The sequence below is a fragment of the Sturnus vulgaris genome, chromosome 25, assembly GCF_052056855.1.
Source record: "Sturnus vulgaris isolate bStuVul1 chromosome 25, bStuVul1.hap1, whole genome shotgun sequence".
Taxonomy (NCBI): domain Eukaryota; kingdom Metazoa; phylum Chordata; class Aves; order Passeriformes; family Sturnidae; genus Sturnus; species Sturnus vulgaris.
The window spans coordinates 6,407,787-6,670,486 of NC_142267.1; the positions used below are offsets into that span (position 1 = coordinate 6,407,787).

Consider the following 262,700-nt stretch of genomic DNA (forward strand, 5'->3'; position numbering starts at 1 on the left):
AAAAAAAAAAAAAAAGAAGAAAAAAAAAAAAAGCTCAAGATGTTTCTTTATTTAAAAAAAAAGACTATTCAGTGAAGCATGAAGGTTTTCTCTCAGACCTTGCTCCTCAGCATGTTGTCCCAGTCACCCTTGGTCCTGGATAAATGCTGGAATAAACAAAATAAATAGCATTTCACCACACATGCAGGAGGATAAAATAAAAACCACATCGAGCAGGACCAGAAATGCTTCAGGAAGTTCTGGCTGAACGTGAAAAGTACTTTGTAATGCTAATAAGTGTTTATCCTTTTGCTTCCTCAAATGTAATCAAATGTACAGGGAAAGCACATGGATTTTAGAGCTGCTGATTGCAGGATCAAAAGCCTTGTTATTAATTGCACATGAATCTGATGTTGTTGGGCCGTTAAGATGTCAACTGACATCATTGTTTGCTTCCTTTGTTTATAGACCCTGGTTTTAGGGAGGGGTAATGCCTGCAGGAACCCTTTGGAGTGCTCTTTCCTGTAGGTGGGTGATCCATGCCAGCAGGTTTGGGAAATGCCTGAGGCACAGGTAACACTCCCTCACAGCACTTGGATTCATGGAACATCCCTGAATTTGCTGCATTTGGTGTGAACCCCTCCACAAATCCCAGCAGAAGGTGGAAGGTGGGATGGTGCTGACATTCATGGACCTTTTGCCTGCTGGGATCCACTCCCCACCCCAAACTGCAGCCTGCCTGCAACAGTCTGGTCCTACATCTTAATACACAAACAACCAAAAATCCCTGAAACATGGCCTGCTATAAACAAGCAAAGCAAACAGCTGGTCCTCATTTGAAAAAAAAAGATGTGACATCAATTTCAAAATGAATCTGCAGATCTTCTTAATGCAAATATTTCTAGGGAAACATAGAGCAGCTGTTTATTCTTCTTTATACCTATTAGGAGGAAAACAAAATCCAGGATGCTTATATTTCTTCCAGTAAGAAAAACATCCTCTTGGCCTCGACATTCATTTAGAGCTCAAAGTGTTTGAAGTATACTGTGCTGCCTAATTCTGCTATTGCTGTGCTGCTCCAGCAAGCAGCTAGGAGCTGGTTCTGTTCAAAACGAAAAGCTACCACAAGTAGAGTTGCCGTTGAATCCTTTGCATGAATTTTGTGACAGAAAGAGGGGATTTTAGAGGCATTTTCAAATTTATCAATTCCAGCCTCCCAGCCCTGAGGAGTACACGTATATTAGATGTGTGGATCCCTGGAAAATAAATGAAAAATGTGGCCTGTGTAATGAACAGGTTTGCTTTTCTTAATTACTGCTGGGAGGCAGCTCTGAGGGAGTGCAAGGACTGGAGGAGGATCTGGGGACTGCAAAATAGGAGCCATTTGGGATTGCTGCATCTTACAAAGCGGGTTGAAGGAGGTTAGGCTGAGGAGTAGTGGCAAAGAACTGAATTTGGGGTCTCTTGAGCCTTCTGAGGTCATGTGGCTGCTCTCCCAGATGTGGAAGGATAATTTCCCACATTTGGGTTTGTTTGGTACTGGTTATTGATGGAGTTTTTTGTGGTTTTGTGTTTCTGTAAAGTAATACAGCTCCTGTTTTTCCTGAGATCGTTCTACTGTTTTCTCTCCTCCCTTCCCAGGTTCATTTTGTTCCTGCGCTGAAAACACCACTGAGAGCTGTTCCGTCTGCATGGGCTCCATTGTGGTGCAAATTCATGCGGTGCAGTCCTGTCTCTGGCTATTGTAACCCGATCCGTGTCCTAGCTGTGCACTTCCCTGCAAATCGGAGTTGTCCTTTGCAGACTGAAAGCCTGGCTGGTTTGTCCCGTTAAGGAGCAGTCAGAGCTGTTACCTCCTGCCAGGTGCTGTTTGGTATCTGATAGCTGAGAACGTTCAGTGTCCAGTCACAAAAACCTGCGATAATGTGTGAGTGCAACGGCACAGCTTGGCCTGGGACATCTTCCCCCGGGGGGACGTGCCACAGTGTTAAATCCCAGGGAAAAGCCCTGTGTGACTTCTGTGTCTGTGACATCCAAAGGAAAAGCCCTGTGTGACTGCCCCGTGTCTGTGACATCCAAAGGAAAAGCCCTGTGTGACTGCCCTGTGTCCGTGAAATCCAAAGGAAAAGCCCTGTGTGACTGCCCCGTGTCTGTGACATCCAAAGGAAAAGCCCTGTGTGACTGCCCTGTGTCTGTGACATCCAAAGGAAAAGCCCTGTGTGACTGCCCCGTGTCTGTGACATCCAAAGGAAAAGCCCTGTGTGATTCCCATGTTGGCATTTCCAGCTCCTACAGCAAATGGAGGGAAGGGCTTTTGGCTCCCCAGGGCCAAGTCTGCAGCACAGAGTCCCAAAGATTTTTTTGGGGTCCTGGCAACAAATCTGGGCTGAAACAAGGCCTGACCTGTTCCAAAAGAAGCTGCAGAGGAAGGCGTTGTTGCTTATGAATCCTTGTCTTCCTGGGATAATTGTCTTTTGTAGCTCTGAGATTCCCCCATGAAGGACAAGTCAGGAGTCTGGAATTTGAATGTCTTACCTGAAATCATTGTATGTGAGCTAGTCCAGTAGAAGGAAAAAATGTTTTTTTTGGGACAGCCTGAGCAAAGATAAATGTTTTATTAATACATATACCCTGATTTTGGAGATCCTACTCCAAGTCACCTCCAAGGGACTCTGCCTGTGTGGCAGAGTGTGTGGGATTGGATTAGATGTCTGCTGAAGTCCCTTCCAACCCTAACAAATCTGTGATCCTGTTATCCCTGTCCCAACTGCCTGAGCCCTGGAGGCATCCAACTGTGTCAGTGTCTTCCAGCGGGTACCTCCCAGACAACACCGAATACTTCCTTTTGAAAATAATTAATAATTATCTCTGACCTTAAGCAGCTGGAGGCTGCCTATTTATTCACATCACTTTAGACCTGGGAGATGTGTTACAGGCATGTATAAAATGCAGTTTACCTGTGTAAAACTCAGCTTTAGGGTGACGAGTTTGCTACTCGTTACCTCTCCTGGGTGGCGTTTACCGTGCTACCCGCCTACCTAGTACTGTCTTTCGTTTAACCTTAGACAAATGTATTTAAAAGGAACGACGTTACCGCTCGGACGCTCCGGGACCGACTGAGGGCCGGAGCCAAGATGCTGGCGCGCCCTCCGCAGGCCCCGCCCCCGGGCCCGCCCTCGAGCTCTGATTGGCCGCCGCGCTCACCCCCGCGCTGCAGTTGGTGCCGCCGTCTGCTCCGTCCCCCCCGCGCCGGTGGCGTGGTTCGCTCCGCCCCGCCCACCCGCCCCGCCGCCGCGCATCCATACTTGGCGATGGCCGGCGAGCCGCGCGCTGATTGGCGGGGAGCGGCGCGGGGGCGGGGCCGGCGGCGCTGACCCGGATGTTCACTGCCGGGCGGCGGCGGAAGCGGACGGGCCGCGGCGTCGAAGCGACAGGGACGGACCGGGAGGCGCCGCCGTTCTACCGCCCCGCGCACCCGCCCAGCCGACATGGTGAGAACGGCCCGGCCCCGCGCCCTCAGCCGCGGCCTCCGCCCTTCCGCACAACCCCCCCGCGCCCACACCGCCCTCTCGCACCGGGGGGCCTCGCCCGGCCTCTTCCCGGCGGCGGGGATGGACGGAGGGACGGACGGAGGGACGGACGGAGGGACGGAGGGAGGGCGGTGTTGCCGGGACGCAGGGAAGGATGGCCCGGCCTGAGGGCGCTGGCGGGGGGGCTGAGGCTCCGCAGGGCCCGGGGGCGGGGGGCTCGCCCGGGGCTCCGCTGCCCGGTCACTGCCCGGTCTCTGGTCCCGGTGCCGGGCGGTGTTTCCAGAGGGAATGCTGTAGAATTCCACAGGGAATGGTTTTGCTCTGGCGGACAGCGGTATCGCCCGGGGTATTGCGAGCGGCGCGGGTGCTGCGGCGTCTGGCAGCGCTGGGCCCATCCCATCGCTCCTTTGCGTAAATCCAAGTTGTCTCCCACCGTCTGGAAGCTGGGATTGGTGTTAAGTGTGCTGTGATCTCATGGAATCCGCGAAATACAGGGAAGTCAAGCGCCGCCCGATCAGGGGGTGCTACAGCCGTGGGTGCTGCTCCTCCACAGGGCTGAGAACTTTTCTTTCCCACGGAGAACCTCCAGTTTCCTCAGCCGTGTGGAATAATCTCCATCTCGCTGTGTTTCCAGAATGGATTAGCCCGGGGCACCAATCCTTTCGATTTCGTTTGGTGCTGTGTAAAGGGAGCAGATTCCATCAGAAAAGGGGAGCTGGCCCAGGCCCTGCTCTGCTCCCTGCCTTCCTGGACAGCGGCTTTTCCCGAGCCTCCTCATGCATGGAGTCACTTGTCGGGAATCACATCACCCCATGCTCTTGGGGATTCGTGATTCAGATTTTCCAGCATGACAATTCAACGATGTTTGAATGTGTTTAGTTCGTAAAAGAACAACCCAGAGCCCGGCTCTACAGCAATGTTAAGGCGGTTTAACCATGCAAGTGTAATCCTGTACTTCTTGCCTTCATTCATAGGAATTTCAGAGGCAATGCCTTATGTTTTTCTCTGGAGCCACCTGTATCATTCAGGATAAAGATCTTTAATGTCAGGTGAAAGGTGAAGAACAGTTATGATCCAAGTTCTGTTCCTTGTAGGTTCAGACAAGAGCAGGTGCTGTACCTGAGTCCTGGCAGGACAGAGCATCTCATTGCAGCTGTGTTCCTTATTTTAACACACTGCAATCTGTGTGTGTGCAATCTCAAATTGGGATTCCAACAGACTGTCCTAACTTCTGCCACTGCAAAAATCCTCACAGGAAAAGAGTTCAAAGAATACAAGGAGGCTTCATGTGATATAACAACGGTGGTACCAACTTCTTTGGACGGGATATAAAAATGAATCTAGTCAGGGTTTAAATGTATCTGTGTCAGTCGGAGGTGGAGGACAATTCCTTTGGAAATTTCCTGAGTGTTTCAAGGTTTTGCTGCTTCTGAGTTTTTCATGTTTAGTCATGGAAACCACTGGGCATAGGAGAAATTTGATTAGAACTTCCAACGCTATGTGGTGGTTTCCAATGTTGAGTGGACTTAGGGATGAACCTGCAGCCTCCAGTTTCAACTCATGGGCAAACCCAGTGTTTAGGGTTCTTCCAGGATCTTTACTTTTATTGGTCTGAGAGCAGAATACAGAAGTGGAGCACTGAAAGGATGGAATGGCCCTTTCATTGAAGAGAACAGTTGGTGTGGTGCAGGATGTTGGGTCAAACACCTTCCTGGTACCACAGGGTTACCAATGTCTGTGTAAGCAGAGAGGGGAACCTTTGTCTCCTTGGAGAACTCGGAGCTGTGCCCACATTTCAGTCAGGTGCTCAGGGAAGCAGGGCAGGGCAACACATGAAGCTTGAAAACTGCCTGGATGGATAGTGTCTTCTGTGCTAAAAATAAATGGAAGGCACTGTTGAGGGCAAAGCAGGACTTGGGAGAGTGGATCTGCTGAGATTTCTGGAATTGTGGGTTATGAATGGATGGAATCCAGTTGCTCTTTGTAGAAATAAAACCCTCTCTTTCCAGGTTATGTAAACTGGCCTGATCATGTTAGCAAGGATTTCTTCTGCTATGCAACTTTTGAGGAAAATGAGGACAATTTTAGCAAAATTTTGTGATTTAATCATCCATAAATTCAGACTGTCTAGTGCAGTGCTGGCTGTGCATCTTCCATCTAGGATTTGTGAGGCAGATAAGGAGCAGTGAAGCACAGCCTGGGGTGTGTGATGTGACAGTGACACCAACACAAACCTCGTGTGCTGCTCAGAGTCACTAAGATTTTCAGGATAGGAGTTGTTTGGCTGGAATCAGAGCCCATCTCTAACCTGGTTATGTCCCTTTTGGACCTCCACCATGTGCTGTGGGGACAATTTCAGTACCCCATGCCTTCTGAGAAACACCAACTTCAGCTGTTTTGTAGAGTCTGTGTTTTATTAGGCAGGCCAAGTGTGTGAGCTTAGCTAAATGTTATCTTAAACAGCAAATTCCCAAAATAATCAAGTCAGAGGATATCACTGGGGTAGGAAATACTGCCACTGCAGTGATGCTTAATCTTGTGGTTTATTAGGGAGGGAAAAACACTCATAAGCTGAAGTTGTTCAAACAGGATTTCCTCATATGGTAAATATATATGCTGATAGGGGACTAGTTGACATCTGGGAGGGAAAGAGAATGAAAAGTGCAGCTCAGCTCTTTTGGGTGACTATTTTTAGTCCTTATTACTGGAGTTGAGTTGAGAAATGACTTTCTTCGGGAAAACGACAATGCTGCCCTTCTCAGTTTCTACTTGCACAGCTGTCAGCTTTGCTTTCCATCCATCCCTTGACTTCCCAGGATGAAGGATGGCTGTGGAGCTGGGGATGCACATCATCACCCAGCACTCCCCAGTGCTCTGTACTGCTCCTGTTTGCTGTTGGTGCATCACAGAATCATGGAATGGTTTGGGTTGGAAGGGACCTTGAAGCCCATCCCACTCCACCCCTGCCATGGCAGGGACACCTTCCACTGTCCCAGGCTGCTCCATCCAACCTGGCCTTGGGCACTTCCAGGGATCCAGGGGCAGCCACAGCTGCTCTGGGCACCCTGTGCCAGGGCCTGCCCATCCTCACAGGGAGCAATTCCATCCCAATATTCCATCCATCCCTGCCCTCTGGCAGTGGGAGCCATTCCCTGTGTCCTGTCCCTCCATCCCTTATCCATAGTGTGTCACCATCCTTCCTGCCAGCTCCCTTCAGGCATTGCAAGGCCCCAGTTAGGTCACTCCAAAGCCTTAAAATTCAAATTTACACTGGGAATACTTGTGCAGACTCAATGGGCAGTGCCAGCGCCCGTGTTTGTCTTTCTTTGCCTGCCCTTTGTGGGGATGTTTGGTCAAATCCAAGGAGCTCCTTACCCTGCAAAATAAACTTGTTAAAGAAGTGTTTTGCTGTGATTTGTCCCCTTTGAGCTGGTGCACACTGTGATAGACCCACCTCAATGTAAAATAAAACTATTTTCAGTGCCTGCTCAAAGGAGCAATTTTGCTGGAGACATGTGAGGTTCTGAAAGGTTCACAGTTTAGGGCTATGGAATCCCAGGATATTTTGGGTTGGAAGGACCTTTAAAGGGGACACCTTCACTAGAGCAGGTTGCTCAGAGGCCTGTCCACGCTCAGCCCTGTTGTTTTACCCTACTTTAATCCAATGTGCTTTAATAACTTTTCCCAGGTGATGGAGATGATTACAGAAGTAGAAGATACTCAAAAGAGATGTTGATCTTCTGTTTTTATCATATTTCAGACAATCACTTTATAAAGTGATTCATAAACTGATTTTTAAGGTGCATTACAAAATTTCCTGTTTTCTCACTGATTCATGCTAGGAGTCCTGAAGAATTTAAAAAAGCCTCAACCAAATAAATCTTTGTGTCTCTTCTTAATGCAAGGAGAAAGGCCCAATGCTTGTAAATGCTTCAGTTCTGCCTAAGCCTTTGCCATTTCCAGGAATAAGGGCAAAAAAAATCTCACTTAAAAACATGGGATTTCAAATTTGAATTTCTTTGCCACAGAGGCTTCATCCCTGAAGCAGTAATTAATATCTCTGACCAACACAAGCTTTTCCCAGGATTCCTGCTCTATCTAGTTGGGCTTTAGCCCAAATTTTGTTTGCTGATAGGCTGTGGTAATTAAAAAGCTTCTTTAACTTGAAGATCAAGAGCTCAGGCCAGTTCAGTGGGGGTGTGGCCACTTCAAACTGGAGGATAAACTGATTTTTTTTCTTCATCTTTGGTGTGATGCCTCCTTAAATATTTAATAGTCTGTGACTGAGGGGTTCCTGCTGATATTCCTGTGAGAAGTGAGCAGGTACTGTAGTGGAAACCTGGCTAAGGTGTGACTGAAACTGAGAGAGTGTGGAGCTCTTGTGACTTGAGCTGAATAACTTCTGGATCTGACCCAGTGGCCAAAATTCACTTCTTAGTCCTGTGTGCTACAGCAGGATGGGAACAGATGCTTCCAAACACGTTGTCCTGGGGAGCTGGAGCTCTGGCCTGTGTGCTAGACAAGACATTTGCTTTGGAAACTTCCTTGGTGGGGCACGAGGGGGAATGTGCTATTGAGGAAGTTTTAAAGGAGTTTCTCTGGTAGTTGGGCTGAGAGAGTTTATCATGGAAGGGTGGATTTGAGGAAGGAGCTTTGCTTGTTTCTCAGCTAAATTACTGTAATTCTCCTCTGTGATGCCACATGCAGTGGAGCCCTCTCCTCCTGCATTTTTGATGCAGTGAAGTTTTGAGTGAGGAGTTGAAAGCAGCTTCTATTCTGTTGTTTTGTGCCCAAAATAATTTTCTGTTTAGAATGACTTCAGTTGCATTAGGTAATACCTGGTGCTGTGTTTCCTGGTGTAGTGGTCTGAGCCTTGGCACCAACCAGTAGATTGATTTCCTTGTATTATCTGGTGCTGTTTTTTCCTCCCTCCCTCTTGTAGGCTTCAGAAGGAAACCTGCAGCTTGCTTTGAGCTCCTGCTCCTTGTGCTGCACCTTCCAAACTGGGCTGAAGAATTAGGGAATGCATTTGCAGGCACTTGACTTACCTGGCTGTCCTGCTCATAAATTGCCTACTTTATTCCTACTCTATGCAAATTAAACCTTGCTAATTTATATTTGATCAGTGTACCTGCATTGTTTTCGGTGCAGTGTTGGTTTGGGAGCCCCGGTTCTGGGTTTAGCCCCTTGGGACTCGGCTCCAGGTGTTGCAGCCGTGCTGCAGAGCGTGTCCTTCCCTGAGACTGAAGGGAATGTCCTCCACAGCAAGTGGAGCCGAGTCCTTCCCTGCTGCATTGACTTGGAATTTCAATCACGTCCTTGTTGCAAAGTGGGAGCCTTACGAGCCTGGGTGAAAGCAGAACTCAGGATCTCACAATTTTAGCAGCATCAGCTGAAACAAGACTGAAAACAGCACTTAAGGAAGAGGATTTTGTGTGGAAGGAAAAATGTTTGAGACTGCACCGAAGACAGAAGCTTAGTGGTTGCCTGAAGCCACTATAAATAAAATACTCTTTATTCTCTCAGGGAATTTTGTTTGTGTTTCTTCAGGTGATACTTTCTCTCTTTTCCATTAGACAAACTGCTGACTTTGAAAGCCTTGTCCTGTAACCTGCCTTCCCTGGACATTTTTGCCTTGGTAAATACCAGGATTTAAAAAGCTTCTACCAGCCCAGGCATTGGGGCCTGGCTGCCAGCCTGGGCTTGCAACCTGAGACAGGCTCAGGAAACAAGAGATGGGGCTTTTGGTGTGTTAATTCAAGGAAGGAGAGAGCCATGAAATGGAGGAATGAGGTAAAATATCAGCTGCATTGTGCTGACTACAGCTGTATTTATCCACCAGGTGCTGTGACCCTGCAGATCCAGGGGTCGTGCAGAGAGGTTTGTGTGTAATCTTGGCTCAGCATTGATGGGGCTCCACTGGAGAGTCTAAACCAGCTTCGTGTAGCCATGAGTCCAGGCAGGGCTAATCCAGAGCTTGGTAAGGCACAGACTGGCCAGATGGAATAATGAACTTCATGGGAGAGTGAAGGAAGATGTGACAGGGATTGAAGCTGGCACGTGTGTGCCAGGTGAGCCCTGCTCCCACCAAAACATCTGCTTGGATTGATGGCAGAGCCCGTGTGGAGCTGGGTGCCTGTCTGCAGGTGTGATGGAGGACAGGTCAGGAGGGTTCAGAAGTGGTGAAGAAGGCATGAAAAAACTGCAAGGACAGGCAGGTCTGGGGAATTCCAGCCGAGGAAGGAATTCTAGGAGGTGTGATGTTGCTAGGTATGATATTTTTATGACCTATAGGTATGCAAAACCAGGAACTTCCTGGTTTAAAACTTGGAATTCCTGGGACAGAGCTGGACTGGTGGGAGCTCTGCAGGGCAGTCACTGGGGTGTGCTGTGTGAGACCCAAACAGAAGGCATATTAACCTACTTTTGTGACCTTTGAGGAACGGGAGGACTTTCAGGGAAGAGGGCTAATGAGAGATCCTCTGCCTCCTGCCTGCCTTGCCAGGCATCCAGTTACTTGCCAGAGTTATCTCCTGAATTTACAACCCTGGCTGCAGCCTCCAGGAGCTGGAAAATGCTGAGTTTGCATCTGAAGCTGGGCAGCTGTCAGCTCCACGGAGAGCTGGGATAGAGCAAATCCTGAATTTGGGCTGTTGACACTGTGTTAGTTCTGCTGTCAGTAAGCACAGGGTGTTCACTGTCACCTTCAAATACAAGGCACGCTCCCTGCTGCTCTGCAGGGTGTATTTTCTCAAATGTTTTGGATGTGATTTCTCACAAAACAGAATTTAAGTTGCAGTTGACTGGAAGGAGAGCCTGGATCTGTCAGGCCAAGACCAACTTGCCCAACTTTGCTCATTCTGCAAGGAAAAACTTCTCCATTTCAATTGAGCAGTTCCAGAACTTTTGTGACCAGGCTGATTGGAACATGAAGCAAACAGTGCATAGAAGAGAAGAGCATTTGGGAAGGTCACTGAGCATTAGCTGGATTAAAAGAAAGCATCACAAATGACATGTTTGTAGATGGTCAGGATGGGTAATGGCAGCAGTGAATCTCAAGAGCTGCTGTATTTGTAGTAATTATTGTTTCAATTAAAAAAATAAAAGAAGTGACCTCTGTAAAAATTAGGCAGCCCTTCTCTAAGGATGCACTGGGGCTCTTCCTCAGAAGATATGAGTGGAAGGCAGGAAGACAGAGTGAGAAACAGGTCACAAGATTGGTGAACCAGCTCACACCTACTGCACTGGGTGATTGCAAAACCTTTTGGGGCACAAACACGTTTGTGTTCATCTCTCCTGGCAGTGAAACCAGGTTTTGGTTTTGCAGCTGCCTCATGAAGAGTTTGCAAAATCAGGCAGAGTTCTTGTCTCTCAGTGCTGTGCTGTAATGGGTTATTTGCATTTTGTTTAGCTAAGATTTCCTATCTGTAATTAGAGCTAACAAAGAAAATGTTATTTTGTGTGAAATTGAGACTTAAAATGTGAAAAATCCCCCACTGTGCAGTAACATTAGTTATAAAACCTATTGGCAAAGTTGGTCAGTTCTACAGGCAACTTGAATGTCTTTAATCCATTTATTAAAAGTTAGACACGTTTTTTTGCAATCTGTGCAAGTTTTATCTGTAGCCCCCACTTTCTTCTTTCATGTGGGGCTAACAGATTGCATAGTCACTCAGTGCTATGATTTATTGGGAAGTGACTTTTTGCAAACTTTATGCTTCACGGGAATTCTTGGCACCAGATGAAAGCCAGTAAATTGCATTGTCATGTTCAATGACAAGTTTAATAAATAAAACATTGTTTCTGTTACCCAGAAGACAAATGCTGGTGCAGAAATCATTAGTGATCCTGGCAAAAGGTCGGGATGAATAGCTGTTCCCAGAAAGCCTTGGTGCTGCTCCATCCTGCTCTTCTGGTGGTGTGTGATGGCTCTTTTCCTTGGGCACATGATGGAGACTTGCACTGGATTTGTATAAGCTAAAGTGATAAATTAGTTTTGAGAGTAGACACAAGTACATGCAAGTATGTGGAAATGCATCCTTGCTGAGGAGGTGCCAAGGAAATGTTAATTTTTCCCTGTGTGCTGCACACCTCTGTAGGTGTGCTAACAGGAACTGCATCTGGTCACAAAACACCTACAGGGATGGAAACCACCTGCAGAATGTGCTCCTGGAGGTGCTGGATCCTTACTTGTAAACAGTTAAAAAATTACAGACAAGTGCCCTGATCCAGACTATCAGGGGTTGTAGTTTCTTCTCCCTGGATGTAAAATGTTTTGACAACTGCTTGGTCCATGAGATCAGGCTGCAGGCAGCTCTGGGTTATTTACAAACTCACAGATGGGAGTGCCTTCAGTGTATTATAATTCACTTAATAATTGCTTTAGAGCTGGGCTGGGATGTTGGGACTTGTCCTATGGACAGAGAACTGGCCTGGTTTGGAGGTGGGAATGAGGAAGGGAAATCGAGTACAGCTGATAGCAAGGATGCTTGGAAGAGCTGCTGGAGGCTAAAGTGATCAACAAGGATTTGGCAAAACGCTGACCATTGAGCTTGTCTGGAGGAGGAGGAGATCTCTTTGGTGGCTGCCCCTGGAAGCCCATGGCAACTCCTTTAAAACTGTGCAGAACTTGCCAGGCTGTGTTGGCAGCCCAAAATGGTGACAAGGATCCAATGTCAGCGGCACTCTGGGGCCAAAGAAAGTGAAGCTGCCTCACTTCTCTCCTTGGATTATTTTAGTTCCCCTGCATGAGGCTTCAGGGCAGATGCACAAGTGACTTGTTTGTAGAGAACCTCTTTAAAGAGGTCCCTCTGAACTTCCCGTGTGCTCCATTCCTGGAGCAGTGGAAGACAAAAACTGCTCAGTGTTCCTGAGGTTTTTTTGGCTGTGTTTGCAGTGTGTACAACACTGAGACCTGAATTCAGAAAACAAGCTGAGAGAGTGTGTTCAGTCATTAATGGAGGCTAGTATTGCTATGTGCTCACTTGTACTTAAAAGTTAGAGCACAGCAGAATAAAATAAATAATGTGCAGGAAAACGTCTCCAAGGAGGATTCGCTGACTCAAAAGCTGTGACGTGCCTTGTACAATTGCTCTGTAAATAAATACAGATTACAGGAGACCTGGGGGAGACACAGTACAGCAGCTTCTGCTAAAGCCTTCTGATCCATCACTTCTGCTTTTATTTTAATCTCTAATCCTCCTCACTTGGTATTCGTGGAACGGGTGGTGTCAGCACTGGGGCTGTTTGGTCTCGACCACAGCAAATTGGGCTGAACTCGTTACTGAGCATACATTGTGGTCACAAGTGTTTGAGATAATAAAAGCCACTGAATCCATGCCAGCTGAAACCAGACAAAGGTAAAAGTAGCTGAAGAGAAGGAGAATGAGGTCTGCATTGGTGTCTTGTCTTTTAATAATCTTTGACCTTTTATGACTGTCCACAGCAGAGTCTGCGTTCAGGTTTTATTACCTTTGATTGTTTCCTTACTGTGCTATTGCTGTTTCTCCCCCAGCACACCTTGCTGTCACAGAGCTGTGATTTATGAGTCCATTACAAATGGTTTTAGATAGGATCTGCCAGAGGAGGGTTAATAGTCAAGGGAAAAATAATGTGGAGAAACAGATTGCGAGGAATATGTGCAGCTGATGGAAACGTCATGAGTGCAGAACTTCTCTGGGCTTTCCCAGGTCAGACAGTTACTCCCCTTCCCATCTAATATCCTAAAAAGTGAATGCTGACAGCTGAGAAGGGAACCCTGCAACTTAACATACTACTGTACTTTTTATTACCCAAGGGTTACAATAATTCAACCCTTGCTGCAGCTTCTAGCAGTAATACTATCCTGTTGTGTAATTGGAAAAGGGAGTCTTCTGCCCTTGGAGCTCTGGAAGTTGGCAGGGATTAAAATGACAAGCAGGAGGGGAAGCTGGGTATCTGTTTCAATTAAAAAAACCTTAGTGTTGTAGTACCACAAAGCTGAAACATTAGTCAGGCATTCCTGTTGGGAGAACTGACAGGAAATAATGTGATTTACAATCTTGGGTATGTCTGCAGCTTGAAAGGAAGGAAAAAGAGTCATTTGTTGTTGTGTACTTCTGGCCCTGGATTAATTTACAGAGAGATTTTGCCTGCAAACTGACCAGTGATCAGAGTGCTCTGATGTGTGATTATTTTGAATTGCATGGCATTTTGCAAATGTTCTGATTGCAGTGCCTTCTGAGGATTTTACCTTATGTTTTTACTGTCTGAACATTGAGATGCTGCTTGTGTTTTGAATTTGGGTAACCTTTCACATGCCAGTCTTGAGTAAAACTTGGGTATGAAGTATCTCCAAGATTTTTTTCTGTCCTATCAGGTGTGTGGCTTTTTCAGCTGCAGTAATTTCTGAGTCCCCCAGTTGTTCTCAGGGGATGTCACAGATGGAAAAGGGTGTCGGTAGCACCATCATGCCTGGAGTAGAAATGTTGTACTGGGTTTGCTGGTGGAAAAGATGTGGTGGCCCAACTGAATTATTTGTTTATTATTTATTTTATATTGCATATATAATATATTATATTTATTTATTATTATTTCTATAGCCAGGAGAGGCTAAACTGGGAGAAGCTCCCACTGCTGTAGCTGTGAGCTGGCTCAGCTCTGGGCTCAGGAGCTTGCTGTGAGTGGGGCTAATACAGAAATAGAGCACAGAAGTGAAACCAGCCTGGGTTTCTGTTTGAAGACACCGCCCAGCTCTGTCTGTGCTCTGCAATAACAGGCTCAGATGAGCAGGAGTGTCCCAACAGAGCTGTGGAGGGAGATTCAGTCCACAGGGCTTTGTGATAAATGGGAGCAAATTCTGCTGACTGAAAGGCCAGGAGCTTTAAATGAGATCTTTTATCTCCTTACAAGTGGAATGGCCTTGGGATGGGGAGAGCTGCAGGTTTGTGGAAGCCCTCCTGGAAGGTGGAACATAGGTTAAGTCTCAGGTAACTGAAATTGGAGAACTGTCCATTCCCAAACTTGGGAATAAAGCCTGTGGATTTCTGTTAGTGTATGTAGTCACAAGCATGTGTAAAGGTATTTGAAGAATGCAGAATACCTGTAATAACTCATCTGAGTGCTGGTGTCTGGTGAAAAGGGCAAACAGGTGCCACTTCAGTGAAGTGTTGCTGGTTCAGCTGGAGCTGGAGAGGCTCTGGATGTGTCTGGATGTGTCTCCTGGTGCAGAAGAGCTCACTGATCGGTGCCAGGGCCTGCTGTGGGTGACTGCCAGGGCTGCAGCTGGGCTCTGGTGTGTGCAGGGGCTGTGCAGGAGCAGCTCTCTGCTCCCAGCTTGGTGTCGTGTTGGGTCAGCTCCTGTACCCCTGTTCCCTGTGCCCCTCACCCCAAGGAGCTCTGGGCTTTACACATGACAAGTGAGAGTCAAAAGGAAGCCCAGCTGTTGCCTGTTTCATTTTTTGTGATTTCCATACTTAGAGTAACTATCTGGGGTGTTTTGTGTTTTCTGCCTTGAATGACATCTGCCCATACTCAACCTTTAAAATTAAGGTGCACAGCTGTGCCCCTTTACAACTGCACATTTTTGCAATTTTAAAAAAATTTTTCAGCACTTTTTTTTTCTGATTTGAGCTTTAACACAGAATGCCTAGATGACCAGAGATGGCTGTTATGAGGGGGTTTGTCTTTTGGAAATAAGCTTAGGACAGCAAAAAGACCAAAAAGAAGACGAGGTGCAGACAAAGGAAGCTGTAAAATAACTACTACAGACATTCTCATAACCTTGTTCCCTGGGGTAGTGCCATGGGAATGCTATAACAGGTGCTTAAGTGGAGATTCTAGATAGGCAAACATCTTGAAAGGAAACTTATTAAAGAGCTTTCATCTAAGCTAATATTTTCAGTCTCTGAGATTCCTATGATCTCTAAATCCTTCAGTGACTTCAGCTGTAATAAAACTTCATTTAGAATTTGTCTGAACTCCCTGCTCCTCCACAGGAGATTCTGGGCTGGATGAAACAGGAATGGTGGAAAATGACCTCCTATCAAGTAAACACTAAGCTCATTAAGTCGTGCAAGCTCAAAGAGCTTGGCTTTGGGAGCAGCCCAGCCTGGGAGACAGGCTGTCTGATCACCTGCTCAGGGAGCAGGGCTGCAGGAGCCTCTTCTTGGTAAAGGCAAAAATTCCATGGAAATGTTTTGACTGGAGGTCTGCTAAGAAACCCGGTCTGCAGTGGTTTTGCAGAAGAATTAAGCGAGTGGAAATGCAGGACGGGTGAGGTTGAGAGAAGTAGGTGGGGTTTGGAGAGGTGGGTGACACGTCCTCAGTTCCCCCAGTTGTGTGAAGGCCTTGGGGGGTTTCAGCAGCCCGAATCCAGTGCCACTCTCCAAACTGCACATCCTTGGGATGTTCACCTGTAAGATGAGGGAGCTGCTGCTGGCACCTGGGATGGTTCCCTGTCCCTGTGTGTCAGTGCCTGCAGCTGCTCTGTCTCCTCCAGCTGGGCAGGGGCTGGGTTTAAACCAAAGGTTGAGTTTGACACACCTGGCTTTTAAATCTTCACCTGCAGAGAAAGAACCAGGAGCAAAGGATCCTGGTTCACTTGACTGTTCAATTCTGAAATACCAGATGTCTCCAGTACCCCAAGGTACCACTTTGAGCTGTAATCTGTCAGCTTGTGTTGCCTTTTTGACCATTCCAGCCGGATTTATGCTGGATTAAAGTGACTGTATAGCCATGGATTTAGGGACACAACTGCAGCAGAGCCTGCCTTTATTTTGGTGCTTGAAGAGGTCTCCTGGCAAGCTGTTTAATTACCTAAATGCTCTGTGAGATACAGAGGAGTCCTGCTCAGCCTTGCTTTTACCTGCTGGGTACTGGGGAAGTACATTGTACCATGCACTGTATGTGCCTGCATATTTTTGTTTTTCCATTGCACATAACATGTATGTCAGCTGTGTCTGAACCCCTTGGAGAATCTCTGCCTTCAGCAATCCTGCTCGTGTCTTTTACAGCTGTTATTGAATGGGTTGGGTAAAAATGGTCCCTCCGGGTTCTGTTGGTTAATCCAGAAACACTGCGAGTGTGGATTCTACTCCAGGCAGTGTATTTTATTTTCAGTTTGCCTTCCTGTAAAATACTTACTCTGGGGTTGTAGCTTTAGTGGTGGTTTTTAACATCCTTCCCTGGGCTTTTTTGTCTTTTAAACAACTCCAGCTGGCAGAGGAGGACAGAGCACTTCCCTGAATGTTCCCATGATCCACAAGTGAGGAGCACAGCCCTGTGCCAATGTGCCAGGTTTCCTTCCTGGATGCAGGAGATAGCAGGAGGTACAGACAATACTTGGGAAGGGAGATCCGTGCCTGGGCAAGCACAGGCCACCTGAAGAGTCTCTGTCCTTGGGGTCTGAAAGTTCAGTAGCTGTGAGTGAGGAGTTCCCTTCCCCTGGATGAACAGCTTCCTAATGGATGCCCACTGAACTGAGCCCTCCCTCCTTCCCTCATTCCAGGTTTAGCTTAATTGCAGGAAACTTGGCTTCCTGTTTCTCCCTGTCCTGGGGGCTGCTGTTGTTGAATAATGTGATAATGGGACTGTGTTAGTATTGAAGCTGTTTTTAAATAAGACTTTGGAGCTTGATAGAACACGGGAGGGTGAAATGAAACCTCAGCTCGTGCGATTTGGGTGGCTGGAAGTGGCAAAGAGAAAAAGGAGGGAAGGAGCAGTGAAAACAAACTGGCTGTGCTTCACCTGACCTGGCATCAAAGGAACTTGTGCAGATTTTGGGTGCTGTTAGGTCAGCAGGAACGTGTCTGTTGATGGAAAAGACAACTAAAGGTTATGTCAGACCATGGCTCAACTCCTCAAGTGTCTGGGGCACATTTTCTGACTCTGGAGTTTAAGGGTGTTTCTTTGTGTCAGACCAGCTACAGTGAGCCCTTTGGAGAAAGTTGTGTTAGCTCTAAATAGCTGACATCCCTGATTTCTTAGGTACAGGCAGCTCTTGGTGTGTGTTTTGTAGGAAGAAGGAAAGAATGGATCATGCTTTATGTGCATGTTTCATTCTGGTTTTCTGATAAAGCTGCAGGGGAGAGGGAGCTCTGTAGTGGAACAGAGTTTGTCTTGGATGCTGATTATCTCAAACTGATCAGTGCAAATGAGGAAGTGTTAAACCCACTTTGGGAGAAGGAACTTTCAGTTCCCTAACTCAGTTTATTATTGAGATAGTGCAGAAAAACAATGCATTAAACACTTCACAAACACTGGAAGCGGTTTTGGTGAGGCAAGGACTGGACTCAAGTCAATAATCCACAATCAAATGGAATGAATTTTATTTGTATCAGTGCTGAGACCTGGGAGCTGTGTGTTGTTACCTGCCCACCTTGTGACCAGGGGCTCTTTTTGTTCCTGCAGAGTGACCAGCAGCTGGATTGTGCCTTGGATTTGATGAGGCGCCTGCCTCCCCAGCAGATAGAGAAGAATCTCAGTGACCTCATTGACTTGGTGAGTACTGGATGCTGTCCCCAAGAAGTGGCTGTGACAAAGCCTGGTATGTAAGAATTTCTTCTGGGCCATCTGGGACTTGTGGTGGTTTGTCTGTCCCTTGTCTTTTAACAAACAACCCCTGACCAAGCAATGTGAGGAATCCACGTGATTGTTCTGGGCTGTGTGTGCACGCTTAGGGATGAAGGGTCATTAGCAGCTCTCCTAATGAACTCACCCCCAGGTGCCAGGTTGGAGGCTGCTCTTTGAATTTGGGGCAGTGTGTACAGATGGATGCAGTACCTGGGTATTATCTCCTGGTAAACAGCCTGCTGTGTGCAGCTATGGGAGGTGCAGGGGCTGTGCTGCAAAAACACTGCTGGGAATGTCTGGACATCTGGAGAACACCCAAATCTATTTTTAATTTGTGCTCTATCAGATGTTCTGCAGTCTAATGTCAAAAACCAAACCTGGCTGACCATCTTGTTTCTGATACTTTTTTTTTTTTTTTTGCTTGTCCCTGGAACTTTTGTTGTCCTTTACACACTGCTAGGGAAGAAAACAGACTTAAGAAGGATCTCTAGGCTCATTACAAGTTGCACATCCTGTGATGCAAGTTTGGGCTGTAATAACCTGGTTAGTGCCAACTGTTTCCCTTAAAACAGTGTGTGGCACAGTTGCCTCTGGAATAACTAAAGGTGTTACTGAAATATGGCTTTATACAGAGTCTGCTAGTGAGAAAACTGGAGTCTATTGTCCAGTCTAAATACAATATAATGGCTTATAAATACATGGCTTATTTCTGACCTAAGCTTCTAAATTTGTGCAGAAGAGCAGCTGCTAACCAGGTACAGGTTTGGTTGGGAAATGCTTCTAAAGCTGGTGTTGGTAAGCTCTGGTCAAAAAGTTGTGGCTGACTTAAATTTATCAAACTCTAAACATTTATTTTACTTATATAAGACAAGGTACAGGTAAGAGAACTTTGAGAGTCAGGAAAGAAATTATTCCCTGCAGGAAGGGATTATTTCTCTCTCTTGAAACCATTTAGTAATTGGCTACATCTGTGCCCCCAAAACTCTTGGCAACCTAAAGCATCATTTCTGTGGCTGTTGATGGAGGTAGGACACAAGTAACTAAATCACTGATGTGATCTGGTGTGACATGGTTTGGTTTGTGATGAAATTGGGAGAACTGAGCAGGGATTGGGGTTTGAGCAGCTCCCAGGACCACTCCAAACAAGTTGTTGTTTGGGGAGCCATGGTAAGCTTGGCTTTGTAATTGGTCTGAGGTTTTTTAATGACTCAGAAAATTGCTGGGTACCTCTAAATGCTGGAATTACTTTTGGATGGTGCTCATTAGTGCTCTACATGCTTTCCATCAGCAACACGCTCCCTGGGCTCCTTTTCACAGTGTAACATGAACCAGAGCAGTTTGGTGCTTGTTAGGAGGCATTGCAGCCCCTCCTCTGGGGCAGAGATGAAATAATTTGTTAAATCCAGCACGATTCCTTTGTTGTTGAGACACCTGTAGACCTGTTTTGCAGCCACTCTCAGCCTGAGCACCTGAAGTCTCCACTGGTTAGACAAGAGCAGTGTGTGCTCTGCCACCTGGAATAGTTGAAACATCAAGAGCCAGACTCTAGCAGATAGTTTTTGACCTTTTCTTGGTAATTTTCATCCAGAACTTTGATTTGAGTCTGCTGCTTGTCCCATTAGCAGACAAGAACCTCCTTGAGGAAAAGGGCAGACTCCAAATGGACGATGAGCATGAGCAGGTTCATCCAACTTGGAGGAGAATGGTAAAACATGGCACCCTGACTTCTTGGCTTCCTGTGCTGCTTTTCCTTGCTCACTGCACTGCCATGGTGGGTAGGTGTGAAGCAGAGGCTCATGTCACTGTTTGAAGTTTAGGGTATGGCTTGAAGTCTGTTTGGAGCTCAGTTTGTCATGGTCTTTTTATAGGACTTGATCTCCAGACTGATGGTGGCTGCTTGCTTAAGATCCACTGAAAGGAGAGAAGATGGCTTAGAAATGTCATTGTATGTAAAGAGTTTTCCAAAACTTAACACAGTAAGAAACTGGCATCTCCTTGCCAGAATCCCAGAATGGTTTGAATTGGGAGGGACCTTAAAGCTCATCCAGTCCCACCCCCTGCCATGGGCAGGGACACCTTCCATGAGACAATCTCACTCCCAGCTCTGTCCAGCCTGGCCTTGGACACTTGCAGGGATCCAGGGGCAGCCACAGCTTCTCTGGGCACCCTGTGCCAGGGCCTCCCCACCCTCACAGGAAGGAATTTCTTCCAATATCCCACCAATCCATGCCCTCTGGAAGTCTAAAACCACTCCTAGGCTGGTATTCCTGCTGGCAAGTATACCCACAGTAAGTGCCCTCCCTGAGGTCCCTCTTACTCTATCCATGTTCTGCTGCTTGTGGCTCATAAAAGAGCATCTTGGTCCCCAACTGGACACGTGCAGTATGTCCAGGCCTGTCCATGACTGCCCCCAAGTGTTGTGCTGACAAGGGAAATGGCCCAAACTTGAACATGAAGTAAAAGGGTGGGTGGAAGAAGAGAATTTTTGGGTCACTGGCCCTCATCAGCCCAGACACTTTCCATTCATTAGCAAAACAGTTTGTGGTTTGCCCTTTCACCACATCTGTTGCTGGGTTTTTCAGACTGCTGAGGCTTCAATTAGAGTTCATTAGAGACCTTGTCAATCACAGCCCTCCAGAAGTCCTGCCTGAAAGAAGCTGTGCATGGTGCTGGAAATGGGCCTTGGCATGGAATGCTGTGCTTGGGGTTCAATTAGTCATTATTTGTAAATACACTACTCAGGGGCTGTCACAATGTGCAAGAGGACTTCTGAATCTCTACATACTGAGTTTGCTGAAGGCACATACCTTTTTAAGGGCAACTAAGTTAAACTGGAATAATTTTCCCTGGAGCTCCTCTGGACACTGTGAGTTTGAAGCTTCCACCTTGTAGGCCAAGTCCAAGCTGAAAGGAGGTTCCCAAAAGAGGAGACAGAGAGGTGATTGCACTGCTCTTAAATAGGTTTGTTATGAAAATGCTCCAAGTCAAAGGTTGGACTTGATGAACTTCAAGATCTTTTCCAACCTAAATTATTCTGTGTGTAGTGACAGCACTTGGAGCATTAGTTGAGATGTTAACTGTGTCACATCAGTGCTGTGTCACCTCCTTATTGCCTCACATTGGCCAGGAGCTGCTGCTGCCCACTCACTGTGCTTCCCATGGAATCACATCTCTTCCCATCACCTGCCAGAAAGGGGACTGTGAGGGTGCTCTCTGCTTGGAAATGTGCCCTTGGATCAGTTGGGTGAGGTTTTGTTTGGCTCAGCAAAGTCACACTGAGTGGCAGGAGGTGTGAGGGAGGGAAGCTCCCAAGTGGCTGAGCAGCTCATTCTGAAAGGTCAGAACAGTCCATGGCAATCGTCTTCCTGCTTGCTTTCTCTTCAGGTCACTTGTACAGAAAGTCAGCCCTCTGTACTTTTAGCTGTGCTCTTTCCCAGAGAAATCCCAAAGAAGGATCAGCTTCTGGGCTGTGCTGCCATGGAGGGTTCCTTCCTAGGACACCTTGGCAGAACAGGACGAGGTGGGTGAGTGGTGCCCGGGGTTGCAGCCTCCTGAGTCCTTTGGGGTATTTTCAGACAGCTTCAGTGACGTGTCTTTGAGGGCTGAGGTGGCAAAGGTGGAAGGAAACTGGATTTATTGTCCTCATGGGCCATGTGCAGCAAATAACAGATCTGTGACAGGATTGCCTTGATGGCTTTGACTCGAGTGTGGAAGTTGATGCACTCTCAGTCTTGGTGAAAGTTAAGCAGGTTCCTTTAGCAAGTACAAATTTCCTGCTGAGTGTTTAATTTGGATGTTTGCCTGGGTGTGTGTAATATAAATGAGATGAAAAATCTCGCTGACTCAGGAAAATCAGATGCCTGGCATGACGTGGGGACAGCAAATGGTTCTCACAGAATGGACAGGCTCACCAGGAGAGGGAGGATTGCTCACAGCCACAGCTTCCTTTTCTTCTCCCAGTAAGGCTGGGACAGCAGTCCAGCCTTTATAGACACAGCAGTCATAACCTGGCTGGTTATCTGTTTGCAATTAAATCTGGGAGGTGATCAGCTCTCCTCTCTCATCACAGGGGAATACTGAAGTATTTTTAGTAGAATGTGTTACTTTTTAGAAAATCCCAGAGTGATGAATCTTAAAATGTATAAACTTCTGATTGTGAAATATTTGAACACAGTTCAGGCTTCATGTGAGCTCCAGGCAAGTCCCAAATCTGTTTGCATGCCTTCAGTCACTGAAGATATATGAAGCTACAGAATTTACCCCCAGGCAAACTGCACTGTTTGGGCTGCACAGACCATAAAGAACATGAGAATGTGACTGGAGCTTTTTGTGTTTGGAGTCCAAGAGCCTGAGCACTGAGCAGCATTGCAGGGAGAGATAAAATAATTGGATGCAGATGGCCAGCTGAGCGTCTGGTGAGGGTGGGAGATGTTTTAAACAAAAAATCAGATCCAGTGAAAGCTGAAAAAGGTGGTGGAAGCAGAAGTGCTTTGACAGCCCTATGGGCTCAAGGCTGAGTCTTTGACCTGCTGTTCTGCCTGGACTTGCTGACCTGTGGGATGAGCTCCCAGCAGCCAGGCTGGTTTCTAACACAAGGAGTATTGGCTAAAGAAAGGGGCTCTGGCTCTCTGAATAAATTTATGGTGCTTGAGAGCCAGTTTTTCCATTTGGTGAGTGGCTGTAAGCAGGAGCTTTTCCAGCTAGCAAAGATTACCTTTGGATATCTTGATAGTAATTGGAGATAGCAATTACTATATGTAAATTGTTAATGGGAGGCTTGGCTTAGAGCTAGCAACCCCACTTCCTGGCATGAGATTGAAAAGGGGAATTTCAATTCTGGCCTTATATCACTTACTCTTTCTATTTTTAAGCCTTTTTGTCTTCCAAGCTCCTGCCACTGCACTGCTGGTGTTAGAGACCCTTAAAATACCTGTTTAAATATAATTTGAAGGGAGTGTGAGTGAAGATGAATCCTAGTTGGAGACCTCCCTAACCTCGTTGGAGAATGGAATGGAAAGCTGGGATAGAGAAATACCACTGGAGAGAGTATGTCCTGCATATCCCTAAATTGTTGCTGGATATCTCCAAGCCCAGCTGGACTCTGACACAGTCAGGACTTCCCAAGATATTGATACTCTGTGATGGCTCCTGGGACTGGTAACAGGATACAGGAGCCTTCACCTGCAGGTCACCAGTCACAGCCCAGGGCACTCTGGCTGAGCCTGCCAGATGGCTGCCTTTTGTTTCTCAGAAGGGGAATCCAGCAAAAGCCCTGTTTTATCCAGCAAGGCACAGGAAGAAAGCCAAGGATCCTGTTTTATGAATGGTTGTCACCTTTTTAAATGTTCCTCGAGCTGAATTAAAACATTCTCTAATTAATGTGGCATGTCTGCTATGACAGAGTTAGCTGGAGAAACCTGGATTTGCAACCTTGTTAACATCTGTGTTTTTCCAGAAAAACTCATTTGGCTTAATTGTGGTTTTGCCAATTCTTGCAGTGCTGGTATTCAGTGCAAGTACAGTGAATAACACTGAGCTGTTTGCAGTGTCAATTATATCTTGTCTGAACACAAAAGTCCATTTAAGTGTCATTTCATAAATAAAGCTTGATGATTGTGTGGCCTTTGGACTTGTGATGGATCAAATTAAGGTTTAGCACTGGGTGGATTTGTGGGAGTGACTTTGCTGGTGGTTTTAGGCCCAAGATGAGTGGAGCCAGGCTTCCTTCTTGAGTTCCCACAACATCCGCTGGGCCGTGCCTGCCTTCTGCAGCAACAGGAAATTCGGAGGCTGTGCAAGGATTCCCAAACATCAGAATAATGTTTTATTAGATGGAGGATCTGAGCTGGAGCTGTGCCAGGAGGGTTATTTGGTGAGAGGGTCAGGGAGCTTCCACGGGCTCTTCTGTGTTTGAGTGGGAGCAGAGCTTCTGTCCTCCTTTAATGTTGGAAGTTCACATGGGATAAAAACACCTTCCTGGTGGGGCTTTTATTTCAAAACTGCTCTCATCACGTGTGCTCAGATACCTGCACCTTGCAGGTGCACATTCAAAACACAGATGGATCTGAATGGCTCTTTGGCTAATTGAAGTTTGCCTCATCTTCCCAGAATTGTAGAAATGTTTGGGTTGGAAGGGTCCTTAAAGATGACCCAGTGCCACCCCTGCCATGGGCAGGGACACCTTCCACTGTCCCAGGGTGCTCCAAGCCCTGTCCAGCCTGGCCTTGGGCATCTCCAGGGATCCAGGGGCAGCCACAGCTGCTCTGGGCACCCTGTGCCAGGGCCTGCCCACCCTCACAGGGAACAATTCCTTTCTAATCTCCAAAGTCAACTTAATCTCTTTCAGTTTGAAACTGCTCCCCCTTGTTCCTTCTGCTTCTTTAAGGAAATAAATGTATAATCTTTAATTTTGTTGCATTTAGCATAGTTTTCCAGTGTGTAAGGTTCCTGTGGAGATCAGTAATGCTGACCTCTGAATAAACATGGAAAAAGAGTATTTCTGAGGAGTGGTACAGCAGGAATGCTGCTGTTTCAGTGGTAGATGTGATACATTTCAGTCAAGGCTGTAGAAGAAAACAGCCACCTGGGTGTACTCAACTGGAGTGGACACAGCCAAAATATTGGCTGTCCTGAGTATGTGAAGTGCAGAATTTGATGCAATTCAGTGTGGCCAAAGCAAGGATGTGTGTAACACATGGAGAACTGGGGTATTACTCCTCTTTCCTCTATGAATTTGGTTTTAGATACTGGTTTAAAAGTACTTTAAAAATAATTCAGAAGCAATTGTTTAATTGCTAATAAGCTCCTTGAAGCAAGAAGTGAGTCCAGAAGGAATGATTGAGCTTAGCAACTCCAAAAAGGGTCCAGTTTCCACTTTGGCACAACTGATTATTTGTCTTGATAGCAGAGCAGTTGCCTTAATTAAAACACTGTCCACATACCTGGGCAGCTGTGCTGCAGAATTTGGTTACACAGGACAACAGGATCCTTGTTGGACACGTTTCCCTCACTTTCTCATTCAGGTTTTCTTTCCTCTGCACTACACATCCTTTGTGTATGTCCTTGGAAAAAAATATCCCCCAAACACCGTGCCCTGTTCCTTCTGAATGATGCTGCTGTTCTTCCAGGCCAAGCCCTGGATTATATTCTTTTTTTTCTTTCCAATTTACTCTGAGGGTGGTCTCACTTCCTAAGTGCCCAGAGCCACCAGGAGAGATGACAGAGCTGCTCTGGGGAAACCAGGGTGCATTAGGGCCAGGTGACATTAATGCTGGCCTTTAGCTGGAGATACAAGGTGCAGATTGTGTTCTGCATGTGACCTCCCAGTGCTTAGAGTGGGAAAAGATTGTGTCACAGCAAAGGTGGGAACCCAGTCTTTGCTCACAAAAGAACCTCATCCTCCAGTGTTTGCATCACAGTGACATTTATTTGTGGTGTGGTGATGAATGGAGCAAATTCACTGCTTCAGTTTGGCCTGAGGAGTGCCTTAATTCTTGTGTTTCTCAATTAAAGTCCAAATTCCACATGTAATGACTGCCATAGATAAGTGCTCAGGCAGCTGAGTGGTTTTGGCTCTTCAGTTAACATGGAAGAACCTTAACAAGAAAAATTAACAATACAAATCCACTGCTGGAGGCTGAAAACTCAGAGCATCAGCGTTGCCTTTGCTGGGATCAGAAGATAAACTAATCCTGCAAGAGTCTGAATGTGCACAACAGACATTTACATGTTTTAGTAAGATTCAATACTTGACATGGACAAGATCCCAAAGGACCTAAATTCAGAAGGAATCATAGTCCCATGAGTAGAAAGCTGAAGTGTTTAAAGCTGCAAATTACCTCGTTCAGGTTACTGCCTTTGCCTTGTCAGCTGTTTTCAAGAGTAGAAGAGGAAAGGCAGTGCATATAAATTGTAAATTCATTCTTAAGAAGTACAGTTGATGTAATAAGTGGTATAAAAATTACCTTCTTAGGGTAACTGTTCCACACTTGGGTGCCTTTCCAATAATTAGAACTACACAAGTAGTTCCATCAGCTAGAATATCTGTTCTTTTTATACATACTGTAGAAATTTTCTAATATTTCCAAACTAGATGAGTGGGTTTTCTTCTGTTTTATTCTGAAAGACGAGAAGGGGAAAAGAATAAATTGCCTGAAGTCCTGTGGAGTGTCTGTACCAGGGAGCCAGGGGCTATACAGCCTGCTTTACAATGGAGGTTATGATACAGTGCAGTATTATATTCTAGTTTGTGTGTGATATAATGCAGTCACTGTTATGGCTGTAGGAATAACCACAGCCCTCAGAAATTGGGAAAGAGACCCTGCTCACGAATATTTGTTACCAAATCATCCACAGATAAGTTTAGTTCAGTAGATTGCATCTTAAAAAAACAATGGGTTACAAGTTCCTTCTAGTCAATATGGGATTGTGCTCTGAGCCCTGCAGAAACCCCACACCAGGCATGTGCTGTTCTGAAAAGAAAGTTAAATCTGAAAGTTACTTGTGTGGGGTTTTTTTATAAGGGTTGTAAATTCAGTTTTTCTGCAGGGGAATCGGCTCTGCCTCGGGTTTGGGGTTTCTTGTGAGAAGGTTTTGTGTGGATATTTGGGGTTGAGGGGTTGCACAGCCAGGCCTCTCGTGCTCCCTCACCACACGTGTAGTGTAGGCTGTTCCCAAAGAAACAGAGTGGAAACAGAGCCTGGGAAAAAGCCACTTCCCCCCAGTTCTGTTTTCATCACTATTACTCATCCCAAAGGCAGGTCCAGGATTCTGTTCCTGGACATTTCTGTGTGCTGATGGGCTCCTGGCCATGGGATGTGTTCCAGTGGCCACCTCTGGCTCCAGCTCCCAGTGCTGGGCTGCTCTGGGCTGCCTCTGCTGCATCTGAAGGTGAAGCAAAGCACATTGAGTCAACCCAAAATTTCTGGTTAAGGGGGAAGAGGAGGAAGGGACAGAGGGGAGCCAGATGTGCTCACAGACACAAATAGATCATTTCACCTTCCTTGTGCCGTGACACTGCTGGTTTGGATCAGCTCTGGGAAGTATTTGAGTTGTCTGGCCTCAGGAAAAGGAAGAATTCCCCTAAAAGCTGCTTGTCTACTTCTGTTTGCCCAGGACTGTGCTGTGGTTTTGAGGCCTCTTCAGCCAGGCCTGCAGGTACCAAAGGCTGAACTCCCATGAGAGCCCTGAGCTGGGTTAAATCCTGAACTGGCCTGCTCTGGCCTGGGCTCTGCAGTTCTCTCTTGTGGCCACATTACAGCCTGTAGGGACCAAAATAGAAACACTCAAATGAATATTTCAGCTTTTTCAGCACTTTACCAACCATGTCTTGCTTTGCCTCTGATTTTTTGTGTGTTTAAGGATTGATTGTGTGGGTCAGGTGTTGCATCCCTTGCTGGTCACATCTTAGAGCCGTGGAATGGTTTGGGTTGGAGGGACCTTAAAGCCCACCCAGTGTCCCCCCTGCCATGGCCAGGGACACCTTCCACTGTCCCAGGCTGCTCCAGGCCCTGTCCAACCTGGCCTTGGACATTGCTGGGGATGGGGTAGCCACAATTTGTTTTGTCATTTCCATTTAGGTTTTTGGTTTTTTGGGTTTTTTTTTGATCTTTCATAGTCATACTGGTTTATGTGTGTCCCTGCTCACTCTGACTGTCATCCTCTATATGTTACTGCCTTTTAATTGGGATTAGGAATGTTTTTGTTGCAGGCAGTTTGATCTCTTCTGTCCCATCCAGTTCATTAAAATAGTTTGGGGGCTGTTGCACCCCAAATTTGTTTTTCTCCTCTAGGCTTCTTTTCATTGAAATGATGCTAATCCATTCACTGAATCAAAGAAAGCACATTTCCATGTTTTCTTTATTCCTCCCTCTCCCTTTCATTTGTTATGAGTTGTGAATTCATCACTTCATGATTAATTTTGCCTTTGATTGCCTTTTGTCCTCATATTCTCAATCAGATTTTCATCTCTACGATGCAGAGTGAAATGTAGAAGAGATTCCACACTGCTGCTTTCTTTCATTTCTTATTATCATATTGTTACCAATCTGTTGAAGAACTTCCCAGTTGTCCTGTGATCCTGTTGTGTTGGGTTTGACATGTGCAGGGCAGGGAGGCAGTGTGGTTCTGGATCATGGGAGGCTGTGCAGGGGGCAGGAGGTGTGTTGGGTTTGACAAGTGCACACACACAGACACGTTTATTCTCATCAGCCAGCCTGGCCATGCCTGGCTGCCTGCCTGGAAGCTGCTCTGGGTGACCCAGGGTGGGAGCTTGGGAAAGCTCACTCCAGTGTATGGATGGTGAGTTCCTTTAGCAGATCCCTCATTGCCACTCCATTCCCACTGCTCTGTAAATATTTCCCTTTATCCATCAGCCCTGGCCACTCACTTCCCTGCCAGCCTTGGCACAGAGTGACCATGGAGCACTGTGTACTGAATGTGCTGGACCACACCAGTGGTTTGGTAATAAAATCTGAGATGGTGGGAGCAGGGGGGTGTGTTGTAAGTGAAGGGATTTCTTGAGGAGTTTTGGCTTTGGGACAGATGTGTGCTGTTAATAACAAAATCTGTTCTCAGGGGTGCCAGTGCCTTCCACCCTTAACGTGTTGCCCTGTCTCCCCTCCCTGTTGTTTGCTCCCACCCTGCAGGTCCCCAGCCTGTGTGAAGATCTCCTGTCCTCTGTGGATCAGCCCTTGAAGATTGCACGAGACAAGGTGGTGGGCAAGGATTATCTATTGTGTGACTACAACAGAGATGGGGACTCGTACAGGTGAGTTCCCAGCCAGGGCTGCTCTGTTCATCACATCCATGTGCAGGTCTTGCAGGCCTTTCTCCCTCTTAGTTTCAGCCAAGAAAATATCAGTCACTCAAAGATTTAGAATCCAAAATGTGCAGCTGTTATCTTGCTAAAGGGGGGTGACTGATCTATTTCTCTTTGTTTTCTGTATTTTAGATTAAAAAAAGTCAGTTCTCTAGCAGAAATGGCCTTGATAGGAAATTAGACCACTGCAAGATTCCAGAATCTCTGGAATGGATAATGACAGAAAAGAGATGATGCAAGCTCTGGGTTTAAACAAAATCATCTTCAGCTTGTGCAGAACAGGGAGGATTTGCCAGCTGGGAAAGGCTCTTTCACTCATGTTTTGCAAGGAATTGACTGACTTTGGACTCACTGTCATTAGTTCTGTTTGAAAATCTTGGCCTAAGTTTTTACCAAAGGAAAGGAATCCCCATCTACCAAAATAGCTGATTTATTCTGAGGACTGTAGACAAAAACAGTGAAAATATTCGAGCCCTGTAAGCTGTGTCTAATTACAATATAATTAATTTTGAGGTAGGAGGGGCTGTAATACTGGAATGGTACAATCAGGTTTCAATGTTTTGATTTAATGTGTTTTCCCCTACCTTGCCATAAGGATGATGTTTTAATTTTATTTTTAAATCATCCCTTCACTTTCTCACATTGTCTTTTCTTAATGGCTGTAGTGACAGTGGTGTAGTTCAGACATTTAATTTAAGAACCATGAGTTTACAGTCCAGAAACCTTTGTGACTCCTGCAACACTTTTATTCTTTCCCTTAACGAAGGGTGGTGGGCTGTGAGGTAATGACCCCATTCATCTCCTGCCCTGAACTGCCAGCTCAGCCATCCTCCTGCTTCAGGGGATGATTCTGAGGCTTCAGTGTCAGAATTTACATTTCAGTGCTTGGAATTATCTCCAGGAAGAATCTCACTTAACTCTGTGTATATTTGTGGTAGTTTTTTATATTCATCTGATCTGAGTGTTTCAAGAATTGTGCTTCAAAGTGGAATTTCAGAAAATATTTTTTAACAAATCTTTTTTCTTTGGCTCAGGAATCACTGCAGAAGCAGGTGAGCTTGTAAAGGATTCGAGATGAATTGGTTCAGTTGCTTTGAGTTGCAGGAAAGGTCCCTCTCTAATGTGAAACACATCTGTGTGGGGATGATTTACACAGAACATGCTGAGATTCATTCTGTCCTAAAAACAGGAGATGGAGAATGAGAGTGGATGCAGGGTTTGACAGTGCCTGTGGATTGTGGCTGAGTGTAAATCCTCATGAGTTGTTTAAAACAGAACCTATTGCAGGGGGCCAACAGGTGAGCAGGACCTGGAGGTAGAGTGTCACTCATGTTCTTTAGGGTACTAATGTCATATTTCGAAATTATTCCAGCCTTCTACAGAAGAGCCTGGTGCCCTCTAGAAGCATTTTGCATTAATTTTGTGTCAGCTGGTCAGATCCCCGTTAGCAGCTACTTGCATTTAATAATTTCTGAATTAGTAGATAAAATAGGAGTTTAGAGCTTCTGCCCCTCACGAGGTGTTCACACACAGCTGCAGCCCCTCTGGCAGATGCAGGAGGAAGGATTAAATCCTGAATTTCGTGTGGATCTTTCAAGAGATGCTTTCTCCCTGAGGTCCTGATGTTTCTTGCAGCCCCTTTGCATCCTGCTCAGGCTGTTGACATGGACATCAATCACCAGGGACACAGAGAACTGGAAAAGGCACTGGTTAGACAGTAATGGACATTGTGCAATCACTAATAACCTCCTGTGTTTAATTAGGGCACATAACAGCCCTTCCTCTAAGGTCAGTGTCACTCTTGCCTCTGAAATTTGCTCCATCTCTTTCTGAGAAGGTATTAAGTAGTTACAAGTAAGTAGGAGGAATCTGGTTTTTAAAATCACTTTGAAATTTTCAGGACTTATTAAGTAATGAGGTTTCAGAAAAGCTCTTTCATTTGTTCCTCTAGAACAGGCACCATGTGTTAATTACTGGCATGAAAGAATCCTGTTCCTAAAGCTTTTGATTCAGGCGTTCTGGATTGAAGTGATTCTTCCTTCTGGAATTGATTGGTCCCAGCTCTGGTTCATGGAGTAAATTCTTTCCTTCAGCACACAGCAGAAGCCTTTGAAAGCCCAGCAGCACTGCCCTGTGCATGTTAATCCCATTCTGTGCCTGTGTCCAGACACTGCTTCGTACCTCATAAAATCTGCAGTTGTTACTGGGAAGTGGCTCTTACACTAATTTAATCAATTAGGCTGAGACTGAGGAGTTCACTGGGCTTTTAAAAGCTTTTGATATTTCCACAGCCATTTTTCAGAACCACATGCTCAATTAGAAGTCCCAGGGAATCTTATTCCCTGGCTGCACCATGCTGCATCCCCAATTCCTGCACAGTCCAAGCTAAACACCTTTTCCTCATATTGCACAGGTTGCTAATTGCATTTCTTTTAGCACTAATCCAAGGATTTCAAAGCATTCCATGGGCAAGTGAGCCTCGATGTCCTTCAGCAGGAGAGGTGGGGCTGGGTAGTCAGACTTTTCTCACTGGGAATCCAGTTTTATAGGGCTGGGTTTTTGAGTGGCTTTACAATCTGACTGGGAATTTGCCTGAGGAAAAAAAAAAGGTGCTGTGGGCAATGAATTTCCTAATGCTTAGCCCATCACAGTGTAGTCTTTCCTTATATTTAGACAGACTAGGTTTGGTCCATGTTGAACATGAATCAGACTAGAAGGAGGATTTTTGGAGTCTCCTTGGATCTTCATAAATAGATAGTTTTTATTTTCTTCATATTATCAAATCCTGCTTATGAGAGTCTCACAGGTAGTTCTGTGAGTGCTCCTGGAATAATGAAGGTTTGTGAAGGATATCAAACAGTCATAGAATCCACATTGTGGAGGCAGAGCTTTTATTAATTTTTTTTTTAATATTAGACTTCAAGGTCCCTGACTTTGTCCATACATTTCCACTCGAAGTGTGTTTGATCACTCTGTTAAATGGAATCCTTATGGGGAATTTGGGGCCAACAACACTGAAACCTGTTAACTGAAACACAAACCATTCTCTTCTGGGGAAATTAGAGGTCTGACTTTTGAAATTTAAGTGCTTGTCCATCTGTCTTTCTTCAAATAGCCTCCAGTTAAGTGTTTAAATGTGTTGTGAGTGCATTTCCACAAAAATAAAAAAATACTGGGTTGTGTTAGGAGGTTTTTTTGTTGGCAAAGCTGCTGCTGGATCCAACTGGAATGGGATGGAAATGCCACAGGCTGTTGGCTGGCAGGGTCTGTTCTGGGCTGCCCCTCCACCCTGCTCTGCAGCCAGGGGAGGAGTTTTGGTGTTTGCGCTCAGAGCATCTCACAGGGGTGCTGCACGAGTTCTCTGCTCACCCTCTGCAGTAGCTGAGAATTTGGGAACACCAGGGGGATTTTTATGTGAATCTCTCCCAGATTTCAGAGATTTTAGGTGAAGGAGTGAGAAAGAGCTGAGAAGGGACCTGATCCCTGTGTGTCCCTGTGTGCAGGGAGGGCTCTGAGCAGGGCCCAGGCTCTGCTCTGGGGGCCCAGCAGTGGCACCAGAGGAAGGGCAGGGACTGAACCCAGGGAGTTCCACCTGAACACGAGGAAGAACTTGTTTACACACTGTGGGACACAGGGACAGAGTGTGGAGTGTCCCTCCCTGGGGATATTCCAGATCCAGCCTCACTCAGTCCTGTGCTCTGGGCTGACCCTGCTGGAGCAGGAGCAGGGAGGTGACACCAAGTGAGGCTTTGTGAGCCCTTCCAGCCTGACCCAGCTGGGATGCTGTGGCTTTTGACTCCCCTCCAAAGCAACCACATTTTAAGCAGCTGTTTAAAATCACAAAATCTCAGAATCACTGAGGTTGGAAAAACCCTCCAAGATCATCGAGTCCAGCCTTGACCAGTCCCCACCTTGTCCCCAGCCCAGAGCCCTGAGTGCCATGTCCAGGTGCTCCTTGGACATCTCCAGGGATGGGCACTCCAAACCTCCCTGGGCAGCCCCTGCCAAGGCCTGACCACCCTTTCCATGGGGAAATTCCTCCTGATGTCCAACTGAGCCTCTCCTGGCCCAGCCTGAGGCCATTCCCTCTCCTCCTGTCCCTGTTCCCTGGGAGCAGAGTCTGACCTGGGGCTGTCCCCTCCTGTCAGGGAGTTGTGCAGAGCCACAAGGTCCCCCCTGAGCCTCCTTTTCTCCAGGCTGAGCCCCTTCCCAGCTCCCTCAGCCCCTTCCCAGCTCCATTCCCTTCCCTGGACTTGCTCCAGCCCCTCCAGATCCTTCTTGTGCTGAGGGTCCCAGAACTGGACACAGCCCTTAGGTGAGAACCATGACCTGATAACATCACTGTGGTGGATGTGACACAACAACTCCGCTTTTCCTGGTCTCACCTTTCCTGTCAGGTGTGCTTGGAAGGAGCGAAGGGAGCAAAGCAGAGCCTGGGCTTTGTGCTTTGCATCAAGCAGGTGTCAGCCCCCCCTGCCTTTCTGAGAAATGAGTGACAAAGGGCTGCTGAGAAACAGCCTTTCCCTGTGGGGAGCACTGGGACCCGGTGCTGCAGCCAGGGGCTGGGACAAGTGAGTGGGAAAAGGGCAGAGAAAGGGTGGAGGTGCTTTTCTTGAAGCCAGCAGTGATCTGTGTAAGTTGGTTACTCCAAGGGGAAATGAAAAGCAAAATGCAGGTTTCCAGAATGGGAGTTATAAAAGCCTCAAGCAGATGGGCAAAGGGTTCCATTAATCTTTTAATACCAAATCTTTCATTAAGAGTACAAAAATCTCTTCCACAGCTGCAGAAATTGTAGTAAAACCTGCAGCTTTACAAACCTGGTTAAATCCTTCAAACTGTTCAAAAGGTTTCCTGAAGTTATGCTAAAGGTAGAGTTTATTTCAAAGCAGAATAGTGGAGGAAAATGGGAACCTTAATCATAGCCAGCAGTGTTTGGCTCAAATACTGTCAGATCCCAAATAAACTACACAATCGATTTGTATTTGCATGAAAACAATTTTAAATATTTAATGTTCAACAGCTGAAGCCTTGTTGTTGAATATATAAGAAGGAACAGATTCAAAGCCAAGAGATATTTTTTGTACAGAAAAACCTGAAGCCAGAGAATTGCCCCAAGGTGAGTTTCAAGGGCGCACTGTCCCCTTTTTGCCAGTGTTTGAAATGGGTGTGTAGGGTGCAGTTCTTACAGGTAGATTGCTCTGGGCACCTTTTTGGATTTTTTGGAAATTCAGCATCTGTGGATGAGGTCAGAGCCACCAATGTGAAACCTTCCAGAGCCAAGGGTTGTCCTGAGCTGGAATGGGCCCCCAAGGACCATCCAGGCCAACAATCCCGGGCACCCAAACAAACCCACAGCCCCGGGGCTGTCACCAGGCTGTTTCTCACTGTCTGTTTTCCTTGTCCCCCTGTCTGACTGTCCCTTTCCCTGTCTCCCTGGCAGGTCACCGTGGAGCAACAAGTACGACCCCCCCCTGGAGGACGGTGCCATGCCCTCGGCTCGCCTGCGCAAGCTGGAGGTGGAAGCCAACAATGCCTTCGACCAGTACAGAGACTTGTATGTCAGTCCTACCCTCTGAGCCCTGGCTGGCTGTGTGGCTGTCTGTGTGTCTGTGTGTGTGTCTGTGCAGTGGGGAGGAGGCAGTGCTGGGGTTTGTGATGCCAGACACGATGGAATCTGTCAGCTGGTGCCAAAGGCAGGTGCTGAGGTGCTTTCCCACCTTCCTCCCCCTTTAACAGATTGATGCTGTCTCTGTCCTGGCATGACCTGGCTTCTCTTTGATCTCTAAGTTCAGTCTTAAACCATCTGCATTTTCCATTCCCTCAAGGCTGTACTCTTAAAAAATCTCTATGTGCAGCAGCAACTCTCACATCTTTCAGTAAAGTGACAGGCACAGACATTCATTTCAGAATGCTGAAATGCAGCAGTTGGACAGGGATTAATTTATTTTTGCTGCAGGATGCATGTTTCAGGCCCTGTCTTATTAAAGAGGTGTAAAGCAAAGGAGTTAATAGAGCACATGTGAGCTAAATGTAGATTAGGCCATGGCTTTTTTAAAGAAGAGCTAGGAAGCTGTTTGGGTGAGTTATCAGTTGAACAATTTTTCTGTAAATTTGGGCTGTGCTGGTCCTGCACTGCACTTACTCCAGATCCTTGGGATGTGACCAGGTTCAGCTGTGGGCTCTGTACTCTGTGGTCTCCTGAGCAGTGCTGGGGTGGAAAGTGATGCTAAAACTACACAGCAAGTGAGTGCTGCAAGGCAGAATGAGCCACTGTGTCCTTCACTGGGACACTTCGTTAGGGAGGTTCCTAAAGACCATGGAAAAAGTGAGCAAACTTCATTGCTGCTTCATGTTGCCTGAAAGGGAGATAAAACACAGCCTTAGATGTAGTTCATGTTACAGTGCTGATAGAAGCACATTAAAAGGAACTTTTCTTGCTGGGTTCTGTGGTTCAGTGGAAATGTAGCCTGTCCAAATGTGTTAAGTGTCACATTTCTGTTACAGGTATCAAATTTTTACTTCTTTTCATGCATTATTTTCATAGCTCTCCAACTTCTCTTGTAAGTAACAGTTGTTATTGGTGTCTGAACTGACTGGAAGAAAGGAATTTTGCATATTCAGCAAAGCCAAGTTTGCAGTTACTCCCCAGATGCAGAACAGAGCAGGACCAATAAGATTTTTTGATACCCTGGGATGAAAATGAGGAGGTTTATGGAACCAAGGTTGTCTTTTTAAATCCCTCTCTGCTCAGATGACCCTGAAGTCATGACTGGATACAATAACTTCTTTAAACAGCTTGAATTTGCTAGGAGGGAAGCACAGGGCAGGTTTCTCTCATTGAGGTGAATCTGCTGAGCCTTGCTCAGCGTGGGGTACAGCAGCACCTTTATATAGCAGTGCTCATGTATTGTGAGGAAGGAAAAGATGAGGTTGTTCCAAATTCCATCTTTGTGTTTGTCAGTGCAGGTTTTACAGGCAGGAATGGTCAGAGGGAATCCAGAGAGATCCCAGTCAGGAGGACAGGTCAGACTGTGAGCACAGGTGCCAGCACAGGACACTTCAGTGCCTATTGTGATCCCAAAAGTGGAGGAGGAAAAGAGGACAAGGGTGGCTTATGTTTGGCTGAACAGCATAAAAAAAAAAAAAATCTGGAATTTGTGGAAAGAATTTGCAAAGTTAAGGAAACTTAACCTCAGTGTCTGAAGGATTCGTCGTGCTCAGAATCAGGATTTGTACTTCACCTCCAGCAGAGATGTGGAGAGAAATGGGATTTTGTTTTTGCAGTTGGACTTTGCAGTTTCCTGAATAAGACAATTGCGTTTTTGTGTTTTGACAGCAGAAGCTTAATTTTTACTTGGAGATCAGAGTGGGAATTCAGGGGTGGTGACTTCTCTCAGTGCTGCTCTTGCCAATGTTCAGGTCGGGAATGACTTCAGCAATTCCTCATGGAGCAGCTGCTGGAGCTGCATGGGAAGGGGATGGCAGGGCAGGGATGTCCCTTCCATGGCTGCTGGGGCTGGGAGGTGACCCTGGGAGTGCTCTCTGGAGCCCCCAGTGGGGCTGGGCCCAGCAGAGTGGAGGGAGGTGTCACTGCCCTGCTGCTCTGGCAGCTCCTGGAGCTGGGCAGGTACCAGTGTCCTCAGAGCTCCAGAGCCAGCACAGCAGAGCTTGCCCAGCACTGGGACAGACTTCAGGCTTGGTGATGTGTTAATAAAGAGCTGAGTGTGCTGGCAGCCCTCAAGACTGTATCTTCTGTGGAAATTCTGGTTACTGTTAGGTGGGGAGATCTATTCCAGGTTCACCCTCCAGGAACAGGGATCAGTCTGGAGGCAGTTGTGCAGAAAATCTACATTTTAAGGTGACCTGCAGAGACTTTCATGTTTTCTGTTCACTCTGGTGGGGTGCCCACACAAATCCTTCACAGGGGACACCAGGCTAACTGATCCTTCACATTACAAATTCTCTCTTAAAAAATAAGAGTTCAAGTGCAGTGGCTGCAGATGAAGAGGATGAAAATGGTGCTGAAGGAGAAGCCTCAAATCTGACACATCAGCTCCTCACCAGCAGTCCCCTAAGAGGCTGTTCTGTCCCTCTGTGGGGCACAGAATGTTTCTGAGCTGCCTCTGTAACCACAGCTGTTGTTTTATGGAAGAGAGGTAACAGTGAATACAAAAGCAATCCCAGCACTCACAGGGAACACCAGATCCCAGCGTGCCTGAATTTCCTGGGCTGTTCAGGCATTTTATTCCTGTAATGAGAGTTTCTGCTGGCCTTTTCAGACAGGTGGTGGCTTTGTGTCCAGCCTTGCTGGACAGCTTCTACTTCCCAGGTTGCTCCCAGCCCTGTTCAGCCTGGCCTTGGACACTGCCAGGGATCCAGGGGCAGCCACAGCTGCTCTGGGCACCCTGTGCCAGGGCCTGCCCACCCTCACAGGGAGCAATTCCTGCCCAATATCCCATCCAGCCCTGCCCTCTGGCAGTGGGGAGCCAGTCCCTGTTGTCCTGGCACTCCAGGCCTTTGTCCAAAGGCTCTTTCCATCTTTGCTGTTGTCTCCTTCTGGAAGGCTCAGTCAGGTCACCCTGGAGCCTCCTCCTCTGCAGGCTGAGCAATCCCAGGGCTCTCAGAAGTTGCTGTGCACGGGGCTCACTTCATGCTGAGTTTCCAAATACCAAATACATGCTGGTCACTGCAGCATCTGTAGATAAATGGGTGCCCCAGAGAACATCTCCATCCCACTCTGCTCTCCACACGTGGTCCAAACCTCCCCTGGACCAGCTCCCATTTTACCTTTCACACACAGAGTGCTGATATCTCACAGAATTCATCTCTGGCCTCTCCCAACACTTCAGATTGCTTCAGTTTTTCCTTGTGTCAGTCCCATCTGGCCCACACACCTTTCCTTTTTAGATTTCTCTTTTCATCAGGTGTGGTAAGTCTCCACCTACATTCAGTGAGTCACTTCATTGTATTTGCCATTTCCCAAGGGGTTGGCACCTGCTGTCGTGGGTGTTTTGAGGGAAACAGCCTGTTAGGGATTTGTTAACAGTTTGTGTGGGATAATCCAGTCTGATTTGCTTGCTAAGGGCCTTAAAATTCAATTTTGTCCACAAAAGCTTAGTGGCCACTGAGTGACTGTAGTGTGAAAACAAGTTTGGGGAGGTCTTGTAATATTGCATGTAATAAAATCATGTAAGAAGAACAATCCTGCTGAACCTCAGTGCCTGTGAACCAGTGCTGAATTGGCCTTAAGTGTCTGTTTTAGTGCAAACTACCTTTAGTATCTCTGGAGTTCCCTACCTTTTCTTTCTGGAGACATTTGGGTTAAAGAGGAATTACACCAGGTTTTAGTTCCCTCTCTGTTCTCTGTGTTAAACAGCAAGCACATTTCTCGGTTATCTGTTTTAACCAAAATCCATGTCACTTTCCCAAAAAACAACTGTTCCATTTCCATCTCCTGCTGCCAGGTTTAACTGCAGCAGTGCCTGCAGCTAATGCCCTGGTATGTTTGTGTTCAGCAGGTTATTATTCCCAGATGGAAGTCTAATATCTTACACCACTCAGAGCCTTGCCTTTCCACTTCCAATATGGTGAAGATAATTTCTTCCAACACATGGCTGTAATTTATTGCCCTTTGCTTGACGTGTGTGTGCTTGATTGAAATCAAAGCATAATGAGGAGCAGGGCAGCTGGTTAAATCTCCCGAGTTTAGATTCTGCCTTCCCTTGTTTTGGGTTGGAGATAATCAAGGCTTTAATTAAGTAATCTAATGGCTCTTTGTTGTCTGCAAGAAATAATTTCTGAAATGATTAAATAGACCTCCCCTGGGAAGGATGCTGCTGGTCTGTCTGCAAACAGGATGAGTTTTGGCAACTTTGGAATGGTTTAGTGACTGACATACATTTAAAAAGCTATTCCTCCTTTTTTTCCCATGGCTTAAATTGGATTTATTGGTGCTTTTGATTTTTAACAGCTTTAAAAAAAGATAAAACATCATCTTAATCATTCTGCTCCTGACGATGTTTGTATTGATTAAGATTTTGAATTTCCTCAATAGAGGAAGCAATGAAACCTTTTGAACTTCTGCTTCTGTCTGTGTTTTGATGTTGATCCATTCTCAGCTTGTTATATTAGAGCTCTGGACCAGGAATTTGGTAGGAGTGGAAGGAGGTCTGGGAGAGGATTGACCTCTGAAACGTCTTTGTTGTGTGTAATCCTTTTATTATTGAATTTTGATTGGAATCTGGTCCAGCAGAGTTATTGCAGTTTTGGGCAGGGTTAGCAGTGCTGAGGGTGGCACCCCAGGCCTCTGCTCTTGGCAGCCTGGATATTCCTGTGGGTAGATCCCAGGTGTTCTTTGCAGCCAGCTGAGCATCCCCTGCCTTCCTCTGCTCTGGAGCAGCAATTCCCTGGGCCACTGCCTCAGGAATGGGGGAATTGAGGAGCCCCTTGCCAGAGTTTGGGCAGGTACAGCACTGCAGTCCCAGTACATGAGTTTGCCCTTTCGTTTTTAGAGTGCTCAGGGCTGACTGTATCTGTTATTTTTATTACTCTGTTTAATCTTGTGGAACAGCCTGGCTCTGCTGGGCTTCAGTGGTGGCTCCTTTTGACTGACCTGTGCCATCATCTGTACCCAGTGTGTTCACACGTGCCATGAACTGCTGCATAGTTTAACTTCAGCTGGTTTTACCCTTTTTCCTAGTTTATTTTGGATTGTGTGCTTGAACAGCCTCTGACACTCCCTCAGTCCACTTGTCCTGCTAAGAATAAATGGAAACCTCTGTCAGTGCTGCCCTTGGGCTGTAACTGTTCCTGAGATCTGAGATCTGCAGTGGTGTCACCTGAGCTCTCCTTCCCTGACACTGCAGTTCAGGCCAACTCACAAAAACTTTGCATTTGTCACAGCCTTTGTAGCACTGCTGCATTCATCTGTTTGACCAACTTTGCTGTACTTTGTGCCTGGACCAGCCCCAGTTCCACCGAGTAAAGAGCAGATGTGAGGTGTGACAGGGGGTTACTTTCTGCACAGCCTGGCCTGGCCCAGAGCAGCTGTGGCTGCCCAGCCCCTGGCAGTGTCCAAGGCCAGGTTGGACGGGGTTGGAGCTCACCATGAGCCCTTTATGAGCCCTGTGTCTGTGTTCAGATGCAAACCTGGGCTGCCTGAACTGGAAGGCTTTGAAGTGACTTTATTGCCACCAGCTCCCTGTTCCTCATTACTGCTGCAGCCCTTTGTGCTGGCTTTCTCCTGGGCATGGGAGTTCCTGGGGCTTGCACAGCCAGGGCCCTGCAGATTGAATCCAGATGGGTTTGTTGTGCATCCCAGCACTAAGGAAAGTGCCTCTGCATCCCCCTGCTCTCTGGGGATCTGCAGGATAGGGTGTGACACCAGGATTGTGGCACCAGGGAGATCTTTGCCTCGGGTCAGCCTAATAAGGGTGAGATGAAGTCTCCTAAGACAGGTCTAAACCACCAAGACTTTCTCTGCTTTCATGTCTGTGTGCTTTTACAATTACAGCCAGGCTGTTTTTCCCAAGGAAATTATTTGGATGTAGAAAACAGAGCAGGAGAGATCCCCTCCTCAGTGTGCCCATGGGCAGCTCACAGCAGAATTAATATTGAAATCGTTGATAAATATTAGACAAATTAAAGAATCTTCTTAGAAAAGAGGGGAAAATTAAATGTACTGGCATGCTGGGAAATTAAATCAGTTGCTTTGTTTTGATTTTTTTGGGGGGGGAGTTCCATTTTGGAGCAGCTCTGCACACACTGCATTCTTAACTTCTGAATCGGAGATGTTGGGTGGAGGAGGAGTTTTTCCCTTGGGTTCCCATGGTTCTCTGTAATTACATAAAAACTGAACACTTGGATTAGGAGGTCAGCACTGGTGATGCAGCACTGTCCTCAAACACTGCTCTCTGAAGGCTTTAAATCCCTAAGAAGAAATTACTTACGTTCAAAAGTGAGATGAAATTTTAAACTGTCAGTTTATTGTGATCTGGAGTTCTGGAACTAGTTGTCTCTAATCTTACTTTGTATTGTATGGATAGAAATTTACCTCATGCCTTCACAAATGGACAGTGTTTTAATGATGGGTTTGGGGACAGAGTAACTTAAAACAACAGCAGCCTTCTTGTGGCAGATCTGATACAGAATTCTTCTGTGAGAGAATTGATAATGTGAAATCTGCAGCTTCCAAAGATCCTGGGAGACTTAAACCACGACAAAGATTTCTGCTGTCTCTTCCCCTCCTCTCCATGTTTGGATTTCAGGTGGCACAAGCAGTGTCTGTGGTGCCCAGGGATGGCACGGGAGGAGTTTGGCAGCACTGGAAGTTTCCTGGTGTTAATGAAGCAGTTCCTCGTTAGGACACGTTCCCGAGTGACCCCTTGCTCATTAGGTGGCTCATTAGATGGAACTCTTTCCAGGTGACTTCTCCAGAGGGATTTGGTCATTAATTCCCATCTGCCAGGAGCAATCAGATGAGAAGGAAAATGTGAGCAGTACAGTTTTCATTAAATCATGAAAGGTGTTAAAAAGCACAAACTGGGAGGTTCTGGGAGACTTTGAGCCTCCAGGATCCCATTGTTTGGATACTGTTTTCCTTCCTTGCAGAGTTCCTGCACTTCACAGCTCTGCTGAGCAGTTTGAGTCATCCCACCGTGGTCCAGATGTGTGCTTTTAAGTACAACTGGCATTGAAGTTACACATACCTAACTGGATTGGTATGTTTGCTCCAGGGATTTTTGCACCTGTGTATGCTGGAAAGAATTCCTGTAAAATACCTGTACAGAGCCCCCAAGCCTAATTTGGGCTGAGTTCATCAAGTGGGGTGCAAAACCCCTGGGCTGTGCACAGACATTTTACTTTCTTCATTCATTTTAAGTCTCTGGGTGAGATTGTGGAAGTGCTCCACAGTTGTGGTCCTGGGGCCAGGGCAGGAGAGAGGAGCTGTAAATCATCTGGAGTCACAGAAGTGTCACATCCTGCTCGTTCCTGGTGCCAGCCTGTCCCCTCATTAAAGAGCAGCCTCGTCACTCAGCAGCTGCATGGAGGCAACAATTATTTAGGGACAGCAATTCTCCTGAAGAATTTGTCCCTCCTCCTTGAGCTGTGAGATTGCAGGGGATTTGTTGAACACCTGAGCAATGCTTTGGGTTTGGTGGAAGGTGGATTGCTCCAATTTGCCACTTCCTTCCTATTTCTGTTGTGATTCCTGTGCTGGTTTGAGGTGACAGGGAAGGACTCGGGGGGAGCTGTGCCATGTCACTTGTCACTGGAATGTGCTCCCTCACCTTGGCATTTAGGAAATGTTTTGGGTTGCTGTGAGACACCAGCTGCTCACACTGTGACTTCAGTCATTGTCACTCTTATAAAAACATGTGTAGCTGAATGCTCAGTATTTTCCTTTGGGGTAGGGTTTTTAAATGCCAGTTTGCTTGGAAGTCTGTTGATCCAAATAGCTGGAGACATTTCCCTTTCTATGCTGAACTTCTGTAGCTGGAAGAAATAACTATATGACCTTTAGGGAATAAAAGAAAATGTATTTTTCTGCTTTAAATTAGCCAGTTTGAAACCCTGTGCAGGCCTTTGGAAGGTTTGCAGAGCCAGGCTGAGGTTCCAGGTATTGGTGCTTTGGCATCAGGGGGTTGGGAGAGCCATAAGCCACAGACTTTTTGTCTCTGGCTCTCAGCTACTTACTGGAAAATGCACAAATGTTTTTATGGATGGGTGATTTGGTTCAGAGGTGTAATTGAAATTGCTTTTACTGCTCTGCTGGAAGGTCATTTTCTCCACACAGCATGCAGGATCTGTTGGTGAGGCTTGGAGGAGCAGAAGGTTATCAGGAGAGTCACAGAGCCTTTTCTGAGCTGTCCTTCAGTGGTAAAACCAAGTGATTAATGTGCCCTCCTTTCCTGAGGGCCGTGCTGGAAGCTGGGGGATTTCCTCCCCTATCACATCCCTCTTGAAGTTCTGGCTTTGTTCTGGCCACAGCCTCTATTTCATGGTACAGCTCCTGCTCCTTAGACAAGTTTCCATCCTGTGTCTCCACCCGCTTCAACTTCAAACACTTCATAAAGCTTTGGATCATTCTTAGCTTAAATATTTTCTTTTATTCTTGCATTTGTAAAGTAGGTCAGTCTTAAGTGTGACATTTTTTGTATAAAAACAGCTTTTTCCAGGAGTTCTGTGGTTTGATGAGTAACGGATATAAAAATTCAGTGTTTGATCGTGACATTAAAACTATAATTGATTTTGAGTGAACTGCTGTTCTGAATTCTGTAAAGAGAATGAATGATTACTTTGGGCCTTATGCCTTTTAGCCACCTTCCTGGGCAGCCTTATAAAAAGTTATTTTCCCAGAGATAGAACACTGGCTGTCCTCTCCAAGGACAGGGATGTCACTTGTTCTTGATCTTTTAAGGTCCTTCTAACTGAACTGTGATATCACTTAGCAGTGCTTTTGTTGTTAATAAAGGGATATGACAACCATAAACCGGTTTTTCATTGTTTTATAACAAAGTTGTGTCTGTAGGTAAAGCCTGATTGATCTTGATTGAAACGTCCTGGATTGATCGGTGTCCTTAGGCACAGAGCAGTGATTGCTCTGCTCTGAAGCTGTCCTTCGAGAATGGTTTGTCCCTTGGGGTGTTTCTGAGATACCACATTGGGAATTCCTCTTAGTTGTGGCCTCCTGAACATCCCAAAAGCATCTGCTGCTTGTTTGGATGCTGTGGGAGAGGGCAGGTGTAGCCAGGTGGGGGTCGGGTGACAAGAGGAAGTGGCCTCCCAGGTTGTGCCAGGGCAGCTTTAAGTTGGATATTAGGAAAAAAATTTCAGGGAAAGGGTTGTAAAGGATGTCCGGGGCAGTGGTGGTGTCACCACTCCTGAGGTGTTCAGAAAACCTGTGGATGTGGGTCAGTGCTGAACGTGCTGGTGCTGGGCTGAGAGTTGGACTGGATGACCTTAAAGGGCTTTTCCAGCCTCAAGGACTCTGTGACTGCAGCTTGCAGAGAGAGCAGATTGTCTTCTCCAGCCATGGCTGTGCAGGAGGATCAGGGACATCCAGAGGAGGCCACCAAGGAAAGAGGTGTTGGATGCAGGAGCTTTAGTGCTCTGCTGCTCTGGCTCTGGGCCTTGCTCACCCATTTCCTTAGAAGAGAAGATCCCAGTTTGTGCCTTCCTGGAGCCTTTTCCAAACTGCTTCCTCTCCTGCTTGGATTTTACTGTGTGCTGCATTTCAGTCCATGGTGAAGGGGTTTTTTGGAGGAAGCCCAGCCCTCCTGCAGCAAATCCAAGTCCATGAATGTAAGTTTAAATTCCTCCCAATCTGTCATCCCATTTTCTATTATGGAGCAATTAGCCTGTGGCACCTCTTTACTTTTCTTAAAAAAAAAACCCAACAGAAATGTTCCCCTCTCCAGCTGTGACTTTCCTGGGTTCAGAAATCCCACTTTAGTGCTGTGTGAAGGTGAAATCCAGTGTAGTGATCAGTGCTATATATTTTCTCCCCATGAAGGAGGAGGGGATTTTGGAGCACAGTTCTCTAGTGCTGGAGCACAGAGGAGCCTTTGGATAATGTAAATCCTGGCGTGCCTTGGATTCAGTCACTGGCATTGTTGTTCCAATCTCCAGATCCTGGGCCTGGCTATGGCAAAGCAGCTTTATTGAAATAGCATGTTGGTATTTAAAACAATATTAATCCTAGATTTGATTCATTAGATCTGCAAAGGCAGTTCAAGCGTTTCCATGTGTGCACTGTTGGTTCTGGCGGGAGGTTCTTCACATGGTTTTATGTGGTTTCAGACAACATTTTAGCACATTCTTAAAATACCCACAAAAGCCTTTATGTAAAATCTCATAAAGGTGAACCACATAAAAATGATTTTTTTCCTGTTTCATGTCATTAGGATCAAAGTACAGTAGGTAAGAATAAATTTCCCAAAACCTTGTTTCGGTCCTTCTCTTAATTAATGTTTCATGCTCGTAGCAAGGTCGTAAAGTGGGTAATGGGGAAACTGTCTGTGCAAACTGTAACGTTCTCAGTGACTGCCAGCTCATTTTGAGTGAACTCACTGATTCTGTATATGAAAATGAATATATTATATATTTTTTTAAAGCAGTCTGAGAAGGGACAATAACTGCTTCTCTCTGGCCTTTGATTCCCACTGCTGAAGGAAGGGTCACTTAGGTTGGAGCTGAGGTTCACTGCAGGACTGGAATTCCCATTAACTGCATTAACCAAAATCCATTTGTGAATTCCCCAGGGGATATGAGAAGGGTTTTTGTTGGTTTTTTTCAGGCTGCAGTTGCCTGCTGGCAGCCTGGCTTTAGCGTGGCTGGGCTTTGCTTTATGAGTGCAGAGCTATCAGTGGTTGGTAAGGACAGGACAGTGGGTCCTGAACTGCCCGGGCTGGGCTTGGTGAGGAGAGGCAGAGCCACCCATGAAACATGAAAGGCTGTGGAGAGTTAACAGGAAATTGTTTATCCCTCCTGAGGTCAGCACTGGTTTGGGTAAAGGCTTGGGTGTCTGCAGGTAAATGGAATTGGGGCTCTTTGGTGACTGCTGGAATTTTGGAAGTGTCACTGCCATTCACTGCCCAGTGTCTTCTCCTGACTGTTGGCAAGGGTGGGGTTACTGTGCTTTAATTCACGGTGCTTCCAGGTAACCCATGGACTCCAGATTGCTGTAAATTGCCTTTTAGCACCATTCACAGCTGGAAGGCTGTGATTGGAAAGGAGGGGAGCACAGAGGTGGGAAGGTTTGCTAACTTCGTCATGTTGGCCAGGAGGGAGGATTTCCTCTCTTGCAGAAGAGGAAGGAGGGGTCACTCCAGGTGTGTGTGACAGAGCAGGTTCATCTGCCTGGCAGTCCTGGCAGCTCCTCGAGTGATTCTGCCCTCCTGCAGGCTATGAAAAGTCTGACTGCCAACGTTTCGTGTGGCTGATGAAGTTTCCTCTCCTCCTTTCACATGATCCTTGTGTGCCATGGTCACCCCTGAGGTGTGAGAGCTGTGTGCCATGAACCAGTATTGATTATTCCCTTTTCCTCATCCTCCTCATGGCTTTGCTAACTTGAGAATGGAAGGGGTAAAATGCTGTGGGTTGCAATTCCAGTTTTCTAGAAGACAAAATTACTCCTCGTGCATCTTTCTACCAACAGTGTTGGGTTGTTTACCATTATTTTGTAAAAAATACATTTCCCATCTGCACCAGTGTCATCCAGAGGGAATGGGGCTCTACAGATCCCATTGCTTCGTTGGTTTTCTGAGTTTGCTTTCAGCAAAAGACACCTGAGATTGAGGCAGTCTGGTGTATTTTCTCTTGTTTTCCATATCTGATGCTGGAATAATAAAACCTCAACAGCATCTCTGTATTTCTGAGATCTCGGTTTCAGTTCAGCTCCCTTTGCAGTAAATCAATGTCAGCTTCACACAAACTTTTGAGGCAGCAACAGAAAGTTACTTGCTCCCTTTTGTCTTAATTAGTGAACTTTGCTGTAAAGAACTTCCAGACTTTGCCAGTAGTGAGGGAAAAGAGGGGAAAAAAAGACCAAATTGTAAAATAAAGCCTTACTCTCAGCCCACTTTGTGGCTCATGCTTTTACCAGCTGTTGTAGGTAATTGGAATCAGAGGAATTGTTTGCTCAAGTCCTGTAGAAATTTGTAAACAGCTCTGATTCTCACCAGACCTTTATTCTCCTTCAGAGAAATGTGCAGTTGTTTTGTAATTAAAGTCTCTGCATTATGAAGTGATCTGAGCTGCTGTTTCTGGGTGTGTAACTGTGAAAGAAAAAATAATCTGTATTAGGACTTAGAAATTCTGCTTATTTAAGATTATTATTATTGATATCTGACTCTGGCTTGGGTCCTGCTTGCTTTTAACTTGCCTTTGGGTTGCATCCTGCAGGTATTTTGAAGGTGGAGTCTCCTCTGTCTACCTCTGGGATCTGGATCATGGCTTTGCCGGGGTGATCCTCATTAAGAAAGCTGGAGATGGATCAAAGAAGATTAAGGGATGCTGGGATTCCATCCACGTGGTGGAGGTTCAGGTACAGCCTCTGGGGCAGCTGATACACCCCAGTGAAAACAAAACCTGGTTAATTCCAGACAATTAAGGAGCACAGGTGTTCTACTGAACAATGCAATATTGTGTCAGGGCTGTAAACTTCTTTCCCTTGTTAATTTTTGAAAATGCCCCGAAGCAATTTGGATGGAGATAAGTCAGGGCTGTAATCAAAAAGAATCCCAGAAGAATTGAAAGTATGTTACTTTCTGTGCATGTGAGCCTGAGATGTGGCGGTTTTTTAGCAAAAAGAGCTACAGATAAATATCACTAATTAGGTAATAAAAACAAGGTAATAGGGGGGTAAATTGCTCGAACTAGATTTGCTTTGGAAAATTAGAGGAATGTGCACACTTGGGATTGTCTTTAGGAGACTGTGCTGCATGAGTGGGGTCAGACTTACCTGGCCTGTTGCTGTGGGCTCTGCCAGGCCAGCTCCCATTTGTGTCCAGGAGGGATTTTAACCTTCTGTCTGTGTCCCTTTTTGTCCCCTTGCCCTTGCAGGAGAAGTCCAGTGGCCGCACTGCCCATTACAAGCTGACCTCCACAGTGATGCTGTGGCTGCAGACCAACAAAACTGGCTCTGGTACCATGAACCTGGGGGGGAGCCTCACCAGACAGGTATGGCTGAGCCCTGCAGGGCTGCCCCTGCCTCCCTCCACAGCCCCAGTCAGGCACAGCACGTTGCTTTTGTGAGGTGTTGTATAAACATCTCTTCTCCTGCTGTTCTGCAGCCCAGGGAAATGCTGAAAGCAGTGTGTAATTACCAGAAAGCTCCTTGAACTGTGCTTGACACACTGGAGCTTGCAATTAAAAATACAAAACATTCAGCAGGAGTTTAGACTTTGCTTGTAAGTCTCAGTTTGTCTTTTGGTATTCCTGAATTTTTATTTTTCCATGTGTGTTGCAGATATTTTTATCTGTAAGATTTGCCCACTTTCTCACTGGAAGATTCCAGTAGGATTATAAAAATACAGGATGACTTCTTTCCTTGCATCTCTTTTAAAAGCCAGCTAAACCACTGAGAACAAACCTGTATTTTGCACTGACAGTAAGATTTTTTTTAAGGACATCAATTACATAGTATCTTCCTTTAGTGTTTTTTTCCTGCAGTCATTTCCAGCAATCAAGACACTGATTTTAAAAAATCTCCTGGAAAGATAAGATAAATCTGTCCTAACATCGGGGTTTTGTGCCAGCATGAATGTTTTTTGGCTGGTGTTCATCAGGAAGGTGCCAGGCTGGGGGATCTCAGCAGGGCTGGTCCCTGGCAGGCAGGATGTGCCCACTGCCCTTCCCTGGCCGAGGCTGCCTCTGGCCAAAGGCTTCTGCTCCCTGCTGAGGAGGGACTGGGCTTGCTGTGGGCTCTGCAAGTCAGTGACTGGAGCAGAGTAATCAGCTCTGGAGGACAGGAGGCACATTGTAAGGTCATGAGTGACTGGAGAGATTGGCAGCAGCTGAAACTCCTTTATGAGCCTTCCCAGGGCAGACTGGGCCTTTCCATACAAAGGACAATGCAGACTCTGTTAAAAACCTCATGGTTTTGTCCAGGTTTGAGCCAGGTGAAGGCAAGGAGGGTCTGGGATTGCAGAGAGGGACTGAAACTGGGTTAGGCTTGCACAGCTTTCCCCAGCCTGGGTGATTTTTCTTTCCATGTTGTTGACATTGAAGAAGCTGATGGAAAAGCAAGTGAAGGAAAAAGGCATCTGGAGACAGTTTTGAGCCTTTTTTTGACTCTAATTACACCCGAGTTATGGTGACCCGGACAAATATTTAATCACAGGCCTTGCTAATCCTGTAAATCAGAGCTGTGAAGTGCAGGCCAAGGGCTTGACTCTGGCCATGGCCTCTGGAGCACGAGCTGTGCCAAGGAAAACAAGGGCTGTGGAGAATGGGTGTCCTCAGTACACCTTGGCCTGAGCTGCTGGGCCTTGTTTGGTTTGACTTTGCCTCTCAAAGCTTCAGTGGGGAGATTCATGCTTCTGTCATCATTTCAGCAGCAGAACATTGGATTCAGATGTGGTGCATGAAGCCAGGGCCTGGCTCCAGTGTCAGGAACAGCAGCACTGGGGTGAGGATGCACAGCCCCTGCAGGAGCAGGGGAACCTGGGGGCACATCCCAGCCTGGGGCTTGCTGCCTGGGGATGGCACAGAATCCTGCACAAAACTGCAGTGTCCACAGTGCCTCAAGGCATTCTCTTGTCCCCAGCTGGAAATTGAAACTCCTGAGTGCAAGGCTTGGACTTTGCTCTAAGTCCAGTTTGCCACATCACCCAAGCTCTGCAAGTTTTACTTCTCCTTTTTTGATCAGCCCATTTTGCAGCCTGCAGCAAACAGAGCCACCAAGAGCTGGTTTTAGTTGTCTCTTGAATAGCATGTTACAGTTTCCCCTGGACAGGTATCAGTTATGTTTTGTAAAAACTTTGTACATGGTCAGTTTACACGGTTTTGGTCAACTCAGCATTTAAGCTACTTGACCACCTTTGATGCTAAAATGAGAGTAGCAGATGTCCTTGTGTTTGAGAGGAAGCTTTTGAAGTGTTCACAAGCTTGGTCATACCCTGGCTCACAACCTGATGGCAGAGCAGCCTCTCAGGGCTTGGAAGGGGAAGTCTGGTGAGAGCCATTCCTCCAAAACCAGTTTGGCCCCGTAGCTGCAAATGGGCTGTTCTGTGAGTGCTGATGGAGTGATGAGCTGGTGGCCAGGAACAGGCCAGAGGAGCAGCTCAGGGAGTGCCACGTGGTGGAGCTGAGCTTGGAGCTGCACTGAGGCTCTAGAAATAGCTGCTGTCTGCAGTCACTTCCTGAGGGGAGAGATTGCTCTGCCCCCCACACAAACCAGGGGCTTTTGTCAAGACCATTTGGAAAAACTCAGCCTTTCATGAACATCCCCAGGCTGGTTCCTGCAAGGTTCCTGCTTGGGCTGTTCCTAAATATGAGCTGAGTTTTTGAGGAGGAATTTTTCCCTCTCTCTTCAAGACTCTCTGTTTGTTGCTGTGGCTTCTCCATCCCTGGAGGTGTCCAAGGCCAGGCTGGGTGGGCTTTGGAGCAGCCTGGGACAGTGGAAGGTGTCCCTGCCCATGGCAGGGGGTGGCACTGGATGGGCTTTGATCCTTCCAACCCAAACCATTGCAGGATTGTGGATTCTCCTGCAGTGTTCCTACAGCTGCCTTGGGCCAGGTGCTCGTCCCTCCTGGGTAGATGCTGCTCAGAGGTCACAGCCCTGGCCTGTGTCTGTTTTATTTCATATACTGGGAGCTGACATCTCTCTTCCAGGGCCTTGAACTACTTTTCCTTGATTTCCCAGTGCAGTTTTTCATCTGCTGCAATATAAGTTGTCTCTGTTTCTAGGAAGAAACAAACGTTTTACATTTGTGAGTGGACAGAATAAGGAAGGGGGGAGACAGAGAATTCAGCCTGTTTGGGAAAACACCCCTTGGTGTAGCTTTAGTTTACTTTACCTGATGGGTTTTGGAATTTCAGGCTTTTGCTTTATCAGTTCAGTTACAGAATTTCAGATTCTATACTGATCTAGTAGAGGAATGAGTGTTTGTACACACACAGGAGTGTGCAACACAAACCCCTGTGTGTTGTCATATCTACTTTATATAATTGATCTGTCTGCATACCTGCTTTGTGTATCCACTTGTATTAACTTACCTTGAGAGGGTGAGATCAGTTCTTAGCCAGCTCCAGGCACACAGGATCCATGGATGTAATTCTGGCCTGAAACTTAGGGAGAGTTCAAGCTGAAGTGACATCTTCACCCTGGAACTCCATTAGGTGCTGCCTGCAGCAGTGCCCCTGTGTGGCAGTGACTCTCCTTTGCCCAGGGGGGCTTTGGCTGGAATTTTTAGGAATAAACATTGTTCTACATAAATACTGCCCGAGGGGAGCAGAACTTACAGGGAAATGAAACGTGCCAGCAGCTTTTCAATTACCTTGCACGTTCTCTGGGGACTGCAGGTACCTCCCAGCCCTCCTGATTGAAGCCAGATGTTTGGCAGATGATTTTCCCTGGCAGCTTTTGGGGTCCTGTCCCCTTTGTGTACATTGGAATCACTTGTGTCGCTCCGAGTGGCTTTGGCTGCGTTTTGAGGTTTCATTAGGCTGCACTTTTATTGAAGGTAAGAGCAGCTGTGTGATCCTGTTTCACTTGGTGCAGAGGAGATGTAAAGGCCCTTTCCTGGCACACAGTCAGCACTGCACTTTGCTGGATGGGCTCTGCAGCCCCTCCTTGCAGGCAGGACCAACAGGTGCCTTCCTGAGATGTCCTTGTGCACAAAGAACCTGTGTGTGTGCTTGATGAGCCTGAGGAAGTGAGTTTGCTGAGGAAGAAGTTGGCTCCAAACCTATAGTTTATTTACATTTGGAGATGTGGGGAGGATGTAAAGTCACAGGGAAGTGAGGCCTGAGATTTGGGATTCAAGTAGCACAGACGTTGATTTTTGAACTTGGAGCACATTCTAGGGAGGGCAGAAGGTTTTGCAGAGCTGGATGAAGGCTGGACTGTGCAAACAGAGCAGAAAGAGCTGCCCTGGGATCTTCTGCTGCTCAGTGAAACCCCAGCAGAGCCATTCTGCCATTTATCATCACAGGGAATCCCTGTGCTCAGCAATTAGGGGACTCATCCATTTCCATCAAGGGCAGCTTTCATGGAAGGGCCCATCCTACCGACTTCCAGATGTTGTAACTTTGTTTTTCCACCAGTGGGATCTTCTTGTGATCCTGGAGCTCCCCCCCAGCAGTTACTGGAGTCTCTGTAATCACCAGCTAAGCAGTGTTTGGGTGCAGGGGACAGCAGGGATGTGCTGACAGGGGTTGTCCAGGGAATTATTTCTGCCTCACCTCTCCATCATGAGGGTGGGGAGGCTGTGGCACCTCTCAGGCTGCCCGGAGCAGCTGTGGCTGCCCCTGGAACCCTGTCCCAGTCCAGGCTGGACAGGGCTTGGAGCAGCCTGGGATAGTGGAAGGTGTCCCTGCCCAAGGCAGGGGTGGGATGGGCTGGGCTGTATGTATAACCCTGTATGGGTTTCACAGAGGCTCAGTTCTGTCATAGTTGAGAAAAGGGGACGAGAGGAGGTGAGGCAGGTAAAGGTCTGTAGCATCCCCAGGCTTGCCCATGGTTTTGGCTGGGCAGTTTGGCAAAGGAAATGGGATGTGTTTGGTTACAGTGGTGAGAGCAGATCTGTGGAGGGATGGGCTCAGTTCTCAGCTGATTCCTACAACGCTGCAAGCCCTGCAGAGATCACAGCCTCCATTTATTGGTTATAGTTTGAAATAAGGGCTGGAGAGGCAGGCCAAATTTTGCCTTACTGATATCCAAATAATTCCACATATTTTCCACCTGGAGCCTTCAGCCTGCCCACTGCCTGTGGCTTTGGGAGCCCTTGGCACACTTTGCTGTTTGTGTTTCATTAAAGGGATTTTCACTTTGCTCCGTGGCCAGAGCAGCTGTGGGTGTTGTTGGCTTTTCAGAGCAAAATGGAGGATGAGTCCCCTTCTACCTTTGCTGGTATTTTCAGACACTTCTGTGATGAAACGAAGTGTTTATCCTGCTTAAATGTCCCTCTTCATATTATTCCTCCAAATAATGTTTACAGAGAGCCCAGACAGCTGCTTTATTCTGTGCAGGAAACATCCAAAGTGACCAGGCAGCCCTCGAGATGTCCCAGAGGAGTTTCCCTGTGAGTCAGACTCAGAGCAGATGGCTGGGGGAGCCAGACCCTGGATCTGCTGCAGGAGAGCTGGGACTGGGCTGAGACTGGGACTGGGCTGGGACTGGTCTGGACTGGGCTGAGACTGGGCTCACCCTGGGGTTTGGCTGAGCCCAGCAGGCAGTGGGCAGTGACAGGGGCAGATGAGCAGCTCCTTAACATCAGCCTGTAGAGGGAATTTCCCCTCAAAGCAAATCTCCCCCTGTATTTAAGCAGCAAAAGTCCTGCTGCTCGAGCCTGTGCAGTGCCAGCCACCGGAAGGAACCTTTAAAAACCCCAACAACTCAACAAAACCCAACTGTTTGTAGGACATGGCTGATCCTGACTCTGCACTCCATTAAACAGCCTCTTGTAACATCTGGCCTTCCAGAGCACATAAAAATGTTTTCCTTCTGGCAGCAGTTTTTATGGAGATGTAATAATATACATTTTTAAAAAAAAAAAGATTTCTATTTTCAGATTCTGCTTCTTAACCATGGAGCTGGGCCTGTCCAGGTGTGGAGGAGGCACAGCAGGGAGCCTGTGGCAGTGACTGCCCCACTGCCAGCCCCCAGCTGCCCCAGATTTGGGCAGTTTGGTGACAGTTCCCAACTCCCCATAGTGTGTGGATGTGTTTGTGGAGTTCAGGTTTGCATTGTCCCTGCAGTGCAGCTGGATCCCTTCTCCAGGCAGCCTCTCCATTCCTTGTAAACAGTCTAAAGGCAAAATGAAATGTCCTGCTGCTCTTTCTCCCCCTCTTCCAGGTTATCTTTTGCCTTGGGGCTCCAAGTAAATTACATGCTTCCCCAAGCCTGTTACAGACTTGGCTTATTAGAAGAAACCTGTAGCTGGCCCAGATTTTTAAACTCTGCCCTGAGGGAGGGATAGGAACAGATGGATAAGAGAATTCAGTGGGATTAATAAAACCCTTTGAAGACTGTTCTTCCCACTACATTTGTCTCCCAGTTTTGTTTTCGTGCTGTCTCAGCAAATCTTGCTGAGGTTCCTGGGTCTGATGTTCACTGTTCAGCAGCTTGGCTGTGTCGTGGCCACAGTTTTCACCTCAGGAACTCTGGAGAAGATGGACTTTGCCTTAGCACAGACCATGGAAGGCCATGGGATGGATGTTCCATGAAGCACAGTCAGATGAAATGAAGCAAATGTTGCAGCTGCAGTTGCAGCTCCCAGTTTTGATGTTGGAGTAAAAGATCTCAGGTGGTTCAGGGCCCTGTGCAAGTCCTGCACTGAGGGCGTTGGTGTCACTCTACTCTGGAGTTGTTCCAGCTCTGGATTTCTCCTGCAGAGGACACTTGGCTGTTCCTCAGTGGGGAGAGAGTGGCTGTTGGGTTGTGGGGTCTGTCTGCACAGGGATTATTTTTATTCCTGGGTTTTATTCCACCACATCTTTGTTACCAAGAACTGGGAGTTTCTCAGCACGTTCTGCACAGTTCTGCAGTGTTTGCACACGGGGGGAGTTGGTGAGACCCACTTGTCCCAGCCCTCCTGGACCCTGTGCCCAGATGCCTGTGATGGATGGGTCTGTGCTTTCCTTTGCAGATGGAGAAGGATGAGACTGTGAGTGACTCCTCTCCACACATAGCCAATATCGGCCGCTTGGTAGAGGTGAGTGCAGGTTCTTTTCCCAAATTTGCTCCCATACCTCAGAATTTTGTTGCGTTTTTCTTTACAAAGAATTCACTCATTGCTGTTGTTGCTCCTGTTGGTGTGTGGTGGCTCAGTGCTCCTCCTCCCATCCCTTCCAGCTGTTTGTGGGTACAAAGCCACCCCTCTGCCCTTTGTCTCCTGCTCAGCACTGCAGTGACTTCCTGGAAAATGAGAGTTCCATTCCTGAGCACTAATTCACAACTTCCTACCCCCATTTTGCTTTTGCAGCCACTCCACAGCACTGTCCCTTGAACTGAAAGTTCAGTGTGTATCAAGTGCTTATGAAACCCCTGGAGCTGGGTTTAGTGTTGGATTTTTAGCAGCTCTCAGTCCTGGAAGCTCAGCAGGAGGAGTGCAGCTGCTCAGAAGGTGCAGCACCACTTTCCTGTTTCACTGCACTGTCCTGATTGAAGATGTTCCAGATTTCCTTGATTGTTATAGCCAAGAAAGGAGGAAATTCTCAACTATGATGCATTTTTAGGGAACCGGGAAATTAAAGGCAGCTACTTCTTTTTTGATCCCTTTTTAAAGTTTTTTGCTCGAGTGAAAGCAATACAATGAAAAAAAGAAAGCTGCTTTGTTACAAGATCTCTCTCAGCTTTAAAGAAAAGTCAAAAATTGAAAGTCATCCCTGAGCACAGAACTCTGGACTCTTGGTTATCTTGAAGGACTGACTTGGCACTTGGAGCCCATCCAGTGCCCAGAAGCTGCACGGGAAGGTTGGGTGCTGAGTTTTCCTTCTCTCAGAACTGGAGAGCTGGGGAGGAGCTGCCCTCTCGTGGTGCAGAGAGCTCCCCTAGGCTGGAGAGATGGGCTGGGAGGGGAGAGCAGGAGCAAAGCCCTGAGAGCTGGGTGGGAGCAGAGGCTGAGTCCCCGTGGCTTTGGTGGGATCTGAGTGCTGGGAATGCTCCAGGAGTTGTTGTCAGAGGGACCCTGGTGCTGCACCCTCCCTGCAAACAGCTGAGGTGACTGAAGAGCCGCTGTGTTCCTTCCTTTTCCAGGACATGGAAAACAAAATCAGAAGTACACTGAATGAGATTTATTTTGGAAAAACAAAGGACATCGTTAATGGGCTGAGGTAAGGGAGCTGCAGTGGGTGGGGACCCTTTGTGTCCCTGCGGTGCCACCCCAGTCTTGAGCTGCTTTTTCTTCCCCTCCCTGTGCTTTGGGACAGTATTTGTTGTGTGGAGTTCAGGGAACTCTTCTACTGCAGAAATCTGAAGCAATGTTTTAATCCCTTGTTCCCTCACCAGGCACAAAACAGCCCAACTAACACTTGCTTTTGGCTTAGTTTTCATTAGTTTTATTCTTCACAGTCCTGCAAGCTGTACTTCAATTCTGTCTTCTCTTTCTACTATCCTTAAAAATAGTCCCAGAATTAAGTCATGACATGAGTGGTTTGTAGTGTTTGGACTTGGTTTTAAATTCTGTCTTTCTCTCAACACCACTAGTCAAAATACAATGTATGAGAAGAGATTAAATTCCCTGTGCCTTTCTGTAGGGAAACTGTGCTGTACTTTTCATCCCCTGCTCATTCCTGGACAGGAATTGGGCATGGAAATCCCACGCTGGGAATTCTCATGCTCACAGAGGAAAGTACAGAACTGTGATGCCAAATCATTTTAAAGTACAGAGAGACCTCCCAGCACAGTGTGGTAATGTAAAATAACCAAAGGGCAAAAAGAAATGCTCTGCTTTTCCCTGAGATGTGGAAAAAGAGAGAAGAATGGTGTTAATTAAATACTGATGCTGCTGTGTAGGCAGAGGGAGCAACAGGAACTCAGTGGTTCTGGGTTCTGCCCCAAGCCCAGCTCAGAACAGCCTCAGTTTCCTTTGTGCTGAGCAGGGTTTAGTCAGGAAGCTTTTATTGACATCAGAATCTGTAAGAGAGTCTTTGTCTTGTGAACATTGCCTTGAGCTGTTGTGGTCGAATCTCTGCTGTGTCTCCCTTCCCTCAGAGTCCTGGCCCTGTGTGCAGCTCCTGTTGGGAACATCCAGAGCACCTGGTTCCTGCAGCCCTTCCCTGCTCCTCCTCACCTGTGTGTCCCCTTCTCCTCCCTGGTGGTTCCCAGAGCCCCAGCTCTGTGTTACCCACTTCTTCTGACTCTTCTTTTCCCTGTTTGCTCCCTGGTTTCCCACTGCTCTCTGTAGATCTATCGATGCTATTCCTGACAACCAAAAGTATAAGCAGTTGCAGAGGGAACTTTCTCAAGTGTTGACCCAGCGCCAGATCTACATCCAGCCTGATAACTAAACCAATCCAGGTACCCTCGCTGCCTGTGAGGTGTGAGCAGCACTAAACCAGGACTCACCAGCCCAGCCCTGCATGGAACCGGGAAGAACTAACCCCTAATCCTGCAGGGACAGCCCAGGCACCCCGGGGTCTGGCTCAGTGCAGCCACTCAGTGCTGTGGCTCTTGTTTGAAATGTTGTTACCTCCTCCCCCATGGAAACCTCACACTGGGAACTGGGGCAGGATTTACCACTCTGCACTCTGGCTTGGGAGCAGGAAAGGAGCACGTGGTCCTGTGCCTGGAGTGCTGTGGGATTGGGCTGATCCAATCCAGGAGCCCCAGGACTCTGTCCCTTGGGCACCAGCAGTTTGTTACACCTGTGGTACACCACTTCCAGGAAGAAATTCCCTGTAATCCCAGTGTCCTCCCTGCAGAATGAAATCTTGGGAGTCTCACAGTTTGAAAAAAAAAAAAAAAAGCCTGGTACTTCCCATGAATTCAGAGTAAATGTGCTCTTGCCCACACGGTGGATTTTGAATTTCCCTGGAGCTTGAAAGGCAGTCCTGCTCAGACACTGCCAGCCTCCACTTGCTTGTGCTCTGCACAGCCTCCAGAGGGATTTGTTGCTGTGCTCGTTTGCTCTGGAGCTCTGAGTGTCAGGGTGCACGGCAGTGACTAACCCCGAGCCAGCCTAACCTTCCACTCCAGTTCCTAACGAGTTCCAGATGTTGTTTCAAACTCATCCAGCTGACCAAGGGGAAACTCGCTATTTGTTGATAGTGGCCAAGAACCACTTCTTCAACCTATGACAAATGCAAATATAAATGTATATGTTTTTGTTAAAGCAGCAAAAGTCTCCAGAGACAAGAGAATGGAAATACTGTTATAAAAATGGTAGGAAAATCACCACCACAAAGAGCAGCCTTGTTTACAGGAGACAGCAACCAGAGAAAATGAGGTTGCTCTGAATCACAGAATCCCAGACTGGTATGGGTTGGAAGGGCCCTTAAAGCTCATCCAACTCCAACCCCCTGCCACGGGCAGGGAAATCTTCCACTCTCCCAGGTGCTGTAAAGGCTGTGAAATGTGGTTTAGGTGGGGAAAAATCCTGCCCAATTGGATCCTGCCACTTCTCTGTGGTAGCCACTCTGGAAAAGTTTGGTTCTGGATAGAACCCATTCTATCAATTTATTTAAGAGGGGCCTTTTTAAAAGTGGAAATGTCTTACTGTCTCCTTTAAATCAGAGGTTCCTCCACAGGCCTCTCCCAGGGCACTGATCCCAGGTGATTCCTGAAGGGTGGAGCTTTTCCTCTGTACTTTCAGGCAAAGGGAAGCCCTGCAATAACCTTGTGACAGTATCTCTGTTCTTCTTCAGCTGCTTTGATCACTCATTCCTTAGGGAAGGTACAAAAAAAGGCAAATTTGTGAGCAGATCCTCTGGCTGCTTTTCCCAGTGGTGCAAAGGCTCCAGGTGAACAGTCCTGCAGAATGGCCAGAGCTGCCCAGCCCGGCCCTTCTCCGGGTGGGGCTGGATTTTCTCTGCACTTTGCGGGGGAGCAGGGGCTCTAACCCCCTTGGCTGTGGGACGCTGGGGCTTCTTCTAGGCTGGAACAAAACGTTGGGAATCTCCCTCTGGCAGCCCGGGGCTGGGCAGAGCTGCTGGGGAAGCCTTTGGTGTCAATCCTTGCCAGAGTGAGTTTTGCTTTGTGTTCTCACTGAGTGGTCACTCCACCTTCTGCTCCCCGGGTCCCGCAGGCAGAGCTGAGCCTGGGCTCCGGGGCTTCTCCTTCCTCCTGACTCCCAGGACTGCTCCCAGCCCTTCCCCCTGCTCTGCCTCTCACTCGCCTCTCCTTCTTCCCCACAGGTCTGTGCAGACTTTTGCAGACAAATCAAAACAAGAAGCTCTTAAAAACGACCTGGTGGAGGCTTTGAAGAGAAAGCAGCAAAGTTAAAGTTCTGTCTGTGCTAACCAGCCATGCCATGCACTCGTTAGATTCCTTTCCTAGAGAATCATCCCCCGCCCTTTTCTGTTGGTCACGTCACGATTTGCATCCAATATTCTCCATGCAAAGCCATCCTCTCCCCATGAATAAAGCTGTACAAACTTTTTCAGTCTCTGAGGCCTACTTTGCACCACATTTTACTATCAAGAGTTAGGCTATGTTTCTGTAGAAGTCCATGTATTATTTTTTTCTTCCCCCCCCCTTTCCCACCCTCCCCCATTTATATGCATCACCACAGATCATTGTTTGTCTTTTCCTCCCTCACCCCCTCCTGCCTTTTGTTACATTGGTGTAAAAAATGTAAAACAAAAATTTATTAAATACTGTGGTGTGTGAAAGAGGAAGAACTGGAAAAACAAAAAAAAAAAAGAAAAAAAAAGAAAAATAATCTATTCCACGTATGTTTGGGGGCTGGGCACAGGGGCTGGCTGGAGGGAGGGAGTGAAGAGAGGGTGTTCCTTGGGCTTGTACAATACTGAGTAACCCAGATGTGCAGGAGATGGTGATTTGGAGACCTGCTGAAAGTTCTGCTCTTCTATAGCCTGGTTCCAAGGCGCTTTTCTGTCAATTTTTATGGAATGCAAAAGGGGTTTTTGTTTTGATTTTTTGTTTTTTTTGTAAAGCTTAAAATGAATCTACATCTGATACTTGAGCCTCCATACTAAAAAATGGAAAAAAAAAAAGGAAAAAAAAACCTAAAACAATAAAAACAAAAAAAATCCCAGGAAGAAGTGTGGTGTGATTGTGTCCTTGTTTCTCTTTCCTTCCTTGCAGGGTTACTTGGGGTTTGTTTTTATGTCCCACACCCAGAAATGTTTGTCTGGAAGGGGATGTGATGTCCCACTGCTCTTTGGCCCTGCATTACTCACCCTGCTGCCCTTTCAAGGTGCTGGGATACACATACATATATATACACACATATGCACATATATATATATATATATATGTACATTTGTATATGTGCACTTTCCTCCATATGGCAGAGGTTCTTTGTCCAGTTTAGGAAAAGTCAGTATGTCACAACTACTTAGTGTTGTGAGTGGCAAAAGAGGAGGGATTTGCTCATGGTTTGGATCAAAACTGGATATGAATTGTTCTGCAATTCCCAAAGACAGGAAAGGAAATGCTGCTGGCCTCAGGAGGAGGTGAGCAGCCCCTTTGCCTGTGAATCCAGAGGGGCAGAATTGTTAATTCATTCAGTAAAGAAACACTCACTTGATTCAAGGGGCTCAGAGAGACTGAAAAATAGATTTCCTTTCTGAAAACAGCTGGGTCAGACCCAAATACTGGCCCAGCTTGTGTTTCAGTGGACCTGCTGCTGCAGCTTGGTGGGCACTGAGCAGTTTAATGTGGGATCCAGGCTGAGCTGTGGAACCCTGGATTGATGTCCTCAGTGTGAGGACAAAGCAGAGTAACTTCCTTGGGAAGGACAAATGTCATGGACTGGCTGAGGAATCACAGATGAGTGATAATGGAGCTAAAGCCAAAAGGGACACGATGCTGGGTATCAGGAAGGGAGCTGGAGTGGGGAAAGGGAAGCAAAAGGAAGAGCTGATAGCAACTGCAGGAAAAGGAAAGCTCTTGTTTTCACAAGGCCAAGCTATGGTAGCTTTTCCTGAAGGGTCTCTAAGCCTTGGTGGGTTTTCCTCATTTTCCCAGGGAGACTGAGCTGCTCATCCCCAGCAGGAATTGCTCAGGATATGGGAGGGAGCCTGGCTACACCTGCACTCTGCTCATGGGGACACAGCTTGTCCCAGACCACCCCTGCTTTCCTTGGTCAAGGAGCACTGTGCTGAGTTCAGGACCCCAAGAGGGGGATAAACTCATCAGTGTTGCAGATAAACTCAACAGTGCTGGGGATAAACTCATCACGTTGAGGATAAATTCATCAAGTTGATGAATTCACCAAGGAGAGAGGGCAGGAACTGAAAACCAGAGCAAGCAGAGGCAGCTCTTCTGCTGGGGAACACTAATGGAGCAACTTGCCTAATGAATCTGCAATTAAAATATGGATGAGGCAAAAAATGAGAAGTCAGAAATGGGACTGTGAGACTCATTAGGAAAGAGGCAGGAGCTGCCAGGTAAAGCAGCAAAATGAAACCAAGGGAGGCAGGTGGGGAAGGATATGTTTTATAGATGGGTGAGCCATGATAATTAAAATAGGTGTGGAGTGAACACTTTGGTTCTGCTGCTCCTTCCCCACTGGATCCAGCCCTGAGTCTTCCAGAAGGAGCTGAGGGGGGAGTTGTGAGGTCACAGTGGTGCTGTGTCTGTGGCAGGTCAGTCATCTCTGTCCCCTCCCCACATTTTTCAGCACCAGAAAATTCCAGATCACCCTTGGGAGATGCAGCAGTGACCAGGCTCAGATGTGGGGCACGGGAGCAGCTGAGGTATCCAAAAATTCCCTTTTATCCTGAAAGCATCATTGGTATCAAAAAAGGCACGAGGTGTCCCAGCAGCATCCTCTGCTGCCTCGGCAGCACAAGGTGTCACCCACAGGCTCAGGGCCTCTTCTGCCAGGAGCCACCATGATGGAGGGGCCAGTCTGCCTGGGCCTAAGGTCACCTTCCTCATGTACATCCTCCTCCTCCTCCTGTCGCCGTGGGGCAGGGCCCTCTGTCAGCTCTCCAGGCTCTCATCCTGCTCCCCAAGCAGAGCATCCCTCTCCTCAAGGGCTCCAGGCCGTCCTTCCCGATACGCCAGGAACTGGAAGGAGATCTGGGGAGAGGTCAAGGCTCTGCACACTCACACACTCACAGGGAGGATCTCAGGGATGCTCTGGCTGTCACCACCCCCAGTCTGTGTCAGGGGAGGTGGGAACAGGACAAGGAGCTCAATGCAGACCAGGGCTGAGGCGTTTCCCAGCCCATGAAACACCACAAATCCCGCAGGGAGCAGCACCAGCCCTGCCCAGCCCTGCCTGCTCCATCCCCTGCCAGGTCCTGCTGGCAGGATGGGATCCCAGCCCAGGGCAAAGGATACAACCACGTCGAGGGCCAGCACACCCAGGCTGCCCACGAGCCAGGGCAGGTGGTGCAGGATGTAGTCACCTTGGCCCTGGCCTGGCTCCGGGTTCTTCAGGAGGACACTGATGCCATACAGGGAGTTCCCCAGCATCACCAGGGCAAAGAGAGAGTAGGAGACCCCACTGGTGGATTTCCTCTTGTACTGGGAAAAGAGGGAGAGCAGAGGAGCTTGGGTGCAGCTCTCCTAAATCTCTCTACAACAATTAATCATCCTCTCCTCCAGCATTAAAAAAAGAGAAGTGGTGACTCAATGCTGAGAGTCTTTTAGTTCCCCTTTGGCTTGTAAGACAAAATGAAAGCCCCACCCTCAAAGTGTTGGTAGGTTACAGGGAGTGGGAGAAAATAAATAGAGAGAAAGAGTCTGTGATCAGAGATGGGGCCTGGAGCCAGGGAGCAGAAAGGAAAACCCCCGGGGAGAAAGGAGACTCCCCAGCCCCTTGGAGTGAGGAGCCCCGGGGTCCCAGGCTGGGCACTCACGTTGGTGCAGATCTGGGGCACTCGGGAGCACAGGTAGAGCACGGAGGAGATGGAGCCGATGGTAAATCCAATGATCTCAGTCCTGGAGAAAGGCTGCAAGGCAGGGGCGGGGACACAGACAGGGACAGGGACAGCCCCTGTGCTCAGAGCTCCAGCACGGCCACAGCCAGCCCCGCGTACGCCCAGCTCCCCTCCTCACTGCCCGCTGCTAATCACAACTGATAATTAGATTTCACTTTGCCACAGTCAAATACCCAATGTAATCTGCTATAATGGCAATTGGGTTTGTTTGCACTGCTCTGAGAGGTCCTTTTCTATTGCCAGAGCAAAACTATTTTGCAAACCTAACTTTCAGTTTCAGCCAACTCAGTTACCTTGCTGCACTTTCTTGCTTGATTTTCCATAATATATAAATGTGGATAACTGGAAAAAGAATTAAAGGGGAGAAGTCTTTCAAATTTCCTGAAAACAGGAACCACATTTTTTTGCAGACTGTCCATTCTATGCAGCTACCTGAGATAAAGTCTGTTTGCAAGCAGATGTGGGAAATGTGAGGTTTGCTGACTCTTGAGCAGGCCCATAGAAGTACTTGAAGTTTGAAGTGAAAATGCCCTGAAATGTCTGAAATCCTGCAGCAAACTGCTCCTGAATTTTGGAGGAATCTTCGGAAAAGTTCTCTTTCCAGTGTCACCTTCCTAGACTGTAACAGTCTCCTGGAGAACAATTTGACCCTAAAACAGGAACAACCCCTAACTCCAAAACACGTGGTGGGGTCCAGGGTGGTTTTTTTGGGATGACAGCATCCAGCAGGACATCCCCAAGCAGAGCTCTATCCCACCTCCCAGGTTTAGGAACTGGCTCACCTTTGATCCAAGCTCATCCCCTGGAGCTGACAGCAGAGATCTCCCTCTGAAGGTCACTGGATCCTCGGTGCTGGCACTGCCCAGGAGGGGGAGGCTGGACAGGGAGCCCACGGAGAGGAACACAAAGGCTGCATTGATGGGAGCAGGGACTGCAGGGAGTCACAGAGAGCCTGGTTAGGGAGAACCCAGGAACCCCCAACAGCCCCAGGGGTGCCAGGACTCTGTCAGGGTGAAGAAACCTCCAAACTGTCCCTTATCTCACCAAGGGATGGGGCAGTGGCTGCTCTGGGTGATTGATGTGATTTATCTCCCAGTGATGTGCCCAGTTTGTACCTTATCAGGGAGGAAACTGCTCCTATCTCGGTTTCTTTAGGGTTAGGGCTCTTAAAAATCATCCCCACTAGAAGATTTCACTGCCTTAAGTCACTCTCAAATGCCTGCCACAGCAAGCCTTGCTGTCGCTTATTCGTTAGAAGTAATTTATTATTTTCCAGTAATTTTTAGTGATGATGATTCAGTAAATAAGCTCTCCAGCTTAACAAAACTATATCTGATGGGTCAAATACCAGTTGGCTAATAACTTCTCATGTCTTTACTAACTTAAATAATTATCCCAGTCCCAAGGAGCCTGCTTGGGATTCAGCAGTGCTGGCAAGGGGATTTTCTCTGTTTTCTCTGACTGTTTAAACCCTGCAAGAACTGCTCAGGTTCCCTTTTCAGTCCAGTTGAACAGACAGGAACTTCCCTGTGAAGGCCAAACAGTTGGAAAACTTCCCCCTTTCCCTCCCAGCTCTGCCTGAGTCAGGAGCTCTGTGGTTCCCAGCTCTGAGGCAGAGTCACCACGGAACTGTGGGGGATTTATTTATTTCTGTTCCCAGTGAGGCTCACAGGGGGGTTGTTTTCAGCCTGGACACCGTGGTGGGGAGGTTGCAGGAGCCCCAGGCTCAGCCTGTAGGTGTTTGTTAGCTTTGCTCTTCTAGGGGCTCAAATTATTCAAGGGAAAAAACAAAAAACAAACCCAGCAAGCAATAGAGGCATGTAATAACTGTGCCTGGAGTGTCCCCGGGCTCCCTGGAATCCCCCCCTCTGTGTTCCCGGTGCCCAGGAGAGCAGAGGCCCCACCCCTGCCCCAACTCACAGGCTCTGCCCCCGTTCTTCACCCGGTAGTAGCAGTAGAGGGAGAGCATCCCCAGGTCTGCCAGCACGTAGTAAATGGCCGTGTACACCTGTGGGGAGGGGACGTGCTGGGAACACACCCGCGGGGACCTGGGTGGGCTGGGATGGTCCCACAGGGATGCTCCCTGCTCTCCCGGTGTCCCTGGGGAGAGGGGAGTGTCCCGGGAAGGAGAAGGGAACAGCCTCAGAAGGAGAGAAAGGAGTAACTCAGGGGGTGAAGAAGGGAGCATCCCTGGGAGAGAAGGGAAAACACCAAGAAGGGAAAAAGGGAGCAAACCCAGGAGGTTTGGAGGGGAGCATTTCTGGGGGGCAAAGAGGGAGCATCCCGGGCAATTTGGGTCTCTAGCTCCCAGTGCTGGATAAAGCAGCTCCCAGCCCCTCCCTCCTCCCTGGAGCTGGGCTGTTTGAGAGCCAGCCCGGCCTCGGTACCTGCAGGGGCAGCTGATCAGCCAGGAAGGAACCGATGAGGTTGAGGAGGTCTCCGCCCAGCCATCCCAGCAGGAAATAGATGGAGAGAGCCTGGTCCATGATGCCCGTTCTGCAGGCCTGGTAAAACTGCCTGCAGAGCATTGGGCAGAGGCACAAACATCACCCACAGCTGGTTCAGCGCTACCTGGAGCCATCCCCAGGATTCCTGTGGATCCCAAAGCAGTCCCGGGAGGATAAGCAAGGCCACACGCTGCCCTGGCCCCAGGTGGAACTCCTGAGCCCCAGCGGTGCTCGCCGAGTGCCCTGTGGGAGGAGCAGGGAAGATGATCCCGGCTGCAGGATCCTCCCCTGTGGTTTCGAAAGAACCGTGACCCCTCACGTGCCCCTCTGCCACCCTTGTGTCAGCACTTCCAAGCACCCCCGGGCTCCCCGGGACAGGATGACCTGTCCTGCCGGCCCTGCACGTGCCTGACGTGGGACATTCCTGCTGCCAGGCACAGCAACAACCCCGTGGCCACCGCCGAGCCTCCGGGGCTGCGCTGCCTGCTCCCCTCACCCGAAATCTGCCGAGCCCTCGCTGCTTTTGCCGCGGGGATTTCATAATTCTGGCACCCCGGTTTCTGCCATCCCCCGGGAAGGGCTGCCCGGGATGTGGGGGTGATACACTGAGATTTGGGAGCGGTGCCCAGGGACTTGGGAGAGGCACTCTGGGATTTGGAGGCGATACTCCAACATTTGGGAGCGGTGCCCAGGGACTTGGGAGAGGCACTCTGGGATTTGGGAGCAGTGCCCGGGGATTTGGGAGCGGTACTACGGGATATGGGGGCGATACCCAGGAATTTGGGAGCGGTACTCACGGGAAGGCTGCAGCGATGAAGCAGCCGATGGAGCCCAGCCCCAGGACGATGCTGGCGACATCCCGGCTGTCCTGGGCACACTCATTGAACACATCCATGATCCACCGGGACCCATTGGGACAATCAGAGAGGTTCCCAAAGGGGAGACCCCTCCAGCGCAGCGCAGCCATGGAACCGCTGGGAAAAAGGAAATAACACATGGGAAATGTAATAACCCTGGAGAACGACAGATCCGAGCAAGGGACAGGGCTGGGGCTCCGCCGGGTGCTGGCTCATGGTGGAAAAATGCATCATTAGTGGATAATACACCTTTATTGGCCTCGGTTCTGCTGCCAGCCCGGCAGGATTTGGCCTCAAAGGAGAAACAGAAATGAAAAAAGAAAAAAAGAAGAAGCAAGAAGGCAAAAAAAAGAGAAAAGAAGAGGAAAAAAATGAAAGAAAAAAGGAAATGGGAGGGGAAAAGGAAAAAAAGGAACAAAAAGAAAAAGAGAAGAAAAGAAGGAGAAGGAAAAAAAGCAGGGGCTAAAATAAATAAATAAATAAAAGAAATCCAACCCAACCTGTCCTCGCAGCACCGACGCGGCTCGGAACTTTATTTTTCCTTGAAAACTCGCTCTTTTGAAACTTGGGCTGTTTTTCTTCGCAAATCCACAACCCCTCAGACACTCGCCGGGTTTCCTTCGCCGCAGTCCCAAATCCTGCCCAGTTTCCTTTGCTGTTCTCGCAAACCCTCCCGGGTTTCCTTTGCCGCTGTCCCAGTCCCGCCGCTCCTCTGCCGCTTTCTCAGGAAGTTGCCGGAAACCGGCAATTTTTCACGGACCCGCAGCGTGAAATCTTTTTCACAAAGTCGCTGTTTTTCCACGCACTCCCCGCGGTTCCCGGTACCGCCTTTCCCAAAGTTGCCGCTTCCCCCCGGCTCGGGGCGCTCGGCTCGGCCCCGCCGTGTGAGAGGCCGTGAGGGGCGGGGCCGTGCCTGAGGGGCGGGGCCGTGCCTGAGGGGCAGGGCCATGAGGGGCGGGGCCATGAGGGGCGGGGCGGGGCCGCGCAGGCGCGATGGCGGCGCGGGCAGCGATGGCGGCGGTGGCGGGCGGCGGGGCTCGGCCTGCGGTGGTGCTGGGCGCGATGGAGATGGGCCGGCGAGCCGGGCCCGAGGCGAGTGCCGAGCTGCTCCGAGCCTTCCTGCGCCGCCGGTACCGCCTCCTCGATACCGCCTTCATGTACGCGGGCGGCGAGTCGGAGCGCATCCTGGGCACGCTGCTGGCCGGCGGCACCGAGCCCGGTACGGCGGAGGACGGGTTGCCCTCGCGGGAGAGGGGCTGCCTCGGGGCCCGTGTGGGAGGAGAGGGCGCTGCCCTGAGGAGAAGGGTCCCCTCTGCCAGGCTGACATTGTCCTTGAGGAGGAGGGACTTGGCCAGGACTCGTTCTGTAAAGAGAGGGGTCTTTGCTGAGGAGAAGGGATTTCCCTGGGGAGAGGGGACTTGCTGGGAACCGTGCCTTGAGGAGAAGAGTCTTCTCTGAGGAGAAGGTCTCATCTCTTCTGCCAGGCTGACATTGTCCTTGAGGAGAAGAGGCTTGGCCAGGACTCGTTGCCTGAAGAGCAAGGTCTTCCCTGATAGGCAAATGCCCTCCCTGAGACTTCCCTAAGGAGATAGGAAGAAGAAGGGCCTTCCCTGCCAGTCTGAGGCTGTCTCCAAGGACAAGGGTCTTCCTCAGGGTCCATTCCCTGAGGAGAGGGATCTTCCCTGCCCGGCTGACTACCTCTTGAGGAAAACGGACTTGCCCCGGGCCCATCCCCTGAGAACAAGAGTTTTCCCTGCCATGCCTGAGGGGAAGGGACCCCCGTACAAGTGCTGGCCCCCAGACCTTGAGGAGCAGACAGACCTTCCCTGTCTGGGGCAGAGCCTCCCCTGCCAGGCTGGCTGGATTCCTGAGGAGAGGCACCTTCCCTGAAACACCTCAAACACTTGGGTCATGTCCCTTATCCCCACTCCCCTCCTCATCCTTGCTCATTCCTCCTCTCTCTGCCAGTGGAAGTGGCCACCAAGGCAAACCCGTGGGATGGGAAGACGCTGAAGCCGGAGAGCGTGCGCTCCCAACTGGACACGTCCCTGGAGAGGCTGCAGAGGACGAGTGTGGAGCTCTTCTACCTCCACGCTCCTGACCACGGGACCCCGGTGGAGGAGACCCTGCGTGCCTGCAATGAGCTGCACAAAGAGGTAAAAGTGCAGAGTCCAAGCCTGGACAATCCTTGATTCCCTTCTTCCCACTGCTTTTTTTTAAACCAGGGCTGCTGCTTATGCCCATCTGCAGCGCTGTGTTTGTGCAGCTCTGGGAAGAGGAAACAGAGCCCAGGGCAGAGCTGAGCAGCTGCTGCTCTTTGTGTGCTCGTGTGGTGCACTTTGTTCCCAAGAGCTCTCAGAACATCTGAACTTTGCTTCCAGCCCTGTTAACAGTCTGAGTTAAAATTAGTGCTGATAATGAGTAAAGAATTCCTAAGTTTTGTTTATCTGGTTATACCAATTAAACTAGAAGGTGTAAATTCCAAATGAACAGAAAATGGAGAATATTTTTGTCGTGTCTTACTAATTCATAGTCTGTCTGAAAAGGTGGACAAGAATTAACCCTTCTGGATGAAAATTTGATGACTATTCTTTTCACTGTACCCATTTTGTGCTGTCAGGGTCCAGATGAACTTTGAAACACTGAAACTGATTTCCCATTTACTCCTCTGCAGGGGAAGTTTAAAGAGCTTGGCCTGTCAAATTACGCTGCGTGGGAGGTGGCAGAAATCTGCACCATCTGCAAGTACAACAACTGGGTGATGCCAACTGTGTACCAGGTGAGGGACGGGGGGGGAGCTTGGATTTGGGCTCCCCAAATGTAGGACCAGCCCCAGTGTGCCAGATATAAACACAGAAGGAAGCTGCTGCACTTAGTCTGGGAAGTCACAAAGTCACTGAGGTTGGAAAAGACCTCCAGGCCCAGCTGTACCCAATGCCCACCTTGTCACCTAGCCCACATCCAGGCCTTCCTTGGACACCTACAAGGATGGGGACTCCAACACCTCCCTGGGCAGCCCCTGCCAAGGCCTGACCACCCTTTCAGTGAGGAAATTCAGGAAGCTGGGTGAGGTTGCTGCTCAGAAACAGCTCAGTGTGTTCATTGCTGCAGTCAGTGACTACCCTGGCATAGAACTTAAATGATTTGCAGTCCTTCAGTGAGTCTGTTCCTAAGCAAATCATAACCTTGTGTGATCTGAACCCTCTCTCTTGGATGTGTATTGGCAGGGCAGGGTGGGAAGGGATGGCTGCTGTGCCCTGAGCTGTGTTTGAGGCTGTCTCCCACCCCGTGCAGGGAATGTACAACGCCACCACTCGCCAGGTGGAGACCGAGCTCTTCCCCTGCCTGAGGCACTTCGGGCTGCGCTTCTATGCCTACAACCCACTGGCAGGTACAGGGGCCAAGGCCAGGCTTTGGGACAGAACTCTCTGGAATGGGGGCTCTGCAGAGCCAGCCCATCCCCAAACCTGCTGCTGCCTTCCATCCCAGGGGGGCTGCTGACCGGCAAGTACAAGTACGAGGACAAAGACACATGCCAGCCCACTGGGAGATTTTTTGGGAATGACTGGGCTCAGGCCTACAGGGACAGGTATGTCCTGAGCTGACAGATGAGCAGAAATGGCTGCATTAAAAAAAAAAAAACACTCTTAAGAGTGTTTAGTTCTAATAGCTGAGAGGAAGCAGAATTGACCAAAGCTTGGGATTATGTCAGCACACATGGTTGGGGGGTGTGGTGTGTGACTGAATTCTACAGGGTGGTTTTTAGGTTCAGCTTCCTCACAGCTCCCAAGGGAGATTGCAGAAGTCCTCAGAGGCTACAAAGAGTTGTATGAGGCTTCGTGAAAGCCTTTGGATGGAATATAGGTGTACCACTGATGAGAGGTCCCAAGGGCAGTGATTTTTTTTTTTTTTTGGCAGGTACTGGAAAAAACACAATTTTGAGGGAATTGCACTGGTAGAAAAAGCTCTGAAAGAGGCTTATGGCTCCACTGCACCCAGCCTGGCGTCTGCTGCACTGCGCTGGCTCTACAACCACTCCAAACTGCAGGTGAGAGCTTGACCTGGGCACTGCTGCCATGGCTCACAGAGAAATTTCAGTGTAGGTGTCCTTTAATCCTGTAGGATTGTGGTGTTTCAAAGTGAGTATTGCTTTACAGGCTCTGCCAGGCAGCAGGAGTGAGGCAGGTCTGCCTTTCCCCATGGTATCCCATATGGTCAGAACTGGAAGCCTCAAATGGAAGATTTTAGGTGCCAGTTACTGGGGTCTTGGCTTCCCATGCACTCAGCTTCCCTGCAAGAGAGGACTCACCTTTTGCTGGGCTCAGAAACTGCTGCTTAATATTCCTGATGTCCCCTAAATATTCCTGTAGCCCATCATAAAGTAGGATTTGGCAGCTTATGAGGATTTGGAGCGACTTGGGGAGTGAGCAGAATTTGTGGTGTCAATTGCTTAATTCCTGGATGTTCTTTAGTGGGAAAAAACACAGTGGCTTGAGAGGTGAACTTTCTTTTTTGGGATCAGCAACACCTCCCATCTCTTCCCAGGGTTCTCTTGGAGATGCAGTGATCATTGGGATGTCCAACTTGGAGCAGCTGGAGCAGAACCTTAACTACAGCGAGGAGGGTCCCCTGCTGCCGGCCGTGGTGCAGGCGTTTGACGAGGCCTGGAACCTGAGTGCACACGACTGCCCCAACTACTTCCGCTAGGGAGGGCTGGGACAGCCGGCACAGCTCTGCAGAGGTACTGCCCACCCTGCCCTCCCATCCACGGCTGGAGGGCTGCAGGTTTTTCCTGAATCAGTGAAGCTTTGTAGGATCCACACCTGTGCCTTTGTCATCCCTCCTGGCCCCTCAGCTCCCCCAGCACACCCTGTGATTCAGGATGCAGCTGATCAGGAAAATCAACACGTTAACGAGGTGAAGGCCCTGTTGTGCTTTAATGTGAAATTTTAAATAATTACATACAAGAATAAAACTTCTTTCTAGTGCAGACCCCGTGTCTGACCTGTGCCTGGAATCTGGCAGCTCTTTGGCAGCACTTGGGGACTTGGAATCACAGAATTTCAGGATGGGTTGGATGGTCCTTAAATCTCTTCTTGTTCCACCCCCTGCTATGGGCAGGGACACCTTCCACTATCCCAGGGTGCTCCAAGCCCCATCCAGCCTGGCCATGGACACTGCCAAGGAAAAGGCAAAATTCCAAGGATTGAGCTAAATATCTTCTTCTGTGTCAGAATAACAAACCCTCAGCATCTTTCCCTTTGTTCTATATCAAAGTTTTCCATTACATTTACACCCTTTCTGCCCAGTTTTCATGTTTGAGCTGGCATTTCCTCAGATCCCAGGATACACCAACAGTAACAGGCAGCAGCAACAACCATCTGAAGTTTCACGTAGATATTTATATAAATATAAAAAAAGCATAGTTAGGTCATTGTATATGAAGATCGTCCCAGTCCAGGTGCACCCAGGGAAGGGAAATGTTCTCCTCTTTTTGTCCCTAAAATTAGTTTGTCTGGTGTCCAAGCTGTTAGTCCTCATTGCTGCCATCGTCATCATCCTCCTCCTCTTCCTCCTCCTCTCCTGTGTCTTCTACGAGCTTCTGGAAGTCTCCCGTCTCAGAATTCCACAGGAACTTCATGGTGACTTTAAACTCTGCCATCTCGTAGCCAAAGAGTTTCTAGGAGAGGACACAAATCCATTCGTGCTTTACTGTCTCAAAACAGTGAGTTCTGCTTCCAGGTGGGAAGTGGAGCAAAGCAGGAACTAAAATAATTGCTGCTGAGTTTTGTGAGTTGTGTTAATTCATTATTAGCCATTTTGTGTCACGAAGCAGAGCTGTTGTGTTACTCACCAGCACACGGGCCTGTTCTGGGGTGAGAACATCTCCTTCCTTGCACACTTCGTAATCCGAAAGCAGTGTCACCACTCCTGCAGAACAAAACCCCTGGGAATAGGATCCCAGGCACTGGGAACTCCCCTGGAATGTGGGGGACAGAGCCAGGACTCCCTCCAACCCACCCACTGGAGCTGACACCTTCCCATGCAGTATCAGTGCACCCCAAGGACAGGGGTGACATCTGCTCTCAAACCCCACACCTGGTTCCTGAGTGGGTTAATCTGAGCTGTTTCCACTGGAAAAGGATGGCACTGTGGAGAAATGTGGGGGTTTCACTCAGCCTTTGACATGAGGTTGGGAACAACAGCACAAGGACATAAGGAGTTCTAGCCCCAGCTCAACAAGAAGAAAGTTGTCCCTCAGGTTTTCTCCAGACCTAAAGCCTGCTGTATATTTCACACCGTCCATAAGAGATCCCAGCTGCACAGACAGACCCTGGGGCTGCCCCCCCTCCCTGCTGTACCTTTCTTCAGCGCCGTGGGCAGCCCCAGCTGCCGCAGCTGTGGCTCCATGGAGTGGGGGAACTGCTCCAGGGGCCCCGTGTCCAGGCTCACCCCGTACGGTGCCTTGTTCCCAGCACGGGCAAAGTCCAGCTCCCGGAACTTGGAGAACCACCTGGGACACAGATGGGCAACAAGAGCTTCAGCTGGGGGAGGAACATCCCTGGGCTGAGACAGGGACTGGGGCACAGCCTGCCCTAGGACCTGGTGTTTCTTAGAGAGGTTGTGGCTACCCCTGGATCCCTGGAAGTGTCCAAGGGGGTCGAATGAGATGAGCTTTAAGGTCCCTCCCAACCCAAACCCTTCCATGATTCTGCCCTGCTGTTGCAGGAATGGCTGTGAGCAGAAAAAGCCCATGAGACCATCCCTGCTTTGAGGGAAGCAGCAAGGAGTGTTGGGGTTTTGTGGCAACAAAAAGGCTGTGCCAGACTGGTACTTACTCATCCACCTCGTCCCTGGTGCGGTTGGTGAAGAGGAGCCCGACCTCCCCTCTCAGGTGTTTGCTTACCTGGAAGAAAGGAGCATCTATGGGGATTGGGGAGCACCAGGGACTCACCAGGGCTCAGCCCTGCACAGATTCACTCACAACAGACCCTTTATGGCAGGGCATGGATGGATTCAGTTAAAACACCCACAGAATGGTGACCTCAGCATGTCATTCCAGGATGGGGAATACACCAGGTGAAGCTTTAGGACACCCAGAGGAGCCCCCAGCAGGTACCTTGTGCAGGTTCTCCTTGTACTCGCTGCTCGGCTCCCGGCCCAGCGCCACCATCATCACCTTGTTCTTCCCGAAGAAGATCCTGCCCAGGAGCAGGAGCAGGAGGATGTCAGCCCTGGAGCTCATCCCCTTCGGCATCTCCCACCCTGCACCACCCCCGTGCCCACCTGCTGTGCTTCCAGGCGTTCCGCACATCCTTCAGCTTGTTGTTCCTCATGTTGGCCACGGAGAAAACGAAGATGTACTTGTAGGTGTCCACACAGCGCCGCAGCTGCGGGGGAGACGTTACCAGGACCAGGACGGGCACGGGGGGTGGGAGGAACGGGAAAGAGAGGGAGAGGGGACAGGGGCCCGGGCCTGGGCCACACTCACCTCGGTGATCAGAGCCTGCTTGGCCTCCAGCCCCTTGCGGGGCGTCCGCGTTAGGGACACTGCGGGGAGCGGAGCGGAGAGAGCGTCAGGGAGGGATGGGGATGGCAATAAGACATGGGCAAGGACTCGAGCGGATAGGGAAGGGAATAGGGATCGGCACGGGACAGGTAAGAGGACGGGGAGAGAGAAGAGGGCGATCGATGCATGGGGTCGAGAAATGAGAAAGCGATGAAGGGGACACGAATAGGGAAGGGGTGGGGAGAGGGAAGGGGGCGATGGGGGATGGGATCGAGGAATGGGAAAACAACGGAGTAGGCGACAGGAATAGGGGTGTGGAGAGGAATGTGCCCGGGCGCGGGGTCCCGCTCCCACCTTTGCGATCCCGCTTGGACTTAGGCATGGTTCCGCCGTGCTCCGAGGCCCCCGGGCCGCGCGCGGGCTGCCGGGAGCGGGCGGGGCTGCCCCGTGCGCTGCCTGCGCTCTCCCCGCGGGGCTGACTCCCTTTCCCCGCGCAGGCGGCGTTACGGGCGGCCTCGCCCCGCAGAAGGCCCCCCGGGCGCCGGGGCCGCTGTCATGGCGGCGGGGTCGCGGTCGCTGCTGACGGTCTTGGTCCTGCTGCCCTTGGCCGCCGCCGTCTACGAGGACCAAGTGGGCAAGTTCGACTGGTGAGCGCCGGGGGTCTCGCCGGGGGTCCCGCCGGGTTGGGTTTCTGCTCCCGCGGACAGGCCTCGTGCCCGCCGCGCCGCTCCCGCTCCGCTCCCATTTCACCGGCGCTCCCGTTCCCTCTGGCAGGAGGCAGCAGTATGTGGGGAAGCTCAAGTTCGCCTCCTTGGAGGCCTCGCAGGGCTCGAAGAAGCTCGTCGTGGCCACCGAGGAGAATGTTGTGGCCGCCCTCAACTCCCGGAGCGGCGAAATCCGTGAGTGCGGCCGCTTTGGGGCCGGGGGTCAATGCGGTTGTCCTGGTTGTTCCTCCGGGAATGTGAACGCTGCTCTTGGGCCGCGGCGGGCGGGACGGCTCGGCCGCCTGGTCTGAGCCCTGTTTTAGGGCTGGCTCTGTGAGCAGCCCAGGTTTAAAGACAGTACCGCAGAAACGCCTTTGTGGGGACAAATGCCATTCTCCCTTGGGCCTGTCTCTTGCAGTGTGGCGCCATGTGGACAAGGGCACCCCGGAAGGAGCCATCGATGCGATGCTGATCCATGGGCAGGGTAGGTGCCAAGGCTCCTGGAATGTGTAGCCAGCCTTAGAGCACAGGCTGGACCTGCAGAGCCCATCCCTTAGTTGGGTACAAGCTCTGTGTTCATCCCCCTCCACTCCAGATGCCATCACCGTGTCCAGTGCTGGACGAATTCTGCGTTCCTGGGAGACCAACATCGGGGGCTTGAACTGGGAGACCTCCCTGGACACTGGCAGGTGGGATTTGCTGTCTGCATGGATTTCTTCTCCTTGTAGTAGTGGTCTGGGAAGGAAAAAAATGGATCTTGGACTCAGTCTGGGCTTGCATTGTAGAGAAAGATTAGTCAGATGTAACGTTTCCAAACCAAATTTCGGATTAATTTTTTATGAATGCGTGAACTTTGCAGAGAATCCCCGAATCACTGAGGTTGGAAAAACCCTCCAAGATTATCGAGTCCAACCTTGACCAGTCCCCACCTTGTCCCCAGCCCAGAGCACTGAGTGCCATGTCCAGCCCTCCAGGGATGGGGACTCCAAACCTCTCTAGGCAGCTCCTTCCAATGCCTGACAGCCCTCTCTGTGAAGAAATTCCTCCTGATGTCCAACATGAGCCTCCTCTGGCCCAGCCTGAGGGTATTTCCTTTCCTCCTGTCCCTGTTCCCTGGGAGCAGAGCCCAACTCCCCGGCTGTCCCCTCCTGTCAGGGAGTTGTGCAGAGCCAGAAGTTCCCCCTGAGCCTCCTTTTCTCCAAGCTGAGCCCCTTTCCCAGCTCCCTCAGCTACTCCTGGTGCTCCAGCCTCTTCCTCAGGGTAAAATAGGAAAATAATTCCCTAATTCCTCATTCCTCTTCTCAGTTTCCAGGGGGCTGCCCTGGTGGGGCTCCCCGAGGCAGTGAAGTACGTGGCAGTGCTGAAGAAAGCAGCCCTGTCTCTGCACTACTTGTCCAACGGGCACCAGAAGTGGGTGGAACACCTGCCAGAAAGGTGAGAACACCTCTGAGGAGATCTGTGAGCCCCTGGCACAGAGCAGAGGGGAGGGGGCTGCATCTGTGCTTCTGCAAACAGCAGTGTGAGAGGATGACGATGCTTCATGGTTGCTGCCTGTCTTGCAGTGAGAGCACTCAGTACCAGCTGCTGTATTCCCGTGGCACTGGAGTGATCCACGTGGTTGGCATCGTTCCCCAGAGCCACCTGAATGTCTTGACCTTCAACGTAGAAGATGGAGAAATCACAAAACAGGTAGTGCAGCCAAAATGCTGGATTTGATGTGAACAAAAATGCTTCCAACCCTGTGGTGTGGTGGGCAGAGGAATCAATTGTGCTACAGAGAGCCCTCCCTTTCCCTGAGGCATTGCCTCCACACCAGGGATTTCATGGGTGAATGCCCTGAGAGCCAAACTGAACAGACTGGCAGCCGTTGTTGCAGTTAATATGTTGAGATGGACACAGCTGGCATCACCAGCAGCCCTTCAGTAACAAGCTACATGCCTTCTTCTCTTAACAAACTTCTTCCCTCATAACTTTTACTCTTTCTTTCATAGATCTCTCTCTCAGGTAACTCTGACTTCTTTTCTTATAGGCAGTTTCACACAGCACTGATTCCTTGTCTTACAGGCAGTTCCACACAGCTTTGACTCCTTCCACTCTTCATGACTGGCTAACCCCAAGCTGTCCCTTTCCCAGACCCCTAGCCCTGACTGTCCCTTACTCAACATGTCACCATATCTGCCCCTTGCATGACCTGTCCCTTACCTCCCAACTCTCCACAGTTAGTCCAGATTATCCCATAGCCCTGAGGCTGACAGGCAGTTTTTCTCAGTTGTGGCTGAAAAGAATTGATTGAACTTGCTGCTGAGTGCTGTGGAGGCTGTGTCCCCTGAGCCCTGGCTGTGTCTGTGCAGGTGAGGGTGGCAGCCCCGTGGCTGGGGGCCCTGCAGGGCTCCTGTGGCGTGGTGGGCGAGGCTGTGCTGGTGTGTGTGGACACGGCCGCGCGCTCGCTGCACGTCTGCGCCCTGGACACGGAGCAGGACATGAGGCACATCCCTCTGCAGGTGAGAACTGCTGCAGCAGCATCCCTTCATTCCTTACCCAACTGGTCTGGTTCCAGTTTGAACTGGTTCCCCAGTCTGTTGGTGAACTGGGGAGTGATTGGAGGTGGAGGGTCATGATCTGTACATTCAGGGAGGGGTGGGAAAGCTTTTTGTCTGTTATTCCTTCTGGATCGATGTCTTCTGCTCTAGTGGAGCTTCCCTGCTCCTGCTGTGTCCCCTGGCTCAGAGAACCTCTGACTGCTGCTGAGGGAAGGGAGGTGTTGGTCTCAGTCAAGGACCAACTCTCAGCACTTGTTCTTGTCTTCCCTGCCAGTCCCTGGAGCTGGAGTTTGCAGATGACTTCCAGGCCAGGATCTTGGCCACTCAGCCCAGTGTGACCAGTGCCTCAAGGACTCAGTTCTTCCTGCAGCTGTCCCCCAGCCACTTCTCCCTGCTGCAGTACAAGCAAGGGCTGCTCAGCCACCTCCGAGACTTCCAGCAGGTACCAGGGACAGGGCCAAGTGCAGCTGAACATCCTTCAACCAGCTGGGCCAGCTGGCAGGGTTTAAAAACTTCAGTAACTCTGGGCATCTTGGCTCAAAAACCTGTGGCAGGTCAACTGTTCCAATTTTTATGAGAGGGTCTCTTTAGTTTTTGAGTGCAGGGGAAACAATACAATTTTAAAATTTGGCTGTGACAGTTCATCTGCTTTTAATTCCACTGTGGTTTTATTTACTTCACAAGTAATTTTTGGCGAGGTTTAGGGGTTTCTTGAGGGATTTTAAAATTTATTGCTATTTTTTTTCCTTTTCCAGGCAGCTCTGGTGAGTTTTGCAACGACTGGAGAGAAGACGGTGGCTGCTGTCCTGACATGCAGGAGTGAACTGGTCAGCACAATTCCTGTTCTTTGGGAGCAGCCCAGCTCTGGGGATGTGTGCTGGGGGTGGGTCCCACTGCTGTTTCACAGGCCCAGGGATGGGGAGCCCCTTGAGGAAGAGGAGGATTTGATAAGTTGCAGTTTCAAGTCTAGCTCAGGCTGTGCCTGGCTCAGTGAATATCCTATTTCAGTCCTGTGCAAGGTGGGCATGTGGCAAGGAAATGGCTTTCCTGATCCACAGAGGATTTAAATTCTTGGGGATATCAAACATAGTTTCATTTTTATCACAAACAGAATAGAATAGAACAGAGCTGCCTGATGTCACAGGCAAGCTGAGACTTGTCATGCAGTTGAAAACCTAATTTTTCATGCTTTACTGGTGTCTGAAGCCATGTTACATCTCCTCTCATGCTCATTTCAGAAACCTGGCAGCTCTGATGGCCTCCATGCTGGCAGCACACTGGAGGATGCCCGGAGGCAGGTACGGGGTGCTCTTGTTCCCAAGTTCTTGTCAGTCCATTTTATCCCTTCCCCTACAGAGCACAGTGACAGGGATCTTACACCAGCTGTACCACCTGAAAACACAGCCTAAAAATATCTTGAAGCCCCAGTTTTTGCTGGACATGGCATTCTGCTGCAGGATTTGGTGTGGTGTGTGTGTAAGCTCTGTTTTCTGCCCATTGCTACAGGATTCCTTAACCTGCTCCAATCAAACCTACAACATAAACCTCTACCTGGTTGAAACTGGGCAAAGATTGTTGGACACCACAATCACCTTTAACCTGGAACAAGGAGGGGCCAAGCCACAGCAGGTGAGCAGGGAGGGGTCATTTCCATCCTTGCAGTGCCCTCCCTTCCCTGGTTTGGCAGGATGGGAGCCTTTGAGCCAAGGGGAAGAGCATTCCAGGGATTACAGCATCACCCTGCTTGCTCTAGTTTCACCTGTATTTCTGCTTTTTTCAAGGAGATGATGTCATCATTAATCTCATTGTTTTCCTTGCTCTTTTTTGTTCTGTTCTGTTCTTTTCCCAGCTGTACATCCAAGTTTTCCTGAAGAAGGATGACTCAGTGGGCTATCGAGCCTTGGTGCAGACAGAGGACCACATGCTCATGTTCCTCCAGCAGCCAGGTGACTCCCCAAAACAGCTTCCTCCATTTGTAACAGTCACCAGGAGAAAATTCTGTGTCCTCAGGGATTGTATTTTGTCATTACTTTCATTGGAAACTGAAAAAATGAATTTAACTCTTCTGAGCCCCATGAAAGACACAGGAGACTCTTTCACCCTCACCTGGACAAGCAATTGTGCCCTGTTTTGTGTGAGCAGAGCCTTTGGATTTCAGGGGGTTTCTGCAGATTTCAAAACTCTTTTTATAGGATGAGAGTGTAAGTTCTGGTGTAGCTCTTCCTCAAAGAAAAGATCCCTCATGGCAAAAATGTTAATTTGCAGAAAGGGTTGAAAGTCCCATCTCAGCAACAGGAATTTTCCATGGCTCTAAAGGAGTTCAGGAGTTCACACTGTGAATCCCTGATTTTAAATAGGTTCAATGACTGTAACTTTTTTAGAGCACCAGGTTGCTTTTACTAATCCTGAGGTTTTCTTCCCAGAAGTTGCTCCATGCATGAAGTATTTGTCTTTTTGAAATAGTTATTTTAATGATATTAGATATTTATACACTGTTTTGCATTTCATCAAGAGGTGATCTGCATTTCAGGGTTGCACTGAAAGATACTCTTATATTGAATGAGTCAATTCCCAAATACTAGGTTGATTTTTCCAATATTTTACTCTTATTTCCAGGAAAAGTTGTGTGGAGCAGAGAGGAGTCGCTGGCAGAGGTGGTGAGCCTGGAGATGGTGGATCTGCCTCTGACAGGTGCACAGGCTGAGTTGGAGGGAGAATTTGGAAAAAAAGCAGGTGAGTTTAACAGAATGACCTCTGTGAGTTTGTTTTCCTTCCTAAATAAATGTGTTAATGGTTTTCTGTTTACTCTGAGCTGAGAGATTAATTTAAATCTTTACTGATACCAATTAAGATGAGCAGAAATAAACCCTTTTTTGTCTAAACTTTGGAAATCCAATCCAGATGATGTGAATATATTACATTGTTACATTAAAAAAACAGTCAGCAGCAGTAGGAGGGATTTTGGCCATGTCTCCTAAATGTTTCCTGTGACTCTTTCTGGAAGACTCATTTCCAATAGCTTTTTGTTTTTGTTTTTGTTTTTGTTTTTTTTTGCTTTGTTTTGTCTTTCCTTGCTGTCCTGGATGCAGCCATCCAAGGTAACCCCATCCTGCATGGAGTGTGCTTTGCTCCTGCCTAATGCTTCCTGGTGCCACTGCTCCCCCCTGCTTGCTTTCCTCAGGGGCTGAAACAGAGCTGAAGTTTTGGTTACTTTAAGAAGTTAAATACAAACCCCGACTGGGCAGAATTAAGTATTTTTAATTCCTCTGAGTACTGTGTGCAGAGGGATTTCTGTACAGGTGGGAGAGCTGTAGGTGGGCACAGTGAGAAGGAACACAAAATCCTCTGCATGAAGGTTTGCTTTCAGTTGATCAGGGCCTGTTCTGGAATGAATGTGGAGTGGGAAAGGTTGGTAAATGCCAGAGGCTGTCACAGAAATGGTAACTGTAACTTAGTGCAGAGGGGGAGGCAAGGACTTAGCCCAGGTTTGTGCATGGCAGAGTTTGACACCACGATTTCAGCTGGGGTGGGATGTGTTTGTTTCCTCCTGTTGTCACTGTGGGTGCCACTTGCAGATGGCTTGCTGGGAATGTTCCTGAAGAGACTCTCATCCCAGCTCATCCTGCTGCAAGCCTGGACTGCCCATCTCTGGAAGATGTTCTATGATGCCAGGAAGCCCCGGAGCCAGATTAAAAATGAGATTAACATTGACAATTTGGCCAGAGATGAGTTCAACCTTCAGAAAATGATGGTGATGGTCACTGCCTCGGGCAAGGTGAGGAGGCCAGGGCAGGACTCTGTTTCTAGGCTGGAGCAAAGAGTCTCAGCTCTGAATTCCCAGCCCTGTCTTTAGCCAGGCTTGGGCAGAAATAATGGGAAGATGGACAGGATGTTTTGTGGTGGCTTTAAAGGGAGACTAAGACTCTGCTTTCTTTGGGATATGCCAGAGGAGGATGCAGTGCTTGAATGGGAGAGGTGTTTTCCTAAACTTTGGCTTTCCCACATGTTTTTCCTCAGCTTTTTGGCATTGAGAGCAGTTCTGGCACCATCCTGTGGAAGCAATACCTCAGGAATGTGAGACCAGGCTCCTCCTTCAAGCTGATGGTGCAGAGAACAACAGCCCATTTCCCCCACCCTCCACAGTGCACTCTGCTCATCAAGGACAAGGTGAGGCCCTTTCCCTGCCCTTCCACTGGGCATGGAAATCTGCCCTTGGACAGGGCAATAAAACCATCTTCTTGGGCATCATCTGGTTATCACTCCTGTGAGGATGGCAGGGGAGAAAGATCTGGAGGGAAGCAGACACAGAAGCCTAGAAAACTTCAAACTGATCGTGGTTGTTATGGACAAATGTGGGATAAATGTTTGGACAAATGTGTGTGTCCAGACATAATATTTTCAGGATGGAGTAGCTGAACCCAGAGTATTATGAATAGGCAACACCTGCAAGTAACAGTTAGGAAAAAAAACACCTTTTTTTTAATTATTATTTTTTTTTTTTTTTTTTTTTTACTTAAACAAGAGGCATAACTTACCCTGTTTTTCAGGAAACCAAAATGAGTTTTCTGTACGTCTTTAACCCCATCTTTGGGAAGAAAAGCCAAGTAGCTCCTCCTGTTCTGAAACGTCCAATTCTCCAGACTTTGCTTCTGCCTATTATGGATCAAGACTATGCCAAAGTGCTGCTCCTGATTGATGATGAGTACAAGGTAAATTGCATTGCCTGGAGGCAGTTTTGTTCACATTCTGGTTAATTATTCCCCTCCCTTTTTGAGCAAGATGGAAAAAAAATGCCATTGAGCCACATTTCACACAAAACTATGAGGTTATTCTGGTAAGACAGACCTTATCTTGATTAACACGTTAGAAATAATATTTCTGTTTCATTCCAGGGTGGTTTTTTTGTCTGTATTAGTTGTTTTTAACCTGTATTTCAATTCTTTTCCAGGTTACACCTTTCCCAGCCACTAAAAACGTCCTTCGCCAGTTAGAAGAAATTGCCCATTCCATTTATTTTTACCTAGTTGATGCTGAGCAGGGAAAACTCTCTGGATTCAGGCTGAAAAAGGTATGGAAGACCCATTGCACTTCCCTGAATGCCCTGTGGATGGATAATGGCAGATCTCAGTTCCCTTCATGGAATGTTCAGCCTCAAAACACGCCAGAGAAACTTGGGAAATCCCAAAGCACGGAAAACTGGCTGGTGGGAGCTGGTGTCCTTGGAGGACAAGATCCAAGCTCCCACGTGCTTTTTCCCTGCAGGACCTGAGCACAGAGGAGAGCTGGGAGGTGGCCATCCCCACGGAGGTGCAGAGGATTGTGACTGTCAAAGGGAAGAGGTCCAACGAGCACGTGCACTCCCAGGGCCGCGTCATGGGCGACCGCAGCGTCCTCTACAAGGTGCTGCTGCAGCTCTGGGTTGGCTTTTTGTGAGGGGTTATCCTGTGGGAAGATCCCAGTACTATTCCCTGCTGCTACACTGGGATGAGCTGCCCTGTGGTGCCAGTTTTTCTTTATGAGCACCAGTGTCTCTGGAAAAACGCTCATTTTGGAGGTTTCTTTCTGAAGGTGTTTTCGTGCAGCAATTAAGTCAAAGTCTGATATAGCTTGGTTGATGCTAATTTGTTCACACTATGCCCAGATGAAGAGCAGGAAGGAGGTGTCTGTGGCACGGGAAGGTGTCTCAGCTGTTTCTCCTTTGTCCCCAGTCCCTGAACCCCAACCTGCTGGCAGTGGTGACCGAGAGCACGGACACGCACCACGAGCGCACCTTCATCGGCATCTACCTCATGGACGGGGTCACGGGCAGGATCATCCACTCCTCCGTGCAGAAAAAGGCCAAGGGGCCCGTGCACATGGTGCACTCTGAGAACTGGGTGGTGGTGAGAGCTGCTGCTTCTTTGGGGGGACCCCTAAAAGCACCAACTGACCAATATTAAGGTGATAAAAAGCAGTGACCTGTAATGAAGGTCATTCATGGTGCAAATATGGCAAAATGCACACAAAATGCAAGACTGACAATTTTATAGGTTTTAACAAATTGGCATACTTAACAGAAATCATTAGAGAGGGGCAGTTAATTAAGTAATTCCCCCTTTTAGTTCTGCCCCCCCCAGCTTCTAACCCCCCATTTATAATGTCTGTGATATATAGAGACTGACTATAGAGTAAATAAGATTCCAGCAAGGTTAGCTTATTGTTTGAAAATCAAAGGGAGGGGGAGTTTAACTATGTAATAGTAGCCTACAGAGCTACAAATATGTGGAAAATGTATAAAAATTGCATATTAGGTAAAGGTTTTTCATGGAAAGAGTGATAAAGTACTGGAATGGTCTGCCTGGGGAGGTGGTGGAGTCACCATCCCTGGATGTGTTTAACAAAAGCCTGGATGTGGCACTGGGTGCCATGGCTTAGTTGAGGTGTTAGGGCATGGGTTGGACTCGATGATCTTGAAGGTCTCTTCCAACCTCATCATTCTGTGATTGTGTGAAAAGCCTCAAAACCATTTTGGCATCGGGGCAGTTCCTGAACGTGTATGGGGCAGTTTTGTGACCAGTTCCTGACCATGCATGGGGGCAGTTTTGTGACCACCCTGTGTGATTTCCCTGGATCCTGCTCTGATATTCCTGGAACCCCTCGTTGCAGTACCAGTACTGGAACACCAAGGCCCGGCGGAACGAGTTCACGGTGCTGGAGCTCTACGAGGGCACAGAGCAGTACAATGCCACAGCCTTCAGCTCCCTGGACCGCCCCATCCTGCCCCAGGTTCTGCAGCAATCCTACATTTTCCCCTCTGCCATCAGTGCCATGGAGGCCACGATCACCGAGCGGGGCATCACCAGCCGCCACCTGCTCAGTGAGTACCTGCTCAGTCAAAGGGGGGCACTGAAATCCAAGCAAAATGCACTTTGCTGCCAAAGAGTCATGGCTGGATCTTGTCCTGGACTCCTGCAAGTGCAGGGATAAGCACCAGGAGAATGTCTCTGTTGGCTGTCAGGAATGGCCATGAGGTGCCAGACTCTTTCCAGTGGTGCCCAGAGCAGCAATGGCCATAAACTAAAACCCAGTAAGTTTCACCCCAACATGAGGAAGAACTTAGAACGTTTCCTTGAGGATGGCAGAGCACTGGCACAGATGCCCAGGGAGAGTCTGGAGTCTCCCTCTCTGGAGACATTCAAAACCCACCTGGATGTATTCCTGAGTTACCTGCTCCGGGTGACCCTGCCTGGGCAGGGGGCTTGATTTGGGTGATCCCTTACAAGGCCTTTCCAAGCCCAGCTGTTCTGGGAGTCTGTGGTTTTTAAGATGCTTTTCCTTCAATGCACAGTTGGGCTTCCCTCTGGGGCCATCCTGTCCCTTCCCAAGGCTCTGCTGGACCCTCGGCGCCCGGAGATCCCGACGGAGCAGAGCAGGTAGGGAAGGATGAGAACCTCTGTTCCTGGGCTCTGGAAAGGGCTGGATTTTGTGTGTCATACGTTGTGTGAAGAGGAACAATTTGTCCTGGCTGGATTCAGAACAGTCTTGGCATGGAATGAAGGGAAGTTCCTTCAGGTCAGAGGTTGAACTCGATGATCTTGGAGATCTTTCCCAACCTGAAGTATTCTGTGCGTCTGTGTCTGTCATGATGGGATACATTTGTCTGTATTACAGCAGGTCAGTCGTTAAACCAGCTTGGTCTCTGTATTCTCAGGGAGAAGCAGTCAGAGGAACTGGATTTTTTAGAGTTAGACTTAGTTGTAAAATTTTAAAACCTGGAAGGAGGTGGCTGCAGTTTAGCCTGAACCAGCTGATCCATTTGATTTTCGTCCTGCAGCAATAATGAGTCTGCTCTGAGAAAAGCTTCCAAATTAGCTGTTTTAGGTTAGCTTTTGATAATCAGGAAACACTGGTGGCATCCCCTGTGTGCTGCCTGGTTTGATGTCTCTGGTGGTGCCTTGCAGAGAGGAGAACCTGATCCCATACTCACCAGACGTGCAGATCCATGCTGAGAGGTTCATCAACTACAACCAGACCATCTCCAGGATGAGGGGAATTTACACAGCCCCCTCTGGCCTTGAGTCCACGTGCTTGGTGAGTGCGGGGGGGGGGGGAATCTCAGTGTGGAATTTGGGGGTGGGTCCAGTCCACAGCCCATGGCAGGGAGCTCTAATTCCCATAATGTGGCTGCTCACAGCTTAAACATCACTCCTATTATCCATCAGAACTGGAGCCCTGAGTGGATCATTTTGGGGTTTTATGCTCCAAGCTGCATCCCCAGCTCCTGATCTCCCTCCTGCAGGTTGTAGCCTACGGGCTGGACATCTTCCAGACCCGGGTGTACCCCTCCAAGCAGTTTGATGTGCTCAAGGACGACTATGACTACGTGCTGATCAGCAGTGTCCTCTTTGGCTTGGTCTTTGCCACCATGATCACCAAGAGACTGGCCCAGGTGAAGCTGCTGAACCGGGCCTGGCGCTGAGGGAGGCCCAGGCTGGAGAGCAGCTGGGCTGGGATGCCAGCCCCACCCCGAGGGATGGATCCAAACACCTCTGTTCCATGTGGCTGGAAGAGATTTGTGAGGAAAAGCTGCTGGTGGAACGAAACCTGCACTGCCCATGTGTCTCCCATGAGGAGAAATGGAAGAGATGAAAAATAGAGACTTTTTTAGTCTATTCTGACTGAAAAAGAAGGTCCTAAACCTCCCTTAAAGCCCCCAAATCAGTGTCTCCCTGATGTTGGTGAAGAGAATACTCAGGATGTGTGTCCTGCTCATCCTGGGCTCTCCCTCGGCACCAGCTGTGCCCCACATCTGGCAGAGAGGAAGGTTGTTGACTGCGGAGATGTGGTAACAAGCTCCTGGTGTGGGGGAGAGACCTTGGGTGATTTCCTTAAGAAGAATGTTGGGAATTGGGTGTCTGTCAGTGGGAAATGTCCTCGTGGAGCCACTGACGAAGCTGCGGTGGGAAGAACTTGAACCTAAAGACTCTCCATGTTCTTTATTTATTATGATGACAACATCAGTTCCTTCCCATTTGTTTCTAAATTGTCCTGCATTTTTTTTTTTTTTTGTTCAGCACTTGGGGTTAAGGTGGGGTCGTTCGGTGGGGGTGGAGCCTCTCAGCGTTTTCTACGGGATCACGGCTCTAAATTCTGTTAATTTTAATTAAGGTCCAGTTTGACATCGAACTTTTCCCCCCGGGAGTGGCCGTGTGCCCCCACCCAGTGTCCAGATCCCAAAATAAAGCTGCGGAGCAGGGAGCGGGTTTGGGCTACTGAGCGGTTTCTTGGGCTATTTAAGGGGTTTGGGGGCAGTTTAAGTGGGCATTTGTGGATATTTAAGTGGGTTTGGTGGGTCTCTTTAGGTGGTTTTTAGGGGTTATTTAAGTAGGTTTTGCGGGTGTATTTAGGTGCGGTTTTGGGGGCTCTTTAGATGGGTTTTAGTGGTTATTTAAGTGGGTTTTGGGGGGTTCTTGAGGCGGTTTTTGAGGCTGTATCAGTGGGTTTTGAGTTACTTAAATGGGGATTTTTGGCTGTTGACGTGGGAATTCTTTTGGTATTTTCGTAGAGGGGTTGTTTCCTTCTTTAAGTGTTTTGGGGGACTCTTGAAGCGGAGGATATTTTCGCTGTTCCAGCGTTTTTGGGGTTTTTGGATGATTTTTCGGGCCGCTCCAAGCCCCCACTGCCCCTGGGCAGGCGGGGGGGCGGGGCGCGCACACGGCGCATGCGCAATCCCCGCCCCGCCCTCTCCGCGCACGCGCCGCGCGCCAAAGTTGCTGACTCACGCAGTGCGCACGCGCCCCCGCCGCGGGCCAATGGGGCGGCTCGACGTTGCGCGGTCGCCTCCCCGCCGGCAGGGGGCGCTGTGCGCGCCGCGGCCCCCGGCCCAGGGCAGCCCAAGATGGCGGCGGGCGGCGCGGGGGCCGCGGCCGGGCCCGGCTGGGATGTGGCCGTGCGGCCGCTGCTCTCCGCGTCCTACTCGGCCTTCGACATGAAGGAGCTGCCGCAGCTGCTCGCCTCGGTCATCGAGAGGTGAGGGAGCGCGGGCGGGGGCTGCCGCCCCTCGGCTTCGCCCGCTCAGGGGGAGCGCTGGGGGTGCCGCTGCGGGAGCGGCTGAGGGGCGGCTGAGGCGGGGCCCGTCCGGGTGTGAGGGGCTCGGTGCCCGGTGCCCGGCAGGACAAGCGGCGGGGCTGCGGCTGCCCTGGCAAAGCCCCGAGCTCTGTCGCCGGCTCCTCCCGCTGTCCCGGGGCCGGAGCTCTCGGAGGTGCCCTCGGGCCCCATAACGGGCTGAGGGTGCTCGCCCGGCCGCAGCACCTCCGACAGGCGCCCGCCGAGAGCCTTCGGGACTGTTCTTATGGTTTTGCTTTTGTCCAGGCGTGTCACGGTTTGCCCGGTTGGGCCGTGGGAAGTGTTGGCTCACCGGGCTCTGGGGGGACCAGACTTCCCTCTAAGTCTTTGCCACTGCAATGCTTCTCCTATTTAAAGTAGAAATAAAGCAGAACCAAATCAAGTCTGCCTTGTCTTAACCACACAGATTGGAGTCAGAATATAAGAGTACGCACCGCAGCTGCTTAATTCAACTTACAGCTTGCATTATGATCTAAAACACGAGATGTGAATGCCACAACATCATACTCAGTTACAGATATATAACCTGGCCTCAGTAAGTTGTTAGGAAACATAAAATAAACAGTGCACTGAAGAAGATGATAAAATAAAACCTTGTGGTGTTTGGTTTAATGTCGAATGGCTGAGTACGCAGTGGATGCTTCAGATTCAAAGAGTTAATTCGAGGAGTTCTGTGCCTGCACCACAGAGCAGTTGTTCCCCCAGGAGTTGCACACTCGGTGTTGATGGGTTTGGGCAGTTCTTTGGCCAATTCTTTGTTTTAGGGACCATTCCATTTTCCTCGTGCAGCTCTGTTGTCCCAGTGCCCAAAGTTCATTAGTGGAGTGTTCCATCAAATATCCCAGGGACACTCGAGTGGAGCCACTTGAGTTCTGGGAGAGGGCTGTTTCCTCCTTTAGAGGGAATGCTGGTTCTATTTTCCACTTGAGGCAGCAGTTTGTTGCCTTCCAGCAGCACTGTCTGAGGTTGGAGTTGTGTGCCTGATGGTCTGGCAGGATTTGGCTCTTGAAGGATGGTACCTTTTGTTTCGTGCCTTGGTGTGGCATGCTAAATGACAAAGGAATAAATTACAACTTGTTCGTGTCTGGAGCTGTGCTTTTCTGTGCTGAATGAGAATCTATCTTTAGATTTCTCACAGAAAATATTTTATGTGTTCAAGTTATTTTTAGAAGGCAGTTGTTAAACTCTTGATGGTGTCAGCCAACTCCAAAGTGTCTGGATTTCCCCTTAAATAAACTTGGTGTGATGACAGCGAAATCACCAGTGTTATTCTTTGCAAAATAAATCAATAAACTCCTTTTCTTAGCTACTGTGGTATTTCATTTGTAAGTTTCATAATCATCAGGTTAGTGGTATTCCTCTGTTAGCAGGTGTCTTCAAGAATTGACAGAAATTAGGCCCCTATTTGACATAAATGATGGAAATGCTGACTTGGAAAAGTGCAACTGGAGGGGAGCTCAGTGTCTGTGAAGTCATTCCAGGCTGGTGTTTGGGGAAGGGGTTTCCACAGGGGGAAGCTGCTCCTGGAGCAGTGCCTTCCCCAGGAGGAGGCTGCCTTGTGCCCACTGTCCCAAGGACTGGCTGTGCTCGGGGCTGCTCGGGACTGGGGAGCAGAGCCCAGGCAAGGGCTGGGATTTGGTGCTGATTAACATTGATAAGTGACAGAGGCTTCTCCTCAGCCTGAGCAAAGAGCTTCCCTGGGAAGCAAAACCCCTCTAAGCAATAAACCCCAGTACAGAGGCTGAAAAGTCATTATTAAATCTTACTGTATACCCAGAATAACGCTCTGGCACATCCCAGATTGAGCTGTTCTTTTCTGTCGATGGTTATTTGCAAGGATTGATGATTACTTGACTGCTGCCTTCCACTTTGCACTATCATAACATCCACAGTGTGTTTTAGTACAACTCAAACCTCCCATTGCCCAATCCCTATCTCTTGCTGGATTCTGCACCTCTGTGTTCTTTATTCCCTGTGGGCACTGTGTGGTGCACAGCTTGACCTGTGCAGTAATTTAGGAGCTGTCAGCCTCTCCTGTACTCTGTTATTCCCAAATTGTTCTCATTTGTTCTCTTAACAATACTTACATCCATCTACTGCTGCGGGCTTGGAGTTGGGCCTGAGAGGTAGGTGAGCAAAATTAATGTCTGAAGAGGAGAGAGCACAGACTGCTTTGCATGTTCAGGGGCTTGTTCCTCACCAGAGCAGTTCTGGCAGGAGAGGGTGAGCTGAGGCCTGAGGCGCTGGAACTCGGTCGTGTGACACTGTTGAATATCTTCCAGTAAAGCCTCTCTCTTAATTTTCTGTTTTTCTATTTTAGCTTTTTAGGTAGACTCAATAAAACCTCAGACCTAGGAAATCAAACTACAAAGCTGATGGGTACTTCTTTCTGCTCGTTTTTGTGGAGAAATGGTTCTGTTCCACAGTTGTTTCTGTTTTAGCTGCACACCTCCTGTTACAGCTGGAAATGATGGCTTAGTGTGGAAAAAGGGAAGGTGACTGGGCATAAACTGGGCTTTGTTCAGGTTAGCAGGGAATGGTGAGATTGTGCTTGGAGCTGGGTACAGCCTGTGGCATGGGCTGCTGCCCTCTGCTCCCCACCTGCCCTCCAGGAATGCCCTCTGTCCCATCGGTGGGGAAGCCTGGCTGGGTTTGCAGAGGCAGAGTGAAGCTGAGTCTAATAATCTGTTCTTGCAGCTTGCTCGTTCACATCACTGCATGAGAGAAAGTAAATGGATCATTTATGAGGCAGATATGCACATCCCTTGGTCTTGTCACAGGAAAAACGAGAGGCAGAAATAGGTGTGGAGGCAGAGCAGTTTGTGTTCTCTGTGTCTGTGCAGGTGGGATGTGGTGGGACAACCTTAAGGTGTCACCTCTGCCATAAAAGGCTGATCTCTAAGGCCAGCGAGTGTAGCTGAGAAGCCTCAGGGACTCTTCCTTACCTGCCCAAATCCCTCCCCAGGTGCTCACAGGTGCTGTGCCCATGTGTGCTGGGGTTCTGCACTTGTCTGGTTTGATCTCTCTGATTTGCAGACTTGCACAAGCTCCAGTTGCCTCGGTGCCGTGACAGGAAGGGAATGCCTGTGCTCCAGGCCTGGCAAGTCCTGCCAGCATTAGCAGAACACACAGTCCAGGCTCTGGGCAGCTGAGTTTAGAACAACTTAAAGGTTAATGAGCCTCTGGCAGGGAGTGTGGCTGGTAGAGCCTGACCTGTTGATGCTGTGGAGGAGAAACACTGGCAGCACAGTATTCCCTTACAGTTCCTGTGTGGGCAGTGATGCTCATGTTGTGATCAGGCTGCTGCTGCTGCTGCTGCAGGACTGAGTCCTGGGGACATGAGGCTTGTGTTCCCAGAGCTGTCACCTTGCCTTGCCCCTGTCACTGGACACACTGGGGTGTTGGGTGGTGCTGCTGCTGTGCTGGCTCTGGCTGACCTCTGTCCCCTTCTCCATTGCAGTGAATCTGAGATCCTGCACCATGACAAGCAGTACGAGCCTTTTTACTCCTCCTTCGTTGCACTTTCCACACACTACATCACTACTGTGTGTGGTCTCAGTAAGTGTTCCTTTGCTTCTCTTGCTCCTGTGTAATGACTGGATGCAGTAAATCAGAACTGTTGTTTTTTGTATTTGTTTTTTTGCCTTCTTGCTGAATCAGACTTTTGGGCCAGCATTGTTGGCTTTTGTACCACGAAATGTCAACTCTGATGGAAAGGGAAGCTTGTTGATGGGAGTATTTGGCCACCAACTACTGGACAGTGTTGCCTTTTTGGCTGCTTATTCATTGACCTGATTTAATTTTTGGTCAAGTGCTTAGATCAGTGTTCAGGATTTTTAGATTACCCTTCAGCAATTAGAACACTGCTGTCCCTGGAAATGTCCAAGTCTGGGTTGGATGGGGCTTGGAGCAACCTCATCTAGTGGAAGGTGTCCCTGGCCGTGGCAGGAGGTGGCACTGGATGGGATTTAAGGTCCCTTCCAACACAAACCATTCAGGGTTTCTGTAGTTACGTTACTGTGTTGGAGTTAATAATCAAAACATTGTGACTCAAAATATTTTCTGTTATTTTGGCTGACAATTTAGCAATTTCAAGAAGAAATGGTCTTTGTGAATTTGTTTCATGTTCTTCAGAGCTTCTGTCAGCATTAAATAATGTTGCTGGGGAAACTGCTTTATCTGTCTGAATTCCCCTGTCTGGCAGAAGGAATTATCCTCACTTTGCTGACATTTCTTGGGTTACATTGTAATGAGACTGAGTTTATATTGCATCTGTGTTAGGCAGGAGAGATTGAGTGTGCACCTACACTGCAGAGCATCCTGCTTTATTGACAGCATTGGCAGCTTATTACACTGGGCTATTTTAAAGCTTACTCTGAGTACAAGGATCTGCTTTTTTCAGTACCCAGAAACCAGTTGCAGTCAGTGGCAGCTGCGTGTAAAGTCCTGATTGAATTCTCCCTGCTGCGCCTTGAAAACCCAGATGAAGCATGTGCTGTTTCACAGGTGAGCACAGGTTTGGACCTCCTGGGCCAGCCTCAGTGTGAGAATGGGCTTTGGGCTTTAATTCTGAAATATCTGCTCTAATGATGAATGCATAAAGCAAAATTAATGAAGATTTAAAAATATTTAAGGTGTGCACTTTGGTAGACTGATTCCTGCTGAATCTTCCCTCTGCATTCTACACTCAGAATCAAAGCTTGCTCACAACTCAAAATAAAGGTGACCTGAAGCCTTGGTTAATTCAGTTCCAGTTTCCTACACTCTGGTTTGGTTTTGTGCAACCACCTGGATCCCAGCTATCTGTTGAGTTTTTAAAGATGTTTTCTTGCCTACTTCTATTTGTATCTTGTGGGAAAGCTTAAATATATTGGGAAGAGAGAAGGCCTGTGAGGAGTGTTGCTGTAATGTAGTGTGTCACAGCAGAGAGAGCTTTTCCAGGTGTTTTCCATGGGAAGCACAGGCAGTGTCAGTTACCTGGATTACCTGCAGTCAGGGATGTGTTTCCATCCTCAGGGAAGATCAGAGTGGCTCAGGGCTGTTGCAGTGGCCTCACCAGCTGAAATTGCATTACTCTTATTCCATCTGCTTAGAGTATATGATATGGAGGTGGGATTGGAATGAAGAGAGTTTCAGTGGTACTTGATGTGTCTGTTTTCTGTAGAAACACCTCATTCTGCTGATCAAGGGGCTGTGCACAGGCTGCAGCCGCCTGGACCGGACAGAAATCATCACCTTCACAGCGATGATGAAATCAGCCAAGCTGCCTCAGACTGTCAAAACCCTCTCTGATGGTAGGGAGGGGGCTTCAGCTGTGTGTGTTTCACTGCAGCACTGGAGTTAGGCACAGAAAATGTGAGGTTTGCTGTCTGAAATGGGGTTTGGTGTTTTCCCTGCAGTTGAGGACCAGAAGGAATTGGCCTCCCCAGTGAGCCCGGAGCTGAGACAGAAGGAAGTGCAGATGAACTTCCTCAACCAGCTGACATCAGTCTTTAACCCCAGAGTCTCATCATCACCATCAATCACAACAGAGACACAGGTAAAAAACATCCGAAACAGAAACAGTCTGAATTTCAACTTCCCAGTGCAGGGAAGGACACAGAGCTCTAAGTGGTACTTCTTAATACAGGTGTAAAGAGAACCTTTCTTAAGTACATAAATTCTGCTTGCAAGGGATAAATGGCAAACAAGCAAATACTGTTTGTGCTGTATTGGCAATGCAGCAATACTAGATTTGTTTCCTCAGGGAATGCAACATCCATGGCTGTTTGGAGTTGTGATGCTGATACACCCTCTTTCTGTGTAGAGACTTAGAGAAATACTGTGTGTTTTTAGTGCCTCTGTAATATATTTAATACATGCTTGCTTTAGGTGGAAGGAGAGAGTGAAGATCAAGCTGCCACAGATCAAACCTCTGCAGCAAAGACCAAGAGCATATTCATTGCTCAGAATGTGGCCAGCCTGCAAGAACTTGGTGAGAATCAGCTTTCTAGCTTGGGGCCAAAAAAAGTACTGGAAAAATGTCTCTCCATTGTTACATCTCACAGCTCTGAGTGGGAAGCAACTCTCTGACCTGAAGGGTTCCCCGAGTTGCTTGGTGATTGCCAAGGGAGGTCATGGCTGGAATGGAGTTCTCATTGCAAAGACAAACTCAGTGTATATTTGTTTGGAGGGGTAAATTAGGTGGACAGTGTGAAATACCTGATGGGATGGATTGTTGGGTAGACGTGGATTAGAATCACAGGATTGTTGGGATCGGAAGAGACCATTGGGATCATCGAGTGCCACCAGCTGCACGTAAGTGGACACAGAGCTTTGTGTCACCCATGTGTTAACCATGTGGGCTGCACACTTGAGCAGCTGGTGCAGTTATCCCATTGCCTCATCTCCAATGGCATTTTCTCACCACCAAAGCAATTAAGGGAATTACGGAGCCCCGTTAGGGCAGTGACACAGCCCTGCTGCTGTGCTTGGCAGGTGGCTCCGAGAAGCTGCTGCGCGTGTGCCTGAACCTGCCCTACTTCCTGCGCTACATCAACCGCTTCCAGGACGCCGTGTCCGCCAACTCCTTCTTCATCATGCCCGCCACCGTGGCCGACGCCACGGCCGTGCGCAACGGGTCAGTGCCACGTGCGAGCCGGGACCTCGGGCTGCTGTGCTGTGCTGTACTGTACTGTGCTGTGCTGTGCTGGGCTGTGCTGTGCTGTGCTGTGCTGGGCTGGGCTGTACTGTGCTGTGCTGTGCTGTACTGTGCTGTGCTGTGCTGTACTGTGCTGTGCTGTACTGTACTGTGCTGTGCTGTGCTGTGCTGGGCTGTGCTGTGCTGTACTGTGCTGTACTGTACTGTGCTGTACTGTACTGTGCTGTGCTGTGCTGTGCTGTGCTGTACTGTGCTGTGCTGTGCTGTGCTGTACTGTGCTGTACTGTACTGTGCTGTGCTGTGCTGTGCTGTGCTGTACTGTGCTGTGCTGTGCTGTACTGTGCTGTGCTGTACTGTACTGTGCTGTGCTGTGCTGTGCTGTGCTGTGCTGTGCTGCATGGGACAGCCGGCTGTGGGCTGCGGGGAGCAAGGGCCTGGCTCACTGCCTTGTTAGTTACAGCTCTGGGCTTGTCTGGAGTTAGCTTTCCTTTTGGTTGCAATGTATTGTGTGCTTTTTGTTGTAGAGGATTTTAAAAGATGATAATTAATATTTTTACCGTTTATTTTAACTATTAATATTCTTATATTTATGTTATTCTCTTTTAATTATAAAAAGTTAGTTTAAGTTAGAAGTTGTTTTTTAGTTTTTTGGTAATGGAAAATTTTGAGGTTTTTTTTGTTTGTGAAGATTTTTTTTGTTTGGTAAAAACATTTTTTGTTTGAGGTGGATTTAATTTTTATTTTAAGTTATAAATCTTTTTTAAATTTACATGTAATATACACTTTGGTTTTTAATTATTTAGTAAGATTGGCTTAGTAATTGTTTTTAATATTAAAACTTGCTACTATTTTTATTCTTTTTCCAGATTTTACATTTAAAGATTTTTTTGTTATACATACATACATACTTGTGAAACTTTCTTGTTAAATCTTTAGTTTTTCCAGCACTGGGGCATCTCCCTGTGCCTGGGGGAGGTCACTGTGCTGGCAGGGCAGTGCTCTCTGGCCTGTCCTCACTGTGGGTCCTGCCTGCAGGTTCCACTCGCTGGTCATCGATGTCACCATGGCTCTGGATACTCTGTCCCTGCCCGTGCTGGAGCCCCTGACACCCACACGTCTCCAGGATGTGACTGTTCTTGCTCTCAGCTGTCTCTATGCAGGTGAGTGAATCTCTGCAGTAATTAAGTCAAGATGGACACAACTGGCACCAACACCAGCCTTCTTTTAAAACTTTGCATGCCTTCTCTCAATGAACTTCTCTCAGGTAACTCTGACTCCTTCCCTATAGGCAGCTTCACACAGCTCTGACTCCTTCTCTTCTCTCTGCAAGTTTCCTTCTTCCTTGTGCTCCTCACAGCACAGCTCCAACCTGAACTGCAGCAGACTCTCAAGCTCCAACTCCATCTCACTGTCTCCACTAGTTCCAACTGTAGCAGTGGCCAGCTAACCCACTGTTCTATAACACCCAAACTCACTGGGCAAGCACAGATGTTTCCACTCCTCAGTAGTCAGTACCTCTGAAATTCATCTGGAAAAATTGCCTTCTGGACTATCCTGCTCTATCCTTTCAACCTCCAGTAGTTTTTTTGAGCTTTTGGCTGTGCTTTGTTACCTGCATGGTGGAGGCTCAGCTCACAAGTAGCTTTTATTTCTCTTGAATTTGAAGCTGTGCAGCACAGTGTGGTAATTGGGTTAATATTGAAGTTGTTACTGATATGTTCTGCCACTGCTCCTGTCCCTGTCAGTATCTAAAAAAAGACTGAATGACTCAACATTTTCTTAACAACCTGTAATTTCTGCTCTTTCTTTTTATATTCAGAGCATAATATGTTTTTACTTTAGGCTTCAGCTTAATCTGTTAAGCCTTGTTAACAAGCCCCAAATCAGCCTTGTTTCCCAAGAGTGGTTTAGGCACACCAAAATCCTGAGTGTTTAATTGATATGGGGGAGACTTTAAGGAGATGTGGCACTCAAGTCTGAAGATTGTCTTAAAATGGTATTGAATTACATGGTAAAACATTACCTCCTTTAACTGCTCCCATGTGTTTCTGTAGGGTAAAACTTCACTCTTTTGAGGGTACTAAAGAATTTTTAATCTTTGGCTGTAATACTGAGCATTCTCTGCTCCATCAAGTTATGGACCCATTAGATACTGCTTGTCTTAATGTGCTAAATAGGAATATTTTGTCCCAAGTCCGGCTCTTCCTAAGAATGTCCCCTGCACTTGTTTTCCCTGAGGTGTGAGTGTGGCCACCTGCATGGCCATCCTGCACGTGGGCAGCACCCAACAGGTACGAACCGGCTCGACGAGCTCCAAAGAAGAAGATTATGAAAACGATGCTGCTACTATTGTACAGAAATGTGTAAGTCAACTACAGACTATTGATTGTTTTCCTTCTCAGCAAGTGAAGAGCACAGAATTTGTATTTATTTGCATTGCAATACATCGCTATGATTTGGGACATCATTGTTGGTAAAGGAGTTAAAGGAGTGGCTAATTGTAGATGGTAAAATGCAATTGCATTTGGAGTTTTATTTTTGTTGCTGTCTGGTGGGGTGTCTTACCATGGTTTTGGCTTTATTTGCAGCTTGAAATCTATGAAATGATTGGACAAGCCATCAGCAATTCACGCCGTGCAGGGGGGGAGGTAAGATTTCCATCTCAGGAGGCTTTGTCACCTTTTTTGTGCTGGTGTATTTTGGCATTTGGATTGACGGTGTTTTGTCTTTTTGGTGCTTTTTTCTCCCCCCTTCCCCATGACTTTTGGCACGATAGCATTATCAGAACTTCCAGCTGCTCGGGGCTTGGTGTTTGCTGAACAGCCTCTTCCTCATCTTGAACCTCAGCCCCACGGCCTTGGCTGATAAGGGGAAGGAGAAGGATCCCTTGGCTGCTCTTCGTGTCAGAGACATCATTGCTCGCACTAAGGAGGGCGTGGGGTCTCCCAAGCTGGGACCTGGCAAAGGGTATGTGACACCTGCAGGGAGCATTGTCCAGGGGTCTAACCAGCCTGAGCAAGCAGCTGCTGCAGGGTCTTGTTGGTCTCGTGAAATTTTATCCCTGTTTGCAATTCCAGTCCCGATTCTTGGAGAGAAGTTGTTGCCTCCAGTTTAGCAAAGCACTTTATTTAATATTTATTTATTTATTATTTTCCTCCTGAAATGACATTTTGTGTTTTCTGTTTCTGCAGGCATCAAGGGTTTGGGGTGCTTTCAGTGGTGCTGGCAAATCATGCCATCAAATTGCTGTCATCTCTTTTCCAAGATCTGCAAGTGGAAGCATTACACAAGGTATGCAGGTAGCACAGACATTGTCCTGAGACATTCTGCCTTCTCTGCTGATCACACTTGCAATTCTCCTACCAATTTCTCTTTCTTTCAATTCCATTTAAAATTCTGTCCTCCAGGGCTGGGAGAGCGATGGGCCTCCAGCAGTGCTGGATGTCATGGCTCAGAGCACGTCCATCCAGAGGATCCAGAGGCTCATAGACTCTGTGCCACTCACTAATCTGCTGCTGACTCTGCTCTCCACTTCCTACAGAAAGGTAAGAACTGGCACACAGCTGGAGAACTTCTGGAGCTGAGCCACTCCAGATTGTCACCACGTAACAAACTGGGGCTGTGCTGGAAACATACAATTCCTCTTTCAAAAGTCATCAGCCAGGGCCTTTCTTTTTCCTCTTTTCAGAGATGTAAATTCGACAAACTTGTGCTAATGGAAATGCACTTTTTTGTAAATTCAGTGGTATTTGTAATTTAGTGGGAAAATGAAAAGGCTTCATATTGGTAACATATGATTTTATATTAGAACTGTTACTTCAAGTGTTGCTTATAAGCTTGGTGTAGGTTGTTTATTTTCAATCATCCTGTGTAATTTTTAGCACAACCTAAGCCTTGAAAAACCGTTAATAAACTAGTTGGGACAAATTTGCTAGAAGAAAATTAAAAGGCATGAGGAAGTGACTGTTATTTTCAAATTGTCAACTTTCATAATCCTAAACTTTTCCTGGTTGTGCTGTTCTTCAGGCCTGTGTCCTGCAGCGCCAGAGGAAGGGCTCCATGAGCAGCGATGCCAGTGCCTCCACTGACTCCAACACTTACTACGAGGATGACTTCAGCAGCACTGAGGAGGACAGCAGCCAAGGTAACAGAGTTTGCAGCAGCTCAGGGTTTTACACTGCTTTGCACATTTAATGGAAGCCTAGCTACTGTGCTGTTGCTTTCTCTGACTATGACTTGTAACACTGAAAATACAGAGCAGTTTGTAAGGTCTGTGTGGCAGGAGCAGTGCTGACTGCACTCTTTTGTGTGAACTGAAGCCTGAGTAGCTGGGATTTGACAGTGTTTGCTTAAGAGGAGAGTGGAAATAATTTCTTTGTGTAAATTCCTGCTGGATTCTGTGAAAGAGCTTTGCCTTGTGATTCGGACAGAAAAGATGAAGATAGCAGACACCTTAAGGCCGCTCACTGAAATTCTGCTTTAGCTCTTTCTGAGGCTGGGTAGTTTTGTGAGGTATTTCCTTATAACAGTATGGGTTTGTTGTTCCTGCCTGTGTGCCAGATGACGACAGTGAGCCAATCCTGGGGCAATGGTTTGAAGAGACAATCTCTCCCAGCAAAGAGAAAGTGGCTCCACCACCACCCCCTCCACCCCCTCCTCTGGAGAGCTCGCCCAGGGTGAAGAGCCCCAACAAGCAGAGTGCTGGGGAGAACGGGAACATCCTGGCCAGCCGCAAGGACCCCGAGCTGGTACGGCCGGAGCTGGGCCCGGGGAGCTGGGGGGGCTCGGGGCGGGCACTGCTGGGCCCTGGCACCGTGTGCTGCCAGGAACAGCTGGGCAGCCTCCCTAGGAAATGGCAGCTGATTCTGGTGCACTGCTCAGGGGAATCAGGGAGTGTCCTGGCTGGGGAAGAGGATGTTTTCTCTCCTGTCAGATGGAGTGGCTCAGGATTTGTTGCTGCCAGGGAAGCAGAGGCTGGAGATTGTATCTGTTTGGGTTACAGAGAGAGAGGGAAAATGGGGGCAGAGCTGCAAGTGACATGATAGAATGCTTCTAGCTCCAACTCTCTTGGGTAAAGACAAAAATAAATACTGCAGGGGAGAAGTTGGAGGCCTCCAACCTTCTCAGAGAGTTCTGGAATCAGTCCTGGTCCAGCCCACAGTGCAGGGGGCTGGATTGCCATGAGTGCACCTTTCCTCCACTGCAGAGGGGAGGCTTAAGGGACTTGATTTATTTTGCTGGTGGCTTAGTTTTTGTTTAATGTTGTTCCTCTGCTTTTGTTGCTTCTATAGCGTGTTTCTCTTTTCTTTTCAGTTTTTGAGCCTAGCTTCAAACATTTTGAACTTTATCACTTCTTCTATGCTGAACTCCAGGAATAACTTCATCCGCAACTACCTGAGCGTGTCCCTGTCGGAGCAGCACATGGCCACGCTGGCAAGCATCATCAAGGAGGTGGACAAGGATGGCCTGAAGGGTGAGTGAGCAAACCTTTCTGTAGAGCACTACAGCTCAGAGGTGTCTTTTGTTTTTAGCTTCTTGACAAAGTTTTAAATACTGGAGAACAAAGGTAGTAAAATAGCTTTCGATCCCTGTCTTACAGGCACGTCAGATGAGGAGTTTGCTGCTGCTCTGTATCACTTCAACCATTCCTTGGTGACCTCAGATCTTCAGTCCCCTGCCCTGCAGGTAAGCTGGGATTGAATGCATAAATAAAATGAATAAATGTTGGTGTCTGTTTATTCCTCTGTATGGGTTCTCCACACCTTGAGTAGTGTATTGGTTGTTCCATTTGGCCTTGAGTGTATTCTACAAAAAGAGGTTGGAATATTTTGAGTCCTGTGTTTTGAATGACCTTTGCAATCACCCAGCACAAAACATCCTGCACGGTGTAAACTTAACATCTAGAGTTCAGACTTTGAAGGGGATGAAAGCTGAGAAGGAAATTGGTTTGTATGTTTTGTCTTGGAGAGTTGCCTCTATACATGAGTTTATCAAGAGACATTCCTACAGGTTTGCTCTGCTGTCAGGACTGATGCCAAAAGGCCTTGGAATTTCTCAGGAGATAATCAAATTAATCCTTTTGCTTTCATGTCTTAACTTTGTAGCCTCTAGGTTTCTTTGCTGGGTCATGGGCTGACCTGACTTAACCCTGTCATGGAGGTTATGAACCTGCTTCACCCATCACTGAATTCAACCCCTGTACTTTGTGGGCTGTTTTCTACTGTATTTAAAACACTGTTGTTTGTTAATTTTTAAAAGCAGTTAGACTTCTCATCAATCTGCCTTTTTACTATACTTGTAAAGAAGCAAATATTGCTGTAATCAGTCAAAAGGTTCTTCTTGGAGATTAACAAATAGTGAACACAGCAGCACAATCTCTCCTGCTCTGATATTGCAGTGAATGAGAAAAGCTCACTGGTGCCATTTTTTCTGCATTGGTGTTGAAACTTCGTTGTGTTTAAGTGGCAAAGTGACAGCACTGAGTGTCCCTCAGTAGCTCTGCCCTGTATCTGAGACAGGAGAGGCACTGCTGTGTGAGCAGAGCTGAGAGCCTTGCTATTTATTGTCATCTATATGCTCAGATCATACTTTTATTAATTAAAACATCAGACAGGACTTCCCTCTTTCCAACAAGCCCCTGTTTTGTTCCAGAACACACTTCTCCAGCAGCTGGGAGTTGCTCCTTTTTCTGAAGGTCCGTGGCCTCTCTACATCCACCCTCAAAGTTTGTCGGTGCTGTCCCGACTCCTCCTGATTTGGCAGCATAAAGCCAGTGCCCAGGGAGATCCTGATGTTCCAGAATGCCTTAAAGTCTGGGAAAGGTGAGATCATTTTATGTTAAGCTATAAATCAATCATCTCTTACCTCTCTCATTTCCTGTCAAGTGAAAATTCTGTGGCCCCAGCGTTCCAAGTGTGTGTTCCCCGGTGTGGGAGGAGCAGAGGGTCAGTCTGCTGTGCTGGGGAATCCTCTACCCAGAGCCCAGGAAATGAGACCAGGAGTTAGGGGGGAGGAGGCTGAATTGTAGCAAGGCTGGCTGAAAAATGGGAAAGAGAATCTCTTATTTTTCAGCAGGTTTCTGGTAGGTCCTGTTAGGATGATGCTGAGATTGTTCCTCTCTGCCATTAGCTGGCTTTCACTGATAGGGTTTAGGTGATTTAAAGCTCTAATGGACAGCCTTTCCCAGGGAGCAGGTTTGAATCACCCCTTCTCCATTTGAATGATTGTTCCTGTTTCCCACTAAATATATTTATATTTGCCATTGATTTTAATTTACTTTAAAAAGTAGTTTTTACTGCTCACACAGGCTCATTCCAATACATAATATAGTGAACATTTGTGAAATTAGTATTAAAACAGTAAGCAGAAAAATATAATTACTTCTAGTTAAAGAGATTTTAAGGAAGGATCTCAGAGGAAAACTACACTTGACAAACTTCCTCTCCTGTTGCCAGGTTTGTGGGCACCCTGAAGCAAAATGCCTTGCAGGGGACTCTCCCCAGTGACACAGAAGATCTGAATGTGGAGCATCTCCAGCTGCTGCTGCTCATTTTCCACAATTTCTCAGAGAGGGGCCGCAGGTCCATCATGATGCTGTGTATCCAGACCATCGTGGAGCTGACAGCAAACATGGAGACCCAGCAGAGTTCTGTGCCTCTGATCGTGGCACGGCTGCTCCTGGTGTTTGACTACCTGCTCCACCAGTATTCCAAGGCCCCCGTGTACCTGTTTGAACAGGTGAGATTTGGACATGTGGATACTGAATTGGTCACCCAGCAGGAATCTGTAATGGACAATCATTTGGTGTGTTTTTTCCATGACCCTTGTGAGTAAATCAGTTTTGATGTTGTTACCAAACTTCAGAGTTCCAAGGAATGATAAATTGTCATGGTTGGTTCCTAGCAGCAGGTTCAGTTGGGGTGTAAATTCCTGGTGTGACTGAGGTCTTAATAAATCCTAGTAAGGACAGAATGATTGTCCCACCATGTCTTTAAAATCTTGAGTATTTAACTGTTTATTTCACTAATACCTTTTGTACTTCCTTGCCTTAGTGTTTCTGTGTGGAGATTTTTGGCACTGTCCTCATTAATGGGATGAGATGGTGCTTTGTGCCTGGCTTTTCCAATTGTGGGAAGCTTGACCATGGATTTAAACTGCTCAGTCCAGAATAAAAACCATCAGGGAGGGTCCAGGGCTTCCCCCAGGAGAGTGGAATGTTGTGTTTTGAAGAGGACTGTTTCTATTTTGTGTTACTTTCTCCGTGGGGTATTTTCCCCCTACCCCTCAGTGACAAGGATGCCATAGCTGGGTTTTTGTTTGATTTTTTTAAATTCAGGTCCAATATAATTTGCTGACTCCACCCATTGGCTGGGTCAGTGGGTCCCAGGACAGCAGCAGACGAACGTCTGTCCCACTTTATCATGGCTTTAAAGAAGTGGAAGAAAACTGGACCAAACACTGTTCATCAGGTAAGATGAATTCCTTACATTCAAAGGATTTTTTTCTTCCAAGATTTGCTTTTATAAATAAATGAGAGCCTTTTCTGTGCCTTGGTTTGGGCAGCTTTTCCTGCTTTTTATGGCCATAGTTACAATAGGTAAAAATACATCTCATAGTGCAAGAACTGTTTTATTTAAAAAAATTTAAAGTTGTTCTCTTCTAGACGTGTTCAGCAAGTAATTAAAAATATGTTTATTTACCAGGATTGTAGAGGTAGGAAAGCTTTGGCTGCCTATACCACAGGTTAGAGCATCTCTAGTGTGTCATGGAGCTGGCTTGGAATCTGGTGATGGTCATACAGTGGAGAAGGTTGTGGGGATGGAGGAGAGAATATAACACAGTGTGTCCTGTTTAAACTGCCACTTTGAAGGTTGTTTTTTGTTCTCACATTTCAGACTCTGCTCCACAGCCCAGGTTCTACTGCATCCTGTCTCCAGAAGCTTCTGAGGATGATCTGAACCGTCTGGATAGCACGGTATGGCACTGCTAGTAGCCTTTGTGGAGGGCCATGGGGGTTTGCCAAGTGCCAAGGAAAACAGACAAGAAGGAAAGACTTGATTATAAAGAGGGACCAGGAATCTTTCACTAGGTGGAGAAAAGAGTGGCCAGATAAGATCACATGGGATTCCTTCTTACCCCTAGTTGGATGTCAGGGCAGTCACTGTGAAAAGTTGGTGAAGATCTGTTGTAGTACTTGCAGGAATGCTTGGGATTCAGACAAAGACACGTGACATTAGAGTTGTTTTCTCATCACTTTGCTCCAGGTTCTCCCTGGGTTTTGTTTCCTCACTAAATTTGTTATCACCAGAGTTATGGGCTCTCTCTCCTGACTGCTCCTTATCCCCAGTCCATTAATCTCAGTCCTAACAGAACCTCTCCCTGAAGTTTATTTTGCAAGGTTTTGGGCTGTGGGTATTCTGAATACTTAAAGAGCTTTGCAAAGCAAAGGTTGTGATCTGTCATCTCCTGCAGGTTTGTGAGGTCCTGTTCTCCAGGGCTGCAAAGTACGATGAGCTCTACACAGCCCTCACCTCGTTACTGGCTGCTGGCTCCCAGTTTGATACACTCAGGAGGAGGGAGAACAAAAATGTCACTGCACTGGTAAGATTGTCTTGCTGGTTTTGCTGGAATCTTGCTGTCCTGTTGATGTTGAGCAATAACAAGTTTTCAAACTTAGTATTTTCGGGCAAAGTATTTAACTGAAGTATTTTGAACTGTGCTTGGAGTAACTAGGAACTTAAAAATCTCATAACTAACCATATGTTTGTGGGGCTGCACATCTGCTTGAGTTTTTCATTTATAATGTGCTTCAGTCGTGCTATAAGTCCATGGTAATTCCAGGAGGTGTGGCTAGAACACGATTAAACAGGAGAAAATGGTATCATTTTTCCTTTTTCTTTTCTCTCTCCTGTGTTCCATATTTTATTGTTCAATATGACAGAAACTCAGTCCAGAATGTGTCCATCTGATTTGGCACGTCTGCAGGAGTGTGGAGGTATTTCAGTAGCTGTAGTGATGGAAACTGCAATCTTTCTGTACTAATTTTTCCAACTGTTGCTCTGTTCAGGAAGCCTGTGCCCTTCAGTACTACTTCCTGATCCTGTGGCGGATCCTGGGGATTTTGCCTCCCTCCAAAAGCTACATGCACCATTTGGCCATGAACACCCCTGAGATGAGTGACTGTGACCTCCTGCACACCCTGCGCTGGTCCTCCCGCCTGCAGATCCCCTCCTACGTCGTGTGGATCAAGGTACAGCCCCAGCTCTGTGGGTGTGGGGGTAGTGACAGTGACAGTGTCCATGTCAGCCCCTCCATGCTGACTGCACGTGGGATTTGTTTTGGGGGAACTCGTGCCTATCTTTTCTAAACTGGTTCATTCCAGAACCAGTTCAAGTATGATGGATGTGGGTTTTGGCATTTGTAGGATCACCTTATCAAGCAGGGCATGAAGGCTGAACATGCTGCTCCTCTCATTGAACTGACCTCCAGCAAGTGCATCTCAGTGAAGTACGATGTGGAAATAGCAGAGGAATACTTTGCTCGCCAGGTGAGCTGTGGGACTGCAGCTGGGTACACAAACTTCTGCTTCTGTGGGATGATCTTCACTTACTGTTCCATCTTCTATATTTTCAGATCTCTTCTTTCTGTGCTGTTGACTGCACAACCATTCTCCAGCTGCATGAAGTCCCCAGTTTACAATCCATCTACACCCTTGATGCTGCAATCTCCAAAATCCAGGTTTCTCTAGATGAGCACTTTTCCAAGTTAGCTGCAGAAACTGATCCTCAGAAGTCCTCAGAGATAACCAAGAACCTCCTCCCTGCCACACTGCAGCTCATTGACACTTATGCTACTTTTACCAGGTACAGTCTTTGGGATTTCCAGCAGGAATACAATTTCCTGCTGTGCTTTGGGCTTTCTCTGATTTCCTGTGTTGTTTTCTTAGAAGTGCCTGGGAGTTTTAAAGTTCTGAGTAATTACTTTATGTGCTCTAGAGAGTCCATTGCTTTAGAAGAAGAATAACAAGTAGCTTGTCAAAGCCATGTGTGGGACTTCGTTGTTTCTGAGTAGCCTCCTTGTCTGCTCTTCCAAGGCTTCCTTGCAAGTTTGCAAAACCAGCTTTTCCTCCAAAGAAAAAACACCCTTTAGGACAGTGCTACTTAAGGTTATTTCTCTGGGATAATACTGAGGCTGTCAGACCATCAAGAAAGAGAGGGGGCTTAATTCTTACATTAAAAATCTAAATTCTTCTAAACTCTCGTTAGAACCTGTGAAGAAGAAAGCAAAAGTAAATCAGCTTTTTCTTTTTGGGCACTTCTCCTGCTAAGTAGCTTAGAGGGGATAAAAGCCCAGAACTCCCTTAGTGGTGTGAGATTGAGGTGTGGGGCAGAGCTTGAGAAGTGGTGTTTTATCTGTCACATTGACACACTGAGCTGTGAAGTGCAGAGCTGTTGCTGAGGTAAATGCCCTCCATCCATCCATCCACCCATCCCTCCTGCAGGTCGTACCTGCTGCGGAGCCTGTCAGAGGAGGGCTCCTCGGACAGCAAACCCTCCGAGGAGAAGCTGCGGGGCTACGCCGCCGTCCTGGCCATCGGCTCCAGCCGCTGCAAGTCCAACACTCTGGGTGAGGGCCAGGGCACTGCTGGGGTCAGGGCGCCTCCCCCTCTGAGTGAATCTTTCCACAATGCTTCCAATCCCCAATTTCAAAGTGATCTCCACCACTGTTCAAACGAATGAGTTGTGCTGCCAGCAGCACGCTGCAAAGTCTCCTCAGTATCCTACTGACAGTTGGGCAAACCTTGAAAGGGTCATTATCGTGTGGGCTCCTCTGCATTAGTGAAATGTTTTAGTAACCATATTGGAGCTTGTGGCATGGAATAACAAGGGGGACTATGAGGGGTTGGTATGCTGGAGACTTCTGTGAATTAGTATTTGTGCCATGTTTTCTGCAATTTTAATGAAGTGAAAGAAGCTGGGATGCTTTTAAAGACTTAGGGATGATTTAGACTTGTAGACCTATGAATTTATTCAGTGCCTGATTGTTCTGTGTAACTGCAGGTCCAACCCTTGTCCAGAACTTGCCATCAGCTGTGCAGACCCTGTGTGAATCCTGGAACAACATCCACACCAACGAGTTCCCCAACATTGGCTCATGGGTGAGTGCAGCCTCAGGGCCTGATCTGGTGTGAGTGCAGCTGCAGGGATTGCTGGCCATGGGGGCAGCGTGTGGCTCTGTCCCAGACCCAGGCTCTGATGTGTCTGTGTGTCCCTCCCCAGCGCAACGCCTTTGCCAACGACACCATCCCTGCAGAGAGCTACATCAGTGCCGTGCAGGCTGCCCACCTGGGCACCCTCTGCAGCCAGAGCCTGCCCCTGGCAGCCTCCCTGAAGCACACCCTGCTGTCCCTGGTCAGGCTCACTGGGGATCTCATCGTGTAAGTCAGGCCTTTTGTTCCACTGTGTGTTCCACTCACTGCTGGCTGCTTTGCTCTGTGTCCTCCAGGGCTGACTTCAGGCTCTGTCTGTGCAGCACTTACTGACCTGGTGCTGCTTCTGTCCTAAACCTTCCAGTTCACAGTTCCAAATACCAGATGAATGACAGAGTTTTTCTGTCTTCCTGTGGTGTCTCCAAAAGTCGAGCTCCCTGAAGGAAACCTTTTTGTCAACTATGGACTTGAAGAAACTGGGATATAAACTGACACATTGTGGATCAAATTAACTCATTTGTGTTTTGCTATCATTCATTTGTGTGAAGTTTTTAATGTGTAAGGAAAAGTGAAATGCCATTTTTTTTCCTTAGAGACTTAGTCTAAAATACTCTGGAACCAAATAGTAGTTGTTGACATTGCAGACAAGCCCCAAAGCTACAATATGTGATAGTGAGACTGTCTAGGCAGATGTTGTAACTCTGTATATGCAAAAGTGACATGTAGTATTTTCCAAAGGGTGACTGTTTTTCTGAGGGGGAGAATAGCTGGGCCAGTGTTTTTATCCCACCTTTCCAAAAAGGGTTTCATCACTGACTCCAGCCAGAGCTGTGCCTCACTGAATGTGAATTCTGGTTTCCAGTAGGGATGATCTTCGATACCTCGTGTGGAGAATTAATTTGTGTCCTTTTCTTTTCAAGCTGGTCAGATGATCTGAACCCACCCCAGGTGATCCATTCCCTGCTGCCCCTCCTTCTGGAGACCAGCACAGAGAGTGTGGCAGAAATCAGCAGCAACTCCCTGGAAAGGATCTTGGGCCCGGCAGAGTCTGATGAATTCCTGGCACGTGTTTATGAGAAGTTGATCACAGGGTGCTATAACATTCTGGCCCATCACTCTGACCCAAACAGGTAACAGAGCTGTGGGGAAAGATTGGCTACAGCAGGGTTGGTTCTGGAACAGAAAAAAAATCAGTTTATTTTTAGCTGATGAAAGCTTCTGTACTTGTGTGTACGTATATTGTAAATATGAGATATATTATTCACATTACCAGAATTGTGGAGTGGGGATGAGAGCAAGAGAGAATGGGGAGGAGTAACACTAGAAGAGACTTAAAGTGTGAAAAGAGCAGGTCTTTATAGGAATTTGTGTATGAGGTGTCTGAAAGGCCTGGATTATTTTAGGTTTCTGACTGGGACTTACCTTACAGCCAGTGTCCCTTACATCATGTGTCCCTTTGTTCTAACTTGGTGAATTTGTTGGTGTTTATGTAAAGTTGTTCATCACTTGTTTTTCTCTTGTCTCTTGGAAGAAGAGCTGCTTTCAATTGGTGGAAAATTTACTGGAATTGTAATGGCAGATAGATCACTTCTGGCCTCTCAGAACTGTTGTGATTGTTGAAATTGTTTATAGATGTTCCTATTTGATTCTCATGTATTTGATCCCTATCTATTCCTCTTTTAATCCTCAGTGGCCTGGATGAGTCCATCTTGGAGGAATGTTTGCAGCATCTGGAGAAACAGCTGGAGAGTAGCCAGGCCAGAAAAGCCATGGAGGAATTCTTTTCAGAAAGGTGATGTCACCACTGAAGTTGTAGCCCAAGGACTTCGTTTCTTGTCCTCTTTCTGTTAACTTGTCACTGTAGATACCAAGATGTTAATGCCATTGTGTAGGAAAATACAGACTCTGTAAAGCCAGGATATCCTTCAGGCAGTGCAGGAGAGTGGGAAGAGATTCTGGGAGGGAGAGGACCTGAATCTTTGTCCAAATGAAATACTCAGTGAGGCCTCACAGTGATGGTCAGTGGAGAATCTTGCAGGGTGATTGTTCTGTCAGAGCAGCTTTCTGAGAGATGCTGTTCCATAAGGCACTTACAGACCAAGCTGCAAAATCCCAAATTCTCTCAGTGCTTCTGTGGGGCCACAGGTTGATAATTTTAAGGGTGGGGGAGGGGGATTGGCCTGACTTAGAATCATAAAGACAAATAATGCTGGCAGCAGCCTAGAACAGCTGTGATAGAAACAGCCTGGCACAACCAGAGTGTTCTGAGTATGAGGTGAACAAGAGGAAGGGTTTCTCCAGCACAAAGCTGACCGTTGCCTGGTTTTCTCTCTACCTGGTGAAAGCTCAGAATGAAAGCAGCCTCATGGCTGTATTGTTAATATGGAAGGGAAAGATAGGCAAGAAAATCTTGACTTTTGTTTTGGAGCCAGTTCAGGCCCTTTTGTGACTGGATATGTAGAGAACACTGAAGTGAGGAGTCCATTTATGAGTTTTGGTCTGAGCTGGGTTTGCTGTTTGGCTGAGAGCACTTTCTGTGGTCTGGCTGCTGAGCAGCATTAACACAAACTCCTGCCAGTCTGAAACGTGAGGGCAGAGGGAAGTGGAGCCAGTGGAAAAGGGGAATGGGCTGCTTTTTACAAAGCTGATTTCATTCTCCCCTCTACAGTGGAGAACTGGTGCAGATCATGATGGCGACAGCCAACGAGAACCTCTCAGCCAAGTTCTGTAACAGGGTGCTGAAATTCTTCACCAAGCTCTTCCAGCTGAGTAAGTGCCAGTGGGATCTCCTCCATCCTGCCTTTTTCACTTCATGCTGAAGTGAGATTGGAAGGTGCTTGGAAGAAAAGCTGTGGGAGGGAGTGTCACAGGCTCAGGCTTTCAAGGAAAGCCATTTTCACACGTGTTCCTTGGAGCATCTGTCACTGACAGTAACTTTCCCCCCAGCTGAGAAGAGCCCCAACCCCAGCCTGCTGCGCCTCTGTGGCTCCCTGGCCCAGCTGGCCTGCGTGGAGCCCGTGAGGCTGCAGGCCTGGCTGACCAGGATGACCATGTCCCCACCCAAGGACTCAGACCAGCTGGATGTGGTGCAGGAGAACAGGCAGCTCCTGCAGCTCCTGACCACGTACATTGTTCGGGAGAACAGGTAAAGCACAGCCGTGGTCCTGTTGTGTGTGTGCTCTGTGTTCCTCTTGTTCTCTAGAACAGTCTCATGTGAGTTGCTGCTGGTTCTTTGTGGTACCTGTGTGAAACTCTCCTCTTTTTGCTCAGCCAAGTGGGGGAAGGCGTGTGCACTGTTCTGCTAAGCACTCTGATACCAATGGCAACAGAGATGTTGGCCAATGGGGATGGCACGGGCTTTCCTGAGCTGATGGTCGTCATGGCAACTTTGGCCAGTGCAGGACAAGGGGCAGGACACCTCCAGCTTCATGGTGCTGCTGTGGACTGGCTGAGCAGATGGTAAGAGTGAACTCTGTACTGCTGATTCTTCATTTGTGGGAGATTTTTTATTTATTTTCTGGTGTTTTGGGGACAGAAATTTGTGTTTACAGATACTCCCTTCTCTCTTAGTTTATTGTTTGTTGGTTGGGATATAAAGTGTCTGAGGGAGGCTGATCTGTGTCCGTCTGTTCCAAACAACCACTTTTTTTTCTTTACTCTAAATGGTTTAATTAATGCATTTATACATTCCGTGTTGTTAATCTAAAGCAAAGTGAATGCTTGAAGTTGTTGGTCAGGACTGAGTTTATACTTCCCAAAGGCTGTCAGCTGGAGTGAGGGGTTTTGGGCTCCTCATTCCTGGAAATGTTCCAGGCCAGGTTAGACAGGGTTTGGTCCAACCTGGGATAGTGGAAGGTGTCCCTGCCCATGGGGAGGGCTTTAGGATCCCTTCCATCCTAAACCATTCTGTAGTAATTCCCAGTGTTCTGTGTTGCAGCAAGAAATACCTGTCTCAGAAGAACGTGGTGGAAAAAATGAATGCCAACGTCATGCAAGGGAAGGTAAGACTTGCAGAAATAACTCCCAGGCACAAGTTCAGCTCTCCTGGTTTGCTTGCACGTGGGAATTTTAAAGCAGTTTGGTCAGGGGTGACTGTCCTGTGTTCATGCCCTGTAGCAGTTATTGTGTTGCCTCTGATTTTCCTTGCCTTCTGCTCCGCAGCACGTGACAATCTTGGAGTGCACATGTCACATCGTGTCCTACCTGGCCGATGTGACCAACGCCCTGAGCCAGAGCGGCGGGCAGGGCCCCAGCCACCTGTCGGTGGATGGCGAGGAGCGCGCCATCGAGGTGGACTCGGACTGGGTGGAGGAGCTGGCCGTGGAGGAGGAGGACTCCCAGGCTGAGGACTCGGTAGGCAACGGGCACAGGGAATGCTGCAAAGGACAGGAGGGGTTATTTTACACCTCCCAAATCAATCAGTTTGTAAATGGAGATTTTGTGTTTATTCCTGATGAGCGACTGAGTGAAGGACCCTACATGTCAGGTCTGGAGGAGAGGATCTGTCATTCCTGCCTAGATGTGTTGACTTTGTCATATCAACAAAAGTTAAATATTTATTGTTTAAATTTTAAAAAATTATAATTTAAGAAATTGAATAAAATGGGTTTGTTCCTGCTGGATGGTGGGCAGTGACTAGTTTTTGTATCAGCAAGCAACTCAGATTAATACTTTTAAGTGCTTTGGGTGGTGAAAAAAAAGCTGTTAGAATGTGTTCTTTATCTTTTTGTATCAATGTATTTGTTACTGTTTCTTTTTCTTGTTAACCATTTCATATTACTACAGTGTGTCACCCTCTCTCCGTGTGGTTTGATACCAGCTGCCTTCTATCTCAGTGCTGCTAAAATTTGCTATTCCTAAAATGTACCTTTGGTGTCTGGGAAATTTATTCTGTGCGTGTACTTCACTGTAGCTGCAGTTATGACACCTTCCTAAAACAATTTTCTTCTGGATAGGATGAAGATTCTCTCTGTAATAAACTCTGTACCTTCACCATCACACAGAAAGAATTCATGAATCAGCACTGGTAAGACTCTCAAGCTTGTGTTCAGAGTTTCAGCCTGGTATTTCTGGCCATTGGGAAGGAAACCAGTGTGGTTTGTGAGCCTCAAGGCACTGCCTTTCAAAACTCACCTGGCTTATTTTGGGCAGGTACCACTGTCACACTTGCAAGATGGTTGATGGGGTTGGTGTTTGCACAGTTTGTGCTAAAGTTTGTCACAAGGATCATGAGATTTCTTACGCCAAGTACGGATCCTTCTTCTGTGACTGTGGAGCCAAGGAGGATGGCAGCTGCCTGGTAAATTCTTTATGTCTTCAGATTTCCAAGTCCTTTGCAATTTTCTGTTCTGCAGTAAGTTATGTCAGTATTTGAGTACGCAAGAGTGTTAAGACTTGAAGACTTTGACTTTAGAATGAACCCTTGGAATTTACAGCTTGCCTAGAAATTAATTTTTTTGCACCAAATAAGAGCATTGGTAGATCTGTGTCTAGTGACTCCTGGGATTCCACCTGCCTTTACAGAATTTGCTGCACACAAAGAACACCTTTTCCCATGTTTTCCACTAGCAGCAAATGAAATCATTATATCTTATATATGACAAGTTTTTAATCCTTGGGTGGAGAGTCATGTGCAGGATGTTGTTTCTTTAGAAGTGTGCTCTAATTGCTGCTCTTACAATCTATTCACTTCATCAGTAGCCAGGTTGAGCGTGGTTTGGGATTGTGGCTTTCCTCTGTCATTCCCAGGCATTGGTGAAGAGAACTCCCAGCAGTGGGATGAGCTCTACCATGAAGGAATCAGCGTTCCAGAGCGAGCCCCGCGTGCCCGAGAGCGTCATCCGCCACGCCAGCACGTCCCCAGCTGAGAAGGCCAAGGTCACCATCAGTGAGGGCAAGGGCCCCGACGAGGAAAAGCCCAAAAAGAGCAGCTTGTGCAGAAATGTGGAGGGCTGCCGAGAGGAGCTGCAGTCCCAGGTACAATTATCAGCTGCTAAACAGAGATGGGTTATGATGAGGATTTTGGGCAGGCTGGGTTGGTTATGAGCTGAGATGAGAGGGTCATAAAGGGTGTCAGGCTTTAAAAGCAGTTGATGTGCAGCTCCCATCAGGAGCACCTTGTTCCTCATTTGCCCAATCTGTTTCTTGTAGGCCAACTTCTCCTTTGCACCTTTGGTGCTGGAGATGCTGAATTTCCTGATGGACGCCATTCAGGTCAACTTCCAGCAAGCTTCAGCCATGGGCAGCAGCAGCCGAGCCCAGCAGGCTCTCAGTGAGCTCCACACGTTGGACAAATCAGTAGAAATGACAGATCAGCTGATGGTAGGAAACAAAAGGAATGAGCAGAGTGTGGATAGGGGGGAGTGGCTTTTAAACAGACACATTCCAGTGACACCCTTTGGATGCTTCCCCTGGCTCAGGTCCCGACCCTCGGCTCTCAGGAAGGCGCCTTTGAGAACGTGCGCATGAACTACAGCGGGGACCAGGGCCAGACCATCCGGCAGCTGATCAGCGCACACGTGCTGCGCCGCGTGGCCATGTGTGTGCTGTCCTCGCCCCACGGGCGCCGCCAGCACCTGGCTGTCAGCCACGAGAAGGGCAAGGTGAGCCCGGGGCTCCTGGGGACATGGAGCAGTGCTGGGGCTCCTGGGGACATGGAGCAGTGCTGGGGCTGCTGGGGACATGGAGCAGTGCTGGGGCTGCTGGGGACATGGAGCAGTGCTGGGGCTGCTGGGGACATGGAGCAGTGCTGGGGCTCCTGGGGACATGGAGCAGTGCTGGGGCTGCTGGGGACATGGAGCAGTGCTGGGGCTGCTGGGGACAGGGAGCTGTGCTGGGGCTCCTGGGGACATGGAGCAGTGCTGGGGCTGCTGGGGACAGGGAGCAGTGCTGGGGCTCCTGGGGACATGGAGCAGTGCTGGGGCTGCTGAGGGAAATGGAGCAGTGCTGGGGCTGCTGGGCTCCTGAAGGAAATGGAGCAGTGCTGGAGCTCCTGAGGGAAATGGAACAGTGCTGGAGCTGCTGGGCTCCTGAGGGAAGGGGAACAGCACTGGATGCACTGGGTTCCCTGGGAAAATGGAACAGTGTTGGGTTCCCAAGGGAAATTGAACAGTGCTGGATCTCTGGGTTCCCAGGGAAATAGAAACGTGCTGAGGAACAGACAGGACTGTGGTTTGTTCTGCCCATCCTGAGATCTTGTATGAAGTGTTGTGTAGCTTAGGGGAACCTCTTGTAGGAAAAATTCTTCAGGGAAAAGAGTTCCTACAGCAGGAACAGTGAGAACAACTCCCTGCCCTCACCCACCTCACTGCAGCTCCTGGAGAGGAGGTTGGAGTCAGGTGGGGTCCATGACTCAGTGAAAGGATAAGAGGAAGTAGCCTTAAGGTGTGCCAAGGAAGGTTCAGATTTGTTACTATAAACAAAAACTTGACTGCAAGAGTGGTTTGGCACTGGAATAAATTGCCCAGAGAGGTGGGGAATCACCCACTCTGAGGTGTTCAAGAGGTGTCAGGACCTGGCACTTGGGGATGTGGTTTAGGGGTGGTTATGGTGGTGCTGGCGTGATGGTTGGACTCAGTGATCTCATGGATCCCTTCCAGCCTTGATGATTCATTCTGTGGTTCTGATTCTGTAACTGTGGGGTCTGGAATTGAAATGCCTGGCTCCCCTCAGATACAAAGTCAGATAACTGAGTTCATTCTGTGCTTCTGATTCTGGAGCTGGGATCTGGATCTGAAGTGCCTGGCTCCCCTCATTCCAGCCAGATAACTGGGTTTGTTCTGTGGTGCAGATCACAGTGCTGCAGCTCTCAGCCCTGCTGAAACAAGCAGACTCCAGCAAAAGGAAACTGACCCTCACCCGCCTGGCGTCTGCCCCCGTCCCATTCACGGTGCTGAGCCTGACTGGGAACCCCTGCAAGGAGGATTACCTGGCTGTGTGTGGGCTGAAGGTAAGGGCCTGCCCAACCCTTTTGCAGGGAGCTGTAAACATCAGCTCAAAGCCAGCTCTCTTTGTTTCCTCTGAGGAGTTAATGCAGAGCTACCTTCAAAGTTCTGTCACTAATTCAGCTCCTGATTCACTTTTCTACTAGATAGATGAGGCAAAAGAAGCAGCACCTGTATGAGCAATGTAATTAATGAGACAGTGCCTCAAGTAGTATTTCTCAGTGTATTTTGTTTTAAGACAAGAGCCAAGGTTTAGTCATGTCAGACTTAGTGTGTTAAAAGTAGTCTGTAACAATTCGTGTTCTTTGGCAAGGACTCCTCTTTCTTCTGTTCTCCTAAATTTAGATTCAGCCTTCCCAGTGCAGAATCTACAGATGGTACTTAGCTGAGGAAAAGCTCCACTCTCTGTAGATCTTTTCTTTTCAAACCTTCGTGTCATTTCTCTTCAATGCAGGAAATTGAGATTTAGATTCTCTGAATCATTGTGTGCCATAAGAGAAATGCTGACTTTCAACTCCATTCTTGGCTTCAAATATTGATAAACACTTTCTTTTAATATTTAACCAATTTTCTTCATTACTCTAGGATTGCCATGTGTTAACATTCAGCAGCTCTGGATCAGTCTCTGATCATTTGGTGCTTCATCCCCAACTGGCCACTGGGAATTTCATCATCAAAGCCGTGTGGTTGCCAGGATCTCAAACAGAGCTGGCCATTGTCACTGCAGACTTTGTGAAGGTATGTCTGGCCATGAGCTATTGATGATACAGCTTCTGCCAGACATCAGAGTCTGGATCCTCAGGGAGTTACACGTGGGAGAATGTGATAATATTCTTAGAAATTGGAAATATAAATTTGGAATGTTTGGACTGTTTTGCAAGGAAAAGCAAACCCAAAGAATTCAAAGAGAAAAACAGCCCCAAACTGCAACATCTCATAGGGAGTCCCTCATCTCAGGTCTTGTTCATTTGCACTGTTTTGTATTGTAGCAATTAATTACTGCCTTGATGACTGTAGTTAATTATTTCCTTGGTTCTTCTCACAGATTTATGACCTCTCAGTAGATGCCTTGAGTCCAACTTTTTACTTCCTCCTACCGAGTTCTAAAATCAGGGATGTCACTTTCCTGTTCAACGAGGAAGGGAAGAACATCATTGTGATCATGTCCTCTGCTGGCTACATCTACACACAGCTCATGGAGGAGGCCAGCAGTGCCCAGCACGGGCCCTTCTATGTCACCAATGTGCTTGAAGTCAACCACGAGGATCTGAAGGTGCTGGTGACTTCCCTTTCTCTCTTTTTTTGTATCTTCCATTTGAAGGCAGAAGTTTCCTTCTTTTTTTTCCCCTTTTCCTTTTAAGCCCCCTGATCTAGATCAAGGAGCTTTCTCATTCCTCTAAAGAGAGAAATATCCTTGCAGTAAAAGGAGGTGGGGGTGAAAATTAAACCCCTTGATCCTTTCATCTAGAAAATGGAGCATGTTTTCCATGGCTGGCTCTGAAGTCATGCCCAGCAGGATTTCTCAGCAGGGAGATGGCTTCAGAGCAGTGCTGTTCTCAGAGCAAGGCACTCCAAAGGTGCAGGAGCAGAAGGGATAAATCACCATGGCTGGGGCTGGAGAGCTGCAGTCAGCCTTTGTTTCTAGTCTTGAGGGTGACCTTTAAAATCTCTCCAGTGTTTTTTACCCCATCCTGCTTCAAAACAGGAATAGATGGGAAGGAGGCCCTCAGGAAGAGCTTTTATGAGCTGGGCATGCAGGGAATGCTCCATGTGACACTGTCACACAGCGCTGAGGCTCACAGCTGCAGGAGCTCAGGGTGTTACCTACAGCCTCCGGGTGTGCAGGCTCAGCATCCCCTCCCAGAGCCTTTGAAGTGTCTGATGGATGAGTTCACCCAGGAGTTCAGCTTAGAAAATTGTCATTTAGGGCTCTGTTCTCTCACTGCTGGGGAGGAGGGGCGGCTTTGGGAATAATTCCATCGTAAATTTAAAAGCCTGACAGAGTGTTTGGGGATATTTGTGTTTATGTTAAATGTTGGCATTTCTCTGGATCCCCCAGGACAGCAATGGCCAGGTGGCAGGAGGGGGGGTGTCAGTCTATTACTCCCACGTGCTGCAGATGTTGTTCTTCAGCTACTGCCAAGGCAAATCCTTCGCAGCCACCATCAGCCGGGCCAGCCTGGAAGTGCAGCGGCTCTTCCCAATTAACATCAAGAGGTGAGGATCCTGGGGGACACTCTCTGTATTTTTATTCCTTCTTCTTGTAATAAATATTGCTAATTGTTTAACATCCTGGATCTGAATGGCCAAACCTTGTGGTGAAAATTCCCTGTTGGCTGATGATTTTTTGCTACTTTTCATGGTCCTTCTGCCTTAATGGACTTGGATGATCCTTGTGGGTTCCTTCCAGCTCAGGAGTTCTGTGATATCCCAGTTGCAGGATGATCAGAAACCAAAGCTGACTGTTTCAGCAGTGGGCCATGCATGCCTTTTGTCCTCCCAGCAGGGTTTCAGAGCAGAAAGGTGTGTGCAGAGCAGTGGAGCTGCACAGAGGGAGCTCCTGGAGGTGCTGGAACCGATGGGATTATCGGCCCTCGCCGGGGCAGCCGAGCAGGAAGCCTTTGTTTCCTTTCAGCACCACTGCTGCAGTGCACCTTGTGCATTGTGCATGTTCAGGCTGATTTTCAGACTCCCTTGGGGGAAACCAATCTCTTACTCTGTGAATGTGGCAAGGAAAAGACAGTTCTGTTGTGTTTTCTGATACCCAGTGCTGGGCACTCAGGCCAGACTCTGCACTGGCTTGACACAAAGCCACTGTCACGAGTGAGCTCTGAAGGAGGGTCAGGTTCCCAGAGCTCCTGAACTCCAGTTGAGTTTGGCTTAGTCCTTTTGCAGCTCTGTTTCCACTTTTTCCAGTGAACAGACACTGATTCTCCTGCATTGGTCTCTGCTTATTCCTGCTAGGTGTGTTGAAATGTGGAACTGTTCATTCATTCAGATAAAAACATTGCTGAAAGCCATTTATAAATTACCTCTTGGATTTGGGGCATAGAATGCAGCACTAAGCTAGTTTTTCCTCGTGTTTGCATGGTAGGGATCAGGGCTGAGGACTGGGATGCTCGTGTCTTCTGCCCACTCTGGTGACTGTGTCACGTTTCTCACCTGTAAACCAGACACTGTTCATCGATGCAGTGTTTGAGTCCCTGCTCAAGGACAAAGCTTTAACTGATTTGAACACAGTGAAATTTGTGTGGTTTTGCTTGTGCTGCTCCTTAAATGAATGTCATTGTGTCCTTTGTCTTTTGCAGTTCCAATGGTGGCAGTAAGACTTCTCCAGCCCTGTGTCAGTGGTCTGAGGTGATGAACCACCCTGGCCTGGTGTGCTGTGTCCAGCAGACCACGGGTGTCCCACTGGTGGTGATGGTGAAGCCAGACACTTTCCTCATCCAGGAGATTAAGACCTTGCCAGCCAAAGCAAAGGTTAGTTAGAGTTCTCTGTATTTTGATTTCTTGTTGTTCTATCGAGCAGATCTCTAGTCTTGGCAGCTTTTCTAATACAGAGAGTTTGTTCCTCCAAGCAAGAGTTGCCAAGCCCTTGCCTTGCCTTGCCTTGCAGATCCAGGACATGGTGGCCATCCGTCACACAGCCTGCAACGAGCAGCAGAGGACCACCATGATCCTGCTGTGTGAGGATGGCAGCCTGAGGATCTACATGGCCAACGTGGAGAACACGTCCTACTGGCTGCAGCCGTCCCTGCAGCCCAGCAGTGTCATCAGCATCATGAAACCCGTCCGCAAGCGCAAGGCAGCCGCCATCAGTAAGGGCTCCTCACATGACCTTTGTAACAATGGAGAGGCAGAGATTGATTAACATCATCTAAATACTTACAACATTCATTCTGACAATGACCTAAGTACTGGCTAAGTGGGTAAAATGTTTCTATAGATTTATAAAGAAATGCTTTCCAAAGGAGGCGAGTTGTTTTGCAGGTTTTTTACCTCAGCTTTCCCCTGTTTCAAACGTCTTTTGTCATAAAGATCTTTTTCCCTTTCTAGCAACTCGCACATCCAGCCAGGTGAACTTCCCCATTGACTTCTTTGAGCACAACCAGCAGCTCACAGATGTGGAGTTTGGAGGCAATGACCTGCTGCAGGTGTACAATGCCCAGCAGATAAAGCACCGCCTCAATTCCACGGGCATGTACGTGGCCAACACAAAGGTGAGTGGGGCAGTCTGGGGACTCTGGGCTTCCAGGTGATGTTATTGTTCATGTCGATACCATGCCTTGCCTTAATGAGTCTGCTTCGTTCAAATTACCCCCACAAATACTGTAATTCACTAAATAGTGCAGGCACCTCTGTCCAGAGTCCTTGGCTTCAGATGGAATTTTTGAGCTGTGAATTGTTCTCTGCAGCCTGGGGGTTTCACCATTGAAGTGACCAACAACAACAGCACGATGGTGATGACGGGCATGCGGATCCAGATCGGCACCCAGGCCATCGAGAGAGCTCCCTCCTACCTGGAGATCTTCGGGCGCACCATGCAGCTCAACATGACCCGTGCCCGCTGGTTCGACTTCCCCTTCACCCGGGAGGAGGCCCTGCAGGCTGACAAGAAACTCACCATCTTCAGTAAGGCTCTGTGCCCTGCTGCCTCTGACCAGCTGCTGGGTTGGTTTGGGTGGGATGAAGCTGCTTCACCTCACAGCAGGGAGTTCCCATCATCTGTTCGTTTGCCCTGATTGCAAAAACAGTCTGAGGGGGGAACCCTGAACTTTGATAACTTTATTTATGGTCATGATATATATATATAACCAAATATTACAGTTATTTATTGCTGCTGTGAATGAATGTTTAGTGTAGTTTAGCTCAATGATTTTATGCTGAGGCAAGAGAAGGAAAATCTCCTTGCAAAGGAGATTGCATTGTCAGGGGCTGTGTATTAATGACAGTGTAATTGCTGTCCTGGCCCTGTGAAACGAGACTGGCTTGTATCCAAAAGCAACAGTTTTCTCAGTTTTTAAGAAATTTCTCTCATTGCTACAGTTGGGGCTTCTGTGGATCCTGCTGGAGTCACCATGATGGATTCCATAAAAATTTATGGCAAAACCAAAGAGCAGTTTGGCTGGCCTGATGAGCCCCCCGAGGACTTCCCATCTGCTTCTGTGAGCAACGTTTGTCCCCCAAACCTCAACCAAGGGAATGGCACTGGGGACACCGAGTCAGCTGCCCCTGCTGCTGCCAGTGGGACTGTCCTGGAAAGGTATTTCCACAGTCTTTCCCTTATTTCTCCTTGGAAATGGGTTGTTGTTGTGGCACTTGTGTGCTTTTCCTAACCTGGAGAACTGCAGGGAAGTGAGTTGTTCTCACTGCCTTACACAGCAACAACTGTAAGCAGTGGTTATCTTGTAGGAGAGGTTGTGGTGGCTCTTGGTTGACCTGGGGCAGTAGATGGGTTGATCTGTGTGCTTGCTTTTGCTGCCTAGTTCATGTTTGAGCAGTCTCGAGGAGCTCAAAGCAATTTCTGCTGCCTTGGTACATTGTCTCATTTCAAGCTGGCCCTTTTTTGGTCTCTGGAGCTCACAAAGGTCAGGCCTCTCTGAAGTTAAGCTCAGTTTTGAGAAGGGCTTTGTGTGTGGCCCTGCATTAGACTCATGGCTCCCACCAACTTGCCTTGTAGCCCAGGTGCCTCAGGCTGAGCTGTTGTGCTGGGGAAGTGTTGGGTTTTCCCCCATATTCCTGCTGAGAGCCAAACCCCAAGGCTGACCTGGACATAAATTTAGTGTATAAACAGAACTTGTGTTCTTTCTTATGTCCACACTGTGTTTTTCTTTGATGTCATACAGTCTGTATCATAAGGGCTGTAAAAGCAGCAAGGACAGGAGGGAAGCAGCTCAAAGAGGAACTGGTGCTGCTGAAAGATGGGCATTTCAGAGGATACATGCACTGCTCAGCTGTGAGGAAGTGCTGGTTAAGTTTGTCTGACTGAAATTCTCAGATAAAGGCTTAGGGCTTGAAGTGCCAGTTAGGCCTAGTTGAAGGACCTCTTCAGCCATCTAATATTTTGTCTTATAGTTCATGGGATTTTTTTCCTGTGTTTATTTTCCCTTTTCTTCCCTCCTCTGCTGTGACATCCCCACAAGATGTCCCTCTCAGCACAGACATGTTCTCTGGTTTTCCAGAGCAGTGGGATTATATTCTAAAAATTCGGATATAAAAAAATTATTCTTCCTATTTGGTGCTACCTTCTGAATGGCCTCTGGGGTAGGAGCAGCTAATGGCAGGCAGGAGGCAGCTTTTCTATCCAAGTGTGGTGTCTGCACTCGAATTTAAGCCTGGGTGATGCTTTAAATGGTGCTTGGCTTCTCTGTGTGAGGTGACCTGGCTCATCTCTGTCTTTGTTTTGCTCCAGACCAGTGTGTGCTGCCTAGGTAGAAAAACCCTGCTTAGACTGACGCTCCCCTGGCTTCCTGATTTCCCCATTTAATTTGCCTTTTGCTTAGAATGTGTTCTAGGGAGTTTTTCTGTGAGCTTTACACATTTTTATTTTTTTTTCCTTTTTCTTTGCTCCCCCAAAGTTCTGACACTGAGTCCCTAACCACCCTGGACCGGTTAGTATGGCATCCTTTTCTCTGCACGAATGAGTGTGTGTCAGAGAGACAGAACACATGGTGTGGCTTTTGGTGACTGGGGTTTTTTTGTTTTCCAAGTGACATTTGCTTCTTTACATTCTGGTCATTGCATGGCAGATGGTTTAGCAAATGTAAAGATGAGGTTGTTTGCAGATTTTTGCTGTACACAGCGTAACTGTTGCTTATTTGACAGACTCCTCTCTGCTTTGTTCCTTCCTTGTGCCTTCTTGTCCCACTTCAGTTCCCTCCAAGCTTTATGAGGGTGGCTGTGGGGAGTGGGGTGTTACTTATCACCACCAGCCCAGGCAATTGTTCCTTCTACCTTCCAATCCTGCAGTGTTATTTTTCCCCTTAATGCTCTCTCTTCCCTGCTTTTTCCTGTATCTTCCTGCTCCTTCTGGTGTGTCAGCTGGCATCTCAGGTAGTTCTACCTGGGGGCATGGAGTGCTGCTACAGGGACTTTGCTGCCACTTGTAAATCAGGTTTTCCCTCGGAACAAGTGTTTCCCCAGCCTGCTTGAACCCCAGCATCCCTCTCTCGGGGTCACACCCAGTGCTCTGAGTTAATTTTCCTCTGGAGTATTTTGTGCTGAAACTCCAAATTGGAAAGAGCAACCTGTGTGGAAATAGCAAGCGAGTAGAACGTTGCTCCCTTGGCAAAGTCGGTTCCGCTTTTTCCCATGTGTCATAGCCAGCCTTGATCTGCAGTCATCTGTACGTCTGGGGGCCATGGTGAATTGGGACTGTCAAGACAATCCAAGTTATCCCTGCTGCAGGCTGCGTAAGGAAATGTTTTATCCTCTTTGGGAGAGAAAAGCCCCTGTCTTTCAGCTGTGGATTATTAAAGCAGTCCTAAGTTTGTCTGTGAGCGTGAGCCAGGTTTAACTCTGGTCTGTAACACAATGAAATGATATGCATGGTGCCTGTGGCAGGTTTTATCATGCTTTGATTTTGTACTTGGCATTCGTTAGCTGTCTCTGAGCTACTCATGACTGTAGCCCGCATAAAGCAAAGTGCTAAGGAGAGAGAAGGGTTGCTGTACTCAAGCCTGCTTTCCTCTCTCCCTCCAGGCTAGTAGTGAGTTCTTTAGAAGCGCTGGAAAGCTGCTTTGCTGTGGGACCAGTCAACGAGAAGGCAAGTAACTTTCTGAATACATTCCTGAGCTTTGGAGCTGGGGGAGGAGGGGCGAGCTCAGCACTACCTCCTGCAGCCCCGGGGGCCTGATAGGAGCAGAGCCATCCCTTTTGCTCAGAGCACTGATCTGAAAGTTGCCTTAGCCAAAAGCGTTTGAAACTAGTTTAGAATGACAATTGGCATTTGCATTTAGCGCTGGTGGGCTTTTTGTGCTTTGAGTGACCTCGTTTACAGAAACAGCAGGGTAGGAGCCCGTAAATCCCAAAAGGACTTTTCTTATGTAGACATGTGAAATGTTCCCTAAATGTCAAATAGTAAATGGGGGGAGGCTATCAAAAGGGTATTGAGGGAAGGGAGCTGCAGGTACACTGAGTGATGGTAAATATACTGAATTATGGGGTTTGTGTGTTCTTAGGAGAAGAATAAGATTGCAGCTCAGGAACTGGCTACAGTGCTGCTGTCCATGCCAGCCCCTTCCAGCGTGCAGCAGCAGACCAAGAGCCTCCTGGCCAGCCTGCACACCAGCCGTTCAGCCTACCACAACCACAAGGTACTGCCCAGGGATGGATCTGGGGGCTCCTGGAACCTGCCAGGTCATGGCTGAGGTGCAGCACAGACCTAGAGAGCCCTTCCTCCATGCAACACAAACCTCCTGTCTCACCTCCCTTTAGCTTCTGCTGCCTGCCCTGCTGACTTTTGTGTTTCAGCAGAGTTGTGTGATTCTGTGACATTTAGGATTGCTTGTCCTTCCTTAGCTGAGTGCTGGATTTCCCCGGGATCTGTCTGTCCTGTGGCTGTACTTCAGCTGCTTTCTTGTGCTGCAGTCAGTTGTTTTTCTTTGTCTGTGTTATCTTTCACTCTACAGGATCAAGCACTGCTAAGCAAAGCCATTCAGTATTTGACTTCCTCAACCAAAGAAGGAAAAGACCTTGATCCTGAGGTGTTCCAGAGATTGGTCATCACTGCTCGATCCATTGCTATTATGAGACCCAACAATCTGGTCCACTACACAGAATCAAAGCTGCCACAGCTGGAAACAGGTAGATAAGTCTGTAATTTTCTCTAAATTTCTGTTGTGATAATTGAAGCTGTGCTGGGGTGTTGGGTTCAGAGTGGCAGGGACTGTATTTGACACATTTGGTAGGTGTGTGATATCCTGCTGATGAGAACATCAAAGCCTCTGAAAAAAGCTATTTCATATAAACTTGGTGTTACCCTCATTAAGGTTTTCCCCTGCACATTTCTGAGAGGCGTTTTTTAATCTGTGCAGAGAGTGAGGAAGGGCAGGAGGCCCAGAAACACACGGAAGGAGAGGGCTGCACCTTCATTACCCAGCTGGTGAACCACTTCTGGAAGCTCCATGCATCAAAACCCAAAAATGCCTTCCTGGCCCCTGCCTGCCTGCCAGGTGAGAGAGCTCTTCCTTTGCTATTGGCAAGCCTCTGGCTTCTCAAGGGGCCTGTTTTAAGTTTGTAAGCACAGAAAATGACTTATTCAATGCTAGTGCTGCACTGAGGGCTTTGTGACGTGGAGCTGCAGATTCTGCTCTGAAGCTTTTGGTCAGGGCCACGTGTATTTTGCCAGGAAAAAGGGACTGATGATAGATTTACCCACATTTGGCTTCGTGGGTGGTGGTACAGGATATTCAGTGGTGCTGGTGTGTGGAGTTCACAATATTCCATCAGACAGACAAGACTGGCTCAGTCTGGATTGAAAATCAATATATTTGTGCTGTTAACATTGTGCCTTGAAGTCTGCAAACAAAAGATGCTTCCTGCAGTGCCTCACTGTGTGCTGAAATACAGAGAGAGCTGATTTCAGTCCTGCTTTTATGCCTCTTAGGTCTCACTCACGTTGAAGCCACAGTCAATGCTTTGGTGGATATTATCCATGGATACTGCACGTGTGAGCTGGACTGCATCCATACTGCATCCAAGATCTACATGCAGATGTTACTTTGCCCAGTATGTCACCTTGCTCTGCTCTGCCTCAGCCTCTAATTGCACATGGGGAGGTTTAGGTTGGACATCGGGAAGTATTTCTTCATGGAAAGGGTGTTCCAGCCTGCCACAGGCTGCCCAGAGCAATGGTTGAGTCCCAACCCCTGGAGGGATTTAAAAGTGTAGATGTGGCACTTGGGGACATGGGTTAGGGGGATTGGCAGTGTTTGGTTTATGGTTTATGGTTGGACTTGATCTCAGAGGGCTTTTTCAACCTGAATGTTTCTGTGATTCTATAAGGGGAAAAAAATTAAATGTGCGTAGAATGTGAATGCATAGTACAGACACAAAATACAGCCAGAAACACCCAGCCAGAGTGAATGAAGGAGAATTCTCTCTCTCCTTGTGTTCTAGTAATGTTTGTCATGTGGAAGTACAAGTGTTGCTTTGTGGCTCCTGAGGGAAGCAGGGAGTTGAGGCAGTGACTCGTGTCCTACATGACCAGCAAGAGTCACAAGTGTATTTTTAGCCATCTGTCCAAATGCTGTGAATAAGAACTTAGAGCTTCAGGAGTGTAATGATGGGCTGTTAACCCTGCAGGACCCAGCAGTGAGCTTTTCCTGCAAGCAAGCTCTGATCAGGGTGCTGAGACCCCGGAACAAGCGGCGACACGTGACGCTGCCATCGTCCCCCCGCAGCAACACTCCCATGGGTATGCCATGCCTTAAACCAGTCAAAACCTGTTTGATTGGTCAGAAAGGACAAGAAAATCAAATGTTATAGATTGGGACTAAAAAGGACTAAAATCGGCTTTTTTTTTTCCTTTCTTTTGCTCTCCCTTACCCCCTAAACCCCTTTTTATTTAATAAACTCTCACCTTTTCAGTGATATTTTGGGATTCAAAAAGGAGATCTCTCTCAGATATTCCCCTTTCAATGACAGGAAAATCTGATCATTTTATCTAGAGAGTAGTAATCTAGAGTTGTTATTTCTATGCATGTTTTCAGGTTCTAATAAATCAGTCAAAGGTGTGTGCAGATCAAAATTACCAGAGCTCCATCTGAGAGAGGTTTTTCAATATTGAAGCAAATTGTAGGTGTCAGGAAGTCTCTTGAGAACTGAGGGTAGCTTGGGTATTTTCTCTGCATTAACTGCCTTGTTTGGGTTGGCTTGAGGAGCTGTGCATTTATGAACTCCTGCTTTGCCACTCAGGAGATAAGGATGATGATGATGATGACGATGCAGAAGACAAGCTGCAGAGCTCGGGGATAGCAAATGGAGAGCACATCCGCCAGGAGAGCCAGGAGCAGAGCGAGGTGGATCACGGGGACTTTGAGATGGTGGTGAGTCCAGAGCTTCTCCTTGCAGCCTCTGAAGTGTGCCAGGACTTGAGTTTAGCTCTGATGAACCTGCTTGTAGTGCTCCCTTACTGCTGGTGGTCTGGGGAAAGCTCTCACTGTGTTTCCTCTCCATAGTCTGAATCCATGGTTCTGGAGACTTCTGAGAACGTGAATAATGGGAACCCTTCTCCTCTGGAGGCTCTCCTGGCTGGAGCAGAGGGATTCCCTCCCATGCTGGATATCCCTCCAGATGCAGATGATGAGACAATGGTGGAGTTGGCTATTGCCCTGAGCCTGCAACAAGATCAGCAAGGTCAGATGTGGGCACTGTTGGGAAGCAAAAAGGGGATGAAAACTGGGAAAGAAATGAGGCAAAGCTGTTGGTGTCATCACCAATAAACCAAAGATAGCAGAACTATGGAATGTACAGAAAATGCCCGAGTTAACTTCATTCTCTCAAAGAAAGATGCTCATAAGTTGTTCTCTTCTTGCAGGGAGCAGCAGCAGTGCCCTTGGACTGCAGAGCTTAGGACTGTCTGGCCAAGCTCCCAGCTCCTCCTCCCTCGATGCTGGAACCCTCTCGGACACAACAGCATCAGGTAACTGTTCACTGCAAGGCATCATCTTTTTCAGATTTTGACCTAAGTAATGCCTTAAAATTGGTTTACAAATATGGTTTGGAAGAGCCAGTTATTATTATTGGCTTCTTGTATTTTTGAGAGTGTACTTGCAGCTTTTTCCTGCTTTGATTGACTCTCACAGTAGACTTCTGAGGAAGTTATTTCCTCTCCTTAGACTAAGGCAGACTAAACAGAACATGTGCTGTATTTCTCTTGCATTTATAAGCAACCAGCCATTGTTCTTTAAGTAACTGTGCATGCCGGTGTGTTTGATGAGGAGCTTTCCTCTCGGGGTGTCCTCCCTCCACTGCTTTCAGCAGCCTTGATTGTCCTGCTGCTCACCCCCAAACTCCCTTTCCGTTTGTAGCTGTCCCCTAACTCCAAGTCCCATCCCTGCAGCCTTTCCCTCGTAGCGTGAGCGTCGTTTGCAGTTGTTCCCAGGCAGTGTTTTTACTTGTAACAGCTCTCTTTATTCTCTTAGCTCCAGCGTCCGACGACGAGGGCAGCACGGCGGCCACGGACGGCTCCACGCTGCGGACATCGCCCGCGGAGCACGGCGGCAGCGTGGGCTCGGAGAGCGGCGGCAGCGCCGTGGACTCGGTGGCCGGGGAGCACAGCGGTGAGTGAGCCCTGCTGCCCCCCTGCTGCCCCCCTGCTGCCCCCCTGCTCCTTCTGCTGCACCCCTGTATCACTGCTGCTCCCTCCCTGTTGTACCCCTGCTGCACCCCTGCTCTCTCTCTGCTGCATCCCCTGCTGCACCTCTGCTGTACCTCTGATCCCTTCCTGCTGCACCTCTGATCCCTCCCTGCTGCACCCCTGCTTCCTTCTGTTGCACTCCTGCTGCACACCACTGCATCCCCTGCATCACCCTTGCTCCCTTCTGCTGCACCCGTGGTGCACCTCTGCTCCCTCTCTGCTGCACCCCTACTCCCTCCCTGCATTACTCCTGCTCCCTCCCTGCTGCCACAGCCTTGCCCACCATGGGAGTGTGTGGGTGATTCCTGGCACAGAGGAAATCTCAGTTCCCAGTGGCTGCTGCCATCCATCATTTCGTGAGTTCTGCCTGAGTGCTCACAGATGGAATATTGGCTGCTTTTCCTGGTTGTCTGCAGCAGATTTTGCTGGGCTGTAATAACAGTCATTGAACCCCAGAATGGTTTGGGTGGGAAGGGACCTTAAAGATGATCCTGTACTAGCCCCAAGGCAGGGACACCTTCCACAATCCCGGGTGCATCCAACCTGCCCTTGGACACTTACAGGGGTGGGGCAGCCACAGCCTCTCTGGGCAACCTGTGCCAGGGCTTCATCATCCTCTGAGTAAAGAATTTCTTCCTAATATCCCATCTAACCCTGCCCTTGTTCAACTTAAAGCCCCTGCCCCTGATCTTGTCACTCTCTCCCCATATAACAAGTCCCTCTACCTCCTTTTCATAAGTACCATAAGTACCCAGTACTCTGTTAGGTACTGGGAGGCCACAACAACGTCTGCCTGGAGCCTTTGCCTCTCAGAATGCCCAGAGCAAGACTGAGACAATGCACTGTGCTGCTGGTTAAGTTTGGATGAGATAGGATTAATTCCTCTCCTTTTAGTTGGGGGCTGATATCCAGGTAAAATAATCACAGACTCTTACTAAAAATATTGTCTGATTGTCTGCACTGCCCATCCAAGTATTGTCTGACTGAGTCTGAATTATTGCTGGGGGACCAGTTCAGTTTGGGCCACGAAGATGAGGGTGGCAAAAAAAAAGATTCTGCAAACACATCTTCAGCTTCTCTTGTAGCTTTAAGAAGAGAACCAAAGCCAGCATCTCATTTGAACCTGGATTCCAAAGTGCAGCTCAGCTGTGATGGTGGACGAAGCAGGCAGAGTGCTTGCTGAGTTGCTGATGTTGTGTTTTCCTGTTTTCCTGTTCTCCTTTCCCAGTGTCTGGCCGGAGCAGTGCCTACGGGGACACCACAGCCGAGGGCCACCCCGCGGGGCCGGGCAGCATCAGCTCCAGCACTGGAGCCATCAGCACCACCACGGGCCAGCAGGAGGGAGAGGGCTCCGAGGGGGAAGGGGAGGCAGAGGGGGATGTCCACACCAGCAACAGGCAAGAGGCTTTGTTTCCTCTTGAGGAATAACAGCTGTGCTCTGGGGGATGTGTGCAGAGCAGGGGGCTGTGGGTGCTGCAGCTCCACGAGTGCAATTTGCAGCTGCTGGGTAACAAAAGGGGGGTGTCAGAAACACAGACTAGAGCAAACTGCCGTTGCAAAATCATGGAATGTCCTGAGGTGGAAGGGACCCACAAATATCATCCAGTCCAACCTCTGGCCCTGCACAGACACCTCAACATTCCCACCCTCTGAATCCAAATGCTCCTGGAGCTCTGGCAGCCTCGGGGCCATGCCCATTCCCTGGGGACCCTGCTCAGTGCACCCTCTCTGCAATCATCATGTGGTGTGGTGGGACCCAGTGTGTGTCCCACAAAACTGCTGCCTCTAGGAAATGATGAAAAAGTCCTGCATGAGTCTAGTAAACAGGGAATCACCAAAATCTTGGGAGCCTGGGAAATTCACTGTTAAGGCAAGAGTGTGTGCAGGAGTCCATTTGGAACATGGGCAGCTTTTCATTCTGTGGGAGCAGGTGCTCAGTCCCTTGTCAGAGCAGTGTGGAGCTGAATTGCAGGATGTTTCCATGCAGTTGCAGTCCCCAGGTGGCCAGGCCAGGCAGTGTGGCTCTGTTGTCAGAGGTGCTCTGCATCTTCGGCATGGCTCCCCGTGAAGTCTGAGCGAGTCCTCTCCTCCCTGGGAGGATGGGATGGCTTAGGGTTTCTGGGGCAGGTTGCAGTGCTCTCTTGGAGAGCCTGCTGGCTGTGCTGCGTTCTGGGCTGTGTCTGATCACTCTCTGGATCCCCAGGCTGCACATGGTCCGGCTGATGCTGCTGGAGAGGCTGCTGCAGAATTTACCCCAGCTGAGGAACGTGGGGGGGGTCCGGGCCATCCCTTACATGCAGGTGAGTGGGGAGGGCTCAGAGTTAATTCCAAATGAAACTGTTCAATCACTGGTTTCCATTTGCTTTTCTCCTTCCTGCCCAGTCACAGTATGAGCCCATCTGTTGCACAGCATTCCTTACCCATGGGTTTTTGCTGGACTTGTGCCCTTTCTCAGTGTGACTTTGCAGCTGATTGAGGAGCCTGAGGGCTCCAATGTGTATGGGAAGGTCTTGTGGGTTTATGCTGAATGTTCATGTTAGGATGTGAGGCACAGGCTGGATTTGGGAAAGAACACAGATAAATCAAGATAAAATCAGTGTTGTTTTGTGGAAGATAGTTATCTTGAAAATGTGGGACCTGTTCTCTAATGATTCTTTTACTGCTCTTCCCAGGTTATTCTGATGCTCACAACAGACCTGGATGGAGATGATGAGAAAGACAAGGGAGCTTTGGATAACCTTCTGTCCCAGCTGATTGCAGAGCTGGGCATGGACAAAAAGGTAAAGTGCAGTGTGAGCTCATATTCTGAATTTGTTCCTTCTAGACAGAATTTCTTTCCATGGAGGAATTAAATGCTTGGGAGTTACAGAAACATTGCTGTGTGGATGTGTTCAGGCTGTTTATTCCTCTTGCCTCCTTTCATGTAAGGTAGAAAATGACATGAGTGGAACTCCCACTGTTTCTTGGGTCTGGCATCCACAAGTGAGCATGAAAATTTGTTTTGCTGGAATTAAACTCTGAGAAGAGCCATGATCAGTAAATGCATGATTGACATATGTAGCTTTTCATTTGTGTGGGACTGTTCTCTGGCAGCCAGGCCACTGCCTACCCTTCTATTAAGGCATTTGTGCTGCTTTTTTAGTCTTAGTGCTTGAGCTTAAATTAGAAATGCTTCCTGAGGATCAGAGCACTGAACCTGAGAGGCCTGGGACACCGCTCAGCTCTGGGATTGAACAAGCAGGATGTGTCTTTTCTTGCAGGATGTGTCCAAGAAAAACGAGCGCTCCCCCGTGAACGAGGTGCACTTGGTAGTGATGAGGCTGCTCAGTGTCTTCATGTCCAGAACCAAGTCAGGATCCAAGACTTCCATTTGTGAGGTACATTGTCCTAATTGCTTTGTCAGGGAGTGCTTTTCTCCTCCTCTACTCAGCTCTCACAAGACCCCACGTGAAGCTCTGCACACAGTTCTGGTGTTCTCAACATGAGAACACATGGAATTGTTGGAGCACCTGCAGAGGAGGCCACGGGGTTGCTCAGGGGACTGGAGCACCTCCCCTATTAGAGACAGGCTGGGGGAGCTGGGAATGTTCAGCCTGGAGAAGAGAAGGTTGTGTGGAGACCCCACAACACCTTCCAGGGTCTGAAGGGGATACAGGGAAGCCAGAGAGGGACTGTTCATCAGGAGCCGGAGTGACAGGACAAGGGGGAAGGGTCAGACTGCAAGTGGGGAAATTTTGGTCAGATATAGGGAAGAAATTCTTCCCTATGAGGGTGGAGATTGCCCAGAGAAGCTGGAAGTGTCCAAGGCCAGGTTGGACAGGGCTTGGAGCAATGTGGAACAATGGAAGGTGTCCCTGCCCATGGCACAGGGTGGAATGGGTTGAACTTCAAGGTCCTTTCCAACCCAAACCATTCTGAGATTCCATGATGTGCTTGAGGGGCTTTTGTTCATCAAAGACGATCTGAAAGCTGCTAACTGAAATACCAGGTGTAAAACTGAGAAATCCTTGAGAGGGCTTTGGAAAAATTTATAGGGAACCTGTAATTTTACTGAACTCAGGTGGAAAAAGAGTTTTGAAAGTGGGACTGGAGGAAGCAGCCGTGTAAAGACAATTGGATGCTCTTGTTTTGTGCACGGCTCCAGACTGAGCTCAGGGCAGCACATTAATGATGTTACTTAAAACGGTCTGGCAGATTTCTCCCTTGCATCTCAACAGTGCTGAAGGGGTTAAAGAGGATTTGTAATGTGATTATTGGAAAGCAATATGCTGCTGTGTCAACGTAAAAGTCGCTAAGAGGATTCCTTAGATATTTGTTGCTAAAAGGTACAGTAATAAGGCATAAAAAGCAGTATGTGTGGTGGGAAGGAGATTAATAAAAAAGCATAGAGGTTAAAAAATTTAGTCTGAACTGCATCAAATTTTAATGAGCTTATGAGCTGTGGGGTTTGTTTGGATTTACAGGGCTGCTTTAATAGTTTTATTTACAGTAGCTTTTTCTCCAGCCTTTGTTACTCACTTGAGCTTCCCACAGAAATCAAAGCTCCTCGTCTTGCAGAATGCAGGTGGAGCAATACCTGGGTGGAGCAGAGCGTGTGAGAGGCAGCTGCAACAGGGACTCTTTCTCTACCAGGATTCATGCCCAGCTGGCCAAATCCCAGATAAACAAATAGAAATCCCAACTTAAAAAAAAGAAAGAGGGGGGAAAAAAAAGAAGGGAAAAAAGCCCTAGTCGTCTAATCCACAGCAGAGTGGCCTCTGGCACATGTGTCGAGGGGAGATTAGACTTAAGAGGAGATTTTATTTGTTTTCCTTTACTAAGCACTTGTTCAAAAGAGTCTCTGTAAATATTTGAGTTGCTTTTCATAAACACAAAAAAAACCCAAAAAACCCCCAACCTCAAACAAACCCCAAACTTAAAAGCTGCCTGCAAAGTTTCATTCAAACCTGCTCTCTTGCCCACATTGTCAGCAGGTGCTCAGGGCTGCCCCAGCTCTCCCCACTGCAGGTTCCCAGGTGTGTTCCTGATCCAGCTCCTTCCCTCTGTTCCAGGCTTCCTCCCTGATCTCCAGTGCCACAGCAGCTGCCTTGCTGAGCTCTGGTGCTGTTGATTACTGTCTACACGTGCTCAAGTCCCTGCTGGAGTACTGGAAGAGCCAGCAGAACGATGAGGAGCCTGTGGCCACCAGCCAGCTCCTGAAGCCTCACACCACTTCCTCTCCCCCTGACATGAGCCCCTTTTTCCTGCGCCAGTATGTGAAGGTGAGTGCTGGGAGCTGTGCAGAGCCTGCACTCCAGGGAGGCTGCACAGAGCTGGGAAAGCAGCCCTGCACAAGGAGCCTGCCCTTAGAAGGAAAACCAAAATCCATCTTCTAGCACAAAGGTACAGGTGGGAGTGCTCTGAGTTCTCACAGGGCAGCCCAGCTCCCCATCCTTTGGTGCTTTCCTAACCCGGCAGTTCTGTGGAGCTGTTGTCACTGTTCCTGGAGGATTTGTTAATCACCCTGAAGGGAAGCTGCTCCAGCCCGTGACTCCCTGTGCTTGGCAGGCAGAATTCCTGAACTTAGTGTGCCAAGGAAGTGGAAGGGTAGATGGGAATTTCCACAGTAATTCCCAGTGTGGTGCCATTATGCCATGGTTTGGTGTTTGTACAGGTGCAGTGCAAAAAGCCTGAATAAACGTAAGAATATCTCCTAAGCTGAAAGCTCCTAAACTGAACTGGTTTATTACTCCAGACTAGCTTAGTGCATCTTCACAGCTGCCACCCAGTTCAAGGCCTTGTGCAGATTTTTATTCATCGTTTGGGAACATTCTTTGGACTGCAAAGGGGCAGAAATCCCTTGTTTTTAAAAAATCAGCAAAAGCACCCTCTCATTCATTGTGATACCACGCTGGGTGTGCTCAGAGCCTGAGGGATTTCTCTTGCTGCCAGGGTCATGCTGCAGATGTTTTTGAGGCCTACACTCAGCTCCTGACAGAGATGGTGCTGCGCCTGCCCTACCAGATCAAGAAGATTGCAGACACAAACTCCCGCATCCCCCCACCCATCTTTGATCACTCCTGGTTCTACTTTTTGTCTGAGGTAAGCAGGAGCATGATACACCTGCAGATTTCCACAAGAAAACTCCAATAGTGATTTCTTTCGTGGGAGAGATGAGCTTTTGCAGAGCTGATTTCAGCTCCATCTTGTATTTTTAATCCCCTTGTAAGAAGGTGAGCTCTTGACTTTGTGTGTTGCTGTTGAACAGGAATCTGTAGGAAAATACACATGAAATTGAGGTTGCTGTTATTTCTTGGAATTAAGTGGTTGCTGCCACAAAGCTTAGAGAGAAAACCTACTGTGAGATGGAAAAATGTATCAGCATTCTCAGCTGTTGGTACTTGGGCCTTAAAAAAGAAATCAGGAAGATATTTAGAGTTTGTCTTCTCAGTTTGCTTTACATAACAAGTTATCTTACATTTACACAAGGATGAGTTAAGATTTCTTAATTAGCCTTGGTTGGGTGCTTGTTTGAGGTTGGACATGACAAAGGATGGTTTCCAGTGAGTGCTGCAGTGCTGCTGTGCAGTGTTTCTTCTGCATTTCTGGATTTAAAGCTGGGTGAACACATTCCCCATCTGTTTTGTTTTTGGAAGAAAACGTTCATTTTTGCTGGCCCCTGTGGCCCTGGTGAGCTCACAGTGCCCTGCTTGTGTGTGCAGTACCTGATGATCCAGCAGACGCCGTTCGTGCGCCGCCAGGTGCGCAAGCTGCTGCTCTTCATCTGCGGCTCCAAGGACAAATACCGGCAGCTGCGGGACCTGCACACCCTGGACTCTCACGTCAGGGGCATCAAAAAGCTGCTGGAGGAGCAGGGAATCTTCCTCAGGGCCAGTGTGGTGACAGCCAGCTCGGGCTCTGCCCTGCAGTACGACACCCTCATCTCCCTGGTAAGGGAAGGAGCAGGGAAAGGGCCTTGGAGTGGCATCGGTGTGCCAGGAATGCTGATGTGCTGTTTGATCCCATCCCTTTGTGCCTGCAGATGGAACATCTGAAGGCTTGTGCAGAGATTGCCACACAGAGAACAGTGAACTGGCAGAAATTCTGCATCAAGGATGACTGTGAGTTCTGTCTCTGCAGGGTTTAGGGGAGCAGTGGTGTCGAGGTTGGGATCTTGGGTGGGGAAGCCCAGCAGAGAAGGGGAGACACAGCTGAGGGTTTTGGTAGGACTGAACTGTTTCCAGTACTAATTATCCCAGTGCCCTAATTGCATCTGCTCCTTGGCTAAAGAGCAAAATATGATGTAATGGATAACTTAGAGGAACAGGAGATCTGTGTTCTCTTGCTTGTGCTGCCGTTGTCCCAGAGAGTAATTGGGGATGAGCCACTGTACCTGGTGTACCCCAGTGTGAGGCTCCTGTGGTGCAGGGATAGGACAGTTCTGGGAGTTTGGTTCTTGTGTACAAAGGCTTTGGTTTAGGTTGGGTGGGTTTTTTCTTTTTTTTTTATTTCTTTCCTTTTTTAATTCAGGTTTTAGTGGCATGGAGCTGTGTCAGGGCAGGGTTAGGTTGGATATCAGGGAAGGTTCTTCCCCCAGAGGATGCTGGGCACTGCCCAGGCTCCACAGGGAATGGGCACAGCCCCGAGGCTGCCAGAGCTCCAGGAGCATTCAGACAGCAGGGATGCACAGGGTGGGATTGTTGGAGTGTCTGTGCAGGGCCAGGGTTGGATTCAATCCCTGTGGGTCTTTTCCAATTCAGGGTATTCCAGGATTGTGTGATTCAAACATTTTCTCCTTTCCTCCGCAGCTGTTCTCTATTTCCTGCTCCAAGTCAGCTTCCTGGTAGACGAAGGAGTCTCCCCGGTTCTCCTGCAGCTGCTGTCTTGTGCTCTGTGTGGCAGCAAAGTGCTGTCTGTGGCTTCATCCTCTGGAGCTTCGAGCACCTCTTCCACCTCTGCTCCTGCAGCATCAGGCTCTGGGCAGGCAGCAGCGCAGAGCAAATCCTCCACCAAAAAGAGCAAGAAGGAGGAAAAGGAGAAGGAGCGAGAGGGTGAGGGGCAGCTGGGCCCTGGCCTGTGGTTTTAGGGAGCACTTCTGCTCCTCACAGCCTTTCTTACTCTGTTTAGAAAGAACTGAATGATAAATCCTGGTGCTGGGAAAGGGTCATGGCTCGTGGCAAGGGCACCCAGAGAGTCAGGAGAGAGAAACAGTTTTCCCATGTGTAGATGGGACTAAGGTGAAGCAGTGTGTCCTGAGAGTTGGGCTGAAATCACGTGCTGAGGACATCCCAAACCGCTGTGCTTATTGCCTTGAGTGGGTTTGAAGTTGTCTAATGGTGTTACCTAATCTAGTGATGAAGCAGCTTCCACTTAACTTGCCTGTCCTGGGTTGTAGGAGGCTGAAATGCTCATGAGGATTAAAACAAATCCTGTGGATGCACACCCAGTTAGCTCTGCTCTGCAGTGATTGTGTTCAGACTTGTTTCCTCTAGCTGCCTTGGAAGCTCTGCTGGAGCCAGGGCTGCTGCTTAATGAATATCCACAGTCCTGGGAAAGTAATTAAGCTTCCCTATAAAAGTCATGGGCATAAATTCTCTCTTGGCTTTTCTTCAAGGAACCGCTTTGGCTTTCACCATCAGATGGTTCCCTGTGAGTCTTTTCATTGCCTCATGGTCAATCCTTTTCTTTTTATCAGGATGTGTAGCACATTTCTCACGTCCTCACTGGCAAGTTTTCCTGCAGTTTTTTTCCTGTTAGTCAGGAGTACTGCGTTTATATTTTTGAAAAAGACAAGAATGTTAAACTTTGTTGTTACCTGAAACATAATAATTTGTCCCCATTATCATGACTCTTTGAAATAGGAGAGTGGCTGCTTGTGAGGTGCTGCATTTATCTTCTCCCTAAAGCCTTCCCTGTGTCCCTAGGTGAGGGTTCAGGCAGTCAGGAGGACCAGCTGTGCACGGCCCTGGTGAACCAACTGAACAAGTTTGCTGACAAAGAGACCCTCATCCAGTTCCTGCGCTGCTTCCTGCTGGAATCCAACTCCTCCTCAGTGAGGTGGCAGGCCCACTGCCTGGCCCTGCACATCTACAGGTGAGCCTGGGGCTGGGGCAGTGCCCGAGCCTCTCTCTGAAGGATGCTGGAGCCTGCAGGTGCTGGCCCTCACTGGTCTGCAGTTACTGGGGCTGGAGGTGGAAGTTGTGACTTAGCCATGATCAATCTCAGTTGTCACCTGCAAGGAGCATTCATTTTATTTCTGTCTGCAAAGTCTGACTCTTGTCATGGCCAGGAGCAGGTGTTTGTGGGCAAAGTGAATTCCTGAGGCAGATCCAGACTCACACCATGAAAAGTCAGGAGTTGTATGGGGAAAGGAGCACTTTGGGGGGCTGGAATCCTTCAGAGCTCTTCAGTTCTTGCAGGACAGCTGCTTTTGTTTTGGAGTGCTGGAAAACAGCTGGGTTCAAGGGATGGTGTGAACTCTGCAAGATGGTTTCCCAGTTTGGTGGACTGGAGCTTATGTTCTCCTTCTGCACAAGATTCAGGACCCTGATTGTCTGTAATCCACTCAACAGGAACTCCAACAAGTCCCAGCAGGAGTTACTGCTGGATCTCATGTGGTCCATCTGGCCAGAACTCCCAGCCTATGGAAGAAAGGCTGCCCAGTTTGTAGATCTCCTGGGATACTTCTCCCTGAAAACACAGCAGACAGAGAAAAAGGTACAGTGGCATTTCAGAAGGGAGGTACAGCATCCCAGGTGCTCATTTATAATACAGCTGGGACAGATTTTCTCTCAGAAGAGCTTCTAGTGGAAATTTTTCATGTTTCTAGAACTTAATGTTAAAAAAAGCAAGATCCTTAAAAGATTTGGAAGTGTGGAATTCTGTTCTGTTGTTTTGGGGGTGAAATTGTGCTGGCGAGTTTTTCATTTATTGAGAAAAATACTTTGTTCTCACTGGAGGTTTTTGTGGATCTGACAGCACCATTTTATAGATTTTTGATGTTGCAACTCTTAGAAATCTTTTGTAGCCATGATCTTTCAACAAAGGAAGTGGTGGCCTCTTCTAGGGGATCTGTGGGATTGAGAACAAATAATTTAGACCCATTGATACTTGCATGAGTGTGTTTAAAGAGTGGGGAATGCCATACAAATCTTGGCAGGTATTTTCAGGGATTGACTGACAACACTTACTGTGTAAATCTCAAATTTTAGGATCGATTACAGTCCTGGGTAATGATTTAAACACATAAATTCCTGTGGGTGTGGTGTGTGCCTCTTCTTGGGGACCTGGAACACCACAAGATGAGGGGTATTTGTGTCTGTGTAGCAATAAAAGCACTGTTTTGAGGGCTGTCTTTTCTTGGTTGTATTTCAGCTGAAGGAATATTCCCAAAAGGCCGTGGAGATCCTCCGGACTCAAAACCACATTCTCACCAACCACCCCAACTCCAACATTTACAAGTGAGTCACTTCTGCCTTTGATCCCTGTCACTGCAGGGCTTTCCAGTGAGCTCCATCCCCGGGGGAGTACCCAGCTCTGCTGCTGGCATGGTGGTGGGGATGGGCTGAGGTTCTGTGCCTGCTGGGCTTGGGAGAGCCCAGAATCCTTTCTGCCACATGGAGACCTGGCATTGTGCCCTACCAGCAGAGCTTGGCTTGAGCCCTTCTGCTTTCACTGTCAGTAAATGCTATACAATCTTAGGCCCAGCTGGAGAATAGAGGTTTGTGGTTTTAAGTGTTGTGTTCTTGGTCCCACCTTGGCCATTGATAATTACAGTAACAATGCTGCTTAGTTAAAACCTGTTATTTGCAGTGTGATTATAATGTAACAATTCTGTTACACATTGAAACTGGGGGAAATTAAAGTGATTCTGGTTGAATGGCCTGGGTTTAAAGCTGCAAATGCCCAGGTCCATGTGTCAGTGTTGTTCCCTCATTCCAGCACGTTGTCTGGGCTAGTGGAATTTGATGGCTACTACCTGGAGAGTGATCCTTGCCTTGTCTGCAACAACCCCGAGGTGCCCTTCTGTGTAAGTAACCCTGGAATCACACAGTCATGGAATATCCTGAGGTGGAAAGGGCCCACAAGGATCAAATCCAACCCTGGTTCTGCACAGCACATCCCAGCAATCCCACCCTGGGCATCTCTGGGAGTGGTGTCCAAACACTCCTGGAGCTCTGGCAGCCTTGGGGCTGTGCCCATTCCCTGGGGCAGTGCCCAGCACCCTCTGGGGGAAGAACCTTTCCGAATCTCTGCCTGACCCTCTCTGGCACAACTCCAGCTGCTCTGCATGACACCAGCAGTAGCTGTTATTAAATCCTTTCCAGTGGTGGGGATCCCAACCCATTGCAGGTGTGGTTTCCTGTGCCCCTGAGGTTTTGGGATGCCCTCAGACAGGCAGTGTATTCCTGCTTTGTTTCCCCAGTACGTCAGGGATCCCAAACCATTACAGGTGTGGTGTTCTGTGTCTCTGAGGTTTTTTGGGATTCAGACAGGCAGTGTGTCCTGCTTTGTCTCCCCAGTACATCAAGCTCTCGTCCATCAAAGTGGACACACGCTACACGACCACGCAGCAGGTGGTGAAGCTCATTGGCAGCCACACCATCAGCAAGGTGACAGTGAAGATTGGAGACCTGAAAAGAACCAAGATGGTGCGAACCATCAACCTCTACTACAACAACAGGACCGTGCAGGCCATCGTGGAGCTGAAGAACAAGTATGTCCATCAAGTTTCCTGTGCAATCTCTGAATCTGATTTGTTCCCTTGGCTTCTTGTTGTACCCCAAGGTTCCTCCTCATTACTCTGCACTCTCAGCCCACATTGGGTACAATTGTTCTGAATCCCCTACAATTGTTGAAGCAAAGATCCAGATTTTCTCTGAAGCTTGAAAAATGTCTATAAAATTGGTGGATTCCAACTTTGTCTAGGCTGCTTTTAAGCACCTGACTTAATTGTGTGGGAACCAGTAGTAATACAGAGAGCACTTCATGGGTAGTTTGACTCCAAAAGGGATTTGGACTTTGCAGCATGTCCAGGAATGCTGAAAGCATTAACATTGTTTGTTTGAAGCCATAGAGTAGAATTAAAATTAGAAGTTGGATGGTCTCACTCTGAGCTCTGCTTTACCTACCAGAAATGGCTCCTTTTCAACACGCTGCTCAGTCTGGAGCCAGTCCTGCTTATGTGCTTCCCCTTCTTACTTCTTGAGATGTTCTCACCAGAATCAGATCTCTCTGGCTTAGGGATTAATCTGTGCCCGCCGCTTATTGCTTATTTGAAGTCTTAATCCTCTGTGACATCACAAGTGGCTGCTGTGGAGAGGATTATGATGTCACAAAGAGAGGATTCTGACTTCAGGTTGAGAATAAGCAGTGGGAGCAGATGAGATCTTTAAGAAATAAATATCCTGTTTTCATGCAAATGTCCTTACTAATAAAAAAATGGAGGTGAAAATCCCTAGAAAATGTCTGTAGAATTAAAGTTTTTCCATGAGGCATCAACAGCTCTTTAATCCCAAACAGTCTCTCTCTATGAAGAGGATAAAGGCTTAAAATGTATTTCTGGCTACATATCATGTCAATACAGAAGCTAAGGAAACGAATCCTAGAACTGCTCTCCATTCATCCCAGTTAAAGGAGATTTGGAGCCGAGACGGTTTCATTTGGCTTCTCCTCACACGTGGGCGGGGAGGGAACTTCCCTCTGGAAAAGCTTCCTTGCCTTCCCTTTCCTTTCCTTTTCTTCCCTTCCTTCCCTTCTGTCCCTGCTCTAGGCCAGCACGCTGGCACAAGGCCAAGAAGGTGCAGCTGACACCGGGACAGACAGAGGTGAAGATCGATCTGCCCCTGCCCATCGTGGCCTCCAACCTGATGATCGAGTTCGCTGATTTCTACGAGAACTACCAGGCGTCCACAGAGACCCTGCAGTGCCCGCGCTGCAGCGCCTCGGTGCCCGCCAACCCCGGCGTGTGCGGCAACTGCGGCGAGAACGTCTACCAGTGCCACAAGTGCAGGTCTGTGTGTGTCCCCAGAGTCACTGTGTGTGTCCCCAGTGTCCCCAGAGTCACTGTGTGTGTCCCCAGAGTCACTGTGTGTGTCCCCAGTGTCCCCAGAGTCACTATGTGGGTCCCCAGTGTCCCCAGAACGTCTGCCAGTGCCACAAGTGCAGGTCTGTGTGTGTCCCCAGAGTCACTGTGTGTGTCCCCAGTGTCCCCAGAACATCTACCAGTGCCACATGTGCAGGTCTGTGTGTGTCCCCCGTGTCCCCAGAACGTCTGCCAGTGCCACAAGTGCAGGTCTGTGTGTGTCCCCAGAGTCACTGTGTGTGTCCCCAGTGTCCCCAGAACGTCTGCCAGTGCCACATGTGCAGTCTTCCCAGAGTCACTGTGTGTCTCCAGTGTCCCCAGAGTATGTAGCAGTGCCACAAGTGCAGGTGTGTGTGTGTGTCCCCCAGAGCCCTCCTGGGTGCCCCACACCCCCTGCGATGTAAATCCCCCATTCTGGTTAATACAAGCACACAATCAAATTAGTGGGGAAGTATAAAACAGGTTTACAGGGATTTAATGTAATGCAGCCTAACAAAGGGAGCCTGGGAGCACAGTTCTCAGCGAGCTGAAGTTTCACATCAAGCCCTGGAAGTTCACACCACAGAATTCCCAGGTTATTTTTGGCCTGCCTGGGCTGGAGGCTGGAGTTCAGCTGTGGGATTGCAGGGCTTCCCCCAGGATCCCTGGCTGGGGCTGGACACACAGTTCTATTCATGGCTTTTGTTGTGCTGCCTCATTCAGAGCAGGCTCAGGGGTAATTTACTGTGTGCTATTCACACTTTCACTACAGCCTTAGAAATCCTTCTCTTTTGTCACTTTTGTCTCCTTATCTGATATCTCTTTCGCCTGTTGTTGTCCCATATTCCTCTCTAATTCTCATAGGATTCGAGGTGTTTAGCAGGCTCTTTCCTGGTGATTGCTGGTGTGTAGAAAGGTTTCCACATCCCTTCTGGAGTTCTGGGAGCTATAAATCAGTTCTGTCTGCTACCCTGGTCTGCAGTGGGGATAAGAAGTGCTGCAGTCAGCCCCACTGCAAAGCCCAGACCCTACAAACCAGAACAGTTCCTTTATCTGTGTTCTCCTAAAGGACACAGTGCTGCAGCCTGACTTTCTACTGGGAATTACTGTCATTAAAGTACAATTGTTAGGAGCAATTTCTGTTCCTACTTTTTCCAGCAAGAATGTGGCACTGCTGTAAGGATTTTTTGTTGCCTGATCTGTAGGTTTTGATTCTCAAGTATTTCCCTTCCCCAGGGCAGTCCAGTCACCGAGATATTTTAAGAGTCACCCACCTCTTTCACCTGAGTCCTTTCAGGTTGTTTCATTGTCTCAGTTGCCTTGAGCTGCAGGTTTGGAGCTGCTGCCTTGCCTTCCAGGTCCATCAATTATGATGAGAAGGATCCTTTCCTGTGCAATGCCTGTGGTTTCTGTAAATATGCTCGATTTGACTTCATGCTCTATGCCAAGCCCTGCTGTGCTGTGGACCCCATCGAGAACGAGGAGGATCGCAAGAAGGTGAGGCTGGCAGCAGGGGCAGGGGGGATAATGGAGCTCTGGGCCATTGTGGGGACAGCAGGGGTCCATCCCCTGTCCAAATCAGTGCTCCTTCAAGGCTCCTCACTGACTGATGCATTCTGGGTTTGTGTCTTGCTCCACCAGACAAAAGACATCATTCAGTGCCTCACTTATCAACTGGCTGCATCTCTTTGGGATGGATTTGGGTTGTTCTGTTTGCTTCCCATCTCACCTGAGGAGCCCTGCTAATGAATGAAGAACCCTCTGTGTCCTGTCCCAGAGGATCAGTGTGCACAGTGTAGTGTCACAGGGTGTGCTCAGTAGTGTCACCAGAGTGCTTCTCAGGGCAGAACCAGGCTGCAGGGTCACCATTTAGTGATTTCCCCCCCTTCCCCCCAGAGAAAGGCAAAAGAGAAGGCTTGGAGCTTGGTGGTTGTAGTTCTGAATGAAATAAGAGTTTCCTCTCCTTTTCCCTTGGTAGGCAGTGACAAACATCAACACTCTGCTGGACAAGGCTGACAGGGTGTACCACCAGCTGATGGGACACCGACCACAGCTGGAGAACCTCCTGTGCAAAGTGAACGAGGCAGCCCCTGAAAAACCCCAGGTAAGGAGGGCCAGGTGCAGCTTGCACAGAACGTCCAGGCTGGGGACACGCTGGCCTTGGCCCTGCCCAGGGCAGCCCGTGCCTCAGGGGCTGCTGTGCAGTTGGTGTTTTTGTGTGGAGCCTCCATTTGTGATTGCTCTTGGCTTTCCCCTGCTCCAGGATGAGTCGGGCAGCAGTGGAGGGATCAGTTCTACCTCAGCCAGTGTGAACAGGTACATCCTGCAGTTAGCCCAGGAGTACTGTGGGGACTGCAAGAACTCCTTCGATGAACTCTCCAAAATCATCCAGGTATGAGGGTGCTTTGGTTTGAATTTAGGCCAAGTGTTTATTAGGGAAAAAAAACCCAAGATGTTGCCATTCTTCATTTAATGATATCATTAACAGCAGGTGGTATATTTTCAGTGAAATAATAATTTCTAAAAGCTATGTATTAACTACTAAAATTTCAGCTAGCTTGTGAAACTGATTTTCTCAGCAGCTACATCATGAAGAGCAGGAGACTGAACAGATGGTTAATTAAAGAGAATTGAATTTTTGCATGTATCCAAGTGTTTGAAAACACACCAGTCTAAAAGGCGACCTACAGAAGTGTTTTATAAATTAAATGTATTTATTTGTGTTCAACAAGTCACACAAACCCTGGAAAACCTGCTACATGATGAATGTTCTTTTAGCTGTGATATTTAAGCATATTAAATATATTTAGCTGTTTCTATATAGAATAAATTACTCTGACTTATTCTGCCAGTATTAATAGTAATTAATACTATGGATTTGTCACATTTCCAGTGTTACATTGCATGTAGTATAAACAGCAGGGAGGATAACTGGGAGTTAGGCTGATATTCCTCATGCATTTCCCAAGTCTGCTGTTGCAATTGTCAGGAAAATTAATCCACAAACAGCAGAGGTTTATGTCCAAAAAGGAGACAGAGGAGTCCTTTTTGCTTTATTCGAATAAAGGAGAGGCCATGGGGCATTCCCCTGGGATCTCTCAAATTTTTGGAGGATGCAGCCTCCTTTTTGTCCCAATTTCCCATCTGCATTTCCCTCTCTCTTTCCCCATTTGGTAAAATTTCTCAAATACCTCAAATTGCTCAATGCCTCAGATACTTGAGAGGCACAGACTTCCCAGAACACCTGATACCTGAGAGTCCCCTCTAATGTACAACCCTCCCTTTTCATTTTTAATTCTTATGGTATTCATGGCTTTTCCTCATTGCTGCTTTCCCCTCTCAATATCCAGTTTCATTTCTCAGCAAACCTACAGTTTGTTTGTAAAGGCAAATATCTTTTTCCCTTCATCAATCAGTGGAATCCTTCCCAAAGTTTCTTTTATCTCTCAGTGCTGGTTTTATCTACCAGCAGACCCACAGCTGGTTTGTAAAGACAAATCTCTCATTCCTCTCAATATGAAGTGTAAGAGCCCAAATGCAGGACTCCAGACTGGGTCTTTAAAATGCTGTTTATTGTATCCAGAGGATTCAGCAATTCACAGGCCATGGGTGACAGGAGCCCAGCCCACAGCCTTTTCAGCCACAGCTCTGGGTTCTCTGAAGCCTCTCTAGTTCTGGTTTCAATGCATTCTAGACTTTTCATTACAGAGCATCTTAAAACATTGACAACCAATCAATACCTTTACTATCACCTACAGCCTATCATAACTACCAACATTACCATATTCATGTTACACTCTTCCAATCACAAAAGGTCAGTGTGTTACAGTTGAAGCTAGAAGTTGTTTTTCAGTTTCCTCATAGTGGAAAAATTTGAGATCTTTCTTTCTACTTGCAACATGGCATTTTTGTTTGCCTGTAAAAATCTTTTTGCTTGGTAAAAACATCTTTTGTTTGAGGTGAATTTATCTTTTGCTCGGAGTCATAAAAGCCTCTTCCAACTCACTTGCTCTTTCCCTTCTAGTTATCCAGTAAAACTGGCTTAGCAATTCTTTTCTTCTATTTCAAAACTTACTATCATTTTTATTCCTTCTTCAGCTTCTACATTCAAAGATCTCTCTGTTATACACATATATCTGTGAGACCTTCCTGTCAAATCCTTCTCTTTTCCAATAATGAAGTATTTCAAGTTTGGAAACACTTGGTTCAAAACATTTCTGCACAGAATACACAGTGTAAATAACCCGTGAGTGGCACTGGCATTAGTGTGCTGGCTCACAGTTTCTGCTCTGTGTTCCCAGAAAGTGTTTGCCTCTCGGAAGGAGCTGCTGGAGTACGACCTGCAGCAACGCGAGGCGGCCACCAAATCCTCCCGGAGCTCGGCACTGCCCACGTTCACAGCCAGCCAGTACCGAGCCCTGTCCGTGCTGGGCTGCGGCCACACCTCCTCCACCAAGTGCTACGGCTGTGCCTCGGCTGTCACCGAGCACTGCATCACCCTGCTCAGGGCCCTGGCCACCAACGGCGCCATCCGGCACATCCTGGTGGCCCAGGGGCTCATCCGGGAGCTCTTTGACTACAACCTGCGGCGGGGCGCGGCCAGCATGCGCGAGGAGGTGCGGCAGCTCATGTGCCTCCTGACCAGGTGAGAGCTGCTCTGGCCTCGGGAACGATGCCTCGGGATTTCAGCTTTTATATTTTCATGTATTTATAACCCTGCAGTTCTTTAGTGTGAAACTCTAAACTCCACACACAGCGTCAGCTGCTCCTCTCCCGTTTTGGTCACACACAACAATTCCTCTCTGGGCTGGGAATCAAGGACACCTCACTGCCTCAGGCCCCGAGAAATGGAAACAAAAGGGAGCTGGGGGAGCAAACTTGGGGTAAATGACTTCATTACCTGAAGCTGTAATTGGAGGATTAACCCCCAATATGCAAATGGACCAAACTTATAAAAGTATGAGAACCTGTGACCCATGGTCCATTTTTGGGTGTAGCCCTGGGGGGGCTTCATCTGCCCTATATGTACCTGAAGACCCTTCAATACATATATAAAAACCAGTTATACTTTTTATTCCCTTAGTTTTGTCTGGCCCGTGTTGTTAGGTAGCCCCAAAAAGACATCAGGAAAGTTCCCCCAGGAAGGGAAAGCCTTATGAGGGGAGTTGCCTTAGAATCACAAAGTGATCTGGGCTGGAAGGGATCTCAGAGACCACCCAGTCCCACCCCCTGCCATGGCTGGGTCACACCAGCAAAGTGTAACCTTCAACTCCCTATGCATTTGTTACCAGCTGAGCTGAAATCCCAGGAGCTTTTGGCATTTAGTACAGCAGATCATCACAGTGTTATCTTTTTCCTCTTGGAATCAGGGACAATCCAGAGGCCACACAGCAAATGAATGACTTAATCATTGGAAAGGTTTCTGCTGCTCTGAAGGGACACTGGGCAAATCCAGACTTGGTGAGACTCCAATGTTTTCCTGTTTATTTGTTCTGTCCCTCTATGCTGGTGCATTCTGTTCATTGCATCTTCTCTCTTATGGTCTGTTTGTGAGAAAAAAAACTGAGTCTTGATAGGAAATTACATAAATGTCAGAGTGCAGCACAACATTTTGTGTGCAGGCACATGCTGAAGTTTCCTTAGGCAGTTCCCTGTCTTGGCTTTGCTTGTACCTCTCCAGCAGGTTACCAGTCACCCCAAGTGTGTGTGGGATAAATTAACTTCAATGCATGTGTTTTGAACCTGAGTGTGTTAAAGAGGAGAAGGCAGAAGGGAGTGGGGCAGCCCCCAGAGCTGGAGCACTGTGTGTTGCAGGCGAGCAGCCTCCAGTACGAGATGCTGCTGCTGACAGACTCCATCTCCAAGGAGGACAGCTGCTGGGAGCTGCGCCTGCGCTGCGGTGAGTCCTGACCCCAGCCAGAGCTGTGCCCAGGGCCGCCACTACAGGGGATTTCCAGCTCTGCACCCGCTGAATGCTGTTCAGAGCTGTGTCCTGTCTGCAGCTCTCACAGGATAATGAACACCCCTGTCTGCTTTCAGCTCTCAGCCTCTTCCTCATGGCAGTGAACATCAAGACTCCCGTGGTTGTTGAAAACATCACCCTCATGTGCCTGCGCATCCTTCAGAAGCTCATCAAGCCACCTGCTCCAACCAGCAAGAAAAACAAGGTACTGCCTTAGAGGCTGAGCAAAACATTGAGAATTTGCTGATGGAAGTCTGGCACACTGATCTCAGTGAGGAATTAGTTTGTGAGGAAGCCAGACTTGCTTTTCCTGGTCACTGTTCCTAGGGAACCACAACCCTGTGACTCTGGTCTTTACACACTGCAGATTACAGATTTCCACTTTCTGTTTTTCACTGGGTTTTGGTGACTTTGACCACAACTGTTCAGGGTTTGCTCTTTTCCCCTCAGATCTGAGGCATGGGGAAAGAGCAACTTCAAAGCCATAGCTTGATTATTTTGGGCAGGCTTTTGGTGCTTTCAGCAGCTCTGTAGAATCAAGTACCTAAATCTGATAGAATCAAGTACTTCTGAGTGAGATTTTAAAATACAGAGCTACAGTTCTCATTGGAATACATTGATTAACTGCTATTGATTTTATTTTAGGATTAGATTTGCAGGAGGGAACATATGTTTTCTTTGATCTGCCTGTCTGATAATCACAGATGGATATCAGAGATGAGTTTACTGACATTTCAGTAGGAGCTGGAATATCTCTCTCTTAGTACACCATTCACTGTATTACCCTGCTGCTGTCCAAGAGCTGCATTTGCCTCTACATGGCCCTGCCCCAGTGATTCACCTCAGGAGCTGCTCATTGGGAGCAGACTGTGGCTTTCTGAAGAATCACAGAGCTTTTTAATTTCTTAGGATGTGCCCATGGATGCTCTCACCACTGTGAAGCCGTACAGCAATGAAATCCATGCACAGGCTCAGCTGTGGCTCAAGAGGGACCCCAAAGCATCATATGAAGCTTGGAAGAAGTGCCTCCCTGCCAGAGGTAACCCCTGTGCCTGTGACCTGCTGCACTTCTGTGCAGGAACTTGTGTGTCCCTAGATTTAATAAGGATGTGCTTCTGTGGAGTTGTGTTGGCTTCTGTCCCATGACATCTAATACCATCCTCACATTTAATCCCTAGAGCTCTAGCACTGACTTTTCCAGGCTGTGTGCCTCAAACCCTAAGCAGAAAATGCTCTGTGCCCGAAGAGAATCAGGGACTGTAAAAAACAAAACTTGTTTATTTCAATTGATACCAGCCAGCTGGAAAGCTGATGGAATTCCTTGAGAGAGGCTCTGGAATTTGCATGAGGCTTGGAATTGAGCATAGCTCCACACAGGAGTGAAAATGGCAGAAGGAGATGGGAAGCTTTCAGCTTCCCACTGGAGTTTGACAAGTTCCAGTAAGAAGACAAAAATACTCTGGTGGTTTGCAGTTCATGACTGCTGACTTCTCTTGGGTTCTGCTCAATATTGCAGGTGCAGATGCCAATGGGAAAACTCCCAGCAAAGCTGAGCTTCACCAGCTCTACTTGTCAGAAAAATACATCTGGAAGTGGAAGCAGTTCATGAGTCGCCGTGGGAAGAGAACCTGTCCTCTGGATCTCAAGCTGGGACACAACAATTGGCTGCGGCAGGTAAGGGTGGGAGGGCCCCAAGGCAGGGTTCAGTCACACACTGTGGCTGGTGTGCTGCAGGTCCTGTGCAGGGATGTCTGGGGAGGCTGGGACTCACTGCCTCCCTCATAAGTCAGGTTTGCAGCTGTGTTCCCTCAGAAATGCTGCATCAAATGTTTGTCTGGGAGGTCTGTGGGTTCTTAAACTCTGAACCTTTGATTGCCATGGTGCTCCTGCCTTGCCTCATGAGCTGCACTTCTGAGGCTCCTGGACCAAAGCTTTGCTTTGTGTGTGGACTAGCAGGTCACCCACACCATGCACTCATTAAAACACTTGGGTGCTGAGCACAGCAGGAATTGTCACAGAACCAGATGTTGGGAGAAGAGTAAAACGCTGCCACTGGGTCACCCAACAGCCCCAGTGTTGTCCCTTCTTGTGAGCTGGCACAGGTTCATCTCTGCCCATCAGTCTGACCTGGATTTTCCTGCCCCTGGCCCAGGTGCTGTTCACTCCTGCCACCCAGGCTGCCAGGCAGGCTGCCTGCACCATCGTGGAGGCCCTGGCCACCATCCCCAGCAGGAAGCAGCAGGTCCTTGATCTCCTCACCAGGTATTCTTGTGCTGCCACACCTGGCAGCTCCGCGGGTATTTGTCTTCAATTCCCATCAGAATCTCTCCCTTCTTGCAGCTGTTCTCACACCTCTCCCTTGTATACCTGCACTTCAGGGATCTTTTGGAGCTGGATTTTTTAACTTAATTAGCTGGGAGGGCATAGAGTTAGAGAGACTTGGGGTTTGCTGGCTGGCAATGAGCTCTTGCAGTCTGTGCTTTTTCCAGAAGTAAGGATCAGCTGCGTGGCCAACATTTCCCCTGCCTGTTCAATGGCAGAACTCTCTTCCAGCTGCTGTGACATATAACTTACCCCAGCTCATGCTGATTGCACAGCCAACTCCTTTTTGGGACAAATACTGACTTAGCCAGCAAGTAATGAATATTAGTGATGCTGTTGGTAAGGACAACAGGGAGGATGGATTTCTGGAGGCTTTTTCTTCCTTTCCACAGTGTCCTTAAGCAGGAATGCCTTTTGTTGCTGTTGTCAGCTTGTGTTTCTTTTTCACAGCTACCTGGATGAGCTGAGCATTGCTGGTGAATGTGCTGCTGAGTACCTGGCCCTGTATCAGAAACTCATCAAACCTGCCCACTGGAAGGTCTACCTGGCAGCCAGAGGGGTTCTGCCCTACATTGGCAGCCTCATCACTAAGGTATTTGTGTGCAGGAAATGACCTGTTAGCTTGGCTTTTTTTTTTTTCCCCCTTGAAATTCCGTCCCTTTGTTCAGTGCCCTGTTGGTGACCCTGCCAGGGTTAAGTTCACACTTCAGTGCTGTTACCTCTGAACAGAGGGAGCCACGGGGGTTTTAGCTCCAGTGCTGAATTCCTCAGCACTTCAATTAACTGCTCTGGGATTGTAAATATTGCTGCACTGCCTTGGCACCAGCTTGGAGCTGGAAGCTGTTGTGCAGCTCCCAGGCTGGACTCTCAGAGCCCTTAAGGGACAGGGAAGGATCAAGTGTGCTGTCATCGCTGGAGAAATGGGAGTTACAGCCTTTGGAGAAGCAGCACACTGGGTTTGCAGTGTTCAGAGTGGTGTGAGTTTTCTGTGGGGATCCTTGCTGCACTCCAAAGAGGCAGGTGACACTCTCCACATCACTGGTGGCTCTGAGTCCTCCTGGAGGGCCACTAGAGCCAAGCAGTGGTAGCAGGAAGGTGCAGGGAGAAAATGAGGGGGATATTTGTGGCAGTTTTCCTCTCCTTTCCCCCTTCCCCCCCTGCAGTTGCAGTTGTGCTTTCTCTGTGCCTGGCTCAGTGACTTTGCACCCTGAGTTAGACACTCCAGTCGTTACTGGCAGTGCAGGGTCTTGGCCTAACAGGCTGTTAATTATTTGCAGGAAATAGCTCGTTTGCTCGCCCTGGAGGAGGCAACACTCAGCACGGATTTGCAGCAGGGATATGCCCTGAAGAGTCTCACAGGTATTCAGTGGGCCTGCAGCAGGGTTAGAGCTGGGCTGACCATTGTTCTCTAACAGCCTGTGGCAGGATTTCAGAGAGATCTCATTCAGTTGTGTTGCCATTATCAGCGCTGGATTTTTGCCATCGATTTAGCACTTAATCTCTAAATGGATTTTTCCATATTTTTTGTGGTCAGTAAGAGTTTTTAGCTGAACTGTGGTAATACACCAGGCAAGCTTCATTTCACTTTATTACATAGTACAGTCCCTGGCACCACTGTAAACACTGCTTTATTCTTGCCTGTTGTTCCTACCTCCCTATTCTGTGGGAGCTTTTTTTCATCTTCTAGGGTGTATACCCTTTTACAAAATTTTGTTGGAAATGGAAATACCTCATTAACTAGGTCATTGTTTTTTGTATCCTCTTTCACATTCTTCAGCCATTAGTGGGTGAATCCGTCAAGCCTGGCTTCTTGCAAGAAGCAGCATGTTGATCAGTGTGTCATGGGAAAGAATCCTTGTGTTTGCTGATTCTTTGCTTTATTGTAGGAGTGCCCAGTTTGGTGATGTCACTGATAAGTCATTTCACATCATCAGAGGTATTAGAGGTATTAAAGAGGAGCAATCATCTGCTTTTGGAATAGCTTGCAACAGAAAAACACCAAAGAGTGCAGAATTTTGTATCAAGCAAGCAGGAAACTCCTTAGGTCCTTTCCTCATTCCCAAACTATTTTTCATATGTTACAATTTACGAACCAGGCCAAGGCTTTTACCTCCAACCACTCAGCTCACAGAAGTGAGCTTTAAACCACAGACCAATAGGAACTGGAAGCCATTTTTATGATACTGTGCTATGAAATTTAGAAATCAAATTTTCTCCCACCTCCTGAATTTCTGTGGCTTTCCAGGTCTTCTCTCTTCCTTCGTGGAGGTGGAGTCCATCAAAAGGCACTTCAAGAGCCGGCTGGTGGGCACGGTGCTCAATGGCTACCTGTGCCTGAGGAAGCTGGTGGTGCAGAGGACAAAGCTGATTGATGAGACCCAGGACATGCTGCTGGAAATGCTGGAGGACATGACAACAGGTAAAACCACCTCTGTTCCATAAATCCAGTCTTGGGGTCGACCAAGATGGGAAAGCAGAACAGCCACACAAAGAACATTCCTAAGTGACTGCTGTCAGCAGGGGGAATTGTGGCTTCCAGTATTTTCTTTGACACAGAACAGTTGAATAGTGTTCCTAGTCACCTCTTATTTTCCAGGAATCTCAGCCTCCTCATTTTTATGGGGCTGTTTTACTGCAGCCCAGCCATGCAGAAGCTTTCCTAGTAACCCTACCAATAAATACCTTCCATCTTCCACAGAGTGGATTCGCAAAAGGAGAGAGCACCAAAGAGTAGGGCTGAGTGCAGAAGGATTTACTGCATGTGCTGAGTTAAAGTGGGATCTATAAAAATGACTCCAGTGTCCATTTTAAAGCTTCCTTGTCTTGGCAGGCACAGAGTCAGAGACCAAGGCGTTCATGGCCGTGTGCATAGAGACTGCCAAGCGTTACAGCCTCGATGACTACAGGACCCCAGTGTTCATCTTCGAGAGGCTCTGCAGCATCATCTACCCTGTGAGTGGGGCAGGCTCACACTGCCTCAGCAGAGCCCTGCAGAGCTTTGGGAAGGGACTTAAACATTGTCTAGTCCCACCCTGGACAGTGACACCTTCCATGATCCCTGGCTGCTCTGAGCCCTGGCCATCCCAGCCTTGCACACACCCAGGGATCCAGGGGCAGCCACAGCTTCTCTGGGCACCCTGTGTCAGGGCCTGCCCACCCTCACAAGGAAGAATTTCTTCCCAATATCTGACCTAAATTTCCCCTCTTTCAGTTTGAACCCATTCCCCCTTGTCCTGTCACTCCAGTTCATGATGAGCAGTCCCTCTCTGGCTTTCCTGTACCCCCTCCAGACAGTGGAAGGTGCTCTGAGGTCTCCACACAACCTTCTCCTCTCCAGGCTGAGCATTCCCAGCTCTCCCAGCCTCTCTCCATAGGGCAGAGTCCCCTGAGCAACTCCATGGCCTCCTCTGCACTTGCTCCAACAGTTTCATGTCCTTTTTTGTTGAGGGTCACCACAACTGTGTGGAATGCTCCTGGTGGGGTCTCATGATGGAGGAGCATCAACATCAACCACCTCTAACAAGCCAGGATCTGGTCCCTTTTTCCCAGGAACAGCAGTGTCTGCAGTCATGATTCACCATTAGCCAGTGTAGATATGTTTCCCATTTAAGGGGGTCACTGTTCAAGTTCCCTGAGCAATTTGGTTACTGGATGATCCTGGCCATCCTCCGAGTGTGGCATGCAGAGCAGATGCACCAGGGGGGAAAGGACTGAAGGTTTAGGAATATTCTCCCATAAAAATGCAGGAATGGGAGTGTGGTCAGGGAACAACTTATTCACTCTGTTTCTGCTGCTGCTCTTTAGGAGGAGAATGAAGTCACCGAGTTCTTTGTCACTCTGGAGAAGGATCCCCAGCAGGAAGATTTCCTGCAGGGCAGGATGCCAGGGAATCCCTACAGCAGTAACGAGCCTGGCATTGGGCCTCTCATGAGGGACATCAAGAACAAGATCTGCCAGGACTGTGACCTGGTGGCTCTGCTGGAGGACGACAGCGGGATGGAGGTGAGAATTTCTTGAGGTGGGGATGTCTTGTACAGACCTGTGGGATGCTGGTTTTGGGCAGCTGGTGGTTGCTGGAGTGGTGATGTAACAACCTGAGCTTGTTGTTGACTTGTTCTTCTCTCCCTTTCAGCTTTTGGTGAACAACAAGATCATCAGTCTGGATCTGCCTGTGGCTGAGGTCTACAAGAAGGTGTGGTGTCCCACAAACGAGGTGTGTGTTACCTTTGTACAAGTTAACAGCACAGAGCTCCCTTCCTTCACATCAACAAAAAAAGACAGGGAGAAGACAAAATCACACAAGTCAGGATTTATTTCCTGGCATATAATTTATTGGGTGTAACTGCTCAGCACCTTTTGGAGCTCTGTTAGGACAGATTGTGCACAGCTCTGCAACGTGAGCGATTGCAGAGCACTGCCCCAGGTGAGCTGTGTCCTGTGTCACGTGTGACTCTTCCTGAGGAACAGCCTTGTGTTCCCCTGGGGACATCTGAACGTTGTCACTGCCTTTCAGATCACATTTCACACTCCATCTGCACACAAAAGCTTCGTGTGTGTGAACACACAGGGACACCAGATTGCTCCATCAGTCTGTGCCTTGGGGATGAACCCAAGTTATTTATGGACAGAGCATCCAATGGTTCTCCATATTTGCACTTCTGCTGTCATATTTTTCATCAGGATCTCAAGCACTTGGCAGATTCATCCTTTTTTTGCTTTGCATAGTATGTGTTGTGTGTTTTTCACATGAAGAAATGGACCCAGCAGTCTTAAGAGTGTCATACTAAGCTTGTTCCAGAGGTGGATGTGGTCCAGAACAACTCTTCCCTTCTTGTAGCCACTAAAATAAACTCCCACTGAGACCATTAGGCTCAAGCTTGCCCACTACAAATATGTTTTTAGAGGCACTTGAGATCATAAAACAAGACTGATTTGTCCAGCATTTCTTGGTCATTCCTCATTTCCTCCTGGCCTCAGATCACCTTTGAAACCTCAGTTTCCTGAAACTGTTTGTGGGAAGAGTTCAAACAAAGTGCCAGTTAGCAGTGAAAATGGGTCTCCTTAAGCTTTATTTCAGTAACAAAGCCTTCAGTACTGCAAAATCAAGCCCAAACCTTGTGACAGTGATAATTTTTTAGCAAGGTACCAACTTGGAAAGGGAGGTGAGGTGCTGGTGTTAATCTGTGAGTCCTGATTTGAATTCTGGTGGAGTCACTGGTGGAAATGATCCCCGTGCTGCCCCTGGGAGCAGCAAGGAGCTGTTCCCGTGGGATGCTGGGCTGGGGCTGGCGTGCAGCTCTCTGGGGAAGCAGCTCTGCTGCTGAAAGGCAGAGTTTGCTCAGCATTCCTGTGGATGAACAGCTTTCATCTGTCTTCTTTTGTGAGCACCTCCTGGAGCCTCAGCTCCGTTCCCTGGGAGCGACAGGCGCACAAGAAACGCAACCTCAGGCCCCTTTTTGTTTCCCTTGTCTCTCAGTGGCTTTTTTTGTTCATCTGCCGTTTTACCAGGGCCCCTGTGGTGTTAATTGCTGGTCGCCAGCATGGCCTTTGAGCAGATCTTCCCCCCGGGGCTTTCCCTGTGCTTATGTATTTGCTGTGACATTAAGCACTGCTTATTCCACATTAGGCTTAGCACGATCCCTGACAGGTTTTCTCTTGCAAGGTCTCCTGCTCCCAAATCTGGGATTTTTCTTTTCTGCTTTTTATTCAGACCTATGGATTAAAAATGGAAAGTTTCATGATATGCTGTCAGTATTTCCAGCTGGAAATGCATCTGGAAAACTGTCCCTTTCTCAGGGTAAAAGCACAGCTTTTTGGCTGTATCGTTCCAGTGATCTACTGCCTTACTGAAAGCTCATTAAATTGCCTTTTACTCCTCTCTCGTTTGCCATCACTGCAGATTTTATCTCTTTGAAAGCTTTCATCCAATCAGCCTGTCCTGCTTCATTTCCTGGGCTGTGCCTGTTCCCTGTATTTCCCAGGTATGCTGTTCCATACCCTCAGAGGAGAGGTTGCCATGGAAAGCAGGTGTTCCTCTGCAGACGAACCCATTTTCCTTGGCTGCATCTTTCACTGGTGCTAAAGGAAACCTGGAGGAGCTGGAAGGAGGAAGACACTGTTTATTACCAGTCTGTCAATTAATTGGCAATGCCAAGAAAAGCTGGGCAGACCAAGGGATGAGTTACTGATGTTTTTGCAGGTGGCTCTACTGTTGTTTTTAATTCATCTCAGGAAGGGGAGCATGAGGGAGTGAAAGATTTCCCTGTGTTACCATCCTCAGGTGAAACAGCACGAGGCAGAGCTGGGGCTGGAGTGTCTGTAAACACTGAAACCAGAACCAGGCTTGTGCACAAGTGCCCAGAGACAGAGACAGAATGAATAAAAAGCTGTGCTCTTGCAGGGGGAGCCCATGAGGATCATTTACCGCATGCGGGGGTTACTGGGAGATGCAACGGAGGAATTCATCGAGTCCCTGGACTCCACCACTGGTAATGCATTTGTCTGCTGAAAGCTGGGATTAGATTGGAAATCTGAGGTTTGCTGCAGAGCAATGACATTATTATCCTCACAGCAGTGAGCTTAAAGTTGATTGACGTTGCTTTTGCTGCATTTACCTGCTTCACCTCGAGTGAAGGAGGATTTTAACAGTGCTTTAAAGCTGTGCTTCAAATGTGAGCACTTGCTTGGCACAGAGACCATTCTGCCCAGCCCTTCTTCATATTCCTGATCTTAATTCTTTTCAAATTCAGTACAACTGAAGTGACTTGAATTGCTGGTAAATGTGTGCTGCTCTGCTCTCCTTTTCTGCTCCCACTGCACGAGCATGTCCTGCTGTGGCTGCTCCTGTCCTCACCACCCATGTCTGTCCTGCAGATGAGGAGGAGGATGAGGAGGAAGTGTACAAGATGGCAGGGGTGATGGCCCCGTGTGGAGGCCTGGAGTGCATGCTCAACAGACTGACTGGCATCAAGGACTTCAAACAGGGCCGACACCTCTTAACTGTGAGTCTCCCTTTGGCTGTGGGGTCAGGAGTTAAGGGGTGGAAAATTCCACAGACATCCCTGAGGTTTAGACAATCTCCCTTGAGCTGGAGCACTTCTTTCACTCTCTCTTCCTCTTGGTTAACAATTCCTTACAGAACTTGAAATGTGTAGAGCCTGAGGAGTTGGTAAGACTGAATCCTGGAGGGATTGTTTTCTGCTTTGGCCTTACCTGAAAACCAAAGCTGTGCAAAGATTTATATAGAGATGTAAAAATGTGGGATGTACTGTAGCCCAGAAGTCTGGAGATCAGGTGTATTACTGTATTAAACTATTACTTTAGTTTCAGCAAAATCCCCTCTCATTGTGAAGGTACCACAGAGAATCCCTTCACTGTATCTTGTAGGTGCTGTTAAAACTCTTCAGTTACTGTGTGAAGGTGAAAATAAACAGGCAGCAGCTGGTCAAGCCAGAGATGAACACTTTGAATGTCATGCTGGGGACTCTCAACTTGGTAAGGACAACCTGGACTTCCAGAAGTGTTTTTTCCATGGATTGCAATGAACTGAAGCTACTTCTGACTGCCCTGCTGCCTTGTGATAGCTATGGGAGATGGGAAATGCTGCTGTGCTGGCACTGCAAATTATCTTCAGACATTGCTTATCTGTTGTGGGTGGGAGTGTGGGGGGCAGTTAAACCAGCTGGTGTTCCAGGGACTGCTCCCACCTTACACCAGTTCCTGCTGCTGTTCCCCTGAGCACTCCCATGTCTTGCAGGCTCTGGTGGCTGAGCAGGAGAGCAAGGACAGCGGGGGAGCAGCGGTGGCAGAGCAGGTGCTCAGCATCATGGAGATCATTCTGGATGAATCCAACGCGGAACCTCTGAGCGAGGACAAGGTGAGTGCCTGCAGCTCCTTCCCCTGGGATTCGGGGCTTGCACACCCCTGCTCACAGGGATGCTGAGCTGCTGGAGACAGTGCTGATGGAGTGTGACCCTGACATTTCTGGCAGGTCTTAGCAGGCCTTGGGGAAGGGCTTGAGGAGGGCCCTGAACCAAAAGCACTGCGAGGCTGCGTCAGGATGAGTCTTGCACGGTTGGGTGAGGGTTATTAGGCACTGCTTGGATCCTTTCCTTCCTGCTTTGGGCCACAGGCCAGGGAGAGACAAGAAAAGACACAGCTTGGCCTTGTTTTTTGGAGTGTTTTTGTATGTGTTGAAAACATGATTGATTTTCCAGCTAATTGAGAATAAAACTGTATCTCAGCTAGACTGAGAACATGAGCTTCTCACTCATCTTTTGAAGCTGTGGGTGGACAGGAATCTGGTGTGCTTTGGGTTCGAATTATCAGACTTTTGGCTGGAAAATGCTTGAACAGTAGGTGGAATAAGCCAGGTGTCAGCTAGAGGAGTTGGTACAGCCATTCCACAAGACCTTTGGGAACGAGGCTGGGTTATATTTTTATCAGGGACTACCCCTTCACTGCTGGAGTCCACTGACTCCCAGAGTGAGAATTTTCTTGCAGATTGATTCCTGAGTGTAAATCCTGCTGTTCTTCCTTCACAGGGCAACCTCCTCCTCACGGGGGACAAGGACCAGCTGGTGATGCTGCTGGACCAGATCAACAGCACCTTTGTGCGCTCCAACCTGAGCGTGCTGCAGGGGCTGCTGCGCATCATCCCCTACCTGTCCTTCGGGGAGATGGAGAAGATGCAGATCCTGGTGGAGCGCTTCAAGCCCTACTGTAACTTTGATAAGTACGTTGGCACAGTTCAGCTAAAAGCTCCTGAAATGGGTTGTACTGGCATGGCTCTGCCTTTATTTCCTCGTTGGTGCTGCTCCAGTGTAATGCCAGGCTTCAGCTTCATTTCCTCTTTCACTTCTAAGCTATTTTTGAAAGAAATGTGTAAGCTCTAGCTCGAGAAATAGGAGAGTGTATTTTGAGGTGACAGGGGCCTGAGTGCTTTTCTGAGTCTCTGAGCTGGGGCAGATACATCATTCAGTGATAATGTCAATGAGAGTTACAGGCAGAGTTACCACTTCTTCTCTCTGTTCAGGTATGATGAGGAGCACAGTGGAGATGATAAAGTTTTCCTGGATTGCTTCTGTAAAATAGCAGCAGGAATAAAGAACAACAGCAACGGCCATCAGCTGAAGGATCTCATCCTGCAGAAGGGGATTACACAAAATGCTCTGGATTACATGAAAAAGCACATTCCCAGTGCAAAGAAGTAAGAGTCACTATTTAACGTGTGTGGTTAATGTGTGTGACTGCCCTGGATATCCTCCTCATCCCATCACCACAGTCTCCCAGGAAATCCATGAACAAGTGCCCATTCAGGAGCATTCAGAGCTGTGATGCAGAGGTGTGGTGAGGCAGTGCACCTATAGGGATGAACTAAAAAGCCCGAAATCTTCCCATTTGATACCCATCCAAGCTGATTCCTTGGCTATCTCAATTCTTGTGTTCCCTGCCTGTTCCCCTCTGTTGCACAGCAACAGAGTTTTTGCTGTTGGTGGCCAACTCATGAACACAAATCCCCAGGCTCAGAGTTGGCACTGTGGCTGTGCACAGCATGGACGTGGGAGTGTGACTGTCCCTTCATTAATGAGCTGATGAGAAACACGGGGGAGGGAGTGTTCCCTGCAGCCTGGAGCCGTGCTGCTGGCTGGGACACTCCCCTCAGCTGCTGCCTTTTGTTTTCCATGCAGTTTGGATGCAGACATATGGAAGAGGTTCTTATCTCGACCTGCACTTCCTTTTATCCTGCGCCTGCTCCGAGGCCTTGCGACGCAGCACCCTGCAACACAGGTGAGGCCAGGGGATGTGCCTGCATTGCCACTCTGCTCTGGGCTGAGTGAATGAATGAATCCCTCTAAGAGTTGGTTCTACACTGGTTTTTGTTGGCTGTTGACAGTTTGGCTCACAGCTTTTCTCTGCCGAAGGTGGTGTTCTAGTCTGAAGGGGGATAAAGCAGAGAGAAAATCCAGTTCTCCTGAGCTTACCTGTTATAGACTGTGAAAGCCTGTTGGGAATCTCAAAGTAGGCATAGGTATGGAAGCTGTTCAGGTATTCCCTGGGCAAGTTCTGCCCTTGCAGAGCATCCTCTTAGTTTTGTATGTCCCGTGACAAGATTGGGAACATGACTTCGTGTCTTTGTCTTGGTGCCTTGAGCCTTGCTGGGCAGCTTCAGGCATCATCTGGAAAAGTCAGAGATCCTGACTTCAGTATTTCCTTCTGCTGTGTGGTGTGAGATTGACAAACCAATGTGAAGAGAAGGTAATGATTGATAAACTCCTCAGGACATGATTGTTGGTGTTTGAAGGCATCAATAAAATGTCTTACCACAAAATAAATGTTTTATCCAACATCCCCATCTGAGCTCTTGGTAATGACCAGTGGAGAGGCAAAGTGCCCCAGTCTCACACACAGTTTTTAGGGCCCAGAAGCCTTAACAAAGGAAGGAGCACTTGTTGCAGCTCAGTGCTCTGCCCGGCTGTCCCTGTGGGTTAGAGGGGACAGTCACTGTCCCGAGTCCCCTTTTCCTGAGCAGTGCTGTGTTCCATCCCCACCAGGTGCTAATAGGAACAGACTCCATCACCAACCTGCACAAACTGGAGCAGGTGTCGAGTGATGAGGGGATTGGGACGTTGGCAGAGAACCTCCTGGAGGCACTGAGGGAGCACCCCGAGGTGAACAAGAAGATCGACGCCGCGCGGAAGGAGACGCGCGCCGAGAAGAAGAGGATGGCCATGGCCATGAGGCAGAAGGCCCTGGGCACCCTGGGCATGACGGTAATGGCTGGGTGCTCTGCTCCTTTAGGGGCTGTTCTTCCTGCCTTGCTCAAACTGCCTCAGTAGGAGGTGTATAAAATGATTTATTGATGGATATTGCAAGACCTCTAGCCCCATGTTTGCCTGGTGCTGCTGGGAGATGGGATAGGCATTGCAGTGCCAGTGGTGGGCATGGTGTGCTTTGTCATTCGTTTTAACCTGCTTGAGCTTTTCTGTCTTGCAGACAAATGAGAAGGGCCAGGTGGTGACCAAGACTGCGCTGCTTAAACAGATGGAGGAGCTGATAGAGGAACCAGGACTGACGTGCTGCATCTGCCGGGAGGGATACAAGTTCCAGGTAATGGGAGCTAAAAGTTCTGGGGTAGTGGGAGCTAAAAGTTCTGGGTAGTGGGAGCTAGAAGTTCCAGGTAGTGGGAGCTAGAAGTTCCAGGTAGTGGGAGCTAAAAGTTCTGGGGTAGTGGGAGTTAAAAGTTCTGGGTAATGATGATGGAAGATTCAAGTTCCAGGTGAAGGGAGACACATTTTCAGAGCTCTCTCAGCTCCTAAGGGGACTTGCCAGTATCTGATTGCACAAGATCAGGAAGCCTCAGATTGGTTCTTGAGATCAGTAATTCCAGAGGTGGCTGGGAAGTGAAAGTGTGTTTTCCGTGAAAGCTGGAAAAACACAGGATCAGTTTTGAGGTTGGGACTGGGAGAGGTTAAATTCAGTGTGATGTGGAAAGAGCAGGAAGTGTGCTCTGCTGCAGAGCAGAGTGGTTGCTAAGCCTGCTGTGTGTCCTTGCAGCCCACCAAGGTGCTGGGGATTTACACCTTCACCAAGCGCGTGGCGCTCGAGGAGTTCGAGAACAAGCCCCGCAAGCAGCAGGGCTACAGCACCGTGTCCCACTTCAACATCGTGCACTACGACTGCCACCTGGCAGCTGTCAGGTACCTGCTGCCCACAGCTGGAGCCCTCTCCAGATGCTTTGGGATCACTGTGGAACTCGGCATGGGTGGGCCGGGTTGTTGGTCACTTTTCAGTCATGGGCATCTCTGTCAGGATCTGCTTCAAGTCTGCTCACGTCTGGACTCTGCCAAGTCCAGCACTGAGAGAAGCTGTGGAATTGTCATTTTTGGGATGTTTCCTTAGATAAAAGCTTGCATCCTCATGATTTGCCTGCTCTCTCTCTCCATGCAGACTCGCTCGGGGCCGTGAGGAGTGGGAGAGTGCAGCCCTGCAAAATGCCAACACCAAGTGCAATGGGCTCCTGCCAGTGTGGGGGCCCCACGTGCCAGAGTCTGCTTTTGCCACGTGCTTGGCACGGTGAGTACAGACAGGTTCTTCCCCAGGTGGTTGCATCTGAGTGAGTCAGATCCTTGCCACACACTCCTCTGAAATCTTGGGATCAGAGGTGGTGCAGCTGAATCTTGGTAAAACGGAGCTATTTCAGGTTCTACCACCTAGAGTGAAATCTCCTTAAAAAGTGCAGGTGTCTGTTTGCTCCTTGGCTTAATGTAAATAGTTTCAGAGCCTCCTTAGCCTCCAGTCACTGCTGAAGATGCAGTGTTGATTAATTTGTGGCCCGGTGAGCCCCTGCTGTACAAAAGTAACCCTCTGACACCGGTGGATTCCCTGGTGCAGATTTCCAGACCTCTCTTGGATGGTACTGAGGTACTTGAGCACCTGTCTGGAGCAGATGGAGGTGCTGCTGTCAGGATTCTGGTTCACCTTGTGCTGGGTTTGTAATATCACGTTAGAAATTTTGAACCTGGCAGGGGTAGGTGTAGGTCAGGTATTGGGCAGAAAGTCTTCCCTGTGAAGGGGTGTGCACTGGCACAAGATGGCCAGAGAGTTTATGGATGCCCCATCCCTGGAAGTGTCCAAGGCCAGGTTGGACGGGGCTGGGAGCACCCTGGCATAGTGGAAGGTGTCCCTGCCCCTGACAGGGGGTGGGACTGGATAATCCTTAATGTCCCTCCCAACCCAAAGCATTCTGGGATTCTGTGGAATTAAGAGTGGGAACATCCTGGAAGCATTTCAGCCAGGGAGCTGTATCCCATGTCCTGGGCATGGGAAAACAGTATTGATGAGTGGACAGATATCTGCAGATGGAATTGGATTTACCAGAGTGAGTTGAAAGCCTCCCTTTGGGGAGGTTACTCCAAGGTAGCCGGGGCTGCCTTTGTGCAGCCTGTTCCTTCTTCCAAGCTTTTCTGTGCCATCCTTGCTGGGATCCTGTGGCAGGAGGGGCTCTGTGAAGGCTCCCTGCTGTTTTGCAGACACAACACCTACCTGCAGGAGTGCACGGGGCAGAGGGAGCCCACGTACCAGCTCAACGTGCACGACATCAAGCTGCTGTTCCTGCGCTTCGCCATGGAGCAATCGTTCAGCATCGACACCGGGGGCGGCGGCCGCGAGAGCAACATCCACCTCATCCCCTACATCATCCACACCGTGCTCTACGTGCTCAACACGTCAGTGCCCCCTCCCTGGCCTCCCCCAGCCCTGGCCTCTGCTTTCTGCACCGGGCAGCACAGAGGGGAAGTCACAGAAAGTTTTAGGAGGAACAGGGTTGCACATGCTGAGTGGTTGTTAAGGATTTACGTTGTTGGGAGTGAAGCCTGGACATGCTGGATAACAGGGAACCTATTGAGTAAAAGCAATTGGGAATTAGCTTCTCTTTCCATTCTGCATGTAATTATTACCTCTGGGGTGAGCAACGGGGTTATTACACTAAAGAAACCCTGCCAGCTTAATTTTCTCCTGAGCAGGCAGAAAAGACACTGTGATGAAGTAATAGTTAGTTGAAAAGTTAACCCTGATATTATTTTATTCAGTGTTTATATAACACAGTTTTGGTTCCAGATTTGCCATCCTGGAGGAGGATTCAGGTCCATCAGATTTTCCTGATATTTTTAAATTTTTGGGGGGTTACCATTATTATTTTTTACCAATAAGCAGCAGTGCTTTGACACTGCACTGAGGCTATGTGGCCACATCCGTAGGCACCCAGATGCTTTGGAATGCATGAGCTGGTTCTGATCCTGCAAAAATGGGATGCCCATGTATATCCTCTCTTTGAGGAGTTAGATATTAGTAAGTAATTCTAATTAGATGAGGGTATAAATATTAAAATACACACCAAGGTCACTCCAAATGCAGTGCAGTGAAATCCCTCTCACTTTCCCGCCTGGAACTAATCAAGGTTTTGGCTGTAATACAATTTGTCTTTTGTTTTTAATATCTATCTCCAGATCCCTGTGCTATTGTTTTCCCAGTCCTTTGGGAGACAAATAAATGGAACTATTTGTTTCATCTTGTTAGGCTGCTGTTGGCACCACAGAGCCCAGAACCCACTGGGCAGACGTGGAAAAAGGCCTTGTACTTCCCAGACAGAATTTTTAATATTAAATGGGGAAAATAAAGAGCTACTGCTTGGCTCCCAGCTGCATCTTTTAGCAGATGAAAAGGTCACACAGCCCTGACAGCCTCATCTGCTGGGATGCTGCTTGATGCCTGATAGGGAGAGTTTATCACACTTAAAAATCAAGGGTCTGACATGGCTGGCAGCCTCTGCCTGGTGCAGTAGAGCCACAGATGTGGTGAAGTGTGATGCAGCTTCCCAAACCTCCTGTAACACATGGTTTTCACTGTCAGGTCTGGGGTGTCAGGACTCCTGGGGCACTGGAGCGCTTGGGGAAAGGAAGCAAATGATAAAATATTTATATAAGCTTGCAGTAAAGTACAGTGTCTTTTGGGTTTGAATTTGGCCTGGATCTTCCCAGGGCTTGCTTTTGCAGTAGAGGAATTGTATCAATGGATCCAGTGGCTGTGTGGTGTCCCACGGGAGATGGCACCACTCCAGTGCCTGGCCTAGCTGGCCTGGCTCAATCTTTTTATCAAAAAAAGGGAAAAATACCTCTACAGTGGTGTTGTCTCCCACTGGGGCAATGACAGCTACCTGGCAAACCTCTAGGCCACCCACACCTCCAAGGAAAATGTGTTTGCTTCACTGGGAGCAGGTCCTCAGCCAGGGGATGAGTTTGGGGGAAGCTGGTGGTGCCCACTGGGGGTAAATCCTCACCCAGGGATGAGTTTGGGGGAAGCTGGTGGTGCCCAGCTGGTTCCCTGTGCAGGATGCAGCACCCCAGAGTTGCTGGGGAGCAGAGGCCGAGCCCCTGGAGCTGGGGCAGCCTCTGAGGATTTCCTTGTGTTGCAGCACCCGGGCGACGTCGCGGGAGGAGAAGAACCTGCAGAGCTTCCTGGAGCAGCCCCGGGAGAAGTGGGTGGAGAGCGCCTTCGAGGTGGACGGGCCCCACTACTACACCGTGCTGGCCCTGCACATCTGTCCCCCAGAGAGGTGGAGAGCCATCCGTGGGGACATCCTGCGGCGCCTGCTCGTCACCGCCCACGCCCGCGTGGTGTCCCCGGGAGGGGCCAGCAGGTCAGTGCCCTCCCCTGGCTGGGCACACGGGCACACTGCCACTCGTGTCACTGGCACAGTCACAGGGCTTGTGTCACCACCACACAGCCACTCGTGTCACCATCACAGGGCCACTCGTGTCACTGTCACACCCACTTGTGTCACCATCGCAGAGCCACTCAGTTTATGGGCAGTGTGTGTAGTTTACACCAGGTGTTAACCCCTCTGAGTAACTTCTGCACTCAGTGTTGCAGAGCTGCAGAATCTTGGGTTGGGAGGGACCCTGAAACCCCCCCACTGCCACTCCCTGCCATGGCCAGGGACATCTCCCAGAGCCCAGGGACATCTCCCAGAGCCCAGGTTGCTCCAAGCCCCATCCAGCCTGGCCCTGAGTGGCTGCAGCTGCACCCAGGGCTGCTATGAGCAGGAGCATTTCATTCTGGGTGTTCCTTGCAGTGGATCAATGAGCTGATCAATGGAAAGGATGCTTCTCCTTCTTCCTCCCCCACCTCAGCACTGCAGTAGCTCCAGCCATGAGCTGTCTCTCAGCTGTGCCTCACTCCCTGCTTGTCTCCCTAAAGAAGCTCATTCTGGGCCCTTTTGATCAGTGCTCCAGCCTCCCTCAAATAGAAAAATAGAAATAGAAGTCAAATGCCATTGCTTTTTAAAAAGAAAAAATCAATAGCAGCTGTCAGGCACTTGAAGCACAAGAATAAGTGGCTGTGCCTGCCTGACAAAGGCACAGTATTTTCAGAGAGGAAAAGGGAATTCCAGTTTCTGAAAAGATGATTTGAAATAGCTGTCATAATTAGGAATCAATTCATTATTATTCTAAGTCTCCTTAAAGGGCATTCTTATGCTGATGACATTAATTAGGTGTTTGATAAAGTCATTACATTGTCGTTGCACAAACCCAGCATGAACCAGTGATCTTAGAGAAGGGAGAGAGCCCTGAAAGGGGCTCCTCTCTTGATCTCTGTGCTGCTTTCAAGCTTTCCTGGCTCCTTTTTCTTATTTCCAGCAGGATCCTGGGGATTCTGACAGATCCAGGAGGTGTCCTGGAGGCTCAGGGGCTCTTCAGGGCTGGGTTTGCTGCTTTTTAAACCCTCCCTCGATGTTCCTTCCCCAAGCACGGCAGTAATAAAAGCATATTGGAACAGGCAGAGCCAAGAACTTCCAGCTAAAGCATCCAATCTTTGGAATTTCAGGGGAGCACACTCAGAAACAGTGCTCAGGAATTATGTCAAGGTTTATTCAAGGGCTTTCTTTAATCTCGGCAGACTAAGAGAGCACAAAGCCTCCCTCTGATAAAGCCTCTCAGAAATAGCAAAATGGCAATTCTGATTTCCAAGGTCTGTGCTTATTTATTCTTGTGGAAAATCAGGAAGAGGGCAATGGATGGTGAAATGCTCTGCAGATAAGTGCCAATATCTTGAATTTGTAGGCTGAGGCAGAGAGGAAGCCACTGGCTGTGACACCAGGGTAATGTCTGCATGCAAAGGATTAAAATTAGCATTCCACGTTCAGGGTGTTGTCTGGGAGCAGCTCCAGTCTCAGAACACCAGGGTGAAGGTTCTGGACACTCAAGGACTCACTGGTACCTGTGCATCTCAGAAAGGGACAGGAGTCAGTGCAGGAACCCCCCATGCATCTGAAAAAGCTGAGGATCTGCTCATGATCTGAAACCTCCTGTAAATCTGGGAAGGTGCAGGGGTGCTCTGCATCCCCTCATTCCAAGGCAGCCAATCCCACATTCCCTGTCCCTGGGGAGGTGCCCTCAGCTGGGCCAGTGAGGGTCACACACACTGGGGGAGGATCCAGCCAGAAAGGGCTGGAGTGATGGCACCACAGGTACCAGGAGGGACATGCTCAGCACCTCCCTTGTTTTGGAAACTCTTCCTATTTAAACCCAAAGATGAAATTACCAGAATGGATCAGAGTTCTGGGCTTGTTCCATTTTTTGTAAATTCAATTTACAGATTCCAAAGAACTGAATGGAGTGTTCATCGTTACTGAACCACAAATTCTGGCTAACAAAAATCCTGTAGATGTTTTTCAGTGTAGCTTTCATCTGGAATTTGGGAGGAAAAGACCCTTTTGATTTTTTTCCCTTTGGTCTTCACTGTGACCTTTCTTAAACTCCTGAGGGAAGCAAAGCTTCCCCAGTGTCTGTCTGGCTTTCTGTCAGTCTGTCCAGCTCCAGGAATGAAACCCAGCAGCTGCTCCACAAGGTAACTACCAGCCCTAACCCACAAGGGCCTTTTAGTTTTCAATTAAAGGAGCAGACTCCAATTAGATCAAACCCATTCACATGAAAAGAAAAGTCTGGCTTGCAGTATTTGGGAGGCCAGAATTAGCCTCGCTCTCAGCTGCTCTTCATCCCGTGGAAATTTAGTCACCTTTACTAATTGGTTTTCCTTTAAATAATTAAGCTGAGCTGCCCGAGCAGGCTGCCACCTACTAAGATGTCTCTTTTAAGGGCACACACACAAATGGAGCCTTTTAATAAGACAGCAAAATGTTTATTTTTCCCCCAGAAAACCCCAGTCTGGGGTGGGCTCAGTTGGGATCCCCTGTTGTGTTGCTGACTGGAAGCAGCAGCAGCTGCTGGGCTGGTCCTGGGTGCATAAAAGAGAACTTTTTGTTTTTCCAAAGCTCTGAAGTGTTGAGCAGGAAGCAGCACGTGATGGGGCAGATGTACCTGAGGAGCACAGGCACGAAAATTCCAAAGCCATGAGAGCTGCTGGCAGGAGGCTGTGCCTTGCCAGAACCTGTTTGTGATTAATCCTGCAGACTTTGAGAGCTGCTATCCCAGCACAGCTCTGCACCTTTTAGGGCATTCCTGCTGCTCCAAACCCAGGTGCTGGATTTCCAGGAGAAGTCCTTTCCTGGCAGGAGAATAACCAAGGAGATATTAAATGGAAATTCCTCCATTTCTTCAAGGACAAGAGATTTCCCTAAGAGTCTTGCAGAAATGCTTTTATGAGTTAGAAGCACAAAGCTGTTGTGTCACTGATACCCCCTGGGTGTGAGGTCTGGATTTGGTCATTCCTTCAGGAATCTGCTGCTCTCCAGCACTGAACACACAAACAAGGGCTGCACATTGTTTTTATCCCACTCTGCTCTTGACTTCCTGTGTAGTCTTAGCCCTCCAGTTCCCTCTGTACTCATTTCCTTCCTGTGGAAGAAGGTTTTACTGGCAAACCTGCTCTGGTCACACAGCACAGCTGGAGCACAGGGAGTTTGGAATGCCCAGCCTCAGGAATTGCTGCCCAGAGAATCTCAGGTGCCCAATGTTTCGAGGAAGAGCCAGCAAGGCTCACTCAGAGCCATCCCCTGCAGGTCCCTGATGGGCTCTGGCAGTTGCAGCGTTCATGCTGTTCATCAGGTGGGTTATCAAAGCCTCCTAATGAAGTGATTAACTGCAGATTGATTTCCTTCTGGCAGACTGGCAGACAAGGCAGTGAAGGATTACGCCACGTACCGCTCGGGGCTGCTCTTCTGGGCCCTCGTAGATCTCATTTACAACATGTTCAAGGTAAGGAGAGCACAGCTCTGCAGCTCAGCTCCAGTGCAGCTTTCTTACCTGAGCAATTACATGAGTTTGAAATAGAAATCAAAATTTGAAACCCCTTTCTCCAAGATCCTTGGAAACAAAACTTCACAGAATCCCAGGATGGTTTGGGTGGGAAGGGACCTTGAAGCTCATCTCATTCCCCCTCTCCATGGGCAGGGACACCTTCCACTGTCCCAGGCTGCTCCCAGCCCCTTCCAGCCCGGCCTTTGGGCACTGCCAGGGATCCAGGGGCACCCTGTGCCAGGGCCTGCCCACCCTCACAGGGAAGGATTTGTTCCTTCTTTTTTCTTCTGTACCTTATAAAAGCAGAAAGGCCACAAGAAGCTGCCTGTGCTCATTGTATCCCTTGAAGTTCAGTAGCTGAAGAATTGAGAGACTTTTCCAGTTGGCAGCAGTCCTGTATTGTGTATTTGCTTATTTTTCCTGTTCATTGTTAATGGAAGGAAGGACATTCCAGGCTGTGCCAGGGAAGTGGTTGGGTGATGAAGGAGCCAGGGGCAGAGAGAAATCTGCAGCTTCCACAGAGGGTTCAGTACTCAGGGTGAGAAAATGCCTGGGACCTTGTTTCATTCTGTAAAAAAAGATCATGAAGTTGCAGTTGGGGAATTTCTTTTCTCTGTTGGTTGTTTGCAAGAGGCAGGGATGGAAATGGGAGAAGGCACCAGGGTTTGTAGTAAGTTTTTTTAAATTAAAGAATGATTTTTGGCCTGATTTGGTGTGTTTGTCCCCTGTCAGAAGGTGCCTACCAGTAACACAGAGGGAGGCTGGTCCTTCTCTCTGGCTGAGTTCATCCGACACAACGACATGCCAATCCACGAGGCTGCAGACAAGGCCCTGAAAACCTTCCAGGAGGAATTCATGCCAGTGGAAACGTTTTCTGAGTTTTTGGATGTGGCTGGTGAGTGTTTGCCTGCCCTTTTATAGCTGCCTTGTGCAGCTCGTGACAGGAGACAGCAACATTCCTGTCCTGCCACTGCTGCAGCTCGTGGGGATGGGACAGGGAGAGGAGGGATCAGCGCTGCCCAGCCACGGCCTGAGCTGTCCCAAACTGCTGGGACACTCACCTGAGCAGCCCCAGGCAGGAAAACCTCCCCCCTGCTCTGCTAAACACCTGCAGCACAGCTGGAGGGGGTTTGGGGGTCTGTGGTGAGCAGATGTGACCATGCAGAGGCAGCAGTTGGTGCAGCCAGAGTTGCTCCCCAAGGATTTTGGTGCCTGCAGGAGTCAGGAGATGTTGAAGACCTGCAGGGAAGCTGGAGCTGCTCTTTGTTCTCTCCCAATCTGTGCCCCAGGCCAGGCTGTCACTGCCCAGCACAGGGAGCAGAGCTGGGTCTGTGGAGCTGCCCAAGAGCAGTTCCATATGGATTTAATGTTTCATTCAATTCACATTTCAGTCCCTCCTGCACATGCATCCAACAGGGTTTGCCCTGCTCGTGTCCAGCTCTAAAATAAGCCTGCAGCTGTCAGGAGCTCACACGTGGCCCAGCACAGATCCCTCCTGGGGCAGGACAAACAGTGGGGCTGATTCTTCTCTCTTGTCTTCTTCTGTTCAAAGGACTCTTGTCAGAAATCAACGATCCTGACAGTTTCCTCAAGGATCTCTTGAACTCCATCCCCTGAGCCGCCAGCACGGAGCAGCTTCAGGCAGAGCCTCCAGCGCTTGCCCTGCACCCCTGTGTCCCTCCTCTGCAGTCTGGCCCTTCCCTGAGGAGTGCTGCGGGTTTTTGTTGGATTTTTTTTTGTTGTTTTGGTTTGGGTTTTTTTTGTTTTTGTTTTGTTTTTGTTTTGTTTTTTATTTTCTACAATTTTTCTTCATGGAGTGATTTGGAATTTAGATTTGTTTTATCTTGTGTTTCAGCGCTTCTATCTGTAAAGCCTTGTGCATTCAAGCTGTTTGAAAGAACTTGTACAGAGAGGAATCCAAACCAGTAAATCTTAATGCTTTAGTGTGCACCTCTTTGAAGTTAAATAAACCGAACAAATGGGTAAGCTGGGCTTGACTAGTGCTTGAACCAGGCAGGAGCCTGAATGCTGAGGGGTTTCTCACATTTTCCTCCCAGAGCTGCTGCTCTGTCCAGCCCTGGGCCTGCACAGGGAGCCCCAGGAGGCTCCCCAGGGCACTCCCTGCCTGCACTGGCAGCTTCTGTGTGGGGCTGGAGCCTCAGGGGCTCTGCAAGGACAACATTTCCTCCCTTCCCTTCTCTGGGTGCCAGCAGCAGCTGCTGTGCCCTCCATGGAGCGTCCAGGACCTGTCCTGGCTCCCTCCCAGGCTGGATCCAAAGCTCACTGTGCCTCCAGTGGATGGCCCCTCTCTGGGGGCTGCTCCCATCCCTGTCCCCTCTCTGGGAACCCTTCAGCTCCATCCAGGGCAGCCCCAGAGCCCTGCACAGCCCCCCTGCCCCATTGCTGCCCTGCATGCCCAGCACTGCTCCCCACCTGTGCATGCTGGTAACTCACCTGGCACAGTTCTGCTGACACCTGGTGAGGCTGGAATCTAATAAAGCTTTCCCTGGCTTCCTTGTCTCTGTTTGAACTTGAATTTCCTAGCATGGTCCCATCCCAGAAATAATTATAATTATAATTTTAGAGGCTGAATAACTCTCCAGCCCCTTTGGTGCCTGTTGTTGGTGTTGGCAATTAGCAGAGGGGTGAAGGTGCAGTGTTTTTGTTCTCACCTCTGTGGGGGCTGATGTCACTGCTGGCAGCTGAGGAGGGGAACTGGGCAGGAACTGCCCCGGGGAGCTTTGGGTTGGTGTCCCACAGGGGACTCAGGGCTGTGGGTGTGTTGGTGGCTCTGTCTGGCCCTGTGAAGTGCAGGAGGGGCTGGTGTGGAGTTGGCTCTTTGGAGCAGCAATTCTGCACCTCTGCTGCCCTGGAACCACATCAGAGAGCAGGCACAGCTCTGTGAAGGCCCTGCAGAGCCCTGCTAACAGTCCTGTCTCCAAACAGCAGCTGGGCTGCTCCGGGGTGGCTGCAGGAGTTACTCAAGGCACCCCTGGGCAGAGCCAAACCCCTCCCAGAGCTCCCGGAGCTGCCCCAGTGCTGGAGCTCAGCAGGAGCCTGGGCTCTGTGGCTGCTGAGGGTGCAGGACTGAGGCCCCAGCGTGCTCTGGCTTTGCCATTTGTGTAACAGGGAGTGGAGAAGGTTTGGGAGCTGGCAGGGACACCAGGCTGCCTTCCTGTCCCCCTCAGTGTCTTTCCTGACAAAACCAAACTTGTGCAGCTCCTGCTGCCCATGGTGCCCTTGGCAGGACCTTCTGCAGCTTTCCCAGCCAGAGTGGAAATCCTGGTTTGCTCCACTTGTGCTGGCACAGGTTTTCTGCAAAAACAGATTCAGCTCTGCTGCAGGAGCCAGTGAAGTTTCTAGCAGGAAAATCCCGGGGTTTCTCCTCCCTCAGTTGGGTCAGCAGATCCTCAGAGCTCCCAGGAGCACAACATGGTCACTGTTCAACATTAATGGCAATGAGGACGTGGCATCTTCGAGGGAGGTTTGGAGCTGTGATCTTGCAAACACCCTTGAAAGGAGCTCCCAGAGCTGTCCTGGGTGGCTTTGCAGAGGCCCAGAGATGTATTTTGGAAAATAAAGGTGGTGCAAGCAGAGCCTCCCTGCCCAGGGCACAGGAGAGCTGTGATTGAGGGACAAGCCAGAGCTGAAAAGAAGGTGGGAACAGATTGGCCTGGGAGGGACTGAAGGTGACAATAACAAGAAGAAAACAAGAACAAAAGGGGGAAGTGTTTTGGAAAGTTTCAGCTGGTCCAGGCCACACAGAGAGGCTCCAAGGTTCTCAGTGCTGCACAAAGGCAAAGAGCTGCAGGCTCCAAAATCCCCTGCACTGAGGCTGGGAAGTCAGCAAAGACTCTGGGGAGTTTGTTACTTGAAATAGGAATGAGAAGACTGAGGGAAAATGCCTCAAAATGGATGAAATTACTCAAAGTGATGAACTGAACCTTGAGCTGAACAACAGAGAGCCAATCTCCTCTCCAAAAAATATTAGTTTATTTGTCAGAGACATTATTTGGGGAAAAAAATCCTTTGTGATGCAGGAGAGCCTGGATGAGCTGTGGGATTACTTTGAACTTGACTGTGGGCAGGAGCTCCCTGAATTTCTGACATCTCTGTGCTGGGTCAGGCTCCAGGATTTAATTAATGTGGGGATTCATTAAATTTGGGGAGAGCAGGGACCTGCTGGGTCCCCCCACCTGCTGCAGGTGACACAGAAGCCTCACCTTCCCCAGTGTTCCGTGGTGGTTTCCTTGTCCTGCTGCCTCCTCCCTCTGGAATTCCCTTTCCCAAATCTTCTGGAATGTTGGAGTCTGACAAACAGAGGCCCGAGTTCCTCAGAGAGAGATCAACAAGCTGCAGTGAGAGCTCAAAAACACAGTCCTAGATATCAGTATAGAAAACAAGTATTAAAAAACGAGTCTCTGTGAGAGCTCCAAAACATAGTTTTGACATAATAAAAATATAATAAGAATATTGCTTACATTTTCCAGATAGAACAGGTAGGCCATATGTGCAGATTATATGTAAACTTTTGTATTAAAAAACTAGAATTCTAAAAGGTTTAGAAGAAATGCTTCAGATTCATGTTTTTAGCTCATTGGGGAATTTGTAAATAAGAATCCATGAATTGGAGTGAGAGCTCTCTAGTGCTCTCTTCTTCCATCATCATCATCATCATCATCATCATCATCATCACTACCATCACATGAAGAAAAAGAAGAAAAGACCAGGGAGCATCTGCCCCTCGAGGCTGCTCCAGGCTGCAGCTGCAGCCCCCTCGGGCCTTGCACCAGGAGCTGCTTCTGCTTCTAACGGGACTTTGCTTTTATCTGGGACTCTGCTGAAAGCTTTAGTGTGGACTCGAACACTTGGGACTCTTTGCCTTTTGAGACCGATGTGCCTTTACAATAAACAACTTTATGGCAACTCACAACTGCTCAGCTCTTTTGAAGAGAACCAAAAATCCCGACACTGGAAGTGCAGCACAGCTGAGTGCCCTCCCTGCAGGGATGGAAACCTCCCCTGCTCCTCCCCTGCTCCCCTCTGCCCCTTCCCAAATCCCACAGCTCCCACCAAACTCTCCTGTTCTGTCTCTCTCTGCAATTGCCCAGAAATGTTTCCAAACCCGCACTGGGCTGGAGCTGCTGACCATAAACAGAGCGAGCTGCGATGTTCCAGTGCCACAAAAGATTCCCTGGACTTTTTCCAATGGAGGAAAAATGATTTTTCACCCTGGATGTGTCTGTGGCACCTTTCAGGACACGGCAAGACCGTGATGGAGCCCCAAGGGATGTGCTGGGGACATCTGCAGTCCCCCAGACCTGGCTGGAATCCCACATTTTCCTCCTGGGCAGGAGCCTCCAGGCCCTGGATGCAAACTGTAAATCCTGGAGGATTCCCTGCTCACCTTGGGGACAGCCCAGGGCTCCTTCCTGGCCAGTTCTTACCCCAGGGGGCTCAGGGTTCCTGCAGGCAGGAGAGTGACAGAAATGAGCACAAAACCACCAAGTCCAGGCTCCCAAATGAACTCCTGAGTGTGACCAGGCAGCCTTGGAGCTGCTCTGGGGAGAGGCTCCCAAAACATCCCCAAGATCTCCCGAGGTCTGGGTGGGATTTTTAGGAGCCACTCTTGGGTCACGTTTCTGTTTCCCGATAAGAAAATTGGGATTGGCCTTGACTGGGTTGCTGCAGGGCCACGTTCCCATTCCAGGTGGGAATGATTCACAACTCACGTGTGAGGAATCGAGGATTCAGGGAAAAACAAGCTCTGAGCTCACAAAGAGCCCTGGAAAAGGCTGTTGGGTGGATCAAGGACAAAATCACTTCAGAGATTTTCCCCTGGCACACTGAGTTGAAAAAGCCAGGGGCAACCACCTGAACCTCCAGGAACAGTAACCCCTTGTTTCCAGGAGGGAAAAAAAATAATGAATAAATCCCTATTTACAGGGGTTTCTGCAGGATTGATCCCACCCCTTCACACTGACAGCTGGGGAGGAACCAGCTCCAGCCCTTTTATCCAAACCCTGGAGATCAGCAGGGATCTCACTCCTCTCCCAAAGGGAATGTGTCAGTAGGAGAAGCTGCTTTGGGGTAAAATTATCAATAAAATGGTACAAAGGATGTGTGGAGGGGAAGTCCCTGTGCTGTGTTTTAACCCCAGGAAGGTTGGGGGCCTTTGGGCATTGCCCCCAAATGCCCCATCCCGGGATGGGGAGTTTTTGGGGCGTGTAAGGAGGCCTGGATGTGCCTCTGGAGAGATTTTATTTTCCTGGTGCTTATTAAGCCTTTCTTGAGCAGGATCCTCCCTTTGCTCAGTGCTGTTCCTGCAGCCAGGCCTTGTTCCTGCAGGTCCCAGAATTGGAGTGGGAATTACAGCATCCCTCTTGTCCCACAGGGATTTTCTCCCCCATCCCACTGTTGCCACAGAGCCCAGGAAGGATCAGACACGTTCCTGCTCCCTGATCTTGGATTCTGCAGCTCTCCTGCCCCTTCCCTTCCCCCTGGGAGCATCAGGCACCTCAGAGTGGATTTCCCGCTCCAAAAATCAGAGTTTTCTTTCTGGAAAGGAGTCCCCACCCTGGCACTCCTCAGCCTGACTCAGCCTGGTCCCTTCCCTTGGGAAACACAAACCCTCTGTGGGTGAATCACAGAGAACCCAACCAAACCTGGTGCAACCTCCAGGTCCTCAGTGATCACAAATGTCCCTGGAGCAGCAGGAGAAGAGGGAATGATCAGAGATCCCAGCTCTGCTTCTTCTGGGGCTGCTGCCATCCACCCCAGCCTTCCACTGGGGGAATATTTTGGGATTGGAGAAGCAGAATAACACTGGCCCTACAGCCCTTCTCCAGTGGGCAAGGTGTGTGATTTTAAAACGGGCAAATATTAAGCAGAAATTGGAAAAATTCAGGTGTTTGTGGTTTAAGTTCAGCTTTGACATAGGGAGAGAGGCTGAGCTTTAAAAACAAGGAGTACCAAGAGCACCATGTTTAGTCCTGGCTGCTCTTTGCAGGGATGTTGGGTCTGACACCTTTCCCATCTTTCCCTGCCACTGGGACAGGGCAGGGGCTGCAGAAGGGGTAAAGGAGATGTTTTAATCTGGGAAGGAGGCAGAGGGCAGGGCAGGGCAGCCAGGGACACCCTCTCATTAAAGGGTTGTTGGGCTGGAGTGCCTCAGAGGGAGAGATCTCTGCCCTAACAGTGATAACCCAATAATTACTGTTATTAATCATCATCCCGCTTGTTCTTTCCCAAGTGCTGTGCCAGCAGGGCCTCAGTCACCCTCAGTACAAACCCTGGGGAGAGTCAGGGCTGCCCTCAGCCCGAGATGGGGATGGGAAAGGGCTTGGGATGCTCCTGTGGGGACTGAAACCTCTGTGGCTTGGGCACAAATGACAGCCCCGAGCGAGCCCGTGGTCACCCTGCTGGGGTTTGGGGTGCTGCCCCTGGGTGTCTCATGCTGGAGGTGCCCGCCCCACCCCAGTCTGTGTTTGGGACACCCCCAGGCCCTTCTCGGGGGTTTAATCCCTGCAGCTTCTCCCAGGCTGCTGGTTTTAATCCCATTTAATGAGCAAACAGCAAACCCAGCAGCATCCTTCAATTATTGCTAACGTTTGATGGCCACGAGCTGATTCCAGCGGGTGACATCAGACAGGGAACGCACCTCCGGAGCTCCGGCCGTTCCCATTTCCCTTCCTGCAGCCGCCTTTTGCTGCTCTCAGCAGTTTTTTGTAGCTCAGCGGCTGCAGCAGCGCTCCCCAGCCCAGGGCTGGACCCGCGGGGGCTCCACCCGAGCTCCGGTCCCGCAGGAGCAGCGCAGGAAAGCCGGGAGGGAACCGCTCAAAGCCCCGGCCCCGGGACTCGGGGATCTGCCAGCGCCGGTTCGTGCAGAGCAGCTCCAGGGGCCGGGGAAACCTGAGCGCTCCAGGGACGATGGCCCTGCCTGTGTCCCCATGAATGCTCAGGTGCGATGTCCCCGTGTCCCCAGGAGCGCTCCAGGTGTGATGTCCTGGTGTCCCTGGGAGTGTCCCCACTCTGGGCAGGTCCCGCTGTCCCTGCTGAGGCAGGAGGAAGGTGCCGGGGGACGCTCGGGAAATCCCAGCCCCACATTCCCGATCCACGTCCAGCTTCCATCACAGCTCCCACCAGGAACATTTCCGTGTCCTGCAAAACCTGTCAGGCTAAAAGCCCCCAGTGCAAGCAAAGAAAATAACCAGCCAATGGCTTCTGGAAGAGAGGTTTAGACCGTGAGCTAAAAATAAATCCCAATTCAACTCAACCCTTCTCAGTGCTGGAGCTTTGGGTGCCGCTCAACCCAGCAAAGTTTGGGGCAACAACGAGCGAGAAATCATTTATTCTGTCAATGTAAAAGTCACCCTACACTTGCATTAATCAGGCCAGGGTCCGCCTGCTGCCTTCAGAATGAAGAAATTGCCCATTTTGGGATGGAAGCGCCGCACGTGGCCATGCCCGGATCGCGGATCAGCACCCCGCGATCACCCTGAGGTGCTGCCGGAGCAATCCCCGGCGCTGGGACACACCCGGCCGGCCTGTCCGGGCCCATCTCCGCGTGTTTGCCGCTCTGCTCAAAGCCGATGAAGTGTTTGGTTCCTAAGGAAGCAGAGAGCGCTGCCGCCGTCTCCACGGAAATTCCGGCGTGTCCCGACCGCGGATGCGCCGCTCAGCGTCTTTATCTTCTCCTGAGCCTTTCGGGGCTGCACCTGCGGCAGCGCCTTTGTTTGCAAAATATTTACAGCTCTCCATGGAGGAGATCAGCCCCGGCCGGGCTGGGAGGGGGTGCGGATGTGCTGAACCCCGTCCCTCCCTCCCGTGCATCCCCAATTCTCTGCCGCCCTTTGGCTGTGCAGGAGCATCCTCTCTCCTTGGGCTGGGTCTGTTTCGTGCTGCCGATGCCCATAAACCCCCAAGTGTGAACAAATGAGGTTTTTGTGACTGCAGGAATAAACCCTCAGTGGGAGAAGGTTCTGGGTTTCGGCAGCAGCTCCTCTCTGCCGTGAGCTGATGGGACAGGGAGGAGACAAACCGGGGGAGAAAACAGCGTTTGGGGAGGAGAAAGCTCCTTTAAAGGCAGAAAAGGTGCGGGGAGGAGAAGCTGCTGCTCCGTGGAACTCGCATCGCCAGCAGCAGCCCCACGAACACTTTCTGTCCCCGCAGCGTGCCCGGTGACAATTCCCGGCACCATCCAAAGGCTGGAAACCATCCCGGGCACCTGCCCTGCCCTTTCCCGGCCCTGGGCACGGCCCCGGGGCCCTGGGGACACTGCGGGTGTTGGGTGGGGCTGAGTCACCCCAGGAGTCACCGGGGCTGTCCCCAAGCCCTGCTCATCCTCCCCCGTGCCCGGGCGGGCAGGGCTGCTCCTGCCCCCGTTCCACAACAAAAAATCCTCGGGGCTGATGCAGAAAAGGCACTGCTGGAATGGGCAAAATATAAAAATTCGCTATATTTTTATTCCCTTAGTTTTGTCTGGCCTGGGGTTTTTAGGCAGTTCCACAGGGCTGTGGCCTGAGGAATGGGAAGGAGCTGAGGGAAGGATGAGGGGATGCAGCCTCACCTCGACGTGAGAAAATCCCAGCCCAGCAGGACCCCCTGAGGTCACTGAGGGGCATTTTGGGGGCCTGGGGAGTTCTGTGGGTGTCAAACCAGAGGAATTTTGCTTGTTTTAGAGAGACCTTTGTTCAAATACACAAACCAACCCTGGTGATGCCCATCAGCCCAGGAGCAGCACCTGCATGGAACGGGAGCCCTGGCCTTGGGTTTGGGTTGGTTTGCCTGGAAAATTGTCACTTTACCAAGGAAAAAAGAACTTTCCATGAGTGTCAGACTAACAGAGCCTCAAGGGATGCAACCAATCCCAGGAAAGGGAACATTAAAAATCTGAGCCAATGTAGAAAGCAGCCCTGAACGGTCACCGAGGTTTGGGAGGGCAGGATGCACTTTTTCCAAAGAGAAAAGAAAATGAGTGTAAAATCAATTCCAAGGGCCTGGCTTCCCCAATCCCTGCTCCAAGTGTGGGTGAAGCAGCTGGGAGCAAACCCATCCCCGGAATGTTGTTATTATCCCTGGCACCCCCGGAGTGGCCACTGCGGGTCCCTGCGCTCAGGGACAGCCCCGCTTGCCAGCCCTGCTCCTCCCTGGCCAAATCGGAAAGGGCTCATCAGGGCTCCATTATTTATATCCGCAATTGGCAGCGGCACGGAGTTCTCCTCGGCAGGAATCGCAGGAATTCCCGGCAGGGGCTGGGGATTCCCATCTCTCCCAGTCCAAGATTAATTAATTTCTGCTGTTAATTCCGGGGGATTCACTGAGGCCGCAGCCCAGCAGGACCCTGGGTGTGACCGTGGCCATCCCAGGGAGGGGCTGGAGTTCATTAGTAAAAGGACTAATTTGGTTTAATTACTCGGGATGAGGCGTTGGTGGATCCAGGGAGCTGCAAGGGGCAGGTACCAAACCCTTCATTGCCTGCTTTATCGACCCCTCAGGTGCCTTCCTGCTTCCCTAAAGGAATAAAAAATATAATAACAAATTAAAATAAAACCCAGCTGGATTCTGAAATCACGCAGCACCACCAGGGAGGGTGCTGGTGCCCAAACCAGGGAAACCCATCAAACCCCAGCACAGTTTGGGTTGGAAGGGACCTCATCCATCCCACCCTGCCGCGGTAGGAACTCTTTCCACTGTCCCGGGTGGTTCCAAGCCTTGGAATTTCCCAAATCTGGGACAAACCCGCTCCTGGCTGGCTGCTGCTCCCAGTAACGCCCTCGGGATTGGCAGTTTTAGTCAATTCTCGCCTTTCCCAAGTGAATTATTTCCCCGTGGATCTGTAGGGTGGCACAAAGCACGAAAGCATTTCCTGGGGATCTGCAGGGGTTTGGGATGGAAATCCTGCAGAGGTTTGGGATGGAAATCCTGCAGGGTTTGGGATGGAAATCCTCAGGGATTCGGGATGGAAATCCTCAGGGATTCGGGATGGAAATCCTGCAGGGTTCGGGATGGAAATCCTCAGGGATTCGGGATGGAAATCCTGCAGGGTTCGGGATGGAAATCCTGCAGGGTTCGGGATGGAAATCCTGCAGGGTTCGGGATGGAAATCCTCAGGGATTCGGGATGGAAATCCTCAGGGATTCGGGATGGAAATCCTGCAGGGTTTGGGATGGAAATCCTGCAGGGTTTGGGATGGAAATCCTCAGGGATTCGGGATGGAAATCCTGCAGGGTTCGGGATGGAAATCCTGCAGGGTTCGGGATGGAAATCCTGCAGGGTTCGGGATGGAAATCTGGCGCTGTTCGCTGACACCCACGGGCAGCAGCCACAGCCCTGCCCCGCAGCCTCCCAGGGGGTTCTGTAAGCCCAGCCCCAAACACAAACCCAGCTCGGGAGGTTTTGTGCTGGGGGAGAGACAAATCCTTCAGGTGTTTCTTTGAGTCACCCTTTTAATGAAGCACCTCCACCCAGCACATTTATTTTTTTTTTTTCCAGGAGGTGCTGGCAAAACACAGGTTAGTAACACATTAACAGAACCCTTTGAAGAACCCTGGTTTCGGTGCTGAGCGTGGCTGGAGGTGCTGGTGGAGTTTCAGCAAGTGGGGTTAAACATAAATATAAACATAAACATAAATACAAATATAATAATATAAAAATAAAAATATAACATGGCAATATAACTTAACCTGGCAATGTATATAAAAATAAACAGAAAATAACATGGCAATATAAATATAAGTATAAGTATAAATATAAATATAACCTGGCAAGCCCCATTGTTTTATTTCAGAAATGGTATTTGGGTAAACAGTGTTCCTGCAGCTTTACACCAGCCTGGCTGAGAGCTGTCCCTGTGTTTCCCTTGCATCATTCCGTGCCCAGCAGAGCAATGCAGCGATCACATCATTCAATTAAACAATATCCTTTGATTGCCCAGAGGTCCGGGAGTAACAGTTGGGAAACACTAATTTAATAACTTAATTATTATCATATCAGCATTATTAGCACTTAGGCAGGGCTCTGCTTTGGATAACAAAACCCAAGGTTTATAATTTATTCTGATCTGACCTAATCGTGCAATCATGGGATTGGAATGGACCTTAAAGATCATCCCAGCCCTGCCATGGACAGCGACAATTCCCACTATCCCAGGCTGTTCCAGGCCATATCCAGCCTGGCTTTGAACGCTGCCAGGTTTGGGGCATCCACAGCTTCTCTGGAAAACCCGTGCCAGGGTCTCCCCACCCTCACAGGGAAGAATTTCTTCCCAATATCCAACCAAAATTTCCCCTTCTTCAATTTGTAGCCATTCCCCCTCGTCCCATCATTCCTGTTCCGGATGCAGAGCCCTCCTCCGGCTCCTCTGGTGTCCCTTCACCCCCTGGGATGTCCCCACACCCTCCTCTCCTCTCCGGCTGAGCATTCCCCACTGTCCCATCCTGGCTCCAAGGGGGATTAGCAGGGGATTATTAATCCTGCGGTGTCCCGGAGAGCCAGCAGCAGGGATGCGGGGCCGGGGGCCTGGATCTCCTTCACTGGACCTTTGCCCATTAATGCGGGGACCCCTTCGGGCTCTGGAGCGCCTTCGGACCCCGGGGCTCCCCAAAACTCAGCGCCCACCCCCCCCCCCCCCCCCCCAACCCGAACCCCGCGCTGGGACACGCGGAGGGAGCGGCCACGGCTGCGGCAGCGGGGGCGGGGCTATGCAAATGAGCACCGGGTTTATGAGAATAAGGGCCCGGGTATGGAAATAAGGGGCGTGGCTATAGGATGGAGGCGGGGTGTGTAGGTAGGGGGCGTGGCCATGCAAATGACAATATATGGAGCTGGGGGCGTGGTTTGGTGCGGGGGCGGTGCTTCGGCCGCGGCGCGCGGGGTCCCGCCCAGAGCCCTCAGAGCCCTCAGAGCGCGGCGCGGCGGCGGCCGCAGAGAGCGGCGGCACCGGCACCGGCACCGGTACGGCCCCTCCATCACCGCCGGCCCCTCCATCACCGCCCCCTCCGCCATGAACTCGCTGCTCTTCGGGGAGATGGCCCGCGCCTTCTCCCCCGCCGCCGCCGCCGCCGCCGCCTCCTCCTGCCCGCTGGGCCCCGGCGGCAGCGGCCCCGCGGCGGCTGGGGGGGGCCCGCCGGTGACGGCGGCGCTGCGGAACGACCTGGGCTCCAACATCCATCTGCTCAAGGGGCTGAACGTGCGGTTCCGCTGCTTCCTGGCCAAGGTGCACGAGCTGGAGCGGCGGAACCGGCTGCTGGAGAAGCAGCTGGCGGCCCAGCAGAGCGAGCGCGACCGCCGGCTGCGCTACAAGACCTTCTCCCGGGACCAGGCGGTGCAGACGGACGGCGGGACCCCGCCGCTTGTGCCGCCGCCGGGCCCGGGGCACGGGTCGCTGCCGTCGCCGCCGCACTACGGGCGCCTGCCCGGCACCATCTGGAGCTACACCCAGGTGCGGCGCACCGGCGGCGGCGGCCTGGAGACCGTGCAGGGCCCCGGCGTGTCCTGGGTGCACCCGGACGGTGTTGGGGTGCAGATCGACACCATCACCCCCGAGATCCGCGCCCTCTACAACGTGCTGGCCAAAGTCAAGCGGGAGCGCGACGAGTACAAGAGGAAGTGAGTGATGGGGGATGCGGGCGGTCCGCGCTGCACTGCGGGGAAACGGGGCCAGCCCTCGCCGGGAGCGCTCGGGGACAGCGCGGAGGACGCGGGCGCTGCGCTTCCCCTCCCCGGGATCGCTGCGGGCGGGGGATGCGCCCCGGGGGTCGTGGGGGCTTTTCTTTTGTGGGGGGTTGAACCTCATCTTGGTACCCTGAAAACTGTGGGATCCATCCCTGGGGGGATGGATGGAGAGCCTGGATCTTGAAAGGAGCGTTGTCAGCTTAACTTAAAAAGAAAAAAAAAAGTGTGTATAAATATATAGATATAGATATATATGTAGACCTATGTATATGTATTTATTTTTCAGAAGGGAAATAATCCGTTATTAATATTGCATCGCATAGTTACTCCTAAATTTAGCTCGCCTTCATTTTTTTGCTCTGATTACTCCAGTAGTCGGTTGTGTGTGTGCCAGCTCCCCGAAATTAGCTCAGTGCTGCAATATTTGGGTTGCAAATACTGCAGGGCAGGGTTTGCACTCCGAGGTGTTGCTCGGAATTAGCCAAAACAAAAGCCTTTGTAAGCCCCGCGGGTCTCCCCTGGCCTGTGGCAAGCCCTGGGGTTGGAATGGTGATGGATGGCGTTCCCTTGGATTGCTGCTTGGCTGTGGCAGAGATGGAGGCCAGAGGGGAAAAAAAAAATGTACTTGGGCTTCTGCAGGGAGATTCCTGCATTGTCTGAGAAGCTGCTGTCCTTCGAGGCTGCTCTCTCCGCTGGAGTTTGGGCATATTCAGCCTTAAAACGCATTTCCTGCTGGCCCAGCCCGGGTTTTTCCCTGCAGAACGCACTGAATCCGTTCTCCTTTTCAGCATTTCCCGGCTGCGTGGCCTGTGGAGCGTGGCCCGATCCCTGTGCCCAGGTTTGCAGACTGCAGTGAGCTCTCTGCACACCTCAGGTCAGCGGCAGCTTTTGTAACAGGCTCCCCCTGTGAAATCAGCCGGCTCAGAGACATTTTCTGGGCAGGTTTGGCTGCTCCCGTGGGGATCTGGGGCCTGTTCCTTGGAGCTCCTGGGCCTCGGTTCCTGTGTCCCTCGTGGCTGGACCCGCTGGTGTGGGTGGAAAAAAGGAGTTGGTCTCAGTTTTCCAGCCCAGTCGTGGCTGTCGTGGTGGCACAGAGTGGTTTTGGTTTCTGTGGAATGGCCGGAGCAGGGAGCAGAGGAAATGCTGCTGGATGGTGCCTTGGGGAAGGGGGGTCCCACACTGGGTGGGGTGTGGGTTGTGTCACCCAGACTCGGGGCTGCTTCTCCTTTTCCGTGGAGTCTTGATTTATTCCTGCTTCTGGGGGAAGAGGAGATTTGTGGGCCTTCGGGTTCAGCCTTTCTGCTGATACAAAGTTGATTTTTCTGCTCTTACTCACTTGTGTAAAGCACATTTCCTCCCCAGTCTGTGTTCTTGCACATGCAGGGGTTGCGTAAACCGCATAAATTCAGTGGAGCAGAGGAGAACCTCAGATCTATTCTTGCCCTTGAAAGAGGTTTTTGTTCTTAAAAATAAAAAGAAGTGATTAACACGTATCACCACATCCCACATTGGTGATGCTGTATCTGCAGCGTGGGTTTTATGGATGCTCATTACTCTGGAACTGGAATTGGTCACTGGTCAGTAACCTTCAGTCCCACATGGACAGCACACACTCATTTTTGGGGGATTGCCTTTTTCCTCTGGGGCCTTGAGCTGCTTTGGGTGAGCTCGGGGAGCAAGATTGTGCTGTTTGAATTTCCTGCTGGCAGCCAGGTGAAGCAGCTGGGTTCAATGCCATGGGCTCTGGGTGCTGCAGGGTTTGTGAGCCATCCTGCAGGGTTTGGGATGGAGTTTGTTTGTGCAGGGCTGGGCTCTGTGTGTGTGTCCGTGCTAAATGCACTCTCTGGGGTTCCCTTGTCGTGCTGGGATCCCTTTGATGCTCCAGATTTATTTAGGGAGCTGAGCTGCGGGTGGAACAGGAGCCTTGTGCCTGTCTCCTGATGGAGCTCTTGGGGCTTGTGGAGAGCTCAGTACGAGCACAGGCTCCCAGCCCAGATGTGTGACCAGGAAAAGAAGGAAAGAAAAGGAGAAGAACCTTTTATTGCTCAGTCTGAGAGCCAGCAGAGCCCACAGCCTTTGTGCAGCAGCCAGGCCTTGTAACCTCACCCAGCAGCCACCAGCCCATAGCCAAGGATCCTTAAGCAGATAGTGATAATTCCGTTTATTTCCTGGGGCAAAGAAAGCTTTTCCTCCTTCTCAGGGTGGCCACTTGGTCAAGGAGGTTGTGGCTACCAAATGTTTGTGGTTTGAAGTATTTGGCAATGAGGAGAAGCCAGGCAGGGACATGGGACACCAGGGCAGTGCTGGGTGTCCAGGGCTCACCTCGGTGTCTCTGTTGCTGTTGAAAGCAAACTCACTGATGTCCCAGCTGGGAAAATGCAGGGGTGGAATCCGGAGGGGAAATGATCCCTTTTGTTTCCTTTCTTTTAAAGGAAAAGTAGCCTTGCTGCTGTAAAACAACAGTGAGAGATCATCCAGGATGTTCTTTCCAATGAAATTCTGCCTGGGCAACTTCTGGGTTTAGCAATGGCTTCATTTGGGGGAAATATGTTTAATTTCTTTGTTCCATTCAGTAAAATAATTTTCCTTAGACGTTGTAACACAACAAACTGGAGCTCTGAGAGGGCACAGTTGAGCTCACAAATTATATTTTACCCTGGCTTTTTTTGTGTCTGAACCAAAATGTTTCCTGTGAGGACCCCAGCAAGTATTTCAGTCCAAAACTGCTTTGCTTTTTCCTCCAGGTGATGATATTTTACCCAAATGAACTATAATTTTGCATCTTTGCATCTTTATTTATTATGCAGCCTTAATCTCATATTTTTTTAGCAATGATCAGGATTTTACACAAGGTTATGACTTCAGTGAGGGAGTTAATAAGTAGAGGAGTTTTAGAGGGAAAATGAAGTTAAATTAATTTTCTTTATTTTTTTCCAGCCATGCTTGCATTTAGAAGAGCTTTTGGCCATAGATCTGACTCAAAACAGATGATTTATTGTTTATCTATCAGATATTTTGTAATTTTTATCTATTGTAGCCTTTTAGCAGGAAAGATCAAAATTGTCTTTCTGCAAAATTGAACTTTTGCAGTCAAAGCCGCTCAATAAAAAATACTTTCAGGGGCAGTTAATTGAAAATGGAGCAGAATTAAATTTTGAAATTTAAAACACTCAGATGAAGAGATTTTTTTTTCCTGGACATAATAATAATAATAATAATAATAATAATAATAATAATAATAATCTGTGATGCTTCAGCTGCTTTGAGGTGAGGCTGAGCAGTTCCTCCAGGAGCAGGGCTGGAATTCGGGATTCTGGATCCATGGGGGCTGCAGGGGTTTGGCTCCTCCCTGGCTGGGCTTTGGGGTTGATCCCCTCCGGTTATTCAGGAGAAAATTCTGATTCTGGAGGAGCAGCTGGGGGTGAGCCCAGCCCTGGCCTGGCTGCCTTTTGGGATCTTTGTCCCGATTTTGGGATCTTTGTCTCGGTTTTGGGGCACTCAGGAGCCTCAGCACCTCTGGTGGCCCTGCTGGGGAGGGGACAGGGGAGAACCAGCAGGATTCTCCCCGTAATTATTAAATCCTGTTAATCACTGCCCGAGGGGAGCTCTGCCGTGCCCCAGTGCCAATGGAAGGTGTGGGGGTGACACCCGGGATGTGTCCCAGCCCTGGCTCCCTGAGATCCCTGGGGGAGCTGGCACATCCCTGAATGCTGTGACAGTGGCAGTCCCACAGTGGCAGAGGCAATCCCGCTATGACAGTGGCAGTGACAGTCCCACTGTGACAGTGGCAGTGCTGCTGTGGCAGTGGCAACCCTGCTGTGACAGTGACAGTGCGGTAGTGACAGTCGCAGTAACAGTGCTGCTGTGACAATGACAGTCCCACTGTGACAGTGACATTGGCAGTGTATCTGTGACAGTGCAGCTGTGACAGTGCTGTGACAGTGACAGTGGTGGTGCCACTGCCTGTGGCCAGCCTGTGCTGCTGTGACGGTGGCAGTGCCGTGACAGTGGCAGTGCTGTGACAGTTCTGTGGCAGTGGCAATGCTGTGGCAGTGGCAATGCTGTGACAGTGGCAATGCTGGGACCGTGGCAGTGCTGTGACAGTAACAGTGCTGTGACAGTGACAGTGGCACTGCGTGTGGCCAGCCCGTGCTGCTGTGACAACAGCAGTGCCGTGGCAGTGCTGTGACAGTGGCAATGCTGTGACAGTGGCAATGCTGTGACCGTGGCAATGCTGTGACCGTGGCAGTGCTGTGACAGTGGCAATGCTGTGACAGTGGCTGTGACAGTGGCAGTGCTGTGACAGTAGCAGTGCTATCACAGTGACAGTGGCAGTTCTGTGACAGTGGCAGTGCTGTGACAGTGACAGTGCTGTGACAGTGCTGTGACAATAGCAGTGACAGTGGCAGTGCTGTGACAGTAGCAGTGCTATCACAGTGACAGTGGCAGTTCTGTGACAGTGGCAGTGCTGTGACAGTGACAGTGGCAGTGCTGTGACAGTGGCTGTGACAATAGCAGTGACAGTGGCAGTGCTGTGACAGTAGCAGTGCTATCACAGTGACAGTGGCAGTGCTGTGACAGTGACAGTGCTGTGACAGTGGCTGTGACAATAGCAGTGACAGTGGCAGTGCTGTGACAGTGCTGTGACAGTGGCTGTGACAATAGCAGTGACAGTGGCAGTGCTGTGACAGTAGCAGTGCTATCACAGTGACAGTGGCAGTGCTGTGACAGTGACAGTGCTGTGACAGTGGCTGTGACAATAGCAGTGACAGTGGCAGTGCGTGTGGCCAGCCCGTGCTGCTGACTCTGCACTCCTCCTGCAGCCGCTCCCTCCCTGCTCTCCCCAGCCCTGCCCACATTTGTGTATTTACGGTTCCACGATTACTCTTAATTGCTGCACATATTGAGTCTGCCAGATGTTGGTTGTCTTTTCCAGCACGGGCTTAGCTGGTACTAAGAGTTGAACTGGAAATAATTGTTTTACCTCAGGATGGTATTTCACTGGGAAGATTAATAAAGTCCACTTGGAAAAGAGATTATTTTAAATTTGCTGCAGCTGGGAAGGACAAAGATTATCATTGTCAAAGGCAGCGCGCGTCAAAACTCACTGGGACTTGTTTTTTTTAGAGAAGGCAACTTAATAAAAATGTGCTTAAGATAAGCCCTGGAGGAATGTCTGAGAACTTTTAAGGCTAAAATATCAGCAGTAACAAGATGCAAATGTTCTGCATAGACCCAATCAAAAACAAATAATTTTTTCATCCCCCTGGAGGAATGTAAGCAGCGTGGCAGACCTGTCCCTGCCTCGATTGGTCACAGGGCTGGCAGGAACAATCTCTCTGGAAAGCCACCTCTTTAATTCTGCTATTCCTGCTTTTCTTTTTCTGTTTTAGAAGGATAATTATTTTTCAATGTGGCTTTTCACAGAAATTCCGGATTTTCCACCGCTTGCAGAGCAGCCTGGTCCGGGGGATTTTTGGCTGCCCCTTACAAGATGTGAAGTTTGATATTAAATGCTGGCTCTGGTGAAACATGAGACTCGGGCTTGAAAAGCCCCTTTTTCCCTGGCTGGGAGAACATCAGTTTTCCTTGTGGAGAAGGGATAAAATTGCCTGATGTGAAAAAGATTTGGCTGTGTGGCACAAGTATCCAGTTGTAATTGCTGGGTGGAAAGTGGCACTGCTTGTAAGAGTAATATTTCCTTAAATAATTCCATCTTTCCTTCTGAAATGCTGCTGCAGGGACACAGATTTAGGGTACACATGGGTATCTGGAGCACTCTCACAAATCTCAGGTTTATTTTTTTCTACCAGCTGGAAACTGGGATTTCTGGGTTGTAGGGATGCAGGAGAAGGTTTGGGAGGAGGGGAAGGTGTTTCCCTTTGATCCTGATTTCTAGAAGTGCTCTAGTTGGGGTTGGGGCTGTGCTTGGAGTATTTAATAGGCAGAGAAATCTGTGTGGGCCTTTGTCTTAAGATTAGAATTAAAATAACGAATTTGTAGATGAACCAAGTGAGGAGAAAAATCCCCCCCTCATGTTGTGGTTGGAGTTTTAGAGAAACTGGGGCTGCCACGTTCCTCAAGGAGAAACTTCCCCTGCTGCAAGAGAACCACAGGACCGTGTGTGTGTGTTTTGAATTTACCTTTTGACTCCTCCTGTGACTCACTCTGGGCTTTCTGAAGGCAATAAAACCCCAGCTTTTCAGAGCACAGCTCAGTGCTGAGTAGGTCTGGGAGCAAACCCCTCAAACAGCTCAGATCTTAAACCCAAATAATGTCCCCAGTTGCTGCAGTGTGGGGCTGAGGTGAAGCAAACACAGGCACCAGAGATTTCCAGCTCTCCTCGTGGGGCTTTGGAGCAGAGGTGCCTCTGGAATGCTGGGCTTGGAGCTGAGGGAAGCTCTGCACCCACCTCCAGCTCAGCAGCTGCTTTTTTTGTGGCTCAGGGCTTGTGGTGCTGCTCTGCCAGCTCTCGGGTTGGTTTCCTGCAGCTGCTTTTCTCTGACTAAATTTACTTTTTTTCTGTGCTAGAAATACTCACAGGATGTTGGTTTTTTGCTCCTGCGGGGGCCCCGTGGGTCCCTTCCAGCTTGGGATATTCTGATTCTGAATCTCCTCCTTGGTGTTTAAAACCAGCTCTTTTATTTTGCTTGTTTTTTTTAATTTGTTTGTATGAAAAAGGAAGAGATTTCTTCCAGGTTTTTTGAAGTTTAAAAGTTTAACAGTGTCTGTGTATGCACAGTTTTCAGAGTGACTGAAACTCCTGCATAGCCTATAAAAAATTACCTTGTTCCAAGAACCCTGAAGGGATTAGTGAGAAGTGATAATAAAAGACAATAAATGATAAGAAATGGCATGAGACTGATATGGCTTGGGAAACAGGGAAATCATTAAATCACAGGGTGGTTTGGGTTGGAAGGGCCCTTAAAGATCCAATTCCAACCCCTCTGCCATGGCAGGGACACCTTCCACTGTCCCAGGCTGCTCCCAGCCCTGTCCAGCCTGGCCTTGGGCACTGCTAGGGATCCAGGGGCAGCCACAGCTGGGTGTTTTTCTCAGATTTCTAACCTTGAACCTCCCACTCTTACATCTGAAGGGAAGGATTTTGCCTCCACTTCGTGATAAATTTGGAATAAGGGACAAAAAAAAAGATTTTTGTAGTAGGGCAATAGCCTGGGCACACTGAGAGCTTCTTAAATTTCAAATATATTGTCAAAATACCTTCATTTGGGTTGGCCTCTTCCCCAGGGAACAGTGACAGGACGAGAGGAAAGCTTTGTGTGGCACCAGCAGAGGTTTAGGTTGGATATAGGGAAAACTTCCTCATGGAAAGGCTCCCAAAGCACTGGCAGAGGCTGCCCAGGGCAGTGGTGGAGTCACCATCCATGGGATTGTTCAAAAAACACCTGGGGATGTTTTGGCTGCCTGCTGCTGCTGGAGGAGTGGTGCAGGAGGGTGGGATCTGGTTTTGATACCAAAGAAATAAAGAACTTGTTTGGTGTTTCCTAATGCCTGCTGTCCCCTGGTCCAAAAACATTTCTGGTCAGCTCGTGATCAGATGATCATCCTGCTTCAAATCAAACCTGGGAAAGGCTCAGGTGATTTATCAGAAACACTTCTGATCAGCTCATTGCTTCAAATCAAACCTGGGAAAGGCTCAGGTGATTTACCAGAAACACTTCTGATCAGCTCATTGCTTCAAATCAAACCTGGGAAAGGCTCAGGTGATTTACCAGAGGTGATTTCAGGAAACTTGGCGAAGATTCCCTGACTTTTACCAGTGCTGGGGCAGGAAGTAGCAGCACACGTTTTTACCACCACTGGCTTACCAAGGTGCTTTGTTTCAAAACCTTTTAAAAATTGAATTCTCAGCCACGGTTTCAAAGGCCTGGAGTGCGTGGGAGCCTCTGAGTGCTGCTGGTGTGTGCAGGAATGCCATCAGCCGTAGCTCTGGGTGTCCTGCAGAGGGGAGGGCTGGCAGAGAATGGAGCTCTGTGCCCACTAACGAAGTGTCCAGCTCGTTAGGGAGCCAGGCCAGCATCACTGCTGAACTCACAGGCAGAGATCCTGCAGCTCTTTGTTCCTGTGTCCAGCACTCCTCTCCATGTGACTCCTCTGGCTCCCTGTGTCCCACTTCCCCAAAACCTGGGTGATTTGGGTCCCTTTCCAAGGGGAGTTTGGGACTCACCGAGTCACATTGGCTCTTTGTGCCTGTGTGCTGCTCCTTCTCTTGGGGACAGGTTCAGGTTTCCCTTCTTTGGCTTCTTCTGCCTGGAAAGCAGCACCATTCCTTGCTTTGAGATGGAATTTCCTGTGTGTGATCAGAGCCTTGCAGCATTAAACCTTGCATTAAACCTTGCTGGGTTTAATCTTCAATCTGATGCTCATTTCAGGGTGTTTGTTCTGAATTTACACTGAAATCCAGTTAAAATCAAAGCTTGGTGTTACAGCCTGCACCTCAGTTCCATGTAACTTCCCGAATCTCTTGGTTCTGTGGACAAACCTTTTAAATTTAATTTTTTTTTTTTTTTAATTTTAAAATTTAAACATCTTAAGGGTTTGGGAGCAGGTGAACTGCATCCAGAGCTCTGTGTTTTGTGGCTCTGGGTACTCAGGAGTGCCCTGGGTTTATTTGCTGTGTGTGCACAGGCATGAGCACCTGGAAAAGTGCTGGAAAACCTGACAGCTCCAAAATCCTGGATTGAAAAGAGGAGGAATGAACTCGTTCCTCTTCATGTGGGCAGGGGAAGTTGGTAATTTGCAGTGGCTCATGCAGCCAGGGGATGCTGAAGGAAGTAATGATTTACAGCAGGGCTGGACCCCCCTTCCCCTTAAATGCAGTGACTCAGGCTGGAATCCGAGATCAAAGGGATCCTGCCTCAGGATTGAGTCCAAATCTGTGATTCCACTGGAAAATGTCTCTGCCTGTGGATTCTTACAGGTAAAATTTGTCTCTGAGGGGAGAAAATACAACTATGCCTTTTTTATTTACTTTTTAAATGAAGCTGCCTCTATTACAGAGCACAGAATTTAAATTGAACAGGCCCATGTCAGTTCAGTCAGAGAATTTGAGCCTGACGAGTCAAATCTGATTAAAGAGAAAACCAGGCACTGGTGTAAATTTACTGAATTCCATAAATTGGCAGGGGGGTATTAATATTGAACCACAACGGGGATATTTTAATATCAATATTTAATATTTCAAACAGCTGCTGCCATTAAAACTGCTACAAGAAATTCCCCCTCTCACAGGCAGAAAATAAAATAAATATTGATTTCCCTCTCTTCCATGAGGCATTGACCATATGCTGGAACATTGGGCAGTCTGGAATCTTTTCCCAACTCTTATCAAAATTTTCCTCCAAATGTCTATGTCAGAATCACCTCACCTTTGCCTCTTTCTGCAATTCTTAAAACACCTCCTTTTCTTTTTTTCCCCTCTCTTTTTTATTATTTTGTTTCAAGAAAGGGAGAAACAAGGAGCACAAAGCAGTTAAAAATTCCTTCATGCCCTGGAAAATGCATTCCCACTAATCTGTATTCCCCGGAGCTGCTGGCTGGCAGTGGGAGAGCAGGGACAGAGTGACCCTGGGAATGCTGTCCCGTGTGCAGAGAGGGAACTGCAAATAAACCCCTTTTCTTCCTCCTCTCCCTTTGGGGTTTCCCTTTGGGGCAGGGGATCCTTCTCTCCCTTGATGTTTTGGTGCAGGAGGGCTTTCCTTGCTCACTTTTGGTGGCTGGAAGGAATTCACTGTTTTTTTGCTTTTTATTTAATGGAGGAGAGGGTGGGAGCCTGGTGTGGGGCTGTGGGTGCAGCCCTGAGCTGCTCTGGGTTTTTTTCAGCCCTAAAAGAGGTGTCCCCCCTGTCCCCCTTTTCCAAGCACAGAGCCTTTTCCTTTTCCCAGCGTTCAGTGGAGCATTAATTGCAGTTTGATCTTTCTCCTATAAAATTCCCAGTGAGATCCAGCTCCAGGCCCGTGGGCAGGGATTTATTATTCCCTGTGGGGAGCTGTGGTTTGGGGGGTTGGGTCTGTGACTCAGCTCCATTCTCCTGTAATTGTGGGGCACTGCAAGGCAGGGCAATGAGGTCACTGCCTCAGTCACTCCAGCCCTGCTCCCTTCCCTTTTACAGTGGGGAAAGGCTGGGAAAATTGGGATTGTTCATCCTGGAGAAGCTCTGGAGTGACCTAATTGTGGCCTTCCAGTGCCTGAAGGAGCTGCAGGAAATACACAGAGGGATTATTTACAGGGGATGGAGGGACAGGACAAGGGGAATGGTTTTAAATTAAAAGAGGGGCAGTTTAGATGGGATACTGGGCAGGAATTGTTCCCTGGGAGGGTGGGCAGGCCCTGGATCCCTGGCAGTGTCCAAGGCCAGGCTGGAACAATCTGGGCTAGGGGAAAGTGTCCCTGCCATTGCAGGGGTGACACTGGATCAGATTTAAGCTCTTTCCAACCCAAACCAGTCTGGGATTCCATGAAAACCAAGTCTGTACTGGAACTCTGCTGCTGCCCATCCCTTCCTCTCTACAAACATCCTAGGGCTGCCCCTGCCCTGGCTGTTTATGTCCCCCTCTGCTAAAAATTCAAGTCCTAAACAACTCCAGTTCTTGGAAATCTATGCAACTGAGGCAGCAAAAACAACTGTTTCATTTGTGTGAATTGAAGTCTGTTCTGCCTTTATATAAATATTTAAAAATGCCTCATCTTGTAGTTTATACCCCTGCTGTCACCTTTATTCATGTGCTTCCCTCTCAGTGGCAGAGGGCTGTGGTTTAATGGCAATTGTGTAGTCACCACAATGAACTGGGAACCCTGAACTTTATCAATCAGTTGTAGCAGAGGTGATGAAAGCAGCCTGAGCAGGGGGTACATTCTGTTCTTTGTGAGGGCTCTTGTGTGTTCAGGTGTCACTGGAGCCCCTGAAGAACAGTTTATTTCTTACCTGCTGTTAACATTTGTGTTTTTACAATTGTGGCACTGCACATTAAATATCTTCACCTTTGTGAAGGCAATAAAACTTCAAATGCAGATAGGGGGATGGATCTATAGGAGCCCTGGGGGGGTGCTGTGTGTTCCTCAAGTGCCTCACCCTTGAAGATCAGTTTATTTCTTACCCTCTGTTAACATCGGTGTTATTACAATCTTGGCACTGCTCATAAAATATATTTACATTTTCCAAGGCAATCAAATCAGGTGCAGATAAGGGAATGGATCCATAGAGGCACTCGTGGGAGTGTTGTGTGTTCCTCAAGTGTCTTCGGAGCCCTTGAAGAGCATTTTATTTCTTACCTTCGTTAATCCTCGTGTTCTTACAACCCCGACATTGCACATGAAAGCCACCCCTCAATATATTTACATTTTCAAAGGCAATAAAACTCTGGAAATGTAGATAATGGATGCATAGGAGCACTGTAGGAGTCCTGTGCATTCCCTGCAATGGCAGCGGAACCCTTGAAGAAAAGTTTATTTCTTCTGAGGTCAGAATCTCCACACTGCACATAAAAGCTGCACTTAAATATATTTACTTTTACAAAGGTCATAAAGCTCTTCACACAGAGATAATGGATGTGTAGGACCGTGTTGGGAGGCTTTGCTGTGCCCTAGGTGTGTATTCCACCTGTCTCCCTGACTCCTGGGAGCAGATAAGCTTTATCTCGTTTTTTCCTTTGTTCTTTAGTAGGTTCAGTAAAAGTATTTAGTGCTGGGACAGAGATTAGGGGAGCCAAGCTCGCAGTTTTGAGTTTGGCTCTCAGTTTTGAGGCTGGTTCTTAAAGGATGTGCAAGAGGGAGATAAATCCAAAGACAAGGTGAGGAAGGCACGGGCACTCCATTAATGATGGTTTTTGCTGCTTCAGGCTGGAGAGGTGCACAAGGGAATGGAGCTCGTGCAGTAATGAATTCCAGCAGGTTCCTTTGCACAGAAGGGTAATCCTGATCTATTATCACTTGGTCTTATCAGGGCCTTTCCCAGTGACCGAGGTGATAACAGCAGTGTGGCTGGGCAGGGAGGGCTATTTATAGACACCATTTACTCACGGAATCAGAAAGTAAATAAAGGCCTTTTATGAGAGAGGATGTTCTGAGCATTGTGCAGGTTCCATTCTAAGAGCTGAGCTCAGCCCGTGCACATTTCATTACACAGTTCAGTGTTGCTTTACAGGATGGATCAGTTTTTCCCAAAAATGGGTGATTTGCCATGGAGTGAGAGGAGATGGGGACAGCCCTGGGGCAGCAGGTGGGGTTCACGTGCTGCTGTTTGGCAGTAGTGATGCTGTCCCTGGTGGGATTTATTCCCTTCCTTTCAGGCTGCTGTGCCCCTGAGAGCATTCCTTCAGGAAGGCTGGCAGCCTAGCTGGGATGGATTTCCAGATCTGGGAATCAAGGGGACAGCCCTGGTTTGCTGCCAGGGTCACACTCAGACCTGTCCTGGCTCACCCTCCTCACCAGGGACCTCGCTGGGACCCCTGGTGGGACTTGGGACTTCCCTTTGAAGCAATTCCAGTGCCAGGAATTCCCTGCTCTGTCTGGGGAAGAGGAGAGCCAGGGCACCACCCAAACATCCACATTTCCCCTGTTCTCAGCACTGGTGAGGCTGTACCTTGAGTGCTGTGTCCAGTCCTGTCCCCTCAGTTTAGGGAGGACGTTGAGACACTTGAGGGTGTCCAGAGGAGGCAACGAGGCTGGGGAGGGGCATTGAACACAAACCCTGTGAGGAACAACTGAGGGAGCTGGGGTTGTTCAGCCTGGAGAAAAGGAGACTCAGGGGTGACCTTGTCACTCTCTACAGCTCCTGAAAGGTGGCTGTGTCAGCTGGGGTTGGTCTCCTGCTCCAGGCAGCACTGACAGAATGAGAGGACACAGCCTCGAGTTACACCAAGGGAAATTTAGGTTGGATATTAGGAAAAAGTTTTTTACTGAAAGAGTGGTAAAATACTGGAATGGTCTGCCTGGGGAGGTGGTGGAGTCACCATCCCTGGATGTGTTCACCAAAAGCCTGGATGTGGCACTGGGTGCCATGGGTTACTTGAAGTGTTAGGGCATGATGATTTTGAAGGTCTCTTCCAACCCAGTCATTCTGTGATTCTATGAATTTCCCTCTCCATCAGACTGCCCCGAAGTCACAAGGCACTTGTGAAACAAAATAATCCTCACCCTACATGGAAAAGCTTTCCTGAAGTCACAGGCCTGGTGGACAATTCCTCGGAACTGTGATGGAGGAATCTTCCCTGCAGTCATGTGCAGCAGCTGAGATAATGCACTATTTTCACTTGGCAGCCTCCAGAAGAGCTTTCACGAGGTGTTTATAGGGAAGAGAAAGGGAAAACATGCCACAGAAGTTTGCCCGGACTTTCCGACAGCTTAGACCTTATTATGGCCTTAAATCCCTCCTGGAGCTCCTGTCTGGGCTGCCACAACTTTGGCAAAGTCTCTGCTGGGGCTGAGAGGCCTCGGCAGCAGTAGGAGGTGAGAAATTACAAAGGAAATGTCCTGAGCACCATAAAAACACAAATGTATTTTTAAAAGGGTGATGGTGTATATTAGAGCATGCTCTTATGTCACCTCCTTGGAGTGGCTGCCAGGCTGGAGCTGTGGAATTATTCTGCTTTGTTACAGCATGTTCTTGGTTATGATTTCAGATCTGGTTTATTGTCTTATTCTTTGTCCTCCTGACCGAGATCCCTCCTCTGTACTAATGTTTTTATCAGCTCTGGCAGTCTCATGTGTCCTGGGGATTAAAAAAAACCCAAAAATCAACCAGAAAAGGAACTGAGAATTGAGGGTAAAAGAAGAAGGAAAGGTGAGGTATATGTTGTTTCCAACAGGTATATGTTGGAAAATATGGGTTCTTCTCATCCTATTTAAAGAGTTGAGGGAGAGCCTTGAAAATCAACTCAAGTCTTGTGTTCTGGATTTTATTTCGAAGCTCTTGGGGTGCTTGGTCCCTGAAGTGAGTCCTGCCAAAGCTTCCTGGTGCTGGTAATGCCCTTCAGGACCTGTGGGATTTATTACTGGGTATTTTATCTTTGGGATTTATTACTGGGTATTTTATCTTAGCCTGAGATTCACGTTCTGAAGGGAGGTGAAGGAATTAAGGGTTTGAAGTGTGGAGAGGAGGAGCAGGGTGGGACCCCCAGTTTGGGAAGCTCAGGATATCGAGGCTGGCCCCATTTCTGGTGGAGAGGGTGGGAGTTCCAACTCATGGTTGGTGGCAGCTTGCAAAGAGCTTTTGTTTATTACAAATATTTACTTAACACTGCCTTGGGTGTGGGTTACAGGGCATGGAGGATTTTTCCTAAAGTTTTCATGTGGGCAAATCTTGCATTTTAGCGAGTTATTAAGACTGCTGAAGGCTGGGATAAGATTTTTTTTTTTTTGTAATATTTTTATTCAATTTTTAAATTTCCATTTTCTTTTCTATTAAACTTGATGCAGGCATGCTGGTGCCTATCTCCCGCTGGTTTATTACATTTGATTAACCGAGGAGCACGAGGCAATTTCCAAGTTTCCCCAAACAATGGGTGGATTTTGCAGCGATTATCCCGTGACTCAGGCACAATCACCCCTTCCTTGTGCTGGGAACTCCCTCGTAAACAAGGCAGCTCCAATTTGCTGCCGGGCTCCGGCCTGTGCTGTGTGCTGCAGTAATGATGGGCTGAGCTGGCCAAAGGCATCACACGGCTCTGCTCTGTTCCTCCCCTTTGTCTGCCCGGCCTCTCTGAAGCTGCTTTGGACCTTCCCTACGAGTTTCTCACATTAGCACTCGCAGCAGAAGAATTGGAGATGATGAATAGTCTGGGCCATGTGATGCCTTATATTATAAGTACATGTTAAATTATTGGCTTTTTGCAAATTAAAATTAAAATGAGTGCTATATGTATAATGATGGAAAACTTTGCTGTATGAGTATAGTTTCTTTTAGTTCTGCTGTTAAAAAACTTAGAAATAGTAGTGTGATAAATACGTATTTTTCTTGGACTACAGCATGGTGATGTAAAAAGCTTTTGTTCATGAACTAACTCAGAGAATGTTAAAAAAGATATCAAGAAATTCTTCACATTCTTGGATTATCCTATCTGGATGAAGATAGGGGTGAGGAACACCAGAACTCCAGGGAAGGAATTTATTGATCAGGGAGTGGGTGATGGGAGTGCAGCCACAAAAAAAACCCTGGTTTATAGGCTGAGGGGGATGATTTTGAATAATGCATGAAGATCTATGAATATTCAACATGTTGATACATTTACCGAAGTGTTTCCTGACTTAGTGGGTGCTCCTGGCTGAATGTCAAGCACCTTTTGCTTTATTGTCTTTGCCTCCTATTTGTCTTTTTTTTTTTTTTATTAAACCTTTTAAAATTTAGCAGGAAAGTGAACCTCGTTTTTCACACCTTAGGATTTCACTTTTCTGTTTTCCAGATCCCGAACTGCTTTAGTGTATAAATCTCAAACTCCATGGTCTGTTCAGCTGCTGTTCTCCCGATTTATTCAGACAAAACAATTCCTCTGAAACTCAAGAACACCTCATTGTCCCAAAAAGTACAAACAAAATGAATTGTGGGGGAGCCAACTGGGGGTAAATTACTTCATTACCTGGAGCTCTAATTGGAGGATTAACCCCTGATATGCAAATAGACCAAATTTATAATTGTCTGAAGAACCCGTGACCATCCTGGGTGCAGCCTCAGAGGCTTCTGACAGCCCAAGGTGTGTCTGTGTGCCTTTAATAAATTCCCAGTTTTGTTATCTTCATCTTGTGTGGCCTCTGTTCCAGGCAGCCATCCCAAGGCATCACATGAGTGAAATGGGATTTAAAAGCACTGCATGGGCTCCTTCTTCCTGCCCTGCTCTTGCAGGGTTGACAAAAAAAACAAACTCCTTCAAAATGTCCAACTTCTGCTTCTCATTTTTTCAGGGCTGCCTGGGCCTGGCTGCCAGACCCTCATAATGAAATTTAACCTCCTGCAACCCAAAGGTGGGGAGATAAACACAGAGCACTTTCTCAGGAGCAGACAATAACTGGGTTTGGGACTCTTGCAGGAGGGTAAAATATTGACTTTGATCAGTACTTTCTTCAGGCTCAGCATCTCTGTTCTTTTCCCTATGCTGAAGTTTTATAGGAGTCCAGGATTTTTGCAGCCTTAATGACTTTAAAGCATCTGCTGCTGTATTTTGGTAGCATTTTCTTCAAAGACCGTGGTCATCAGTGAGTTTATTCAGCTGAATTTTCCCAGCAGTTTTTTATATTTGCCTATGCCACAGTGTTGGGACAAAACACCTGAATGCACAACACATAAATCCCATAAATTTGCAGCTTGTCAACAGGCAGAGCTGTAAAATAAATGTAAATAAATGTGTGTAATGAATAAATAAAATAAATAAATTTTAAAAAGCATGAGGGGCTGTCATTAATGCAGGAGATTTGTAGTGCTTCTGTTTGCTGGAGGTTCCCTTCCATGGGAATTAATTGAGGATTTGATAATTAACTCATAGCCAGCAGTGTAATCCTGTGCTTTTCACATTACCTGCTTCCAGAGGAGTAATTACTTTATCTGCAGTTGTGACAGCACTTGTACAGGAGTGGGATGTTCTGTGGGGCTGTTCCCTGAGCTGTGCCCAGCCTTGTCCTGCAGGCCTGGAGAACATTCCCTGGATCCCTCAGGGGCACAGGAGCTCAGGATTTGGGAATGTGCACAGAGGAGTGTGGGGCTGCTCTTTGGGAGGAAACAGTTTGATCAGAGTGCAGCTAAAAACAAGAGTGTGCTACAGAGACTGCTGGAGCTCTGGAAAAATAGGATTTCCTCCCAGTTTTAGTTGAGTTCTGTGGAACTGCTCCTCTCCCTTCCATGGCAAGGGTTGGAATGAATTGGTCCTTAAAGTCCCATCCAACCCAAACCATTCTCCTTCCCCTCTTTGTTCTCCAGTCCACGAGTTCCCAGCAGCACCCTGAGACCCCTCAAAGTAAAATAAGAACACCAGCACGGAAAAAGTCTTGGAAATGTGATGCCATCCTCTCAAATTGAAACCAGGATGTGCCTAGTTTAAATTTGCTTTTTGCTGTTAATAAAAGTCTATACAGAGAAAGGGAAAAAATAATTGGCTAATTCAGTTCTTTGGCAGCTCATGTGTCCCTGGTGTGGCTCTGGTGGCTCCAAGGCTGTCTCAAAGAAACAAGGCCCAGCCTCAGAAACTGGAAGTTTAAAGTTCATCATCATATTTCCCTTTTTGTTTTACTTCCTAGGGGTGTTTGCCTTTGGAGAGGCTCCTCTGTGCTGCACATTTTCCTCTTCCTCACTGACGTTTTTGTCCAGTGTTACCATTTGTGATTTTTGTGATTGTGGGCTTGTTTGTCCTTGTTCTCTTGGCTGCTTTTCCATGATTTCCCAGATTTCCCCCAAAGCAAAGGCCCAGGCCAACCCTGCAGACCTTTGCTGTTTCCCACAGGGTTCTTTTGTCGGGAGCAGTTCTGGGTTGCTGCAGTCCCTGGGAATGGGAGGCAGAGCTGGACAAATCTCTCTCCCCTTCCCCAGGGGCTGCCCTGCCTCCCCAAAAACTGCATTTCAGCTGTCACAAACTGCAGCAGATCCCCACTGCAGAGTTATTTGTTCGTGCTTAAGAGCCGTGCATTTGTTCAGGGGTTGTAAACACTGTCAGCAAGGTTTTGACAGGAGTGAAAAATGAATTTAAGTTGCTGGTGCAGAGGGAAATAAAACCAGCTTTGGCTCTGCCTGCAGCCTGCCAGGGGTAAAACAGAGGGAAGAAACCATTCCCTGTGAGGCCCTGGCACAGGTTCCCAGAGAGGCTGAGGATTCCCTGGAAGTGCCCAAGGCCAGGTTGGATGGGGCTTGGAGTAGCCTGGCATGGTGGAAGGTGTCCCTGCCCATGGCAAAGGGATTGGAACTGGAGCAGCTCTGAGGTCCCTCCCAGCCCAAACCATCCTGGGATTCTGTGAAATCCAATCCTGTGAAATCCAGCTGGGTGTGTTATTTCTCGTGGTTTCGGTGCTGGGACAGGTTGGGCACAAACTTGCAGAGGAAGAGACCGAAAGCAGAGTTCAGTTCACATTCAGTCTCTGTTATCATATCACAAATTACAGCCTAAGCCTTTCTCCACACCTGGTGGTGTCTTATCAGCCAGAGCAGTTTATGACAATCCCCAAAGCCTTTCTCTGCAGGAAACGTTGTGTTCCTGCCACAGCACAACGGTGGGAGGTGTGATAAAATGTACTTTTAATTGCACTCCAATTTCTTGAGTGTGGATTCTTTATTTATAAAGACTGCACAGGCAGAGGCCTTTTGTGGTTTTGTTCCTCGGGATGGAACTGCTCTGAAGCAGCTCTGATTTCCTGAGCTCAGGAGCAGCAGAAGGGCCAGGCTGCAGTGGACAGATGCTGTGAGCTTCCATGAAACTTCGGGAAGGAATTAACTGAGGGATTAATTTCCATGAGCAGGTTCTCCTCAGGAGTGTGTACTCCTGGCCATTGTGGGTGAGAGTTGTGACTCTGGACACTTTTCATGTGTTTAACCTGGTAAACAATGTTTAAAATAATTTATAACTGTGGAATAGGCACATCAGTGATAATCAGGCTGGGTTCTGCTGCCTTCAGCCTGATTTTTCTTTCCAGGAGAATAAGAAATGGGATTAGGGAAGGGAAGAGTGGGCAGCAGAAAGAAGAAGCTGAGCTGTAGAAATCTCTTCTGGACTTTTCTGTCCAGACTCCTCATTCTTGCAGAAGTTCTGGGTTCTCCTGTGGAATGACTTTGAAACCAGGACAGTGATCAGATTTTCCTTCTCTTGTCTGGGTGTGAGACTGACAAAACCTCAAGTCCACAGCCAGCAGGTCTGTGCAAGGCCAGGGCATATTCCAGGGGCTTCCTTTGCTGTGTCACACACACTGAGAACACCTCAGAGCAGCCTCACCTGCTGTGCTGGGCCTGTTCTGAAGGACCTTTGTGTCCTCCTGAGTGGATTCCTGTGCAAGGGGCTGGGCAGGGACAACCAAGCTTATCCAAGATTCACAAAGCAGCTTCAGCAGTGCCTTTCAGAGCAGTGTGGTGGCAGGAATAAGTCACACAGGAGCTGTGCAGCTTGCAGGGTGTCTGGGGCTGCCCTGGGAGCTGCACAGTTCCTGCAGATCCTCCTGCTCCCTTGAGAGCCCCATAATTTTCCCTCTGAAGGAATGCAGGCACAGCTGCTGCTTTTACTTGATGTTGTTGACCTGTGGTGTCATTAAAGCCAGGTTTTGTTTGAACAGCCCGTGTGGGCAGCGAGGAGACACAAAGGAACCTGCAGATGATTTTTATTGTGGTTCCACTAACAGGCTGGAGCATCTTCCTCGCTGGGTGTAATCAGGGGGTGTAATTAGGCAATATTTTCCTGCAGAGTAACTCCTTTTAGCAATTTTCTTCACAAGGAATTGCTGTTCAAAGGTCTGCTTGCTGCTTTAAGTAGAGCCCAGGTCTAGAATAAGGCTTTAATATTAAACCTTTCCTTTATGGTGAAGCACCCAACACAAGCGGTGCAAAGGGGGCAGGTTCTGCTCTGCACAGATTTGATGTCTCTCCACGGAGGCTCAGGGATAAACTCCCTCATGGCTCTGACATTTGGGAAGTTTTGCTCTGCACAGATTTGATGTCTCACCATGGAGGCTCAGGGATAAACTCCCTTGTGGCTCTGATCTTTGGGAATTTTGATTTTTGGCAAAGAGCTTCTGTGCAGAGGGTGTTGCAACAGGCACAAACACAACTTCATTTGAGTGCTGCATCCTCTGTTCCAGCCAGGCTCTAATGGAATCAGCCCTTCCCATTAAATTAATATGTTTTCCATGGAGCCCATCAAGTAACATTTAATTTGCTTCAATGAGGCTGGGCATGTGGGATCAACATGATCAACGCTTGGGATAATCAGGAAGAATCCCTGTATTTTACAGCACCTTAAAAATGCTCATTTAGACAGAGGTAGCAATTGGTTGATGCAATTTTATGTCTAATTTAGTGCAAAACTAAGACTGGAAGGAAAATGATCTCTTAGGCACGGTGAGTGGTGAATTTGTTTGGGGTTTTTTTTTTTTTGTTTGTTTATCTCTTTTGCTTTATTTAACAAGACCCAGCAAGTTGTGGTTGCCCTGTGCCTGGAAATGTCCCAGGCCAGGCTGGATGGGGCTTGGAGCAGCCTGGGACAGTGGAAGGTCCCTGCCATGGCAGGGGCTGGAATGGGATGGGCTTTAAGCTCCTTCCAGCCCAAACCACTCTGGGATTCCATGAAAAGTAAAGAAGGCTTCATAGAGTTCTTTGTTTAAAATGAAATCCATCTTGCCTGGTTCAGATCTTTTGAGCTGTTGGTGTTTACAAATCCCCAACTCCCTCCCAGCCTCAGGAGTGGTTTGGTGAGGGGGCAGAGGTGCCTCTTCCATGGCTGACAAAATGCTTAAAAGGATCCTGGCGCTGCAGCTGAAGTTTGGTGTCATGAGAGCTTCTCTGAATCTGTTCAGAAGGTGTGGAACACGATCCTTTCCCATCCTGAAGAGCAAAAACCCTGCTCAGATTCCTGCCTTGGCCAATTCCAGGGTTAAAGCGTGGATCCTTTAGTGTGGGCAGCCAGGTTTGTTACCTGGGGGCTGGGGAGCCCATGGCAGTGCAGACAGTGCTCAGCACGAGGAGCTCCACCCTGTGCTGCTGCTGCCATGTGTGGGGTGGGGATGGCATTTGGGGATGGCATTTGTGGGTATGTCCTGCACCCCTGGGCCAGGGCTGAGCAGCTCCAGCGTGTGATTGCCATGAGGGATGTGCTCAGAGCATCGTGGGGTGCCACAGTGCCAGCATGGGCACAGCCTCAGGGCTCTGTGAGTGCCATGGTGCCAGCATGGGCACAGCCTCAGGGCTCTGTGAGTGCCATGTGGGCACTGGAGCAGCCCAGCCCTGCTGGGAGGAGGTTTGGGAGGACAAGGCCAGTCCTGGCACCAGGGCATGGCCTCGGGGCACTCCAGGTGTTGGTACCCAGCTTTGGTGCTCGGTCCCTCCCTGTGCTGTGCTGTGCCAGGGGAGGTGTCCCTGTCCCACAGAAGAGTCGGGCTGGGAGCAGCTGGTGCCACCCTTGGGTGCTGTGGAGGGAAATCCAGTGGTTCTGTTCTGTTCCCTGGGGTGCTGGCACTGCAGGGGGTTTGTGTGTTTGGGAATTGTCAGTTCCTGTCTCCATGAGCATTTTATGGTTACTGCTCAAACTAAACTGTTTCCTATTGTGGACTTCAGCTTGATAGCTCTGGATCCTTTCCTTTCCTTTCCTTTCCTTTCCTTTCCTTTCCTTTCCTTTCCTTTCCTTTCCTTTCCTTTCCTTTCCTTTCCTTTCCTTTCCTTTCCTTTCCTTTCCTTTCCTTTCCTTTCCTTTCCTTTCCTTTCCTTTCCTTTCCTTTCCTTTCCTTCCCTTCCCTTCCCTTCCCTTCCCTTCCCTTCCCTTCCCTTCCCTTCCCTTCCCTTCCCTTCCCTTCCCTTCCCTTCCCTTCCCTTCCCTTCCCTTCCCTTCCCTTCCCTTCCCTTCCCTTCCCTTCCCTTCCCTTCCCTTCCCTTCCCTTCCCTTCCCTTCCCTTCCCTTCCCTTCCCTTCCCTTCCCTTCCCTTCCCTTCCCTTCCCTTCCCTTCCCTTCCCTTCCCTTCCCTCCCCTCCCCTCCCCTCCCCTCCCCTCCCCTCCCCTCCCCTCCCCTCCCCTTCCCTCCCCTTCCCAGGAGATGCTCAGACCATGGTCAAAATTTCTGTTGTTCTTTTTGGAAGTTTTCTTCCCTCCACCACCCTACAAAAAAGGGTCTTCCTGAGGAGTTTTACTTAGGGAATAAATCCTTTGTCATTAAGTATGACTTGATGAGTGTTTTATTCCTTGAGGGAGGGATATTTTTAATGAAAGAATAATCCAGTTGATAGCATCAGGCATCATTAACGATCAGTTGCTCTGTTTTTGCTTTTCTGCCTTGAGCAAAAACATTCTTAACCCAGCGTGTTTGTACCTGGAGCCTCCTGTGAGCACGCTGTTGGTTGGTTAAATCAACCCAGGCATCTAAAATCCCTCCAAAAGGCAATTATTGAGCAGCTTTCAGCAGGGCAAACTTGTCTAAAACTGACTTGCTGTTCCGAAGGGGTTTTTGTGAATCTGCTGCCGTTCCCTGGTGTGTATTCCTGACCTGGACGTGATGCTGGGGCAGGAGAAGGGAAGGGATCCCGTTCTTTGAGAGTGGTTTTAAGGCAGTGACAAAGTGCTTTGGGGCTGGTGTCAGCACAGAGCTTGGTGTCATTCCATGAACACTGAGGCTGGAAAACCTGGAGGAGCTTTAAGGGCTCTTATCCCGCGGTGTCTCCGTCTCTCTTGGGAGCTGGTGGCTGCTCTCACAATTTCCGAGGGAGCAGAGCTCTCGGTGTGACTCAGCTTTACAAGAACACCGCTTTAAGCAATGCTAATCCTGACTGCTCCGCTGTTTTGTTTGCCCAATATCCTTCCCGGAGAGCCGGGCGTCCTTTGTTCTCCTCTCAGACGTGAGGCAGGGCCAGCCGGGGCCCGAAGGAATGACAGAATGCTCCTGGAATGTGATGTGTCACATCTGGGAAAAAAGGCCTTCAGAAAAGTCAGACTTGCCCTTTTATTTGTGCGTGGATAGAACTGACACGTCCTTGGAAAGTGGGAAAGAAGGGAAAAAAAAAAAAAAGCCTGGCCAAGTTTGAAATTCATGTTGTTGATCTTTTTTTAGAAGAAATAACTAAAAATGTAATAAAAAGCCCCAAAGTCTGGGAGCTTTGGATGACAACGGTTCTGAGTCAGAAAAAGGATTTTTGGATGCAGCTGGAAACCATTGCAATTGCTGCATGCGAGCCAAGAAATAAAATGTGTTTGGGGAGCAGCTGCAGAGTTCATATCCTGCTGCAAGGATGGGAAGGCTGCTGGTTTTCCAGCCATTTCCCCTTTGGGTATTGCAGAATTGTAGAATGGTGGAATATCCTGGGCTGGAATATCCCAGGGGCCAGGGAGCTCCTGGTGGTTCCTCACCAGGTCCTTCCTCTCCCTCGCTGGGGATGAAGGCAGCTCCTGGAGCTGTTGGACATTCTGTGGACATTTGGGGCTGCATCCCCTGGTTCTGTCTGCCAGGGAGCAGAGGGGCATCCACAGCCTGCTGGGATTACAATCTGTGGAAGACTTCTCTGACTTCAGATAGTAACTGAGGAGAAAAATACTGATTAAAATAAATGACCAGGAGAATAATTGAGTGTGGTGAATAATAAAGGCAGCAGAGCCATAATTACCATCCTCTCAGTGCCCTGACTCCTGGATTTTGGGAATGTGCAGCAGCACAGCTGCCAAGGTCCCTTTAAAGTCGGGTGTGTGGCAGCAAACACAGGATGATCACAGGAATGAGCAATCTTCTTATTGTCTCACCTCCCTGGAAGCTGAAATGCAGAATTAATCCTCCACTCCATTGTCATCCCCTCCCTTCCTGCCGGGCTCCTTCCTCTCTTCACTTGGAATATTCTCTCAAGGTTTAAGTGTGAGGGGAAAGTAAGATTGGCATTTTGAGCTCTTAAATGAGGTTAATCAGCTTGGTGGTGGGTGGGAGGACCGTGCTCTGGGGTTAAGAATTTGATATTAATGGTTAGCAGGACCCTTCTTGCCAGACCTGTGAAAATTCCCTTCAGTCTGGCAGGAACTTTTAAAAAATCTGGTTAAAAACTGGTTAGAACCGGTTAAAAATCACCTGATAGTTTTACTGTTGCTGTAATTAAGAGAAACACAGGGGTTGTGGAAGGGTGTGTGAAAGGTGGCACCTTTTCCCCTCTCCTGAAGACACTGGTTTGGGTTTGCTGGCTGGGATTTAGGGCTGTAAATCTCTGCAAAAGGCACAAAACAAAGAAATGGAGCTGCTGGGATTCCTGCAGGACGAGGAAGGTTGGTGTGAGCAGAGCTGGGATGTGTAATTCTGGCAGCTGACCTGCTGGGGAGGAACTCGAATCTTTTCTCCTGGCTTTTAGCAGAGTCAGGGAAAATACACAGATGACGTTGTCCAAAAATACCTCCCTCCCTCTGCAGAAGGCACGGGGCACGGTGAGGAGGCAATAATTCAGCAGGAGGGCTGGATGCAGCAGGATCCCTCCTCCCAAGGGTTAAAACCTTGAGAAGCAGCAGATCAATTTTTGCAGTGTCTGCTCCACTCCCATCCACAACTGGCAGCAGAAGCAGGAGGGATGATTGCCCTGTAACAGGAGAAGCAGCTCACAGATTGCCAATATAATTGCCTGCTTTAATTAATTTCACCTTCTTGCCTCTGATATTAGAATGTGAAAGTCAAAGTTGCTATTTTTATAGCAATGCACATGTAATTAGTACAAAACCCACCCAGGGCATGGAAATCCGAGCTGAAACGTTTGGTGACAAATGCAAATTCCAGCCTAAATATTTTCCTGTGCTTGGCAGTGAATCGATGCTGGTGAAAAGATGCACAACAAGTCCTCCTGCAGAAATCCAGCTTTCCCAGGCTGCTGTGCTGGATATTCCTGCCCCAGAGCAGCAGGGAAGAGCGGATGGGGTGGGAATGTCCTCAGAGCTGCAGCCTGCACCGTGTCCTTCCCTGCCCAAACATTCCCTCTGGTCCTTTCCTGTTGGATCCCACAAACCTGGGATTCTTGAGCTTTCTGTGCTTTCTGGCACTGACCCCCTGGAGAACACTGCTTTTGACCTGAGCTCTTGGGGACAGCTTCTAAATTTGGGTGATGGAGTTAGAATCACGGGTGTGTAGTTAAATAGAAGTGTGTGATTTTTACATAGTGAAGGGTTTGGAATTTGAGATTTTTAGAATATAGTATGGGACAAGAGGGAGGATTTTGGGTGTTGATTCTTTCTGTCTTCTTCCTTCTTCTACTTCAGGCAGTAGTTTCTGGTTGGACAGTGAGTGCTGCACTGCTAGTCACAGGAATTTGATTATTGAGTCAAAAGTATAAATAATATAGGTGTTAGTTCTCTATTAGACTGTTTGGCTTTAAAAAACCTTTTAACTTGCTCGATTCAGCTCCATTTTGCTCACTTTTAGCTGGTAGCTAGAGGTGTTGCAGAGCTCTCTGTACTTTAGGTAAGATTTAATAAACAACTGAGCTCAAACACGAGAAAATTCGTGTTTTTAATCCTGGCTCTGAGTGAAGACAGAAGAAAATGAAAACAAGCCACTAACTAAGTGGTGCAAATACCACCTTTACACTTGGCAGGTGGGATTAACTCTGCCCTCTGAAGGCAGAGTTGTGTCCAGGGGCACAGTGCTGCTCTGGGCATCAAATCAGCCTCGCCAGGATCATCCTGCACTGCAGCCATCAGCACGGGCTCTGTGCCTTGGGAAATGGGATGAGTCCCTGCCTTTTGGTGGATTTAATCACTGTCTTTTCTTTGATTCCATGGATTTCTGGCCTCACAGTTGCTGTTGAACTCTGAGAAGTGTTGAAGTAGCAACAGAAGGCACATGGAGAGTTTGTTCACAGGATTCTTTTTGATTCGTGGTATCCAAAGTTTCTTTTCCAGGAGTGTAATTCCTGTTGTCCCAACAGACCAGGCAGGTGTGGGGTGGCACTGGTGCCTGTTCAAAGAGGGGCACACTCTTGGCTTTCCCTCACCCCCCAAACCCAAACTGTGTCCATGTCCATGGATGTGTATCATCCACAATCTTCCCAGTTAATATTGTCACATTCTGGGTTTGCTGTAAGGGGTTTCAGTGCTTAAAAACAGGATTTTTTTTTTTAACACTTAAAAATTAATTGTACGGCCTCAGAATGATTTGGGTTGGAAGCAGCCTTAAAGTCATCTTGTTTCACTTCCTTGCACATACCAGGCTGCTCAGAGCCCCACTAATGACCTCAGACACGCTGTGAGGTTTAATTAAACAGGTTTAGCTCTGTCTCCTTCCCTGCCACACTCAGCACTGAGTGTGGGCACCCAGACAAGTCCCTGAGTGCTCTCCTGGCAATTGGGCTGGGAAGTGACTGAGGCATGGGGATTATTGAGGGTTTGGGTACAGAAGGCACAGGAACACATGGATTGCTTGGGCTGAACTGGGAAATTGTGAGGCTTTTGATTGACATAACTTCCCTGATTCTTTCTGGACTGAACACTTCCCACCTTATTTGCAGCCAAATATCAAAAGAACTGAAAGAGGGGAAATTTGGGTTAGAAATGAGGAAGGAATTGTTCCCTGTGAGGGTGGGACCTGGCACAGGTTGCCCAGAGGAGCTGAGGCTGCTCCTGAATGTGTCCAAGGCCAGGCTGGAACAACCTGGGATAGTGGAGGGTGTTCCTGCCCATGGCAGGGGCTGGGGTGGGATCTTGGAGGTCCCTCCTAGCCCAAAGCTCTGTGGTTCCCTGATTCTGTTGTGTGTGAGAGCAGCAGGAATGCTGATCCCAATAAAAGTGGAGACAGCTTTTCTTCCCTCCCAGACTCACTGTTCTGGTTTGAGGGAGACCATCTGCTCTGCATTTCCAATAACTGCCATCCTCCCACAGCTATCAGCACACTTGTGATTCTGAGGGGAAAAACAACTTTTCTCTATAATTAACACTTTGCACATCTTGTCTTTCAGATGGGAAGAGGAGCTGACAAGAAGGATGAGTCTGGAATCCATGGTGGAAACCTTGCGAGAGGTGAGGTTTGAGCAGTTTGGAGTGAAAGGTGCAGGGGTTTTCTGCACCTTTTGTCACGCTGCTCAGCATTTTATTTGTGTTTTAATTAAAAATCTGCCTTCTGGCTAGAGCAGCTGTGCTGCTGTAGAGGACAGTGCTAACGTTGGGAAGCTGGAGCAGGAAATGATGAAGTTTGTAACAGAGTTTGTGACAGAGTGGGAGGAGAGAGTGGAAGTTACAGTGGAGGATCACAATTAAATTTCACTAAAGAATGAAGTTCCATTCCAGCCCCCTGTTTCCTGGTGCCTTGCCAGCCTGCTCAGGCTGAGTGAGGAGCTTTGCAGGGCTCTCCCCTCTCACCTCCCGGGTGTTTTCCCTTGCAGGAGGCACAGGAAGCAGAAGCTCTCCAGGAGGAGCTGAATGAGAAGATTGAGAGGCTGAAAGCAGAGCTGGTGGTCTTTAAGGGTCTGATGAGTGATGTAAGTACAGAGGGCCCTCTGTGGGTCTGTGTGTCCTGCACATGGCTTCATCCACAGCCAGGGGATTAGTGAGTGCTGCTGTGTAATTAGTGAGTGCTGCTGTGTAATTAGTGATGGCTGCTGGGATCTAATGCATCAGACAGATCCCCCTTCCCTGCTTCCTGTCTGGTCTGTGTGGAGATGCATTAACTGCTGCTTACCCCATAACCAGGACTCTGCCCTCCCCTCCCTTCCCCACAGCTGCTGGGCAGCACTCAAATCTGGGAAAAAAAGGTTGAAAAATTCCCAGATTGGGCTGCAGGTTCAGCTCTGTGCAGCTCCAGGAGCTGCTGGCATGGGGACTTTGCCTGGAGTCATTTAAGAAAATCCTGTTCCTCAAGGAGCACATTGGATGGAGTCATGGAATGGTTTGTGTTGGAAGGAGCTTAAATATCATCGTGTTCCACCTCCTGCCATGGCCAGGGACACCTTCCACTGTCCCAGGCTGCTCCAGACCTGTCCAGCCTGGCCTTGGACACTGCCAGGGATCCAGGGGCAGCCACAGCTGCTCTGGGCACCCTGTGCCAGGGCCTCCCCATCTTCACAGGGGGAACAAGTGCTTCCCATTTTCCTTAATGAAACTCTGACAAGATGAATCCAGTAATAGTGGTTCAGATACTGGCTTTGCTTCTAGGGCTGAGGGTCAACCTCATGGCTTTAAAAAAAAAAAAAAAAAAAAAAAAAAAGTCTTGTTTTCTCAGGAATAAATTTCCTCATGTCTCATTAGATACCAAGTTCTCTTCAAAGCCAGAGGATCTTCTAGGCCCTGACTGGATAAAACGCTTTTGTTTAAAAGTGAGAGCATGCAGATATCTGGAAAGATAAGCCAGGTGAACACTAAGGTGCCTTTCTCAGTAAGTCTGAGGCAGTGCTGAGGCCACTTGTCTGAGGAATAAACCCTGTTACGCTGATTTATTCTGTAATTTTTGCACACAACAGCCTTCTCCTGACTTCACATAAACCTGCAGAACCTGCTCCCAGGTGTCAAATCCATTCTCTCAGGGCCACTAGATCTGCTCATGGGAAATTTGGCAATTAGCTGTGTGTCCTTCTGGTGGTTAATCGAGGGTGGCTGTGCTTGGTTGGAGCCTGGGAGGGAGAGCCTGACTTCATTTAAGGAGGAGCTGCTGCTGCCCTGTGTGTGCAGAAAGGGAGGAGGTGCTGAAGGCAAACATCCTGCTGGGCTCAGGGAAAGTGCCCTGGGCTCTGCAGCCTTCAGGGGATGAGGAAACCCAAGGAAAGCACTGACAGTGTTTGTTTTGAACCTCACTGGGCAAATATTTAGAAGAGAGAAGTGCAAAATGTTGGCACGTGGCTCTTTCCTTCCTGCAGATAAGGATCACCAGCTCAGTGGGTAAGGTTGTGTCGAGTGTGCCAGTGTTGAGAGATTTATTTTCCTCAGTGTGTCTGCAAAACACAAATCTCCAAAGGTGGTTCACAGGGCCTGGAGAAGACTCTATAATAAATTAAAACAAAAAAAAAGTGGGAAAAAGCAAAGCAAACCAACAAAAAGCCCAAAGCTTTCCTCTTAGAAAGGGGGTTTGGTATTTAAGAATGGTCTGCAAATTGTGTTCCAGATGGAAGCATTGCTTAGGAGTGGGATTGTCCAGGAGAGCAAGTCTCGACCAGGATGGAAAATATGCTTTGGGGGTTTTTTAATGTTTTTTCCTTCATAAGGAGCCAGATGTTCTGTCTGAAATTAGAGCTACTACAAGGCAGTGTTTTTCATGCAGAAATTTCCATGCAGAACTTTTGCTGGGCTGGCAGCCAGGTTAGTACCAGTGAGGAGTGTTCTCTGTGCCAAGGTTCTCATGGATCCCTTTGGATCCAATGACTATTTGCTGGTTCCATGCTCTGTGTGCAGTTGCTGTGGAGCCTGGATTCTGGTTTAACAGCAGCTTCTCTGTGCAGGCACAGCTTTTGTGTCTGAAAGAGGGGAAGTGTTGCATCCTCACCAGGATTTACATTTCATTCTGCTCTGCACACGCTACACGAGGGGGTGTTCTCCATTTTTAAGGTGTTATTTATGGAATCCCAGAATGGTTTGGGATAGAAGGGACCTTCAGGACAATCCAGTCCCACCCCCTGCCATGGGCAGGGACTCCTTCCACTATCTCGGGGTGCTCCAAGCCCAGCTTGAGCACTTCCAGGGCTGGGGCAGCCTCAGCTTCTCTGGGCATTCCATTGTCCCGCCCTGTTCCTGACCCACCGAGGTTCCCCCTTGACACACTGAGCACTTGTTTTGGGGTGGGTGCAGGTGTTTGTTTGGTGGCAAATCCCTGTGAGGTGAAACTTTGTTAGGATCAGGGGTGAGCTGTGGAGTCGTGAGACTGCCTGTGCTCTGCCCGAGAGCAGGCTGTGATGTTTAACACTGCTGTGGCCTGGGGTTCCAGAGATACTGTGGGGTATCTCTTCTTGCCTGAACTGTGTAATAATAGAAGGTAATCCCTGCTGTCCTTCCTGCAGCCCATGACAGACCTGGACACAAAGATCCAAGAAAAGGCCATGAAGGTGGACATGGACATCTGCCGCCGAATCGATATCACGGCCAAGCTGTGCGATGTCGCGCAGCAGCGCAACTCGGAAGACGTTTCCAAGATTTTCCAGGTGATTAGGCCCTGAATTTTCCATAGGCTAGGGCACGAGGGAGCAGTGATGAGTGATGTGGTCCAGGTCATTTGTCTTTTCTTGAGCTCTCTCTCTGTAGCTGTATTTCCCCACCGTCTGTCAGTGTAGCTCAGCTGCAGGAGCTGCTGCAGCACCAAGAGCACAAAGTGCAGAGAGTTTCACAAAAAAGGAGTCCCAGGATGATCTTTAAGCCATGCTGTGAGTCTGATGTTAGTCTGCACTGAATGCAGGGAAAGAAAGCAGTGTTACAGGGTCTAGGTTTGTATAATTCCTCCCTCCCATTTGTTCCCTTCACAAGTGAGATGTTTTAAGCTCATGGAACTATCATCCGAATGTTCTTATTTCTGGCTCGAGCTCCATGGCCAGAAATAACATTTCTGTGATGGTGAGCTCTGGCTGCTCCAGTTGCTTTCCTTGGAGCTCCTTGGAGTTGGAAGGAAAGTTCTTTAATTTGCTCCAAAAGTGAGCAGTGACAGCTCTGCCTGGATCAGGGCTGTCACTGCCAGTGCAGCTGGTCTTGTCACAACTGCAGTTTCAGCCGTGATTAATCCACCTTCCTTCTGCTTCCATCTAAAAGTGTCTTGTTCAGGCTTTCAGTGGATCTGGTGCTTTTCTGTGGATAGTGATACCACACAGTGTGCTAAGTGCTATCCAAAAACACTGTAAAAGATCCTTGTGGTCTCTGTCGGTGAAGCTGCCGAAATGTTTGATGGTTTTTTCCCCTTGTGTTCCCCAAGACTCAAACCTCCTCAGAGGAGAATTATTTCTCTGGCAAGTTGAGCCACTGCATAGTGCCAGTGCCTCCTTCTTGTCTCTGAGGAGAACTGCTGAGGCTTTCTGCTCAGAGGTAACTGCAGAGCACACTCCTGGGCAGGCCTGCAGGGGTTAAAATGAGAGGAGAGCAACACCTTGGAGAGCAAGGCCAACAGGGAATGGTTTGTGTGCCAAGAAGAGGGAAAACTGCTGTAGGTTGGGAGTGGATTGTGTTTGTGATTCTAGCACCAGCTGGGAACATCCCCTGTGTTCCCAGCACCCTGTGTGTTCCCAGCCCTCTGGGATCCTCTGGGATCTGGGAGCATCCTGTGTGTTCTCTCTGTGCCCCTTGCAGGGGTGACCCTTGAGTTCCCTGAACTTCATTTCTTGGGGACTCTCCAGGCTTTCCCATGGCTCAGCCAACCTTCCTTGTGTGCTGAGGATTCTCAATCTGCTGCTGCTGTTGGGGCAGGGCTGGCCCTGGAATAAAGGCTCTCTGGAAAGGTTTCCTGTCTGTTCCTTGCTGGGGTTCTGTGCTGGAGGCCACACCTGTGGTGGTGGCAGGAGAGGGAGAGTTCTGTCACTGCTCTCTGCCCGGGCACTGTTGCCCCTTCTGCTTTTCCCTGGCTCACTCCAGTCTCTGCATGGCCTCTGGCAGGTCCCAGGCCGGGCCCAGTGAGCACATGAACGTCCCCAGAGCTCTGGCAGCCTGCAGCTCGCTTTGCTCTTCCCAGCTGCTTCCCTGTGCTCCGTGTGCACCGCTCCTCACAGCCCGAGCAGGGAATCCTGCATTTCCCAGCAGCTGCTGGGCAGCCACACCCACTCACACCTAACTCCTGTCCTCTCCTCTCCTTGCACCCCAAATTCCCACTCCCCTCAGCTGAGCCCTGTAGTCACTGCTGCTCTCTCCACCCAAGGTGGCCTCCAAGAAGAAGGAGAGGAAGCTGACATCGGACGAGGAGCTGTCGGAGCAGGACGCCGACAACGGGAGGTTCTCGGATGATGAGGTCAGCTGCTCCCTCAACATCACGGATGAGATGAAGAGGATGTTCAACCAGCTGTGAGTATCCCTGGAAAACTGCTCCTGACAGGCAGCCTGAGCCCCAGAATCTCTGAGCTGGCAGTGTGGCACAGGCCAGGAGGGCTGGGGGAAGTTCCAATAAATGAACAGATTTCTGCTCCTCTGTGCTGGTTTGAAAGTAAAACCAGTAAGAGACTCCAAGTCAAAAATACAATTTAATAGGAAAAAAATACATGCAATAGTAGAGAAGTAGAGAGTCAGAACACAACCTGACACCCCCCTAGTTAGGGTGGTGGGAGCAGTCCAGGTGAGGGGATCTTGTTGCATCTTTCCTGTAGAAAGGTCTGGTAGCTCTTGTCCTCTGGGATGCAGTGGGAAAAGGCTGCTCTGCTGTTCCAAATCTCCCCTTTGATCTGGGTAGGAAATGCTCGGCTCCTGCCCTGGCTGGAGCATCTCCCAATGGGATGATGGAATTTGATCAGCCCTGCCCTGGGACTGCATGGCCATGAACAGGAGAGATCTCCTGGAGGGAGGATGGGCTGTGGGGAAGATAAAGAACACTGCAACAGCTGGGTGAACAGCTGGAACATGAACAGAGGATATCTCCACAGAGATCAGGATCACTGCCCCAGCTGGGTTAACAGCTGGGATAGAATACACACTGCTGGGCACGTCACCTAGGACATCCTCCCTCAAGTGGGAGGAACTACAGAGGATATAAAAAATACAAACTAGTTTTGCTACTCTCTATTGTTGCAAAAGAGGAAAAATGCAATGAAAAAAGGTTATAACCAAGAGTCTGTTCTGCATGTGGAGCTGAGTATTTGATTTCTAGAGTTTGCTGCTGCTTGGCTGGATAGAATTTGGACTGAAAGCTCAGCTTGGAGTGGATACAAACCTCTCAAGTTTTTTGATATGCTTTTCAGTTGGGCTGTTGGCAAATGGGAGTGGTGGATCTGTCTGGAAGATCAGTGGACAACAATTCATAGATGTCAGGAATATTGGTGTTGTCAGCAGTGCTGCAAAGTCTGGTGTCCCACATTGGAAGAATTGGAGTTTGTTTTATAAAGCTTACCCCAAACCAAATTCCTCCCACAAAGGAAGTTTGTAGCAGCCCAGCAGGGACTCTGAGCACGTGGGGCTGCTCTGAGCAGTTCAGGGGGTGGCTGGAGGTGTGCCCTGTGTCCCCTTCTCCCAGCAGGGCCAGGATGGGGGTGGCCACAGCCTGGTGAGGCTTTTGGGGGTCTCTGCTGTTCTCTTTGGCAGAGAGGAGCACCAGGGAGCACCGTGGGTGTGACTGCAGCACCCCAGGGGATGTGGGGTGTCCCCTGCAGTGACAGCAGAACTCCCAGAGCTTTCCCACCCAGTGCAGGACAGGATTTGTGTGGGATGGTCTGAGAACCACCAGCTCCTCTTCTGCTGTCAGACACTGCCACGAGTTCTGCTTCAGGGGGAGCCTTTCCTCCTTTCTGCCTGAATTCCCTGTGTGGGAGGGATGGTTTTTGCCAAAGCTGTGGATGATTCCTCTTGTTAGGACTCCTTTCAGATGTCTTCAGGCCTTCAGTAATAATTAATGTAATAAATACAGATTTTTGACTTCTCCACTGTTAAATTCAGTGTGACAGCAGGCAGTGTGTGGATTTTGAAAAAAATCCAAGAAGTTAAAATGTACTAGCTAGGTTGGTCATGCATTTAGGTTTTAGTTTTGTTCCCAAACCTGCCTTGTGATACCCAGTTGTTTTTGGTCCTGCTAATGAAATTCTTATCTCCTAGCCCTTTATCCATGGCACAAAGTGCTGCAGGAGCCTTGTTCTATCAAGCTGGGGTGAACGTGTTGGTGGCTCATTGGGGATGGGCTTGAGGTCTTTGTGAAGTAAAAAATAATAGCTTAGAAATAGATGGAAGAGCTGGTGTCATTAACAGAAACAAAGCAACTTGCATTTTAGCTGTAATGAACGTAATTTTTAAGAATTAAGTGGTAAAAAAATCCAAACTGCAGTGGATTTTGAGCAGTGTGTGTGAGGTCAGCCCAGGAGCCTTTGTGCTCTCTTATCAGGATAGATTTTGCAAAAAGAAAACGATTTGAAGAAGTGGATTTGCAAAAGGCACAATCATGAGTGTCCAAGCTTTTTAAATGACTTTTTACAGTGCTGCTGATCCAGACAGAGCTCCTGTCCCTTGCCAAGCTTTGCAGCCTCCTGGGACATCATCGAGCTCCTTCCTGAGATCTTATCAGCTCAGAGGAAGTGAGCTAAAGCCATAAAAATGCATCAGCCTGGAATCCAGGCTGCTTAGGAAGCAATTCTTTGTCAGGGCTCCTTAAGCAGGATGAGGAGCAGCTACTGCTCTGTGCTCTGCAACTTTCCTTTATTGCACAAGGTTTGAGCAGGTCGTGGTGTGAAAGGCCACTGCTGCCTGTGTGCTGTGCCCTCAGTGGCTGCAGCAGTGTTTGTGCTGCTCTCCACATCTCTGGGGCTCAGCCTTTGCATCCTTGTTCCTTTTGGACCTTGTTCTTTTCAGACCCCAGCGTGTTCCAAGGGCTGCAGGGGAGCCCTTGGCTGAACTCCCCCGTGAAATCAGCCTGGATTTGGGCCTTTAACATCCCCCAAGCTGTGTTTGGGCTCCTTTGCCGTGGAGGAAAGAACAGCTCCAAACATTTCTGTGGTTTTGCAAACAGGGGAAGCTACTGTGCAGCTCCATCTGGAGGGCAGAGCCAGGCCTTGTGCTCAGAGCAGCAGCTCCAACAAGGATCTTTTATTCTGCTGAGGGGTGGCAGAGAGCCCAGAGAGAGGGGCTTGGGCAGTGGCTCAGGCTGTTTGTAAAAGCTGTGAGGATTTCCAGCCGCTGCATTGTGCCCCCATTCAGCTCTCATAGCCCATTTTTCTAGACAATTAATTAAAGGACTGAGGGAGTGGGGCTGGGGTGCTTTGGTTAATGCCTGTTCTGCTCTCTCAGCCGTGAGACGTTTGATTTTGATGACGACTGTGACAGTTTAACATGGGAGGAGAACGAGGAAACGCTGCTGCTTTGGGAGGACTTCACCAACTGCAATCCCATTGACCTCCAAGGAGAGGTGAGTTCATTCCCGTTATTTTCTCCAAGCCTTCTCTGCAGAAACTCTTCCTCAGCTTTTTTTGTAGCCATTTGTGCCTGTGGGTGTTTGACTGGTGATCTAGTTTGCCACACAAACCGACTTTGATTTTAAAATCCTCTTAGTGCTTCCTCTTTGTGGTTGTTTTTCACTCTGTGCAATCACTTTATTGGCCAAACTTTTATTTCCTTGGCTCCTTTTAAATTCTCATGACTGAGTCTTTAAAAGTACTGAGTGAGAGGTGAAGGATCCAAGATGTCTGTTCCAGGAGCATCAGGGAATCTGTCATCCTTTCTCTAAAGATCTGGGCTGACAGGAAGGAGGTTTAGATTTGATAGTAGGAAAAAATTCTTCCCTATGAGAGTGGGGAGGCCGTGGCACAGGGTGCTCAGAGAAGCTGTGGAGGCCTCATCCCTGGAAGTGTCCACGGCCAGGCTGGATGGAGTTGAGAGCAGCCTGGGACAGTGGAAGGTGTCCCTGCCATGGCAGGGGATGGATTTAGATGAACTTCAAGCTCCTTCCAGCCCAGACCAGTCTGGGATTCTGTGATGTTCCCCAGCCCCTCACTTTCTCTGTGCATTATCATTCACACTTCAATTCTGGTGATGTGTGGAGTGCAGGGGATGCACAGCTGTTCCTGTGCCCTGGGGAAGGTGTTGAACAGTGGGAATCCCATCCCAGACAAAGAACCTGTGGGTGCAGGACCAAAAAAGCACCAGGGATCCTATGGACCCGGGAATCTTGTGCTTGCCTCTGCCCAGTCTGTGGGGATCTGCTGGCAGTGGTGGATAATGAACAGTTTCCTTTTAATCCTAAAATCCAAAGGGAAAGGCAGCTAATCCAGTCATTCCTGAGCCTTCTTAGAGGGCTGGGAATGTCTGGGAATGGCTAGGAATGGGATGGGAATGGGCTGGGCATGACAGGGAATGGTCAGGAACAGACTAGGAATGGTCTGGGAACAGCCTAGGAATGACAGGGAACAGCCTGGGAATGGGATGGGAATGATGGAATGGCTGGGAATGACAAGGAGTGGCAGGGAATGATGGAATAGCAGGGAACAGCGTGGGAATGGCCGGGAATGATGGAATGGCTGGGAGTGGCTGTGTTACTGCATCCCCCCGCTGCCTCCCGGGCAGGGAAGATGCTGAGGCAGCAGCCGGGGATGTTGCCTGGTGCTGCTGCCAGGGCGTGTTCGGGTTCGAGTTCGGGTTCTGGTTCGTGTCTGTGTTCGTTTTCGCGTTCGGGTTCATGTCCGTGTCCGTGTCCGTGCTCGTGTTCGTGTCCGTGTTCGGGTCCGGACTCGGGTTCGTGTCCGTGTCCGTGTTCGGGTCCGGACTCGGGTTCGTGTCCGTGTCAATGTTTGGGTTCGTGTTCGAGTCCGTGTTCGCGTCCGTTTTCGGGTTCGTGTCCGTGTCCCTGTCCGTGTTCGGGTCCGTGTCAATGTTTGGGTCCCTGTCCGTGTCCGTGTCCGTGTCAATGTTTGGGTCCGTGTCCGTGTCAATGTTTGGGTCTGTGTCAATGTTTGGGTCCCTGTCCGTGTCCCTGTCCGTGTCCGTGTCCGTGTCAATGTTTGGGTCTGTGTCAGTGTTTGGGTCCGTGTCCGTGTCCCACGTCCCCGGGCCTGGCTCATCCCTCCGCGGCTCCGGGAGCCCTGGGGATTACCGGGAAGTGCTGGGGCTGCAGAAACCGCGGCGAGCCGGAGCAGAGTGTCAGAGGGATAACGGGAGCACGGCAGCGGAGAGATAACGAGGAGAGGAGGGAGGGTGGCGGGCTGATAACGAGGAGCCTCGCGCAGGAATTAATGACAGCTCATTTGCATACGCCGGGCGTGCCTGGCTAAGCGCGGCAATAGCGCCGAGCCCGGGCCCCGCGCGGGGAAACTCTAAAGATTTTAAGAAGCTTAAATCCTTCTAAATGAAAATTATACAAGGAAAGGGTAGATTTGGCTTGTAGATGGAGGTTCAGAATAAAGACTGCTCCGGCTGTGCCTGCTCTTTAACATGTGCTTTACATGCCTGAATCTTCCTTCCGTGGGCTTTATTCCTTTCAAGTTCTTACACGCTGCCCTCGCCACCTTCTTTTATGACCTTAAGGAGTTAAAGCTCTTCTGCATATAAAAGGATCAGTGGGATGATTCTTGTAACTCCAGGCTGGATAGCCTGGTGTGGGTGCCAGGAATGAGCCCTATAAATCTGCTGCAGATGTGGCCAAAGCTGGAACCCCCATTAACACTCATTGGCACAGTTGAGTTAAATCGAGGGTAATTTTTGAATGGGAAATGGAGGTGGTTGAAGACCTGAAAGAGGGAATAGTGACACTGTGGTGCCTTTTTGGGCAGCACAAAGCAGCTCTGTGTGCTTGGGAGCCCAGACTGTGCTGTCAGTCCAAAGGAGCAGCTTTCCTTTGGGACAGCATTTGTTCCTGCTTTATCCAGCAGTGCAGGAATTCCAGTGGGAATCCGTGCCTGCACAGGAGCTGCTGGAGAGTGATGATATGTAACTGGAAAATGAGAATTCCAGTGCAAAGCTGTGAATATCAGTGTGGTCAGTGCAGGGAAAATTAAAAGTTTCATGGCTGGAGAGCAATTCCAGTCTGTCCAAATGTGATCAGGCTGTGAAAGGCTCAGGAAAATCCAGGGGGTTGGTGCTTTGGAATGCATCAGGTGCATGGGTTTAATTGCTGGAGCCTTGATCAGACCTCGCCTTTGTGTATCCAGAGCTGTGATCATGGCACAGAAATGTGTTTTCGTGCTATTCCAGATTGATGAAGAATATTCCTTGCCTGTGAAAAAATGTCTTTAAAAAATCAGTGCATGAAGGAACACAATAACCTACATTTCCAGGGGAGGTTAAATAAAATCTTCAGTTCTTTCCTGAATTCCTTTATTTCCTTGCTAAATCTTTGTGTCCTCCTTTCCCCTGCAGGAAGAAAACCTGGGAAACTTGATCCACGAAACAGAGTCTTTCTTCAAGACAAGAGACAAGGAATACCAGGAGACAATAGGGCAGATAGAGGTGAGGAAGGGGAATTGTTCCTGCTGGATGGACACAGTGCAGTGCACTGTGTCCCAGAGGGAAGCAGGAATGTTCATATATCCAGGAATGCAAAGGCATTTCCCTCTGGCATGCCCTGGGGATTTTTCTAAATGCCATTCTCTGGGCTATTATTGCTCCATACTTCAGCACTGAGCATAAATCTGAGGCTGGTGGAGAGAGAACCTGCAGAACAAAGAGAATTAAACACATTATTATTCTTTTCCCCCTCTTTGTTCTGCATGTCCACCCTCACCCTGGGAAATGCTCCCCAGGACGTGGCCTCCCAGGTTGCCAGAAACAGCAGCTGGAGCTTCTCAAAATCCCTGTCATGCCTTGAACTGCTGTCATTAATTACTGCCTGTTGACAAACAAGGTGCCAAGAGCAGGAAGAGCCCTCCAGGCCTGTTCAGAACCAGTGGGAAACTCTGACTGCCCTTCCTGGGCTCACAAATCCATTGGAAATTAGGAGCAGTGAGGTGAAATGTGCACTGTGGGGAGTTTGGCTGGGTAGCTGAGGCATCCCCACCAGTGTGAGAAGTGCAGGAAAGTGGGATTGCACCTCACCTCAAGCTGATTCTTGGCCTTTCTTTCCTCCAGCTGGAGCTGGCCACAGCCAAGAGCGACATGAACCGGCACCTGCACGAGTACATGGAGATGTGCAGCATGAAACGGGGCCTGGACGTGCAGATGGAGACCTGCAGGAGGCTCATCAAGGGCTCAGCTGACAGGTAATGGGCTCCTCTCTGCTCCAGGGGCTCCTTCCCTCTGGTTCTGATGCCTGCAGAAGCTGCCTAGAGCACAGGTTAGACAGAGTAAGAGAAATAAAGAGGGTATTTATTAAAAAGGCATTCAAAGGATTCACCTTGGGCAGTACAAGGCCCAGCCTAGGCTACACCCAAGATGGACCACAGGTCACACGTTTTCACACTTTTATAAGTTTGGTCCATTTGCATATTGGACCAAATAATTGTAATAATTATAATTGTCCAATTACAGCTTCAGGTAATGAAGTCACATTCTCCCAGTTTGCTCCCCCCAATTCACTGTTGTTTGCACTTTTTGGGGCCTGAAGCTGCAGCAGTGTCCTTGGTTTTCAGGCTAACTGAACTTGGTTCTTTGTCTAACTCAACTGTGAAGAGAACTTGCTAACACTCTATTTGCAGTTCAGAGTTACATACTAATGCAGTACAGAATCTGAAAAATATGAAAGCCAACACTTAAGCCATCAGTTCCTGCCAGCTTGGGCTGAAGACAACACTGTCACTTCATGGCTTTGTCCTTTGGAGAATCTTGTGTGCCAGGACCAGCCCTGAAAGGAGAAGTGCAGCAGAGTGTGGGGTCCTGCACCCTGTAACAGCTCCAAGGTTCAGCTCCTAAACCCAGGGAGCTCCAGCTCAGGTGGACTTGCAGTCTTTAACATCTCAGATTTAGAACTCTTAAAACCCCAATTTGAATCTCGACTCTGGACTTACATGAAGAACTTGTTTTTTAATCTTCTCATGTGTTAAGAACCTTACACTATGAGGGATTTCTCTTATCTCTTGCTCAAGCCCAGTAGAACAAGATGATAAACTTTCAATTTTCTGGGCTCTGGGTATTAGGGATGCTGAGAGTCTTTGCTCTCCATTTCCCCATCAGTAAAGCCAGGACAACCTTGTGTTTGTGTAGGGGATGGGTGAGGTGGCACCTTGATTTTACTACTGATATTTACTGTAAACCCAAAGTTTAATGTTATTAAAGAGGTTTTTAAATAGCTGGAGGGAATGCCAATGTTTAATGTTAAAATTTTAAAATAGTATTGGGAAGGAGAAGGGACTGTTTTCTTTTAGACTTCTTTTCTTCCTTCTGTCATTGATATTTACTTTTTTTGGCTGCACCTTTCCTTGCAGGAATTCTCCATCCCCCAGCTCGGTAGCCAGCAGTGACTCAGGAAACACAGACGAAATTCAGGATGATTTGGACAGAGAGACGGATGTGGAGCCCATGGTCAGCTGATAGGAAGTGGGAGCATTCCAGTGAAGGGGAAGATGGAGAGAAAAGATTCCAAACCAATTGCTGGGGGAAAGGTGAAAGACTTGAGAGCCCCTGCAGAGGTACTCTGAGGACTCGTTCCTACACGCATCCCCTCCCACCCAAGGATTGGTGCTGTACATTTCTATTGTTCTACAAACCATAAATGCAGAGTCCTGTAGGAAAACATGGTGTTTTAATTGTGCCTTTGCCCCAAGCTGAGCCACTTTGAGCTCCAGTGGAATATTAATAGCAGGTGTTTTTATAAAATATATTATTAAAAAAAAAAACCCAACCAAAGCTGGTGGCAGCAGAGGATGGTGCTGCAGAGGCTCTGGGTACTTCAATAAGCTGCTGGTTTTATTGAGCTGCTGCACTGATTGGCAAGAGCAACACTGGCAAAAAGAGCAGCAAAACCAAGACAATTGTGGTGCAATTACCAATGTCTGGCACAAAAAAAAAAAACAAAACAAACAAAAAACCAAAAAAGAATTGCCTCCAAATTGAACTGCAAATGTTTAAAAATAACAGTGGGTTTGGAGACAGCTCGTAGGGTGAAGCAGTTCTACAAAATTCAGAGGGTTTTCTTCATCCCTCCTTCTGGGATGAGGGAGCCTTTGGGATGTGTCCAAGGTTTCTGCTGGACTCCAGGACCTGGAGGAGCAGGACTCAGCTCGGTGGCAAAGCAGGGGGGCACAGGAGGGGTCACTGGTGGGGGGACTATCACTGAGTAACTACTATGCAAAAACAAAAAAAAAAGCTCGCCTTATTTATATGGAATGTTTGGTCCCTGCTGGGCTACAGTTATCCCTTGGGAAAAGGAAAGCTAAACCCACATTTGCACACTTAGATGTCTGTAGAGCTTCTTTTGAGGTGGAATGTCTTATCACAATGCCTTTGTTTCCAGTGCTTGGATTAGGAGGGGAATCAGCCCTTCAGGTCCATAGTGGTTTGTTTGTGTCTTTTTTCAGCGTTTTTATTTTTAGTGTTTGCAGATTTTCCTTTGCAGACAGAGAGGTAACTCCATTTTATGCTGCTTCCATGATGTGTAGAGCAGGGTAGGTGAAGCATCAGGATAAACTGACATAGTTGTAGGCTGGAGACAGGACTTTGGGAGAGCTCCAGACCACGGTTCTTCAGGAAAGCTGAACACTGGGAAATGCTGTAATCCTTTCTAGGGCATAGTAAACTGAATCCCAGAGTGCTGCTGCCCTAAAACTGGGGAGGAACAGCCACGTGCTTTCTCTGTGAGAAAGTGGCAAGACCTTGGCTTTGCCCATCTTTCTGTATTTTCACCCAGGAGAAGCAGCAGCAAAGTCGGATCACGTGGTGGTGGCTGAGGAAACCCCAGCACCACTGAGCTCTTCACGGTTAGAATGGGAACTGTAGCACCTCAGCCAGGTAAAAACAGGGTATAAACCTCAGCCAATAACTTTCTGTTTGTTTTCAGACCAAGCTTGAAAGCATAGTTGATACTGCCCAAAGCCAGCTGTGGGGTTAAGCAGTGGTTGGAAGTCAGAGTAAATACCAAATGTGTTTGTTTTGCCTGCCAGGAAGCTTGGGAAATGCTGTGCAGGAGCAGTGCTAGGGCTGGAGAGGGAAAATCCCCATTTCAGCAACCTCTCAGTGCTGTGGAAAGGCAAAGTGGCCAATCCTGTGAGCTTCCTGAGTGCTGCTCCCAAGCCTCTGGAGCTGCACTGCAAACAGCCAGTGCAGATCCACGCTGCTCATTCCATAGTGAGCCTGGAAAATGGCTCATTCCTGCATGGACACTCCTCAGTCTGGCATGGCCAAGGAGAGGGGCAGGACCTGGGGGGCTCCTGCTGGAGCTGTGGGCACAGGAATGTTTCCCCTCCCATGTTGGTGCCTGGCTGGCAGCTTCATCTGGGTCAAACGAGCTCCCTGCCTTTTCCAGGCCGGGAAGGAGGGTCTGGAATGATCCATCAGGATCCACAGTGTGGAGGGCACGAGCCACAGCTGATGGCTTCTGTCCAAGCCCGTGGATCCAAGGATGTCCCTGTGGTGTCCTCAATGATGGCAATGCTCAGTGCAGAGTAGGTGACAGCTCCTTGGATCCTGGAGTGAGGGGCTTTCCAAAGCCTGGTCTGTCCTGTAAATGTAGATAACTTTTCTGGGAAAGAAACCTCATTCCAAAGTGCTCATTCCTGTCATTTCTTGGGTGGCCAAAGTGGTAAATGAGATGTTCACTAGGGCTGCAAGCTGGGGGGTGGGTGGGGAATTTGGGATATTTTGTGGAGTGGGCTGGGACTGCATGTTTGAAATCTGCAATTTTAAGGGTTTTGAAGGGTTTTGAACTTCAGCTGCTCCTGAGGAGCCTCTCCTGAGGCTGAGGAAGCGTCTGCCAAGGCTGGATGTCTGTGATGCTCCAGTGGCCGGGGCAGGCATTGCTCAGCACAGTGAATCAGCTCCTGGAGCCTGTCCCTGGCTCCTCTCACCTGGGGAATGCTCCTGGAGCCCGTCCCTGGTTTCCCTCTGCCTGGGGAACTCCCCCGGAGCTTGTCCCTGGCTCCTCTCACCTGGGAATGCTCCTGGAGCCTGTCCCTGGCTCCTCTCACCTGGGGATGCTCCTGGCACCACAGACCCAGCAGCTGTTGGGCCTGTGCTGCCATTCCACTCTGGGTTTGTTATTTTTCCTTAAAACTGCCCATCCCGGTGGGTAAAAAGCTGAGTGTTCCCAAACCCAGGAGCTGTTGTGCTAAGAGCAGGGAAGTCCTGAGGTAGGAATTCAGGTGTAGGGTGAGGAGGAGCACCTGCAGTGATGCTGAGGGCAGGGAATTCCTGAGGCAGGAATTCAGGTGTAGCTGTGAGTGCTGAGGGCAGGGAATTCCTGAGGCAGGAATTCAGGTGTAGGATGGGGAGGAGCACACCTATATTGAGTGCTAAGGGCAGGGAATCAGGAATTCAGGTGTAGGATGGGGAGGAGCACCTGCAGCAGGGTGGGTGTCAGGGGTGTGGGGTATGGTACAGGGTGTAGAACTCACGTGCATGGTGGTGATGTGTAGGACAGTAGAGGTTCCCATGGGTGTCAGTGTCTTTCTTGTAACCACATGTAATCCATTTTTCAAGAAGAAAAGGTGTTTCCATACTCGGGGTTTATTTTCATTTAGGCTGGGCCAGCCTTTTGGGGCAGCTGGGGTTGGCCCTTGGGGTTTCCCTGGGAGGTCACTGGTTCCAAGTCCGGCCGTGCTGCTGCTCCTGCTCCGTGTGTGTGGCACCACTCCAGAAACCAGATCAAAGCTTGCCAGAGAAAAAAAAAAGGAATTTAATTGTAAAAATGCTGGAAATGATTTTGATGACCTCTTTCTTTTTTCCTTTGTAAAGCTGTAAATACTTTAGTTTTGTTTTCTATTCTTAATGCGGTGTCATATTGACACTTTTTTAGATTTACAATCAGAAAATCCTCCTCATTGTTTCTCATTTTTTAAAAGGGGATTTCAAGGAAGCAAATTTTTTTGCTTGTTAGCAGTGTAATAATAGATCAAATTCCTAAACTGGGTTTGTACAAAAAATGTTTTCAGTACACAAATAGCAGTTTGTGGATGCATGTTGTTCAAAAATGTCCAAAGAATAATGTGGTACAAACGTTTTAAAGAATAATGTGGTACAAACTTGTTTTTCAAAGACTTAGTGATGATCATCTTAGTTCACACAAGGAAAAAAGCAAAATTCTTTAAAAAAAAAAGTGTTTGGGGGGGGAATGTAATGAAACTCATCTAAGCTAAATGTGTAATCTATTTATAAAAACACAGTATATATTATATTTTTAAAGAGGTTTTTAAAGTGCAGACATATTTCTGTTGGCAGATGCAATTGTTCCCTTGTAAAGTCTCTTCTGCTCTCATGGGACCCCCAAATTCTCTGATGGTTCCAAGAGTCAATATGGAAAAAATTGGGACAGATTTGGCTGTGGAGCACTCACAGGTCGCTTCCTCCAGGGGAGGCTGCAGGTTCTGCAGCTTTTCTGCCTCTGCAGAATTGTTGCTGTGATTTTATTCCCTTCCCTGCGATTTCATTCCCTTCCCCTGGCTGGGAGGATGCTCCTGGGAAGGGTCAGGACCTCCTGAATCCCAGGAGCACAGCAGGACAGGGGTTAAACTCTGCCTCAGCCTGGAGGATAAATTAGATTGGTCTGTACCTGTAGAAATTGGGATTAACTCCACGAAACAAAACAACAGATGGGAATCATGCCTGAATATGCATCCAAAGCTGCTTCTAAAGTGAGATTATATTAATTTTCTTTTCCATGATCATTCCTGCCAGCAAAAACACGAGCTGGCTGCCGGGCCCGGGCTTGGCTGAGGAAAAGCTGTGAGTGCTCCCAGAGCTGCTCCTGGTGTTTCCCTTGGCTCTGGGAACACGGGAACGATGTTTGTGTTGGAAGAGCTGCACCACTGGGAGGTTTCACGTTGGAGTGCTTCATTTTAGAGCTGAATGTTTAAGGAATGATTTATCCTGGCTAATTTAAGACATCCCAGTGCTTCCACGAGGCAGGAATCCCCAGTGAGGATTTTCCACCTTTGGCTTCAGGACTTTTGGGGTTTTTTGTCCTTCTGCATGGATGCAGGGCTCAGCTCACACAGCTTTTGCAGCTCTTTGCCTTCGGTGTTGTCACCCAGACCTTGATTTTAAGCTTTGTTGTGGGATGTAACTTGTGTCCCTTTGAGTTTTAACCGAGAAACAAAATTACCGACACAAAATTACCGACAGGACAGCAGGGGGTGTCCTGGTGGGAATAACAGTGCAGAGGTGAGCTGGAAGCACTGCCTGCCAAATTCTCTGTGGGAATAATGGGATCCCAGCCCCTCTCCCTGCACAGGGAACACTCAGGCCTTGGCCAGGCCCTTGGCAGAGCAGTGAAGAAACACTCGACCCTTCCCTTCTGTTTTCATGTGTGTTCAGTGTCCTCGGACCCTTCTGCATTGCAGGAGCCTTTCAAAGCTTCTCTTTTGAAGAAGCAACAAATTGTGTTTAAATGTGGGTATTTGATTGCAGAAATCCCCATTCCCCCCTAATTTGAGGCACTCCAACAGTGAAGCACTTGAGAAGAGGGTGCTTGTGGGTCTGGCCAGCTCCCTTTTTTGGAGAATTATGATGTTCATGTTTAAAACAAGCTCTGGGGTGGCTTCAAAGCGGGGTCATCTCTGTGGCAGAGCAGCCCAGACCACGGTGCCACAAACCCAGTGGAGCTGCCCAGACTGCCACCCCCAAAACCCCAAATTTCTGTTTCATTGGAGAGGCTTTGAGGGCAGTTCAACCTCGGTCACTAAAACACACTCCTTTGTGTAACGTGGTTTCACCAAAATCTCACAGTCCAGTCCCTAAAACACCCTCCTGTGGTTAAAGTAAATGTAGCGACCTTCTGCCAAAAATGATTATTTATTATTTATGGTGTTGGAGTGGAGGGTATTGATGCCTCTTCCCTCCTGCTGTGTCACTTCTTGTCAGTTCCTCTTTAGGTCATGTAAGCGTTTCTTTTATCCCCACAAGGAACTACTGATGGTGTGGGAACGCCCCTGGTTACCGTCCCCGTGTAAATATTGTGCTTTATATTCTGTATATTAGCTAATTTTAATGAAAATGACTGGACTGACGATGCTGTTGGAGCCCCGGTGGGGAAAGGCCGGAGGATGACCCAGCTCCCGGGCTCTGGAGCCGGGATGGGGCTGGAATTCCGTGCTGGGAACCCACAGCAGCTGCAATGGGACACCACCAGTGGATTTGGGACTAGGAAATGCTTCGAGAATCCAATCCACGGCAGGAGGAGCCCTGAGAACTCCCTCAGCCGGAGCCAGAACCACCCGAGCTCAGCGGATTTGCTCCATTTTCCTTTTTTTAGTGCCAAAACCAACCCCACCACTCCCTCCCAGTTGTGCTGGCGGCTCTCTGTGTGCTGCTGGGGTGTCCTGCGGGTGTCCAGCCCTGTCCATCCCTCCCCGTCCCTCCGTCCTGCCCGGGCCGGGGCTCAGCCCGCGCTGCCGGACCCCAGGGGTGGGAGCTGTTCCATCAAACAGGTCCCAGTCGGTCTCCGGTGATGAGGAAAAACACAAAAAATTATCAAATAAATACCAAACTCCTGGTCGAACGGTTCTGCGTGTTAATTCTTGGCGTGGGAAACTCCTCTAAAGCAAAAGGGTTTGGGGTCCGAGGAGGGAGGGACCATCCTCATTTCCCAAAATCTGCCCAGCCCAGGTGATTTGGGGTCCTAAAATACCCCGAAGTCCCCAGGAAATTAGGGTCCTCCAGCTGCTGCTCGTGAAACACGACTGTCCTTGGAAATTAAAATAGCTCAGCCTTCTCCCGGCCCTGTGCCCCAGCCAGGCCCCACCTGTGGGTTAAAATCACCCGGGGTTGGTAATTCTCAGTTCCCAAAGGGGCTTTCGGTTGCTTTTCCCTTTCTCCCTGCCCAGCTCCTCTCCCGCCGAGCCCCTCTCGCAGCCCCAGCCGTTCCGTCTCTCCGGGCCGGTTTTGTTGTTGTTTTTCCTGAATTTCCCTTTTTAAAATGATTTTTGGCTCCTTCCCGCGCCCCGCCCCCTCCCACGTGCCGCGCGCGCCACCGCCCCCCGCTCCGGGCGCAACCATCCCCATGCGGGGGGGGACGCGCGGCTGGGGACACCCCACGGGCACCCCGCAGGCGGGGGGGACACGGCCCGCACACTCACCCACAGCGAGCCGTGGGCGCGGGGCCTCTCCTCCAGACCGCCGCCCCTGAGGTTTTATTAATTTAGTAATTTAGTAATTTAGTAATTAATGTGTCTCCCCCCGCCCGTTCTCCCCCTTCCCCGGCGCGGTGGGTGGTGGCGGCCGCGGGCCGGGAGCGCGGTGGGGCCGGGATGTGGCGGCGGCTGCGGGTGCTGAGGGACTGCGGGTGAGTGTGGGAACCTTCCCTTCCCTTCCCTTCCCTTCCCTTCCCTTCCCTTCCCTTCCCTTCCCTTCCCTTCCCTTCCCTTCCCTTCCCTTCCCTTCCCTTCCCTTCCCTTCCCTTCCCACCCCACCGGGTGCGGGCTCGGGGTCCGCCCGATCCGCGCTGCCATCCCCGCTGCCAACCTCAGGCACTGCCAGCCCCTCAGTTCCCCTTGTTTTCCCCTCTTTCTGCCTTTTTCTGCACTTGTTTCCCTCCTTTTTCCCTTTGTTTTTCCCTTCCCCCCCCCCCTCCGTTTTTAAACCCGTTTTGCGCAGTTTACCCTTTATTTTCCCTTTTACCTTTGTTTTAACCTTTTTCTACTGCTTCCTCCTGGTTTTCCTCCTTTACCCCCTTGTCTTCTCCTTGGTTTCTCTTTTTTCTCCCCCATTCCCCCCTCGTTTTCCCCTCCTCCCTCTCCCATTTCCCCGTTTTTTCGGGCGTTATCGCTGAGCTGTGACACTGACGGGCTGGGCAGCTGCCAAGGTCCGGCAGTCCCGGGCCAGTTCAGGGGTGCCCGCCCGGCTTTTGCCCCCTGGACTTTGCCAGGAGCCGCCGGAGCGTTGCGATCCCGGAGCAGCCCCGATCGATCCGGTGCTCACCCTGTTCCTCATCCATTAAAAATGCTTTTCCCAGCGCTTTTTGCCGAGCCAGGAGAAGGGATGGTGGGCTGGGGGCGAGCCCCGGGGTCGGCTCCCGGCTCTGGCATCCCCATGCAGCGGGAGGGATGGAGAGGGACTGAGGTGACCCTGGAATTGAGGTGTTCCCGGGACTGAACAGACCCTGGAATTGAGGTGTCCCCGGGATTGAGGGTGTCCCCGGGATAGAGGTGACCCCGGGACTGAGGTGTCCCCGGAATTGAGGTTGACCCCGAGACTAAAGTGTCCCTGCCATGCAGGGGAAGGAGGGAAGGGACAATTCCAGCGGTTCCTGTCCTGGGAAGGGACAATTCCAGCGGTTTCTGTCCTGCTCCTGTCGCAGGCGGAGATGGCAGCACCGCCCCGCCATCCAGGTGACCAACGAGCCCATCCTGGAGTACAAGCCGGGGAGCCCCGAGCGAGCAGCGCTCCAGAAGGTACCAGTGCCGGGATTTTGCGATTCTTTAGGGCTGGAAGAGCCCCGGGCTCTCCCTGGTGTGACAGCCCCATCCTGCCCAGCTCCTGCTCCTTCCCCATGGGGACAGCCGTGCCTCCTGTGGCACCCCATGCCCGTAGCCTGTTCCCAGTTCCCTCTGCCCGTGGAGGGAGGGAGGGAGGGCAGCTGGAGGAGGTGGGAGCTGCTCCCACCCTGCTCTTCTCTTCCAGGCCCTCGCTGACCTGAAGGGCAAGACCGAGGAGATCCCGTGTGTGATCGGCGGGGAGGAGGTGTGGACACCCACGGTGAGGTACCAGCTCTCGGTGAGTCAGGGGAATTCTCATTAAATGGGGGTGAGCAGAGCAGGGGGGCCCTGCAGGAGGATCCTGGGACTGGTTCCTACAGAGCCTTTTCTTCTCTTCCCAGCCCTTTAACCATGCACACAAGGTGGCCAAGTACTGCTACGCCAGCAAGGTGAGTGCCCCCTCTGTCCCCCCTCTTCCTGGTTGTTCTAGGGGGAAGCAGCAGCACTTGGCCTGGGTTTAGCAAGTGAAATGCATTTTGTGAGCAGGGAGGCTCCAAGAGCCTTTCCAAGCCCCAGGGATCCTGGAACAAACCCACACCAGGAGCTGCAGATTCGGGGTTGTGATGGCACCGGTGGTTTGTGCCTGGGGTGGGTGACCCCTCGCTTTTCCCTGTGGCCTGGTGGTGGAGAGGAACCTGGAGAGGTTCCTCCTTGCTGCCTTTCCCCTTTTGCCTCCACAGGAGCTCATTAACAAAGCCATTAACGCTGCCTTGGCAGCGAGGAAGGAATGGGACCTGAAACCTGTGCAGGACAGGGCACAGATTTTCCTGAAGGCAGCTGACATGCTGAGTGGCCCACGGCGAGCTGAAGTGCTGGCCAAGACCATGATCGGGCAGGTAGGAGTGCAGGAGAAGCTGGGCTGAGCAGGAGGGGACTGGAGGAGCTGGGGGAGCAGGGCAGGAAGGCTGCCAGGGTGGTTTTTGGCAGTGGGGATGGCTGGAGGTGCTCTGTGAGGGGAGATCCTCACTCCTTGGTGCTCCTGGCGGCAGGAGCAGCACGAGGCTGTGCAGGAGCCCCCATCTTTGGGAATTGAGCTTGGGAGGGGCATCTTCCCTACAGCACTGCAGCATTGCTGCACTCCTCCTTCCCTTCACTCTCCCTGCAGGGTAAAACTGTGATCCAGGCCGAGATCGACGCCGCTGCCGAGCTCATCGACTTCTTCCGCTTCAACGCCAAGTACGCGCTGGAGCTGGAGCAGAGCCAGCCCCTGAGCGTGGACATCAGCACCAACTCCATGGTGTACCGGGGGCTGGAGGTGAGCTCAGCCCCTGCGCCCACGCTGGGGTCACGCTGGGGCACAGCGTGTCCCAGTGTCCCCTCTCCCTGTCTCTCCACAGGGGTTCGTGGCTGCCGTGTCCCCATTCAACTTCACAGCCATTGGAGGCAACCTGGCGGGGGCTCCAGCACTGATGGTGAGTCTGGGGGGACAGGAAAGGGGGACAGAGCAGAGGAACAGGGGGATGGGACAAGGGGACAGGACAGGGGCACAGGGCAGGGCAGGGGAGCAGGGGGAACAGGACAGGGGGATGGGACAGGACAGGGGGACAAGGCAGTCCAGGGAAAGGTTGGGAGGGGGATCTCAGCCCTCAGGTTTAGCTGAGCTGGGCTGGGCAAGGAGGGAGCTGAGCCTCCCTGGGACAGCTCCACAGACACACCTGGGGAGTGCTGGACCTCTTGACCCAATCACCAATTAGATTTTAATTAAAACATCCTAATGTCTGCATTTCCAGTGTGATGGGGGAAGTGTTGGAAAAGCACAGGCTGCCCAAACCTACCCTTCTGGGGTTTTTGTTCTGAAGCAAAGTGTCTTTTCCTTCCCAGGCTGGGTTTGGGATCTGGGACTAAACACAGCAGGGTTTGATTACCTGCCCGGGCTCCCGGTGCTGTCGGGACATGAAAGTGTAACCAGTTTGTAGCTGCTCAAATTCCTTTGGGATGACACTTCTTGGGTGCAGTGGGTGTGTTAGGACCAAAGAAGGCAAGGGCAGGTCGTGCCTTTGCCATTTAACACCGAGCTGGTAGACAGGAGAGCCCAGAAAGTGTGAAAAAAATATCCCCAAAAAATCGAAGTATTGGTAAAAAGAGTTTCTTTACATACCCACTTGTGTCCCAGCCCATGGAGCACTGGAGCACAGGATCCACCTGCTATTATTACAATAATAACCTGGTGAATTTGGGCCAGGAATAATTAATTTATTGTTGCACTGGGAAGGAAAACAAAACAACAAATTTTCTGTGGCTCTTTGCTAATTAGGCTCAGATTTCCTGCTGGCCCCAAAGAGGCTGGAGGAGCTTTTAATTTGGGAACATCACATTGAAAGCCATATTTGAGTGAAGCTGTCACTTGTGTAGGGCAGGAGTGGGGGGGACAAGGAGAGGGTGAAGCCACCATGGAGAGAAGTCCCTTCCTCCCCTCCCAGGATCTGAGGGAGACCCTTGGCTTTGGGGAATCTGCATCCCAGAGCAGGTGAGCCCTGCTGGGACAGGACAAACCCGTGCTGGCAGCTCTGAGTGACAATGTGGGACATCCTGTGGCTCACCCAGCTCCTCCTGCCCGGTGTGACAATGAATTCCCACTGGAATGCTGGGGGTGGTGGAATGCCCTGGCTGGCCCTGGACTGGGAGCAGAAGGCAGCAGGACATGAGCCTTGAGAAGCTCAGCAGCAGGGGGCACCTGGAATTAAAGTCAGGAGAAAATGCTTCTTAGTAGGGGACATTAATTAGGGCCCCGGTGTTTCTGTCACCACAGGGGATCAGAAACGGGAGAGGTGCATGCAGAAATCCTGGGAACAGGATTTCCTTGGGATCAGAGCACTCCAGGCTCTGATCCTGAGGAATCAGAGATTATTCTGATTTGGGAATGCTGTGTCCAGCCTGGCCTGGATTTCCCTGCAGGTTCTGCTGGGTGTGGTTTATTTCTCTCAGTGTTTGCAGTGGAAGGCTCCTGTGCCCAGGGTGAGCTTTTCCTGCACAGCAAATCCCTGGAAAGCAGGAGACAGGAGTCCAAAGCTCCCCCAGCAGCCTTTGTGACAGGGACACTGGGCAGTCACTGGGGGTCACTGCCTCGGGGCCAGGGGGGTGGGGTGTCACCAGTGGAGCTCTCCAGCCCCTTGTGCCTGGTTAATCCAGGCAGGATTTGGTTTCACTGCCCTGCTGGACCCTGCGCAGAGCTGGTGGCAGCTCTGGTGACATCAGGAGCACGTTCCTGTGTCCTGGACAGGAGCCAGGGCCGTGTTCCCAGCTGCTCCTGGGGAAGGCAGAGCTCACCCCTGGAAGGGAGGGAGTGCAAGGCTGGCACAGCCACCTGGTGAGAGAAAAGAGGGGAATTTGTGCCCTCAGCTGAGCAGGGCACGCCCAGCCCTGGCCCAGCAGTGCTGGGGTGAAGGTGGTGCTGCCGTTTCCCAACCTGGAAATGAAATTTGAGATTGTTTTAGTAAGGATGTGATACAAGAGCAGATCTTTATTTGAAGGCCTTCAGGGGCAGTTATGGAAAGATGTCCACAAAAACTCACCTCCCCAGTGAGTACATTTTTATAGGGTTAGTACATTTTTGTAGGTTTTAGGAAATTAGCATAATTGATAAAAAGCACCAATCAGGAGGACAAGTGGTGATGCAATTCCCCCCAGGTCAGGCTCCTGTTCTGGAGCCCCTCCTCAGCACTGGCCATGAAATGAATCTCAGAGCTGTCCTCAGCCTTGGTGCCCAGGAAGAACCAAGGTAGCACAGGGGTCTTGTACCCTCCAGGAGGTAAAAAGAGGATTATGAATCCTCCTAACAGAGGGGGGGGTTTATCTTTTTATCTTTTTTTTAATCTTTATCTCTTAACAGAAGTGTCAAGTATTTATGTTAGATGCCATCTGCTTCTTTCCTCCAAAATCTCTAGAACACTGGGATTCAGAGCAATATTAGATAAACACTATGATTTTAGCTTCTATTAAATAATTTTATTTTGTTTATGGAGCTTTAGAATAGTCACAGATGAATGACACAGATAACTGCTATAACTAAAATTATAAAGATAACAAGAGAAATTTACACTGAAATTTCATTCAGCTTATAGCAACATCAAACAGCATCAGAACACTCATCAAAATAGAATTTCTATCCTAAATATGCCAAGTAAATATACCAAGTGTCTGCTAAGACAAAAGAAAGTAAACAGAGTTGGCCTGACAAGTCAGAAAAACAAAAGATCAGATTTTACCACCAAAACCCAGTAACCAAGAAGTGTGATTTTATGGTAAAGGAGATGCTGTTAACTAATTTCAATTTTATTAAGTTCAGCAAACCAGCTGATCCAAATTAAATTGGTAATATTAAAAAAAAAAAAAAAAAAAGAGAGATACTTGCCAGGTATCTCCAGGGGATTGGAACTCTGGAATTTTTGTCTTTCTGCTTAGGGAAAGATATTGGGAAAGCTAGTCACTAATCCAATAGGCTATAAATACATGTGTAAATATGTAATGGTGTGAAAGCATAACCAATGAGAGACTCAAAGTCAGAAATACAATTTAATAGGAAAAAAGAGAAAAATAAAATACATGCAATAGTAAAAAAGAAAAGAATATAACCTGACACCCCCCTAGTTAGGGTGGTGGGAGCAGTCCAGGTGAAGGGATCTTGCTGCATCTTTCCTGTAGAAAGGTCTGGTAGCTCTTGTCCTCTGGGATCCAGTGGGAAAAGGCTGCTCTGCTGTTCCAAATCTCACCTTTGATCTGGGTGGGAAATGCTTGGCTCCTGCCCTGGCTGGAGCATCTCCCAATGGGATGATGGAATTTGATCAGCCCTGCCCTGGGACTGCATGGCCATGAACAGGAGAGATCTCCTGGAGGGAGGATGGGCTGTGGGGAAGATAAAGAACACTGCAACAGCTGGGTGAACAGCTGGAACATGAACAGAGGATATCTCCCACGGAGATCAGGATCACTGCCCCAGCTGGGTTAACAGCTGGGATAGAATACACACTGCTGGGCACATCTTTACATGGTAACCTAGGACAGAAGAGTCCAGGGTATTGGGAAAAGGAGTCACTGATCCAATGGACTGCAGAGCTATGTCTGAAAAGCACAGGGAGCACAGAAAACAAAACAAGGCTGTCAATCCCCACCCGGTGCCGCCGCTCTGGGACACTTTTCCAGGGAATTCTGACATTCCTGACGAGATGTTCTCCTCCCCCAGGGGAACGTGGTGCTGTGGAAGCCCAGTGACACGGCCCTGCTCTCCAGCTACGCTGTCTACAAGATCCTGCTGGAGGCTGGGCTGCCCCCAAACGTGGTGCAGTTCGTGCCCTCGGACGGCCCCGAGTTTGGGGACACTGTGACCAGCTCCGAGCACTTCTGTGGCCTCAACTTCACGGGCAGTGTGCCGTAGGTTGGGGACGGGTAGGGAGGGGCTGGGGGCTGCTTGGTGCCCCTTGGAGTGCCAGGCTGGCATTGGGAAGGGCTGCAGCAGCTGGCAGAGCGTGGCTGCAGGGTTATGTCAAAATAAGGGGGTTAAAAGTGGTGACAGGAAGTGTCCGAGCTGAGTTTTAGCTCTGGGGATGAACTCGGGGCACAGGAACAGCCAGAGGGGCAGTGACACTTCCTGAGGTGCTCTGAGGCTGCTCTGGGTGGGTTTGTGCCCCGGGTGGGTTTGGTGCCCAGATGAGTTTGTTCCCCAAATGGATTCGTACCCAGGTTGGTTTGTACCCCAGATTGGTTTTAATACCCCAGGTGGGTTTGTTCCCCAAATGGGTTTGCTCCCCAAATGGGTTTGTATCCCGGGTGGGTTTGCTCCCCTGGGCTCTCATGGGCTGTCAGAGGTGCTGAGGGGTCCCTGCAGGGGCTGTCAGACCCTGGGACCCCTCCCCAGGGCGAGGCCACGCTCGGGTGAGCACCGGGCTGGGCCGGGGGAGCTCAGAGCTCCGTGTTTGTGGCTGAGCCTCCCGCTGCGAGGCCATTTCCATTTTTATTGTTTTCCAGCCGAGGGGTTTGTCACAGTAAGGCCTGAAGGGAAGGGGGGAAAGGGGAGGAACAGAAACTTCTGGATGCTCATTCCGTGCTCTTCCCTGCAACAGTTTATTTGTAAAGCCATGGAGCTGCTGTGTGGAGACTTAGTTTGATACCTGTGCTCTCAGTCCCACTTCCTTGTGCAGGGCATCCCTTTTTTGGGGGGGTTCCCATCAGGGGATCCCTTTTTGGGGGGGATTTCTCATCAGGGCATCCTTTTTTTTGGAGGGTTTCCCATCAAGGCATCCCTTTATTTGAGAGTTTCCTGTCAGGGCATCCCTTTTTCTGGGGGGAGTTTCCTATCAAGGCGTCCCTTTTTGGGGGGGAGGGTTCCCATCAGGGAATTGCTTTTTTTAGGGGGATTTTGCATCAAGGCATCTCTTTTATCAGGAGGTTTCCTATCAAAGAATCCCTTTTTTTTTGGGGGGGGGGTCGTCCCATCAGGGGATCCCTTTTTGGGGGGGATTTCTCATCAGGGCATCCTTTTTTTTTGGAGGCTTTCCCACCAAGGCATCCCTTTATTTGTATACCTGTGCTCTCAGTCCCACTTCCCTGTGCAGGGCATCCCTTTTTGGGGGGGATTTCCCATCAGGGCATCCCATTTCTGTGACCATCAGGTCACCTCCCCCCGTGTGCAGAGCCAGGGGTGCCCTGCCCAGCTCCTCTCTCCTTTGCAGCACTTTCAAGCGTCTCTGGAAGCAGGTGTCAGAAAACCTGGATCGCTACCGCAACTTCCCACGCCTGGCTGGAGGTACCGGCCCCTCCTCCCACCTTTCTGGGGGTGCAGGGGTGAGGGGGGGGGCAGGATTCCCATCCCAGGAAATCTCTGGATAAATCACTGGATATTCAGAGTTATGGGATGGGGCGTTAAAGTGGGAGGTGGTGGTTGGACCCCAAAGTTTGGAAATTGAGGTTGGTCCCTTTTTTTCCGTGAGTTTTATCTCCTTGCTCCAGGGTTGTGCCCCCGGGGGTCACGGCTCTCCCTGTGCTGATGCCTTTTGGGGCTGCCTGAAAACAGAGCCCAGACAAAGCTGGGGGAATAAAAAGCTCTTGGATTTATTGAAGGGCCTTCAGGTACATTTAGGGCAGATGAAGCCCCCCAGGAGCTACACCCAAAAATGGACCACGGGTCACAGGTTCTCATACTTTTATAAGTTTGGTCCATTTGCATATTGGGGGTTAATCCTCCAATTACAGCTTCAGGTAATGAAGTCATTTACCCCAAATTTGCTCCCCCCAGCTCCCTTTTGTTTCCATTTCTCGGGGCCTGAGGCAGTGAGGTGTCCTTGATTCCCAGCCCAGAGAGGAATTGTTGTGTGTGACCAAAACGGGAGAGCAGCAGCTGACGCTGTGTGTGGAGTTTAGAGTTATATTCTCTGTATATTTTAGATATATAGAATATATGATGTATAATATATAATACTTTATATAAAATATTTTCTATATATTATATAGAAAATGTCTACTATTATATATAATAGTAGATATAATTTAATATATAATATATAATATGTAATATAATTTATATATTATATACATATTATAATATATATTATATATTATCTATATTATGTATAATATATTTATATATTATAGATATAAAATGGAATATATTAATATAATGATATATATTATGTAGAGTGTATATAAAATATATATAATAGTATATATTATTTTTATATTACATATATAATATGTAATATAGAATATAGAATAATATAATATATATTGTTATGTATATATTATATAATATGTATTCTTATGTATTATATGTATATTATCTACTTTGTAATATATAAAACAGATAATATAATATTTGAATATAATATATAATATTATATATTGTATTAATTATAATAATATATAATATAAAATATATACTATTATGTATTAGATTTTATATAAAATATACATAATATATATAATTATATCCATATTTTATATTATATATCTATAATATATAATATATAATATGTAATATATAATATATAATAACATATATTATTATGTATTATATGTATATTATCTATTTTATATATAATATATAAAATATATTATATAATAATTATATTTTCTATATAATATATATGATAATACTATATTACATTTATATATTTTATATAATGTATATTATTACAATTATATTATAAATAGTATATAATTATATATACTATATTATACATAATATAGTATATATATTTATATATTATAGTGTATATATATTATATAGCACATATTATATATTATATATTATAATTATACAATATTAATTATAGCATATTATATCTATATATCTACATATCGATATATCTCTATCTATTTATCTATAAAAATATATATATTTTATAAAGAACTTCAGCATTACAAACACACCAGAGCCCCAGAAGCTGCAGTGGCGAGGCAGCCGCGGGCAGAGCGCGGGGCGCGTTCCGTGCCCTGACGGCCGCTCCGTGTCCGTTTTCCCGCAGAGTGCGGAGGGAAGAATTTCCACGTGGTGCACAGCTCGGCCGACGTGGGCAGCGCGGTGCACGGCACGCTGCGCTCGGCCTTCGAGTTCGGCGGGCAGAAATGCTCCGCCTGCTCGCGGCTCTACGCGCCCGCCGCGCTCTGGCCGCACATCAAAGAGAAGCTGCTGCAGGAGCACGGCGAGATCAAAGTGGGAGATGTGAGCCGAGCTGCCGGGCTGCTGAAGGGCTCTGCGCCTCAGCGGGAGCCTGATGGGATTAGGGGCTGCGGGAGCTGCCTGCTAATTCCCATTGAACCCGGCTTTTCATCCCCCTCCGCTCCCGGCCCTGATGAGAAATTAACTTGTAGCCGAGTCCGCGGGGAGGGCTGGGCGGCTCCGCCGGGACACGGGGAAGAGTTTTTGGGGAGCTGAGGGGGCTCTGGGGTGCAGGCCGTGCTCTCATCCCCTCCTCTCTGCCTCTCCGCAGCCCACCCAGGACTTCGGGACGTTCTTCTCGGCCGTGATCGATGACAAGGTGAGCCCCGAGCTCCCCCGGGTGCGGGGACTGCTGCGAGGGGGGACAGGGATCAGCTGGAGCTGGGTGTGAGCTGAACCCTGTGTGCCCTGCTCCTGAAAAATGGGGAAATTCACTCAGAAATGGTCCTGGAGCCCAGGGGTTTGTGTGCATTTCCTGCTTCTGAAAAATGGGGAAATTCACTCAGAAATCATCCCGGACCTGAGGGGTTTGTGTGCATTCCCTGCTGAAAATGGGGAAATTCAATAAGATATCATCCTGGACTTGAGGGGTTTGTGTGCATTCCCTGCTCCTGAAAGTGGGGAAATTCACTCAGAAATCCTCCTGGAGCTGAGGGGTTTGTGTGCACTCCCTGCTTCTGAAAAGTGGGAAAATTCACTCAGAAATGGTTCTGGAGCTGAGGGGTTTGTGTGCATTCCCTGCTCCTGAAAGTGGGGAAATTCACTCAGAAATCTTCCTGGAGCTGAAGGGTTTGTGTGTAATCCCTGCTCCTGAAAAACGGGGAAATTCACTCAGAAATCCTCCTGGAGCTGAGGGGTTTGTGTGCATTCCCTGCTGCTGTTTCTCCTCCTGAGCTGGGAGGGCACCAACAGTGGTGTGTCCTGAGAGGAGTGACCCAGACCCCCTTTTTAACACTCAAACCTCCTCCTAGATCCCGAAACTCCCTTTTAAAACACTCAAACCTCCTTCCAGACCTCCAAACCCCCTTTTAAACCCCCAAACCACCCTTCAAATCCCCAAACCCACTCATTTCCTGACATCCCCGACCCAAACCTCCTTCCAGGCCCTGAGACTCCTTCCAGACCCCCAAAGCCACTCTCTTCCTGTCATCCCTGTTCCAATCCCCCTTTCAGACCCACAAACCTCCTTTTCAACCCCCAACTCCACTCTTTTCCTGTTATCCCTTCCCAAACTCCCTTCCAGACCCCCAAAGTCACTCATTCCTGTCACCCTCGACTCAAAACTCCTTTCAGACCCCCAAACTCCCAGATCCCCCAGGCCTCCTTCCAGACCCCCAAAGTCACTTTTCCTGTCACCCCCGACCCTAAGCTCCCTTCCAGACTCCCAAATCCCGTCCCAGACCCCTAAACACATTCTTTTCCTGTCCACCCTGACCCAAACTCCCTTCTAGACCCTCAAACCCCTATTCAGACCCCCAAAATTACTCTTTTCCTGTCACGTCTGACTCAAAACTCCTTTCAGACCCTCAAACCCCCTTCCAGATCCCCCAGGCCTCCTTCCAGACCCCCAAAGTCACTCTTTTCCTGTCACCCCCAACCCTAAGCTCCCTTCCAGACCCCCAAAGTCACTCTTTTCCTGCCATCCCTCACCCAATCCCCCATTCACATCCCTAAACCCACTCTTTTCCTGTCATCCCTAACTCAAACTCCCTTCCAGACCCCTAAACCCCTATTCAGACCCCCAAACCCACTCTTTTCCTGTCCCCTCTGACCCAAACCCCCATTCAGACCCCCGGGCTCTCTCATTCCCTGTCCCCCGTGTCCCCCAGGCCTTTGCCAGGATCAGGAAGTGGCTGGAGCACGCCCGGAGCTCTCCCAGCCTGACCATCCTGGCGGGCGGCGGCTGCGACGACAGCGTCGGGTACTTCGTGGAGCCCTGCATCGTGGAGAGCAGGGACCCCCGGGACCCCATCATGAGAGAGGTATGGGGGACCCCAAATCCTGCAGGGACCCCCGGGACCCCAAATCCTGCAGGGACCCCCGGGGCCCCATCATGAGAGAGGTATGGGGGACCCCAAATCCTGCAGGGACCCCCGGGACCCCATCATGAGAGAGGTATGGGGGACCCCAAATCCTGCAGGGACCCCCAGGATCCCAAATCCTTCAGGAACCCCATCAGGAGAGAGGTGGGGGACCCCAAATCCTGCACGGACCCCCCGGGACCCCAAATCCCTGCAGGGACCCCCTCCCAAATCCCTGCTCTGGGATGGGTTCCTGCATCAGGTTTGGGCCAATCTGGGAGATTTTGGGGCTGATCCTCACGGGATTTGTTATTTTTTGGGCTGATCCTCACAGTGTTCGTGAGTTTTTTGGGGCTGATCCTGATGACTTGTGACATTTTCTGGCCTCCCAGGAGATTTTTGAACCAATCCTGTTGGTTTGTGTTGTTCTTTGGGGCCAATCCTGACAGTTTGGTGTGGGTTTTGGGGGGCTGATCCTCATGGTTTGTGGTATTTTCTGAGCTCCAAGAGATTTTTGGGCTGATCCTGATGGGGTATGTTGGTTTTTTGGGGCCAATCCTGACGGTTTGTGGTATTTTTTGAGCTCCAGGAGATTTTCAGGTCGATCCTGATGGTGTGTATTGTTTTTTGGGGGCTGATCCTGATGATTTGTGACATTTTCTGGGCTCCAGGAGATTTTTGGGCCAATCCTGATGGTTTGTGCTGTTCTTTGGGCTCACAGATTTTTTTGGCCAATCCAAAAAATATGGTTTTTGTGTGTTGTTTTTTGAGCTGATCCTCATGGCTTGTGGTATTTTCTGAGCTCCGAGAGATTTTTGGGCTGATCCTGATGGGGTGTGTTGGTTTTCTGGGGCCAATCCTGACGGTTTGTGTTGGTTTTTGGGGTCAATCCTAACAGTTTTCGCTATTTTCTGGGCTCCAGGAGATTTTCAGGTCGATCCTGATGGGGTGTGGGTTTTTTTGGGGGCTGATCCTGACAGTTTTTGGTATTTTCCGTGCTCCCAGGAGATTTTCAAGATGATCTTCACGGGGTGTGGGATTTTTTGGGGCCGATCCTGATGGTGTGTGTTGTTGTTTGGGGCCGATCCTGACAGTTTTTGGTATTTTCCGTGCTCCCAGGAGATTTTCGGGCCGATCCTGACGGTTTTTGTGTACCCCGACGATCGCTACAAGGAGGTGCTGGAGCTCATCGACACCACCACCCCCTACGGCCTCACGGGGGCGATCTTCGCCCAGGACAAGTGAGTCCCAAAATTCCCTAAAATTCCCCTGAGAAGCAGCTGTGGGGATGCTTTTCCCATCTGGACTGAGCCACGGATCTTCCTTCTCTCCAGAGGAGGAAAGAGCATTTCCCACCAAGCTTGTGCTGCTTTTGGAAGGAAAGGGATGGTTTGGAAGGGGTTTCTTAGCCCAAAAAAAGCTTTTTTTTCCAGTGGAATGGTTGGAGCACACGGGGGGTGAACCCACTCAGCAGGAGGAGGGCAAAGAGTGGTGTAACCTTAGAGAGAATCACTCAAAATTATCCCAAAATCACCCAAAATTATCCCAGAATTTTGGGCTGGAGGGACCTTAAAGTCCACCCAGTGCCAGGACAGAACACCTCCCACTGCCCCAGGATGCTCCCAGCCCTGTCCAGCCTGGCCTGGGACATTTCCAGGGATCCAGGGGCAGCCACAGCTGCTCTGGACAATGAGGGGTAATGACCTTTGTTTTAGAACTACGAAAAATAAATAGAGAAAGAAACTGAAAAAAAAACCCCCAAGAGCAGGGAAAATGCAGGAGCTGTGTGTGTGAAACCCCTGGGGCCTGGAACTGAGCATGAGGGGACACAAACTCCTCAGGAGGGGACACAGAGTCCTCTGGGAGGACACAAACTCCTCTCCAGGGAACACGAACTCCTTTTTGCCCAGCTGTGGTGGCTCTGCAGCAGACACAGCCCCAGGCTGTGCTCAGGGCTGTCCTTGTCCTTGTCCTTGCCCAGGGCTGTGATTGAGGAGTCCCGGCGGCTGCTGCGTAACGCTGCCGGCAACTTCTACATCAACGACAAATCCACGGGGGCCGTGGTGGCCCAGCAGCCCTTCGGGGGCTCCCGCATCTCAGGTGACACCAGGGCTCCTGGCTGGGCCCTTCCCAGCTCCCTCTGTGTCCCTCCTGTCCCCTGTGTCCCTCCTGTCCCCTGTGTCTCTCCTGTGCTCCGTGTTCCTCCCATCCTCCTTGTCCTCCTGTCCCTCTGTGTCCCTCCTGTCCTCTGTGTCTCTCCATGTCCCTCCTGTCCTCATCCTTCCATGTCCCTCTCATTCCTCCATGTCCCTCCTGTCCCTCCATGTCCTTCCATGTCCCTGTCCCTCCATGTCCTTCCCATCCTCTATATCCCTCCTGTCCCTCCATATCCCTGCTGTCCTTCCATGTCCCTCCTTGTCCCCATCCCTGCGTGTCCCTCCTGTCCCTCCCATCCCTTGTGTCTCCTGTGTCCCTCCCATCCTCTGTGTCCTTCCCATCCCTTCATGTCCCTCCTGTGCTTGATATCTCTCAATGTCCCCATCCCTCTCTGCCCTTCCCATCCTCATGTCCCTCCTGTCCCCCTTGTCCTTCCATGTCCCTGTTGTGCTGTGACCCTCCTGTGCTCCGTGTCCCTTGTTCTCCATGTCCCTCCTGTCCTTCCGTGTCGCTGTGTGTCCCTGCCCCCGTCGGTGATGTCACCAGCCCTTTGTGCCACCCCCGACAGGCACCAATGACAAGCCCGGGGGTCCCCACTACATCCTGCGCTGGACGTCCCCTCAGGCCATCAAGGAGACGCACGTGCCCCTGCGGGACTGGCGCTACGCCTACATGCAGTGACCCTGGGGACACCAGCCCCGGGGACAGCTGCCACCCCCCACTGCACTGAAACTACTGATTCTAACCCACCCTGCTTAGGAGCTATTTAAAAAAAAAAAAAAAAAAAAAAAAAAACAAGGAGAAAAAAAAAAGTGTTATTAAATTGTAAAGCTCGGAGGGCCTCGCGGTTTCCTCGGTCACGTGGCACTTGGGGACACGATGGTGAATGTGGCAGTGGTTGGATTGAATGACCTTAAAGGTCTTTTCCAACCCCCGTGATTCTGTGTCAACATGCTTAATTAGGTCAGTCGTTAATTAAGGGGTGGCTGCAGAGGCACAGCTGGACCCCAACTCCCTTTTCCTCCCAGTTCTCCCATCCCCAGAGTGGTTCCCTCTCCATGGGGCTGAGCAGGAATCAGAGCAGGACATGAGATCAGTGTCCCTGTCCCTTGTATGGAGGATGTCCCTCTCTGTGTCCCCACCACCCAAATCCCTGGCTGTGGGGACATCCACAATCCCCAGGTGTCCCTGCACCAGGGGAGCCAGGCTGGAGCCACCCCTGAGCTGGGATTTCTCCCCACTCTGAGCTGGGATTTCTCCCCACCCTGAGCTGGGATTTCTCCCCACTCTGAGCTGGGATTTCTCCCCACCTCTGAGCCCCTCACCCCCAACAAGGGCTGGGCAGGACAGGGTGGCAGGAACGTGGTGCCAGGAGAGTTCAGCTGCTTGGAAGTGAGCTCCAGTGCCTTATCCCAGCTCATCCCACCCCTCAAAGCCTCAGCCTGCCCGGGACCCCCCAGCTGAGCTGAGGGTGGGGCAGAGCAGCAGCAGCTCCCCCTTGGTGCCCTGGGGACAGGGCCAGGCTGGCTCTGGTGTTCCCACCTGGCTGCTTCCCCTGCTCCCATCCCTGCGTGTGCTCTGGGAGGACTGGCAGAGGTGTTGGGATGTTTGGGGAGCAGGAACCATCCTGCTGGAGCTGCCAGCCCTGCAGGAGCTCCAGGACCCCCCTCCCATCCCGGGGAGCTGCTGTCCCACCCAACCCCATCCCCAGGGCTCTGCCAGCTGCCAAGATCAGGCCTTAAAACAGGAGTTAAACCAGGCCTTAAACCAGCTTTAATTTGGAGGTAAATCTGCCTTAAACCAGGCCTTAAAACAGGTTTAATTTGGAGTTAAACCTGCCTTAAACCAGGCCTGCCCCTGGGGTCTCCCTCAGCCAGGGCTTGGTGGTGGGACCTGCAGTGCCAACAGGAAAGGAGATCTGGACCACGAGGCCCTGCCTCCTCCAGGCTCAGCTCTAATTCCCAAATGTGTTCGTTTCTAACCCCTAGGATTAATTACTGCTCAATTAACAGGGTTTGCAGGTGGCTGGAGGCCTGGCAGGGCTGCTGTGCTGAGCACTGGGGGTTGGGGTCAGTGGTGACTCTGACAGGGCAGGGAGTGGCTGCAATTCCTGTGGATCCTGGCTCAGCTAGAAAAATGTGCAATAAAATAATTTTCAAGCCTCTTTGCGTTGCTTTTATGAATTATTTCTCTGGGTTGCTGTCAGATAGAGTGAGAGTGAGTCGGCACTGGATGCCTTTAAATAAAATCAACCCAGCTTTGAATTTTCTGCTAAAACGATGTTCCCCTGCTTGGGGAGAGGAAGACAGGAGAAAATGCGGGGCCTTGTTCAAAATCACAGATGGTTTGGGTGGGAAGGGACCTTAAATACATCCAGGGACACCTTCCACTGTCCCAGGCTGCTCCAAGCCCCGTCCAGCCTGGCCTTGGGCACTGCCAGGGATCCAGGGGCAGCCACAGCTGCTCTGGGCACCCTGTGCCAGGGCCTGCCCACCCTCACAGCCAGGAATTCATTCCCAGTGTCCCATCCAGGCCTGTCCCCTTCCAGTTTAAACCATTCTCACTTGTCCTCATCGGCGTTACTCCAAAGCCCCTGGGTACTGCCTGCTGGGAGGGCAGGAGGGAGCCCCAAAACCCATCCTAAACCCACCCCAAACCCCGGCAGGGAGGAAAACCAGCCCCAAAGCCCCAGCAGGGAAAGAGAACCCCAAACCCCGGCAGGGAGGAGAGAGCCCCAAACCCACCCCAAACCCCCCCGAGGAGGGGAGAGCCCCTCCCTGACTGCCGGGATTGTCCCCAAACCATCACCCCAGTGTGACCACAGGGTTGTCCCCTCCAGCCCAGTCACCTCCCACCACCCAATTTGGGATAAGCCCCCTCCAGAGCTCCCCCAAACGCTGTCCCCGGCCCTCCCAGCCTGGCCAGGCTCATTTCAGTCTGGTCCAGGGCTCAGCCCCGGCCCCGAGCCCCCGGCCCAGCCCCTGCCCCCGGCTCAAACCTTTCATGCCTCAAGGCCGGAGTGTCAAGTGGATTTTTGAGCCTTAACTCAGAATTTCATGGCTTTTGTGGCTCCAAATCAGGCCCCTAATGCCATTTAAACGTTGGCTTTTGGAAGCTGATAAACGCCTGGGTAGGTGTGGGGAGAGGGGGGAGCTCCCTGCTCCAGCATCCCTGCTTGGATCTCCCTGGGATGGGGAAAAGGGGCCTGGGGAAGGCTCGGGGGGCTCGGGGTGACCCCACTAATGAGGGGCAGCAGGTCTGGGGTGCCCTGGTAGCGCTCCAACCCCATTCCCTGGCTCTCAGCATTCCCGGGGCCGGGAGCAGGACGGGAGGCTGGGCCAGGCTCCGGCTGGGAAGTGGCAGAATTTCCCTGGATAACCCCGGCTCCATCTGCTCCTGTCAGGGGATAATTGATCGATCCAATCCCGAGCCAGGGATGGAGCCCAAACCCTTCCCGGCCATCCCGGGAAAACGGGAACAGCCCCGGGCAGTGTGGAGAGGGGGGCAGGCACGGCAGAGACACCTGGGGGAAAGGAAATTGGAACCGAGCCAGGGAGAGCTTGGATCGGTGTGGGATGAGCTGGGATCGGTGTGGGATGAGCTGGGATCGGTGTGGGATGAGCTGGGATCGGTGTGGGATGAGCTGGGATCTGTGTGGGATGAGCTGGGATCGGTGTGGGGTGAACTGGGATCGGTGTGGGGTGAGCTGGGATAGGTGTGGGGTGAGCTGGGATCGGTGTGGGGTGAGCTGGGATAGGTGTGGGGTGAGCTGGGATCGGTGTGGGGTGAGCTGGGATCCACACGGGATGAGCTGGGATCCACATGGGGAGACATTCAGGGCTCCTTCTTTTCCCAGCCTGATTTCCCCCTAAAAACCCTAAATCCAGTGTCCCTGGGTGGGTTCCCTGTGTTTCCCACAACCCGTGGGCTGGATTTACACCCATGGGGTGCTGGGACAGAGTTCCCAGCTCTGACCATGGCACTTTCCCCTCGTTTCCGGAGCAGAGGCTGGGAAATTTCAGGGCACAGGTGGGGAGGAGGTGTGGGATGCAGGGAAGGGATAAAGGGATAAATATCCCAGAGCTGGGAGCAGGCAGCAGGGCACGGCCAGGGGCTCACGGAGTGAGACTCCCCCCAAAAACACCATCCCCCCCCTCTGTCCCTCCTTTCCCAGTGCTGGGGCTTTTTTGGGATTTTTGGGACCAGCCCGTGCCTTCCCTTTTTTCCATCCCCTGAATAAAAGGATGATGAGGAGAAAAGGGAGGGTGGGTGGAGAGAGGAGAGGGAAAAACGGGGAGAGCCAGGAGCTCTGAGCGTCATCCCGGGGCTTTTCCAGGGAAGCAGAGCCGCCCATCCCGGCCTGGTTTTCCTCTGGTTCTGCCTTATTTCATTCCTCCCTTTGGCCAATTCTGCCCGGGGCTTCTCCTCCCGGTCCCTGGGGCTCTTGGTGGCTTTGGGGGAGCGGAGTTTGCAGTACAGGGAGCCAGCGGCAGATGGAGATCTTTATCCCGCTCTCTGCAGGAAAACCGGGAAAACCAGGGGGAAACCGGGAAAAACATCGGGAAAAACGGGAAAAGCGAGGCCGGGCTGGCTCATCCAGGGGGACTTGGACCGGAGCTGATGGGCACCAGGGCTGGGGCAGGAGGTGCCTGGGCCAGGGTGGGCTCAAGTCGCGGGGGAAGGCAGGGAAGAGCCGCAGGATTTAGCTCTGGAGCCGGATTTTCCCACAGGGAGGGTGGGAGGAAGCCAGGAAAGAAAGAGGGATGGCAAGAAAGGGGAGAGGGTTTGAGGGCTGCTCCACAAACAAACCGGGGGTTTAAGAGCAAGTGCCTGCACTCCCCTTCCCCTCCAAAAATGCTGCAAAATTATGGAGAGGCTTCTAATATTTAACATTTTTGTTAAAGCCCCAGGTCCTGGAGTCATGAGAATGCAGCAGGATGTCAGCTTCCAGCTAAAACAAATAAAGAGGGGATTCACCACCCTCAGGCTGACACCGCAGAGCGGGAAGGAGACGTGACCCCACCTCAGGGCAGGGGAAAAAACCTGGAAAATAAAGGGGCTGAGAGGAGGCAGAGAGCCCCTCAAGCACCCCCCGACTCCTTTACCCAGCACCGGAAACCTCGGGGTGGGTGCCTGTGTCTCCTTCCCACCTGGAAGCACGCCCGGGTCCCTCCTGCCGAGCTCGGGCGCCTCTTCCCGGCCCGGGGAGCCGGGGATGCTCCGGCAGGGCTGAGGAGCAGACCCGAGCCAGCTCCCCGGGGAGCGCTTGTCTGGGAGCTGGATTCCTTCGGAGCCAGCCTGCCGGACAGGGGGAACAGGTGAAGGCGGCCCCGGCCCCCCCAGCTCTGCGGGAGCCCCCCAGGACATCCATCAATCACTGCCCGGCTGGGCTCGGCAGGACGAGCAGGAGGCTCCTGGCAGCGGCTCCGGGCTGAGCTGGCGCGGGGTGGATTTGGGATTAGGAGAGAGCTCGGCCAGGCGGCTCCTCCGCACATCTCGGACCGGCCCCGGCACGGGGAGAGGCTGGAGCTGGAAGGGGACACGGAACCCCTCGGGGCAGCCACATCCCATGGGATGGGACCTTGGAGGATCGGAGCTGATCCACTCCGTGCAGAGCACTCCAAAGGGATGGATCCTGCCCATCCAAAGGAATGGATCCTGCTCAGTGCACAGGGATGGATCCTGCCCATCGAAAGGGATGGATCATCGGCCAGGGTGGGCAGGCAGATCTTGAACCCTTTACCCCCGGGGCACCATCCTACAAACAGCAGTGCCCCCAAATGCCACATCCTCATCCTCCTCATCCTCCTTATCCCCCTCATCCTCTCACAGCTCCGGGCCTGGAGCACAAACCTCATCCCCGTGGATTCTTTTCCCTTTCGTCACACCGGGGGCTCTCAGCCCCCACAGTCCCTCTCCGGGGGGGTTATCCCCTAAATCTGCTCCCGTCCCTACAACCCAACACCCCCGGCTCAGCACCAGCGCAGAGCCCTCCCCTCCCCCCGCACCCCCCAGCCCCTCCCTCCGCATCCCCCTCCCCAGCCCCGGCTCGGGTGTTTAAAATGTATCAGCGGTTCCATCTCAGCTGCTGTTTTCCATCCCTCAGCGATAAGGGATCTGCGTGTACACAGCACCCAGGGAACGCTCCGCTCCTTCCCATGGATATTCCCGCCCGGGGCCGATTATCCGCATCATCCCAGCGGCAGCCCCGCTCTGCCCTTGTTTTTTTGTGGCCGATTTTTCCCCCCCTACGCCACCCTTGGGTTCTTTGCCCCCGCCCCGAGTCGTGCTCGCAGACCTGAGATCACAAACCTGACATTTCGGCTGCGGTGCCGCAGTGCCAGGCGGGCAGAGCTGCCGGGGACAATCGATTCTCCCCGCTCCGTCTCCCGGTGCCGTCCGAAACATTCAATCCACGTGAGATCAGCCCTTCCCGCAGCTCCCTCCGCTCTTTCCCCCCGGTTCGGGAGAAATGTGGCACCCCAAAAACCGGGAACACCCCCGGAGAGGGGCAGGAGCACCGGGAAAGGGAAAGGGGAAAGGGAAAGGAAGGAAGCAGCCCGGAACAGGGAAAGCCGTGCCCTCTGCCCGGCCAAAGTGGGCCGTGCTGGGATGGCAAACTGGGACCAGTGTGCTGCTCCTGCAGTGCCACACCCGCAGCCCAGAGTGGGGCCATAATGCAGGGAAAAGGGAATTCCAGCCTGGGGAAAAGCACACGATGGAAGCCGGGGGTTTGTAGGGAACAGGGATAATTGGATTTTGGGCTCTGATTCCCTGGTTCCCAACCTCCCTGAGCTCCAGAGCGCAGTCCAGTCCTCAGGGGCCGGGCTGGAGGCTCAGGGTGGGTGCGGTGGGTGCACCCAGAGGTGTTGCCAGGATTCCAAAACCCTTCCTGCAGGAATCCCTCCTCAGGCAGGGCAGTGCTGGATCCCTGCGGCCATGGGGAAGTTGAGGCACCGGGAGCGAGCCTGGGAAGGGGCTGGAGGCTCTGGAATCAATAAGCAGACCACTGGGATTCCCATTCCTGCGGGAAGTGGTGGGATGGGAGCTCTGGGAGCTCTGGGGGCTCTGGGAAAGGGGTCAGAGCTGCAAAGCCAGCGGTGACATCTCCTCAGTCCCTGCCGTGCTCGGGGCCCCGAGTGGACCAGCTGTGGGAGCGGAGGAGCCGGAGCGGGGTCAAACCCCAAACCTCGGTCCGTGGGGAAAGGCGGTGACGCCCTTGCCCCAGGAATGCGGCCCCCGGCCGGCCCCATCCCCATCCCGGCCGGCCCCAATCCCATCCCGGCTGACCCTATCCCCATCCCTGCCGGCCCCAATCCCATCCCGGCCGGCCCCAATCCCATCCCGGCTGACCCTATCCCCATCCCGGCCGGCCCCATCCCCATCCCGGCCGGCCCCAATCCCATCCCGGCTGACCCTATCCCCATCCCGGCCGGCCCCAATCCCATCCCGGCTGACCCTATCCCCATCCCGGCCGGCCCCATCCCCATCCCGGCCGGCCCCAATCCCATCCCGGCCGGCCCCATCCCGGCTGGCAGCGCGATGTGCGGGGACAGCTGTGCCCGTGCCCGGTGACATCACCGCGGCTGGGGAGCGCTGCCTGGGCCCAGGGCTCCTTCTGCAGGGTACAGGAGCCCCTGCTGCCCTTAACCCTCCGCTTGCCGGCAGCTCCGGCTCCCGAGGAGGAGAACGGGGCGATTCCCGCACAAATCTCGGCGCTGGGACAAAGGTGTGACCCCGCCACGGGCCGGCTCCGGCCACACGGACGGGGAGGGCGCCCCAGCCGGGCCGGATCACGGAATAACCGCGGTGTTCCCCCCTCCAGCTGCCCAAAATCCAGCTGCGGGCTCTGTTTTCTCAGCCCCAGCTCTCTGCTGGTGCCTCCCACCAGGGAATGGCGAGGGAGGGAGGGAGGGATGGGAGGCAGCTCCAGCTGGATGCAGGCGGAGGGAGAGACTCGGAGGGAGGCTCGGAGCTGCTCCTGCCGCCCTCGGCTCCTCTTCCTCTGCAGCTCTGGCCTCTGCTCGGGGGTTACACATCAATAATGGGCAAAACCCAGGCCCGGGGTGGTTTGGCTGTGCCTGGGAAGGGAGGCCGGTGCCCAGGAGCTGTGCCAGCACCCGCTGCTCCATCCAGCAACGAATTCCCCGCTCCCGGTGCCTCCCCGGGGTTGCACATTTGCTGCTCTGCAGCTGGATTTGCTAAGCAGGGCTTTGTTAGACTCCACATCGTGGCGGCTCCGGGATTGTCTTGGGGTGAAGTGGGAGGGCAGCTGAGGCACCCCAAATGTGCTGCCACGTGTGGAGAGGAGGATTCATAAAGCACAGAGCCATGGGTGGTTTGGGATGGAGGGACCTCGAAACCCACCCAGTCCCCCCCTGCCAGGGCACGGACACCTCCCGCTGTCCCGGGCTGCTCCAAGGCTGGCCTGGAACACTTCCAAGGATCCAGGGGCAGCCACTGCTCCTCCTCCAACTCCTGCTTCCCACAACCCCAAACCTCCCCCTGAGCTGCTGCTGCTTCCCCAAAATGTCCCGGGATTGATGTCTGAGCCCCACAGATGCTGCTCCCCCCGGCTCCTCTTTCCCCCCCCCATCCGGAGTGGGATGGGCACAACTGGGACTGGCACAAGTGGGCCCAGCTCTGCTGCTGGGATGGGATGGGATGGGATGGGATGGGATGGGATGGGATGGGATGGGATGGGATGGGATGGGATGGGATGGGATGTCAGCCCTTGAGAATGTGATCCCCCCCGGGCGGCTCCTCCTGATGTTTGCCCTGGAACCATCAATCAGGGCAGAGCCACGATCGGGTTTTACAGCCAGAGCTGCTCGTGAAACCCAAGCTCGGCGTGGCAGCGTCTGCTCGGCTCCCTGGCAGGGCAAGGGGAGCCTGGGCGGGGCTTTCACCCCTTGTGAGGGTCCCTGGAACGGCCTCAGCCTCCCTGTTCCAGGGATTTAACCCCTTGTGAGGGTCCCTGGAGGTAAATCCTGGGATTTCTCCTCCTCCTCCTGTGCTGGTGAAGCTCTGCACAGGTGACACACACAGAGCTCCTTCCCACACCATTCCCAGCCCACATCCCCCAAAATCTGCTGAAAATGTCTTAAACCAGCAGATCTGCTACTTTTCCCCGGCTCCCAGCGGGCTGCAGGGCCCGGGATATTCCCAGGACGCATTTGCAGACTCGCAGATAAAACGGACACGACACAAGCGGCTGCTTCCTCCTCTGAGCACGAGTAAATGTGTGCCTGGAAAAGTGAAATTCCCGTCAAACCCAAGGAAATGTGCGCCTGAAAAATGGAAATTCCCTTCGGCAGAGCCACTACTCCGGGGCCCCCGCGCTGCCCTCGGGAGGTTCTGCCGCTGTCCCGGCGCCTTTGTCCCCCCTCCCTCCCCTCGGGGAGTTCGTTCCCGGCCCGGTTCTCCGGGAATTGCCAGCCCAGGAACAAAGCGCCTTTCCCCAGGGTCTGCATCATCCCCACGGGAATTCGGGGAGGTTTTTGCAGCCAGGCCATGGATTGATGGTCGGGATTGAGATTCCCAGAGCTGGAAGCGGCCATGAATGTCGGGGGAAGCGACAGCTCCCACCGGGAATGAGCGAGAGCGAGGGAGGGAGGTGGCTGAGATGGGGGCGAGCTCCTGGGAAGGATTTGGGATTTGGGATGGCACCTTTTGGGATCTCTGCATCCCAGAGATCCCGCCGGCAGTGGCAGATCATAAATCACAGATCCATGGGATGTCCTGAGCTGGAAGGGACCCACTGGGATCTCTGATCCAAGCCCTGGCCCTGCACATGATCCCAACAATCCCACCCTGGGGTTGCTCCTGGAGCTCCGGCAGCCTCGGGAATGTCACCATTCCCTGGGGAGCCTGGGCAGATTCCCGATCCCATCCCAACTCTCCCGACACAGCTCCAGCCACCCCTCAGGTTCATTTTTCCATGTAAATGAATAAATCTGTTTGGGGAAGGAGCTGAGCCTGCAGTGAGCGGTTCCACGCGATCAGAACCAGGACCTGGCTGATTAAACCAGGCTCATTTCCAGCGCAGGGCAGGAAAGGAGCAGGAAAAGCACAGCAGGAGTGCTGTGGCCCCAGGACGGAGCATCTCGTGCCCAACCACAGCAGGGACGGTGAAGTCACGGCTTTGGGGTGAATGATGATGGGGGAATCGGGTGAAATCCCGGCCCTGAACCATTCCTGCCTCGGAGGAGCCTGGAACGGAGGGGTTTAGTCCATAAATAATAAAATAATAAAAGGGCTGTCCATGGCCCGGCTGCTGCTCCCTGCCCTGTCCCAGCCCGTCCTGCTCCTCCCCTGGCACAGGGCTGGGGACACGGAGCAGCTCCGAGCGGGAAATCGGCGCTTGGAGCCGGGATTGTGTTCCCTGCTGAGGGCAGAGACTGAGCATGGAAGGAGAAAGGAGGGAGGTGAAATCCTCACCTTTCCTGCAGGGAATATTTTTCCCAGCTGGGGCGTTTTGAGCCCCTGGGAGGACACGGGGCGCCCACCCAGGTGCGATCCCGCCCCTTGGGATCTGCTCCCTCCCCCATTCCCGGACCGAGCCCGGTCCCCGCCCGCTCCCAGCGCCCCTCGGTCCCTCCCTGTCCCCCGAGGATGAGGAGGGGGTGATTTGGAGCCTTCCGAGCTGCGGGGAAGGCGATAATTCCCCGCTAACACCTGCATTTACAGCCTCCCCCGCTGGCAGCTCCTCCTGACGGCGCTGACAGCTCGCCAGAGGCTCCCGCTGCTGCTTTCCCCGAGCTGGGCAATGTGGGGAGCAGCTGCTGCCGGAGAGGGTCTCATCTTTCTGCTCCAGCCCGGGAGAGCCCGCCTGGAAGCTTCCCCAGCTCCCGATTTCATCGGGAACGCCGCGGCTTTGGCACCGCTTCAGTCCCCGGCCCTGGCCCGGCCAGGGGGAACCAGCTGCGGCTCCTTCTCACAGCCTGGGAAAATATTCAGGGCTCCGCTTTTCCCCGAGAGGCTGAAATCCAAGCGGCTGCAGCTCCGGTTCCCCCCTCCGTCCTTCTCCCGCTCCTTTTCCATCCCCCTTTGCTCACCCCAACCTCACGGCCCTCGTGGAAAATCCAGAGCTCGTCCCCGCTTTCCTTGGGGACAGCAGGTCACAGCAGGTCATCCCATCCCATCCCATCCCATCCCATCCCATCCCATCCCATCCCATCCCATCCCATCCCATCCCATCCCATCCCCTGCTCCGATTGATCCCACACCTCCCCTCCCTGAAAAATTTTAACCTGTCCCTTCCCCACCGCATTATTTTGGGCACAGTAATCCCAACCATTCCAAGATACTCCCTGAAGTTACACCCTCATTTTCCAGCTTCCTCTCTCTGCCGAGGGAATATTCTCCTGCACTTTTCCAGCTCCCAGACACAGAACCCACAGGAGGAACCTCCCAGCGAACTCCATCCATGCCCCTCACCCTGCAGCTGGGAACGCTGATCCCAGTTTGATAGAGGGGGAATTCGGATCCAAAGGGGTTCAATGGATTCCCAGCCCTGTTTGATAGAGAGAGAATTCAGATCCAAAGGGGTTCTGCAGATTCCCAGCCCAGCAGGGTGAACACGGACAGAATTCCCCCAGATCCCCAGAACGGCTGTTTTGGGAAGTTTATCCCTGTTTTACCGGGAGGAGCTCCCCAGCAGCGATTCCTACAAAAAGCCCCAATTTTCCCCAGCAGGGAGCTGAGGCACAGCCAGAGCCGCTGGATTTTCCGTGGATGTCTCAGCTTTGTGGGGAATATTTGGCATCAGAGCCAGGTAAGGGATGCAAAATAGGTCATGAAAACGGCTGAGCGAGCAGCGAGCCCCTGGAAATCCTTGTCAGCACCTCGGGCTGGTCCTTTTCTCCTGTGAAATCAGACTTTGGTGGGAATCAGCCCAGCAGGAATAGGACCCGGCTCTGTCCCAGGAACTCCCACAAAATGTCCCAGGATCGGAGCGGTGACGTTTCATTCCCGGTTTGTGCTGGAGAAGGTGCAGGCAGGGGATGGGAATAAAACATTTCCATGTGAACGAGGCGTTAATTCGTGCCCAGGAATTTCCTGGCATCAGGGAAGAGGCGCGGCTGCATCTCCTGGCATAGGGTCCGGCTGGAGCGCTTTGGGAATCGCGGGATGCTGGAATGGTTTGGGTCAGAAGGGAGCTTAGAGCTCATCCAGTGCCACTCCTGCCATGGCAGGGACACCTTCCACTGTCCCAGGCTGCTCCAAGCCCCGTCCAGCCTGGCCTTGGGCACTGCCAGGGATCCAGGGGCAGCCACAGCTGCTCTGGGCACCCTGTGCCAGGGCCTGCCCACCCTCACAGGGAACAATTTCTTCCCAATGTCCCACCTGGCTTTGCCCTCTGGCAGTGGGAAGCTGAGATTTTAAAACTTTTGAAAAGCAAAAACTAAAGAAATCCAACATTTTGTCTCCCTTTTAGGAGAGTTTCACATTGCAAAACATCCAGCTGCCCATTTTGGACTGACCTCCCTGACCTGGTGGGACACCAAGAACTCACATGGACACACCAAGAACTTCGGGCACGTTTGCTCCTTGGAATGTGGGAATGTGGGCTCAGGGTCCCATATTCCCTTTATTTGACACCAACTCCAGCACTCGGGGCCACGCCAGCAGCTGAAGGCAGGGATCAGCCCCATCCTGAGGGGGCTGGGTTCACCTTGGTATCCCCATCCCGGGGGTTTGGGTGCAGCCCTGTGCCCCCATTCCCATCCCGGGGTATTTGGGTGCAGCCCGGTGTCCCCATCCCAGGAGTTTTCCCGGCCCGGCACACCTGGAGCACGGGGGCTGGCGCAGGACGCGGTGGCAGCGGTGACAAACAAGGCAGAACAGCGCTTGTGACGCCCCGTGAATTAATCAGGGAGCGGGGCCCGCGTGCTGGGCAAACAAGCGCTGGAATTGCGTCCCCAGCCTTGATTAAATTAGAGAGATCTCATGACACAAACAGCCTCGGTAAACAGGAACGGCCCTGATCGAGAGGATGAGCAGGAGCCTGACAGGGCCGGGCCGGGAGGGAGGGAAGGGAAAGGGATTTGGGAAGGGGCAGGGAGGGAGGGGAAAGGGATTTGGGCACAGGCAGGGAGTTGGGCAGAGATTTGGGCAAGGATTTGGGCCGGGGCAGAGATTTGGGCACAGGCAGGGGTTTGGGCAGGGATTTGGGCAGGAGGAAAAGGAGAGTGAGGCACGGCCAGACCGGAACGGGGACAGAAGGCGATTTCGGTTTCCCTGAAAAGCCGAGGTGCAAAGCCAAGATTTTGTGTGAATGAGGAGTGAACAGCGGGGGATCAAAAGTCACCAGTGAGGGCACTGGGGGAGGGCAGCGTGACCGCTTTTCCTGCCTGAGGAAACAGGAACCCCCGAGGCTGTGATGGATCCAAACCTGCTCCAGATCCAGACACAGCTCCGGGCACAGCTCTGGAATGGGTCCAGGAACAGCTCTAGAAATTGCTCTAGGAACAGCTCCAGAAAATGCTCCAGACACAACTCCATAACAGGAACAGCTCCAGGCACAGGAACAGCTCCAGAGCAGCTCCAGGCACAGGAATAGCTCCAGAAATCGCTCCAGACACAGCTCCAGGCACAGGAACAGCTCCAGAGCAGCTCCAGGCACAGGAATAGCTCCAGAAATCGCTCCAGACACAGCTCCAGGCACAGGAACAGCTCCAGAGCAGCTCCAGCCTGGCTGAGCTCTGGAGTGTTGAAGCCCAGCCCTGACGAGGCTCCTGGCTGAGATATCCATGGGAGCTGGGATTAATGTCTTGGATTTTGCTCCCCTGGCAATGCCTGGCTCCCTCCTCACACCGTGCCCTGTCCCTCGTGGGCAGCCCCTCCCCGGTGTCTCTTTGCACTCATTGGGATGAGAATTATGGGATAAACCAGCAATGACCTGGCTGAGGGTCAGCATTCACATCAGCATTGAGAGGTATGGGAGCAGAACCCACCGAGCCCCTTCTCCTGCCTTTTGGGGCTCTCCCCCTCACACCCAGATTAAATCAATGATTTCTGAAAGCCTGCTCCCTCTCCACAACTCCCCAGAGCCCAGCCCAAACCTGATCCGAGCAAGGATGTCCCAAAAATGAGGGAATCTTGGAGAAAACCTCCAACAGCGGCCCGAGTACAGCCGGGAGTGAGGAGAGCGATGGGAGAGAAGTGAAGAGGTCTGGGATGGGCCTGGGGCGAGCCCGTCCCGTTGTGGGAGTGTGGGAGTGGTGCCTGGAAGGGGTGAGGGGTTTTCCATAGGAAATGGGGCTGTGGGAGGGGTCCTGGTGCACAGCAAACTCCTCAGCAGCCCCAGGGCACAGAGCTAAAGAGACATCCCCAAATCCGCCCCGGGGCTGGGAAGGGAATTTGGGATCAGATAAAGGAGTTCCTTTGCAAACACCTCGTGGAGCATCGCGAGCGCCGGTGCGGAGCCCGGGGAGGGCTGTGGAACGGTGCAGAACCGAGTCCGCTCCAAAAATCCATTTATCCTCTATCCCTGTCCCCCACCCCTCATCCCGCACATCCCCGCCTTTCCCTGCTGGCAACTTCAAGAGAGTTAAGGGCTTTTCTTTCTTGCTTTCTTTCTGTTTTTTTTTTCCTCTCTCTCTCTCTTTCTGCCTCCATCCTTTTCTCTCTTTTTTCTCACTTCTCTCTCTCTCTCTACCCCTTCTTCTCTCTCATTCTTTCTTTCTCTCTTTCTCTCTTCTTTCTGCCTCCATCCTTCATCCCTTTCTCTCTTTTTTCTCTTTTTCTCTCTCTCTCCCTTCTTCGTTCTCATTTTCTCCTTCTTTCTTTCTTTCTCTTTCTCTCTTCATTCTGTCTCCATCCCTTCATCCCTTTCTCCCTTTTTTCTCTCTTTTTCTCTCTCTCCCCCTTCTTCTCTCATTTTTTCCATCTTTCTTTCTTTCTGCCTCCATCCCTTCATCCCTTTCTCTCTTTTTTTTCTCTCTCTCCCTTTCTCCCTTTTTTCTCTCTTTCCTTTTCTCTTTCTCTCTCTTTATCCCTCCATCCCTTTTTCTCTCTCTTTTTCTCTCTTTCCCTTTTCCTCTCTCCCCAGCCCCGGCACCCGGAGCCAGAGCCGGTCCCTTCCCCGCCCTCCCCAGCCCGGCTGCGGCAGCGAATTTCCAATTTTCAGCTCATCTCAAGGTCGTGCCAAGAGGCGCAGAGGCCCTGGTAGGACATAATGGCAGAAGAATTGTAAATGTTGCTTTTAGTGAATGCGGAATGAGGCAGGGCCAAGGAGGGGAAATTTTCCATTCGGCCGCGGCCCCGGAGAAGGGAATGCATTTTCTGCCGCCCGCGCCGCATTAGATTTCCAGAGGTGCCCGGCACCAGGTACATGTCATTAGTAACACTTTGCGTGGTAATGAATCCTTTTATTTCCCTTCCACACAGCTCATGAATACATAAAGAGCCCGCTCGGAGCCGCATCTGCCTCAGCCGCGGGAGCCTCTCAGAACTTAATTCCGAATCCTCTCCAGCCGGGTGGCGAACCCAGCTGGGGCCAGCCTTAAAGGCGCAGGTGACGCCTTTTGGGGCTACCTAAAACAGGCCGGACAGAACTCAGGGAATAAAAAGCACTTGGATTTATTGAAACACCTTCAAGTGCATTTTGGGCAGATGGAGCCCATCCCCAAGGGCTCCACCCAAAAATGGACCATGGGTCACAGGTTCTCATACTTTTATAAGTTTGGTCCATTTGCATATTGGGGGTTAATCCTCCAATTACAGCTTCAGGTAATGAAGTCATTTACCCCAAATTTGCTCCCCCAGCTCCCTTTTGTTTCCATTTCTCGGGGCCTGAGGCAGTGAGGTGTCCTTGATTGCCAGCCCAGAGAGGAATTGTTGTGTGTGACCAAAACGGGAGAGTAGCAGCTGACGCTGTGTGTGGAGTTTAGAGTTTCACACTAAAGAACTGCAGGGTTATAAATACATGAAAACATAAAAGCTGAAATCCTGAGGCATCACAGGGAGTTTGGCAAAACCTCCCTGAAATCCCAGCCCGGAGCTGGGAGCGATCCTTGGGTTTGCCCCGAGCCTCCCCAGGGCCGGAGCTTCCTTTGTTCGGACCTGGCTGAGCTCTGGTTTAACCAAACTCGGATCGGGGCCACAGCGGGTGGGACATGGGATGTCCTGGAGTGGGGCCGGTCCCATTTCCAGCGGGAAAACCCTCCCGGCATGGAGGAGGTGATGGCCGGGCCCTCCTGGGGCTCCGGGAATTCCGGCAGGAATTCCAGCAGCGCGGATTCCCTGGTTCTGCACGGAAGGAGCTGCAGCCGGCACCGCTGAGCTTCCCTTTGGAGCCTTCGGATTTCCTAATGACAGGAAATAATAATAAAAATAAAAATCAAATTAATTAATAATACAAATATAATAATAATGATGATAATAATAATAATAATAGTACCCCAGCCTCCAGTGCTTTTGGCACTCTGTACATCCCTCCAGGGCTCAGCCTCTGCAGGAGCTGCCAGAGGCGGCTCCGAGGACAGGAGTATTCCCCAGACAAACCCAGGCACCTCTTAATCAGTGGCTTGTCTTCATTTTCTTCTGTCTTCACCCAGAGTCAGGATTAAAAACACAAAGGAGATGAATTTTCTCATGTTTGGGCTTGGTTGTTTATTGAATCTTATCTAAAATACAGAGAGTTCTGCAACACTTCTAGCAACTGAGCAAAATGGAGATAGATTTAGCTGGTTACAAGGTCTTTTAAAACTAAACAGTCCAATAGAGAATTAACACCTATATTATTTATCCTTTTGACCCAATAATCAAACTCCTGTGACTAACAGTGCAGCACCAACTGTCCAACCAAAAACTACTGCCTGAAATCACGAAGAAGAAGGAAGAAGACAAAAAGAAACACCTAAAATCCTCCCTCTTGTCCCATCCCTATCACTGTATTATAAAAACCCCAAATTCCAAACCCTTCACCGCGCGAAATCACACACTTCTATTTAACTACACACCCTCGATTTTTACTCCATCACTCAAATTTGGAAACTTCTCCAAGGGCCCAGGTCAAAAGCAGCGTTCTCCAGGGGGTCAGAAAGCACAGAAACCTCAAAACTCCCCAAACTCCCCAAACTCCCAGGTTTCTGGGTTCTAACACCCGTGGAGTGTGGCTGGAGATGAAATTCAATCTCCAGCCCCCGGCCAAGGCCAGGGTTGGTCTCAGGGACTCTCCTGAGCTCCCTCCAGCCGTTCCCTGGGGGCTCCAGAACATCCCTGCAAAGCCACCCCCGGCCCAGGGCAGCCCAGCAGCATTCCCGGCTGGAAAGGGAGGCTGGGAAGGGTTTGGAGATTCCCAGGTTCGGTGGAGCCACCAAAGAGCAGCAGCCACCCCCGGAAATGAGAGAGGTGGAAATGGAAAGGATGGGAAATGGGAGGGTGGGGAAATGGGAGGGTGGGAAAATGGGAGAGCTTGGAAATGGGAGGGTTTGGAAATGGAAAGTTTGGGAAATGAGAGGGTTGGAAATCAGAGGGTTGGAAATGGGAGTTTCAGGAAATGAAAGGGTCGGGAAATGGGAGGTTTGGGAAATGGGAGGGTTGAAATAGGAAGGTTTGGAAGCGGGAGGGCTGGGAAATGGGAGTTTCGGGAAATGGGACAGTTGGAAATGGGAATGTTGGGAAATAGGAGGGTTGGAAATGGGAGGGTGGGGAAATGGGAGGGTTGGAAAGGAGCCGGCCCTGGGCAGCCCCAGCTCTTCCCAGCCTGGCCACGAGTGAGCTCGAGGGATCCGCCTGGAAAATTGGCTGAACCGCGGCATTCCCGGCATTCCCAGACCCCGCGGGCTCAGCAGGGCGAGGACGGAGCCTCCCAGCACTGGGAATCCCTTGGGAAGTGCTCAGAGCATCCCGAGCAGAGCAGGCTGGCTCTGGAATGGGAGCGGGGCTGGGCCGAGCTGTCCCCGAGCTGCGACAGGGGGGGACAGCTCGGCAGGGACAGCCTGGCAGGGGACAGCTCTGGGGCTGGGGACAACTCTGGGGCTCAGGACAGAAACAGCCTGGCAGAGACAACTCTGGGGCTGGGGACAGCTCTAGAGCTGGCTGGGGACAGCTCCGGGGTTGGGGACAACTCCGGGGACAGTTCTGGGGCTGGCAGGGGACAGCTCCGGGGCCGGGCAGGGAGGAGCGGCTCTGTCCCAACACCCGGCGTGGACGCGGATCCGCTTTTCTCACCTCCCATCCCAAGGCAGCTCTGGCTCCCGGGAGCGGCTCGATGGAGACACATCTGGGTACATTTGGGTTAAAATCCGCTGAGAACGGGAATTGGAATGGGAAATGTTCCCTGTGGGGCCGGGAGTGCGCGGACCCTTTGTCTGCATTTTGGGGGAAATAAAACCCAAACACCAATAAAACACCAAATCCCAATAAAAACCCCAAAGCTGAGCCCCAGCCCCACCCACGGCCCCAGGGAGGGCTGCCCTGGGCTCAGAGCTATCCCGGGAATGCTCTCGGTGTGCTGGGGCCTCTCCTGGAACTCATTCCCGAATTCCCACCATGGATCCGCCCATCCCCATCCCCATCCCCATCCCCATCCCCATCCTCATCCTCATCCCCATCCCCATCCCCATCCTCATCCCCATCCCCATCCTCATCCTCATCCCCATCCCCATCCCCATCCCCATCCCCATCCCCATCCCCATCCCCATCCCCATCCTCATCCCCATCCTCATCCTCATCCCACTGCCCTGCTCTTCCTTCCCCTCCTTCCTCTTCTCTCCTCTTTTCCTCCTTTTCAAGAAAAAAACCCCACAATTTTATTTTTATTTTATTTATTGAGTGCAGACCAAGCAGCTCCAGCTCCTGCTAAAAAGCTTTTTCTTTCCAAATTATGAATAATTTCTCAGCTGAAATTATCGATCGCCTTAAAAATGCTGCTCAGCACTCCTGTGCCCTGATGCAGCTCTCCAGCCCAAAATCAATATCTGTTATTGGATACCAAGGGCTGCGAGGTTTTCGAGATGAAGGTGGGGAAAGTTAAAAGAATATGTTAATAAAAAAATGAAATTATTTATAGCAGGGGCTGATTCCAAGGCTGCTCCGTTGCTCCTGTCCGAGGCTGCAAGAATGGAATTTTATTAATTAAATCATTCCCAGCTCCTTCTCGGAGAGCATTCAAGCACTGAACACCAGGATTTCCTCACGGACAGCTCACAAAAATTCCAGATTTTGACTGAAAATCCCCTTCAGGAGCTGTGCCAGCCCAGCAGCCACAGAGGCCACTCACCATCACCACCACCAAAAACCTGATTTTTGGCCACGAAACTCCTCTGAATTTCCGAACTGCAATGGAACAAATCCTCCCCCATCCCTTCTTGATGTGCTGCTGAGCAGGACACGGATGCCAGAGTGGGAATTTGGAGTGAAAACTCCGAATTTTGGGAATAAAAGCTGAGGAATGGGGACGGAGCTCAATAAGGAACCCCAGTTCCTGTGGGGACACTGCAGGCAGGGACAGGTTTGGAGAGCAGGAGGGATGGAAATCCGGGGAAAAGGGATTTTATTCCATGAAAAACAAGGATTGGGAGCTGCTGCTCAGGAGAAACCCGTCCCTGGATTCCTGCAGGAGGATGGGACTCAGCGAGGAGGAAAAGGAACAAACCCTGCCCGAGCTTTCCCAAAATGTGACACAAAGCGGCACAAAAACCTGGCAATGTCGGGAATGTTGGGAATGGGCAAAAAAAGGAGCCCAAAATCCGGGATTATCCCGCCCCACTCCAGGAAAATGGATTGAAATGGAGGCAAGTTTTAAACTCAGGCTGCTCTCAAAGGGAAGAGGAACTTTCCAGCCTGGAATCCCGACAGGGAAAACGCAGAAATTCTGGAATGGGTTGGCTTGGGAGGATCTGAAAACTCATCCAGAGAAGCTCTGAGAATTTTCTGGGAATTCCAGCCCAGTCACGAGCTCCTTCCCAAAATCCCACCCCAATCCCCTCCACCGATGCTGTTGGAGGAATTTTATGGAGGAATTCCAAAAGGATAAATCTGGCCCGGCTGCACCCCCAGGCTCTGCCCGTTCTCCTGATCCAGGTTTATTTTAGGGATTCCCTAAAAAGGAGGGAGGGCAAAGGGACAGAGCCATCCTGGGATGTGCCTCCATAAACAGGGAAAAACTCTCTGGAAGGTTCTAAAAAATTATGTATTGCCCCAAATATTCCCAATATTTCCCATCAGGAGATGCCCTATTGTTTCTGTATTTTATCCCCAAAATTCCCCCGTCATTTCCGTATTTTACCCCCCAGATTCCCCCTGTCATTCCTGTGTTTTACTTCCCAAATTCCCCTTGTCATTTCTGTATTTTTGACCCCAAAATTTCCCCTATCATTTCTGTATTTTACCCTCATAATTTCCCCATAATTTCTGTATTTTACCCCATAATTCCCCCTATAATTTCTGTATTTTACCCCCATAATCTCCCCTATAATTTCTGAATTTTACCCCTATAATTTCTGTATTTTACCCCCAAAATCCCCCCTTTCCATCCTTTCCAAGCCGACTGCCCAGGTTTCATCCTGCTGCTCCCAGTGGATTTTCCTGGACGGGAAAATCCAGATTTTCCTGGAAACACCCCCCCCCCTCCCCCGCCCTGCCGTGCCCCCCAAATTCCAGCTCCTCCCGCCAACTTCCCAATCCTGTCATTCCTGTCATCCCCACCCCTCTCCCTCCTCCTGCACGGGGTCAGCGCCCCCCTGATCCCCCTTGTAGCCTCAGCCCGGCGAGGGGAGCATAATGGAAAAATAATTAAAAAATAAAAGGAGAGGAATCCAAGGCGGGCGCGGGGAGGGGGCGCGGGCGATGCGCGGAGCCGCCAGATAACCGGCAGATGTGATTTTTGCAGATAAGCGTAGTAATTTAGATAAATCTCGAGGCTTTAGAGCCTTTCGCTTGCGTCCCTTTTCTTTCTGTCTGATTTTTTTTTTCAATTTTATCTCGCGAGTCAAGAGGAGGGGGAGGAGGGAGGGGGGGAGGTTTAATCTTTGGGTAGTTTTTCTTTTCTTTTTAATGTGTTTTTCCCCAGAAGGTGGGATAATGGGAGCCGCTCTCCCCCCACGCACACTCACACACTCACACACACACACGCGAGCACGGGCTGTGTTTTTTAAAAGCAGCGGACAAAAATCAAAATATTTGAAAATGTATTTCATGGTAATTATGTCATATTTCATGGGCTGATGCCACTACTGAAAGAGAGCCTGAATGCCTTAATTTGTATAGAAATTGTAATCATTTGTTCATTTCAAGGTGAAAATTGCATTTTTTAATTTAAATTGTATCCTGCGTGATAGTCTATTATCTAGTAAAATTGTCTCCATGTCTGAATGCCTTATATGCAGCTGCAATGCTTGTTACAAATCCAGTTATATTCATAAAAGCTTTGTCCATGTCTCGGGAAATGTGAACAGTTTCTTCTGGGTTTCTTCTCTCCCTTTTTTCCCTTTTTTCCCCCCCTCTTCCCTTCCATCCTAGTCCTCCCCCCTCTTCCCCCTCGGATTTTTTTTTTTCGTCTCCTGTTTGAAATAAACCCAAATCTGCCATTAATAATAATTAGCCTGGCTCTGTACAAAAGGCAATCCTGGGTGGAATTCAGGGTGAGGGACGTGAAGGAATCAGCCAGGATTCCTGGATATTTCATTTATTTATTTATTTTATTTTATTTTATTTATTTATTTCCCAGCCAGCCACCTCCAGCTTTGGGAGGGCTGGAGAGAAAATTTAAAAATGGGATGAGAGGAGGGAAGGGAGAAAGAAGAGAAAAGTGGGGATGAGGGAACTCGGTCCCAAAGTATGGCAGGAGCAGGGAGAGCCCCACGCTGGAGCTGAGAGAGGGATCCAGGTCAAATTTTGGGATTTTGGAGGTTTAGGAGGGAGAAGGGTGCTTTGCTTCCAGCTCCTGGCTTTAGGAGAATATTCCCAATATTTCCCATCAGGAGATGCCCCGTCCTACACTGGAATCCGAGCTGTTCCCTGTGGGATTTTTGGGGGTGCCAAGGAGGGAAAGCAGAGCCTGGGGAGAGAATTGTGGGGTCCGGGATCTCCTCCCATCCCCCGTCCTGCCCTGCTCCCCGTGAATTCCCAGAGGGAACTGGAGACACCCCAAACTGGGCCTGGGCACCCCCAGAGGGTTGGAAGGACCTGGAAGACTCCAGGGGGGGGAATTCCTGCTCCCCCAGGCTGCTTTTTCCTGGGAATGTGGATTTGGGAATGCTGCACCTCTCCCTGCTCCCTGCCCATCCTAGTCCCTCCCCCAGCACCCCTTTCCCGAGAAAACCTCCAAAAACCCCCAAAAGAGCCAGCCTGGAGCAGAAATCTGGGAATGCTGGCACAGGGATGAGGGCAGGGATGTTCTGGGAATGCAGGATGAGCTCCCTCTTAAAATTCCAGGCTGGTCTGCACCAGGTGAGCACGAGGCCTGGCCGGGCCAGGATCTTAATTACAATTAATCCCGAAAAAAGAAAGGAACGGGTCTGGTGCAGAAATCCTTCCTGAGGGATTTAATTCCCTCCCGTGTCCCTGTCCCCGCTCAGAACTCCCTGATTTTATGCAGGGCCACAGCCCAGTTTAATCAGCCCCGGGAGCTGGAACCGCTCGGGAAGCGCCGAGAGCTCCGGCTCGGGGGGAGCTGAATCCTCTGGGATCAGCAACGGGGACAGGGATGTGGGGTGGGAGCTGGGAATGACCCTGAGCGGCCATAAAACACCCCTGGGATCAGCAATGGGGACAGGGATATGGGGTGGGAGCTGGGAGTGATCCTGGGGCTGCCATAAAACATCCCTGGAATCAGGGATTGGGATCTGGATTATGGGGTGGGAACTGGGAATGACCCTAAATTGCCATAAAATATCCCTGGGATCAGGGATTGGGATCTGGATATGGGGTGGGAGCTGGGAGCGACCCTGAATTGCCATAAAACACCTCT

General features: G+C 49.7%; 8 protein-coding genes across 18 annotated transcripts; 6 read left to right on the forward strand and 2 right to left on the reverse strand.

Annotated features, from left to right (window-relative positions):
* Positions 1–3,328: 3,328 nt before the first annotated feature.
* Positions 3,329–59,268, forward strand: CAPZB (capping actin protein of muscle Z-line subunit beta). 2 transcript variants are annotated; one of them, XM_088178961.1, is made up of 10 exons: positions 3,342–3,470; positions 17,898–17,987; positions 28,706–28,827; positions 34,319–34,432; positions 46,783–46,924; positions 47,443–47,559; positions 54,192–54,257; positions 55,301–55,377; positions 56,451–56,563; positions 58,399–59,268. In XM_088178961.1, the coding sequence occupies exons 1-9, from the start codon at positions 3,468–3,470 to the stop codon at positions 56,551–56,553; spliced, it is 834 nt and encodes a 277-aa protein (XP_088035087.1). In that variant the 5' UTR covers positions 3,342–3,467; the 3' UTR covers positions 56,554–56,563; positions 58,399–59,268. The 2 variants fall into 2 exon arrangements, with proteins under 2 accessions (XP_014737173.1, XP_088035087.1); XM_014881687.2 differs by lacking the exon at positions 56,451–56,563 and having other exon boundaries at positions 3,329–3,470.
* SLC66A1 (solute carrier family 66 member 1) lies at positions 58,752–66,314 on the reverse strand. Of its 3 annotated transcripts, XR_015808456.1 has the most exons (9): positions 65,926–66,314; positions 65,366–65,542; positions 64,509–64,638; positions 64,042–64,129; positions 62,904–63,052; positions 62,041–62,133; positions 61,520–61,705; positions 61,103–61,255; positions 58,752–60,950 (listed from the first exon to the last, which is right to left on the reverse strand). XR_015808456.1 is itself a non-coding variant. In XM_088178959.1 (8 exons), the coding sequence occupies exons 2-8, from the start codon at positions 65,533–65,535 to the stop codon at positions 61,157–61,159; spliced, it is 915 nt and encodes a 304-aa protein (XP_088035085.1). In that variant the 5' UTR covers positions 65,536–65,542; positions 65,926–66,314; the 3' UTR covers positions 58,752–61,156. The 3 variants fall into 3 exon arrangements, 2 of the variants coding, with proteins under 2 accessions (XP_088035085.1, XP_088035086.1); XM_088178959.1 differs by having other exon boundaries at positions 58,752–61,255; XM_088178960.1 differs by lacking the exon at positions 65,926–66,314 and having other exon boundaries at positions 58,752–61,255; positions 64,509–64,811; positions 65,366–65,477.
* Positions 66,315–66,399: 85 nt separating this feature from the next.
* Positions 66,400–70,415, forward strand: AKR7A2 (aldo-keto reductase family 7 member A2). Its single transcript, XM_014881684.2, has 7 exons — positions 66,400–66,644; positions 67,394–67,581; positions 68,100–68,204; positions 68,720–68,816; positions 68,915–69,014; positions 69,344–69,473; positions 69,971–70,415. The coding sequence occupies exons 1-7, from the start codon at positions 66,419–66,421 to the stop codon at positions 70,130–70,132; spliced, it is 1,008 nt and encodes a 335-aa protein (XP_014737170.2). The 5' UTR covers positions 66,400–66,418; the 3' UTR covers positions 70,133–70,415.
* MRTO4 (MRT4 homolog, ribosome maturation factor) lies at positions 70,344–73,374 on the reverse strand. Its single transcript, XM_014881688.2, has 8 exons — positions 73,290–73,374; positions 72,918–72,976; positions 72,713–72,816; positions 72,546–72,627; positions 72,265–72,332; positions 71,788–71,939; positions 71,280–71,356; positions 70,344–71,105 (listed from the first exon to the last, which is right to left on the reverse strand). The coding sequence occupies exons 1-8, from the start codon at positions 73,315–73,317 to the stop codon at positions 70,956–70,958; spliced, it is 720 nt and encodes a 239-aa protein (XP_014737174.1). The 5' UTR covers positions 73,318–73,374; the 3' UTR covers positions 70,344–70,955.
* Positions 73,375–73,432: 58 nt separating this feature from the next.
* Positions 73,433–85,421, forward strand: EMC1 (ER membrane protein complex subunit 1). Its single transcript, XM_014881682.2, has 23 exons — positions 73,433–73,582; positions 73,710–73,834; positions 74,058–74,123; positions 74,235–74,328; positions 74,945–75,073; positions 75,202–75,328; positions 75,991–76,140; positions 76,454–76,621; positions 76,935–77,006; positions 77,418–77,477; positions 77,686–77,808; positions 78,029–78,125; positions 78,796–78,912; positions 79,755–79,954; positions 80,197–80,346; positions 80,727–80,888; positions 81,128–81,247; positions 81,442–81,579; positions 81,888–82,061; positions 82,825–83,035; positions 83,507–83,591; positions 84,120–84,249; positions 84,458–85,421. Exons 1-23 carry the CDS (start codon positions 73,491–73,493, stop codon positions 84,635–84,637), a joined length of 2,970 nt encoding a protein of 989 aa, XP_014737168.2. The 5' UTR covers positions 73,433–73,490; the 3' UTR covers positions 84,638–85,421.
* A 608-nt stretch (positions 85,422–86,029) lies between these two features.
* UBR4 (ubiquitin protein ligase E3 component n-recognin 4) lies at positions 86,030–167,502 on the forward strand. 6 transcript variants are annotated; one of them, XM_088178963.1, is made up of 107 exons: positions 86,030–86,187; positions 89,744–89,841; positions 90,686–90,789; positions 91,448–91,577; positions 91,683–91,822; positions 92,155–92,257; positions 92,761–92,902; positions 93,959–94,083; positions 95,162–95,286; positions 95,512–95,571; positions 95,700–95,890; positions 96,115–96,214; positions 96,331–96,468; positions 96,950–97,067; positions 97,484–97,671; positions 98,237–98,396; positions 98,523–98,608; positions 99,575–99,744; positions 100,378–100,660; positions 101,259–101,391; positions 101,818–101,897; positions 102,395–102,523; positions 102,990–103,172; positions 103,347–103,469; positions 103,556–103,785; positions 104,424–104,548; positions 104,983–105,080; positions 105,202–105,359; positions 106,052–106,261; positions 106,822–106,923; positions 107,800–107,900; positions 108,078–108,276; positions 108,402–108,590; positions 109,069–109,132; positions 109,293–109,484; positions 110,087–110,157; positions 110,283–110,430; positions 110,880–111,107; positions 111,282–111,452; positions 111,551–111,733; positions 112,921–113,079; positions 113,660–113,812; positions 114,120–114,347; positions 115,134–115,291; positions 116,383–116,554; positions 116,691–116,892; positions 117,131–117,294; positions 117,490–117,706; positions 118,121–118,337; positions 119,653–119,685; positions 120,776–120,839; positions 121,255–121,389; positions 121,705–121,879; positions 122,110–122,247; positions 122,682–122,803; positions 123,380–123,491; positions 123,992–124,122; positions 124,255–124,432; positions 124,614–124,718; positions 125,203–125,358; positions 126,664–126,832; positions 127,639–127,735; positions 128,108–128,215; positions 128,696–128,812; positions 130,487–130,696; positions 131,367–131,516; positions 132,137–132,364; positions 132,457–132,535; positions 133,223–133,465; positions 134,339–134,507; positions 134,987–135,131; positions 135,789–135,874; positions 136,356–136,443; positions 136,937–137,130; positions 138,187–138,426; positions 139,836–139,974; positions 140,456–140,581; positions 140,741–140,869; positions 142,779–143,122; positions 143,847–143,937; positions 144,292–144,376; positions 144,517–144,644; positions 145,349–145,478; positions 145,956–146,113; positions 146,592–146,701; positions 147,212–147,353; positions 148,039–148,120; positions 149,007–149,180; positions 149,592–149,713; positions 150,566–150,763; positions 150,894–150,974; positions 153,162–153,249; positions 153,635–153,762; positions 154,148–154,255; positions 154,518–154,637; positions 155,305–155,495; positions 155,796–155,969; positions 156,451–156,550; positions 157,315–157,533; positions 157,757–157,870; positions 158,318–158,460; positions 158,711–158,836; positions 159,793–159,987; positions 161,733–161,957; positions 165,384–165,474; positions 166,249–166,411; positions 167,069–167,502. In XM_088178963.1, exons 1-107 carry the CDS (start codon positions 86,057–86,059, stop codon positions 167,131–167,133), a joined length of 15,540 nt encoding a protein of 5,179 aa, XP_088035089.1. In that variant the 5' UTR covers positions 86,030–86,056; the 3' UTR covers positions 167,134–167,502. The 6 variants fall into 6 exon arrangements, with proteins under 6 accessions (XP_088035089.1, XP_088035090.1, XP_088035091.1 ...); XM_088178964.1 differs by having other exon boundaries at positions 166,252–166,411; XM_088178965.1 differs by having other exon boundaries at positions 125,221–125,358.
* An 11,017-nt stretch (positions 167,503–178,519) lies between these two features.
* IFFO2 (intermediate filament family orphan 2) lies at positions 178,520–224,979 on the forward strand. 3 transcript variants are annotated; one of them, XR_015808457.1, is made up of 10 exons: positions 178,520–179,124; positions 205,778–205,838; positions 206,201–206,296; positions 208,802–208,942; positions 210,634–210,776; positions 213,693–213,810; positions 216,753–216,842; positions 217,461–217,591; positions 218,753–221,689; positions 221,739–224,979. XR_015808457.1 is itself a non-coding variant. In XM_014881693.2 (9 exons), exons 1-9 carry the CDS (start codon positions 178,520–178,522, stop codon positions 218,856–218,858), a joined length of 1,491 nt encoding a protein of 496 aa, XP_014737179.1. In that variant the 3' UTR covers positions 218,859–224,979. The 3 variants fall into 3 exon arrangements, 2 of the variants coding, with proteins under 2 accessions (XP_014737179.1, XP_088035095.1); XM_014881693.2 differs by having other exon boundaries at positions 218,753–224,979; XM_088178969.1 differs by lacking the exon at positions 208,802–208,942 and having other exon boundaries at positions 178,523–179,124; positions 218,753–224,979.
* A 626-nt stretch (positions 224,980–225,605) lies between these two features.
* On the forward strand, positions 225,606–241,943 carry ALDH4A1 (aldehyde dehydrogenase 4 family member A1). Its single transcript, XM_088178970.1, has 15 exons — positions 225,606–225,759; positions 226,774–226,867; positions 227,097–227,189; positions 227,293–227,340; positions 227,632–227,787; positions 228,057–228,206; positions 228,289–228,363; positions 232,131–232,318; positions 233,617–233,690; positions 235,408–235,604; positions 235,873–235,920; positions 237,431–237,583; positions 238,742–238,863; positions 239,604–239,722; positions 240,348–241,943. Exons 1-15 carry the CDS (start codon positions 225,725–225,727, stop codon positions 240,458–240,460), a joined length of 1,665 nt encoding a protein of 554 aa, XP_088035096.1. The 5' UTR covers positions 225,606–225,724; the 3' UTR covers positions 240,461–241,943.
* Positions 241,944–262,700: the final 20,757 nt, after the last annotated feature.

Excerpts from the sequence above, each read along its gene's own strand:
- MRTO4 (XM_014881688.2), bottom strand. The coding sequence starts at position 73,317 with ATGCCTAAGTCCAAGCGGGATCGCAAAG. Across the intron at positions 72,977-73,289 it reads GTCCAAGCGGGATCGCAAAG|TGTCCCTAACGCGGACGCCC; the intron begins GTGGGAGCGGGA and ends CGCTCCCCGCAG. Across the intron at positions 72,817-72,917 it reads AGCAGGCTCTGATCACCGAG|CTGCGGCGCTGTGTGGACAC; the intron begins GTGAGTGTGGCC and ends TCTCCCCCGCAG.
- CAPZB (XM_088178961.1), top strand. Across the intron at positions 17,988-28,705 it reads TCAGTGACCTCATTGACTTG|GTCCCCAGCCTGTGTGAAGA; the intron begins GTGAGTACTGGA and ends CCCACCCTGCAG. Across the intron at positions 55,378-56,450 it reads GACATCGTTAATGGGCTGAG|ATCTATCGATGCTATTCCTG; the intron begins GTAAGGGAGCTG and ends TGCTCTCTGTAG.
- EMC1 (XM_014881682.2), top strand. The coding sequence starts at position 73,491 with ATGGCGGCGGGGTCGCGGTCGCTGCTGACGGTCTTGGTCCTGCTGCCC. Across the intron at positions 77,809-78,028 it reads GAGGGGCCAAGCCACAGCAG|CTGTACATCCAAGTTTTCCT; the intron begins GTGAGCAGGGAG and ends TTCTTTTCCCAG. Across the intron at positions 81,580-81,887 it reads ACCGCAGCGTCCTCTACAAG|TCCCTGAACCCCAACCTGCT; the intron begins GTGCTGCTGCAG and ends CTTTGTCCCCAG.
- ALDH4A1 (XM_088178970.1), top strand. The coding sequence starts at position 225,725 with ATGTGGCGGCGGCTGCGGGTGCTGAGGGACTGCGG. Across the intron at positions 227,341-227,631 it reads AGTACTGCTACGCCAGCAAG|GAGCTCATTAACAAAGCCAT; the intron begins GTGAGTGCCCCC and ends TTGCCTCCACAG. Across the intron at positions 228,364-232,130 it reads CGGGGGCTCCAGCACTGATG|GGGAACGTGGTGCTGTGGAA; the intron begins GTGAGTCTGGGG and ends CTCCTCCCCCAG.
- UBR4 (XM_088178963.1), top strand. The coding sequence starts at position 86,057 with ATGGCGGCGGGCGGCGCGGGGGCCGCGGCCGGGCCCGGCTGGGATGTG. Across the intron at positions 100,661-101,258 it reads CCGTGTACCTGTTTGAACAG|GTCCAATATAATTTGCTGAC; the intron begins GTGAGATTTGGA and ends TTTTAAATTCAG. Across the intron at positions 150,975-153,161 it reads TGTGGTGTCCCACAAACGAG|GGGGAGCCCATGAGGATCAT; the intron begins GTGTGTGTTACC and ends GTGCTCTTGCAG.
- IFFO2 (XM_014881693.2), top strand. The coding sequence starts at position 178,520 with ATGAACTCGCTGCTCTTCGGGGAGATGGCCCGCGCCTTCTCCCCCGCC. Across the intron at positions 216,843-217,460 it reads AGACAATAGGGCAGATAGAG|CTGGAGCTGGCCACAGCCAA; the intron begins GTGAGGAAGGGG and ends TCTTTCCTCCAG. Across the intron at positions 217,592-218,752 it reads ATCAAGGGCTCAGCTGACAG|GAATTCTCCATCCCCCAGCT; the intron begins GTAATGGGCTCC and ends CTTTCCTTGCAG.
- SLC66A1 (XM_088178959.1), bottom strand. The coding sequence starts at position 65,535 with ATGGCTGCGCTGCGCTGGAGGGGTCTCCCCTTTGGGAACCTCTCTGAT. Across the intron at positions 64,639-65,365 it reads TTCATCGCTGCAGCCTTCCC|GCAGTTTTACCAGGCCTGCA; the intron begins GTGAGTACCGCT and ends AATGCTCTGCAG. Across the intron at positions 62,134-62,903 it reads GGGATGAGCTTGGATCAAAG|CCTTTCTCCAGGACTGAGAT; the intron begins GTGAGCCAGTTC and ends CCTGCCTTGCAG.
- AKR7A2 (XM_014881684.2), top strand. The coding sequence starts at position 66,419 with ATGGCGGCGCGGGCAGCGATGGCGGCGGTGGCGGGCGGCGGGGCTCGG. Across the intron at positions 67,582-68,099 it reads GCAATGAGCTGCACAAAGAG|GGGAAGTTTAAAGAGCTTGG; the intron begins GTAAAAGTGCAG and ends ACTCCTCTGCAG. Across the intron at positions 69,474-69,970 it reads ACAACCACTCCAAACTGCAG|GGTTCTCTTGGAGATGCAGT; the intron begins GTGAGAGCTTGA and ends ATCTCTTCCCAG.